Here is a 288358-nt window from a genome sequence, read left to right as displayed (position 1 = left end):
TTCTGTACTCCCCAGATCTTTCCTGTCTGTTAGAACCACAGAAAACCCTGATTTTGTGCTTCACGCATTCTTTTGAGAACAGTGATACAATACTTCTGCCCCTGAGAAGCCATTTACCTGATGAGCTAGGTCCTAGCAAAGTGTGTAAGGGCCTTGAGGGAAGCTTGGGGACAATAAATTCCACGTTGGGTGCCCTTCCTGAGAGCGGCGTTGGGGCTGGTTTATGGCTGCTTGAGCCATCTCCCTGACTATTGCCATCTTGTCAATTGTTTTCTGGCTGTTTTGTACTTCCTTTGCTCCTTTCTTCCTTTCTTGCTATCTTCCTTTGTAAACTGATGATGTTCCACAGTGGTGTACTTGATTCCCTTCTCTTTATCTTGTGTGTACCTACCAAAGGGAAAGCGTGTTGTTTTGTGGTTACCCTGAGGCTTCCTTGATATATATAAAATAGAACAGTCTATGTTAAGCTGTTAATAACTGAACTTCCACTGCACACAACAACTCTATCCATTCACTGACCCCACACACATTTTATGTGTTTGATGTCACGATTTCATCCTTTCATATATGCATTAGCAAATTATTATAACTATAGCTATTTTAGTCCTTTTTTCTTTTAACCTTTATGCTAGAGTTAAGTGGTTAACACACTACTACTATATTACAGTATTAGAGTATTCTGAATCTATCTACTTACTTTTACCAGTGTGTTGTGTATTTTCAGATGTTTTCATATGACTAATTAGTGTCCTTTCGTTTTAGCCTGAAGAGCTCCTTTGAGCCTTTCTTGTAAGGCAGGTCTAGTTGTGATGAACTCCCTCAGCTTTTGTTTGTTCAGGAAAGTCTTTATCTCACCTTTATTTCTGAAGGACAACTTGGTTGTGTAAAGTATTCTTGGTTGGCAGTTTTTTTCTTTCAGCACTTTGAATAGATCATCTTCCTCTCTCCTGGCCTGAAGGTTTCCGCTGAGAAATCCACCGATAGCCTTATGGAGTTTCTTTGTATAAGAGAATTTTTTTTCTTGCTGCTTTAAAAATCCCCCTCATCTTTGATTTTAAACAGTTTTATTACAATGTGTCTTGAGAAGATCATTTTGGATTGAAACTATGGGGTGATCTCCTAGTTTCATGAACTTGAATGTCCAACTCTCTCCCCAGGTTTGGGAAATTCTTGGCCATTATTTCTCTAAATAAGTTTTCTGCCTATTTCTCCCTCCCTTCTCATTCTGGGACTCCAGTGATGTGTGCATTGTTTCTTTCAATGTTGCCCCATTAGTCCTGTAGACTTTCTTATTCCTTTTCATTCTTTTCTATTTGCTCCTCTGACAGGATAATTTCAAATGATTTGTCTTTAAGCTCAGTGATTCTTTCTTCTGCTTGGTTCAATCCACTGTTGAAGCTCTCCATTGAATTCTTCAATTTGATTATTGTATTCTTCAGTTCCAAAATTTGTTTGGTTCTTTTTTGTGTTTTCTGTCTCTTAGTTGAACTCCTCACATGGTTCTTGTACTGTTTCCCTGATTTCATTAAATTGTTCATTGAGTTGTTTCTTTTGTAGCTCTCTGAGCATCTTTAGAACCATTATTTTGAATTCTTTGTTGGGTAATTCCTGAATCTCCATTTCTTGGGGGTCCGTTACCAGAAGTTTACTGTGTTCCTTTGGTGATGTCATGTTTCCCTGATTTTTTGTGATGCCTGTAGCCTTGTGCAAGTATCTGTTCACTTGAAGAATCACACACCTCCTCCTGCCTTTATGGACTAACTTTGGTAAGCAAAGACTTTCACCTGCTGCAAGTGGAGGCATACTGGAATATGGTGTGCCCCTGGGTCTAGTGGTGAAGGGCACCAACTGCAAGGGTATGTGGTGGCTCTGGGTCCAGGGAGCATGATGTTTTGTTGGCTCAGGACAACGGACTCCACAGCATCAAAAACTGTGTGGTCCTTTGTGAGTACTGCAGCAGGTCCACAGTGGCTACAAGGCCTGTTAGGGTCCTCAGTGGCACCTCCAGGTCCAGCAGCTACGGACCAGGGCAGGCAACTATGGTGGCCAGAGTCAGTGGTGTGCACCCACTCAGCTGCAGGGGCCTGTGTAGTGGCAGGGGCTGGCTGCAGACACACACACAGTGCTAGGAGTCAGGTTCAGCAGCGAAGGCCAGGGCCAACTGCAGGCGCACTGGCAGCTGTGAGGGCCCTGGCTGTCAGCGTGCACTCCTGTGGCTACAGGGCCACCCAACAGGTGTGCATAGGGCAGTGGAAGCCAGTGACAGGGATCGGGCCAGTGGGATGCAGGTACACAGCTGGAGGGGCTAGCCCCAAGTATGTACACAATAGTGGGAGTCAGCCATAGGGGTCTAAGCTGGCGTCTTGCACTCATGCAGCCACAGAGACCTGGGCTGGCTGCTGGTGCAGATCCCGGGCGTGGGCAGGGCGTGGGCAGGGCAGGGCAGGGAGGGAGCAGGGAGGGATTCAGTCTTCTGGCATCTGCAGATGCAAACACCCGTGGGGTGAAAACCTGTGAAATCTGCAAAGGGTTCTTGACAGCTGTTCTGGGCATTGGTTTCTTCAGTGGCAAGTGGCTGGGTCCTCTGTAGAGCCGGTCACTGGGAACTGCAGCCACTCCGTGTAGCCCCTGCTCTTCTCCCCAATCCTAACCATCTCTGTCAGTCTCAGCTTTGCAGGTTTCTGGGTGGGGTGGAACCGAAGCAGATCATTGGTGCTGTGCCCTTTGAAAAGCTGGGAAGGCTCCCACTCACCCCCTCTCCTTTCCTGTCGAGGGGAACCCTTTCTAGTGGGGAGCTCCCTCTGGGCACTGAGCAGGGCTGGCCTACAAGATGGATGATGCAGGCAAAATGAAGCTGCTTTTCTTCCCATTTTGCACGGTTATCCTCAGGTGTTTTTCCTACTGTGTTGCTGACGTTTCTTAAGTGGACTCCTGAGCTCTCCCAGAGCTGTTTCTGTCCATGGATAGCTGTCTAATTATTGATCTCTGTGAGGGGACCCAGGCTGGGGCCTCCTACTTTGCCATCTTGGTCTTGCTGGGGTTTTCATCTTTGTGTTAGGAAGAATTGTGAGGTAAGGAAGGGAAAGGAGGTTTTTTTAATGTACTTTGAAATGGTTAGAATCCTTTCCCTGCTGAAGTTTCAGGCTTACAAAATGGTTTTCAGGAAGAGAAGTAATTTGTCTGAGTAAGTTTGAGTGTGTGTCTTAGGATTGTGAATTTGATCAGAGCTTTATTATGATCAACTACTTAGAGGAGATGGTTTCTGTTCCGGCGGCCTTTTCCAGACTTAGAGCGTCTTCCCCTAAATACAGACCTGCTTCTGTCACACTTGATGGGTATTTCAGTCCACACAGCTCCTTCTCACCTCTTCTCATTTTGGGGAGATGCACTGCTGATAAGAAAACGGGCTGAACATTCAATCAATGATCGTGTCATAAATATCCTCAAGTTGTATAAATAAAATTGCTTTTAAGTGAACTATATTTTCAGCTTCTGGCAGCAGCAACCTTAGCAAATGCTCTTTGAGGAAATGCCCTCAATAAATATTAGATTTGAAAAGAGTTTTGTGAACTCGGACTCAAACATGAAGTAACAGAAGACAGACCTTCTTTAAAATCTATTTGCATATGCCATTTCTGTTTTCAAGGTAATGAATGAGCTGTCGACTCATTGAACTTGAGATTCACCCTTCAGTTATGAATCCAACTGCAGAACCAAAGGAGAGGCGGGTAAATGTGAAAGAAGAGCAGTCCTGGTGAAAGTGAGACATCCTCTGTTCTGTCATTTGTGGGCCCAAGAGCTTCAGGTCCTTTGTAAAAAGCCCCCTGGCAGTGTCTGAGAACATACACGCCTCAGAACATCTCAGGACTGTGCTTCGGAGAGAGAGAAAGAGGAGAGGAAGGGAGGGAGATTCTTTTTACTGCATTTCCCCTTGTTTTCTCTCCACATGAGAAAAATGGTCTTCACGTGACAGAATGAGTTAAAGAGGCCCGTGTTCATTGTCTCCGGCGTTGATTCTGAGGGAGGCTGAACGGAGTGGTGGTAAATAACTACATACTTGAAATCGCCTTGCTTTGTATTACCTTAGGAGTGGCTTGTTCTGTAGATGTTTCAGATTTATGGAGACAGATAACACCTCGTGTGTAAATCACTTTGTAAATCAGGCAGTTTTCCATAATTCCTTTTGGCCTCTAGGGTACAATTTAATACACTAAGGCAGTAATTTACTATTAAGTGGGACCCTTGGGGCGACTTTTTCCTGGGGCATCATCTTCTCACTGGGAGACTCGTTCATTAGGCTACAATGAAGAAGCATCCCTAGCTTCTCTCTGCCCTTGTCATTCTCTGTTTATGTGTCCAAAAGGGGAAAGTCCAGGCTCCAGGTTTGGAGGGTAGAGAGTCGGGTTTTGTGTTTCTGGCACGAGAAGGGGTTACCTATTCTCAGGAAACACGAGGAGGCACCACAGTCAGGACTTGGATCCCACAGGATTTGCTGCCTTCAATCATCCGGGCTTTATTTGTCAGTTTGAGGAAAGGCCAGCCTCAGACCCTGGCACTCAGGTTCATTATAACGTCGTGAATATCAAACACTATTTTCTCTAAGGCATTTAACTTGCATTTTTGTTTAACTTAGGACGTGGCCGTCTTTTAAATGTTTAAAATCATATTTCCGATTGGCAAAAATATTAACAACTGATTGGTCGCTTAATCCTCAATGGCTAAAACGAAGAAGTAGAATCTGGAGGGATGACAGTTCAGTATAAAATTGTGCACTGAAATTAAAAAGACCCATTTAAGAATTGGTGGCTTAAGTTTATTTAAAATGTAATTACTGTTGGCCTTTGTAATTTTGCTCCTCTTTCATGGACGAAGACAAGAATTCCACAAACAATGCCAGTCAGTGGAACCTAATATTCAAGAGAGGATTTGGGTGGTTCAAGACGAAATTAAATCACATGTTTGGGGAGGCTGCATTATAAGCAACCTCCAAGCTTCATTCTCAGTTTTCTAGTTCCTCATCTCCTGCAGCAGCAGCAGCAGCAGGGGTACCCCTCCTCCCCATCTCCAGCCACTGGTTTAATTGTCCCTCTGGTGACCAGTCTCCTAATAGCTCTGTAACCCTCCTCTCACATCTACATTCTTCTATTTCATTATTAAGTCAACAGGATTTAGGCCACCCTTCTCCTCTATAAGGGTCTCTTCTCACAGCTCTACTGTTTTACTTTTGAATTTAATTTCTTCTCTCTAGCCATTTCTCACTATGTAATTCAAAGACAAAGGGGCCAGAAAAGACTACTCAGGATTGCACAGTCATATTCCCCATGAGATCAAGGTTCACATCTTTATTTCAAAGGGCTGGGGAACACTTCGTTAAGCCACGGTACAGGGGAAAATTGGTTAGAGTTGTAAATGGTCCTGAGTTGTTTTAGAAAATGGGGCTTGATTACAATGGAGGTGTTTAAGAAGTAGCAAAAGGTCCAGAAAATCGTGACACAACCATGTGTAAATCAAGCTCTGATTTGCAAAGTTGTCAAAAATCATCCCTCTCTGCCCAGCTGGACCCAGGAAACCATGCTCCATCCTACCCTCTTTCAGGACCTGTGCAAACCTGGGACTGGCTGTGGACAGAACACCTGGATGGGCTCTTGTTCCACGTCCTGCCCCCCCGGCAGTTGTCTGCTTCTATTCAGCGTCCTGCAGAGGAGGTAAGAAGCCTGTCCTGTAGGTCTGAGCACCCACCCTACTATGCAGGAGCATTGTCCAAATCGTCCCATAAGTGACTCAAGCTCTTATTTCCCTTTGACTCCCTGTGCGGGTAGAACCAGCACAAACATGACTTCAGCAGGACGGACACGCCTGGTGACACCGCTCTGTTCGTTGCTGTCAGCAGAGACTTTAGCTGGAGTTTGGTGGTGTTGCTGCATCAGGAAAATAAGCCAGTGCTTTCCCACTTGGAGTAGGCAGATCTGTGGACGTCTAAATTGCTTCTAGATCTTTGCAAATAGTTACTGCAAGCCTGGTATTTTTCAAATACCTAATAATACAGTAGTGCTTTACATAATTGCCTTCCCTAACATTCGTAGAAAACTATAAATAGTCCTCTTAATATGCACAGAAGTACTTTTATCCCAGATGTTCCCATGGTGAAGGGACTGGAGCTGTAATTTCCACCTATTTCAGAAGCACTGAGACATGGAAACTTTACAAGCACATTCTTTTCTTTGGCCTCCTACGGATTTCCACACCCCCATCCACCAAGCGAGTTCAAGACAACCTGATCTCCCTTCGCTGTGGTGCTCAAGGGCACCTGGAGCGATTCTTGGGTGTTTTTACTCCCTCTGAAATACACCTCAAGCAAAGTCCTTCTGGGAGAAGTGCTCTAACCTCTGCTCCAGAAAGGACGTGTTTCGGGGGCCCTTTGCATCCTTGTTCTGTTTAAAAGACTGCTGGAGGCCAGTGGAGCTGTCTTCCCAGTGTTACTTTATTGGTTACTTTTCTTTACTGCTGGGTTTTCATGCCTACTTACAAGACCACTGATGTGTGAACCCAGCAAAGAATCTTTCTCCACAATTTGGATTAGAACCTTGACCAATAATTACTTGGAGCTTTTATTAGGCTGAACTAAAATCTTCAGTAGAGATATACCTTGTTTTACTGTACTTTGCAGATACTCCATTTTCTACCAATTGAAGGTTTGCAGCAGCCCTGCATCAAGCAAGTGTCTCAGCGCCATCTTCCCAACAGCATTTGCTCACTTTGTGTCTCTGTGTCACGTTTTGGTAATTCTTGCAATATTTCAAACTTTTATCATTATCACTGTATTTGTCCTAGTGATCTGAGATTAATGATCTTTGATGTTATTACTACGACTCACGAAGGCTCAGGTGATGGTTTATTTTTTAGCAATGTAGCATTTTTAAATTAAGGTACGTATTTTTTTCTAGCCATAATGCTATTGCACACTTAATAGACAGTATAGTGTAAACATAACTTTCATATGCACTGGGAAACCAAAATATTTGTGTGACTTGCTTTATTTTGATATTCGCTTTTTTTTTTTTTTTGCAGTAGCCTGGAACTGAACCCGCAATATCTCCGAGGTTCGCCTGTATTATTTCAGTAGACTCATTTTCTACTAGAATGAAAAATATATTTTAAATCATTTTGGTCCTAACTTGCACCCCTCAGTGCATTCTAAGTGCATCTTTAAAGGCACTACGGATCTGACTGTTGCCAACCTTGGGCTCATGGTTGGAGAGGGTGCAGGCTGAGTGGGCCTGGGGGAGGATCCGCAGCCCCCTGGGCTCATCCATGAACTCTGCAGGATAACAGAAGGGCTGCCTTCTAGCCTTCTGGGTGTTAGGGACTCTGTCAGGAGGATCAGTATCAGGAAGACTCCCAAGGAAGCTGGGCATCTGGGGGGTGTATTTTACTAACCCAACTCTTTGTATCTCTCCTGAAAGTCTTTGGGTCCCTGCAGCAGTAGACACTCCAGAGTTGGGTTAATTCAAATAGATTTCCAGATTCCCAACTTCTGGGCAATCTGCCTGCTGCTCATCTTCTCTGAGAAAGGACCTGGTCTCCTTTGACAACCTCCTTTTCCAACTGTTTTTCTTCTTCCTTACAGAAGAAAAGCGTGCTTTTCATAGATGCCCCAGAATAAGAATTAGAGTTCCAAACCAAGGGCAATCTGACACACTGGTGCTTAATCGGGCATCATAAACTTGCCATCTACACATATTTCTGTTCAGGAGAAGCATAGCTTCAGAGTTGAGGTTTTTAGTCCAAGTCAGGTGTTCGGACTACTTTAAAGATCTCTCCTCTCATATGCCCTGACTACTGACAGAGTACTTGCCTCTGGAGGGAAAGCAAAGCAGGAACACAGGCAGTGGGGGCAGCCTCTATGCTTTCTTCCACTCTCTGTGAAGTGAGAAGTTATGCTGGAGACACAGCTTATCACATTCACCTGAATTGAGAAAGGAAGGCAGACTCTTTCTTCTAACAGGAAGCCAAAGTTAATTTGGTTGACTGACTGGACAATAGAAGACTGACTTTGTTAATTCGTTTATATGGCAGCTGATTTCCATAAATTAAATGAACTAAATGATTGCTCCAGTGTCTTGAATAAAATAGATTTTAAAGTCCTGGATAACTACCATGTTCCTGAGACTGTGCTAGGTACTAGCATAGATGCACCAGTTATGGTCCCTGCAATCACAGACGCTGGAGGCTAGATGGGAAAGAAAGACAACACGATGGTGGCTCTAAAGATTACAATAACTTCATCAAACACCAATCTTTAGGTCAAAAAATAAAAGCATACTTTTCTGGGGGAAAAAAAAAAAAGTCCTTGATAAGGTAGTAGCATTTTATCAAAAATATCCTATTAGTAAAGGCATACTGAAATTAACAGTATTTAGATGTTCATAAATCTTTTTGTTAATATTGGGTGGAATAAAATGCCTAAGGGATAGATAACAAGTATAATTAATTGTCATTTACTAAGTCTCAATATAGCCCTCCTTTTTGGTTATATTTTCCCAAAATTGAGAAACTAAATAACTCCAATGACTGGATAACAAATCTCTTTGTAAATCAAATGGTTTCCTTGTAGGGTTTTTTTGGCTTTTAATAAAATTGAAGGAGGGCCTAACTGAGTTGTCAGCTGATAGATTAATAATTTTTAAAGATGGATTAGTATGTGATTTTTGAAATATCTCTTGGAAGAAGTTCAAAGAACTGAATGCCACTGCTGTAACAAAATGCCTGCTACTTATTTATGGGAACAGAGAGCTGTAGAACTTACACGTGTAAGAATGAAAACTAGGAAAAGAATTGAAGCTGAACTTTTTGTCTTATTCTAGCAATCAGTAATATTCACCTATGGATGAATCCATCTCTTTAAGAGAGGCGTCTCCAATAACATTTTACGGTTATATGTAACAATTATATATCAAATCAACATTTGCAATAATATTTATATTGTTTTGATCAATTGTGAACTAATAATAATTATAGCAATAACTCATTTTTATCCAGATAAAAGTGAATGCCTCGTGCCTTATGGTCACTGGAAAATTTGAACAGTTAAAAATTTCAATTTATACACATACAACTGTGGCAGAGAAGCATAATCGGGTAATCAATTACTACTTTGAAGCACAGATCTTACATTGGGATAAAATTCTGTGGGAGAAATAGAATGGAAATGTGGGTTTGAGAAGAAAAAGGGAGGACACAGACGTCCCAAGGGTTAAACAAGAGTGGGGTTCACATCCTTTTTTAAATGAATGATGGAGGTGTTCATCTCTTGTGGTATTTAGACTCCATTATACATGTTTAAGCGTTCTGAGCCAGTTTGTTTTTCAAATGCCAATGTTTACAGCACGCTGGAAAGTACATCTTTTGTGACTATTGTAGCTTATGATGAAAAATTTAGAACGCAGCATGGTATCAAATACACACATCCATGCGGAGTCTCCTGAAACCAGGGCAGCAGGCTTCCCATCCTACAGTAATTCATAAAGCAGTCACATTTTTGGTGTCACTTCTGCTCTTAAGAAATAAGGGATGGACACATCATTTGAAATAAGACGGAAGATTCTCTTGGAGTCAAGAGCTAACCTTACTCATTTGGGCTTTAGGACTTTCTGATATGCAAAACCTTGAGTTCTTTCATGCTTGACTAGTTTTTTTTTTTTTTTTTCACTCTTAAGTGACAGAATTCTACTTCTGAATTACAGCACTTCCAAATGATTCTGAATTGAAACCTCTGAACCCAAAGGGGACAAACTGGGTTGAACAAGAAGAAGCACTGAACTCAGGAGACATGGGTGTCTCAACATTGCACAGCCTGGCTGTGTGATCTTGGGAAACCCACTGCCCCACTCTGGCCCTCAGTTTCCTCTTCTAATAAAATGAGAGGATGGATTCCATGAACTCCAAGGTTCTAACTTCCCGTTATTCTAAAAGTAATAGGCAAAGTCTACTAAAAATCCCAAGGGTAAAGCAATTAAAATATTTATAGTGTTCTACAGTTTACAAAGCACTATCTCAACTGGTTCCTATAATAATGCTATGGGGTATTACCATGATTCCCATTTTATGGATGAGACTTTTGTAATACTGAGAAATGTAGTGACAACAAAGGGCTACACAGTTAATGAGCGAAGTGGGGACCCACGACCTTCCTGTCTGGGATATTGGATTTCTAAATTTTCTCTAAACACGCTGCCATTTGATTAGAGGAGAAATTTCTTTATACTTCAAGTCCAGAAAATGCTCTTTATCCTCATGGCTACTTGCCCGTTCACATGGCTGTGGATTTTACAGGCTACACCATTCATTCATTCGTTAACTCATTTAACCAGGATTCACTGGCCGTGTCACTCCGGCACTACTCAAAGTGCTATGTGGGGATTAGAAGCGAACGCATGAGTGTCAGCTGCTCACTGGCAGCTGGGAAAATGGCATACACTCTCCAGGTCTCTTTGTTCACTGCTCTAGTCCCAGAACTTAGAGCAGTGTCTAGAGCACGGTATAGGAGTGAATGAGTGAATGAAACTGGCAGGTCTGACTCTGGCATCACGTAACCGTGACCAGCCTCTTCTAGGAAGGTTTCCTTTCAATGCAGACTCAAAGCTTCCTCTTCTCCACTCCCGCTCTGGTAGCACTTACCACATTGTAGTTGTTTTCCTTTAGTTTTAAATTTTTTACCAAACTCGTGTTTACATAGAGTTAAGAACCAAATAGTGCCCCAAGGCTGGTCATAAATCCCAGCAACCCTTCACCCCTCCTTGCTGCTTCCCCCCCTCCTCGGACTCTAGTTCTAATACCTGGAGGAACCACTTTGAACTCTTTTAGCTACTGCTTCTGGCAACTGCCTTCATGTTATTATATAACATGCTTATATGGCTTGCTCTTATCCATTTTTGATGGTATCTATTATCTGTTATGATGGATCACTATTTTAAATTAAATCATATGATTATGACTATGTGAATTTACTTATTTTGTTTCAAGTGCTCCCTCAGTTCTGCCATCTGTCCGTCTTTTATCTTACCCGAGTGATCTATTATCTCAGATATTCTAGGGAGCCCCCGTTTTCTTCAGGGTCTCCTTTCCCTGAACCCTCTGTCCTCCTGTCCAGGTGAGTCTGCTGCTCTTCTGTCTTCCTGAAACTTCTCTTCACCCTTTTCCTGGGTTACATCCACTCTTTCTGGGATCCTAGTTCATTGCCTTTCTTGGTTTACTCCATATGACCTGAGCATAAACATCACTCACTTTCTATGACAAAATGAATGCAAGGTAGAGATTCTGAGTCCTAGGATGACTGAAAATCTATTTTGCCTCACATTCAAGTGAGTTTATCAGAGAGCCAAGCTCTAGATTGAGTTCATTTTTCTGAGGATTTAAAAGACATTGCTCCCCTATTTTCTGCATGTAATGTTGAGAGGCCTGATGCTTTTTTTTTTTCTCCTTAGAAGGATTTTAGGAACATTCCTTTATCTCTGTTGTCCACAGCAGCTACCTGGGTGTGAATCACTTCCCCATGGTCAGCTCTTCAATCTGGAGACCTGAGTCCCAGCTCTAGAAAATGCTCAATAAATTTTTTCCTGTCCATTTTCTCTGTTCTCTCATTCTGGAACTCCTATTAGTCAGATGTTGGACATTCAGGAATAACCTTCCATGTCTCATCTTTTCTATCACATTTTCCATTTTTTAATCATTTGTATTAATTTATTCAACTTTACCTACTAACCCCCATGTTGAATATTTTTATTTTGGCTGTTGTATATGTTTTAATTTTCCAAGAGCTTATTCTTAATCTCTAATTGTTACCATTTTATAGAATTTTACTCTTTGCTTTAAAGCTGCAGTGTTTTCTTGTTTCTAAGGATATAATTTGGGGTTATTTACATTTTTTCTCTCTTCCCTGATTCATCCCATTTCCTCCAGCTTCTTTTTTGCAGTTGTTTGCTTGGGGCTACTTTGTGTTAGTGGTTCTCCTTGTGTGTTTGAGGATCCTTGGTTGTCCAGGATTAAAGGCCCATAAAAGGCTGATTTGAAGCTCTGTATGCAAGGGTGAGATTTGTCAATAGTTCCTCAGAAAGAACGAACTCTGCCAACACCTCGATCTTGAACTTCTAGCCCTAAGAACTGTGAGGCAATGAATTTCTGTTGTTTAAGCCACCCAGTTTATCTGGTATCCTATTACAGCATCCCTAGAAAATGAATACAGTGATTGTACATTTTAATTTTATATATACATATTCTATCATGTCTGTATATATATATATACACATAAATAAGTAAGTAAATAAATAAATAAATAAATAAATAAATATATATATATATATATATATATTTTTTTTTTTTTTTTTTTTTTTTTTTTTTGCGGTACGCAGGCCTCTCACTGCTGTGGTCTCTCCCGTTGTGGAGCACAGGCTCCGGATGCACAGGCTCAACGGCCATGGCTCACGGGCCTAGCCGTTCCACGGCATGTGGGATCTTCCCGGACTGGGGCACAAACCTGTGTCCCCTGCATCGGCAGGCGGACTCTCAACCACTGCGCCACCAGGGAAGCCCCATGTCTGTATTATATTAAATATTCAGAAGGGTGGAGTCCAAGAACTAGGCTTATGTCATAATCCAAATCCTCTGGATGACCTCATAGATGACCTTTCTGTCCTTTCCTGAACTCATTAATGAATTCTTTCAACAGGTAGTTCTTAAGCTATCAGTCACAGATATTTGTTGAACACAAACTATGTGCTAAGAATTGTCTGGCCATAGCATTTAGCTGTGAATAAGAGAGACAGAATCTCCCCTCTTATGGACCTTGGAGAATGAAACAAATGATTATGTCTAAAAGGCTTCAGTGACTAAATTGTCTAATACATACGGACGATACTTCAGAGGAAGAACAGACTTATTCCCTAGATGTGATTATTCAAAGTATGATTCTACGATTTTTATTCAGAGCTTCCTGGCACTTGTAAGGAGCAGATCCATCTCTGAGCTGCGTGTTACGTTATTGTAAGATGGGCAGCATAGTGGAGCAGAAACACTCTGGAGTTTGAAAGCCCCGGGCTTGAATGGAGGAGCTAACTAACCCAACCCCTGGGCCTTGATCTGTCACCTAACTTGTCTGGGCCTCAGGGTGCTCACCTGAAGAAAGGTGGGAGCATTCCAACCTCATGAATAGTCAGGAGAGTCTCATGAGGGAACGCTTTTGTATGGCCATTTTTCTGGGCCACAATTCTTAAACCAGATATGGAAAAAGTCCCTGATATTAGCTATTAGATTAGATTTCCTTGGGAAAGCCTATTGAGAGGTCTGAAACCTGTGCTAGGTTTTTAGAAACACAGTTTTGAGAAATAATTTGTCTTGTTTCCCACTTACCTTGTGTCTACCCAGGGCTTCATCATAAATGTCTCTGTTGGAATTCCGTGACCAAGAAGGAGGCTGCCACAAAATTGTGCTTTCAGTGGCTGCGGGCTTTGTGGTCTAGGCCCTGGGTCTTTCACTCATATTATCTAGTGCTTGGTGTTTTAGAATTATACTCAAAATATAGAGTAAATTGATTACCCTGGGTGCTTGTGTTTTGGAATTTGTAAATGGCCTACTTGGTTCTAGGTCAAGTTTTGTGTTGAGGTGCAGCTGATTAGAACTGAGCTGAAGATGGCATGAAGAACTGGACACTCACTCCTGCAGGCCTGTTGCCTGTAATGCTCCAGTGACAGGCCTGACATCTATCAAATATTTCCTCCTGCTCATTCAGCACTGGCCCAAGGTGGAAATGAGGACACTGTGGAGAGTGCCAGCAGCAACCAGAAGAGGGACACCCAGGGTGGCAGTCACACCAAAGACTATGTCATACTTTATCTAAAACCTTATACATTTTCTGGGACGGCCAGAGCACCCTGTTTTATTTTTCTGCTTGGTTCTAGGTGTTTGGGGACAAATGACTAATATTTGCTAGGTTGTACAAATATGTGCATACATATCTTTTCCCCTCCAGCCTTGAGCTTAAATATTAAAGATGACAACCTTATTATTGTCAGAAACTGTAAGTAAAATTCTCATTTTGTGCACTCAAGCAAAATGACTTCATCAATTTCTCCTTGACTTACACAAAGGGAATTTGAAGTTAAAGTTCATGCTTTGGAAGGCGTTATGTAGGAGACTTTTTTTAAATCCCACATTGCACATCAAACTGACTTTTTATTCAACCGTGAATGATATGGGGATAATTAAGATAAGCCTCTAAAACATTTTATGAAGACAAACAGAAATTTCCCTTATATAATTAAAACAGAAATTTTCATAGTGTTTATTGTCAATGAATGGATTATATAATTGTATGTCATTATAATTATTGGCAGGCATTACGTCTATATAGCACTTTTCAATTCACCCATTTCCCATAATATAGAGAAAATTGGTTCATCTAAACAGAACAAAACAAAAAACAAAAGAAAGAAAAAAGGGCTTGACTGTAGGTGTTCTCTTTTAGGGATGATGTCTTTTTAGTTGCAACTTGTAGTAAAATTAGAGGGTACTCATCTTGTTTTGTTTTTTGTTCTGCTTCTTTCAAGGTTATTTCAGGTTTCAACTGATGAAACTTAGCTTTACTATATCTGGGTGGAATGGGAAGGATTTGGGAGTTTGGGAGTAACTGAAAAAAGGCAGCACAGACTGCAGGACAGAATCTGCCTAAAAAGACAGTAATGCTGGTGTATGAGACAATGATGCCTAAGGCCTTGCTACTCAAATATGGACCAGCACATCTACACCACTCAGGGGGTCTTGTTAGAAATGCAGATTCTCTGGCCAACAGGCACGTGAAAAGATGCTCAACATTGGTAATCATCAGAGAAATGCAGATCAAAACCACAATGAGATATCACCGCACACCTGTCAGAATGGCCATCATCAAAAAGACCACAAATAACAAATGTTGGCAAGACTGTAGAGAAAAGGGAACCCTCTGTTGGTGGGAATGTAGATTGGTGCAGCCACTGTGGAAAATAGTATGGAGGTTCCTCAAAAAACTAAAAGTAGAACTACCATATGATCCAGCAATTCCACTCCTGGGTATATATCCAAAGAAAACAAAAACACTAATTCAAAGAGACACATGCACCCCAATGTTCACAGCAGGATTATTTACAATAGCGAAGATATGGAAGCAACCTAAGTGTCCATCAACAGATGAATGGATAAAGATGTGGTGTATACATGTAGCGAAATACTGTCAGAAAAAAGAATGAAATTTTGCCATTTACAACAACATGGATGGACTTGCAAGATATTATGCTTAGTGAAATAAGTCACACAGAGAAAGACAAATACTGTATGATATCACTTATATGTGGAATCTAAAAAATAAACTAGTGAATATAACAAAAAAGAAACAGACTCACAGATATAGAGAAAAAACTTTGGTTACCAGTGGGGAGAGGGAAAGGAGGCGGGGCAAGATAGGGGTAGAGAATTAAGAGGTACAAACTACTGTTTATAAAATAAATAAGCTATAAGGATATATTGTACAGCACAGGGAAAATCGCCAATATTTTACGACTATAAATGGAGTATAACCTTTAAAAATTGTGAAACACTGTGTTGTACACTTGAAACTTATAATATTGTACATCAACTATACAGCCAAAAAAAAAAGTTTGAGAAGCACTGGTTTAGATCAGAAGTCAACAAACAATAGCCCATGGGCCAAACCCAACCCATCCCCTATTTCTGTATGGCTCATGTGCTAAAATGCTTTTTACATTTTTTAAATGGTTGAAAATTTCTTCAAAAAAAGAATATTATTTTATGACATGTGAAAATTATATGAAATTCACCTTTCAATATCCATAAATAAAGTTTAATTGAAACATGTTAAAAAAAAGACTGCCATAAAGGCCAAAGCAATAGTTAAATAAATGATAAAATTAAAAAAAAAAGAATTCTTATGTAAATGCCATGGACTATGTCTTCAAATATAATTTTGTTATTAAAAAAAACCCTAAGAATAGACTCACAGACATAGAAAACAAACTTATGGTTACCAAAGGGGAAAGGATGAGGATAAATTAGGAGTTTGGGACCAACAGATACACACTACTGTATATAAAATAAATAAACACAGAAGGACCTACTGTATAGCACAGGGAACTATATTCAATATCTTGTAATAACCTATAATGGAAAACAATCTGAAAAGGATATATATATATTAAAAACGGAATCACTTTGCTGTACACCTGAAACTAACACAACATTGTAAATCAACTATGCTTTAATAAAAATAAATAAGCAAATAAAACAAAACTCAGGAATAGGAAAAAAAGAAATGCAGATTTTCAGGCGCCACGCAGACCTACTGAGTCAGAATCTGCATCTTCACAATATAGTCACTAACTAATGAGCAATGCTGCTTTATGCTTTATATGTGATCAGCTAATTCAAACATTTTTATCAAAGAAGGAATGGCCTATCTAAGTCACTGACTGGTAACACGACCACTCACTGTTGCTTATAGTATCCTCCAGTTATCTGTTTAAGGTCTGCATCACCTGTAGTTGTAATCCCCTTTTAAATTCTTTAAATTTAAAGAATTTATTCATGTTTGTTTTCTTTTTTCTTGATTAATATTGCTAGATATTTATTTTTTCCCCTCCCCCAAAACAACTTTGTCTTTGTTGATCCTCTCTAATATATATGTCCTATTTCATTAATTTCTGCATTACCTTCATTATATTTCTTATTTCTTTGGGCTTATGCTGCTATTTTTCCCCTAATTCTTAAGTTGGCTCTTTGGTTTATTAAGTTATTAGATTTTCTTATTTCCTAACATAAACATCTAAAGTTATAAGTTGTTCTCTAAGTACAACTTTAGCTGCATCTGGCACATTTTGGTTCATAATTTTTAGTTACTGTTTAGTTCTGAATATTTTCATTTCTATTGTGATTTTGTTTTTAATACATGATTAAATTTAAAGTGTTTTATGTATGTTTCCAAAGACGTGGGGTTTGGATTAAAAAGTTATCTTTTTATTTATAATTTAATTGAATTGTGATTAAAGATTATGTCCTGTCTGACATCAATCCTTTGAAATAGCTACCAAAATAGGTGTGTTAAAATTTCCCAGAGATACGGTGAATTTGGCAGTTTCTCCTGTAAAGCTGTCAATTTTTGTTTTATGTATATTTGAGGTTCTGTTATTAGTTACATTCGGATTTAGAACTGTTATATATTTCTGGAAAATGGGACCTTTTATCATTTATTATGTCACGACCTTTATGTTTAGTAACACTTTTTATCTCAAAGTTTACTTAGCCTGCTGTTAATATTACTACTTGATTTCTCTTTTGGTTAGTGTTTTCTTAGTATATGATTTTTTTCATCTTCACTTTCCATCCTGTACCCCGTCCTGCACCCCTCCTATGCCCACCTGCTACCTGCACCCTCCCCCCATCAGGGCTGTCACAGTGTATTCTGCAAGTGCAATTTTTTTTGGTCTTTCTTTACGAAAACTCACATCCAGGAAGGAGATGAGATCTGCAACAGAAATGAGTTCTAGTAGAAACAGTTGCCCTCAGAAGTTCTGAAATGCACTGGAAACTCTAAGTACCAGGATATTCCTGGAAGCGCCACTGTCATAATGAAAAGTCTGAAATAATTCTCAACGTCAAACAATAGGGGGTTGTGGAAAAGATGAAAGAGGTCACTACAAACGATGGCATGGATTGCTTTCAACTCCTTTCAAGCTCAAAACCAGTTTTTTATAGTGATAAATAGTTTGTAATACTCCCCTTTTTATCCTGAAATTGAATTCATAGGCAATATACCTACCCAAGTGCAGAATTTTTTTTAAAAGGGATATAATGGCCTGACCGTAACATTAAACAAGTCAAACAGAATATAATTCTAAGCCCTTTTTATCCTTTCGTGTCTAATCAGGAAAACAAACCATTCTAGGTATTTTCAAACAGAAGTAAATTAATCTAGGGAACTGGTTATAAAGGTTTGGGAAGGGCTGGAAGAGCACAGAGAGGAAGGTAGGGTTGTCCAGGGTTAGAAACTCCAAGGAGCCACTACTCCCTAGAACTGGAGAAGCAACAGGGAAAATAGAGTTACCGGGAGCCTCCGACGGCCAGGCTGCTGCAGCTGCCGCTGCGCACACTACACAACCCAGAAGCCCCGGGAAAATAGCGTCTCCCTGATCTCCTCTTCCAACCTCCCCCAGTGCCTCCCATTGGCAGACGCTCAAAGAAGCCAGATGGGAAGGAATCTGGAAGATATAACTTGGAGGTTTCCAACCTCAGAGATGGAGAGCAGGGCTTAGAAGGGGGTACAGGGCTGACAGATAACAGTTGCCATTTGCAAATGTTTAGGCGCAGCTACATTTGAAGACATAATGAAGAAACCAGGTGTTTGAATCTGCTTTTAAGTAAGTTGGGACTTAATAGAAGTAAGACAATTCTACCACTAAACGTTTGTAGATACTTTCTGCATCTGACGTTTGGAAACAAAAGGCGGATAAGTGTATTCCCATGTATGTACACTCATTCTAAGAGTCTCATGCTCTACCGACTGAGCTAGCCGGGCGACTAGTTGCACACTCATTCTAAATGCAATGACTACAATACAGATAGATCCAGGTGGCTATAACCTTGACTCAGAGGCTGGGAGTGGCTTTGCCGTTGCTGATGAGATTTTCCAAATGGTTGAGCTGACAATTCATAGTATAAAGTGTAAACAAAATAAAACTCATTAGTTGCATTGTTATAAAATTCTGTGTATACTAAAACCATGCCAAAAAGCTTTGTGTTTATACGTAAAAAAGGAGTTAGGTCTTAGGCTGAAGTTATTATAAATTTTTTCCCACTGTTGTAAATATCCATCAGGATATTCAAAATCTGAGCTGGACTAAGCTTTGCAGAATACTTAATTTCCTGGTCCCTTGCCTTCTAAGTGCCAGCTGCACATCTCCCACCCACCCTCTCCTACTCTGCCATGATTGCGACAACTGAAAATGCCTTCATAGATCTTCAGTCCTAAGTAGCAGTACTGCTCCTCTTAAGACCGCTGATGTAGTTGTATATTTTTGACATGGAAATATTTATGAGATATTGAAAGAAAAGCAGATTCTAGAACAGTATTATGGGATGATTGTCTTTCATTATTTTAGAAACTATTTATACATACATATGAGAAAAGATTTGGCATATAGAAACCAAAATGTTAACGGTTATCTCTGATGTTGGGATTTGAGGAATAATTTTTTTCTTTTGTTTTACTGTATGTTTAAAATTTTCTAGTTGGGAAATTGTAAAATGCATTCGACGAAAAAAAAACCAAAAACCAATAGGTCAGGCCAGGCAGACACATCAGTGAGGATCCTTCTTGGCCCAGAGGGTCAGTCAGACCTCCAATCTGTCAATAGCAGCCGGCAGCTTTACACGAGTACCTGATACAAGCACTTGCGCAAACTCTGGTCCTACCAGAAATGCCACCTCCTTCCTGCACGTAAACCACTCTTGGGTGCTCACTGTTCCTTAAGAATGGTGGGCAGGGCATTTCCCTGGACAGGCACCACTGGTCCAAAGTGGGTCATGCTGTATTACTGGCTTTAGAGCACAGGGTTTTCTTTAAGCATTGAAGCCCTCTCTGAACGAAGCACTTTGTGATATACAAACAATTCACCCTCATGCCTGCGCCATAAATCTCAGGTATAAATTCTCAAGCTGGGAGACCCAGTTCCAGGCTCAGACAACCATTTCCGTCCATGGGCCAAGCCATGGCGGCAGCATCAGTGAGATGCCTCAAGGTCGGTGGGTTGCACGCTGGACGTCTGTGGCAGACCTGGCACTGTGGGCCCTGCCAGAGAATCAAGGAAGGATGGTGGGATGGGAACACGAGTGTGGTGCTGTTGTCAGGCAGCCCATTGGGATTGAACCCAACCCACGGTCTCCAAACCCAGCCGCCACTCCCCAAGACCTCTGCCCTGCACGGGGCCTTGTGTGTGGATCACCAGGCAGGGCGGGGTTGTACCTGACACACACACATCTCCTAAGCCTGAAGGCCTGGGCCAAGACTAGGGATAGTTTCCAGATGTGGGCCTCACATCTGGGCCAGCCATCGGGAGGCTGCTTATGTGAACAAAGACTGTAAGTACTCAAGGAGCCCCAAGGTCCAGAGAAGGCTGCCAAGACCTGGCGAGCAGATGAGTGCAGAACAGACCTTAATTTATGGTTCCAGGAGAGGAAGAAAGCCATGCTTTGTGGTCCACATCGATTCGTGGGAAGCAAGATCATCTGCTCTTACAGGATAGGCAATGGTTTCATTCACAGCATTAAAATGAGGAGCTTAGACTCCAGGAAGAGGAGAATTCTGGACTGAGGATGGGCTTCTGATTACAGCATCCCAGCTCTCGACCTCGCACCCATTTCCACATCATCTCATAACCCGCATTCTCTGGAAATACTTTTGAAACACAGAATTTCACAACTTTATAGCATGGCAGACCCCTTTAGCCCATCATATCCAGCAGACACATTTTCTTCTACACATAACCATGTGGCTGGAGAACCTCCCCGCTTGATAGGAAAAACCTAAACGAATAGGTACTGTTAGCAGTCGTCTTTGGAAGAGGCCGAGGAGATGGCTGTGCCTTGGAGCAAAATCTTACACTCCTAGGAAACAGGAGAAACATGCTTCTCTGGCTGAGCTGTCGCGGGCTGAACTGTGTCCCCTCCCAAATCCATATGCTGAAGTCCTAACCCCCAGCACCTCACAAAGAGACTGTATTTGGAAAGAGGTAATTAAGTGAAAATGAGGTGATGGGGGTGGCCCTGATCCAATCCGACTAGTGTCCGCCTTAGAAGGGACGAGGACACAGACACACACAGAGGGAAGAACCTGTGAGAGCGCAGGGAGAAGACAGCATCCGTGGGCCGAGGAGCAGGGCCCCAGGAGGAACAGACAGTGCCACACCTTGACCTGGGCCTTCCAGCCTCCAGGAATGTGAGAGAAGAAATTTCTGCTTTTTAAGCCACCCAGTCTGCAGTATTTTGTTTTGGCAGCACTAGCCAACTACGACAGCCGGGGTGGGGGTATGCCTGGAGAGCACTGATGGCCGTGAACTTCCTGGCTCATGGCCAGGATGGCAGCGAGGCCGGGTGGTGCCGTGAGGAGCCCTGGGTGAGGGTCTGAGCCTGAGGACTTCGTAATTTATTTCCCGCGTGTGCCTTCATTATCCTCGCGCCGTCAGTAAAGTTCCAGTCGATGTCACTGCCTGGCCTCTGCTCTGTGTGGGAACTTAAGGACAAGGTCCTCACTGAGGATAGAGCAGTTGGGGGTGAGGGCGCCCTCCGTGGGCCCCTGAGGTCCGTTATGCCCCAGGACGAGGGTCTTCAAGTCCAGACCCTGGAAAGGGCAGGAGCGTGCCCAATGGCAGGGGCAGCATCCCGGGGGACTCAAGAATAGCTCATGGGCAGCTGGAGGGGTACTGGTTTCCTTCAGCCACGCTAGTGCGTGCCTGTTGCATTCCCATGTAGATCACACGTCGGATATATATTTTACTAGCCGTGCTACATTAGGGGAGTTACTTAAACTATCTGGTCCTGTTTTTGGAGGGTGAAGCAGGGGATAAAAGTTGTTATAAGGGTTAAATGAGGCAATGTATACAAAAGCTTGGCATTTTCTCTTACTTCTGGAGTACCTACTATGTGCCAGCTACCATCTTATAATTTGACGATATAATAGAAAACAAGAGAAAAAAATGTCTTCACCGCCACAGAACTTGTATTGTGGAGAGGGAGAAACTACGAAGGAAACAAACGTGGAAAGTGACCCTAGAAGGAAGAGATGGTCCACAGGGTGCCAAGTGAGGAGACGGGAGGACACACGTGCAGGTGCCGAGCACTTAACTCACGGGGCCTGTGGCCTTAGGCCTGTGTGAGCCCCCCCCCCACACAATAGACGTCGTAGGGCTGATGCTTCAGGGAGAAGGGGCTGGAAAAATTCTGCTCATTGGCCCAGGGAAATGATTAGGAAGCTTATGCCCAGGGTCGTGAGTGAGGAAAAAAATCTCCTCTTTGAAAATAAAATGAGTTTGGCAGTTCCTCAAAATGTTAAACACAGAATTCCCATATTATCCAGCAATTATCCAGCAACCACTCTGAGGTATAGACTCCAAAGAACTGAAAGCAGGGTCTCAGGCCCAATGTTCACAGCAGCACTATTCACAACATCCACAGGTAGAAAACAACTCAACTGTCCATCAACAGGTGAATGGATAAACAAAAGGTGGAATATGTATACAATGGAACATTACTGAACCTTCACAAGGAATGAAATCCTGATACACGTTAAACGGGATGAACCTTGACCACATTATGCTATATGAAATACGCCAGACATGAAAGGACACCTACTGTACGATTCCACTTACACAAGGTATGCAGAATAGTCAAATTCACGGACACCAAGTAGACAGTGGTTACCAGGACCTGGGGGGAGGAGGAATGGAGAGTTCTTGTTTAATGAGAATGAAGTTTCTGTCTGAGATGATGAAAATGCTCTGGAAATGGATCACGGGGATGGGTGCACAATCTTGTGAATACACTGAATGCCACTGAACTGTACACTTGAAAATAGAACAAAATGGTAAACTTTATGTTATGTATATTTTACCATAGCAAAAACAAGAGAAATAAATAAAAATAAGGTGATTTACCCCAGGTCATAGAGCTACAGGAGTTGAGGTGCTGGGCCTGGAACCCTGAGGTATGCTTCCTGGGCTCAGCTTTCTCCAGAAATAGAAACCACACTGCTGACAGTGGCGGGCAGTTACAGCAGGAGCAGGGATACCGGGAATCACTCACACAGGTTTCTCCTCTATTTCTTTTTAACTGTCTTTCCCATCTTCCTTCTAAATGGTATTTTCTCCTCTTAGGTCTGGAGTTGTAATTAATTGAGGACACTCTGTGCACTGACTAGGAGCCTGTGCCCTGGAGTCAGGCTGCCTGCGTTCAAAGCCCAGCTCCGCCACATACTAGGTGGGTAGTTTGGGGCAACTTTCTTCAACTCTCTGTTCCTCCGTGTTCCCACCTGTGAGAAGTAGGCTAATGGCAGTGACTCCAAGCCTGGCACCGCAGTGCTAAGTGGGTGTTTTCACTGTTAACGTCACAGGGCTGAAAGAGCTGCCTCAGAGGGAGGCTCTCTGGTTGGCACTAAAGCTTGCTGGACTCTTACGATCCTTCTGCATGATTCTTAAAGTCCCAGTACTCTTCTAGAATGTTGCATCAGAGGCAGGAGGAACAGCAAAGATGCACATGAAACATGTTGCCCGTGCACACCCTTACTTACTCAGGGATGTCCAATGATTTCCCGGTTTCCATAGGACATGGTTTATAATCTACTGGGCTGTTGGGCTGTGATGAGTGCAGTTTAAAAACACGTGAAGTGTGCATGGGAACGGTCTACACACACCATAAAGCGCATCTCCTTCCACAATCAGTGCTGCCCCTCTGGGCAGTCTGCGAACTGCAGCCCAAGTCACCCATTCAGGAGGGCCTGGGGGAGAGGGGCAGGCACAGGCCTGACGGTATGATGTTTCCCAGACATAAGCCCATTCCCGAATCTGTTCCCTCTGTTCTCTCTAAATGGATTTGTGAGATACTTACACCACTCCTGTTCCCATGAAACGAGGTTTAACAAAAAGAAAAGAAAAAGGCAGCTTGCTTCTGAGAACCCAAGGAGCTGCAGCGCCATCTGGGACTTGGGTGCTGGCCGTGGGCTCCTGGAGGCCTAAGATGTGCTCTCACCCACCCTCTTCCAACATGTGACTCAAAATCCAGAGGCACGGAGGATGAGACTAACATGTTCTACTACACTGTTTAAACCTTTTGCATGGAAAGGAAAAAACCACCACTGCAGGCTAAATTTTTTAAAATGACAAATGTTAAAAAGAAAAAAATTCTTGCAATTCATATGACAAAACAGGGCTAAAAGTTCCTAATACAAAAAGAGCACCTAGAAATAGTAACAAAAAGAGAGAGAACCCAATAGAAAATGTGGGCAGCATTGACAAGAGAGCATCCCTGAAATACACTGTCAACCACTGAATAGGCAAAAATCCTAATGTTTAATACCACACTCTGTTGGCTAGGCTGTGGAGAGACAGGCACTGTGGAACGTTGCTGGTGGGGATGTAAACCGGTATTTCCATTATGGAGGGGAATGTGGCCTATCCATCAAAAATTACAAATACGTGGGGGATTCCCTGGGGGTCCAGGGCTTAGGACTCCATGCTTTCACTGCTGAGGGGCCTGGGTTCAAACCCTGGTCAGGGAACTAAGATCCCACAAGCCGCACAGCACAGCCAAAAAAAAAAAAAAAGAATTCCAAATACATGATCCCACTTCTGAGAATGTATTCTGTGGCATCGGGCACGCACAGAAGAGGACATATGCAGGAGATTGTTCACTGCAACCATGTTTGTGATAAAAAAACAGTGGAAACAGCAGGTGGCTCTTTCCAGATCTGATGCTTCCCTGGGATGGACCACTTCACTGCTGAAACAGAGAGGAGGCTGTGCTCCCAGTACTGGTGTGGAAAGTGCTCTAAGTGCAAGGGTCAGGACAGTGCCTATAATTTGCTACCTTTTGTATCAAAAGGGGCGGAAGATAAGAATTTATATTTGTATTTTCTTGGTTTTGCAAGACAAATCCGAATGGATATAGGAAAACACTACCTAAAGAGGTTACTTGCCAGGTGGGGCACCTGGATGGACAGGGTAAGGCTTGGAGACACACTTTCCATGCCCCCCTTTCTGTGTTGACTGTTGAAAGGAAGAAGGGGTTACCAATTCAGACTTAAATAAATATATTCTTTTTTTTTTTTTTTGGCCATGCCACGTGAGACCCTAGTTCCCTGACCAGGGATTGAACCCATGCCCCCTGCAGTGGAAGCACGGAGCCCTAACCACTGGACCTCCAGGGAATTCCCTAAATAAATGTATTCTTATGGGGTTGGGGGTAGGGAAGATACTCATATATCACAATGGGAGAATACATAGTCCAACATTTCTGAAACGCAATTCAGCAAATTCAGCAGGACGCATGCACACAAAAATGTCACCGGAAGGATCCTGATTATATGTTGTTCATAGGGAAAAATTCCAAATTTTTGGAAGATGGACATGTTAAATATCCAACATCAGCTCCCTCACCTGCAGCCCAGCGTGCCCTCCCCCCACCTGTTGGGCTCCTCGGTGACTTCTGCAGAGGATTAAGAGCCCAGTCGCTGAGGAAGAGGAGGCGGCTCCCAGTCCCTGCACACCATCCGCCACCTTACTGGACACGGGCAAAGGAGCGAGAGTGTCGCCTCTGTAGCCTTCAGAGAAGGCAAGGGCATTGCCACTTCAGCTGCCGCCTCCACCGTTTTCACCTGCAGCAGCTCATCGCCGTGAGGCTGACAGGGTCTTGGTGCTCCAGCCAGTGGTCTGCCCTAAGCCTCTGAGGTGCGAGAGCCGAGTTCAGGACATTGGTCCACCAGAGACCTCCCGGCCCCATGTAATATCAAACGGCAAAAGTTCTCCCAGAGATCTCCATCTCAACCCTAAGACCCAGCTCCACTCAACGACCAGCAAGCTACAGTGCAGGACACCCCACGCCAAACAACTAGCAAGCCAGGAACACAACCCCACCCATTAGCAGAGAGGCTGCCTAAAATCATAATAAGGCCACAGACACCCCAAAACACACCACCGGACGCAGTCCTGCCCACCAGAAAGACAAGATCCAGCCTCATCCACCAGAACACAGGCACCAGTCCCCACCACCAGAAAGCCTACACAATGCACTGAACCAACCTGACCCACTGGGAGCAGACACCAAAAACAACGGGAACTACGAACCTGTAGCCTGCGAAAAGGAGACGCCCAAACACAGAAAGCTAAGAAAAATGAGAAGACAGAGAAACACACAGCAGATAAAGGAGAAAGGTAAAAACCCACCAGACCAAACAAATGAAGAGGAAATAGGCAGTCTACCTGAAAAAGAATTCAGAGTAACGATAGTAAAGATGATTCAAAATCTTGGAAATAGAATGGAGAAAATACAAGAAACGTTTAACAAGGACCTAGAAGAACTAAAGAGCAAACAAACTGATGAACAACACAATAAACGAAATTTAAAATTCTCTAGAAGGAATCAATAGCAGAATAACTGAGGCAGAAAAACGGATAAGTGACCTGGAAAATAAAATAGTGGAAATAACCACTGCAGAGCAGAATAAAGAAAAAAGAATGAAAAGAATGGAGGACAGTCTAAGAGACCTCTGAAACAACATTAAACACACCAACATTCAAATTATAGGGGTCCCGGGCTTCCCTGGTGGTGCAGTGGTTGAGAGTCTGCCTGCTAATGCAGGGGACATGGGTTCGTGCCCCAGTCCTGGAAGATCCCACATGCCGTGGAGCGGCTGGGCCCGTGAACCATGGCAGCTGAGCCTGCACGTCCAGAGCCTGTGCTCCGTGACGGGAGAGGCCACAACAGTAAGAGGCCCACGTACAGCAAAAAAAAAAAAAAAAAATTATAGGGGTCCCAGAAGAAGAAGAGAAAAATAAAGAGACTGAGAAAATATTTGAAGAGATTATAGTTGAAAACTTCCTTAAGAAGGGAAAGGAAAGAGTCAATCAAGTCCAGGAAGCACAGAGAGTCCAATACAGGATAGCTCCAGGGAGAAACATGCCAAGACACATATTAATCAAAGTAGCAAAAATTAAATACAAAGAAAAAATATTAAAAGCAGCAAGTGAAAAGAAACAAATAACATAAAAAGGAATCCCCATAAGGTTGACAGCTGATTTCTCAGCAGAAACTCTGCAAGCCAGAAGGGTATGGCAGGACATATTTTAAGTGATGAAAGGGAAAAACCTACCATCAAGATTACTCTATCCAGCAAGGATCTCACTCAGATTCAACAGAGAAATCAAAAGCTTTACAGACAAGCAAAAGCTAAGAAAATTCAGCACCACCCAACCAGCTTTACAACAAACGCTAAAGAAACTTCTCTAGGCAGGAAACAAAAGAGAAGGAAAAGACCTACACTAACAAACCCAAAACAATTAACAAAACGGTAATAGGAACATACATACCAATAATTACCTTAAATGTAAATGGATTAAATGCCCCAACCAAAAGACATAGCCTGGCTGAATGGATACAAAAACAAGACCCATATATATGCTGTCTACAAGAGATCCACTTCAGACCTAGGGACACATACAGACTGAAACTCAGGGGATGGAAAAAGATATTCCATACAAATGGAAATCAAAAGAAAGCTGGAGTAGCAATTCTCATATCAGAAAAAATAAAGACTAAAATAAAGACTATTAAGATAAAGACTATTACAAGAGACAAAAAAGGACACTACATAATGATCAAGGGACCAATCCAAGAAGAAGGTAGAACAATTGTGAATATTTATGCACCCAACATAGGAGCACCTCAATACATAAGGCAAATGCTAACAGCCATAAAAGGGGAAAGCAACAGTAACACAATCATAGTAGGGAACTTTAACACCCCACTTTCACCAATGGACAGATCATCCAAAATGAAAATAAATAAGGAAACACAACCTTTAAATGATACATTAAACAAGATGGACTTAATTGATATTTATAGGACATTCCATCCAAAAACAACAGAGTACACTTTCTTCTCAAGTGCTCATGGAACTTTCTCCAGGATAGATCATATCTTGAGTCACAAATCAAGCCTTGATAAATTTAAGAAAATTGAAATTGTATCAAGTATCTTTGCTGTCCACAATGCTATGAGACTAGATATCAGTTACAGGAAAAATCTGTAAAGAATACAAACAAATGGAGGCTAAGCAATACACTACTAAATAACCAAGAGATCACTGAAGAAATCAAAGAGGAAATCAAAAAATACCTAGAAACAATGACAATGAAAACACGATGACCCCAAACCTATGGGATGCAGCGAAAGCAGTTCTAAGAGGGAAGTTTAGAGCAATACAATCCTACATCAAGAAACAAGAAACATCTCGAATAAACAACCTGATCTTACACCTAAAGCAATTAGAAAAAGAAGAACAAAAAAACCCCAAAGTTGGCAGGAGGAAAGAAATCATAAAGATCAGATCAGAAATAAATGAAAAAGAAATGAAGGAAACGATAGCAAAGATCAAGAAAACTAAAAGCTGGTTCTTTGAGAAGATAAAGAAAATTGATAAGCCATTAGCCAGACTCATCAAGAAAAAAAGGGAGAAGACTTAAATCAATAGAATTAGAAATGAAAAAGGAGAAGTAACAACTGACACTTCAGAAATACAAAAGATCATGAGAGGTTACTACAAGCAACTCTACGCCAATAAATGGACAACCTGGAAGAAATGGACAAATTCTTAGAAATGCACAACCTTCCGAGACTGAACCAGGAAGAAAGAGAAAACATAAACAGACCAATCACAAGCACTGAAATTGTGACTGTGATTAAGTCTTCCAAGAAACAAAAGCCCAGAACCAGATGGCTTCATAGGCGAATTCTATCAAACATTTAGAGAAGAGCTAACACCTATCCTTCTCAAACTCTTCCAAAATACAGCAGAGGGAGGAACACTTCCAAACTCATTCTACGAGGCCACCATCACCCTGATACCAACATCAGACAAAGATGTCACAAAAAAAGAAAACTACAGGCCAATATCTCTGATGAACATAGATGCAGAAATCCTCAACAAAATACTAGCAAACAGAATGCAACAGCACATTAAAAGGATCATACACCATGATCAAGTGGGGTTTATCCCAGGAACGCAAGGATTCTTCAACATACGCAAATCAATCAATGTGATAAACCATATTAACAAACTGAAGGAGAAAAACCATATGATCATCTCAATAGATGCAGAAGAAGCTCTCGACAAAATTCAACATCCATTTATGATAAAAAAAAAAAACCCTCCAGAAAGTAGGCATAGAGGGAACTTACCTGAACATAATAAAGGCCATATATGACAAACCCACAGCCAACATCATTCTCAATGGTGAAAAACTGAAACCATTTCCACTAAGATCAGGAAAAAGACAAGGTTGCCCAAGGTTGCCCACTCTCACCACTATTGTTCAACATAGTTTTGGAAGTTTTAGCTGCAACTCAGGGAAGAAAAAGAAATAAAAGGAATCCAAATTGGAAAAGAAGAAGTAAGACTGTCATTGTTTGCAGATGACATGATACTATACATAGAGAATCCTAAAGATGCTACCAGAAAACTACTGGAGCTAATCAATGAATCTGGTAAAGTAGCAGGATACAAAATTAATGCACAGAAATCTCTTGCATTCCTATACACTAGTGATGAAAAATCTGAAAGAGAAATTAAGGAATCACTCCCATTTACCATTGCAACAAAAAGAATAAAATACCTAGGAATAAACCTACCTAAGGAGACAAAAGACCTGAATGCAGAAAACTATGAGACACTGATGAAAGAAATTAAAGATGATACAAACAGATGGAGAGATATACCATGTTCTTGGATTGGAAGAATCAACATTGTGAAAATGACTATACTACCCAAAGCAATCTACAGATTCAATGCAATCGCTATCAAACTACCAATGTCATCTTTCAGACCTAGAACAAAAAATTTCACAATGTGTATGGAAACACAAAAGACCCCGAATAGCCAAAGCAATCTTGAGAAAGAAAAACGGAGCTGGAAGAATAAGGCTCCCTGACTTCAGACTATACTACAAAGCTACAGTAATCAAGACAGTATGGTACTGGCACAAAAACAGAAGTATAGATCAAGAGAACAGGATAGAAAACCCACACATATATGGTCACCTTATTTTTGATAAAGGAGGCAAGAATATAAAATGGAGAAAAGACAGCCTCTTCAATAAGTGGTGACGGGAAAACTGGACAGCTACATGTAAAAGAATGAAATTAGAACACTCCCTAACACCATACACAAAAATAAACTCAAAATGGATTAAAGACCTAAATGTAAGGCCAGACACTGTAAAACTCTTAGAGGAAAACTTAGGCAGAACGCTCTGTGACATAAATCACAGCAAGATCCTTTTTGACCTACCTCCTAGAGAAATGGAAATAAAAACAAAAATAAACAAATGGGACCTAATGAAACTTCAAAGCTTTTGCACAGCAAAGGAAACCATAAACAAGATGAAAAGACAACCCTCAGAGTGGGAGAAAATATTTGCAACCGAAGCAACTGACAAAGGATTAATCTCCAAAATTTACATGCAGCTCATGCAGCTCAATGTCAAAAAAACAAACAACCTAATCCAAAAATGGGCAGAAGACCTGAACAGACATTTCTCCAAAGAAGACATACAGATTGCCAACAAACACATGAAAGGATGCTCAACATCACTAATCATTAGAGAAATGCAAATCAAAACTACAATGAGGTATCACCTCACACCAGTCAGAATGGCCATCATCAAAAAATCTACAAACAATAAATGCTGGAGAGGATGTGGAGAAAAGGGAACCCTCTTAGACTGTTGGTAGGAATGTAAATTGATACAGCCCCTATGGAGAACAGTATGGAGGTTCCTTAAAAAACTAAAAATAGAACTACCATACGAAACAGCAAGCCCACTACTGGGCATATACCCTGAGAAAACCGGAATTCAGAAAGAGTCATGTACCACAATGTTCATTGCAGCTCTATTTACAATAGCCAGGACATGGAAACAACCTAAGTGTCTACTGACAGACGAATGGATAAAGAGGATGTGGCACATATATACAATGGAATATTACTCAGCCATAAAAAAACAAAATTGAATTATTTGTAGTGAGGTGGATGGACCTAGAGACTGTCAAACAGAGTGAAGTAAGTCAGAAAGAGAAAAACAAACACCATATGCTAACACATATATATGGAATCTAAAAAAAAAAAAAAAAAAAAGGTTCTGAGGAACCTAGGGGTAGGACAGGAATAAAGACACAGACGTAGAGAATGGACTTGAGGACACAGGGAGGGGAAAGGGTAAGCTGGGACAAAGTGAGAGAGGGCCACAGACATATATATGCTACCAAACGTAAAATAGCTAGCTAGTGGGAAGCAGCCACATAGCACAGGGAGATAAGCTTGGTGCTTTGTGTCCACCTAGAGGGGTGGGATAGGGAGGGTGGGAGGGAGACGCAAGAGGGAGAAGATATGGGGATATATGTACACATATAGCTGATTCACTTTGTTATACAGCAGAAACTAACAAACCATTGTAAAGCATTATACTCAAATAAAGGTGTTAAAAAAAAGAGGGAGAGAAAAAATATATACATATCCAACAGCAGAGGATGGGTTGAATAAACTGTGATACAGTCATAGGACCAGACCCTAAAAGCGAATTAAAATAGCAATATAGTACAACTGACCCTTAACAACTGGGGGTTAGGGGCACTACCCCACATCCTGCAGTGAAAAATCTGCTTATAACTTCATAGTCGGCCCTCCTATTCATGGTTCTGCATCCAGGGATTCAACCAACTGTGGATCTGGTAGTACTGTACTACCTATGTTTTGAAAAAATTCCGTGCAGTTCGAACCCATACTGTTCAAGGGTCAACTGTATATGTACTGATATGGAGAGTTGGTCATGTTATATCATAGAATGGAAAAGCAGGTTACGTATTTGTTTGTATGCTCTGGTACAATATTTGTAAAAATGTAGATATAGATATAAATAAACTCTGTGAGGATAATACACCAAAATGTCATCAGTGGTTACAGCTACATAGTAGGTCATGATCAATTTAAATTTTTATCTTTTACTTATCTGACTTTTTTGATATTACGTATCAATATTGTAATTAAAGTTAAGGTAAAATATCTTCCAGATATATGTGTATATTTGAAAATACAGTTTTAAATGATGGAATCATTAGCATATATCCAGTTATACAATCCGCTTTTTTTCAGCTTGAGCGTTCATTAATCAATACCTTTTCCTGTCAGTAAACATATCTTGGGGAAAATGAGAGGTGGGACTAAAAGGCTTTTATGTCTGTTTGTTTGTTTTAGTTTTTTCTCATTTGGATCTTCAGATTTTTCTACTCTCAACAGTCAGCAATTCATGTAATTAAGAAATAATAAACAATTTTAAAAAGAAATAGTAGGTGGTTTTCAAAGCTCTTTTTGGACTATTTGCACACAATTTATGCAAAAGCAGGCAGGGCAATGATGACTCCATATGGAGAAACAGAGACTCGTGAGGTTAGGAGGTTTGCTGGGAGTTTCCGAGCCATTAAAGTGAAGCTGCGTCTGGACCACATTTTCTAACACATGGCTCAGGGAAGCTCATTCTGCCTGCTGTGCACATTCCCAGAATCCTCCCAGACATCTGGAAGGCTTCGTCTCAATTCCTACTCCACTAGGAAAGTGTACAAGGTTGTCTGCAATGCCCAATAAAAATCCACAAAAGGAAGGGCTCACCAACATGAAGAAGCATCCCTCAGGAGACACTTGCTTCAGGGCCCCATGTTAAACTGCAATGAAATTCTCAAGAATTCTCTTTCCACTTTTCCCTGAATATGATTACCACTGAATGTGGGCAGATTCACAAATACTTCTAGAGGAAATGATTTCCATTAAAAGAAAAAGAAAAAAAAAGATTACCCCCAGTTATAGATTTTAAAAAATGTTATTAAAGGGTAAATGTGTTGAGGGTAAATACCTCTGCATTTCAGTGCTGAGTTAGTTCGCCCAGAGGCACTCAATCTTGGATGGTTGTGATAAACGAACGGATGGATGGAAGGATGATTGTTTGAGATGCATTCATTGAAAGAGGGAAGAAAGGAAAAGAAGGCAGGCAGGAAGGGAGGGAGGGAGGGGAGAGGGAGGGAAGGAGGCTGCTTGGCTTGGTTGGAAAGATGAACGGAAGCATGGTCGGGATGGAAGAAAGGATGGGTGGCTCCCTAGCTAGGTGGATGTGATAGAATAATGGGTGGGTGGATGTAAGGCTAGATTGATGGATGGAATAAATGGATAAAGCTGAAGCTGGTATTAACGTATAACAAGGCTCTCATTCAAGGACTGTGGCCTGTTCCAGCTTAGGGACGGAGGAGTCGCTGACATAATTCTCTTCTAGGAAGGATGGAAATTTCACAGCTTCATAGACTAGTCTCGTTAACAGCTGCCGACACCGAAGCAGGGCTCTCCACTGCGATCCTTCCTTTTCACAACCAGAAAATGGCCAAGAGCGTAAGAGGCTGAAGTGAGGAGGTGCAAGAGGTAGCATCTTTATTTTACAGGTGAGGTCGCTCACTGAAACCCCCTTGCAAATAATGAATGTCCAAGCTATTAGAGACTTTATAAGGTACCAGGCATTTAAAACAAAATTGCAGACCACAGAAACGAACAAAAGAAGAGAACAGAGTCATGGAAACCATTCAAAGGGCAGGTCATCCCACTGTGGTTACCGCCAGGCTAAACTGCAGTGTGTAATGCCATCTGCCCTGGTGTTCTTCCTGTCAATCCCCAAAACTTTTCACTCCACTTTATTTTAAGAGTGCCAAAAGGTGTGTTTCTAATTTTATTCCCCTCCAGTTCTTTTTATAGTACTCAAGCCTGGGAAAATATCAGTAATATAAAAATGTGTCCTTTTTTAATTTTAACTCAGCCAGAAGTTCAAGTACCCTGAATTTCCTGCTCCTTTGGAATGCATCACCTGCTGTTTGCAGTGCCAGCTGCACCTGCACGGTTTTCCACGCACTCGTCTACCTGCTGGACTGCCTGCCAGGCTATTAGCAAAGCTGGTGGACAAAGCACACGCTTGGGTGTTTTTACATTCTGTCACTGTAATGAGAGTGAAAAGTTCCAGGCTTCCTGAAACCCCTCCCAAAGCCTGCAAGAGAACTAGGAGCTGAAGGCAGCGCTCATTTAGAAAATGCCAGTGAGCAGCAGGAAGTTCCAAAGCACCTCTCACCTGGCCATGGCATTGAATTTGTTGGGGTCTTTTTATTTTCACCTGTGAAAGAAGTGCATTCTGCTAAAGCCTTTGAATCAAGGTGCTACAGCAGATGCTGCCTGAGCCCTGTCCATACCCTTTTCTTTCCCCTTCAGCGCTGACAGGCTTGAATTCCAACTGCCAGCACCTCATTTTGTGGCCTGAAGACTTTCTCTTGCCCTGGAGCCACCCCTTTGCCACCTGTACAGCAGGCCAAAGTGCCAGGGAATTGATACCCCTGGAGCAGCCTCCCAATAATGGTGGACAGGACCTGGTGTATAAATACCCCAGCTCCCCAGTCCCTCAGGCAGGACAACACTGAGGTGTGTGTTCTACATTGGCTTCCAGAGCTTTCTGAGCAGATATAAGCTTCAGTCGCCCACAGTGGTAGCCAGCTTGATATCACATGCCTTATGCTTTCTTGGCTGTCCTCCCTTCCCTGTCTTTCTTCTCCATGCCCCTGCCAGCATCTCCTGGGATCTTCTCCCAGATAAACTACACCATCTGGAATCTTTGTCTTAGAGTCAGATTCAGAGAGAACCCAAAGACAGGTGTCTACCTCTGCCAGTGGGATATTGTGGTGGAGGAACAGTCACTGGCCAGCTGGGAGGTTCCCTCACAAAATCAGCAAGTGTGGCTCCTTCTATAGCCTGAGCTATAGTATACAGTTTGGGGGCCCTCTGATGCACTTTGGGGTCCCTTGGGCTGCTACCTTCTGTCCCAGGAGTGATGAGTTGATAGGGAAGCCCAGCCAGAGGTATTCAGAACACACGTGTAGGTGGACAGAGACTGTGTCATGGTGGAACAGTAGTATATCGGGAGGACGTCTTAGGTTCTCCTGCCTTCACCACCTGTGAGCATCCTCCTCGCCAGTCCCTCCTAGCTGTGAAGTAGGAGGTAGAGGAATAATGAGAGAGGAATGAGAATGGAGGGAGAAGAACGGCCGGGGAAAAGCAGGAGGCTTTCCTGCATCCTACTCATTTCCTTTAGATTCAATTTATTTTTTTCCCTCTGAAGTATATTTCTTAAGAGTTTCTTTTAGGGAGGATCCGCTAGAGGTAAACTTTCCGTTTTTATTTGACTGAAGATGTCTTTATTGTATCCTTGCTCTTAAATAACTGCTTACCTAGATTTTGAAATCCACCTTGGTACTTATTTTCTGCCAGCATGTGCCTTGTCTTGTGACTTCTCTTGTTGATACTGAGAAGGCTGTTTTCAGTTGGACTGTCGTTGCTTTGTAAGCAAGGCTGTTTGTTTTTTAATCTCTGGTTTCTTAATCCAGAGAGACTGATGTTCTGCAGTTTCATTTTCCCTCTCTGGTGTTCTGCAGTTTCATTTTCATCTGCTAGGTATGCCTTTATTTTTATTTATAGTGCTCAGGACTCCCTACCACTTGAATCTGAAGAATTATGTTTTCTATTAATTCTTAAAAAAAAAAATCTCAGCCAGTATCTCTCTGAGGATTGCCTCTCTCTCATTCTTCCTATTCTTGCCTGAAACTCCTATCAAGGATATGACAGCTCTTGTTATTCTATCCTCTATGCCTCTTAAGCTTTCTTTAATATTTTCTATCTCCCCTTGGTGCCATCTTCGAATTTACAAACTCTCTTTAGCTGTGTCTAAGCTGCTCCACCCACTCAGTGTTCCATTTAAATAATCCTATTTTTCCATTTCTAGAAGTTCTATTTGGCTGTTCTTCAAGTCCATCTGGTCATATTTAGTCTCTCTTCTGTGGTTTTTATGTTAAACATATTATTTTATACCCTCCATCTGAACATTCTGTTATCTGAAAGCTACAATGTTTGGTATGGACACTTACTTTTATTCTTGGGGACTGTGTCCTTTAGCGTTTTATAAGTTTTCATTTTTATTGTAAGGCTGTCGTCCACAGGGATGGATGATCTTGTTTTGTTCTGTTTTTGTTTTCTGTGGGAATCCTGTGCAATTTGGAAAACAGAAGTGTCCCTCCATAGTGGTTTTGGTTTCGCTCTTGCCAAGTGCCTTGGGGAGAGTCAAGGCAGCTAAAAAATGACCACCTCTATACAGCCTCCTTGGATCCCTTTTCCTCAGCTGAGCCTTGGAACCTCTCCCTTCTGCTCACATAGCTCCCTGTACACACTCCTATGGCACCTCAGACAACACTCTGTTTTCAGGCCATGTGTCTGTTTCCTTGGTTCATCTACAAGCCCCTCAACATTCATCAGATCTGGCACAGAGCTCATAAATGTTTGTTGACTGAATGAACTTGGAGAAATAAGCCTCAGAGCCTCAGCTTCTTTGAATGGGATGTTATCTTTCATCCTTACCTCATAGGATTTGGAGGATAGACCCTCAGGGTCAAAGGATGCTTTAACTAAACCCATAAGGCCACTGCATCAAATGCTTAATTCCCTGCATATGATAATTAACTAAAGGTCCCTTACAAGGTATGAGGCACCAACAGAGGTACATCACTGTGCTTTTCCCCTGTGCCTGGCAATGGGGTCACCATACATTATTATCTGCTTTCCTTGTGCTCTGTGAGCCAGAAATGGTTCCAATGTTAAAGATCCAACATGTAGTAACAATTTCAGACTTTTCTGAGACCAAGGCTGTACCTGAGGCAGATTTCCTTCAAAATCAAATGTCAGCAACAGCCAAACAAAGCAGCTCTAAATGTCCTCATTTTTACCAGCTTGATCGAACACTCTTTAAGGACAGTGATCACTACATATATGTACTTGTACACAAGCTGTAAGCATGGAGCTGAATAGCAGGTGTGACTAAATTTTGACTCACTGAATTCCAGTTAAAGGTAGTGTTCCATTTGATACTCAACACTCTAGCTATAAAATATAAACTACCTCCAAATACTAGAAACTCTTGATAATGGTAAACCCATTTCTGGTTTGTGCTATACTTTTTCTTTTTTTTTACTCAAGCATTTTGTGGCGCGGAAAAAGGATTGGGATTGCAGTGCTTTTTAGTGGCTCCAAAGAGCTGTCTTCCTCTGCCCCCTAGTGGCCTCATGACAAACTGGAAGCCCCTCCGCGTTGCCCTCAATCTATTCTTAGCTTTTATTATTGCTCATGAAAAAAGAGTTTCTTAAACTTGCTAGAGCCTCAACGTTTCCTGTGCTAAAAGTGAAATGAATGAAGTGCACTTTTACTAGAAACTACCTGTGCAGTCAGAGGCATCGTCCTAGACACGGAGAACCTGGGAAGCGATCCCCTCTCCTCCCCTTGCAGGCTGCATCCTCGGCCATCCACCCTTGGTGTAAATACTTTCTGGGACAGTTGTTTGCCACTCTCGGACCCCCCTGCTCGACAGCTCCATCGAACATGAAATGTTCACCTCCTTCCCAGCTGCACTGTACGACCCGGCACCTCCCACATCAGACCTAAGCCTGCCTTCATGAGATGTGGTCATCCCACGGACACCCTGGTCTCCTGTCCAGACCAAGAACAGCTCCCTCCTTCATTTGCCTTGGTTGCCAGCGCCCAACTCCTGCCTGTGCTCTGACGTCACATCAGTGTAGTGGAGCCCCCAGGGAACCGGATCCTAGACTTGAACGTGATGTTCACAGTGTGGTCAGACCCGCACCAGCCGCTGTTACTTCTGGCGAGGTTATGACCATGCAAATGACGTCACTATTCATGCCACCGAGTCTGCACTAGTTCCCTTATCAAACGCGGCACCCAATTGGCTCCTACTGAGCTTGGATCACCCTCACATCTCCATTGGCCAAGCCAGCCCTCTCTTATTCTGACCTCCTAACTGTGGCTTATTTTTTCAATATAATCATGGGAATTTTCTTTTCCTCCCTGTTTTTTTGCCAGGGGACTGGATCATAATGTGACCATAGAGTGAAATTCCAACCTGAGGGATTCTGACCATAGAGGAGAGAACTTCCTGACAGCAAATAGCGATGGGACGTCCCAGGGGCCAAGAATCAAAAGTGCGGTCTTGGCCTCGACCCCCTCTGGCTCAACGGTGACGTGGAATCTACCTCACCACAGGCTTGGAAGGATTAAAGGAGGGGAAAGGGCTTTCCAGAGAGGAGATATTATAACCTTGAATGGACAGCTGAAGGATACTATACAATCTTGGAAACTTCTTCCAAAAAATCACATGGATTTTCAGGAAATTAGCTCTCCTGTTGCCATCTAGTGGGAAATTTGGTTGACAAATCCAGGTGTGTAAGAAATATTGCCTTTCTCTATTCTCCTTAAATCCAATTCCGAATCTCTATATTAGTTTCCTAAGGCTGCTGTGACAATGTACCACAAGCTGGTACATTAAACAACAGAAATGTATTGTCTTAACACAACACTGTAAATCAACTATACTTGAAAAGAAAAGAAAAGAAAAAGAAATGTATTGTCTCACAGCTCTGGAGTTCATGGTGTTCTCCCTGTGTGTATGTCTCTTTGTCCAAATTTCCCCTCTTATAAGGACACCAGTCATAATGGATTAGGGCCCACCCTAGTGACCTCATTTTAACTTGACTACCTTTGTAAAGACCCTATTTCCAAATAAGGTCATGTTCTAAAGTACTAGGTTAGAACTTCAAAACATCTTTTGGGGGGACACAATTCAACCCACAGTAATCTCCATCCTGCCAAATTAACAGGAAACCCCACCTTGACTACCATTAGCTACACACACACACACACACACACACACACACACACACACACACACACACACACACACACACACCCCACCCCCACCCATATCCTCTATCCCAGGATTGAACTTCTGATGTTTTGGGCTAACCCAAAGCACTTGGGAGACCCCTCTGTTCTTTTGTCTTTCCTGGTTGCTGCCAATGGCCAGCCACCCATGCTTTGCTTGAGGGCTCCAAACTCTTTGTCATTGTTGGCAACTCCAGTATCCAGGGCCCAGACAATATGGCACCCTACACAGGCATCCTTTTGGAGTGTTGCTACTTCACCAGGGACCTGGGTCTTGCTAGTCTTGACCCTACTAACTTTTTTCCTCTTCCCTCTTGAAGCCCCTAAAGGCAACTCCTCAAGCAATCCCAAAAGAAACAGAGCCACTGACATTAAGAAGACTTATCTTGAAACCCTCCCTGAGGAGAGGCCACTCAGAGCCTTTCTGAGTACATGAAATGGAGGGAGGGAAAAATATAAGATGAATAACAAACTTTCTATATCAATGGATTACCCCACTAGGTTTCTAACTGTGTGCCCAAGGAATAAACCATAAGCTAATTCTCTGACCAAAGCCAAGCTGGCTGGGGACCACAAACCTGAACACAGCCTCCCTACTCTCTTCCACACTCAGCTCCAGGACACTCGCCTGCCTGAGCAGATGTTGCTGGGACCTGCAGGTGACCAAGTATGAGTGAGTTCTGCTGGGGTCCCTAAACTCAGTCATCTACTAGGAGTTGGATACAGAGCCCAGAGCAAGAACCAGAAGGAGACAGTTTGAGAAGACATGGGTGTTGAGGGGCCCATAGTGTCTCCTGAAGAAGAAAAAAGTGACCACATGTTTGGGCAGGGTCACTGTAGTATGATAAGAAATACAATCGTCACTTGGTATCCCTGGGGATTGGTTTCAGGATGCCCCCCTACTCCCCATGGATACCCAAATCTGTCGATGTTCAAGTCCCTTATATAAAATAGCACAGTATTTGCATGTAACCTATGCACATCCTCTTGTATATTTTAAATCATCTCTAGGTTACTTGTAACACCTAGTGCTATGTAAATAGTTGTTGGTGCATGGAAAATTCAGGTTTTGCTTTTTGGAACTTTCTCGAAATTTTTTTTTTTTTTTGATCTATGATTGGTTGAAACCATGGATGCAAAGCCCACAGAGATGGAGGGTTGACTGTGGATATGGTCCTTGTCCCCAGTTCCTGGCACAGAGCTCCTAAAACCCTTGACATTTCCTGAGTGCTCAGTGTGTCTTTTGTTATTCATAAAGAGCCCCTTAGATCACACCTGACTTTTGCTAATAAGGTAACTTAGGGTGGGGTCCCTGGATAGACTGAGGATGGGGACTGTCACTAGAAAGACCAAGTAATTAGAGAGTGGGAACTTCCAGCCCCACCCACACCCACCAGGAAGGGTAGGAGGGGCTGGAGTTTATGCTCTATAAAACCTCTTGATTTGAGAGATTTGATGAGCTTCTGGGTTGGTGAACACATCGAAGTACTCGGAGGGTGACACCCAGAGACCTCCGTACCCTCCACCCCCATACCTTGTCCTGTACACCTCTTCCTTCTGGCGTTCCTGAGTTTCATCCTTTCTAATAAACTTGGTAAACCTAAGTAAAGTGTTTCCCTGAGTTCTGTGAGCCACTCCAGCAAATTATGGAACCTGAGAAGGGGTCGTGGGAACCCCTGATCTATAGCTGGTTGGTCAGACGTACAGGTGGCCTGGGACTTGTGACAGGTGTCTGAAGTGGGGCTTTGTAGGACTGAGCCCTTGGATCTGTGGAATCTGACACTAATGCCAGGTGGTTAGTGTCAGACCTGAATTCAACTGTAGGCCACTCAGTTGGTGATCAGAGAGTTGGAGAAATCATTGTTAGGGTGGAAAACACCTTTGTTATCAGAGTGTTCTGAGTAAAAATAGCCCAGAGCCACCCTGACCCCCAAAGGCCAAGAGGAGTTGACCCTGCCCTTGAGGTAGAATATGAGGTAAGATCTGAGGGCAGGGAGGGTCCTTCTGGGGCCCCTCAGGGTCTGACAGCCCCGTCACTGAGGTCCACAGGGCCAGAGACTCCTTTGCCTTCACCAGCTGTGAATCTAACAAAGGATGTTGAAGACTTTGCACTGAAAACTACAAAACATTATTGAAAAAAATTAAAGGAGACCTAAGTAATGGAGGGTTATGCAAAGTTCACAGAAAGGATACTTCAATATTGTAAAAATGTTGATCATTCAAAATTGGTTTATAGATTTAAAGGAATCCCAATCAAAATGTCAGGATTTTTTTAAACTGGCAAACTGATTATAAAAATTCATTGGGAGATGAACAAGCTCAAGAAGAGCCAAAATATTCTTTAAGGAAAAGAACAAAGCTAAAGGATCAACATCACCAGGTATCAAGACTTGCTATATAATAACTCCACCTCTGTGTATCTACCCCCAAAGAATCAAAAGTAGAGATTCAAGCAGATATTTGTATGTTCATGTTCATAGCGGCATTATTGACAATAGCCAAAAGATGGAAGCAACCCAGTGTCCATCAATGGATAAATGGATAAACAAAATGTGGTCTATATATACGATATTATTCAGCTTTGCTAAGGAAGGAAATTCTGACACCTGCTACAACATAAAGGAGCCTTAAGGACATTATGCTAAGTGAATAAGCCGGACACAAAAGGACTAACATTGTATGATTCCACTTATGTGAGGTGTTTAGCATAGTCAAATTAATAGAGCTAAAAAGTGGAATAGAAGTTTCCAGGAACTGGGAACAAGGGAAAACAGGGAGCTGTTGTTTAATGGGTATAGAGTATCAGTTTCAGAAGATGAAAAAAGTTCTGGAGATCTGTTGCACAACAATGTAAATATACATGGCACTATTGCACTGTACACTTAAAAATGGTTAAGATGGTATATTTTATGTTATATGCTTTACCACAATTTTAAACATGTTTAATTTTTAATTTTAATTTTTAATGTTTAAAGTTTTAAAAATTCTGGATGTGTATGCTGGTGATGGTTGCACAGCACTGTGAATGTACTCAATGCCACTGAACTGTATACTTAAAAATGGTTAAAATGATGATATTTTATGTTATGTGTATTTTTCCACAATTAAAAAAAAAGATTTGTTATAAAGCTACAGCAACTAACACAGTTTGATAAAGGCATAAGAACAGACAAATAAACCAATGAAACAGCATAGAAAGTCCAGACACAGACCCATACATATATGGTCACCTGATTGATGACAGTGATGACAAAGCAGTACAATAAGGAAAGACCAATCTTTTTAATAAATAGTGTTGGATGTATTGGATAACCACATGAGGGAAAAATGAGCCTTGACACCTAACTCACACTATACACAGAAATAAATTCCAGATGGCTTGTAGAACTAAATGTAAAAGATAAAATACTAAATCATCTAAAAAAACATAGAAGAATATCTAAAATGCACTAACTCTAAAAGAAGAGACTGGTCAACTAGATTTAATTGAAATTAGGGACTGTTATTCATCAAAGATAACATTAAAAAGGTGAAAAGGCAAGCCTCAGAGTGTGGGAAGACATATATAATACATATACTCAACAAATAAGTTATCTTCCAAATATGTAAAAAGTCCTAGACGTCAATAAGAAAAAGACAGACAACCCAACAGAAAAATGAACAGAAGACTTGAGCAGTTAGTTCACAAAAGAATATAACCAAATGACCAATAAACATACTAAAAGGTGCTCAACATTAAAGTAAGACTATAATAAGACATCACCACAAAATTAAATTAAATTAAAAGACAGAGAGTACCAAGGGTTGATGAGATTTTGGAACAACTAAAACCCATGTACTGATAATGGGAGCATACCATGGTACAAATACTCCAGAAAACCAATCATCCATATCTCCTAAGCTGAGAATATACACACTTTATGACACAGAAATTCCACTCCTAGGTATAAACCCCCACAGAAATTCAGCAAGAATGTTAATTGCAACACTATTCATAATAACCTCAAAGTGGAAAAAACTAAAATGTCCATTAACAGCAGAATGGATAAATAAATTGCAGCATAATCCAGAAAATGGAATACTATACAGCAATGAAAAAGAACAAACCGCTGTTACACGTGATATAATGGGTGAATTTCACAAACACAGTGTTGAACAAAAGAAGGCAGATACAAAAATGACCCCATTTATATATAGTCCAAAACTAGGCAAAAGTAGTCCATAGTATTTGCAGTCAGGAGGATAATGATCCCTTAGTAGGGCTGTGACTGGAAGGGACATAAAGGAGACTTCTGGGGAAAATTTCAGCCTGTAGCCTCCAGTGCTGTGTCACCTCTGGCCAAACAACCAACAGGGAGGGAACTCAGCCCCACCCAGGAGCAGACAAGCAGAATAAAGTTTTACTGAGCTATGCCCATCAGAGCAACACCCAGCTCTACCCACCACCAGTCCCTCCCATCAGGAAGCTTGCACAAACCTCTTACATAGCCTCATCTACCAGAGGGCAGACAGCAGAAGCAAGAAGAACTACAATCCTGCAGCCTGTAGAACAAAAATCACATTCACAGCTCTTGCCTTCCAAGATGGCCCACACTCTGTCTATGGAGTGTGTATCTCCCTGAATAAACCTTCTTTCACTTTACTATGTCTTGCTCTTGAATTCTTGCCTGCACAAAGCCAAGAACCCACACTTGGCGGCCATCCCAGGGACTCAGACATGACTTGGGATGTGACCATCCTCTCGCACCCCATTCTCTTTCCTGCAACATCTTTTCTGGCACCCAATGCGGGGCCTCAAAGGCCATAATCTCGATCCACCTACTGGGCTATGGCTCTCCTCTGAAGGGTGGCTGGGACTTATCCTGAGCCATGTAGATTCAAGTAGCCAGTTAAGTGGCAGCTGACGTCGCCTGCAGGATCTGGCAGAGACCAGTTCTCTGGCCGTGAAGAAGCGCACTGAGGCCAAGGCTTTTCCCCCTCAGTCTTTCTCATTCTCCTATTGCTCTACCTCTTTGGACTTGAAAAGATCCACCCAGACGACCACCAAACATCCAAATTAAGACTGCGCAGCAAGTAACTGACAACTTGGTTGGGTCTAAAGAACTCCTGCCAGGGGGCTTACCTCGTGGCGCAGTGGTTGAGAATCTGCCTGCCAATGCAGGGGACACGTGTTCGAGCCCTGGTCTGGGAGGATCCCACATGCCGTGGAGCAACTAGGCCCGTGAGCCACAACTACTGAGCCTGTGTGTCTGAAGCCTGTGCTCCGCAACAGGAAAGGCCGCGATAGTGAGAGGCCCACGCACCGCGATGAAGAGTGGCCCCCGCTTACCGCAACTAGAGAAAGCCCTCGCACAGAAATGAAGACCCAACACAGCCAAAAATAAAAAAAAGAAAAAGAAAAAAAAAATCACATTCACAGAAAGACAGACAAGATGAAAAGGCAGAGGAATATGTACCAGATGAAGGAACAAGATAAAACCCCAGAAAAACAACTAAATGAAGTGGAGATAGGCAACCTTCCAGAAAAAGAATTCAGAATAATGATAGTGAAGATGATCCAGGACCTCAGAAAAAGAATGGAGGCAAAGATTGAGAGGACGCAAGAAATGTTTAACAAAGACCTAGAAGAATTAAAGGACAAACAATGATGAACAACTCAATAAATGAAATTTAAAATTCTCTAGAAGGAATCAACAGCAGAGTAACTGAGGCAGAAGAACAGATAAGTGATGTGGAAGATAAAATAGTGGAAATAACTACTGCAGAGCAGAATAAAGAAAAAAGAATGAAAAGAATGGAGGACAGTGTCAGAGACCTCTGGGGCAACATTAAATGCACCAACATTCAAATTATAGGGGTCCCAGAAGAAGAAGAAAAAAAGAAAGGGACTGAGAAAATATTTGAAGAGATTATAGTTGAAAACTTCCTTAACATGGGAAAGGAAAGAGTCAAGTCCAGGCAGTGCAGAGAGTCCCATTCAGGATATATCCAAGGAGAAACACGCCAAGACACATAGTAATCAAACTATCAAAAATTAAATACAAAGAAAAAATATTAAAAGCAGCAAGGGAAAAGAAACAAGTAACAGGCTTCCCTGGTGGCGCAGTGGTTGAGAGTCCGCCTGCCGATGCAGGGGACACGGGTTCGTGCCCCGGTCCGGGAAGATCCCACATGCCACGGAGCGGCTGGGCCTGTGAGCCATGGCCGCTGAGCCTGCGCGTCCGGAGCCTGTGCTCCGCAACGGGAGAGACCACAACAGTGAGAGGCCCACGTACTGCAAAAAAAAAAAAAAAGAAACAAATAACATAAAAGGGAATCCCCATAAGGTTGACAGCTGATTTCTCAGCAGAAACTCTGCAAGCCAGAAGGGTGTGGCAGGACATATTTAAAGTGATGAAAAGGAAAAACCTACAACCAAGATTACTCTACCCAGCAAGAATCTTATTCAGACTCAACAGAGAAATCAAAAGCTTTACAGACAAGCAAAAGCTAAGAGAATTCAGCACCACCCAACCAGCTTTACAACAAACGCTAAAGAAACTTCTCTAGGCAGGAAACACAAGAGAAGGAAAAGACCTACACTAACAAACCCAAATCAATTAAGAAAACGGTAATAAGAACATACATGCCAATAATTACCTTAAATGTTAATGGATTAAATGCTCCAAGCAAAAGCCACAGACTGGCTGAATGGATACAAAAACAAGACCCATATATACGCTGTCTACAAGAGACCCACTTCAGACCTAGAGACACATACAGACTGAAAGTGAGGGCATGGCAAAAGATATTCCATGCAAATGGAAATCAAAAGAAAGCTGGAGTAGCAATTCTCATATCAGAAAAAATAGACTTTAAAATAAAGACTATTACAGGAGACAAAGAAGGACACTACATAATGATCAAGGGATCAATCCAAGAAGAAGATAGAACAATTGTAAATATTTATGCATCCAACATACGAGCACCTCAATACATAAGGCAAATGCTAACAGCCATAAAAGGGGAAAGCAACAGTAACACAATCATAGTAGGGGACTTTAACACCCCACTTTCACCAATGGACAGATCATCCAAAATGAAAATAAATAAGGAAACACAACCTTTAAATGATACATTAAACAGGATGGACTTAATTGATATTTATAGGACATTCCATCCAAAAACAACAGAGTACACTTTCTTCTCAAGTGCTCATGGAACTTTCTCCAGGATAGATCATATCTTGAGTCACAAACCAAGCCTTGATAAATTTAAGAAAATTGAAATTGTATCAAGTATCTTTGCTGTCCACAACGTTATGAGACTAGATATCATTTACAGGAAAAATTTGTAAAGAATACACACAAATGGAGGCTAAACAATACACTACTAAGTAACCAAGAGATCACTGAAGAAATCAAAGAGGAAATCAAAAAATACCTAGAAACAATGACAATGAAAACATGATGACCCAAAACCTATGGGATGCAGCAAAAGCAGTTCTAAGAGGGAAGTTTAGAGCAATACAATCCTACCTCAAGAAACAAGAAACATCTCAAATAAACAACCTAACCTTACACCTAAAGCAATTAGAGAAAGAAGAACAAAACAACCCCAAAGTTAGCAGAAGGAAAGAAATCATAAAGATCAGATCAGAAATAAATGAAAAAGAAATGAAGGAAACGATAGCAAAGATCAATAAAACTAAAAGCTGGTTCTTTGAGAAGATAAACAAAATTGATAAACCATTAGCCAGACTCATCAAGAAAAAAAGGGAAAAGACTCAAATCAACAGAATTAGAAATGAAAAAGGAGAAGTAACAACTGACACTGCAGAAATACAAAGGATCATGAGAGATTACTACAAGCAATTATATGTCAATATAATGGACAACCTGGAAGAAATGCACAAATTCTCAGAAAAGCACAACATTCCGAGACTGAACCAGGAAGAAATAGAAAATATAAACAGACCAATCACAAGCACTGAAATTGAGACTGTCATTAAAAATCTTCCAACAGGGATTCCCTGTTGGCGCAGTGGTTGAGAGTCTGCCTGCCGATGCAGGGGACACGGGTTCGTGCCCCGGTCTGGGGAAGATCCCACATGCCGCGGAGCGTCTAGGCCCGTGAGCCATGGCCACCGAGCCTGTGCGTCCAGAGCCTGTGCTCTGCAACGGGAGAGGCCACAACAGTGAGAGGCCCACGTACCGCAAAAAAAAAAAAAAATAATAATAATAATAATAATAATAATAGTGTATCAATATTGGCTTATCAATTGTAGCAAATATATTGGCTTATCAGTTGTAACCCTAACCTAAGACGGTAATAATGGGAGACACTGTGTGTCGGGAGATAGGGTATATGAGACTCTACTTTCTGCACAATTTTTCTGTAAACCTAAAACTGCTCTTGAAAATAAAGTCTATTAATTAAAAAAAAATAAGCAAAGTCAAAGACAAAAAATATTTGCAACTTTTATCACAAAGGACTAATATCATGGATGTATAAAGAGTCAAAAATTGAAAAGAAAGGGACTAACAATATGAATGAAAAAAATGGCAAAAGATACAACAGCGAATTCACAAAAAATAAATGCAAATGTCCTTTAAACACATGAAGAGATCCTAGACTCCATTCAAGTAGAAGAGATGCAAATTAAAACTACCCTGTGATACTATTTCTCACCTATCAGATTGGTAAATATTTATAAATATGACAAGCACTCTGACCAGAGGCCGTGGGGAAGAGGCATTTGCATACACTGCTGTTAAAAATGCAAACCACTACGATGTCTAGGAAAGGGAATTTGCAATGCCTACTGAAATCCCATGCATTTTCCTTTGACTCAGTAATCCCACTTGTAGAAATCTATCCCAGAGACATTGGAAAGAAAAGCGAAACAGTGTTTGTGCAAGGCATGGTAGCATTATGCGTGATACCAAAACCTTGGAAACAACCCAAATATGCACCCACAGACTGACTAAAACGAGGTGTACACCTTCAGGAAGGACCATAGGTGGCACTGTAAACAGTCACAAGGAAGATCTCTAAGTATGGATATGGAGAGATCTCCTATATAGTGTTAGGTGGAAAAAAAAATCAAGGTGCAGGAGAGTGTCTGTAGTATACCATCTTTGGCGCTTATCTTTCCAAAAAGAAACAATGGAAGGATAAAGAAAATGAATACAAAAAGCTTGTCTGGGGGAAGGCGGGACTGGGTGAGTGAAACAAGAACAGAAGCTAGACTTCTTGAGATGTACCTTGTTTCATAGTTTTCACTTTGGGGTCATGTGAGTGTTTACATAAATAAACACAAAATTATTAACCCGCATCCCCATTTTCCTGGTCCCAGGTCACTGCACACTGCTGTGACAAACATCCTTACACGTCGGACCCTTCATTTCTATGGGATTCTAGAGGTCATGTGTTTTTTAACTTTACATTACGGAACTGTCAAGCATACAGACATAGAAAAAATGTATAACAAACCTAATGTACACTAAACAGCTGGCAGAACCTCACACAGAAAGAATGACTCTGTGGCTTTTCAATGCAGTATTCTGACTGTGTATACCTGGTGGAATATGACTTAAAGACACGGAAGAACAACAAAATAATTGGAAACTGGCCACGGGAGCCAAAACCTGAAAGGGCTCCCACTGATCTAAGTGGGAGTGATCTGAGCATTTAAAAGAATAATGAATGCAATGGATTGAAACCCATGAAATATATAAAATCCATGAATTCATAATTATACTGAAAAAAATTGGTCGCCATTGGGCAGTATGAGGGTGTCATTTATTCTGTCTTTCCTATACAGACTGTATTCAGGAAAGCCAAAAAAGTTCATGAGGGAAAGTTTATTTTCCTAGAAGAGTTCCAGCCAATCATTTCAGAAGGAATGACAGAGCTAGAAAATCACCATCTGCGACATCTAATGGAACGACGGCTCTGGGCTGTGTCATTAGTCCATGTGTAGACCATTCGGTGGAAGGCAGGTGGATGCCTCCATCATGGAGTGGTCAGACTGACACGCTCTGAACCCACTGGTCAATATTAGCTACCCCTGGCATTTGCATATGTGGATTACGTGTCTGGGTGAACACACAGGACTATGGAGTCTGTGCATATAGACAAGCATGGGAAAAGACAACGCTGGGTCAGCAGGCTACTGGGTGGGGAATCTGGATGGGGCAGTCCCATTGTGCAAAGCTCTGTCATGTGTGCACGAAGAGAGGCGTAAGTCACCAGAGCACGTACCGTGGGCTCCACTCAGAAAACTCCACGTGGAGAAGCCTCCCGTGTTCCCAGCACAGCCTCACCCCGAGGGCCCTGGCTGCACAGACCAAGGGCTGAGTCCTGAGGCTCTACAACAGGAGGACGGGACGCCAATACTAACAGTTAATGCTCGGAGCAGATACGTTTCTGCAGGATTTTATTACAAAGTCTGGTTCACCAGGAACTGGCACCACACTCAGACCCCGAGGAGAGGAAAATCCCGGACAGACGGACCCCAGAGGGGGGCAGATCGGGGGAGGAGAGATGGGGAGGCCAACTGAGTCAGCTCAGGCACTGGTCAACTACAAGGGCTCTTCAGGACCTACTGGGAATTATCCGAGCGCCCAGTAAGCCCTGATGGAAGGCTGCGTTCATATCACATGTCTCCAGGGGTTAAATGCACAGGCTGGAGAAGGGAGGGCATAAAGGGAGCGGGGCTGCTCCTGGATGTAAGAAAATGACCACCCAGGGCCGTGTCTGCTCGGATGGGCCCTGGAAGACAGGTGAGCCTTGATCCAATACTATTCCTTAGAGTTTAGGTTCACAATATGGTGGCTCTGATATGAATTCCTTCAAAATGAGTTAGTTCCTTGAGCACCAAAAATCTCTCATTGTAAGGTGGTCTAGAGATGAGAAGCCCCTGTACCCAATAATGCAGAGATGGTACAAGGTCCAGATCTATTTACATCTGTCTTCAGAATTTAACGATTTGGCAAGATGATACATAGGTAAGTGCTCCGTAAACTGCAGGGCACTGTACAACTATCGGCACCTCTGCTACAGGATGCCTTGGACTTTTAACTTGGTGAAAGAGACCGGCATGAATAAAAACGTTGGTGTTTTCCTAATGTCAGTCTCTAAGTTCCAGCCAGCTATGACATTTTAGATGGCTGAAATTTAATTCAAGTGAACGTGAGATCAAGCCTGAAGGAAGGGTGCAGAGAGAGGAAACAGGGTGGGGAAGAAACCACGATAAAGGACCTCAGAACTTTCCCGGAGGTGCTGAAATGGGAAATAATTAACCTTTGGAAAGCCTGCAAGGTGACCTGCTATCTTCGCCCCTGCCCCGCCGCCAAGGCTGGAAGGTTAATTAGTTTGCCCTGTACGGAAGGGCCAGGCCTACAATTCAGAAGCACTGGCTGGACGCCTCACATGCCCTCCTTCTAAGCAGAAGTCAGAGAGGGAGGTGCTCTCTCCATGGGGGTGACTCACCCACAGGGGCAGAGCTCACCCCACCCCAGTCCTCATCCCCTACATTATCCCCGGGGGCCACCCGAGGGCGCTCCTGTGGTGTTTTGCCAGTGGTGCCTTCTGGGCCCTGCCAGGGGGCCCATCAGTTCTCCTGCCGCGGACATCAGTTGGTGCCACTCTGGGGCCAGTGCTATTTTCTGGCCACGGTCTCGTCAGTGTCACCACCCTCCCTTGCAGACACCCGAATTCTGAGAGGAAGCTGCCGTTGACCAGGGAAGAGGCCTTGCCCTCTGGGCCAGCTGGCTCTGCGATCTGGCGGCCCTGCCAGGATGTACCCTCCCCACTCCAAAGGAGGCTCCAGAGGTGAAGAAATCTGTCAGAACTTGTTTTTCTGTGATAATTAGCGCTCTGGTTTCCAGTTGTGTTAAATGGGGTACTTGAGTCCTTGCCTCATCCGGAGCTGGAAAAAGAACTCTCCATTTTCTCTGCTTGTCCTTCAACAACTATGGTTTTCCACTCTGGAAGCAAAATAGAGTCACCTAGGGTGCTTTAAAAAATACTCATGGAGGTCCCACCCCCAGGCCAATTAAATCAGAATTTCTCGGGGTGCAACGCTGGCATCAGGATTTTTTAATACACCCCAAGTATTCTCATGTGGAGCCAGGGTTGGGAACCACTGAGGGGAAAATACGCCAGCAGCCCTGATAACGCAGCGCCAGACGTGTGGTTCCAAGGCTTGTCTAGGGCTCATCAAGACGGCCCTTCACTTCCTGGAGCGGCTCTTCTCAGGCTTCCAATTCTGCCTGACCTCTGACCCTCCCGGCACAAGATCCAGCCTCCAGTGCACTGAATCCAACGCCAGGTGCCAGGCCAGCCCCGTCTCCGGACCCAACCTGTGGTCTGGTTTCTGGAGCGTCAGAAGCAGCGCTGGGCGGGCTCCAGACAAAGCCAACCCCATACACTCCTCGTCAGGCCCTTCCCCGCTCCTCCGCCTCTGGATGGGGCCTCCGGCCGGAACACAGATGCACACTTGGCCCCTTGCCCTTTGACAACGTGGACGTGCCCGGCCCAGGGTTCTCGTCACCCCCGATGTCTGCAGGAACGTCTGGCTGGGGCCGTGCTGGTGAGAAGAACACAGAGCACCTCCAGGGTGGGGCCTTGGCCCCATTCCTGTTGCCCGCTGGCTGCTCCGGACCCAGCCCAGGCGGGGGTGTGTGTGCAGGAGCTGTCCTGGGGGTGAGAGCTGCCGTTAGGATGCTTGTTACCAGCCTCCTGCCGACAGCCCCGGACCCCCAGCATCGTCTGCCAGTCCAGCTCAGTCCATCCCTGGGCTCCACAGCTCCAATGTGCCACTGCCGGTGACACCTGCTTGAACCAGTACAAGTTCTAGGAGTAACAGTCAGCTCATGGTGCAGACTCATCCAGGTGAGCCCTGACCTGGTCAATTCGGGAATCACCAATCCAAGGACACAATGAGGGCACCCCCATGCTGGACCTCCTGGCTCCCCGCAGAGTTCCCTGCTGTTGTTTCTGAGAGCAATCAGGGTATTGGAAACGCCCTGCTGCAGGTTCAACTGTGTCTCCCACAAATTCCTATGTCCGTGTAATAACCCTCAGTACTTGAGAACGTGATCTCACTTAGAAACAGAGTCGGGGCAGATGTAATTAGTTACGATGAGGTCACGCTGTGGACTCAACCTAACATGGCCGGTGTCCTTCTACGAAGAGGGATATTTGGACACAGACACAGAGGGAGAAGGCCATGTGATCACAATGGTAGAGATTAGAGTGACGCAGCTGTAAACCAAGGAGCACCAGGGATTGCCAGGAGCCACTGGAAAGAGGCGGGAAGCAAGGATGGAGCCTCCCCTGCGGGTTTCAGACGGAGTGTGGCCCTGCCGACACCTCATTTCAGATTTCTAGACTCCAGATCCACGGAAGAATGAGTTTCTGTTGTTTTAAGTCACCCGGTTTGTGATACTTTATCAGGGCACGTCTAGGAAATGAAGACAAGAGGTAAACTCAGGCTTGGTTTTTCAGTTTCTCCTCCAAGTGAGTTTGTACAGGTTAGGATGCTTGCACATGTAACAACCAAAACCCACTCTGACTGGTTTAGACAACAAAGGGGATTTATTCTATAAATCCAGTTGCTTGATAAAAAGAGATCTGCATGTCGACAATAATCATCAGATGACTATATGAACACGGAGAATTACACAAGGGGACATGTGTCACTGAGGTTGGGGTGTGGGTACAGCTTCATCATCTCAGACAGAAGACTCTTTCCTCTGAACATGTGCACTCAACTTAGCTCATGGGTTTCCTAGAACAAAACCATTCTTTACATTTGTGGATTGGAAGGGGATTTAGTATTGGAGTCATCCTGAAATATGACACACCGGCTTTAGCCTCTTGAGACAAAAGTCTCCCAGCAGGTTTTAGTTCTACCAAGATTTCAAGACCCTTCGTTAGAGCTGTATTGTAGCCAGGGCAGGGGTGGGGGTGGGGGGTGGGTGTGTGTGTGTGTGTGTGTGTGTGTGTGTGTGTGTGTGTGTGTGTGTGTGTGTGTGTGTGTGTGTGTGTGTGTGTGTGTGTGTGTGTGTGTGTGTGTGTGTGTGTGTGTGTGTGTGTGTGTGTGTGTGTGTGTGTGTGTGTTAATAAGCCTTTGGTAGAATAGTCTGAATTTGCCCTCAAACACTAATTCTCCAGTTCCTTTTCTGATTTCTTTCTAGAGCACCATCACTGAGCTCTACCCAGGTGGGACAGTAGCTGGAGGCAAAGCATTCCTCACCCCGAGCTCACCGCAGGGCTGTAAACATGACAAATTCTCAGGAGTCCAGACACAGGATATCCCAGCCCTGCACACACTGGTGCTGTCAGAGAGAGAACTACAGACTCTTGCTTGAGTTTCTCCAGCAAGGGAACAAAAGCCACAAAGAGTGCTGGACGCTTCGCTCAATCCTGTGGGCACTTGTTATACGCTAATTGATGCTTTTGCCACCTGGCAGTGCGCTGTTTTGAGCAACTGGATGTCTATAGGAAATAATAAAGTGATTCATTTTTATCTTGAAAACGTCAATAGTTAACATACATTCTATCAATATTGCCTTTTGTCCCCAGCTTCTGCCTCCAATATTTAACTGTAATGTATTATAGTTGCAACAAGTTGAATCAACTGAGATTGAAAAATGAGATGTAAAAAAAAAAAAGTGGAAAAACTTATCCTTTGCGGTCAATATTCATCTTGCAAAGGGTTTTTTTTTTCTGTAAGGAAGCCTGCCAAGAGTGGGAAAGACAATGAAGACAGAAAGTGATTCACTGAATCAGCAGCTTCAGAGAGGTCAGAAGGAGACAGAACTGGCCCTTGTACTTGGCAAAGAGAAGAGAGTCAAGAGGTTGGCTGGAAGCCCCGGAAATGCATCCTGTGAGACGAAGAGAGGGGTGTGTGTGGCCATGCAGTGGTCAGGAGGATAGGGTGGATGCCACACTGCTGGGGGAGGGAGAGGTGCCCCCACCCCAGCCTCCTAGGACATGACCTCCGCCCTCCCACACCTTGGCTCCCATCAGGGCCCCTTCCCTTTCCTGGAAGTCAATGTTCCCTTTATGTCAACAACCTCTCCATGACCTTAATATTCTCCACCCGCCAGGCTTCTGCTTGGGTTGTCCCAGAAGTGACCTTTCGGTCAGAAACTCCTCAGTAAGAAGATTGGATTCATGGGGTCACTCACCTGGGACCCCTGGCACTTAGTTCACCAGACTAAGAAAGCTGAGGCTAGAAGATGTTGTCAAACAAAATCTCCCTAGACTTTCTCCAGAAATCATGTCCTGGAATTATCCCAAGCCTTTTTTTTTTTTTTTTTTTTTTGTGGCTATGTTGGGTCTTCATTGCTGTGCACAGGCTTTCTCTAGTTGCGGCAAGCAGGGGCTACTCTTTGTTGTGGTGCGTGGGCTTCTCATTGCGGTGGCTTTTCTTGTTGTGGAGCACGGGCTCTAGGTGCGTGGGCTTCAGTAGTTGTGGCTCGTGGGTTCAGTAGTTGTGGCTCATGGGCTCAGTGGTTGTGGCTCCTGGGCTCTAGAGCACAGGCTCAGTAGTTGTGGTGCACAGGCTTAGTTGCTCCGCGGCTTGTGGGATCTTCCCGGACCAGGGCTCGAACCCATGTCCCCTGTATTGGCAGGCGGATTCTTAACCACTGCGCCACCAGGGAAGTCCCCAAGCATTTTGTAATCCCACCTCGACCTTTCAGAAAGTCTCAGTAAAGGAGGAGGAAGTCATTTATGTATCCATTGGACATTTGTTGTTATCACCTGCCGCCTGTGGGCCTGGTAGTGTTGGTCGTATTTAGGATACTTCATGAAGACAGGCAAGTTTCTACTCTCATGAAGCTTACAACATAATGAAGGGATGCTGAACAAAGAAATACACAAACTCGTTTCAGTGTTGACAAAGGATATGAAGAAATTAAAACGCAGCCATGCAGTACAGGGTGACTTCGAAGGGGCCACCTTAGTGTGGGTGGTCAAGAAGAGCCTTCTGAGGGGGTGATATCTGAGCCAAGATCAGAACAGAGAAGGAGGCAGACGTGAGACCATCTAAGGAAGAGGATATAATGGATCTAAGTGGGAAGATGCTCATCTTGTTCAGCAGGAAGGAAGCCAGTGTGAAGTGACTGGTGACTCTCAACAAAGGCGATTTTGCCCACCAGGGGATACTGGACAATTGTGTTGCCACACTGGGGGAGGGTGCTCCTGGCAGCTAGTGAGTAGGGGTGGAGACGACTCTCAACATCCTATAGTGCACACGGCAGCTGCCCATGATGAAGAATTATCTGGACCAAAATGTCACTGGTGCTGAGGTTAGAGGGTAAACTCGAGGGTGAGAGTGGCAAAGGTGGGCAGGCGGTGATGGGGCCATATTGGGCTGTGCAGCCCTCATGAGGAGTTGGGGTCACTCTAGAATGATGGAGCCCACTGGAGACTGCTCCTCTGGAGCCCGGCATGGTCTTCTCTATTTTGCACTGATGGTTCTGGTGGAAAATTGACAGGAGTGGTACCACAACAGACTCTCATACAGAAGCCCGAACAAGAGAGAAGGGTGGCTTGGACGAGCAGGGGCGATGCAGAGACATGGATGGTTTGGGATATGCTCTCAAGATGAAACAGACAGCTCTGTCGGTGAACTGACTTGTGTGCAGCCGGGGTCGGGGGGGGGGAGAGGAATCAAGCATGATTCCTGAGATGTTCGCTGGAGCAACTGGATGGTTACTTGTGACATTTTTGTAACGAGAAAGACTAAGAGAGGATTCGTTTGCGATAAAAAAACAGAAGCTCTGTTTTTGGATGGGATGAGTTTGTGACACTTATTAAACATCCACATGCAGAGATACGGCAGACAGTGGGCTATCACCATATAGATGGTATTTAAAGCAGATAAGATACACTAAAGTCCATCAATTGTGTGCCGGTTTGTAGTAGACTACTTAAACAGTAATACTAACTTCAATATCAAAAGGGGAAAGAAAAGGAACATTTTTCCCTCTTGCAGTTTGCATAGAAAAAGTTGGTTAAGCTCTAATAATATATGATTCTTGGAAGAATAATTTTTTTTAAAGAGGCAGACAATGTGAACTAAGAAGATGTTGACAAATACAGAATGATCCAGCCAAAGAGTTAAGAATCAGGGCTCAGATAACTTGAACTTCTTTGTGGCACCCCAACTTCACTTTCCTGATTCAATCGTCCCCCTGGTGGGGTTGCTGTTATCCCACTTCTCCGTGAGCCACCTCCCAAGCATCCGCAAGGACCACTGAAGAAAGTGCCCCCCTGTGAAGCCATCTCTGTTCCTGACCCGAGTGGCTGCTCTTTTCTGTGCATGTGAGACACCTGAAATCCAGTCCTTCCCACAAGCCAGGCCTATGTTAATGTCATGTCCTCTCATTGAGTGCTATGACTAGGTACTATGAACCCCCCCGTTTGCAGACCAAGTAACTACAGCACCAGGAGGTGAAATTGCCAAGGCCACCCAGCTAGTCAGAGGCAGGGTCAGGATCTGAACTCGAGGCTGTCGGATCCAGAACTCCTGCTGCTATTAGTTTTTCAGTGACTTTTTTCCTCCACTAAGGACTTTTTCAAGTCCTTAAAGAACAAATCAAGCCACACTGGGTTCACGGTGAATACCAAGTGCCCTAGGTTTGCAAAGTGCCCCATATTTGGAAGTAGTCTTGACATTTGAAATTCTACCGTGAAATCACAGCTACAAGTTTCAGTCTCTAGGCACTTACAACCCAGGCCACTGAAATCTGCTATAAACCACCAGTCACTAAAGGAACACTTTGCAGAGAGGAAAGGTAAAAATCTTGATTTTTCTTCTTGAAGCTGAGATGTTTATTTAAAAATCAGCCCAAAGCTGTATCAGAATTTTCTCTTTACTGAATGTCCTTTCTTTTTCCAGGAAGAAAAAAAATATATCACTTTCCCCTTTTGTAGCAGGTTCTATGGGGAATTCCCTGGTGGTCCAGTGGTTAGGACTCGGCGCTTTCACTGCCGAGGCCCCGGGTTCGATCCCTGGTCAGTGAACTAAGATCCTGCAAGCCACACAGCATGGCCAAAAATAAAACATAATAATAATAAATAAATTGTAGCAGGTGCTCTGACCTCATCACTGTCCTCCCTCAGACAACACTGCCACACCCACTGACCTTCACCATCGTTATGGGGCTGCATTTACTCTACAACTGGAAAGCAAGGCACATCTTCCTACACTGCAGACAGTAACAACTTAGGTCCCTACCTCTTGCTCCAACTGTTCATAAATTTTAAGCAGGATAATAGCAAAGATGTTCACTGCACTGTTACTTAAAACAGCAAAAAGCTAGAAACCATCCAAATGACTACCATTATTGAGGTAGTTGATCAAACTGTGATACATTCACCTGACAGAATATTACCAGCTTTTTAAAATGTTTACTAAGAATTTTTATTAACAAGGGAAGATGATCACCACATAATTGGAAAAAAAAGGATATTGAATATAACATAACCACAATGTGTATTAAAAAGTGGCACTTAACAAGATTCCCGGAACACTGCCTTGTTACCTCACCACCATCCAATCAGAAGAAAGTCACACACCCTGCAGCCCTCACCCCAAATTTTGCCTATAAAAACTTCTCCCTAAAAACTATCAGGGAGTTAGGGTTTTTTGAGCACGAGCCACCCATTTTCCTTGGTTGGCCCTGTAATAAACCTTTCTCTGCTCAGGAAAAAAAAAAAAAAAAAGTGGTACATAGACAAAAGACTAGAAAGAAATAAAACAATGGCAATGTGTTAATGGGATAATGACTCAGCTTTTTTCCTCATTAAGCTTCCTAACTTTTCCAGCTTTTTGTGTGCATTATCTTCTACTCAGAAAAAGACATTATTGGTTATATTTTAAAATGTGTCTGTGGCTTCTGGGGTGAGAGAAGCCTTTGTTCCATTTCTGGCACCTTTCTAAAGACGGTTAGTCATTTCTAGCGCTGAAAAGGAAGGGTACCAATTAAAAAGCCCACAAGGTGTTTGAAAAGTTGGTGCATTCTTTTATGCATAAAAATGTGTTGAAAGAATATTATGTGCTAGGTGCAGGGCAAGCCCTGAGATAGAGATATTAGTAAGGCAAGGTCTCCCCTTCAAGGAGCTTACAAGATGCCCATTTAAAATCTCAGAATGAGAAAAGAATGTGTAAAGAAAGGTGGACCCAAATCCTTAAAGATGAATACATTTCTATTATCATCATTTAAAAAACCTATCTAGTGATTTAAACAATCAACCAAGTATAAAAGAGTGACAACCTAAATGGGGGTCCCAAATATTGATATTTGTTGCAAATCTATCCCCTAACCTTCCGAAGGTCTGGCTGTAATCCCCCCTTTCCCTCTCCAGTACCCTCCACAGGAAGGTAATGCAACACACGAGAAATTTCCCGAATATGGTTTGAGCTCAAGTCTTACCTCAGAGTTATATTTCCTCCTCCTATAAAAAGTAGCTCCCTATCCATAAATTACATCGTACTCGACAGATCTTTCCTTTTGCAGTCGTGAGACCTCTCCCATGCTGTCATCTGGTTTGTGACATTCTGGATCCTCCCCAAGTACAGACCAGCCTGCCCCCTTGCTCTCCTGGGCAGTCCCTCTTCACTAAGGCAGCAAAACACAATTCTGTCTAGTGATAGATCCACAGACACAAACACACACCCCAAAAAACTCCAACAAAAACAAAAACAAAAAACCCAAAGCCCTCTTCCTTATCTTTTTAAGCTAAATTTTGCAAGATCAGATCCATCTAGTATGAAAAGGTCCCAAACTATTTAAAGTGCTGACGATCCCTGAAGCACTCCCAGTGAGACAGGCAGTTAAATGCAATGGAAAACCACTACTTGCCCTAAACTCAAACTTTTGTTTGACTAAGGATTAATCAGGGGGGGATTAATCTCCTGCCATAGTGCTGTCCTGGGAGCAGCGAATGCCAGAGCCGGAAAGGACGCAAGGTTGCTGTGTCCACAGCCTTCCTGTTACAAACTGAGGTCCCCAGAGCCCAAGGGACTTGCCTGAATTCCCACTGTTGGGTCAGAGCCAGCAGGCACCTGGCTCTTATTCTCACAGAGGGCTCGGTCCCAGGGGTTTCAAACTTTTACTTCTCAGAGAAAAACAAAGGTGCAGCCTGCAGTACGTGTGTGCTTGTGCGTGCGCGTGTGTATTAATACATTACATACATGTACCACATGGTGAAGATGGTCTCATCCACGAAATGGTTAAAAAATGGTGATAAGAGACAGCTAGGAGCCAGCCAGGCTGCTCTGACACCTCCTGGCGGTGACCTGACCTGGGGCTGATCCTTGGAACCCTCTGAGCCTCAGCTTCCTGTACAAATGAGGATTATAACAGTCTTCACCTCCCAGGGTTATTGTCAAGATTAAGCCAACCACTAAAGTAAAGCAAGTGTCCGACACTTCTTTAAAGCCGTGTATGAATTTAACTCTCACAACTTTCAGAAATGCAAACAAACAAAAAGGGAAGTTCTGATATTTTCTTCCCACACCCAGTGGTTCCTCTGGCGCATCCCAGGGCTGAACACACGCCCCTGGGGAGACCACACTGTCCTCCATGCTCCCTCCCCGGCTGGCACTGGCCAGAAACACACCTCCTCACAAGGCTTTGCGCTGATGGCGCTGGTGTCCCTCTGGCGCCAGCTTTGTCCACACACCTTCCCCTGAGGCCCAGCAGCGGTCCCAGTGGAATCTTATGCAACCAGGCCACAAGCATTTCATCTGTTGGGAAGAGTCCTGCTCCCTGAGAAAACCCCCGAACGGTGCCTGTTCCAATCTCTCTTCGGCTCAAGTCATGTGAAGAATGACAGGAGAGAAGCGAGCTCCCAATGCTGCTCACCGTGGTGACAATGGCTGAGATTCATTAAAGGCATAAATCAGCTCATTATCCAGACTGCGGTTTCCACTTGGTTTTGGATAATTTACTTCATATTTACTGATCACGGAGGATGTGAAATGGCCTGTCCTGGGCCAAATAAGCAATTTAAAATAGAGAGATACAGGGGAATGCCTAACCGCGGCCAAAGTCATCCGTCCCCAGGAAATTCACAAACACACCCTGGGCAGGTGACCCTGGAGTGGGTGGGTGGGAGCAGCTCACCAGGCACCTCTCACAGCGCCAAGGAACTCTATTAAGTTCAACCAGAGGAAATTTGGGGACGCCGCCGATGTCTAGTACAACCAAACATATGAAAAAGGTTCCACCTCCTACCTGTGACAACGCGCTGCCGCTTGAAGGGCCAACAGCAGGACTCAAACAGGGGAGGGGTCTCTCCGCACAGAAGGGAAGGGACTCTCTGCAGACCAGCGAAACCGTCGTGCCCCGCGCGACCTTGCAGCTCCGGCCAATAGCTGAATTAACACGAGTCATGTTCATCAATCCAAGGAGGAAAGTAACATTTTGCTGAGTATCAGAAACTCGTAGTTAGTTCTGGTTCTCACTCCGTCAGAGAGATCACCACGGCGGGCACCCTTGAATTTCTCACAACCCTGGGTAAAAGCGCTGCAAAATAGAAGCACAGGAGGAAATAAATGAATCCACGCGCCCAAAGCCACCCAGAGGAAGGCTGGATTTCGGCCCTGGCTTAAAAAGCTCTTCCCTCCTGCTCTCAAGTCCCCGGGGCCAGGCAAGAGTCGGCGGCTCCCACACCCGGAGGCTAAGCGGACCTCCTGGGAGTCTCTTGGGGAGAGTGGGTGATAATCCTGAACCTCCGGTGATTCTCCTCCCGCCGCCGCCCACATACCTCAGTCTCGGGGGCCTGGGGAAGAGTGACTCCCTGTCCGGTAAAGGCCGAGTCCCTGTGCTGCTCAAAAGCCACCCAGGCCAGTCCCGACTCAGGGACACAGCGCTGGGGCCACAAATTCCCAATAAAAAACCCGGACCCCAAGCGTGACCAGGGTGAGAGGACTTACAGGAGGCAGTTTCCAAATGTTTGAAATCAGGCGCATTGGGATTTTCGTCCATTACTGGGTGGGCATTTACGGTGATTGCAACGCACGGGAAATGAAGGGATGCGGCCCAGAGGCCGCGGCGCGAGTCGCACAGCTGTGCGTCGGGGGCTGGAGGGCTCAGGCCGAGGGGCGGCGCCTGAGCGTGAGGACCCTTGAGAAACTGTTTAGTAAACACCTGCCTTGCGCCAACCTCCTGGAAGACGAGATCTCTCTCACGCCCCTGGCCTTGGCGGAGGTCTGCGGCCTCATCTCACACCCTCTGGCCCTGGGTTCCCGACCTCTAACCACGCCGCCACGCTGAGGACGCCAGACTTGCAGCCCCGGGAGCCATCTTGAAGGGCGGCGCCAGCGTTCCCTCGCGGGAGTTTGAGAGGACACACTGAGCATGCGCAGCCCGCGCCCCGCCCCCTCAGGAACCGCGTTCTCAGCTTCCTCCCCGCCCCCAGGGGGCGCTCTCTGCCCCAGAGCCCTGAGGGCTTCCGCCTCCGCCTAGCGGCTGACTGCTGAGGGGTTTCCGTAGTCGGAAGCGCCCTCACGCAGTGACACAGCCCGCATTCCCCACTGTCAGCGTTAAGCAGTAAAGTTGACCTTTCTGCCCCTTCTGCTTATCGCTGTCTTATTTCGCCTTTGGTTCAGAGCCGGGGCAAGGAGGAGGGAAGCTGATTAAGGGCCACTCCCCTAATATCCCAACGCTCGCGGTCCCCACCCCGGGGGCTTTGACCTTGCAGTTTCCTCTGCTTGAAATTCTCTGCCTCCAGATCTTAATTGTCTTCTTCTCATCAGGTTTTAGGTCAAATATCATTCTTGATTCCATTTTCCTCTTCTGTTTTCTTCACATTTTTTTTTTTACATCTGAAATAATCATGTTCATTTTTAAAGATTTGCTTATTCATTGTCCATCTCCTCCACCAGGAGGGTTTAGGAAGTAGAACTGACGGGACTTGGTGACCGATGACAGGTTCTGCCAGCGTCGGGCTTGCAGGAGGTGCAGGTTTGAGGTACGTTGGGTTTGTGGCGCCTGAGTCCTGCGAGGGAGGTGTCCAGGAGGCGGTGTGGACATGGGCGTGGGGGGGGACGATGAGCGCCCCCAGGACGAGCCTTGAGTGAGAGTGAGAGGTGAAGGGAGGAGCGCGGAATCCAACTCTTAGGATCTGGCAGAAGAGCCTGCAAAATGTGGCGGAGAAGCAGCAGTTATAGCCGGCTCAAAGGCCAAGCAAGAGGGCTGGGGGCCAAAGCGGAGAGGTTGCACAAGGCAGTGATCGGCTGTGGCAGCTGCTGCAACGTCCAGCCCCATCCTCCCTCCCGCCACGGTGACCGTGGTGAGCAGCACCCAGACCAGGGCAGCTGAATGGCCGGGAGGGAGGGCGTGAATGGGGAGGAGGGGCGAGGGGCAGAGGCCAGGACCGGAGGGATGGAGGCGGCTGGAAGTTGCAAACAGTAGGCAGGGCGCCCATCTGCATGAACCAGTGGTTTTATTTCTGGCCCAGCTGGAAGCGAAAAGGGGGAGGGCTGGACTCATCTCAAGGACAGGCGCTTGGACATCTTGAGGCTACTTCTAGCAGAAGCCCCGCTAAAGTAACAAGTCAGCGATTTCCAGTGGAGGCCAAGGGACCCATCTTCAACCCTGGATGTGGAGAGCCTTGTGCCTCCACAAGTGAGTGAGGCCCATCCTCAGTGTGCTGGAGTGGAGGGGAAAAGGCTGCAAACTGTTTTTTTTTTTTTTAAACAAATGGGCGTGTGTATCTCAGGTATGGTACCAGGGGATGGGTTGCAGAAAAGGAATTAAACGTGAAGCAGAGGGAGCTCTGAGGTCAGCGTGCCAGAGACAACTGCTGTGTCCATCTTCCACAGGTGTGTAGAATTCAAAGTTGCTCAGAATAAAACCCTGCCTATTGGAGAAAAACAGCTAGGAAATGGTTTTGGTGGTGTTTGATGGGCAGAGCAAAGGCGCATTGGTCTTTCTGTTCTTTTCCCAAGAGTTTGGGTCTTCAGAGCTCTGTAACAGCAGGCCCAGGGTCCGTCGGCTCTGTCCGTGCACCCCCTGCACTCAGCACACGTGGAAGAGGCTCTGTTTGTGGCCAGGCTCTCAGGGTAGAAGCGGTCGAGGTTATTACTGGCTACTTGCAGGAAGGAATCCGAGCTGGGCGTTAATGAGGAGCAGCTGGTGGCAGGTGGGCCCTTCCCCCTTCTTTGTTCCTTGGAGGTGGGAAGTCAGTAGCGTCCCTCAGGAAGTCACGACAGAAACGTTTGAAGGCCACTGGTGGACAGGAAGAACTCACAGTGCTGGATCTCAGTGACCACCCTGCGGGGCTGGGAGTTAGAGAATCCCGAGCTTGGGGTTGGCCCTTTGCGACCTCAGACCTGGAGACCCACCCTGTCTCCCTGCATTCTTGGTTATCTGGGTCTCTGCAGTAGTAGCGTCATCTTTTTTTTACATTTATTTATTTATTTTTGGCTGCACTGGGTCTTCGTTACCGCGCACAGGCTTTCTCTTGTTGCGACGAGCGGGGGCTACTCTTGGTTGCGGTGCGCGGGCTTCTCACTGCGGTGGCTTCTCTTGTTGCGGAGCACGGGCTCTAGGCGCGCGGGCTCAGTGGTTGTGGCTCACGGGCTCTAGAGCGCAGGCTCAGTAGTTGTGGCGCATGGGCTTGGTTGCTCCGCGGCATGTGGGATCTTCCCGGACCAGGGCTCGAACCCGTGTCCTCTGCATTGGCAGGTAGATTCTTAACCACTGTGCCACCAGGAAGCCGAGTAGCACCACCTTTTAAAATGTGCTCTGTTTTTCATCCTTGTGGGCCTCTCACTGTGCTCCGCCCACCCCGGCACTTCTGCACAGAGTGGGGACTCAGCTTCTGCCTGTAGGTGGTCAACAGTTTATGAAGGAGGTTAGAGAGCCTCTATCTTTGGAAAAAACAAAATTCCACTCAGCAGAGCAACAGTTTGGATTCTGCCTAGAAGTGGGCACTGGGTGAACTCTCGAGATCATTCCTGCCCCACGATGCTCACACTGGATGGAAATGGACAGGAGAGGCACCACTGTGGTCACACAGGTGGGCTTGGGCTTTCCTGCCCATGGCCCTTTCTTTCCCCAACACTCAGCGTCTCATCCCTTAGAACATGTGTTGGTAACAGAAAAGGAGTGAAGACAAAACCCAACACGTTGTAATCTAAGGAATATCATGATGAGATTTTAAATTTGAAAGCTGGAGGACTCAAAAATGTTTACATGAAGGGTATATGCAAATTATATGCAGACATTGAAATACATGCCCAATGAAGTTTCTAGGAAAAAAGTCCTGTGGGTTTACCTGTGAGAGATGGTGGTTTCAGATCCTGAGGAAAAAGTGTGGGTGATTGTGCTTAGGATAAGCAGGGGTGGGCCACATTTCAATGAACTATCTTTAACCTACTGAAACGCTCTAGGAAAAGGAGTATTTGAGTAGTTCTTAAGATGCATTGTAGACCATCAAACAAACAAAAGACTTTATTTTGCGTGCATGATTTATTCCTGGCTTACAGGGCAATTTCTGTTAAGTGGAAAACTGACTTAAGAACCTCCAAATGGGACTTCCCTGGCGGTCCAGTGGTTAAGACTTTGCCTTCCAATGCAGGGGGTGCGGGTTCAATCCCTGGTTGGGAAGCTAAGATCCCACATGCCTCGAGGCCAAAAAACCAAACCATAAAACGAAGTAATATTGTAACAAATTCAATAAAGACTTTAAAAATGGTCCACATCAAAAAAAAAGAGCCTCCAAATGTTAACTGCAAAGCAGTTTTCTTAAAGACTCAGAAAGGCAAATGACCTGTAAATGAGTTCAGGAAAAGGCAACAGCTGGAGTTGCACCATTTGGGAAAATGATCTTAGTTGCCATTTCAACTTTCTTCCAATAGATAAGATTAGGAATTAGGGGGAAGTTCAGTTTATTGGAATAAGAGCTAAGAAATAGTAATGACTAGAAGGTACTTGAAATTTCAGTCTGAAGCCAGTTTTACTTCCACGGCTTTAGAAAAAGAGAGGAGTGACAATGGGAGAAGTTCTAGTCCTAAGCAGATGGGAGAAAGTTCTCCATGTGTTCTGCCATTCCCCCTTTGAACAGGATAGAACACTGTGTTTCTGATTTAGAAGAAAATGAAAGGACTAATGAACTGGAGCCCAACAAAAGCAGCACTTGTTTATGGGTCCTTAAATTCAGGGCAGGGGACAGCGTGGCTTTCTACTTTACCACACAGTCTGAAAAGTGGAAGGCGGCCTTGGGGACCCCTTGGCCCCTTTCTTCCTGTCAAGGTTCAACCTTAGTCTTCTAGAAGGCAGGGGGCAACATGTAGGGCCTGTAGTCTGCCCTCAGCTGGCTGAGACCAAGACCTCAGGAGGTCAGCACAGCCACCGTGGCACCCAAGCCCCACTGCATTTGTGGTTCTGGGCAGGGGACCCAGAGCTGAGCACACTGGCGGCTCTGGCTGGTGCTTCCTAAACGCGGGGCGTGAATGGACATGGTGGATTGGGTGGGTGTGAGGTTGGCTGTGGAGCTTGCTTCCTAACACTCGCCCAAAGCTTCGTCTGCTAGGGGTAGTTCCTGCTTTGTTACTGATCAGGGCAGTGGATCTGCCAAGCTAAGTCTGAACTTGGTTGCGATTTTGGTAAAGGTGGGGTGAGGGGACAACCTTGAGAGCCATCTTTCAAAGACGCAGCAATAGGAATCAGTTCCCAACAGGTGAACGACAATAGGGAAATAAAGTTTGCACAGATCCATTTGCACAAAATGCATTTTGGGGGGGGATGAACTGAAAGCAAATGAAATTCAATGGCAAGAGATGAGGAAAGCCTATTTTTTCTCCCATGACATCATCCCTCCCTCCTGTAACAGTTCCAACAGATGTTTCCTAGGGGTTTTTGGTTTTTTTCCTCTCTGGGAGCTTTTAATTTAAAAAATGATTTTTTCTGTGTTCCCAATTATTTTCTATGTGACCACCCTTAGTTCTTTACTTAAAACAATGACAGTACTTCCACTTACATAAGGCTTTACTATCTACAGATTACGTGGTTTGATCACTTGGGAGGAGGGAGGGCAGATACCACAACCCCACACTGTACAAAAACTCTATCTCCTGACGTGTCAGAGTGAATTCAAAGTGCCTTCTGACGAGTGTTCGCATGGGAATTGTTCTTTCTCCCCGTTGGGCAGTGCCACCAATGAGCTGATGTTGTCCTATTAGATCCAAGGCGTATTAGGGGTGTTTATTTATTTTTCCCTATGGGGAATGGAGAACTAGATGGATGTTGGAGACTGACTTCCTCTCTCCCAGGTCGATGCTATGATTCCGGCTACACGTCTTGATATGTCTGCACGTCAGTGTCCCTGATATTTCTCTGACTTAATAGTGCTGGAGATTGCTTTCTGTCAGGTGTCTAGGAATGAAAGTAACTGAAACTTTCTTTTGGAAGAGGGGCAGGAGAAAGACCAAGAGTCATGCCCATTTCCACCCAAAATCTAATCTCACCAGCAGGTGGTGCTGTGACAAAAGCAATCTAGAGAAACCAGGTCAGATTGGGAGTCGGGGCTCCTGAGCCTGGCCCTGGTGCCCTCCGGAAAGCCACTATTCCGTGGGCACACACGTGGCAGCCTGTGGCTGATCCAACACCAAGCAACGTCCAGGGCCCTCGGTAGGGAGCTCTGAGTCTATTAGCAGGGCTGCGAGCCCCGTCAGAGCTTCCAGCCTCTTACCCACCCACCCGCCAAAGCCAGCCCTCTCCCAATTCGCTGGCCGTCCCAGCGGGAAGGACAGTGTGGGGCGGGGCTGGGGGATGCCTTTCCCTGTCGTGCTCACCCGGGAGATCCCGTGGCTTTGAGGAATCTTCAGTTAAGCACTTCACAGTTTTATAAGCAGTTCTGCATACATTATTAGATGCTACCTTGCTGAGCAGAAGGGAAAAGAAACTCCTCCTCAGGCAATAACTGGGAGGCTCCTAGGCAAGGGCAAGGAGGCCTAGCAGTAGGTCTCCGCGTCTTTAGCCGCTTAATATGTGCTCATCTCTTACTTTTCACCCACAAGCCTATTTACCCCAAGCTCCCAAAGGGCAAAGTTTTGTCCTTTATCTCCATAGTGCCTTATATGCGGCATGCGCTCCACGTGACTTAATGGTCTAAGAAACTGAGAAGCAAGCAAGCACTGAACTGGCGGCCTTAGGAAAACAGCAGCGCCAAGCCTGTGCCCCTTCTCCCAGTCAGCCACACACGTTAGGACGTGAGGTGAGCCCCCACTTGGGACTTGCTGGTCCCAGCAGCTGCCCCTGGCACAAGCAGTTGCTGTGGGACCCATCGTGGACTCCTCAAATTATTGCCGCCTCTGTTGGCCACGCTTAGGGCGGAAGCGTTGATGGCTCCTCTGGAAGGGAGCTGCCATGGAATCGGATCCGCACTGACCGTCTGGGCAGGCCCCGCTCCAGGCAACAGGTGAGCCCCGTCCACAGGGGATTTAAGCACCGAGGAGGTCAGAGAGCCAGCCCAGATCTTCTGTAGTGACTACGGCACGGGGGTGAAAACCCAGAGCCTTCCAAGTCCGCTCCGATCCACCTGGAGCAGGGACGACGGGGCGGCAAGGTGCTGCTGAGCGGGGCTGGGCGCAGGGACCCTCAGATGGTTTTGCTCCGGCTCTAGAGCAGAGAGCTCTGCCCGGGCTTGGGCAGTCTAGTCCCTTGGTCACTGCGTCCCTTACGGGGCTGAGAGGAACTCAGTCTTCTTCCACAGCCTTAGTGGTTTTCAAAGTACACAGTGTACAAGTAGCCTGATACGGAATGAAGAACGGACGTCACCAAGACCAGGGGGGTTCCTCTGATCTGGCCACCCAGCGAGGGGACGGACAGCCCATTACCGAGTCTACAGGAAAGACTAGTTGCCACGTCCTGTCACTGAACCAGCCAGGTACCACTGGAGGGCAGATATGAAGAAGGAAAACCATTCTACGTGGGAAGCTGGTCCACATGAGACAAGAGAGAAGACCCACAGCATCTCCAAAACATGGTTCACGAGATGCAGGGTCGGCAGGGAGGGGTGGGGCACTAGAGTCTGTAAATGGGGCCAGTAAGTCAGCTAGGAATACGGGATTTCCTAGTGGACCCCACTGCACTGACATTATTTCTGCTAGGGGCAGAGAGCGAGGCAGCCAGCTCCGGTGTACACTGTTAATCAACTATACTCCAATTTTTATAAAAAGATCTATTAACATGTTCAGGTGATTGAGGGGGCCTTGAGAGACCTGGAAACCAACTTGGCTTTGTGGGAGTTTTCCAGGGATCTCCTCTATGCAACCTCATCTCTTCCCCTTTTACCATCTACCCTACACAGCAACAAGAAGAAATAGAAAGGCTGTAAGACCAGCTATGCGTATTGTTAACCACAGGATTGATTTCACTACGTTCGTTCAACGTAAGTTAACCTGTTGGGTATTTTCCCTTCAAAAAAAAATCAAAGTCGGAAATATCTGATGACCCCAAAGTTACATGCATTCATTCCAAACCCAAGCTAGGTGTGATCATCTGCAAGACACATCTGGCTCTTGAGACAAAAGCAGATGGGTCCAATACTTGTAAATTTTATATTTATTATAACAAAAATGACATGTTCATTTGTGCATTCTGCTTTAATCTAACTCTTGGTATGTCAATGATCTAACTGAATTCTATACAGTCATGCTGATTGTGGCGGCAGAAAGGAACACAATTAAAAAGTGTCGCTGGGTGGGAACAGGAGAGGAAGAAAAAGGGTCCGAGGCCCCTCGGGGGCAGGTTCGTTTCCAGTGGCCTAAGGTCCACCTTATTTGAACAGCAATGCTCTCAGCAATGCTCAGGCTCATCATTCAATGAATTAAAAAGGTGGGGGGATGAGGGGGGGTGGGCAGGAAGGTGTGTCAGAGGGGGAGGGGAGGGAAGTCAGTTGTTTAGTCCCTTATGCCAAAACTACAAAACATGTGAAGCATCACTATACAACACTGAGCTATTTACAATAGAAAGTTTTCAATCAACTGTTCTCTCAGAGAAAATTAGTGAATCCAGTGACTTAGGTCACCTGACAGAGTAAAGCAACTCCTAGGAGTTAGTCTCCATATTCTACAAATGTCTATCATTTTCAAGACAAAAAAAAAAAAAAAGGCTTCCCCCCCACCACCCCCCCCGCAAAGAAATACAGAATTACAATCTTATTAAATCATTTAGCACTGGCAACCTGCCCTGCCTTCCAGACAAACAAAACATCACAAAGCCACTTTAAAAAGTATTACATTATCATTAACTGTTTCTCTGTAATATATTAAACCTTTTGTTTTTTGTCTTTACACATCTGATATGTTAGGGGAAGAAGTTAACAAATTTAAATCATATTGGTACAGCATCACGAGAAGAAAAGTGGTAATTATTTTAAAAAATGACCAACAGAAGGGGAACCTACAGACTGGCTGCAAAGACAGGCTGGGAAAGCGTCTGGGAGAAGGGCGTGGAGTAAACCCCTGGTTTAACGGGAGCCTGGGAGGCTCTGGCAACTCAGCCTTTGTTGGTTAGTTTATTTTTAAGCAGCGCGCGGGTGGGTCATAGCGGTGTGTCACAGCAGTCCGGCAGCTGGTCCCCCGGGCACTGCTGCGGCGGCGGCTGCACGTGGAGCTGTGAGGGCGGCGGCGGCGGCGGCTGCTGGTGTTTCATGATCTCTTTGACCTCCTCCTCCAGCTCCGGGGGAATGATGAACTGATCATCAGGATCCGGCTGAGCCGGGGCCGCAAAATAGCCCCCCGGCCTGCGGAGAGGCGCGTCCGTGGCCACCTCTATCACGTTGTGGCTCCGTTCCTGGGGCGCCACGGAGCCGTTAGCCCTCCGGCGCCCCATGGTCCCCACGGCGGCACAGTCCGCCCGCCGGGGCAGGGCCGGCTCGTCCTCGTTGGCGCTGATGACGATGCCCTCGTCGCTGGCCTCGGCCGGCAGCTGCAGCAGGGGCCGCTGCCTCTCCTTCTCCTTGGCGCGGCCGCAGTGGATGTCCACCTCCACCTCCACCCGGCTGCCGTTGGTGAAGACGCCCTCGATGGGCTCTTCGTCATCGCTGTCGAGGCCGTTGTCGGAGAAGGCGCTGGAGAAAGTGGCGCTGGACAGCTGGCGCTGGAAGGAGCTGGACGGGCAGGCGGGGTGCAGCGAGCAGCGCGGCTCGCTGGGGCAGGCGGGGCTGCTCTCGCTCAGGGCGCCCGGCGGGGGCTCGTCCGAGGCCGTGGACCCCACCTCGCTGCTCATCTCGGACGTGGAGAGCTCGCTGCTCATCTCTGAGGCCAGGCCGCTGCTGGACGACGGCACGCCCAGCCCGTCGGCGGGCCGCTCCTTGATGACCATGCTGACGGAGGGCGCGAAGGTGCCGGGGCTGGGCGGCGGCACAGGCCCGCCGGCGCCGAGCTCGCAGCAGCAGAAGCTGTCCTCGGGGACGCTGAGCTGCACCACCACGGCGCTGACGCTGTCGCGGCAGCCGTAGCTCTGCGCCAGCGTGCACAGCTTCTTGGCGGCGGCCAGGGCGTCGGGGACGTTGCGCACGGCCCCGACGGCCTCCTCGACGGACAGGCTGTCCCACAGGCCCTTGCTGCCCAGGATGAAGAACTCGTCCTGCGGGGTCAGGGCCACGGACTGCACGTGGGGGCGGGGCACCACGCTGGGGTGCAGGAACGTGTAGCCCAGGATGCGCGTGGACTCGGTCACTCCGTTCACTTTGCCATCCTGGAAGAAGAGGGGTTTCCAAACAGACGTTACCACGGAGCACGCGGGGCGACGTGCGGCTTCCCTGGGGCCTCCTGCCTGGGGGACCACCGGAGCGTGACACGCGGTCCACAGGGGGAGGGGCTGCCCACCCTCCTGTGAGTGGTTCATGTCCACCTGTCATCAGAAGCCCGGGGCACGTAAGAAGCAGGAGGGACAAATGGAAAGTATCTCAGTGACGCCCTTTATTGGGACCCGTCTATCTCCAAAGCAGACCATCATCTGACACAGCAACATGGCCGATTAGTGCCTCCTGGAACCCACGGGGGTCCCGAGAGGAAGAGCCTTGCTGAATGCGCCAGTGCCGAGCAGCCCCCGAGGCAGGTGCGTTCCAGATAACGCCCGGAATCTTAGGTCACTCCCCAAAGCACATCAACCGTCAGGGGCGGGAATGTCTGAAGGTCCAGAAGTGAGGGGAGAGGCACTGTTTTAAACGTAAGAAGGTTAAAAACAATTGGTGGGGAAATCTTGGGGTGACTAGCTGGGTACGACTGATCGCGTTTGGAGAGGTAGATGCTTAAGGAGAAGTGCCAGCTCCTACCGCTTCCCTGAACTCACTTTCCTGGCAGCAAATGGAGACGGCAAAGTCTCCTGCTTCAGTCCAGCCGAGTTCACGCCACTTAAACCACGAACCAAAGGTTCAGACCACTTGCCAATAAAAAGCCTTTCTGTGAAGCTGGAGGAGAGGAGGGGAGATAACCCCTGGGTGTACCCGCTCGGTTCTTTATTCTTCAAGTCTGAGGTTCTCGGGTCTAGGACGTGCCTCTACATGCCCCTATTTTTAACACCTTTTCCAGAGGAGGCTCCATTCGGACAACTTGTATGTGTGTCTGGGATGAGGGAATAGTGATGGTCTAACCATCTCCCTCGAAGCAAGTGTTTCTTCCGGAGGATACCCATTCCCTTCCCAACCCTACCACGTTCCTTCATCTGGGAGTTCGTCCCCCAGCTGCACAGACAATCCCGCCACGCATACAAGCAGGCAGCACAATTCGAAGTAAAGTTACTGAAGCGGGGCTTCAGGCACAATTTTCAACTCTCTTAATTCTGCTCATGTATTTGTTCTTCCCCCAAACGTGGAACTTTGGCAAAAATTACCCTCGCTGTTCTGCCCAGCGCTTTAAGATCTCACCACATCAGAATCAATGATTTTGTGTGTGTGTGTGTGTGTTTGGGGGGGCACACCTCAAGGCAGGGAAATTAAATTAAACCAACGCAGCGATACCGACAAAGCAAGGAAGAGGGAGGCAGAGAAAGCAGGAGAAACCTCTGAAGCACCAACGGTGACGCATTTATGTAGCAGAAATGGTTAATCTTGGCATCGTGTAATGCTGAACATTTAATTCAATACGTTTAATCATTTCATTCAATCCCATCTGAGACTGTCTAGCGTCCATTTTAATCCTCTCTGCTCTTAGAACAAGCAGGGAACTAAAATCTACACGCGGCCTCCTTGGCCAGACCCTCGTGGTGGATCCCGAGTCTTTATCTTTCTCACGGCCCTTGTCAAAGCCTACGGGGAGTCACAGTCCTTCTCTACCGAGCCGCAAACGTTCACCACTGTCTACCCGAGCTACACATGCTTCCAGGGGTTTTATCCACAAGACTGGACACCTCCTGGGGGCAGACGTGTGTCTCTGGGGATCACGTCTGTAGCCCACATCACGTTTCAGGTGCACAGCAGGTGAGCCACACTGTAGGATGAGCTAGCGAGTGGAGCACAATTCCACCAGCCCACTTTGGAAGCTGCGCTACATGGAATCTTCTATAGCGAAGACCGACACCAGTGTTTCTCAAGAGCGGCACTCTTGACATTTTGGGCCAAATCATTCTTTGCTGTGGGGCTGTCCTGCGCACTGTAGGATGCTTAGCAGCATCCCTAGCTTCTACCTGCTACATGCCCCGAGCATTTCTGTTGTGACAACAATGTCCTCGGACGTTAGCAAGTGTCCTGTCGGGGGGAGATGCCCCTAGCTGAGAACCGCTCACTGCCTTAACTCAAGTGGAGCAGGAGGCATGAACCAAAGTAACTCCTCGTTACAGGTACACCGATGCGCACGCTCGCCTCGTAAGACAGGACAGACACACGGCTATGCCCACTTTACGGAGGAGGAGCCTGAGGCTTCGAGGTTTCAAGGTCGTAGCCCGCAAGCTGCAGATCTACGACAGGAGGACCAGCGGCGTGACTTCACGGCTGGAGGCTTCAGCCCCCGCCAAAGTGCCTCCCAAGAGCGGCTGTGAGGATGAGACGGTACCGTGGCACAGCCCTCAATGCGGAGAGGCCGTTGATAACTATTATATTACTCTGTATATTATAATGTCTCCAGACACATCACACACAGAGTTTGCTCTGTGATACTCCGGATTTGGAATTTTAATTTTAAACCAACTTCAATGTTTAAAGAATGTGCTTTGGCGGGAAATGCTGCCTGGCTGATTCTGCCACGACCCCGGCCCTGTCCTCCCCCATCCTGAGGAAAATCCCTCTTCCTCACCTCCGTGATAATGGCCTTGTGCCGTTTGATTCTCTTCAGTTCTTCCTCACAGCTCATAACGTATGATCTGGACAGAGGCAGCGGCTTCCCATTCCGACAGAGAACCGTTTGGCACTTGCCCACATTAGCAGAGGTCAAGGTGAAGGGTCCTCCTGGGTCCACAGGGTCATGCTTGATATGACAAAGGACAGCAGCACCTCCAAGTTTCTGCCCAGCAGTTCCAAGCTTCCTGGAAAATGAAGAGACGGGGTAAAAACCCACACACACCTGTCCCATGTAGTTTTGCCAGACTGTACCACTGGACGGGGTTAGGAGGAAAAACAGAACTTGGGGCTCCACCAGGCCTCTTTCACCAAAGCAGGCACTGCTCAACTCAGGAAAAGAGCCTGTGAAATCTGACACACATACACACACACACACACACACACGGAGAGGTGTCTGCTCACAACTGGGGCAGGTGTCACTTCACCACGAAAGACCCAAGGAGCTGCTGTGGAATCAAGGAGCCCTTCTCCTGCTGCATCCAGCCTGCCTCTCCCGTATCGGCGTGCCCCCAAGACAGCGGCAGTGACCACTGCTTTCTTCATCCCCGTCTCTAAATCCCCTCTGCTCCCGAGAGAGGACAGCCGGAGTGACCACTGAACAGGAGCAAGTGTAAACACACTACACCCACTGACACTTCAGAATTACCTGACCACCCTCTCTCTTTATTAGGATGTTTGGGGGACATGCTTTCAAGTACCGGACCATTCATGTTCTTGTCCTATACAGTGCAGACTTTCTAGATGAGTGATGTCTATTCTAGAATATTCACAGAAAGGACATTCTAGTAATGAAGCTCCAAAGTGCTTTTATTCACCATCGGTCCATACTTGTATTGAATACACAAGACACCTGCAAGTTCTAACAATTAAAAGGAGGTAAGAACTCTTATCAGAAGCCCCACAGATGGCAGTGCCTCCCAGACAGATCCTGAGTGGTACAGAAGGTTAAGATGGACAGACTCCCCTGTTTACAAGGGCAGACCCTGTCTAGGTTAGGCAAGGGGCACCACTAGCGATGGAAACCAGGGCTGCCTGTTCATATAAATTAGAATGTCAGGCACCGAGAACATACAGTTCTCCTGAGGACTGAAAAGATCACCACACACCCCGTATCCTGTTAACCAACAGGGAAAATAAGAGGCAAGCAAGTGACCTAGAGATGGGCTGACCATCTGGGTCTCTAAACTCCAACTTCTGCACATCTATGACCAGACTGGACTTTAGGCCCTGCCAAGTCAGCACTGCTTTCCTCCTGTCAAAGGCACAATGATTCCTCCCAGCAAAGCCAGAATTAGGATGGTATTTGTGAGAAGTGCAGCTAGTAATCAGAGTTTGAGGTTCTTAAGTTCTTAATTCTTATCCAGTGTTTGAGGGTCTATAAAAAGTAGACCGCTCAGGAGTGTGTGAAGGGTGTGTGTGTGTGTTATGTGTGTCTGTATGTATGAAATGTGTTTGCTTTTTTCCTAAAGCAAGATGGTGGTCAAAACAGAAAAGTAGATAGATGTCCCTGTCTTATACCTTATGGCATTAAGGTATTTAGAACGATGACTGGGATATATTAAGGGCTCACTAAATACTAGCTGTTACCAGCATCAATGTGTTTTTCTTTTTTTTTGCGGTACGCGGGCCTCTCACTGTTGTGGCCTCTCCCGTTGCGGAGCACAGGCTCCGGACGCGCAGGCTCAGTGGCCATGGCTCACGGGCGGGCCCAGCTGCTCTGTGGCATGTGGGATCTTCCCGGACCGGGGCACGAACCTGTGTCCCCTGCATCGGCAGGCGGACTCTCAACCACCGCGCCACCAGGGAAGCCCCAGCATCAATTATTAACTGCACATGCCCACTGAGAATCTGAAAGACAGGTGAGTCGAGCAGCAAAGAACCCCACCGGGCTTGCCTCTACTGAGCTCTTCAAGAGTATTCATGACTTAGGGGAACTTTCAAGGCTTCTCTGGACCAGCATTCCTTAGCAGACACTTTTTCTACTCCTGTTGCAAAGATACTTCCTCTGGCAGATTCTCAAGGCAGGGAAAAGGGAGAGAAAGAGAAAAAAGCGTCATTGTTCCCATGACCTTCGGAGCACTCTCCACTTCCTGGTCCCACAAGAGCAAGGGCTTGCAATACAATATTAACAGGCAGTTCCTTTACAACCTACAGAGCCTTTAAAGTGACAAAAGAGCGAGCAAATCTTCGAATGTGGGAATGCTCCTAACATGCAGCCCTCAGAGTCAGAAACAACATTCCACAACTTCCACGGTGACCAAAAGCTCTAGGGAATGGCCTAGGATTCTACTAGTAACACTGTCTGAACATTTAATAAAGGGGGAAAAACAATATATGAACAGTGATGTAACGCCTGGCCTAAAATTTGACCATCTCAAGTTCTCAAAGGTTGGCACTTCTTGGATCAGTGACAGTGTTTCATAAGGGGGAACAAACCGAGATGGAAATAGTCCATTGCAAAGAGCAATCCACACGCCAGAAGGTCTAAAGAGCGTCTGGCGCTCGCATGACTTGGGGTGAGGGGAGTGTGTCGTAAACAATCTGGTGAAAATCTGGAATCACGACAGGCCTATGAGACCAGTTCCAGGATAAACTGAATTCCTGTCACTGACTCGGCCTCCAACCAAGTTGTCTGAACATCAGTGTGTCTCAAACGGAACACAGTCCAGCCCTGATATGTGGGCAAAACCAAATCGCCCGAATGCATCTTGAATAACACATATTCAACAATAGGCTTTGAGATTACTGGACACCTGTTTTTCTAACCAGATGGCAAACACTCAAAGAAGAGCAAGAAAACACAGGACAGGTGCTCTAAGTTTTACCTTTGCATAACAATGAACGTATTGACCATGTATTCTTCTTCGTTTTTTGTTTTCTGCAGCTCTTCTGCCAAAATGTCACTCATGGTACACTGGAGAAGGTAGGGCACCTCCACGTTCCGGTCTCCATCAAATACACCATACAGGGCCTCCCGGTTGTCACGGAAGTTATTCACCGACAGGGCTGCAACACACAACCTGCAAAGCAAGAATGCTTTTGTGCTAAGTTGACTCATCTTTCCTTCTCCATGCCCAACCCAGCTGTGTTTTTTTCAGGTTTGCTTAATCCAGTCTTCTCTCTTTCTTCATGACTCCACATAGATTAAGAATAGGTAAACTAACCCCAGCTAATTTATATCAACTAATTTCTGTGAGTGAAGAAAAATGATAAGCACATATTTATGCTTCATGGCTTTCCCCCACTCTTCTCTTCTGATGATTTTATTTTTAAATGGTAGTGAAAGAAAGACAGTAGGAGGCATGGGAAATAACACCAGATTATGAATGCATATGTTCACATTCATTCACAAAACATTTATCAAGGAGAACTTCCACATGGAGCAAAAATGGAGTAACAACTAAAACACTAGGAAAAGTACAGGAAAAGTATATACTGATGGGAGGAGAGGTGCACAGGGCGCTCTAGAGGCCTGCAGAGTCTCTCCACTTAATCAGACTGTTTCCAAGTAATGTAACGGTGTCCCATAAATTGTCCAAAATGAATAAAAGACTAGGGGAAAAATTAAAAGCCAGGGCATCAGTAAGTGGTGAGATGACTTTAAGCAGCCCATCACACAGGGGATTGGAGTCTTCAAAAGAGAAGAGAGACAGACAGAAAAAAGTTTTGAAGAATCAATGGATGGAAATATTTCAAATCTGATGAAAACTATAACCTACAGATACAAGAAGCTCAACAAACAGTAAGTAAAAGCAAGTAAAAAAAAACGTAACTGAGGCACATCAAAATCAAATTGCTGAAAACCAGGGATAAAGGTGGGGTTTGGGGAGTAGAGAACAACATATCCTACAGGGGAACAAAGGACGAACGACAGCAGAGTTCTCATCAGCAACAATGCAGAAGACAGCGGGGCAACGTCTTTAAAGTACTCATAGGAAGAAACTGTCAACCTGGATTTCTAAACCAGTGAGACTAGCTTTCAAAAGTAAAGGTGCAAAAAAAGACATTTTCAGACGCACAAATAAAAGACAACCACTACAAGAAATGTAAAAGGAACTACATGAAACAGAAGAAAATGATACTACCAGATGGAAATCTGGATAAAAGAATGAGGTGTATTGGAAATGACAAATAGGTGAGTAAATCTAAACATTTTCTTTTTCTTATTTTAAAAATCACTTTAGAACAGTGGTTCTCAATGGGGGAAATTTTGCCCCCAGGAGACATTTTGGCTTGTAACGATTGGGAGTGGTGGTGATATTGACATTTATTGGGTAGAGGCCAGGGGTGCTGCTAAATATCCTACAATGCACAGGACACCCCCCTCCTTCCCCTGCCCCACAACAACGAACAATTATCTGGCTCAAAATGTCAATAATACTGAAGTGGAGAAACACTACTTTAGAATAACTGTTTAAAATAAAAATTATAACAATGTATTCTGGGGTTTATAACAAAAGTAGAAGTAAAACATATGACAACAAGGGCACAAAGACTAGGAGAGGGGAAATGGAAGTACACGATGTAAGGTTCTTATAATATATGTGAATTGATATATTACTTGAAGGTAAACTGTAATTAATAAGGTAAAGGTTATGCTATAAACCCTAAACAAACCACACACACACAAGTAGAACTAATAAGAATAAAGGAGATAAAATGGAATAAGAAATATTCAATCCAAAAGAATGAAGAAAAAGAGAAAGAATCAAGAACAGATGAGACAAGCAGAAAACAAATACTAGTAAATTAGCAGATTTAAACCTAACCATATCAATAATTCCATTAAATATAAAAATGGTCTAAACACCACCCAAAAAGACAGAAAGTCAGATTATATAAAAAAGCAAGATTTAACTAAATACTGCCTGTAAGAAATACACTTTAAATTTAAAGAGACACGGGCTTCCCTGGTGGCACAGTGGTTAAGAATCTGCCTGCCAACGCAGGGGACACGGGTTCGATCCCTGGTCTGGGAAGATCCCACACGCCGTGGGGCAACTAAGCCCGTGCACCACAACTACTGAGCCTGCGCTCTAGAGCCCGAGCTCTGCAACAAGAGAAGCCACTGCAATGAGAAACCCATGCACCGCAACAAAGAGTAGCCCCCGCTCGCTGCAACTAGAGAAAGCCCATGCAGCAACGAAGACACAACAGAACACAAAGAGAACACAAACAGAACACAAGACAAAGCCTAAATAAATAAACAAACAAATAAATAAATGAAATACACTTACTAAAAAAGAATCTAGATTTATTGAAAAAATAAATAAAGAGACAAATAGCTTAAAAGCAAAAGGATAAAAAATGATATACAGTGGACCCTTGAACAATATGGGTTTAAGCTGTGCAGGTCCACTTATATGCTGATTTTTTTCCTCTAAATACTACTACAGTACTACACAATCTGTGGTTGGTTAAATCTGCAGATGTGGAACCTCGGATACAAAGGGCTGATGTAAAGTTACGCGTGGATTTTTGACTGTGTTTTTTGACCCCCGTGTTGTTCAAGGGTCAACTATACTATAGTAAACACTAATCAAAAGAAAGCTGGAATAGCTACATTAATATCAGACAAAATATATTTCAGCACAAAGAATATTACAGAAACAAAGAGTCATTTCATAATGTTAAAGGGGTCAGTTCGTCACAATGCTATAACATTCTGAATGTTTATGCACCTAATAAAAGAGCTTGGAAATACATGAAGCAAAAACTGAGAGAACTACAAGGAGAAACAGATAAAACTAGAGTTATAGTCTCTCAGTCACTGATGGAAAAGTAGACAGAAAATCAGCAAGGATATTTAAGACTTGAACAACATTATCAACCAACTTGATCTAAATGATACCCTACCCAAGATTTTTTTCCAAATGCACACAGAGTATTTACCAAGATAAACCATATTCTCGTCCAGAAAATGTCTCAGTAAGTTTAAAGGATTCAACTGATTCAGAGTATGTCCTCTAACCATATTGGAATAATTGCTTAGAAGGAAATTTATAGCTCTAAATGCATAGAATATTAATACCTTAAGCCCAAATCAATGACCTAAACTTCTACCTTAAGAAGCTAGAAAATTAAGAGCAAAACAAACCCAAAGCGAGCAGAAAGGAAATAATAAAAATAAAAGCAGAAGTCAATGAAATAGAAAACAGAAAAACAACAGAAAAATCAATGAAACCAAAAGCTGGTTCTTTGAGAATATTAATAAAACTGATAAACCTCAAACCAATTTGATCAGGATAAACAGACAAATGACAAATATATCAGGAATGAGAGAGGGGAGAGACATCATCATTACAGATCCTGTAGACATTAAAAGGAGAATAATGGAATATTATGATCAAGTTTATGCCAATAAATTTGAAAACTAGATGAAAATGCATAAATTCTCTGAAAGACATAAATTACCAAAGTTCATTCAAGAAGAGATAATCCTATTATTAAAGAAATTGTATGTCTAGTTATAAACCAAAGAAAATTCCAGGCCCAGATGGGATTTATTAGTAAATGCTACCAAACATTTAAGGAAGAAATAATATAAATTCCAAACTCTTCCAGAAAACTGAAGAGAGGAAATACTCCTCAACTCATTCTATGAGGCCAGCATCACCCTGATACCAAAACCAGACATAGACACCACAAGAAAAGAAAACTACAGGCTAATCTGTGAATACAGACATGCTCAACAAATACCAAAAAACTGAATCCGGCAGCATATAAAAAAGGGTAATACATCATGACCATGGGGAATTTTTCCTGAAAATGCAAGGCTGATTCGACGTTTTAAAATCAATGTAATTCACTACATCAACAGACTAAGAAAGAAAAAATATGATCATCTCAATTGATGCAGAAAAAGCCTATGACAAAATCTGATACACATTATAAAAACTCTTAGCAAACTAGGAATAGAAGGGAATTTTCTAACTTGATAAAGGAAGTCCACAAAAACACCTTTAACATCATATTTAATTGTGAAAGATTACATTCTCACCAAAGAAGATATAGGTACGGATGATAAGCATGTGAAAAGATGATCAACAATCATTAGTCACTAGGGAAATAAACATTAAAACCACAATGAAATATCACTATTAGAATGACCCAAACCACTACCACCACTGCCACTACCTGATCTTACAGGTACTGGTGAGAATGTGGAGCAACGAGAAGTCTCATTCATTGCTGCTGGGAATGCAAAATGGTACAGCCTTTGGGAAACAGTTTGGCAGTTTCTTATAAAATTAAATATATACTTATCATAACGACTCAGCAATTCTTCTCATAGGTATTCACCCAAGAGAAATGACAACATTTGTTCACCCAAAAACCTGTATGCAGGTTTATATGTTTATGGGATTTTTATTTGTATTTGCTAAAAAATAGAAACAATCTAAATAATTTATCCTTCAAGTTGTGTATGGATAAACAAACCGTAACATATTCATGCAATGGAATAATACTCTGCAGTAACAAGGAACAAATTGCTAACACATGCAACATCACAAATGAATCTACAATGCATGATGCTAAGTGAAAGAAGCTAGATTGAGAAGGCTATATACTGTATAATTCCATTTATATGACATTCTAGAAAAGGCAAAACTAATGGAACAAAAAACAGATCAGGAGTTGCCAGGGGGTGGGAGCGGGGAGAAGAAATTGCAACAGAGGGGCATGGAGGAATTTTGAGGAACTGTTCTATAATTTTATATAGAGGTGATTACACAATCACCATCACCGAGCAGAGCTCGGGCTCTTTCATCAAAACTTGCAGAGCTGGGGCTTCCCTGGTGGTGCAGTGGTTGAGAGTCTGCCTGCCGATGCAGGGGACACGGGTTCGTGCCCTGGTCCGGGAAGATCCCACATGCCGCGGAGCGGCTGGGCCCTTGAGCCATGGCCGCTGGGCCTGCGCGTCCGGAGCCTGTGCTCCGCAACGGGAGAGGCCACAACAGTGAGAGGCCTGCGTACCGAAAAAAAAAAAAAAACTTGCAGAGCTGTACACTAAACAGGGTGAATTTTGTTGAATATAAATTATACCTTATTACTGTATATAAATTAATGAAAAGAAAAAAGTTATTAAGCACCTAATATGTATCATGGCTAGGTAACAGCGGTATGAACCTGAAAATATAATTCCTGATCTTAAGGAGTTTGGGGATAAATAACAATAGTAATACTCATTATCATTAATGATAATAATAACTAACATTTAAATAGAGTTTACTATATGGCACATGTTATTCTAAGTTCTTCACGTATGTAATCAGTGGATCCTTACAATAACCCTATAAGGACAAGTAGTATTTTTGATGAGGAAAGTAAGCTAAAGAGAGATTGAGTAACTGCTCAAGGTCACATAGCAAAAAAGTATAGAGCCCAGATTCAAAGCTAGGAAATCTGGCTCTTACCTCAGTACTGTGAAATTCTTGCCTCCATTTATTAAAGAAAAAAAAAGTCATCCCTAGTTATATGACAATTAGTGGCAAAGTAAAATTTAATTATATAATATTAAATCATCTTATAATTCTGTCTTCCTCTGTAAGCTCCCCTTGCTAGAAAGAATGGGGCAGGAGGTATGAAAAAAATAACGTGTTTTAAAAGTACAGTAGTGACTTTTCTTTTCTGCTGAAGCTTCCTGTTTGTTTTTTAGTCTGAGGAAGAACCTAAATTATAGGATTGCAGCTCCCTGCTTGGATTTTCCCAGAGGATCTGAAATGACCTGATAGGGAGGCAACACAGCACCAGTACCCATAGGGGAAAGTGGGAGGGAGAGAAGAGAATAGATGTCTATTGAGATTTGGGGGCAGGGACAACTGCAGTTCTCTCCTTCCTTCAAAGCAGCAAGCTCCTTGCTTATATATCTACTTTATCTACAATTCAAAAAGAAAACTCTTGAGAAACTTCTGCTGGCAAAACCAAAGGGTAAAAAAGCAAGGGAAAATAAAGTGAGGGCCAGGGATGGCATGGGACTTCTGAGGTGCTGGTAATGTTCTATTTTTCGATCTAGGTGCTGGTTCACTTAAGGACAATCCATAGAGTTGTATGCTTACCGTTTATCTTACACTTCAATATAGCAAAAAATTTTTTAAAAAGGAATTGTGGAAGGGGGAATTATGTAGGAAAAAATACCTAACTGGTCACTGCTTCACTAATATATATGAGTAGATAATACATTTTAATATCCAGAGAAGTTTAAAAACCAATCTTGGATTTCACATCAGTGTTCTGGAATTAGAGGGCACTTTCACATACTGGGGTTTATAAGTAAGACAGAAGGTCTTTTAATCTAAAAAAAGAAAGATCTCTAGGAAGGAACTTTGACTGCTCCAAAGAATATATAGTTTCTTCCTCTCTCCCCAAAATATAATGATATACAGTGCAAAGTACATAGAAATAAGCAGTCAGAGCCCAGACACAACTGGTTTTTCTGCCTTTTTTGGGGGGGGCAAATGGAACAGAGATGTTGAAATGGGGGCTACATCTTCTCTAATATGCCGAAGCACACTCTCAGGGAAAGAGGACAGGATCAATGCGTCAGACGCACAATGCGAGTTCATTCTGTTTTCTGACCCAAGGAAAAGCAGTCAGCATGGCAACCACAATTCCACCTTTTATTTTCCACGAAGGGTATTCAAGCTAGTCAGTGGTTCTCAAGCCTGGATGCACATTAGAATCACCTGGGGGAGATTTTAAAGCATTCTGATTTCACGGGCCTCGGCTGGAAAATGTTCTTTAAAGTTCCTCACCTGACTGATTCTAATGTGCACCCAGGGTTGAATGCTGTTAGCTATTATGGGATCATCCTCCACTTCCTGTTCTTCCCCCGCTCTCAATATTTTGTGTTCTTATACCGTAGCTAATTAAATTATGACCATTCTAATTTATAGGATCCTTTGCTTTTCTAGTACTGATTATCAGCACCCCTTCATAAAAAGCAAGCAAGCCTGAAGAGCTGGATTACAATTCTCAAGAAATCAACATCTGCATATGAGACAGGGAAGGTTGGTGAAAATAGGGAAGAAAAAGAAATTAAGATGGACAAGACCTGATGGCAAGACAAGCAGCTGACATTACAGGGAATGGACATCAAATTCCTGACAAGCTAATTTAGACTGTAAAAAACAGCTCCACAGCAACAGCGACTGTCAGTAACATAAGGGATCTCGAATATGGACAATCAAGGCTACTTCTACTCCTTTAATACTATCCCTGTTTTGCTTGGTAAACAGGCTTCAAAGATAAAGGGGCTTTTCAAAAGAGCAGGGATGCATTTCAATACTTATGCCTTCTCCAAACACTGGAGTCTCACATAGATATAATGTGTCAGTTACACCGTATCCTAGCAACATCCTCACAAAGAGAGAGTATGTGATGCCAAGCAGGGCTTAGCCTAATGTTCCAGCCTAAGTCATGAGGTGGCCTCACTCTGGGGAAACATACTGAAATAAATGTGACACGGGGAAAGTGTGTGCTAGCACTGGGCTTCCACCCCACTAAAGCAGGGAGGCGGGCGGGCGGGCAGGTGGCGGTTCTCACTCCAAAGTTTCACCCCACTTACTTGTTTTTCACCCCTGAAGCTTCGGTGTAGCCATGGCTCCATACAGCTGGGGCTCCAGATGCATCGCCTCCGGAAGGCTGATCAATCTTGAAACAGCGGATATTACTGAACAGAGAAACAGAGGGGCCAGGAATCATTAAAACAGAACATGTGCAAATTGCTACTTTTACCTGAGAAATGAAAAACACCTAAGCACTCTGTACTTACCATTTGTGTTTAATGTGTCTGAAATATTTATCAGTAACAAGAACTAGCTACTCATCATAATGAAAACAAAGGGGCATATATACAGGGCATGAAAATTAGTTTTATCAGCATCAAATGTCAGTTATTAGGCACTTTCACACACACACACACACACACACACACACACACACACACACACACACACACACACACACACACACACACCGCCCCTAGATGGCTACTCTCTCCTGGGGATGAAAGGGACAGCTCTCAACCTTGGTATGAGAAAAGAAACTTTAACTATTAAGTTGGGTGTATTCTCACAACATGAAGCCCAGATTTGAAAAGAATGAAACCCGAGCCACGGCTGTACTGTGTTTGGATCACGTGAGAGAATTCTGCAACACTCATCCTCAAATCCAGTATCTGCCCACATCACCCCTTCAAATATTTCACAAATATTACTGGGGACTGGCTATCCCCTGAAGCTTCCAATTCTTTCCTCACCTGCACAACCATGCTGAGACCAATATCATAAAATTATGAAGTAAATGAGGGGCATTCAATAAATTACACATTAACTACATATAAATAAACTGGGAGACAAATTCTTATCTCACCTCGGCTCTCATATGCTATAACTGGTCCAAAAGGACCCAAAACAGAAATATTAAAAGAGTAAACCTTCAAATGCAGTTCATTAAAAACCAGCCTACTAGAAAGCGTTCAGTGCTCACAAACAGGAAGTCATACAGATGTGAAGCAGGTTTTTAAAAGGCGGCCTACCACATGGTGAGATAAATCCCTATTTGTAAATTGCCACTAGTTTTTTCCCCGTTACTTAAAAAGAGAAACAGAATTATGTATAATCTCTTAACACCTAAACAATTTTGTCCTGAGCCCAAGAATTTAAATTATCTGTTGGCATTCATTAACTCCAAAATATAATAAATACTGAATACCTTTCCTAAGAACCATTCAACTCAGGAGTAAATCAATGTCTAATAATATTCACTTTGATTCTAGAAATATTTGGTGGCAATTTCTTTGAAATTTAAAAATATTTCATTAAAGAAAAGTTTCTACTCTTAATTACCAGAAAACATTCACCTTTTCCTTTATCCTAAAAAAGCTGAAAAACATAAAAATCATAGGTAGTGTCAACAGAAAATCTCAAAATCAAATACCTCATTTTACAGATATATCCTCCTTTCAAACTCATCAATAAAAGGTGTATTTAAAAAGATAGTCTGCTGTTGTTTGCTTTCCTTATGACCTGGTACCAAATTTTATCCACGTACAATGGTAAGCAATGCAATGGGTTTCTTAAGGCATACCTTAAGGTTCTCCCTACATTTTTCCTACCTTTCTGAGTTCTGGAGAAAAACGGAAGACTCCTTTCTAAAGACATTTACACTTTTTACAGAACAGGGAGCCTTCAAAGAAATAATTCCATTTCCTAGCCTGATTTTTTTTTTTTTTTTTTTGCGGTATGCGGGCCTCTCACTGTTGTGGCCTCTCCTGTTGCGGAGCACAGGCTCCGGACGCGCAGGCTCAGTGGCCATGGCTCACGGGCCCAGCCGCTCCGCGGCATGTGGGATCTTCCTGGACCGGGGCACGAACCCGTGTCCCCTGCATCGGCAGGCGGACTCTCAACCACTGCGCCACCGGGGAAGTCCTCCTAGCCTGATTATTAAAGAAAAAAGTAATCCTTAAACTCCCCCATAATCCTTTCTAGTGAAGCAGCAATCTCTCATTTCCGCCACGCTGAACACACTGTGACTGAGCAGCCGTCTGAAGTGACCTGGATGTTGACTCTCGTACATCTTGAAATTAGTCTGAGGGAATCTGGGAGCCGGAGCTCAGTCACACGGAAGAGTCGCCATATGGACTAACCCTGCCTCATGTAGAACAAATAGGCCAACCCTCTAAAAGAGCAAGTAATACATTAGATATGGAAACTCTCCCAAGTTATTAAGAAGCCACAACCTGCTAGATATTAAATAGAGGGTAACGTTTTTACCTAAGAGTGTTATGATTTCACTGTCTGTTACTAATTTTTTTTAAATCTGAGAACACACATGTGCTTCACTGTAGTAGCTCTGGCCACTCTAGTAACATATGTCCTTTGGTAGAGAATTTTAAGAGATACTGCCTTATGCCTATATAATAATGGGGTCATTCTATTATATATATGGTTTTGCATCTTTTTTCTAATTACATCATGAACATTTCCCCATGTCATTTTATATTCATCCTAAATTTAATTAGATGACTTGATGACTATCTCTGTACCTAAAATAAATACCATATCTCTGATTAATTTTTAGAATAAATTTTTACCACAGAAAACCTTGGTCTAAGTATATGAATACTTTTAAAAGCTTGATAACAGGGCCAAAAGCTTTTTTAAAAAGTTATATTGATTTACAACCCTCCATCAACACCAATTTGAGGGGGAAAAATGTTATCATTTAAATATTTTATTTAATATTTCCTTGATACACTAATAAGGCTGAATATGATCTTTTCATGTAACTATCCATATTTTGTTTATTAAATGTTAATGTGCTTCACTTACTTTCTGCTTGAGTGAGTACTTATCACTACTGACTCATAAGAACATTTTCTATTAAGAATATTAATGCTGGGCCTCCCTGGTGGCGCAGTGGTTGAGAGTCCGCCTGCCGATGCGGGGGATGCGGGTTCGTGCCCCGGTCCGGGAGGATCCCATATGCCGCGGAGCGGCTGGGCCCGTGAGCCATGGCCGCTGGGCCTGCGCGTCCGGAGCCTGTGCTCCGCAACGGGAGAGGCCGCAACAGTGAGAGGCCCGCGTACCGCAAAAAAAAAAAAAAAAAAAAAAAAAAAAAAAAAAGAATATTAATGCTTTTATTTTTCTTATTTTTTGCCAGCGTTTCTTCTCAGTTTGTCATTTGCCTTTTAGATTTACCTTTGATAGCTTTTGGAATAGATATCTAAAACTTTTATGTAAAAAAGGATTTTTATATAAAAATATACATAACATAAATATCAAAACCACTCTATACATATTGACTTCTTTTGTGATTTCCCCCACCCCCTTTTCTGGCCTAAAAAGTCCTTTTCTGGTTTGTAAACATATCCATATGATTTCCTCTTACTTTAAAAAATTATTTCATTTTATGTATTTAACTCTTTAATTTAGCTGGAATTTATTTTGGTGTGCAATAAAAATTCAACTTTTATTTTTCTCCAAACAGCTACTTCCATTTATTAACAGATTTTTATATAATTATTTTTATCATAAAATTATGTCATATTTGTAAAAACTCAAAAAGTTACCCATTATAAAGATGAAATATGTTTTGCTAATCCATGTATTCTTAGTTCTGGAAGTCCCTTAGAGAGTGTGTAGGCCATCCTCCCTAAGAGATGAGAAAACTAAGGTCTGGACACGCTGAGGGATTTGGGCCAAGGCTTCACATACTGATACACAGTGGAGAGAGCCTAGGTCCCCGTGGCTTCCCGAGGACACTGTACTTAGGCAATATTCTTCAACTAAATCAATTTTCTCATTAAGTACTTAAAATATCAACGAACAGGCACTAATTAAGCCAATTCCAACCAGGAATCACCTTAGGTGATTTTCAAATTTTGATATGTACTAAAGTCTAGGATAATAATAATGGACCACCAATATTACTCTTCTTTTCAAAATTCTCCTTTTCAGTTTTTTCTAAGATATTGGAAGATGACTTCCAGCAACAGATATTACAACAGGGTTTAAGCACAGATGGCATACACAATGTCTAATGTGTGTCAATGTCTAGGACTGTTACTTTGAGATACACTGCAAAAAATTCTGAAAATTCAGAAAAATTTAAAGAAGAAAGTAAAGACCATCCATAATTATATTATCCAGAGAACAGCATCATTTTAACATTTTGTTTTATATCCTTTTAGGAATTTTCTAGTTGTGCATGTGCACACACACATGCACACATACCCAAATGCACACAAATTCATGTTACAAAAAGTGGGATTACACTACACAAATTTCTTTGTAAACTTTCTTTTCACCTAACGTCATATGCAGAGATCTTTCAAGTTAGTAATGTAACTCCACATCGTTGTTTTTAGTAGTTGGATAATATTCATTATAATATTCATTATGTGAAGCATAATTTAATTTTATTGATATTTAGAGTTCTGTGATGAACACTGTTATAAAGGCATCTTTTCTAACAAGGTTAACTTTAATGTTTTACATAGCGAACTCCATCCAACCTGTTATTCTCCATCAACAGAAAACATGAGATAGTACCACGGAACTCTCTTCCCAAAACAGGAAGACAACGTAGCGGATCTAACTACCCCACTCTCCCAGTTTTGTTTAAATAACCTGAAGTTTAGTTCCAAGTTGTTCATTTACCCCACATTATGAATCTCTTGCAAAATCCCTTTGTAACATTTGCATTAAGCATCACACCATATTATTCGTAACCGAGATGTACATTTACTTCTTGGTTGTTCACTGCCCTCTCCTGTGTCTTTAAATCCCCTTTCCTCTTTGTTTTCATTATTCTCATCTCTTTTTGTCTGGACACTTTCTCAAAAACTTTCTGAAAGGACACGAGTATCCAATTACTTGAAAATTTTTTTGGCCATTCGTCCATTTTGGTGAACTACAGACTCACAAATCACTTCACTTCAAATGTGTATAGATAGACCTAATAAGTCAACAGATGCTTCATATTCCATTTAATGTTCTAAGCGGTAAATGTCATTTTCAGTGAATAGCGATGGGGCTGCAGCGCTTCACAAAATACTTACTTCAGCAGCTCCAGGGTTTTGTGATCGAGGGCAAGTCGGGGGTTTCCAGTCAGGTCTAGTTCTTGCAGTTTTGGAGGCAGGTTTTCTGGTAAAGTGACTTCGCTTAGCTCATTACAGCTCAGGTCCACGCACTGAAGGAACAAGTGGAAACACAAGGAGATGGCCTGGAGAAGTTGTTCAGGCAGTTCTATGCTCCTACTCGTTGCAGGAAAATCAGTGTGACCGTTCACTGTACTATGATGGCCAAATGCAGAAACTACGTTTGTCTGCTATTCTGCCATAAACATTTGAAACAGCCTTTGCTAAATGTAATTAAAATTTTACTTTCTTTGAATAACACAAATTCCATGTCCTTTATACTCCCCAGCTTCATCCTTTTAAGCTCATCTCTACATTTAAAAATTAAGCATTAACTGAAAAAGCCTAAAGATGGTGTCTCACTCACACTGTTCACAATATCTCCGCACTGCTGTGGCCATGAGAGTTACAGTTACAACATCAAGATGGAACTTTAAAGGGCTTGTCTTCGGTTTTTAAAACAAACCAAAAGACATGCAAAATGAGGAAAAGGCAGGGAACGAATATTCAAAATGGGAAGATAATTCAAAAGAAGCTAAATAAGAAAGTGGCGAAAGACTAGCAGGTGGGCCTGCCTACTATATGCATGGGGAAAAAGGCAGGAGTCAAATATAGATCCTGCACTCCAGGCACCCAATACCTGGACTCTCCAACAGCCCTGCCTAATCTCACCTGGAAAACTGCCACAAAAAGGGTCAGCATACCGATTAGAACAAAAATTACATGTTATCTGTGAATGGGAATAACACCACCTTTCTTGCAAAATGTAAGGCTTAAATGAGCTAAGTCCCCAAAGGAGGTGCTGCATTTCTGTTATGGGAGCGGGCACCAGGGTAGAAGAAGGATCACATGCACAAGAGAGAACAGTTGGCAGTTTTCCTGGTAAGAGAATGTGTAACCAACAATTCGGCAGAATGGGGAGAAAGCATTCAATTATCTGGCTTGAGCTGGTACCTTATTATAATTTTTTTAAATGCCTAAAGAGCATATTAAAAATCTTAAGGTGGACTGAAAGGCAAATTGTATCCGAGAATTTCAGTCTTAAAAGTGGACGAATTCATCTTTATCTGGAAAATTTTTTAAAGAACTTAAATCTATTATGGATTGGGGAGGGGTAGAGACTGGGTAAAATGGAAACCTCTATTTTTGGAGAAATATATTCTCAGTTGAATTCAAACAATACAATGTTTCCACACAAATTGTTTCATACCCTTGCTCTGAAACAGTAGCAATGATATACTATAATTTTTTTTATTATGAGAGCATTATAACCACATTATAAACAGTTGGACAGAGATTAGAAAACTTACCGTTAAATTTAACACCTGAACACAACCAGTGTTAGAACTCTACTTTTGTTTCTTTTAGCCTTATTATTAATATAAAAAACTTTTAGGGCTTCCCTGGTGGCGCAGTGGTTGAGAGTCCGCCTGCTGATGCAGGGGACATGGGTTCGTACCCCAGTCTGGGAAGATCCCACATGCCGCGGAGCGGCTGGGCCCGTGAGCCATGGCCGCGGAGCCTGTGCTCTGCAACGGGAGAGGTCACAGCAGTGAGAGGCCCGCGTACCGAAAAAAAAAAACCAAGAACTTTTAAAACCCGTAAGTGTAGGTACAATTTCATTACATTTCACTTATTCTATATCTTCACTCCCAACACCTTTTATAGTCTTAATACTTTCAACAGAAGTACGAGAATTCACTTAACCTAAATGTTAATAACAGGGACATGGTCATCTCCTTTTTTTGTTTTTCCAAATATAAATAATGGTTGCATGAATAGCCAACTGGACTTTAATGAAACACTGATAATACTGGTTCATAATGGGCTATTCTGGCAGTATGGTCAGTATACATCAGTACAGATAAAACAACACATGGTGTCAATACAATCTCCTGGTGGTGATGAAACATGAGCTTAAGGACTGACAGGTGTGGGCGACACAGAACGTAAGTGGTTGACACAAACGAATTCAGAGGTCAAAGCGTGCATTATGGGGAAAGAGTAAAGACATTTTAGAACATTACTGAATTTTTTGAAATTGGTGAGCAATGTTTTTTAATGTTACCTCTAAAGATTTAAACCTTCACAGCTCTGTAGATGTAAAATTGCTCATTCTTTAAATTACCAAATTATAAAATGAGTTCAATAGGGTATTCATTTATAAAGATAACGTTGGTGATGGTAACGCAGATCTTATGAGATGGTGCCTACGCACTACCCCCACCCAGGCCCGTTTTGTCACCAAGTCTTTAATTCACGGCAGTCCGTTCCCATAGTCCTGTTCCGACCCACATCATGTTTCCCCTGGAGGATTACGATGGCGTCCGAACTCTGCTTTCAGTCTCACTTCCCTCTGCTGCATTCCCCACAATGCTGTCAGGGTGATTCTCTGATGTGGTTTGTTCTATCACATCACACTCCAGCTTCAGTCTTTCTGTTGCTCCCTACTACCCTTCAATCTGCCACCAAAGTCCTCAGCATGTCAACTAAGGCCTTCACCCCACCTTTCGCCACCTGCTTCCTCACAATCTATATTCAGCTGCGTCAAAGTTAACTCTTGCATGTGTCATGTTCTCATTTGTCTGTGCCTTTGCACATGCTATTCTCTGTGAATGGAACTCTTCAAGCTATCCTTGCCTTCTACCTGGTAATCTGCCTTATTCTTTTAAGACTCAACGCCACTACAATGTCACTCAATTCCACTACAGCCCCTGTTTCAATTAGATGTCCCTTGTTGTAAGTATCTGCTTGTTTATTTCTTTCACTAGACCATAAGCTCCTAGAGAGAAGGGACTGCTTCTTCTCCTCCTATATCCGAAGTGCAGTGCACTGCAAAGAACAGAGGCTTGGTGGATGCCTTCACGGAAAGGAGGAACAAATAAACAATCGATTGCCTGGCACTTGGTAAAACAATTATTTGTTGAATGAATAAATGAATGGATCTTATAAGAAGGTTTTTCAGTAATTAAATCTCTTAGGATGGGAACTGAGATACACATGTTTAGGTTAAATTCAGTCTAGAATAAGTAGCACTGCAAAGCAATTGATACATTTTAAAATGTTATTGTTTCTGCATGAGAAGGAAACTCTTTTAAGGGCAGATAAGCAGAGAAACACCTTTATATAGTTCTGCACACTGAAGGAGGTTTATTCCTAAAAATTACAGGACACTGGTACTTGGTGCCAACCTACTGGTGTCAACGCAGATAGTGAGTGCTTTACTTACAAGTACTATTTCCTATTCTTTTAATAGTCCTCAACAAACACTTGTTGACTGAATAATTGTAACGGCAACCACTAAGAAAATAGAAAATTTGGAAATGAGACCTGAGAAAAAAAATAGTACCCACATATTCTATGTTGTTTAATGTATGTATTTATATTTAACGCACTAAAATTTTCTTGGAAATACATTGTTAAATAGAATGTTGAATCTAAAATGTTATCATCCCCTCTTTCAGGCCCATTCTAGGACATAGCTAGCAAAAATCACTCTGCTATAATACAAAACTCTGGTAAGAATACTCAAAACAGAATTAGTGAGATAACTCATAGTTGAGAACTGAGATAACTCATAGTTGAGAAGGAACTCATGATTTAGAGGAAATGACTGCTAATACAATTAGATATGAGTATAGGAAAATAATCAGTGTATCTTAAAGAAAAGGGAATACAATGTGATTTATAGTTCAAGTGTAATTATCACAAAAGTTGCAATACCTTAATTATGATGATTCCTCACAAAACATTACTAAAGAAATAAGCATATCAATGTTCACAGCAGTGTATTATTCATTATCTGCCAAATAATTGCCTGGGCTGCCCCGAATCAGCAACTTAACAGAACTAGTGAGCTCTGAGGTTCTGCAACCCCCTTGCTTCTTTCCTCTTCAGACCACAGCTAGTCCCCCACCTCAACCGTGCTGCTCAACAGCTCTGACAGCTCCAAACGGCGGGGCTCCCACTCACCTTCTGCACTCCCTAGTCCTCACAGGGTGAAAGCCGCTGATGTATAACATGTTCCCCCGTTAGGTTCACTAATTTCCATTTTGAAGTCAAAAGAAGCAAATACATCCAAGTATTCAATCAAAATAACATTTATTTAGCATCTACTAAGTGGCAGACAATAAGCCAGACATCAGGGACCTCAAGAGAGATGGCAGACACAGTCCCCACCCCGAGGAACTCCCAGGCTAAAGGGGGAAACAAACACCACTACCTACCTCCAGCTGCTATGATCAACGATGTGTACAAGTGTGCGTGGCTGTGACAGAGAAGGGGCAGCTACTGAGACCACAGAGAGGGATTTCCAGGAGAGGATTTTTGTGAAGAATCAAAATTAAAGCTAAAGAGGCAGATGGGAACAGGAGGGCATCTAGCAAGCACTGACAGCACGTGCACCAGGCAGGAGACAGAGTGATGCACGGTATACGAGGACACGAAGCAAGAGTGGTTGGGGTGGTTGGAGATGGTCGGGCCCGAGAGCAGAAGACGAGGCTGGAGAGGCAGGTAGGGGCCAAACGGTGAGCTACAGATTGTGTCTCACGCTGAAGTCGTCTATACCACCTCCCTCTCTCAGAGTTCTACAGGAACCCGAACATTTTAGCTTTAGAGTAAAATACATGTACACACATGTGTAGTATTTCTCATTATATAACTTTAAGTCAAATTCTCTTTTAACACTTAAACTATTACATATTCTTGATGTTGCAAAAGGCTAAGTCATCATCGCTGTAGGATGTTCACACATCTAAGTAAACCTATTAACTAAGAGAGCCAGTCTGAACCTTTTACTTTAAACACAGACCCTAAAGCCAAGGTTGAAGTTCGTTTTTCTATGTAATAGTGTATTTGTCTCTAATTATTCAGGAATGTATATTGTTTGAACCTCTCCACCTTTCAGGAAGTTGCAAAAGAAGAACTTTCATTTGTACAGACTCTTCCTTTTAAATTTATATACAGTATCTGTGATTTTTCTCAACTGGATTTTAGATTTAGGAAACCTTATTGGCAACTACTTGACAAAAATGACAATCAGGGTAAAACTTTGTTTTAAAAAAATCCTCAGGGCTTCCCTGGTGGCGCAGTGGTTGAGAATCTGCCTGCCAATGCAGGGGACACAGGTTCGAGCCCTGATCTGGGAAGATCCCACATGCCGCGGAGCAACTAGGCCCGTGAACTACAACTACTGAGCCTGAGCGTCTGGAGCCTGTGCTCCGCAACAAGAGAGGCCGCGATAGTGAGAGGCCCGCACACCGCGATCAAGAGTGGCCCCCGCTTGCCACAACTGGTGAAAGCCCTCGCACAGAAACAAAGACCCAACACAGCCATAAATTAAAAAAAAAAAAACCCTTGATCCATCAAATAGCATTCCATTCCTCCAAATAGCAAATTCCCTTAAACACCAAAATAAATTATTTATAAAATCTGACTTTAAGAAAACGCATCCTATATAAACTAAGCAATTCCTTTACCTCATAAATTTCATAACCTCATAAAGTTGGTTATGTGTGCCCTTGGGGAGACTCAGTGGTATATCACAAAGTTACAGGACACCTGGCCCATGCTTCTGGGGGCTTCAGTGTTACTCAAAGATTATGGAGAGGAAGAGCCTTTACTTTTACATTAAAACTAGAAGAAATGGTAAAAAGTAAGAGCACAAAATTAGCATGTAATTTTAGATCAAACAGGAGACTTCAAAGAAATTTATATATGATTCCAGGCTGTATTCCAGATTTGGGGGCATATGAGCTCACTTCTCTTTCTCCTTACCAATAGAAGACTTTGAAGAGCAGGACAGTGACCACTTCACAGCCAACTTCTTTGAGGACTCATGGTCACAAGTGCTCCTTTCTCCAGGAGCATCTCTAAGGGGATACTTTTAATATGCATGAGCTCACAGAGGACCAGTTCTTTATCTGTATGTACACATAACCCACTTCATAAGATGCATGCAGTATCTCATTGTAAAAGGCATGGCTTTGTGTTTAAAAGGGCTGCTGAAATAATTTTTAAAACTAGAGTTAAAAAAACAAAGTAGTCTGAGTTAATAAATTATCCCAACTTTGAAGGACAGAGACTATGCAGTCCTAGCTTCCTGCTGGTGAGTTGCTAGTGAGGCAGGGAGAAAAGTGGCTTAAATGGCCATGTCCTGGTAGACACTGCTTCATTCCTTTTTCCTTAGCTCTTGTCCCAAACAGGAATGGATGCCGGATTCCCCAAATGTTAGAAGAATTCCTAAATAACCATTACCCAGATTCCAGGACCATAATGACAATTGCTCCTGCTTCCTGGTTTTTGGATACTGCAGTTCCTAGATGACCTTTTAAGTCTAGTAGGTCAACTACTCTACCAAACTGACATCTAACTGGTCCCTGATCTGTCTTTATTTCCATTATCCTACTTTCCAAAGAATTAGTGTCTTTTCTTTCATCCATTCTGACCTAGCCGTTTCCCCGTGTTCTTTGTGTTCTATGACTGAGCTGGTTCTCTCTCATCTCACTTTAGAAACAACATGGCTTGATTCCAAGGGAAATTCAACTTCCTGTAGCCATTGTTCTCAAGAGTGTGGCATATTAAAAATACTTCATACTCCATGAAGTGAAATAACAGTCCTAAAGATGAAGTCACTCAACTTATCCAAGTGGTTTATTACTGCATAGCACAAACATGAAAATAACCTTCTGAAGAGAATTTAAAACATTTTAAAAGATGCTGTTCACCCAGTAATCAGAATCAGGACACCACAGGGAAATGGAAAATTTGACAAAAGTTGCTGATATATGGTGTTTAAATTTCAAATTTCATTCATTTTATGTGTCACACATTTCTTTCATCTGCTTAAACCACACTTCAAACAAGGTAGTACTATGTCCCTAATTGGAAGTAACTCAACTAAAAGCCTTGGTGTTGTTGCAGAACTCCTACACGATCAACGTGACTGCGATGTGGTTCGGCGAAGGGCCCCTGAGGAAGAGAAGCCGAGTGCCACACCCGCGGCTGCCTCTGCTTTTCAGGTTCATCAGCTCTAGCAGCCTACGTGAGGACCTCGGCCTGGGACCAGCCAAGCCAAGTCTGGCTTATGTGGTGATTGAGAGCTGATCCGTATCCAGAGGGAGGTCTGTCTATTTTAGAATCAGAACAGAACATGACCTGCACCAGGAACACAGGACTGGTGGTGGGGTTTGGAAGACTGATTTGAAAGTGCTAAACAAAGGCGAAGACAATAATGTCAATACTAAGGAACAAAACTGCTAGGACTTTGGGTGCACGTGAGCTCATCGAAAAACTCTAAAAAAATATACTTTTTTTCCTACGAATTTATATGACCTTCTTGCCCAAGTACAGAATTTGATGCCTGATGATCACTTTAACAAATCTCACCAAATGCACCAAAATGAGAAAAGGCCAGCCCTAAATTTTATCCAAGAATAGGGGATGCATACAGTCTCTGTTTTAGGGGTACATGAATAATGGCCTGATTTTACAAGTTTAAAAAACTACATTAAAAAAATAATAAAGTAAAATAAAAAACTACATTTTAGCATATATATTTTAGTAAGCAAACTTGTTTACCCTTTAAATGATACTTGGTATTAAAGCTTTGGTAACAAAGCAGTGAACAAGCACTTTTTTTTAATGTCTTAAAAGATGAGACTGCTCACAGAGAACTAGCTAAATATACCAGGATCTTATCCTTCATTAAATTATCTGTTAATGTTTATAATTGCAATGATCTTCATACCTTTTATGAAATACTTTACAATTATTGTACTTTATTTTCAAGAAACAATAAGAATACAATCTAGGATTATTAACTCAATGATAATATTTTAATAGCGGCTGGAGTATTTCAACTTAGGAAAAAAATCATTTCTTTTCCATTAGAAACATGCTTTAGGGCTCACTTTGCACTGAAGACTCCCATAGGTATTTTATCATCTGTTTACAGCAAATATTTTTACCAGGAATTTTCTTTTGGATGGTTTATTTATTTATTTATTTATTTTTGGCCACACTGCACGGCATGTGGAATCTTAGTTCCCCAACCAGGGATCGAACCTGCACCCCCCTGCATTGCAAGCATGAAGTCTCAACCACTGGACCGCCAGGGAAGTCCCTTGGATGGTTTAAATCTGCATAAATACTTATATAGCAACTTAAAATATTCTCATATGAAATAACACTAAAATATCAGTTCAGAGTTCTCAAACAATATAAGTACTACTTTTTCAATATCACTGTCTGTCCAGGGCTGCAAAGTTTGTACTTTGTACATAAAGGGGACTTGATACTGCTCACCGCACCCCCCCCCCCAAATAAAACCCCAGCAACAAAATATCTCTTGGTAATGGAAGAGCTGGGTCAGAAACACTGGACATTTTTAACATAAGGAAAATGCTAAGCTACAATATCTGGGGTTAAAAATCAAAGAACAAAAGAAGAAAAACTGTAAAAAAAAAGTAATACCAAAAGTAAAATTTTAAAAGGAGCTGTAAAGCAGGGTACAGGGGAAGGAATTAGATGGAAACACGAGGGCACCAATTTTAGAATCCAGGAATCCAAGCAACGGTCTAAGAGAAGATTTGCTTTCATAGAGCAACATTTGTATTTTGCAAAATTCAGTCAAAACTTGAAAAGTTTAAATGTCTATCTGTATCTGTACTTTAAACCAGATACTTAAAAAAAAAAAAGAATCTACGATTAAGAGTTATATAACATTAAAAGACAGGTGCAGAAAGTAAGACCAGCAAACAGGAGGTTAATCTCCAGACCTCGGTGCACAGAGACCTGTTTAATGAGGCCCCGTGACAGACACCACATGCCCCATGGAGTAATGGGCAGTGGAGCGGCCCCTGGAAAGCTAAGCTGTCAACACTGCTCCTGGGATGGAAGCAAAGAAGCATTTGCTTAAGTGACAGATTTCCTGGATTTTGTGGATCGTCAGCCAGAACAGTTGCTCCATATAATCAACATCAGAGTTGAACTTCATCGAGGTCTTGTAACTAATTATAGTTAACATTTACAGAGTTCTTACCAGGTGCCACTTCTATTTCAAATGCTTTACATGTATTATTTCATTTCATCTTCACAGCAATACTGTAAAGGAAGCACTGTTCTTTCCCTCATTCTCATTTTACATATGAGGAAACGGAGCAATTAAGCAGCTTTTAGTTGGGATCCACCTCTAGACCTGTCCTCCTCCGGAGCCCCACCTCTTACCTACCGTAAAAGGTACATAAAGTAAAAATAAAATATTTCTGCTAGTTAACAGTAAGTGTTCTAAAATGCCACGGTCATGCATGAGGTGACAGTGCGCTCACAGTAAAATATTTCATGGCTTAAGCACACACACACATGCACACACTTATCAAATGGCTTGTACACACCTCAACCAAGAAAATGTACAAAAACTCCTGTGGTGAAAAATTATTCATGCTATTCAAAGTGTCTTCAAATAGGATGACTTTTGTTCCTTTTTAGGAGATTAGAATATGCTCCTAGTCTATAACCAGAATTATTTTTTATTAAGCACAAAACTAACCATCAGAAATGCTAAAATGCAAAATGAAAGAACTTCTTACTCTTTGCTCCAAAAAAAAATAAAAATAAATAAAAAGATGTTAGATGGTTTTCATCCTAGTGAACTGGTTTCGTCTGGTGAGACTGCCCTGAGTCAGGAGCCAGGAATGGCAGAACGTCTCTGCCACCAATTTGCTGTCTTCAGTTTACAGAAACCACTTTCTTTTCAGCACCTCAGTTTCCTCACCTACCAAATGGGAATACTATCTGTTCTGTCAGGCTTCATTAAATTGAAGTGAATGTTTGGTAATGGTAACAGTAATGAGACTACATCTATATAGGGAATTAGGACTAATCGGGTGCTGGGGTGGTGGATACTTTTAATTAGGGGAGTTGGGGGGAGGGCTGTGCAGAGATACCGTTAACTATTTCAAACTGCTGTCAAACCTGATCCAGCCTCTGAGTCTCCTAACCACCCTGGAAATAAGTAGGACAAGTATTGTTAGACAGATGGGAAAGAGTTAGGTGGCTGTGTGGCTAGTTAGGGACAGAGCCCAGAATACAATTTTCCCCACTCCCAGTCCAGTGGTTTTGGATCACTGGTTTTTTGTTTGTTTGTTTGTTTTTTCCCTCTGCCGACCCAGAGGTGTAGCCCAGTGCTGAGGAAGGATGCAGCAAGGACATCAGAGAAGTCTTCATGCTGAGGAAATCCAACAAGGGTGCGAACATCCGGAACTGACGAATTAGAGAAAACAAGTCTCTCTGTGGACCTGAAGCTTGGAGTGTATGGAATCGACCCACGTACCTTGATTTCTGGGAGCTGCATAACTTCAGGAAAGACTTCGATGCAGTTGGAGTGAGCAATCGCCGTGTGCATGCGCCTGCAATTCATGATAGTTGTCGGGACGGCCTTCAGTTTATTCCCACTGATGTCAATTTCTTCAAGTTCCTCCAGCTTTGCCATTTTACTGAAAAAGAGAAAATCCAAGGGTGGGCAGGTCACAAAATAACTATAAGGAAATTTAGAAAGAAAATAATAGACAATGAGAACCAAAAGGTAATTTACTATGACTCTGAAGATTCTTTAAAGATTCACTTGCACTAGTCATTTTAACAGACAAGTTTTTCACTACTGTTTTTGAGTATCAAAGTATTTTGATACCTCCTTTCTTACTACAAAACAAAAACTCTTAACTTCAGCTCTTTGAATTGGCAACAAGAAGAAAAATGGACGTCCTTTTCCCATGAAAACTCTGTGTGTGTGAATTAAGTTATCCTGACAACAACCACTTTACCATGTAGCTTAATCTGAACTCCAGTGAAAATCCTACTCAAATGGGTCAAAAGTTAGCAGTAATCTAATCAATGTGCTTTAAAAGAGCTTAGTGTGAGAGTATTATTTCTTTGTATTGGCACTGAAACCTCAAGGGAATATATAGAGGAGAAAAGGGTATGGTTTATATGAAGATATGCTTTCTCCTGAAACACCACTCCCCAAATTCCTTGGACATCCTTTGTGATAACAAGGTGGTCATGAGGAGTAGGATGCTGGAAGGTCATCTGGATCATCTCTCGACCTCTGTCAATGCCCCAATTTAATCTGTACCCAAAAGAAATTTCTCTCAACTCCTGCTAAACACCTACAAAGAAAGAATCTTTCTGATCTTACCTTAATAACAAGTCCTAATATAATCTAACACTTTTGTTTAAGAATGTCTTGTATTGTTCAATCTTAACCTATAATGTAGAATTACTATTTAATTACATTAATCAATAATTACAGTAACCCAATAAAGAAAAACTCCAGAATTAGGGTTTCTTATATTTTCTGTAAATCTGGAGGGAAAAAACCCTCTGCCTCTACAAACCTATAATGCACCTATCACTCCTCTGGCCCTTTTCCCACCACTTGTGAAGGTGGAATCTAACAAGTGCAGGATTCCCAGTGAGTGCAACTCAAACTTACAATCTAAATCATTTAGTTTAGAGTTACTGGTATCTCCTCTCCTTGCTGTGGTTTCATTTGTCACAAAAAATTTAAAAATTTAGCAAGAAACACTTTATTGCTTTTCTTTCTGTTTTCTCCCAAAAATAAAGGTTACCTTATTTGCTTACTTGAAAATAAATATACACCGAAGATACAAGAACTAAGTTTTTATCTTATGAAATCAGATCGTTTAATATCATAAACATTCAACATAGTATTAGGATATGCTACAAACAACACTGTATGCACAGACTGTGAAGTAATCCATCTATGATAGCCTGAATTTGTAAGATTATTATTTGAATATGCTGTCATCATATTGTGAAAAGACATGTGGAGAAACCAATGAGTAACAGGCATGGAAAAAGATTGAAAGTATAGACATCAGGTCCAAGAAAGAAAATATGTTGAAGAAGTTTCTATCCCTCAACATAGAAAGAAGGTGATCAAAAAAAATTCTCTGTAGTTAGGGTGATTACTACTGGCATGGGTCCCTGGGGGATACCCTCAGAATTTGAGCTGATGAGCATTTCTCCTGCTGGCCTTAGTCATTCATCATCAAATGAGGACCATGAGCCCTTTCAGAGATATTATTGTTATGTGACTACTATGTTTTCTTCCAAAAATAACATCGCATTCCATAGTAAAAGAAAAGTACATTAAAAGAAAAAGAAAGAAAGAAAGAAAGAAAGAAAGAAAAGCTTAATCAGTAACATCAAATGATGGGAAAAAGTAAAGAAATAAATGTATACTACAAAAATAGAGTAATACTTGAAGTCAATGCATATTTGGGCCTCCCTCCTTTAGTAAGGGTTTCAACAGACTGGTATCCTTGATGCTAGCAGAGGGAGGCTGTCCCCATATTTTGCTTTGGCCCAGTGCTAAGTTGCAGTTAGCAGCAGAATACCAGAGGGGTTAGCGTTTGCTTCTTTGATGTGTGGGCGTGAGTTCTAAGACCTAACTTGTTAAAGCTTCACTCAAAGCAAGATACAATGCCACTGCTCCCCAAAATTAGAAATTAAAATTAAAACAGACTTAAAAGTAGAATTTTCTAAGAGCCATAAATTATTTGTAATGTCACAGTTTCTATGAATGCACAGGCCACCATTGTTTTTTATACCATAAGCATAAATACAAAAGCTATTAGCTAATTGAGAACCTTCAGGTTCCTAGTTTACGTTCTAATTCTCACACACCATACTAGGTTAATTTTTTTTTTTAATTTGACTGGTTAAAAGGAAGCAAAAGAAAAAATATACCTGCTAGATGACATGCCTTATTTCAAAATCATAAGAACATTCTAGCAATTGGGTCCTTGGATACATCCATATTAGAAAAATGAACACATTTCTCTTTCAGGGAATGCTGACAATGGCTTATATAAAAGACACTGTGAATAAGAATCAGGAGGAACAAGCTTTACATTATCTGGGAAATAAACATGTTAGTTTTTGCCTTTCCATCTATGAATCCCTTTTCAGAAATGCAAGGAAGGATGTCACTCTGCAATCTTCTTTTACCTTGCTGGAAAACTTTGAAGTCGGTTATAGGCCATGTGAAGAATCTTCAGATGGGGGTGTCCTGTTAACAAGGGTACACATTTATCTGTGAGGTTGTTATTTGTCAAATACAACTCCTGTAAGACGCTGTTTGTCTCTTCAGAAAGTGTGGCTGGAGGAAGGGTTTCCAGTTTGTTTGCAGATGCATTCAGGAATCTCAGGCTACAATGACAAAAATGCAACAGAATCCCACTGATAAGCCACAGGTCTAGTCCAGAATCCTCAACAAACCTAGAATTTTTCTGATTGATACCTGGCATATTAGAAACTGGGTTTAGAAACATGAATTTAAAGGTAGGTCTTGGCATGGAAGCAACCTAAATGTCCATTGACAGAGGAATGGATAAAGAAGATGTGGTATGTAAATATACAAGGGAATATTACCCAGCCATAAAAAAGAATGAAATAATGGCATCTGCAGGAACATGGATGGACATAGAGATTGTCATACTGAGTGAAGTAAGTCAGACAGAGAAAGAGAAATATCATATGATATCACTTATATGTGGAATCTAAAAAGAAATGATACAAATGAACGTACTTACAAAATAGAAACTGACTCACAGACTCAGAGAATGAACTTATGGTTACCGGGAGGAAGGGTGGAGGGAAGGGATAGTTAGGGAGTTTGGGATTGACATGTACACACTGCTATATTTAAAAAGGATAACCAACAAGGACCTACTATATAGCACAGGGGACTCTGCTCAATGTTATGTGGCAGCCTGGATGGGAGGGGAGTCTGGAGGAGAACAGATACATCTATATGTAGGGCTGAGTTGCTTTGCTGTGCACCTGAAACTATCACAACATTGTTAATTGGCTATACTCCAATATAAAATAAAAAGTTTAAAACAAAAAAAAAGATAGGTCTTGGCTTTGGCAGGCATATAGATATGTGACTCCACTGTCCATAATGAACACAGGAGCTATCTGTGTGTGTTAACTACAAAGAGAAATCAATTTTTATGGAAGCACAAAGGTGAGAGCAAGTGATTAATTTTATAGCTGGTGGGAAGTCGAAGGGATAATGATAAGATAAAATTAATATTCTGTCTTAAGAAAGAGAAAAACAATTGCCTATTTTAAAATAAAAGAGCTCTTATAGTAATAAAATAATTAGACATTAGATCACAATACAACTAAATCACATAGTGACTAAGTCCTTTTCAGTATGATGCCCAAACCATATTTTACTGACATATATTCACAACTGCAAGGGATAATTTACTCTGTAGTAAAATAGTGTAATACTATGTAGTAGTGAAAATGAAGAACAACTACATGTATCAATAGGATGAATCTCACAAATATAATATTGAGTAAAAGAAGCCAGATACCAGAGGATACACTGCACGATTCCATAATTATAGAGTTCAAAATCAGGCAAAACTCATCTACGGTATTAGAAGTCAGGGACGGGAAGCAGTGTCTAGGAGACAGCTTCTAATTTTTCCAATATGGTAACATTCTGGTTCTTGATCTGAGTGCTGGTCACATGAGTGTGTTCACTTTGAGAAAATTTGTCAAGTGCTACAGTTACGATACGGCCCCTTTTCTGTATCTATATTATACTTCAGTAAAATTTACATTAAAACAAGATGTATATGCTACCAGTTATCCAAATGATAGAGTGAACAATAGCAAAACTATGAAGAATGTTTTTACACCTGAGATAACTAAAACTGTCAAAAACTGTAATTCCTTCCATAGTTACTGTGAAACACAGATAAATGCAAAAAAGCTGGAGAACTGAAACAGAATCCTTGCTGTGATCAGGTTCCAAATCACTGGAAAGGGAAGAGGAGGACAGAGCAGGAACTGTGCATGGCTCACGGGCAGACAACCCTGCTGCTTCACGGTGGATCTCCACCACGTGTGTTCCATAGTGAAGCCCCAGTGACCCGAGCATGGAGAGCGTCCAGCCCACAGGACTCACCTGCCATAGTTACCAAGGTCAAAGCTGACTTGTCCCCCACCCCTTACCTAGAACTACCCTGTTAATGAACTGCCTTTCTCGTTTCAAAACCACCCAGGTTTGAAATGTTCAGCATTCAATTCAGGACTATTTTACCATATGTTAGTAAAAAAGAATAAAATCTTCCTTAAAAAGGAAGACTCTGGAATACCAGGTACAGTTATTTTTAATCTTGGATAAAAAGAAAGCTTTGTATTCGGGAGTCATCACCAAAACTGTCATCCCAAGCCCTCAGTCCACTAAGTTAATACTCTCCAATCTTGCGACCTCCACACACTTACACACACACGGCCCAACTCCACTACTTATCTAAGGAAAAGCAGCTTCCCCAAAATAGAACATTTTCCATTAAAGAAACATGTATTCCGTTGACATTAAAAAAAAAAAAAGGAAGTTAGAAAAAGGCTGTACAAAAAAAAAAAGAAAAGAGAAAGTCTGTACAGACCATAAATAGTCATGGGAAATTATAGTTGTGTGTGCTACAGAGAAGAAAATAAAGGTCATTCATGCAGTTTCTGAAATGGTTTTGACATAGGAAGGAAACCCCTTCCAGCACCATAGTTCTTTAAAGTACTTTTACCAGTCTCATTTGTATCACCTGACTTAAATACCCTGTTAAGATTTCTTCAGTGGAGAATTAGAAAAAATTAAAATGTATTGTCCTAAAACATCTTGCAATGGGGTTGGCTGGGAAACTCTGACAATCTCATTAAAATACAATTCTCTAGGAAATATGTAGTTATAGATACATGAAAAGAAAAGAAAGAAATTAACTCATGAATATTTGCATATTTTTAGGCCAGAAAAAGAGGGAAAGTTGCTTTGAAAGGAAAAAAGACTGACTAGTGAATGCTCATCTAGAAAACTGCAAAAGGGACTTTAAAAACTCTTTACAACATCTGATGAAGGGAAGAGAGGAATTTCCAAAAAGACTTGTCCTCTCATCTTGTTGAAAGTTGCCTGTATTGAAGTTTATACTCTTTATGGGAAACTGGGGGGAGGGGGGGGAATCCTGCACCCTCCCCTCCAGGAAATGAAACTAAGTTGAAACTACATGGGCTGGTTCCAAAGGATTTAGTTTGAACTGAATAAAGCTTGATTGAATCATCGTGTTAGTTAACAGTCAAAGAGCAAACAATTGGGCTAAAAACATTTTTGATTATAATAGTCTCCGGGAAATTAAATTCAATACCCATCCTTTTAAAAATTAAATACCTGTCCCACAACCGCACGTTTCAGCAGGAGGCAAATTAAGTTGGTTTAATCATCTGGGTGTTGTATTTCCATCAGAATGAGCAACAACTTTAATTTTGTAAAATTTCTCCAGTATGGGTAACGGTTTTACTCAATAAATATGGTGTATAACCCCACCCCATGCTTTCAAGGCCTCCCCAAGACTAAATTCCTAAAGCACTGAGTTTGGTCTCAACTCAGTATGATATGAGAGAACTTCCTCCAGCTTTTCCCTTATAGATTTTTGTAATAACTCTATAAAAGACTTGTTTAATGTGCCATGAGAGTTTCATCCATAGAAACCTCTTCACTATGCAACCCTCTTATAATCATTAGAGAAAAGCAGTAACATATCACTTTTTCTCATTTGTAAAGTGCTCTCTAGAGACCACAGCTCTTTCCTATTTCCTGTTTCACTTGATTCTCCCAACATCCCAGAGATGCCCCCCTTATACTTCACAGAAGACAAACTGAAGCTGAGAAAAGTCAAATTACCTGGCTGTTGTTAAATAGTAATTAGTGTCAGAGCCAGAAATAAACCCAGATCTCACCAATCTTAAAGAGTCCACTATTTCCTAACAAAATTCAACTGATAAAAACAGTAATAATAAAACTTTCCTGAGGAAATTTTCATAGGCTTTCTCCAAAAAAGCTGGAGGTCAAGCAGGGCACCTGCTGGGTAGTGTGAAGACCACATGTGCACAGCGCTTCAAACTCCATTCCTAAAATAACTTAATAAATGGCACAGTACTCAAAAACTTTTCTTAGCAGGAAGTGCAAACGTTGTAGAGAAAAGACTCACATACAACTCCTGCCCTGAAGCATTTGGAAAGTTGCCCATGACAGCAGTGAGACAAATCCACTTCTTGCTTCTTGAGCAATTACTCTCTTCTTCCCTGGCACATTCTGTTTGTCTGTTCTATCTCATCTAGGTTTTTTCATTTTGTTTTTGTTTTTCAGTAATTCCCAGCACACCCTTAAATTTTAGAGCCAAATTCTGTCCTGAAACAAAGCACAGGATTTGGTACCACAGCAGGTCTACCTATTTGCAGGCATACCAGGCATTCTACATTCAAATGATTTTTCTGCAGATCAGTACTGGGACTTGTAAGTCTATTGAAAATGCAAAAGGTTAAGACCCTAAGTGCAGCAAAATTCTTTGACTTTTATACAACTCCCTGATTTCTGGCCCCCAAAATCTTCCAGAGGTGCCAAACAAAATGCTCTAAATTCCTTATCATTTGTCCATGCAACATAATGCTTTTGACAATTTCATCTATTGATATCTTCAGAAGACTGATAGCTCTTAAAGCAGGGGCTTTCAAACTTTCCATTAATGGCAACCAACAGTACAAAATACATTTTACATGACCACCCAGTACAGATGCGACATATACATGTGTAAATGAAACAAAAGTTTCTTGAAACAATACTTAACCTTACTCTATCTTACACTGATATTTTCTATGCCTTTTTTTTTTTTTTTTTTTTTTTTTTGCGGTACGCGGGCCTCTCACTGTTGTGGCCTCTCCCGCTGCGGAGCACAGGCTCTGGACGCGCAGGCTCAGCAGCCATGGCTCACGGGCCCAGCCGCTCTGCGGCATGTGGGATCTTCCCGGACCAGGGCACGAACCCATGTCCCCTGAATCAGCAGGCAGACTCTCAACCACTGCGCCACCAGGGAAGCCCCTATGCCATTTTTTCAAGTGCTGGTAGAAACCCACTAAATTACTACACCTCACTTATCAGTTTGAAAAAAGGACGCCTATTATTCATTGTCTAGCAACGTCACCTAATAGTGAGGATTGCATGTGAAGAGAAAGCGCATACGTATGGCCTAACAGAACTCACACACTATTACTTTGAAAGATCTGAAAATCTGCCTGGCTCGGGCAGTAAAGATCGTAAGCCTACAGAGCAAAGGAACAAAGGTTACACAGGTGTATGAACTGTTGAACAAGAACTCAAAAAGAATTAATTTTAAAAATTAAGTATAATTAATTAAGAATTAGTTAACATTGATGTAACACTATAAATTAATCTAGAGATATCCTAATTTCATCAATTATACCACTGATGTTCTCTATCTGGTCCAGAATCCAATTTAGGATCACACATTCCACTTCCTTATCATGCCTCATTTGTCTCCTCTAATCAGTCTTAATTTAGATTTGTTTGATGTTTTATCATCATTAGAATTTAGAATAATGTGATGCATTTCTGGCAAAAACACATAGAAGTGATGTTGTGCCTTTGCTCCTGAAGGTATGTGATTCTCAACTTCAACTCCCAGATATTCTTATTAAGTAGGTCAGCATAAGTCTTCAAAAATCTATTGAATTAAGAATTCTGATGATTGGCCAAGTTGAGTCAGTAGAACTGAGAAAAGGGCCAGAAATCTGCATGTTTAGTAAGTAATCTAGGGGATTCTGAACACACTCTGAGAAACACTATTTTATTTCACTACGGCTCTCAAAACATCAGAACTTCCCAAGATAGCTCTCTTCCCTTAGGAAAAACAGTGTAGGCAACTTAGCTCTTCAAAATGCCAGAAATATCTATCTTTGCCAAAAGGCACCATTTGTCGTGGTTAATCGATCACGCTCTCCTAAATTTTCTATTCCCTTTTAGTCCCCTTGATATTTACACATATTCTGTCTGAGTCACTAAAACTTATGGTCTGTAATGTGACTAATACTCCGGGGATATTTTAATAATTACCATGTACTTCATTTGTACATACACTCTCCCCATTCCCATCCCCTGAAAATACCTTGTTCTGTTCCAACCAAGGATCAAAACAGACCCTAATCCCCACCCACCATAGGAATCTATAACTCTCCTTTACAGGGCCCATTGTGACTGACCTCATCAGGGGCAGCTCTCTGGCCACGCTATGAGAGTGCATATGTGAAATGGACAGGGACCCAGCCATGGCTGAGATTTCAGAAAGGACAGGAGGATGGCGGTACCTCGTCCATCCAACTTGGGGACCAATGGGGAATATCCACTCCCACTCTCGCCCATCTGTTGATGAAAACTGATGATCTGAAACTCCTTTGGGGGTTTCCATCAAGAAAATTCTCAACTCTAAGCAAAAAGGGATAAGATGAGAGATCTAGGCCGGTAAGATCCAGATCAGAATACTTACCAGTTCCCCTCACAGAACCAAATCCTGCTCTGACCACAAGATACAAAATCACAGTCAACTTCTCAGCAAATATGGTCTAACATATTTTACATCTGTCTATCGTTTTTGAGCTGCCAGTCAAAAGAAACAAAACTCAAAGAAGAATATGGAGGGTAAACTCATAAACTTAAATTGTTGATTCAGGTCATGAGAATTTTAATAAAATCGGTCTGAAGTTTTCAGAGGAAGAGAAAGATATCACTAAAAGTCATCTAATTTAAAGTAGATTCCCCTCTCTTATCTGGTTACCTGCTACCAGGTAAAGCAGATTAAAATAACCATTCTAAAGCTGTACTATCTCAGAGACAATATTATGTAATCAAAACCATGACACTGTGTTTCAGCAGAAAGATTCAGAGCTAAAGAAATCTCCTTAGAAAGAGAGTTTAAGTTCAGCCTTTTGCTGGGTCCAATAACATGTTTTTCTGACAGTTCTCATGAAGCTTCCAAGCACAAGTTCTACTTAGAGAACAAACAAAACCATGTTTAACTTATGAAGACTTGTATTCAGGCCTTTTCCTCAATTATAGAACCAAACACAGAACTGGTAACAATAACTTATTACCACAAAAAAAAAAAAAAAAGAAAAAGTGAGCATCTATATATATTTTAAGATTTGTATTATGGAGCAAACTGAATGGAAGGAGAATTGAAGCAATTTTTACTGCCTGGGGCTATCTGCCAAACACAAAGCTCTGTATTATACAACAAAGTGCTGTTCTTCATACCAGGAGCCTAAATTAAAACCAATCCTATCATTTTCCTTCTTCTCCTTTACCCTCTCAACCCCACCTTTTATTACAGTTCATTGTGCCGTTATTTTAAGCTCAGCATTAGGTTGTAAACTCCTTGAGGGTAAAACCGATGTTAGTCATTTTTCAATCCCCTGCAGTACCCAGCACAGTGACTTAAACTTACAAGGTCAGTAAGACATTGGCCATCTTGAACCATGTAAATGAAAACAAATCACAACTGAAACCAGCTGCAAAGAGCTTGTGAAGATTCTTTCCTAAAAAACCCTCTTTTAATATTTTAAGCTTCATGTTTTCTAGGTTGACCTGCTCCCACAATAGTCAGTAGTAGTTTATTCCTTCCCCTCAAGCTAATCAAACCAAATATACAGTAGCTCTACATTTTCCTGAATGTAAATTATGCCTCAATTAAAAAATTTTTTTTTAATTTAGATAGAGAAAACCTCAGTTATTTAGGTTTTGGAAAGGGGATAAATAGAAAAAGTATTATCCCTTTAAGAAGCAGTAAATAGTTTGGTAAAGCACAGGGAATAGAGTCAGTATTTTTATCATAACTTTGTATGATGTGTAATCTACAAAAATATCAAATCACTATGTTGTGTACCTTAAATTAATATAATATTGTAAAAGTCAACTACATTTCAATTTTAAAAAGTTCTATTTTTCTTGTCTTCCAACGAGTGAAATAATGCAAGAATGCTGTTCAAAAAAGATCTCATCGACTTTACCCCACCCTCTTTATAACCCTATCTGCCTGAGAGAACCAAACCTCTTAACCTCTCTGACTCAGAGTCATGACAATAAGGTCAGTTGCTACACGAGGCTGGAGACGGGGTTACTGCAGTGCTTGGAAAACAAAGGCACTGGAACACGCCTTCTCGGAAAAGTTTCCTACTTCTGCTTCTTTTGGTCATTTGCTTTTCTCTCATAAAATAAAAGCAGGATGCTTGCTCTTTCTAATTCACTCAGCCCCTTACTCCAGCACTTCCTTGTGCTGGAAGGGCATCTGGCACGGCCTGCCCTCCTCCCAAGACCTACAGAGGCTGCCTACTTCCCCCGCACCAGCCCCTGTTTTCCAAAATGCAGCTGGCTCTGGATAGGCCCATTTATTCAGACGAGGGTATTTCTGCCTAAATGCCTTTAGCTGACACTGTAGGCTCAGCTTATTCTGCTCCCCTTGATAGCAATGTTCCCTTTCAGTGGCTCAATTCAGGTCCTGAATTTTCCATACTGCATGACTAGAAATATTCTAGTTCATACAATCACCCCTTTTCCAACATACAGATGCCATCTGGGACTGTACAGAATAGACAACATGGGAAAACCTGCGCAGGGCCACAAAGTCAACGGTCCACGCAGCGGTTCTCGACCCTGGGAGTCAGCAGAACTGCCTGTGGAACAGTCTAAGTTAAAGCTGCCCCTTGCAACTGCTCGTCTGACCATGAGCACACAGTCTCCTGGACCACACTGTGGGCGACCTCAGGCACACGTTGTCAGATCTGGCTGGCACCAGGGAGACTCAATGACTGCTTAGGGACGCCTCTAGAGAATGAAGAACATATGCAAGTGCCCCTTTAAAATAAAATTCTCAGAAATGAATAAAGAATGATTATTATCTATTGGAGGGTTCCAGCACTATTTACCTACTCTACGAGCCACTATTTACCTAATCTACTAGACTCAGATTCAGAAATGGTTTTATCTCACTCAAAGACTCCTAAAACCCGAATCCATCTCCCTTTTGGTTTCTACCGATTCAGTGTAGATCCCCCAGGAGAACAAGTGGATTCTCATTATAAAACTGCACCCAAATTTTCCCTAGTTAGCCTTATGAAAGAAAACACAAGGCTACAACATGACATAGAATTCTCCACAGGGTAAGAAACCAAATCCTATAGTATTCATAACAATAAGAAACAGGTCTAGAGCTACCCATAGGCTATGCATTGTCCTTTGATATGAATGCAAAAGCAAGAACAATTCTTCAAATTATCTTGAAGTATCGTTCTTTTTGTCAGGGGAATGACACAGCACCAGTCAATTACAATGTAACAATCCCATTTCCCCACAATTCCATTATTTCTCAATAATTATACCAGTAGGAATTCATTGTAACTTACATTAAGTAAAGAGAATACATTTTTTTTAAATGAGGAAAACAAAGGAAAAGGAAAGGAATGCTGGACATGTTCTCTATCTTGATCTGGGTGACGGTTATGGGGTATATATGTATGCAGAAGTTCATTGAGCAGTATGCTCAAGAGTTGTACACTTTTTGACTGTAAGTTACATCTTGATAAAAAGATTTTTTTGAAAAAGGAAAAGGAGAGAAAGAAAAAAATGCAAATCCAAGATCAAGGGTAGTATTTAAAATTCCTTAAATTTTTTACCTTTCATTAAACAAATATTTATTGAACATCTTAGAAAGGAACCCTCCTAACACTGTTGATGGGAACAATTTCTTCAAATACTTAGTGAACAAGTTATTTAGAAAAATTCTCTTTGTTCAGAAAGAAAATAGTTTACATGCAAGGGTAAACCTGTGGTAAAGATAAGACAATTGGTAAAAAAAAAAAAAAAAAAAAAAGTAAAACTCTAGGAAAATCTATCTCTGTCACCCAAAGTCATAAATATGTGAAAGCAAGAACAGAGACTCCTAAGGTAATTACACTAAGCCTAGAGCGGGCTGCACAAGTTTTGACCAGGCAGCAAACTTCCTACCCTTGTTTTACACCAACACCTCCAAAGCTCACACTTACGCACAACTCAACCCACTTAAGGAATCAAAATTAAAGAAGCAGAGAAATTAAGAAAGACTCTCTAGGATATTCCTGCCTTGATTTCCTACAAAATGGTGACAGAAGTGGCTGGCAATGCCATTTTCTTCATGAATCTAGGACAGACAGATAGTCACAAAGTCCACTTGAAATGGTCTGAGATCACCTAAGATAAGAATGCTAATTAGGGGGCATCCTACAAGTCGATGAACAACCAAAACAAACCAGCAGCTTTACCTGTCGGCCTTCATCAGAAGGTTGGGCGGCAGCTCCAGGAGCTGGTTCTGCTGCACATCCAGGACCTCCACGGAGGTTCTTTCTAGCCTTTCGGGAAGCCTTGTCAGCTGGTTGTGTCCCGCCAGTAGTTTCCGGAGACTACTGTTACAAAATAAGCTGTGCACACAAGGACAAAGACAGAAGGAAACTTACTGAGAGCTCATTTGGGATGAAGTTTTCAAAATGGAGAGGAGTGGGAAAAGACTTAAAATTATCTCTCTAAGAAACCTAAATTCATTCAGAGCAAGTGCACATTCATTTTAACATAAGCTCAAAGTTGGAGCTGTTCATATTTCAATACTTGCCATACTTAAAAAAAAAAGAGGGTGGGAAAAACTATGAAAAGGAATATTTAACAAAGCAGCTCTACTTAGTGAAAAAGAAAACAGGTTTCATAGAAGACACCAAAGGCAGCAGCCTAGTCTTGTTAGACTCACAAGGCAAACTGTGAAAGGCTGTAGGCTTCCCCAGGCAGGGATTACATCTGGTATCGCCCTGGAACGCTGGGGGTTTTACCCACAATAGAATCTGAATAAATACAGTTGAGCAATTTTTACTTAACAAGGTCAACATTCAGTAAGGCTTCTTTTGTCCAGTTAAACTTTTACCAATGACAACTGAAAAAATGCTACATTTTCCTCAGTTGCACTTCACAATAATTATTTCTCTCTTTCCTCACTTCCTTAAATCTGTATATTTCTATCTTCTCTTTGGTTTAATCCTAGACCAAAGCAGAGACTCCCTCCTAAAGAGAATATAACTCACTCAATGCAGTATTTTCTTTTGAGCATCAAACAAGCTACTGGGAAGCTTGACTGTGTTTTTCTTCTATGGGTTATCAAAACTGCAACAAATGATGAATATGTGTTAATCTTATGTAAATCTGCTTTATGATCACTTAAGACCACTACAGTCATAGAGAATAAAGCAGATCCTGGGTTAAACATAGAAACCTGGGGACTGTGGGAAAATGAGGTTATAATTTGCATCCGGATCACATTGGAATGAGAACTCATTTACACTGCTGTCAAAGAATGAGGCTTCCTCACCCACCTCCTGTTTCCCACCATTCTGACCTCACTGACATCCGAAGTTCTTAAATCACTCTATATTACAGCTGTAACTTTATTCACTTTAAGTATCAAAACTAGATTCTTTGTTCATAAAGATGCTAGCAACCTGTCTCAACACTGTGACACCATGGGCCCCCATTAAAGATATACCTGACTTTGCAGGTTTAGATATTAATGTGACAAGACAATCTGTCCAGGACTGTCATTCAGTCACAGCTATCACAGGGGCCAGTCTCTGTAACGCTCACTTCAACCTAATAATTCGGGATTTGGTCCACCAATTTTACTGTCTTGCTGGGCCTGGGGTACAATTTAGAATTCTTAGAGAGTAGAATGGGATTATTTCTCTCTCTCTCACACACACACACTTCAACCTTACATAGATGGATAATTGAAAGACAGGTTACAAAATCTTTATCTTCATTTTTCCAGATAAGAGGAGATTTGATAACTGTAGGATGAGTATAAATGCTAGTAACTGGATTTGTTCAATTCTTTTGGATACTATGAATTAAAATAATTAAAATAGCTTCTTTTCCTTTCAGTACAGCTCCGCTGCTAAACATGAATTTCTGTTTTCTCAGACCCTTCACACACATCACCTAGACAAACAAAGCTTGAATGTTAAACCAGCTTCTAACGAATCACTGTCTTGGCCTGGATATTAGATCAACGATAGGGCCGATACAAAGTTTGCAACTAAACAACACCATAAATGAGAAAACATGTATTAAAAACACAGACATCCACAAAAACAAACACTGTTTAAATTTTTTGACAAGACAGCATTTGGATTTGCTTTGAATAAGCATTTATTTAGATTCCAAAAAAGCCTGTACTAATGCAGAGCAAATCAAAGATTAATTAACTCTGGGGAAAACTGGGTAAGGTATCAGTTATCTTGTATTTATTTAATTGTTGGTTTATTTATATAATATCTTTGTTGTAGCATACAGTGACACAGAGGCCTTAGACTCCAACATGCTATATGTGTTAAATTGGGGAGGTCAAAGTAGGGAAGAGAAAAACAGACAGAAAGAAAACAGTACAAGATTTTTTTTTAACAAATTATTTTTCCTCATTAGTAGTAGCCTGTTTTCTTTTTTGCTGTTTGTCTTCTAAAAGGGTCTCTCTCTCTCTCCCCCTCCTTCACACACACACACACACACACACACACACACACACACACACACACACACATCTGTCCACGGGGCACATCACCAAAGTCCTTTTGATAACGGTGACGGGCTATACTGGGTCATCTAAATGTTCACTCAACATAAAACTCTAAAGCAAAAAGCATTTTCAAATGGACTGAATTTACAGGTATAACATATGGCTGAGAAACAAAGTAAAATCAACTGAGTTTTACAGCGATTGAAAATGTAAATCGGATTTCTTCCACAAGAGCTAGACTCTAACACAATGTTATCCAACAGAAATACCATGCAAGCCACATACGTAATTTAAAACTTTTTAGTAGTCACATTTATAAAAGTGAAAAGAAACAGGTAAATTAGTTTTTACAGTACACTTTTTATTTGACCCAATATATCCAAAATGCTATTTTAACATGTAATTAATATACAATATTATTGAGATATTTTGCATCCAGTGTATATTTTATACTTCAGCACTTCTCAGTTAGGACTAGTCATGTTTTAAGTGCTCAATAGCCCCTCAGCTAATGGCTACTGGCTATCATAGTGGACAGCTGAACTCTGACACATTTACTGGGCTTACTAAGCAGGTGTATTTCATGATCCTTGTCCTTTACAAGAGAACAGAGGAATACGATCATAACCTTTAGAGATCGTGTATCTAAGTTTACTCCAAAATACTGATATATTTCTACAATTTTTCATTGATATTTTTTACTATATATGGTTAAAAATAGTGCTTCCCTGGTGGTGCAGTGGTTGAGAGTCCGCCTGCCGATGCAGGGGACACGGGTTCGTGCCCCGGTCTGGGAAGATCCCACATGCCGCGGAGCGGCTGGGACCGTGAGCCACGGCAGCTGAGCCTGTGCGTCTGGAGCCTGTGCTCCACAACGGGAAAGGCCACAGCAGTGAGAGGCCCGAAAAAATAAACAAACAAACAAACAAACGTCTTACTCTGTCCAGTGACTGGCTGAGAATAGTGGAAATACCTAGACCTGAGTTGTGGCAGCCACTAGGCACAAGTGGCTATTTAAATTTAAATTAATTAAAATTAAATAAAATTTAATATTCAGTTCCTTGGTCACACTGTCCACATTTCAAGTGCTCAACAGTCACATGTGGCTAGTGGACACTGTAGTGAAGAGCACAGATACAGACCATTTCAATCATCACAGAAAGTTCTTCAGGACAGCAGTGGGATAGACTACTCTTCTGGTTATTAATTGCATGGCTAGCCACTAACAGTCCAATAATATTTTATGCCACAATTAGTCAACTTGAAGATATTTGTCTCGATCTATGGATACCAGATATCATCATGTGGCTGCTTTACAATCTTGCCATTAAAGTGAATATTATGAAATAAAAATAATAACACTTTAAGAGAGAGGAGAGAAGGAAAGAGAAGTTCTTCGACCTTCTACTCCAAATTTCACACAAGAAAAACAGAATCTAGTTTGCTTTTTCTGGTTTAATGATCTAATAATCTTTTTTTTTTAGGGTTACATTCAAATAAAACCAAAAATTATTTGGGGTAAGGTAGACATGTAAGACAATGGACAGAAGGCAAAGATTCTGAAAGAATTAAGATTACAGAGGTGAACAAATTGTACTGTTTGCTGAGTCTCTGAACATTTCTTTTGGCTTATTTGAAAACTTCCACCAAGCATCAACTGCCACATGGCTTTGCGAAGTCTGGCTAGGAGTCAAAGCCTTGGTCTACCCATCACTGCATGATGGAAGATTGTGCCTCGAAGATACCATGAGAGGTAAAAGATAATAAATAAGGTTTTATTATTTTTTTTTGGCCGCGCGGTTTGGCATGTGGGATCTTAGTTCCCCAACCAGGATTGAGCTTGTGCTCCCTGCATTGGGAGTGCAGACTCTTAACCACTGGACCGCCAGGGAAGTCCCTAAATAAGGTTTTAGAACAAACTCTTTCAGGGGTTCATAATAACAAATTAAACACTGAATCAGCAATTTTTTCCATTGCTCATCTAATTTGAGATTCTCTAACTTAATCTGTAATACTCACCGTGCAGGAAGTTCACATATTTGATTATGGCCAATATCCAAAACTTCTAGTTTTCGGCTTTCACATACCCACTCAGGCACATTTTCTAAACGGTTCCTAAATATAAGAATATACAATTCTTTTTGATGGGAATTTGGCTTAAAATATGGTTCAAAAGTCAAAATAATTATATAGCACAATAAAACTTCAAGTGAAATACCCAATTACAGTGAGTATAAATCAAAAGGATATGTGTATTCACTTTAATCTGAAGCAAGATGAATTGTGATAAGGAATAAGAAATAAAGAAAGAGTAGCAAAGAACATAGTCACATCATCTGCATCATCTCTAAAGTCTAAAAAAAAGTCTGGTTCCCAGAATTACTATCCCAAAATGTCTATAAACTCATGTAAGCTTAGGGAGAAGATGTCTTATACTGGAAAACAAACAAACAAATACATATACACACACTTCCAGTTAAGGTAAATAGTCAAATGGTATAAAATAGTTTTATCTTCCAATTTGCATTTTTACTCTTAACATGAAAATTTTTCCTAACTCCAGAAGGTACCATGAGAGCAGTGACATAGACAAATGGAAAGAAATGGCAGCAATGAAAAGATACACTGACCCTTAAGTTCAGAATTAATTACTTGAAAACATTTACTTAGGCATTAGATAGTAATTATAATTACCAGAAACAAGTAAACTAAACCAATGGTAACTTAAATTGTTAAATGAATTGACCACATCTTAGATAAATCTACTATATTTGAATGTCTCCTTAAACACAGATGGTTAGCTTTTTACCTTCTTTTTAAAATATGTGAAATGACTAGGCACAAAAAATCTAACGTGGTATGTATGTTATGACTACAATTCTTTAAAAACAGATGAACAAGTCTGTGAAAAGTATGATGCTTGGAACAAGGATTATATTAGAGTAAAAGTTTTTGCTATTGTATCAACTTTTCAACTAAAATATAGAAAAGAGGGCATTATCTTCTGTTTAGTGTTTATATAGATAAACACGGTTCTGGCTTTGAAGCTCTACAGATTGACACACTTAATTACTTTATTGTACAGTAGTTAATCTCTAAAACATCTCAGTAAGATAGGTGAGTGAAAGTACCCTTCAGTGTAAGCAACCTCACCATACAGCAATAAAATTCCTCTTAAGTGATAAAATAACCTAGAACTTTGAACTTGAGGAACTCTAAGAACCTAGTCAACACTATCATGAGTAACAGCTCAGTTCCTTTAGAGAACATAAATACACAAGAGAGGGTGAAATACCCAGAGCTATGTGAGGGGAAGCAGAGGTTTTTCTACAAGAATGTCCTACAGTTTGGGAGGTGGATTAGGCAGAGCACGTTACAGTAAAGATGCTGGAAATGCGAGTTAAAAACAAGATGAATAGCATTTAAGGGCAGAATTCAGGGACTAGCATGACATAAGAGTCTCCAATTCAGTCTCACTTAGGGGTTTCAATGGGAACCACTTGCCAATTATATACTATAAATAAAAGAAAAATAGATTGACTCTATGGCCAATTCTCTGGAATAAATCTGTTCAAGATATTTATATGCACCCATGTATGCAAACCCCACTCCTGTACTCTTATTTAAATGCTGAAGATAATAATATTCAAGGCTGACAAAAAAAAAAAAAAAGAAAGAACTTAGGTAGTGTCTGACTTAAAATTCATTAAACAAAACTGTCTGACAGGAATTTAGTAGGAAATGTATGAAGCACTACTCATAAAGGATTTTAGAACTATAAATTTCTAATAAAACCAACTGTAATCATTCTCACATCAGCTAAATTCTGACACATTCTGACATAATTATGATTGAGAGTATTATTAAAATATCTAGGTTTGTGTACTTTCATGACTAAAGGCAAATTCTGCACCTGACAAATCACATATCAGTTGTATCAGATTTTACACACTGAAATGAGTTAACAGTTGTCACATTGACAGGGCCACACGCTCCCATGTACTGTGGTCATTCAGAAAAGTCTCGGTTACTACCTTTGGAATTAAGTTTAAAGTGAGTTTCAATTTAGTGTGTTGAGGTTATGAAAGTCTAATTTGTGCAAATACATGCTTTGGGCCTTCAGGAAAAAGTCTACTACAATATTTGCGGGAACCAGAGTACACACGACACACTGTAGGAGTGAATTTGTATAAAAGGTGTTCACAAATGAGCTGAGAAAAGTGAGCAGGCTGTATGGAAATCTCACTTTGGTAGTCTCAGCCACCACTTTTTAAGAGTTCTTAGTAAGGTGATGTATATACAAAACGGAAGCAAAAAATCAAAGAGCTATATAGCACAACATATATTTTTAACAAAATTAACAACGTTTCAGGGAAAGACATGAAGATATGGTTACTATAATTAAAGAAGTACTGGACCTTCCAGCCATACAACCCTCAACTGACTAATCTTTCAAGCATAAACCTGGCATTCAAACCGGTGCCCACATCAACATCTTGATTCTTCTGGTGTAAACTATAGTATACAAATGAAGTACATATTTTAACTGACAGATAGTTGCATGCATTTTTCAGAGGATAAGTATTCAACACTAGTGAATACCTTCAAGATATATAAAAAGTTTTTATGCCGAAGTTGAGACAGAATCATCTAAATAATTTTCAAGCAGACCCCAGAGTGCTCTAGGACTTGCCTTCTTACCTTGAAACATCCATGTAGGACAGATAATTCGGAACTGGGTAAACGTCAAGTTGGACAAGTTCTAGGAAGCAGAAAACAAAAACATTACCATTCAGGTGACACAGAGACTCCTTTTATATGTAGAATATCATTCCTGTGCTTTATTCTCCATGGTTTATTTAGGTTAGGAAATACAATACATCCATCTGTTTAACTTTGAAACTACAGGAAAGTACAAAGAACTTCTAATTTAATCACAAGATCTTATTCAGAGACTGAAATAAATCACTCATTCTACTTTCCTACCTCTTTCTTATCCACTTACTGTGGCACTCCTCTTGTTACGCATGCTAAATTTTATCTGGAAGACTAACTATATGAATACTATTTTTTTAAACATTCAGCTTGATAAATATTTGTTCAGCACGTAGTAGTAAATACTTGTTTCCATTCAGTTGTCTGGTGGGAGGGAATGGAAATCTTCACTTCAGCAAACATATGCCCATACGACCTTTTCTGTTTTAGAACTGCCATGATTTCCAAATTCTAAGGAGGAGACCTTATTAAATGAGTAAGACTCTTGCTCTGTGGTGTCCCTGTGGGTATATAATTTGGGTATCTCTTAAGGTGAGCTCCTTTGTTGGTGGAGCAGGAAATCTGAGACCCTGAATGGAGTCCGTAACAGACCTCCCTTTCACCTTCATTCTCCAGATTTACTGTCTTAACAAGGTAGCCCAATCACCCCCCACCTTCCCCCCGTCTGCCCTTCACGGAGAAGAGCCAAATCACAAGTGGGAGTAAACTATCTAAATATCACAATATGAGAAAAACAAACTAGGAACTTTAAAATCTTCCTGTTTGATTCCTTTAAATACCAAACCAGGATTCTTCTTTTATGATTTTTATCTTAGCAAAATTGGAAAAACTTATTTTCCTAAATGAGGAAAGAAAAATCAAAGTGAGGCAGAGAAGATGGCACTGAGTAAATTCTTGGAACCAAAAGAGAAACTCTGGGGACTTCCCTGGTGGCGCAGTGGTTAAGAATCCGCCTACCAATGCAGGGGACACAGGTTCGAGCCCTGGTCCGGGAAGATCCCACATGCCGTGTAGCAACTAGGCTCGTGCGCCACAACTACTGAGCCTGCGCTCTAGAGCCCGCGAGCCACAACTACTGAGCCCGCGCGCCTAGAGCCCGTGCTCCGCAACAAGAGAAGCCACTGCAATGAGAAGACCGTGCACCGCAACAAAGAGCAGCCCCTGCTTGCCGCAACTAGAGAGAGCCCGTGTGCAGCAACGAAGACCCAACACAGCCAAAAATAAATAAATAAAATAAATAAATAAATAAATAAACACAAAGAGAAAGTCTGATGTGGTCTTTGTTACATACCATTAGAAGAGGTATACAGTGCTTTTAGGAAATAGCCACAGATGTTTAATGTCACCAGTTGATTCCTTTCACAGTGTAAAACTTCAATGTTGTTGAAAACCATAGCATCTAGCTCACCAAGCTTATTGTCGCGCAGATCAAGCTGAGTGACGTGAGGGAGAGAGTCCACTTCATCTGCTATTAGCTTCCTAATTAAGTTCAGTCTTAAGAGGAGAAGGACATAAATAAAGACTATAATTAACTGCAATGTTATAAATAAACAGCCACACCCTCATATGGTGACTAACAAGAAGGACTCAAGTCTCACTCCGTCACAGTCCTCCATGATTTCTTTAATCTCAGTATCTGGCTTTCCTTAACTAGTCAGATTCTCTGGCTATTTCTAGCTACAATTCCATGAGGTCTTAACCTTGACAATATAATCTGAAACACAGTTTAGATCATTAAGGATGGAAGAGAAATATGCATACTGATTTTACCTTCATTTCAACGGAGAAAAAAATCATTTGAATGTTTATTTCCAAAGAATCTGTTTGAAAGAACATGAGAAACAAAACCCAGAATAATCCATGAAGCACATTACAACTACATGGATATTTAAGGAAAGAGAGAGGATGAGTGAGCAGGTAGATGAGCAGCCATAAAGGACAGAATTAATCGGTGAACTTGGAAAAAAATAATGAATGGGAGCCAAATATACACCAGAGACAGGTGTGCAAATATATCTGAATTTTCAGTTGGTTCTGGACCAAAGATTAATTACCAAAACTATCTCCAATTTTAAAATACTACTTGAAAGAGCAAAGTGCAGAAAATACTGAAATTTGACACGTAGGATTCACTGAGAAATCATAAAACAAAGGACAATAATGGGGATCAACAAGTTCAGGGCACAGGGAAAAACTGGCAGAGCCTCAGTCATAAGAACTAGTTGGCTAATAGACTAAAGTTGCCATGAATGAGCTGCCAAGAAGATACATGAGTAGTAATGGGGACTAGGAATCAATATAACAAAAACACATCTAGCTTCAAAGTGGAGAAAAACAGAAGAAAATCTCAATTCCTAGTTTGCTAGGCTACGCCCAACTCCTTTACAAACAAACAAACAAACACGAGAACCTCCTGCTTCTCATTACAAAGCCAACAGAGCGCTGATACCACGCACTTGGTTAGAAGAGCATTAATACAAAGGCAGGAGCTTAGAAAAAAGCCAAGTCTTCTCTGCAGTGATTTTCTGCCCTTTGAGAAAATAAAATAAAATGAGGGTAACTAAAATTTTAATAGCAATATCATAAAGCCACTGAAACACAAGGATGAGTGACAAGACAGCAAAGAGCTAGGACTTGTCAACCTGCAAGAACAGCATATTGCCTCTTCAAATGTCCCCAAGATGATTTTTTTTTTTGCTCCTTTTCTTTTCTATTCCAGGTTGTAAGATTAAAAAACTGGCCTCAACCCAGCAATTTGCCTATCTCCAAATGCTCACTAGATTACTACAATATGTACACAGAATGAAAAGAAAAAAAAAACCCAAATCTAATTTTGGATATAAGAGACTGCAGGAATTGAAAAAATGTCCCAGGTTCTCCCTACTCTACACTTTAAATTACCTTCACGTGGCACTATCATCTCCTCGCCGCCCCCCCCCCCGCCTCCATTGTATTAACACTAACGTAATTAAAGGGCTGGTTTAATGAGGAGACAAAAGAAAATCTATAACGACAGGGAGGTTAGTCCCACTATTCCCTTTAAATTGCCAAGTCTTATCAGGATGCAAATATCAAAAGTTTTCAGGCTCACACAAATAATACAACTACTTAGGGTGACGTTTTAAAGAGGTAAAATGTGGTAAAAATTTTCTTCCAATAATCTCCTCAGTTAACACAGGCATTTTATTTATTTCATCAGTACTCACTGAGCATTTACTATGTGTTGATCGGCAGTATGAAAATGTTCTAGTTCCAGTTTGCTGCTCAACACTTTGCATATGTGACCTTGAGCAAGTCACCAAAGTCTCCGTTAAGTCTAATTCTAACCTGTAAAATGGGGATGACACCTTCCTTGTCCTACAAGGCAGTTGAGAAAATCAAATGAATGTGCTGGTGCTTTGCGAACAAGGAAAAGCCATGGTGATGATGATGATGACGATAACCTATGGCTTTGTATCAATAAGAGATGAATAAAGTAAGGTGCTTGTCAACAGATGTAGTAATTTAGTGAGGAAAACCAGATATGCTTTAAAATATGAAGTATAAAGATACAAGTATGTGATAAACGTCATAGATGATGTAAAATACAGAGAATGGTCAAAAAAGATGCTATGCAAGAGGAGCCATCTCATCTGAACCCCAAGGGCAGGCGGAATTCAACAGATGTAAATGGGAGAAGAAAGGCGTCCATGAGGAGTTGCTGAATGGCCTTCGGACTGAAGAGAAGAGCACAAGGTGAGTTTCATGCATGGGTGTAGGGGTCCCTCAGGAGTGCAGGCTATGTGAGAGGAGTGAGAATACGGCTACAAAGGTGGGTTAGTCAATTAATACTTATCAAGTACTGTGCCTACTAAGCGCTAACACTGGGAACTCAAGGATACATAAATAAGAGCAGTGCTCCTCAAGTTATCTCGGGTGAAGGACCTATTTTCTAAACTTCTAATCCATCACAGACTGATGTATAGTCATATGCACGTAACAGGACACAGCTCACCACTGCAAGTTCGCCAGCACCTAAACTAGTCTACTCCCTGTACAATGAGTCTGCTGATATGAGTCTACTTGGATATTGTGGCAATGTCAAGTCACTGTGTGTTTCTAAGATATTAAGTCTCAATTTCTACACATATCTCATTGTAGAAAAGTAGCAAATAGTAGGTTTGCTAGCACAGGCTGGAGGACCACACTTTGAGCAGCTCTGAGCTAACGCCTCATCCTCAAGGGATTCACAGGCTAGTGGGTTGAAACCAGACGTGAGAGCTTGAATATCTTGAACTAGAGAAGTGAAGGCTCTGAGCAGGGCTGTGCTTGCTTGAGAGGCTGTACAATGGCAGCAGATAGCTCAGCTAGGAGACAAGAGCAGCAGTGAGAAGGCAAAGGAAGGGACAAGGAGTCAAACTAGTGTGCGAGAACTGATGAGATCTGGCAGCAGACTAGAAAACAGAGTCAAAAGTTTTGTGTCTGGATAACCAATGAAGCAGTGTTGCTATCAGCAAAATTAGGAATCCAGGGGAAAGAACTGGTTGAATAGAAAGAAATTAAACTCTGTTTCACATGTAATTTGGGTGAGTGTGTCAATAGGAGAAAGCAAGGTGAAATTATCCTGCTGGCAGCTGAAGTGGAATTAATCCCAAGAAGAGAAATAAGAGTTAGAGAAAAATTGAGGAATATTTACCATGGAGATGAAAGGTAAATGGTGAAGTGCTGTGAGTATAGGCAACCAACCACCAAGGCACAAAACAGAAAGAGAGGTGACTGAGGAGAAAGACGTAACATCCACATTTTGGACAGAGAAGAGGAGAAATTATTAATGATGCCATAGAAGAAATAATATCAGACTCAAAAACGTGAATACGAGAAAAAGAATAAGATTAAAAGAAAAATGACTACTTTTAATCTGATGTAATATTTCCATCTGAAGGAATAAAAATTCAATCAATAAAATTAGCCCTCTGCTCACAGAAACTAAGTGAAACTCCCCTTAAACATTCCACTAGCTTCAGTTTAAAATATTAAGGCAGAATTATAAGCAAATCTGACCAGACTTGTGCCCCCTCAGCTCAGTGGTCTGAAGGGAAGAACTTACCGACTCATGATCATTCAACATTTACATGTACAAAAGTCTATTCTGGTATTTAAATATCCTGTAACTAATCTCATCTAAAAAAAACCCAATTAGAACTAGAAATCTGAAGAATTTACAAAGCTCTTAATAAGAAGTTACTTCCAAACATATTAGATTGATCTCATTTGTAAGCTAATTCAGATCAAGAAAAATGATGCTTTCTTATCCATACCAGGTAACTTATAAATCCCCTCATGCTTGCTACCTGAGGTCAAAACGACCATCCTTATACCTCTGGGTGGCTGAATTTAAAAGGGGCTCAGGACTTCCCTGGTGGCGCAGTGGTTGAGAGTCCGCCTGCCGATGCAGGGGACGCGGGTTCGTGCCCCGGTTCAGAAAGATCCCACGTGCCACGGAGCGGCTGGGCCCATGAGTCATGGCCGCTGAGCCTGTGTGTCCGGAGCCTGTGCTCCGCAACAGGAGAGGCCGCAACAGTGACAGGCCCGCGTACCACAAAAAAATAAATAAATAAATAAATAAAAAGGGCTCAAATTCTTGAATACGAAGGTGTTCTAAACCCAAGTGACTCAGAGGCAAATAACGTTAACAACTTAGAAAGAAAGTTAACAAGACAAAGTGTTCAGTTCCCTATCCTGTCACACTCCAAAAAATTCTCAAAGTCAGATAAATTATTACCATTTGAACTCCCTGAACTAAGAATTCTAGGTCTGCAAATTGCTAACACTTCTCCAGGTATGACAGGCTTGATTCCTTTAGTCAGAGGAAAGGTAAAGCAAGTCAACTCTTTGTGGGACTGGAAAGAATGGGTTCCCTGGGGCCAAACCGTAAGAATGGAGATGAAAGGGGAGCAAAAGGTGATGCTGCTTTATACTGATGAACAGGCCTGAGTGAGGGTCTGGGGTTATCACCAGAGAGGAAAGCGGGTAGTAAAACAAGGAAAGAACCATCAAACAAAGAGGTGAAAAGATGCCAAGACTGAAGCTGAGCAGGGTTCATGAGTACGAGACCTCAGCAGGTAATAATAATATGTAACATCTGCTGGGAGAGTGAGGCATTTACTCCATTCCTTCCAAAACTCTATGAATTAGATTGTTATTAACTGTAATCTAGAGATGAGAACACAGCTGCACAGAGACATTAAATATCTCACCCAAGATTTAATGTGGTCATCACTCCCTGGTTAATGGGAAAGTTAGTTTGGCTGAAAAAGTATCAAATTGGGCAAGTTAATATTAAGGCCTAAACCTAATATGTTGCTTTGCAGGAACTCAAGCCCAATGACAGGCTCTTGTTTTTCCTTAAGAAAAGAGAAATTTAGAATGGCTTCCTCCTTGTGTATTGGTACTTTGTGCATTAGAAAGTAAAACTGAAGTTTACATACGAAGGGATGATTACTGGGCATCTGTGATGAAGCAAGGACTGTGTTAGTGTTTCAGCTGGAGTTTAGTGTGATCAGATTCAAAATGCAGGTTCCCTTGTTCTTGCAAGGGGTGAGAGTGGAGGTTCTAGCCAAACTTGGGCCTACCCAGAGATTATGAGTTTTACATTTTTGTAAAGAACCGTAAACTAAGGGCAGACCCATCTGGATAGAGAGAGAGAGGAAATTAAAATAAGTAAATTAAATAAGTAATAAATTTAATTTAATGAATATATTATATTAAGGAAGCCAAGGAAGGGAAAAAAAATTAAGGAGAGATGCTCAATGGTGTCAACTGCCTCAAGCCACAGAAAAGTAGGAATAAGAGAGAAAAATATCCACTTGGCTCTTGATACGGTTTTCATTCACCATAAATAGCTCTCTCTGACTCGATGGGCCTACTGATTCACGCTCATTAAAACTCGTCTCAAACTTGCAAAACCAACTAAGACCTTCAAGATATGTGGTCACTCATCAGTGAGAAAAACATTTTTTAACAAGTTTCAGGCATGAGCAGACCCTACTACTAATCATTATACTTCCCTCTGGGCAAAAATAGCAAAGCGGGCCCGTATTGCAACTAACCAGCCTGCTTGCCTCGACAGAAGAATGCCACCGAAAGGGCTATAACCTACCCCCCAAATATAAGCCAACCACTCAAATGCAATATATTTCTTTAAAATGGTTACCTTAGATCCACATGCTTAATGTGAGGCATTTTTCTTAAAGCCTGTAGCCTAAGAGTCTCCATACAGTTTCCAGACATACAAAGCTTATCCACAGCAGTCAATTTCTCCAATACCTCTGGAATGTCAGTGAATTCATTGAAAGAAAGACCAAGATAACTAAGCTGATGCATGTTCTCCAACTCAGCAGGAAGGGTCTGGAGAAAGTTTCCATCCAACAAAAATGTCTGTAAGCTATTAAAGAAAACATAAGAATTAGAAAGAGAATGTATAAATTTTACATCTTTATTATTAACATACGAGTTCCATAAGTATAGATCATATTACCAGAAAAAGAAAATATACTATCCTTTGCAAAATGCTAAGGACAGGGCCTGAGGCAATAATACACCAGAGAGAAATGATCAGAGATAAACATCTTAATCTTTTACTGAAAACGAAAATTATGACCAGTTTTCCCAACTTGGATAGGCATAAATGAGAACAAGACGAGCTGACTGCGGTGTGAATCAGCCCAAATACCCATCTTTCATTGTTATTCTAAAAAATTAACTTCTAGGTCTTAGAGTTCAACATAACTCAGGAAATGAGAAAGTAACCCCTCCTCCCATATTTAGACACAGTCACCTGTAGGGGTCTTCGTTCTAAACAAGGATATTTTAATTTTTTACAAGATTCCGAAAGAAGCTAACAACTGAACTCTACACAAGAGCATGATCTCTTGATTTGGGACCAAGAGACCAACATATGACAACATAACAAGTTAACTAATCTCATGTGCTGCGACCCTGATGCAGCTTTCTGGGGGTTTCTGAGAGAGACTTTGCAGCAGGGTTTGAAGTACATACTTGTGCATATCTCCGACAGCTGCCGGGACTGCTCGGAGGGCATTGCAGGACACATTCAGCTCGGCCAGGGTTGGAATATTGCAGACTGCTAATGGGAAGTCCCCTAAATGATTATTGGAAAGGTTAAGACTCTTCAACTTGCTGAACCTGTTATAATAAAAGGAAAGAAAAGACAAATGTCATAGATGCATAACATCACATGATTTTGGCATAGCCTTAGAGATAATCTAGTCCAACTCTAATTCCGCTGAGCAGAAAAAGGAGCCCTGAGAGGGTAAGCGAGCAGCAGAGCTGGAGTGCACATCTTCAGACTCTAAGGCCAGCGTTTTACCTAAAATATAAAGGTTCTATTTAAGAACAAACGTCACTCTAAAATAAGGTTGAATATTTGAGGCGGTGAGTTTGCTGGAGTGAGTTTTTTAGCTTCACCTTGGCTAGCTTAATTAACACCCGTGTGAATGACAACAGAGGGGAAGGAAAAGAACACCGATGTAGCTCTTTAGGATTTCTGTCACCCCATACGAGTCAAAAACTTTTCTGTTTCCCTTCTCTCCAATCCAAACCTGAAATAACAAAAACTTCACAATTAATCAAAACTACACTCTCTCTAAGGGTACCAGTTTTGCAGTTCCAAACTGAAGAACCAACGACCATTCCTCAGTCTCGATCCTGCTAACCACACACCCTTCCACGAAGAGCTCTTCTAAGGACATCTCACTCTAAGGACACTTTCCTCACCTAGCCTCTTCCTAGCTCCCTCCAACCTTCCCTCCTTTTCTTCCTTTTTCTTCCCCATCTCCTCTTTCCTACCCCACAGTTAGGTACTCCTCACAGATGAGCGCTTTGTTTCTTCTCTCTTTACATTGTCTCCCTTGGAAAGCGTCTTACTACCCTGTGGACAACTCTCTCTCACCCTATCACACACCATCTCCTCTCTGTTGACCCACCCTACAACATTTCCAGTCCAAAACTGAACATACCATCTTTATCCCAGACCTGCACTTCCTCCTGCTCTATTTTTGTTAATGGCTCTTTCATTTTCTCAGTTGTCCAAGCAATTAAAGCAATTCAAGAAGTCACCTCTAAGTCTGAGGGCACTTCTCTGTGTACTCTCACATTTGGCCCATTGCCAACCTCTACAACGTTTTCTATTTCAGATGAGAATCAGATTAGTTATTGCATTATGCTAATTATTTTATAAACTGGCCAAGCCTAAATACTAGGCAATGTGTACTATGTCTAGAACAGACACATCTTAAAAATAAACCCAATCCAATCCAATCCAATCAGCATTTTAAAGAAACTGTCATGAGACCTCTTTATTGAATTTTATAATAAAAAATGTAAAGCTTTGTTCTAAATGGCTATATAAATTTTATTCTAAATAGAAAGCTGACAGTGTACCTATTTGATAGATTGATAGCTATTTTCTTGACAGAGTAATTTTATTTTATTTATTTATTTTTGGTGGGGGTGAAATTGAAAAGGATAGTTTTATTGCTTTGCCAGGCAAAGGGAGCCACAGAGGGCTAATGCTTTCAAAACTGAGTGTCCCGACCTGCAGAGGGTAGTGAGGAGTTTCATAGTAATGGTTCAAAGAGGAGGGTGTTGTCAGCTCATGGACCTTCTTCTGATTGGTTGGTGGTGAGGTAAGTGGGAGTCAGCATCATCAACCTTCTGGTTCCAGCCAGTCTGTGGTCTGCCTGTTGTGGCAGCATAGAGTTAACTTCTCCCACCTGGCGGGGGTTTCAGTACCTGGTTTCAGGACTTAATGAAGCCCAGGTTCTTGATGTCTCATCGCAGAAACAATTCAGTGAGAGACAAAGTTGATAGGTAAGAAGTGGATTTATTTCGAGAGCAACACACTCCACAGACAGAGTGTGGGCCATCTCAGAAAGCGAGAGCGGCCGACAGTAATTTTAAAGTAAAAAAATAAAAAACAAAACAAAACTTAAGAATTACTGCTAAACGTGAATAATCATTTAAAAATTTGTTTTGTATTTTATGATTTGATTCATTAGTCCTACTTAAAACTGGATATGAATTTTTTTTTTTTTTCTTTTTGCGGTATGCGGGCCTCTCACTGTTGCGGAGCACAGGCTCCGGATGCGCAGGCCCAGCGGCCATGGCTCACGGGCCCAGCCGCTCCGCGGCATATGGGATCCTCCCAGACCGGGGCACGAACCCGTATCCCCTGCATCGGCAGGCGGACTCTCAACCACTGCGCCACCAGGGAGGCCCTGGATATGAATGTTTATCCTCTGTTCTGATTATCTATGATCTATCTAACACACAAGCTAGAATTAGAGGGTCTATTATTCCTAGCCCAGGGGTTCTCAAAGCATGGTTGGGGGACCGTGGAAGAGGTCCTTGAGATCCTTTCTGGAGATTCTCAAGGTCAAAACTATTTTCAGAACAACGCTAAGATGTCATTTGACTTTTGCCACTCTCATTTTCTCCCAAGTGTCCAGTGGAGATTTCCAGATGATACATGTCTTTGTGATAGCACACCTGATTAGAAACAGAAGGAGACTTGAGAATCCAACTATCTTCTACTTAAGCCAGGTGTTAAAAGAGTTGCAACAGGGCCTCCCTGGTGGCGCAGTGGTTGAGAGTCCGCCTGCCGATGCAGGGGATACGGGTTCGTGCCCCGGTCTGGGAGGATCCCATGTGCCGCGGAGCGGCTGGGCCCGTGAGCCATGGCCGCTGAGCCTGCGCATCCGGAGCCTGTGCTCCGCAACGGGAGAGGCCACAACAGTGAGAGGCCCGCGTACGGAAAAAAAAAAAAAATAAAAAAAATAAATAAATAAAAAAAAAAGAGTTGCAACAATATAAAATAATAACATTCTTCTCCCTATTTTTTCTTGTTATAGAAGGTAGTTATTTTTCATAAAAAATATATATGTTAACAAGAATGGGGTTTGTTATTTTTCTAAATGAATTACTATATATGAAAATATTTCTCAGCTTAAATTTCTAACACAGTAAATATCAATAGTTTAATCCACAGAAATGAAAGCTGCTTAGGGTCCCCAGTTTTTGAGACAGTAAAACAGTCTTGAAATAGGGTTGCCAGATAGAATACAGGACATCCAGTTAAATTTGTATTTCAGATAAACAACAAATAAGTTTTTAGTATAAGTATGTTTCAAATGTTGCATGAGACATACTTATGCTAAAAAATATATATTCTTTTTTTTCTGAAATTCAAATTTAACTATATGCTTATTTTTCTTCTAATTCTGGAAAGTCTGTCCTGAAATAGATAAAACTGCTGTTCTAGTCCAAACAAAAACAGTACCCTACCTTCTAGATTTGTATGCTCATTTGGTAGAACTGGCCACAGTTTTAAAATATGCATGCAATTAAACTGAACTTTTTTAAAAAAAGTTCCTCTAGGAAGGAAAAAGACCCTAGACATTATCCAAAACAATACAGCACAAAGACTTCAGAAAGTGGAGAACAGAAGGATTACAATTCCAGTAATTACTCAAGATGGAAAGTGGAAGCATGGGCTTTTGCAAAAGTATTTGTCAATAACAGGGGGATAAAAGGTATATTCATCTAGGCAAATAAATTTATTAGGACCATACTATTCCTGAGAAGAAAGGCAAGCAGCAGTGAGTTGAATGAGTAAACGGCAGGTGACAAACTTGAATGGAAGAGAAAAAAAACTAGTTAAGTACAGGCCGAGTGCCCCTGCAGAACAAGGAGTTTGGGCTCCCTTGGCCTAGAGCTGTACTGTTTGGTACAAATACCACGAGACCCAAGTGGCTCCCGAGCATCTGAAATGGGGCCAGTCAAAACTGACGTGTTCTCTAATTATAAAATACACACTGGATTTCAAAGACTTAGTACAAAAAAGAATGTAAACTCTATTAATAATTTTTTAGGACTGATAATTTTGATACATTGAATTAAATAAGCTATATTATTAACATTAATTTCACCTGTTTCTTCTTCCTTTTCCTCAATGTGGCTACCAGAAAATTTAAGGTTACTTATGTGGCTCACATTATATTTCCATTAGAGAAGCATTCTCTCCATACTAACAGTAAGCAGGATCCTGGAATTCCTTTACCCAAATGACGCCTTATCTGTTTTCAGTGCTTGTGTGGGCCTCTTCCCTGGGCCCATCCACCCCTGAGTATGTGCACCCATAGGCCCTAGGAGCGGACAGAGGTTGGACACATGGGCTGTGTGTCCGGCAGGATGAGGGATAGAGTCGGAGATGGAAAAAGATGAGATTTGGGCCACTGAGCCAGTTCCCCCTCATGCAGCCATATCCAGTGCAGAATCCCAAGGGGTCTGAGGATTATATAGATAGAATTCAATAAATTTGAATCTAGAGGTCATCAGAAAAGTATATTTGTGAAGGTAGGAGGTGAGAATATATTTTATTTAACAGTTTGATAGCTTAATTATAAATTAAATATTTAGATATGTGGGCTGGGGCCTCCATTTATACTCTTGCCCTAGACCTATACATTTTAAGGGATGATTCTGATTTATAAGTGTCCTAAGTTTCTCTCGTTCCCTCTCTACCTCCTTCGTAGCCTGCCCTGCACAGCCCATCCCCCAAATTCTTCCCAGAAAAGAACACGATGTTCAGTAGACTTGTTTAGCAAACAAAGCATGGATTGTTTCTGAGAACTCAAGTTCTTGATCAGAACACAGTAAAACTCATCTGTTTTGGAAACTCTAACCCTTAGCCTTCTTAGAGGTCCACTTTTTCTTTATTTATGTAGAAAGCAGTCAGATTATAGGCATTTGCCAATTCAAAAACCCCTTCTTAGAAAAATAAAAGTCCACCTAGAATCCACTTCCCTCTGGTCTTCAAATGGGTGAAACAGATACCTGAAGGCAATTTTTAAGTTAAGAGAGAGATGAGAGATCAAAGTAGGGAGTGGGTGACCTTTCCTCCCTTTACCTTCATTTTAAAAGAATGCAGAGGAGAGAGCAAGGTGACAGTACACTGTTAACGGAAGAAAAGACCAGAAATCTCTATGTCTCCTACAAAATTAAAGACTTTTAGCTCTGTCATGCTACCAGGTGAGACAGGTAAGTTATCAAATGTGCACAGGCCCTGATTCTAAAATAAAACTTGGCTGGCTTTGGAAAAAAATGCATATTTGGTGAAATATTTTAAATAATTTTATTTTTGAAACTAATATTACAGTTCTTAAACCTTAAAATTAAATCCTTGAAATGAAGTTACATTATATTCAATCAGGCTGCAGATATCCCCTCATAGCTGTTCAATATAGGAAGCAGAGGATGATCAGAGCATCACAAAATTTAAGACTAATAAAAATTATTTTAATGACGATTGTAATAATTACAGTTATGAGTTTATCAATAACAAGAAAGGATTCTTTCTGGTACTGTAGAAACTAAAAGGACAAGAAGCTGTGTGGTTTGTTTTTTAAAAACATCTGTTATACGTACACACACACACACACACACACACACACACACACAGTGCCAAGGCTAAAGAAAGCTACTTAAAGTAGATAAAGCTTCCTTATTTCTCAGGGCTATCAAAAGTGAGAACAGACGGGGCCTTTCATTTCCCAAGCTCATAGACAAAGAAACTAGGCTCAGAGAAATGGTGTGACTATCACAAACAACTTGAATCTACTGCCTTTCAACATCAGTACTACTTCTCATCTCTCCCGCCCTTCTTTTATTACATCTTACTAAAGAGTTAAATGTAAATAGATATCACTTACTAACAATTCTAAGTCACAGGTCAAAGAACGGCCTCAGAGTAGTGTGTGGAAAGCACTCCTTTTTCACCCTCATTTCCCTCTATAGAGGGTGGCATTATCGGCCCTGGAGGATAATGAATATTTTGAACACTATGTACATTTACCTTCAAACAAATTCAGGCACAGCCCATGCTCCCAAACTACCCAACAACCTGAAAAGACTGACTTCACTTTCCAGAGCAAGCAAAATGCTTTAAGGAAAGAGATATTAACTCATGTTCATTTGTTGTATACAGAGCTCAGAGTAGGGAAAAGAAATCAAGTTAACATTCATCCAGTCTAACAGTAATCTTAGTTCTCAAAATGAAGTTACATGGCACAGTATCACATTTAGCAAATGGCTTCTCTTTATTTTCTAAGGAGCACTTGCTCCCAATGATTTTATTTTGCAGTATTTATGGGTGCCCAATGCCATCCACATAAGATATCACAGTTGAGAAAAACAAACATACAAATGCTGTCAATTTTCATATACCGCCCTGTCCTGGGCTTGTTTTATTATGATCACTGATGTGCTTAATCTTTTCTCCTTTCTCAGAATTTATCCATTCAATCTATCCACACTCAAAAATTTATGTACAAGGTTCTTTCTGCTTCTGAGTTAAAGGTAAGGGCCACATAGCCTGTATATATTTAGGAAATAAAACCAAATAAATAGCATGATAACTGTTTGGAGACATAATACTAATTAGCTTTAGATCCATCTAAATCTTTAGTAATTTTCCTTCCAGGAACTAAGGGTACAGTACTAGGAAAACTTGACTGTAAAATAAAATGACAGTATGGTAGAAGTAGTTCTAATTTTTAAACATATTCTAAATGTGCTTAAAACGAGTGTCACACACTACACTCATGAAGCGGAAACCACATTTGTCTTACTCAACGAGTCAAAGAAAAATCAATATTACTTTCTGGAGTTATTATTCCCCACAAGTGGGTCAGTTAAAAAAAGACTCTCTGGGTGACTGGATTTCCGTATCACAGAAACAGTCTAAGTTTAACTTGTTTTTTTCCCGTGGGGGGACAGGCTAATACACGTTGGAAATTATTAGGCTTCGGTACTTAGTAATGAAGGCCCTGCTCGAGGACTGAGGCTGTAAGCCTAGCTCCAGGCTTAGCCCTCTGCCTTCCATTAATTATTAATTACGAAAAGCAGGTTCCCTCATGGTCTGGAGAGCTGCACCTTAGTGGAGAGGTGCCAACTCTCAGGGCTCTGTAATACAAACTGTATTTGCTTTTAAGAGAAAAACTGCTTTTATTTGGTGACCAAATTAATACATGCTCTTTTTAACAAGTCAAACTCTAGAAGCATGTAAACAAAATGTTAACAGTCTCCTACTTCCTTCCAAATCTCATCCTCCTGAGATAACCAGTGTCTAGAGTCTGGTATACATCCTTCCAAAGCTTTTCTTCCTTGTAAAACACATACACGCGTAAGTGGGTGATAACCTCCCTCCCTCTTCTGTGAGTGGGACTGTACCACACACTTCTCTTCTACAACTTGTTTTCTCATCTAATACAAACAAATCATCTTTCTGCATCAGTATGTTAACATCTAACTCACTCTTTTGACAGCTGCATAATACACAGAGTACAAATGTGCCACCAATTTATTCCATCCCTCTGCTGATCGACACGGAATGCTTCCAGTCTTTTGCTGATAGAAATAATTCAGCCTATTTGTTTGTGCATCAATTGATTTTATTTTGCAGTATTTATGGGTGCCCAATGCCACCCACATTTTTGAAACCCAACAAGCTCTAAAAATTAGAAATTTTTCTTTGATTCATGTGGTGCCAAAAATGATCTAAACTAATGTGAATATTCGTCTGATCCCTTTAGAAATATAAACGTGTTTGCTTATGGAGTGCTGTCCCAAACCTTGAGAGAGGTGTTATACAATATACAGTATATGCACCGTATTATCTTTAATAACCTGAAAATCTCTGAAATCTGAAACTTTACAAATGGCCTCAAGAGTTTTGGATAAGGGATTGTGAACCTGTATTTCTAAAAATATAACTGTGGGTCTAAGAGTTTGTACAATTAAAATTTTTTTTAACCTTTCTTATATTTTATACAACGTTTAAAGGTTACTTTCCATTTACAGTTATTACAGAAGATTGGCTATATTCCCCATGTTGTGCAATACATCCTTGACCCTATCTTACACCCAACAGTTTGTATCTCCCACCCCTATATATATTTTTTAATCCATATGGCAGAATTACCAAAAAGTTGTAGAAATTCACACTCCCAATCGGTCACACAGGAGAGGGTTTCTTTCCCTTTCTTACCTTCGCTACCATTTAATGTTAGCATCCTTTGCATTATTGCTAATCTGATGGGCAAAAAGTTGTATCAGGTCATTTCAATTGCTATTTCTCAATGAAGTTTATCTTGTTGTGAAGTTCATCTTCTTTTAAATACACAGTCATGTTCTTTGCCCATTTTTCTCCTGGGTGGTTCACCTTCTACTTATCAATTTGTAGGAGCTCCCTGAAAACTATGTGCCTCTTGGTGTCGTATGATGCATGTGTGTCACAGGACGCTCCAGCTTATGGTTTCATTTTTCCCGCCTTGCTAATGCTGACTTTAGCCACACACTAATTTTAATTTTTATTTGCTCAAATGTGGCCATTTTTTCCTGTATGGAGTCTATGTTTTTCACCTTGCTTGAGAAGGTCCTCTTACCCTAACCCAAAGTGGCACAAATGTTCTCCTGTATTTCCTTCTAATATTTATATATTTTATTTTTCACATTTAGACCTTTATTTCACCTGACATTTATTTTATGTTAGGTGGAGGTCTAACAATTTTTTTTCTGGTAGCTAATTATGCCAATATCGTTCATTAAATAAACCATCCATTTCAATTTCCATTCAGTTTAAATAAATTTCATAGAATAGGGGAAGAGAGAACAAAAAGAGAAGCTTAGTGCCATTCCAGTAAAACAGACGAAGAAAAAGGCTTGGGTAAAAACAAGCTGCATTTACTTTTTCTTTCTCTTTTCTTTTTTTCCAAGAGAATTTATAAAATCAAGTGCCTGTATTTTTGTTCTTCCTAAGAGCCCACTTTGTGGTTCTGAGTCAGCAAAATGCTTTAATAAAATTATCAGTTTGATAGAGTAGCTTTTCTCTTTTATCTTTAGAAGGACAAATCTTGGGAAGGGTATTAAAGTACATTTAAAAAATGTGTACTGAATGCACTTTCTCTCAAGAAACATTAGTTATGTCAATGAATGAAAGACATCAGTCAGCAACTTCCTGATTCATCTTCCATGCACTCCTCAAATCCCAATTCCTTTAGTATGGAACTTTACTGGCTTATGAACTTAGTCCCTACACCATGTTTTAATATTTTTGCCCCCAAGCCAGGAATGATATAGGGCAACCTGAACATGCTCTAACTGTTATGTAAGAAAGCCAAATAATCTGCAGAACAGTTAAGAGGCTCTCTCTCCTGGATGCAGGAGAAAAGAAAGGATACCTTTTACCCCATGTTCTTCTTGGACTTGTCTGCAGCTGTGGTGGCATGAGACACATTTGAATCTCTGGGCCTGCTTCAGAACTGCTGGGAACACCTACGCCTCAGAAAGCGTGACTCATCTCCTCTTAGCTCTCACACGGCTCTCCCCAGACTGTACTGTGCTGAAATTGAACTCTCAGCGGTGACTTCTCCATTTCTTGGTGCGGCACTTTTTTCCTGTTGTCCCTTTACCACTTCTGAAATGAATCCACGTGAACTTATATATGCCATTCTGTTCCAAGGCTCAAGTGGCCCACTGGCCTTGTTCCCAGCTAGCACCTGCCAGGGGCTTCTAGGAGGTTCAGTGCACCCAAATGCTAATGCAGCACACAGCCAGCTTCTCAATACTTGAGCAAAATAAACAGAAACCACCCCATCTCCGTCCTAATCACCATAAATGACTGTCAGTATAATCAAAACAAGCATATCACCTTCTCATAGGACTAGAAAACAAAAATAAACACATGTATATTTTACTTGGATAAAATTTAAAATTTACAGCCAGAAAAGAATTTGAGTAGCATTTTCCTAAGAACTGCTGCAGACGTGAAAAAGCAGAAAAAGTATACCAAAGCTACAATTCATAAACATAATTTTTCCAAAATAATAATCAAGGAAATAGAGAACACTCAGTGCTGGCAATAATTACAATGGACATGTTGCTGGAAGGGCAAATTAAAGCATCCCCTAAAGAGAGAAATGTTTACTTTAATCCTCCCTTTTAAAATAGTTCAAACAAGAGGCACTTATGGGTTACTTACTTTGTGCCAGATCCTAGACACAGTTAACCCTATGGATACAACAGCCAACAAGACAGAGCTCCTGCCCACAGCAAGGGAGGGGTGGGGGGGGGCATGCAAGGGCAGGCTCCCATGAATCAAGTAATTCCATTATACAGAAAACCACTCCAAATCACAGGACGGTAACCATGCGTTAAGAGCAGTCACTAGATCTACAGGAACTGGGCACTAACTAAATTCACGAAAACAGTAAGTCCTCAGTGGCATAAATCAGTCACTTCCTGATTCTTTTATAAATTGGCAACATAACAATCAAAAAAACAAAGAAGAAATATGTTATGTTACAGTTAAACATCTCTTATGAAATAGTTTCTCACTTTATCCATGACTACATGTTTTCATTTTCTCACCAACAGATCTGCCCATAGTTAGCCAATTTAATTGAGATACTATTCAAGAGATGTTTAATATTAACCTCCACACTAGTAGGACAAATAACAAAATATAAAAAGAACATTTCTGTAACAGGCAGAAAACGGATGCTATTTCCACTTCTCAAAGCAGAGAAGACCCACACAGTATACTTCGATAAAATCACAGTTGAGTCATACAAGGATATGTAAAAATGAAAATCAGGTAATGTCTCTATCAAGGATATTAGATTACCAAAGGAGAAGGTGAACATAAGCTAAAGCCGGAAAGAATAATCATGTCACGAAAACATGCTCAGACATGGAAAGCTTAAGCTCACATCACAAACAGACCAGGCATATCTGATAGTTAAATAGAAAAAATAAAAAATCCAATACCCAAAGTTTACTAGGTATAATAAAAGTCCAGGGCTTCCCTGGTGGCGCAGTGGTTGAGAATCTGCCTGCTAATGCAGGGGACACGGGTTCGTCCGGGAAGATCCCACATGCCGCGGAGCAACTAGGCCCGTGAGCCACAACTACTGAGCCTGCGCGTCTGGAGCCTGTGCTCCGCTACAAGAGAGGCTGCGGCAGTGAGAGGCCCGCGCACCGCGATGAAGAGTGGCCCCCGCTTGCCACAACTAGAGAAAGCCCACGCATAGAAATGAAGACCCAACACAGCCAAAATTAAATTAAAAAAAAAAAAAAAAGTTCAATCCTAGGACTGAACCATTCATTCACTAAACATTTTCTGAGTTCTTATCAGGCATAAAGGGTGTGAAGCATACACATGTGAACCAGGCATGTTTTTCACCCTCCAGGGACTTGAAACAGTTTGGGAGCAAAGCTTCTATAATAAAAAGCAGAGGATGAAACGTACTGGGAAAAAAATACCATAAATGCTTGCAGAAGAGAAAACTCACTTTTACCTAAGGGACATGAACAAGAGTTCAATAGGCAGATGGGGAATTGAAAAGAGAGCATTCCAAAAGAACAGGCTGGTGTGACTGTTTCTCAAACTTCAGTTAGCATTGTTAGAAGGCAGATTCCAGGGCCCCATCACCAGAGGTTCTGATTCAGCAGGTCTGGGATGAACACCAGGTACCTCTGTTTCTAGTAAATACCCCAGGTGATTCTGATGTAGGCACTTCATAAATCACATTTTGAGAAACACTAATTTGGGGGGCAAAAACTCCACGGTGTTCTTGGAAAATGTTAAGCAGACCATATTGTTAAGCAGAAAGAACTCCTGTGGTCATAAAGGATGCTTAGAGTATTCACAGAGCACCTCGCATTCCAGATGAAGACACTGCTATTTACCTACGAAAATTTTTGAACAGGGGAGTCTAGAACACATGGATTTGTGTATTACATAAATCAAGTAACAGCTCCCTTTCCCTTCTTGTGCTTCCCCTACACACACACACACACACACACACACACACGATCTATGTGGGGTGAAAGTGAGCCTTCTGACAGAAATGTTTAAATTGGAGGAAAGTACAGCTATTTGGAAAGTCAGATTTTCCCTAAGGTTTCTTGTTAATTATGAGTCCCACAGACATCACCGGGGAGAGATGGGTGCGCCCTACTTTCCAGAGGCCTCTGTCCAATACCTTGCCAGCTCTAGCATCACCACCCTAACCCAGCCATGGGAAATGACAACAGGAATCCGACTCTTCCACCCAAAGCTCTATCACTACAGAGCGCATGGTGAGTGACATCAAACTTACAGGCACTCTTAGGACAAACAGAAACCCTCACGGGTCTTTAATTTTCAAGAGTTCCACACGTGTGTTGTTAGAAGGGGCTCCAGTGTTAGCTGTACTGTTAGCTGTGTCTGTCTGACATGAGGCAGAGGAGAGAGGGAGAAAGAGGAACATGACTGGTTTCCATCAGCATCCTCACACTAGCAACCAGAACATTATTGCAGAAGTTATCAGTAATGATGTTAATCATGGTCCCAAGTCACAAGTTACTATGCTATTTAACCATCAACAACCGCAAAATAATTATCTGTTGGCCCGCTCACTGCATGCTTACCCTTTTCCCCTAAGAGCTAGGCAACGTGAAAAGTTGGTTACCACTCAGAATAGCAAATTTCTGCAAATACTATGTTTAACATTAAACTCTTACAGTTAAAACTGAGAGAGTACAGCCAGGAGCTCAACTAAAACAAACAGAAGAACAGAATTGGCCAGAATACAATACAGCCTTACTGGATTCAAGCCAAGGCTTCTGAAGATCTCTCCCCACTTTTTATTTAAGTGGGGAAAAAAAAGTTAAAGAACATCTTAAAGGATCCCAAGAAGGCAACAGGGCAAACTGAATTTAATATAGTCTGGTTGATAAATAAATCTTTTGTTTCTTCTGAGCCCTCTCTTCTAAATGCGCTGTATGAGCGCAGAAGAAAATAGGCTATTATTGCCAGAAATGAGGCCGAGAGCCGTCACCAAGGAGAGCACCAAAGGCTACACAATCTCAGTGTCCCAAGCACCAAGCAAATGCTTTCCTTTGATCAAATGCTCAGGGAAAGAAAATGGGAATTGTGTGAGATGGAAAGCTTCCCAAGAGGATCAAAACTCCATCTGAAAAGCAAAGCTGTACAAAGAAAGGAACTTCAGTGTTGGGAAAAGTTAACTGGAAGAAGGGCATTCCATACAGTCTCTGAAATTCCTTAGACATTTGGCAAGCCTCACCAAACCCAGTGGTGAAAATTCCTTCCCAAGCCCTGAGCAGCGACCGTGCTAAGTGTTTGGTCTTTAATGCATCGGCTATGCCCTTCCTTCAGCAGTGAGTGGCTCTTGTTTGCTTGTAATATGTCTTATATGACAGAGCATCTTTAAAGAAGCTGAAACTGTTCTAAGTACTGCAGTCTATGTCTGGCGAATAAGCTGAAAAAATGTTTTAGCATGCCACTCCTGATCCCACTATGTTAATGAATCATCACTGTTTCCATTAAAAGTGAGTCACTGATAAAATCACTGATAAAAACAAAAATTAAAATCCCTCTTTCTATAAAAACCTGGAAATGTGAACTTTTGGTCAGGATAAGTCATTAAAACGAATAACTCTGTAGCTCTGGAATGCCAAGATCCCCAAAAGAACAGGGTAGGAAATAAGGTCATTTGTTTTCCATTTCATGGAGAATAAAAATGTAGAAAATTAAGCTTTCTAAGAAGAAAGGTACTTGATAAATGCCAGGCATAATTATGAGTTTCTCAATGCTCATTTCTTCAATAACTTTCATTCTTTTACACCCACATACTTGCACACCCAACTCAACTTCATTCCTTCACTCCCATTTGAAAAATTGTCATCTCTCCCATCTCTCTTAGTCTTTTCAGCTGAAAGAAATTTCACATCTCATCAGATAACCTTCCAATTGCCGTGGGTGGACAAAGCTACCAGAAACATACACATACAAATTATTTCTATCAAACTTGGCTTTTGAGTTTGCTCTTGACATTGCCCTTTGTAAACACTGCACTGGATATCACCATGAAAGAACTGTGAGCTATCATCCCTTACAAACTTTAGATCAGTCAATACAACATTACGACACATGAAATTTTAATAAATGATAGATTTAGCTCTTTTAAATGTAAAAGTACACTTGAAACGTTTGAACACCAATATAATTTAGTACAAATAAGTTCATGGTGCTTTGATACCATATTAAAAACAATAAGATTAAGACATGGGAAGGAAAATTATATCCCTTGAATTTAAGCCAACAAAAAGTTGTCCTCTTCATTGACTTTACAAAGAAACTTACTATATTTTATTAAAACAATTCCCCATTGCAAATAATAACAATTTAGTACTAATACCATCTGGGTCATCTAAATGGAATACAGTTAATATAAGTGAAATACTACGTATTAATAAAATAGAGGTAGATAACGCATCGTAATTATTAGTAACATACAAAATCCGGAAAGAAACCACGAAAACTACCAAACATTACTCTGATTTTGCCTTGCCTCTATTTTTGAAAACTAACTGAAGAGTTCCAATGCCAATAAAGGAAAAACAAACACTGGTAGGTCCAAAAACAATGTTTTCCCTCTGAAACTGCTGGCCTGTGTGTGTATATCAGCATGCCATCTTTCCAGAATTAGAATGCTGCTGCAAATACCATTTTAAATGTTCTATGGAAATTGCTCATTTGTTTAAGGTGAGAATTTGCAATAGAGAGAAAAATATTAGGGGGATATGTGGTTAAGAGAAAAAGTCTTAGAACTCCTGTGCGTTATAAATGCTTTGTATGTAAAGTTTCTCTCTGGATATTCGCCCTGACACTGTAACCTAAAAATTCATCCCTTGAGACTATGGTAAAAACATAAAAATAAATTACCCTTTGGTACCTCTCTAACATATTCCCTGTGAAACATACACTAGAGATCAACACAAATTCCTTAAACATACAACTAAAAATAATAAATTAAATAAATGGCATATCTCAAAAATACCATACTGGGCTTCCCTGGTGGCGCAGTGGTTGAGAGTCCGCCTGCCGATGCAGGGGACACGGGTTCGAGCCCCGGTCCGGGAAGATCCCACATGCCGCGGAGTGGCTAGGCCTGTGAGCCATGGCCGCTGAGCCTGCGCGTCTGGAGCCTGTGCTCTGCAATGCTCGGCCACTAACAGTGAGAGGCCCGCGTACCGCAAAAAAAAAAAAAAACAAAAAAAACAAAAAAACCATACTAACAGTATGACCCTAAATAAGCTACATTAGTGCTTTTTGAAGTAAAAATGAGTTTTAAATATATATAATTTCAATTCCTAGCATTGAACATCTGGGTGTGTGTACACATATACTTACAAACTTACTACTTTGAAAACTTGGCAATAAAATCTTTCATGAATAATGGGGATGGGAGACAAAAATCTCACATTAGTATGTGGAGAAAAAGAAATTGGTTTAAAGCCTAGTTTTTCCCGAAGGGCAAATACAACATCACCTTCACCAGATGCTCAGCCTCCACATCCAAGTCCCCTCAACCTACCTCCCCCCCACACAGCTCGGGACATCAGCTCAGTGCTTTGTAACCGCCTAGAGGGGCAGGATAGGGAGGGCGGGAGGGAGACCCAAGAGGGAGGGGACATGGGGATATGTGTATGCGTATAGCTGATTCACTTTGTTATACAGCAGAAACTAACACAACATTGTAAAGCAATTATGCTCCAATAAAGAGGTTAAAAAAAAAAAAAGAAACTTAACAAACTTTCCTGGCGATGCAAAACTGAAAAGTCTCCCACCTTAAATAAATCAAAGTCATGGCTTTATACTACACACTATACAGTGCAAGCTGATAATATGTAACTTGATATGCTTTGTTTTGCTTTGTAAAAAAAAATGTAAATGAAAGATGCGGGACACAAGTACATACTATATGACTCGTTTATATTATGAACAAAACCAGGCAAAACTCTTTATGGTGTTAGAAGTGCGCACAGTGATTATCTTTAGGGTGCTAAGAGGAGGGGCACAGGGAGGGCTTCTGTGCCCCCCCTTAAAATAGCAATTTTCTATTTCTCAGTATGAGCACTGGTCACATGTGTTCATTTTGTGGAAACCCATCGAACTGTACACTCATTATACTTCTACAAAAAGACTTCGAAAAGATTATATAAGGAACATAAGGAATTACATGAGACCCCCCAGATCCTCTCCCCAGTTCCAGCAGGAGACAGTTTATTCCCTGCAAGAAACTGAATCCCAGAGTCCTGGCTCAAAGACATCAGGAATAGTAGAAAACACTGTTCTGAAAACAGGGGATCAAATAAAAATCCACACGCTAAACCCTGAGATTGCAGCTCTCTTCCTTACTCCACTCCCTGAATCTTGGCATGTACTGCCCAGGCAGAAGACCAAAGGATTCCTCTCAAGTAAAACTGACACGTCCTAGGGAGAAGATCCACAGATACTGTCTTTGGAAGTTCCCCAAGGAAACCACAAGGCTCACCCCCGATAGCACTGCAATGAAGCTGTATGGAGGAGAAGTGCTGTCCACAGACCACAGCACCCAATTCGCTTCTCAGCAGCTCACCATTAAATAGGAACAGAGAGCAAAGGATCTCCAAACAGTGAGGTCAAGTTCCTCACATAAAAGTCAGACACCCACACAAACAGGAAAAAAAAGAAATCAAGACAGTGCAATAAGAAAATTAATTAATTAATTAATTAAATGTCCTCAGAAAGAGAAGGAATGCACCCGTGGCAGGGGTGGGGAACAGAATGCTGTTAAAATGCACACAAATTAAACCAACGAACAAGAAAGAGCTCTTAAAAAATATCAGACAGCAGAAATTCAGAAGGTTAAGATAAAGGAGAGAAAACCTGTCAAGAAGTAGGGCATTAAGACAAAGAGGAAAATGACAGCTTTAGAGGACAAATGAGGAGGTCCTGCCTAACTAATAGGAATTTAGAGGAAGAAAAGAGAAAACCAAGGCGGGGAGAGGTTATCAAAAAACACAATGAGGAAGTTTTCCAGAACTGAAGGACGTAATTTTTTTCAGATTGAGTGTTCATCATAGCTGCTGAAATGAATAAAGACTGCTAAAAAAGAAAATCTTAAAGCCTCTTTGGGGGTTATTAAAAAAACAAAGAAGAAGAAGAAGAAAGGAGGTCTACAAAGACAGGAACCAAGAGTATAACACTTTTTAATAGCAACTGTAGAAGCTAGAAAACAATAGTGCACTGGCTTCAAAATTCTGGGAAACATGTTTTCCTATCCAGAGACCAGCCAAATTATCAATCAAGTGTGTGAGAAATATATTTTTAGATATACAAAGTGCCTAGTAAATTTATCTCCCATGTCCCCTTTCTCAGGAAGATCCTAGAAGATATTCCATTAGAAAGAGGGAGTAAACCAAGAAAGAATCGCTAGAGACAGGAAGACATATAGAAAACACAGGAGAGACGAAAAGGGAATTACCAGGAAAATGACAAAAGGTAACCCCAGGACAACAGCTCGGTAGCAGGCCTATGGAGCAGGTACCTACGCTGGCTCCAGGAGGGAAGAAGTCTCCAAGACAAAGGTGTTGAGAAGAGGGTTAGAGTTCTGCCACCTTAACAACACTAGAGAAAAAGAAAAGTACACCAGTGAAAAAGAGAGGCTACTATCCAGCCAGCACAGGAAAGGAAATGTAACCATTGCATTTAAGTGGCTTAGGAGAATCACAGTTCCATGCTCAAAATAATGTGAGCCCTCAACATCTACTTAACCAGAAACGGATATCTGTACATTGAGAGGATGGGGGAAGCGGCGGTCTGGGCATGTGGCATGGGGCTGAGGGGCTGTGAGACAATCTAAGAGTTAAATCCTCATCTTCCATTGTAATATGCCAACCCATAATGCCCAATAACAAAAAATTCAAAAATAGCAGTACATACATACTATTTCAGAAGATGGAAGAAAACAGCAAGAAGAGTCCTGAGAATCAAAAGTAGTTGCCTAGGGAAAAGGACTTGGGTATAAGGATGGGCTGGAGTTCCTATTTCTTATGTCTTATTGCCTATTAAAATTTATTAAAACTCTATATAGGATATTACTTTGATGGGACCAAAGTTTAAATTTTTAAAAATACAAAACAAAACAAAACCAAAAAATGCACAAAATAGTAGGCAAGAAAACTAAAGAGGATGAATTGCAGTGGGAAAACGACAGTAAGACAACCATTTCTCCAAAGCTCCTGCAATAGCCCCTGTGAGAGCTGAGAAGTGCTTCCCCTCACAGCTGGGTGGAGAGGGTATGTGCTAAGAGAAGAGGAGAAGCAGCAGAGGAAGAAGACGAGAAAGGTGGACGTGTTGAAAAGCTATTTACAGATTTAGAATCAACAGATATGAGGGACCAATCAGGAGATTCTGAAAGCACCAACAGGCAAGGCAATGCCCCAAATATCCCTCCATCTGGGTATTTAGGTATTTAGTCCATATATGCTGACCCTTTGGGACTATCATATTCCCCTATGTTATGAGAAGCATTTTGATTTCCTTTTTGTTTAGGCTTTAATTTTTGGATTATTATGAAATACACAAATAGAAAAATACAGAAAATAATAATGATCATCCAAATATCCACTATTCAGCTTTTTCAAATATTAACATTTTGTCTGTCTCTAATTTTTTGTAAAGAAATAAACATTATGGATATAGTTGAAATCCTCTTCAAATCATTCCCTAATTGCATCCCCAAATGCCTCCCAGAAGGTAACCGTTAACCTGATTTTGGCATTTAACATCTCCCTCTACCTCATCTCTAAAATGAGAGCACTGGTTTGGATAAATTCTATGCCCCTTTCTGTTCTAAGACAGCAGGATTTAATAACATGATATAAAGTTCTTGATGTTCTGTAATGAAGTGCAGAAGCTTACAATGCTGTGAAATACACAAGAATACTTCAAAATAATTTCAAGCCTCAAAAACAGATTAAATCATGATATAACCCTTTAGCAAAAAAATCATTGTAACTTTATTACAGTAGTGTCAGTAAAAATAGTATTATGAGTGCATAGGGCATATAAAAACCTAAGTTCAAGAAGTTCCTGTGGTCCCCTTTCACTGTAACCATCAGCTCCAGGAAACAATAAGGAAGTGCTCAAGCACAATATCCTTCTGGAGTTCTTACTACCTATGGAGCTAATTCAGTGCAGCATCAAACTGTCCCCATTGTCACAGTATTCTTCTCTGCCAGGCAATCATGGCAAAAATATTCTTTTTAAAAGTGCATAATGCCGAACAAGACAAGGATATCCACTCTCGCCACTATTATTCAACATAGTTTTAGAAGTCCTAGCCATGGCAATCAGAGAAGAAAAAGAAATAAAAGGAATACAAATTGGAAAGAAGTGGTAAAACTGTCACTGTTTGCAGATGACATGATACTATACATAGAGAATCTTAAAGATGCCACCAGAAAACTACTAGAGCTAATCAATGAATTTGGTAAAGTTGCAGGATACAAAATTAATGCACAGAAATCTCTTGCATTCCTATACACTAATGATAAAAAACCTGAAAGAGAAATTAAGGAAACACTCCCATTTACCACTGCAACAAAAAGAATAAAATACCTAGGAATAAACCTACCTAGGGAGACAAAACACCTGTATGCAGAAAACTATAAGACACTGATGAAAGAAATTAAAGATGATACCAACAGATGGAGAGATATACCACGTTCTTGGATTGGAAGAATCAATATTGTAAAAATGACTCTACTACCCAAAGCAATATACAGATTCAATGCAATCCCTATCAAATTACCAATGGCATTTTTTACAGAACTAGAACAAAAAATCTTAAAATTTCTATGGGGACACAAAAGACTCTGAATAGCTAAAGCAGTCTTGAGGGAAAAAAACAGAGCTGGAGGAATCAGACTCCCTGAGTTCAGACTATACTACGAAGCTACAGTAACCAAGACAGTATGGTACTGGCACAAAAACAGAAATATAGATCAGTGGAACAGGATAGAAAGCCCAGAGATAAACCCACGCACCTATGGTCAGCTAATCTATGACAAAAGAGGCAAGGATATACAATGGAGAAAAGACAGTCTCTTCAATAAGTGGTGCTGGGAAAACTGGACAGATACATGTAAAAGAATGAAATTAGAACACTTCCTAACACCATGCACAAAAATAAACTCAAAATGGATTAGAGACCTAAATGTAAGACTGGACACTATAAAACTCTTAGAGGAAAACATAGGAAGAACACTCTTTGACATAAATCACAGCAAGACGTTTTTTGATCCACCTCCTAGAGTAATGGAAATAAAAACAAAAATAAGCAAATGGGATCTAATGAAACTTAAAAGCTCTTGCAAAGCAAAGGAAACTACAAACAAGACAAAAAGAAAACCCTCAGAACTGGAGAAAATATATGCAAACGAATCAACGGACAAAGGATTAATCTCCAAAATATATAAACAGCTCTTGCAGCTCAATATCACAAAAACAAACAACCCAATCCAAAAATGGGCAGAAGACCTAAATAAACATTTCTCCAAAGAAGACATACAGATGGCCAAGAAGCACATGAAAAGCTGCTCAACATCACCAATTATTGGAGAAATGCAAAAAAAAAAGTACAATGAGAGGGGCTTCCCTGGTGGCGCGGTGGTTGGGAGTCCGCCTGCCGATGCAGGGGACACCGGTTCGTGACCCAGTCTGGGGGGATCCCATGTGCCGCGGAGCGGCTGGGCCCGTGAGCCATGGCCGCTGAGTCTGCGCGTCCGGAGGCTGTGCTCCACAGCGGGAGAGGCCACAGCAGTGAGAGGCCCGCGTACCACAGAAAAAAAAAAAAAGTACAATGAGGTATCACCTCACACCAGTTAGAATGGGCATCATCAGAAAACCTACAAACAACAAATGCTGGAAAGGGTGTGGAGAAAAGGGAACCGTCTTGCACTGTTGGTTAGAATGTAAATTGATACAGCCACTATGGAGAACAGTATGGAGGTTCCTTAAAAAACTAAACATAGAACTACCATACAACCCAGCAATCCCACTACTGGGCATATACCCTGAGAAAACCGTAACTCAAAAAGACACATGCGGGCCTCCCTGGTGGCGCAGTGGTTGAGGGTCCGCCTGCCGATGCAGGGGATACGGGTTCGTGCCCCGGTCTGGGAGGATCCCATATGCCGCGGAGCGGCTGGGCCCGTGAGCCATGGCCGCTGAGCCTGTGCGTCCGGAGCCTGTGCTCCGCAACGGGAGAGGCCACAACAGTGAGAGGCCCGCGTACAGCAAAAAAAAAAAAAAAAAAAAAAAAAAAAGACACATGCACCCCAATGTTCATTGCAGCACTATTTACAATAGCCAGGACATGGAAGCAACCGAAATGCCCATCGACAGATAAATGGATAAAGAAGATGTGGTACCTATATACAATGGAGTATTACTCAGCCATAAAAAAGAACGAAACTGGGTCATTTGTAGAGACGTGGATGCATCTAGAGACTATCCTAAAGAGTGAAGTAAGTCAGAAAGAGAAAAACAAGCATCGTATATTAACGCATATATGTGGAACCTAGAAAAATGGTACAGATGAACCGGTTTGCAGGGCAGAAATAGAGACACAGATGTAAAGAACAAACGTATGGACACCATGGGGGGAAAGCCGCGGGGGGGTGGTGGTGGTGGTGGGATGAACTGGGAGATTGGGATTGACATGTATACACTGATGCATATAAAATGGATGACTAATAAGAACCTGCTGTATAAAAAAATAAATAAAAATTTAAAAAATTGCATAATGCCAATTTTACTTAAAAATGTCCTTGATGATGCAAGAAAGTTATTTGTATTAGATCTCAACCGCTGAATACATATCTTTTTTATTTTCTGGGTGATAAACTGGGACGTACACATAAAGCACTTCTGCTGTATATGAAGTATGATGGTTATCCCAAGGAAGGCCCTTGGACGATTATTCGAGTTGTGAGCCAAACCAGTCACAATGTTCATGGAATACCACTGTTACTTGAAAGAACAACTGACAAACTCAGCATTCAGACTTGGGTATTTGGCAGACGTTTTCTCTACAGTGAAGTAAGAAGGTCACTTCAGGAAAAACAACTGAAAGTATTTGTTGCCAAGGGTAGCCTTCAAGCTTTCAACTGAAATTTAAAACTTTGGAAAACTTGTTTCCACACTGAGCCTGACAACTTCCCAATACTGAAAGATTTTTCTGATGGGATCAGTGGTGATATTAACAACTGTCATTTCTTGAAACTGCATAATGAAATACATTAACGTCTGGAATCTCATTATTATCCAACAAACCAGTATTTTCCAAATGACCAATACTTAATGCAATAAAAGGATGTATGGGCAAAGATCCATTCAAAGTACGAGAAAGATCAATGGATCCTAATGTAAAAGAATTTTAAAAGTCCACTGATAGGATTTTACATTCCACACTGAGACCAACATTTAAGAAATTACCACTTGTCAAGTTTTGGTATAGTATCAAAGAAGAATATTCACAATCATCTGAAAAGAAAATTAAAATACTCTTCCTTTATTCTACATGTCTGCACAAACTTTATATAAATACTTATTGGATTATTCTTTCTGGATGTTAAAAAACCATAAACACATAATCGTAATGGTTGATTTCCATAGTTTAATCTCTGATCATTATCAGTCATTTAAGAACAAATGAACTATCCATTATTTATTTAAAAGTTATATCCTTCTGTAGCTATAGTCTCACGTATTTGCAACAAATATATATCAGAGGTTTCATTTACCACAGAATCAAGATCGATCATTCCTCCAAAAAAGAAAATGAAATGAATATGGTAAATTCTTAAATCTGTTTCAGATAAATGCAAATAAAGTCCCTTCCAACTAGAGGAGCAGACCCTTTTCATTTCACATGCGACTCTTGAAACCTATACAGTAATCACCCAGATGATGTAGTATTAATGGATTTAAACTTTCGTTCTTAAATTTCTAAGGAAATATCTTTTCATGGAAAAAACTGACCTTTTGTAAATTTTGAAAGAAGTAATTAATCTGACCAAACCCCTATAGTTCAGAAGTAACACAGCAAATACCAACTTTTCACAGACCCATCTGTAGACAGGTTAAGAAATACAAGTCATTTAAAGAGAAGTGTTCTTCTTATACAAATCTATCCAGTTAATGACTATTATAAATCATTCATTTCAAAGGCAGAGACCTTGAAAAAAATTTCAAAATGAGAACTGAAAATGTCTTCACTACTAAAGTTCTATTACCCTGCTCTCTGAAAGAGAAAGGTTACTAACTGTAGCTTTTTAGTCAGAATATTCAAGGAACAACCAGAAGCTGACACACCCTCCCCTTCCTAATTATCTACCCATTTCTGCATGCTCACCTTTGCAGTTCATTGAGCCCCCTTGCAGTTGGTAGACTGGGACTCTGCCTTAGGAAGTTTTGTTTTAAATTGAGATGAGTGAGGTCTTGGCTGTAGAAGAGGTTGGCAGGCAGATGCTCCAGGCTACAACATGAGAGGTCCACTGAGCTAATACGCTGTGATGCAACCTAGAAAGGGATAAAAACACAACTCAATTTTCATACCATCCTTTATCCTATAACTGTTTTCCACGGACAGAAACAAGATAACCCCATTTGGGAACACAGACCCGCTATGCAATTAGCACCATTATTCGAATATAAACCAAGAATATTTATTTAGATAGGACTGAGCAAAGTATTACAAAGGCAGGAAACAGTGTCCCTCCATGGAAGGTACTTACAGTAACCCAGTATAGGAGACAGGTTACAAAGAGCACAGATTATCCTATCAAGTTTAGTGATATCAGTAATCTCCTCCAACTGTAGGGGTTATGTTCCTGAAAACATTCATGGTAAGAGAATTCAGAGCTAAATAATACAAGACTTTAGAGTAAATACAGGGTTGGGAGATAGACACTAAGATCTACACAGAACCTATGAAAGCCCTTGTATATACTGATTTAAAACAGCACAGGGCTTCCCTGGTGGCGCAGTGGTTGAGAGTCCGCCTGCCGATGCAGGGGACATGGGTTCGTGCCCTGGTCCGGGAAGATCCCACATGCCGCGGAGCGGCTGGGCCCGTGATCCATGGCCGCTGAGCCTGCGCGTCCGGAGGCTGCGCGTCTGGAGCCTGTGCTCCGCAACGGGAGAGGCCACGGCAGTGAGAGGCCCACGTACCACACACACACAAAAAAAACCAGCACAAAGAAACGCAGGATCAGTGGCCTTGTACGTATCTTTAATAATAGTGGTAGCACATAATCAGATTCCACTGCTTGCCTGCTGTGAACTTCTCGTGTTGCGTCTCCCACAGTTTCCATTTCGCTTCACATAGGTATTCTAAGTGAAATGTTTTATGTCTAAATGTTTATCCACATATTCAAAGTTTTCCCGGTTAAATGGCTCCTATGATAGCCAGAGTCCCAGGGCTACAACAGCGCATTCTGGAAGCGGAAAAAGCGTTGGGCAGTGTGTATTCTCTCTCCCACATTCCAGGGACTGTGGCGCCAGGTTACGCCATGGCACGTGGCTTCAGGCCCACGTAAACACACCTTGGCTGCTTCTTCCCTCACAGAGCCTGTGGGGTTATTGTTCTAAGATCTGGGTTGATTCCTCCTCGTGCTTTATCTTTATCAAAGCTTTATGGCAAAAACTCCATTCCGTATTTGTGATCTGTTCGATGTCCTTTTCTATTACCAAACCCCAGCTGACCAGCTTTTTTTTTTTTTTTTTTAACATCTTTTTTGGAGTATAATTGCTTTACAGTGGTGTGTTAGTTTCTTCTGATTCACAAAGTGAATCAGCTATACATATACACATATCCCCATATCCCCTCCCTCTTGCATCTCCCTCCCTCCCATCCTCCCTATCCCACCCCTCTAAGGTGGTCAACAAAGCTGATCACCCTGTGCCATGCGGCTGCTTCCCACTAGCTATCTATTTTACATTTCAAACCCCAGCTTTACGCTTTCATGATTATAAAAGGCAGCAGAATATGGTCCTTAGGAGTGTGGCTCTCGTGTCAATGTGTGGATTCGCATCCCGGCTCTATCGCTCAGGAGCTGAGAGAAGCTGAGTGCATCACTGAGCTCTCCAAGCTCCCGTATTCTCACCTGTAGAACAGGCATAAAGATGACACCTCCATCCACATGCCTGGTCAGAAAAAGCACTCAATAATTTGTGACTGCTATGACCATTTATGATTGCTACGACTACTTCCAAATACATCTTATACCCATTGGAATCCACATTCTCCTGATGCTAAAGAAGGTATGCAGAAGTAACTTTGCATAAAACACATTCTGCTGATGGCATGTCTGAGGTTAGAAAGAAATTGCTGTGCACACATGAAAGCTGCAGGGACAGTGGGATGAAAAAGGCCTGGCAGGGCTCAACTCAAAAGATTTTACAAAGGAAGTCTGAGTTTGCATTTTAGCAATTTCATCTTTCCTTGAATTTTCACTATTAAGTAAGAAAAAGAAAATCCAAAACAGGCCGAGTTACCCACACAAACCAAATGATGTGAAAAAAAGCCAGAATTTAATGGGCAGAAAGGTAGGTGCAAACATGTCACAGCCACACAAGATTCCCTGGCAGGAACCCATTCACGGGAAGTGAGGTTGAAAGTTATACTCGGTGGAATCATTCAGGCAAAAATATGTGGTGAGGAGGGAATGGTGTGTCAGACCTTCCATTTCCTGAGGTACAGGAGTAAAACAAGACAGACACAGTCTGCCCTAAAGGAGTGCACCTCAAGGAGAGGTGAATTAATATACTACTTGACAATATACTAAGTGCAAGGGCACAGAGCACGATCTAAGGAGTCAGGGAAGGCTTCCCAGAGGACCTGATGTCCAAGCTCAAGGTTGAAACTCAAGTGGCAATCTGTGTTTCTGTCGGCCCCAAATCCTTTTCCACTTCTTTCTATAACAATCCTTCAAATGCATGTGATTCTGACGAGAGCGGCAGAGTAGGCTGACCCTATGGCTACAGCAGCAGGCATGGATTCCTGGCTCGAGCAATCAGAGCTCCCCAGTGCTGAACCCACAAATTGATCCAACGGGTACTGGCATGTGACCCAGGCTAGGCTAATCAAAGGCCTTCTCTGGGATATACATTCTAAAGCCAGGAGAGAGAGAGAACCTGCCACTTAGAGCTGCAGTTAAAATGACTGAACTAGATTTGTATGTATCAACCTGGATTGATTAAAAAAAAAAAAGCAAGCTGCAGAATGTTACATACACTATAATGCCATGTATGAAAAACATTTTTAAGATAAACACATACAACAACTCTGTATATTATGTGTGAATAGTTATATGTGCAGTAAAGCTACACACTATGCATTGGGCATATGCCAAATCAATGACAGTGACGGCCTCTAGATGAGCAGGGAGGGAAATGGAAACAGGAATGGGAGCATAGGGGATTTGGAATTTAGCTGTGATGCGATTTACTTATAATAAGAATGGGAGAAAAAGAAAAGAATGGAAGATATGGAGGAACTATGTCAGTATGTTAACGACTGGGGAGGCCAAGACCAGTACGTGGAAATTGTAATATTATCCTTTAGGCTCTTCTGTGTGTGTGTGTTTAATTGGAAAAAAATAATGTAATCTCAATGAAAATTTCAGTAAAAAGGGGGGAAATGGATGACTGCAGTCTCCTGGCTTTCCTCGCATCCTAGTGTTCTACTACGTGGTGCATCAGAGACGATTCTTCCCCTTGTTTTTTTTTTTTTTTTTGATTCTTCCCCTTAACTCAAGGATCCCAACCCTTTGCAGTGGGCTGAATGGCGGCCCCCCAAAAGGTATGTTCACGTACGAATTCCCAGAATCTGTGAATATTAGTTTACATGGCAAAAGAGTGACTGTTATCTTACATGACAAAAGATGTGATTAAGGATCTTGAGAGGAGGTGCTTATTTATCCTGGATTATCTGGAAGGGCCCTAAATACAATTACATGCATCTTCATGAGACAGGCAGAGGGAATTCTGAGAGAGAAGAGAAGGCAATGTGACCACGGAGGCAGAGACGGATGTGGGCCACAAGCTAAAAAATGCTTAGAGCCACCAGAAGTTGGAAGAGGCAAGGAATAGATTCTTCCCTAGAGCCTTCAAAAGGAGCACAGTCCTGCCGACACCTTGATTTTGAACTTCTGGCCTCCAGAACTGTGAGAGAACAAATTTCTGTTGTCTTAAGCCATCAAGGTTTTGGTAATTTTTAACAACAGCCATAGGAGCCTAGTACACCCTTCTTAATTCTTTTCCATAGTACTTTTCATTTTCATTCATTCAACATGTTTATTGAATACCAACTATATGCCTATTACTGACCTGGGTAAGCACTTAGTATGCTTCAGTAAACAATAAGAAGATCCCTGCCCTCATTAAACTTATCTCACAAATAAGTATATGTTAAAAATTGGTAACTACTATGGAAAAAATAGAGCAAGGAAAAAGGGGTCAGGATGGTTGCGAAGGTTGTAGGTTGTAATTTATATAGGTTGGTCAGGATAGGCCTCACCTAAAAGGTGGCATTTAGACCTGAAGGACATGAGGAAGTTAGCTGAAAGGATTTATCTAGAACACTCCAGGCAGAGGAAGTAGCCAGTGTAAAGGCCCTAAAAAAGGAGTGTGTCTGGTCTGTTCTAAGAACAGCATGAAGACCAGTTAAGACAGGGGAGAGTGACCTGTGATGAGGTCAGAAAGGTAAGGGGGTTGGCGGGGGGAGCAGATCTTGCACCGCCTTTTAGGTTATTGTAAAGACTCTGGCTTTGGGCTTCCCTGGTGGCGCAGTGGTTGAGAGTCCGCCTGCCAATGCAGGGGACATGGGTTCGTGCCCTGGTCCGGGAAGATCCCACGTGCCGTGGAGCAGCTGGGCCCCTAAGCCATGGCCGCTGAGCCCACGCGTCCGGAGCCTGTGCTCTGGGGTGGGAGAGGCCACAGCAGTGAGAGGCCCGCGTACCGTAAAAAAAAAAAAAAAAAAAAAAAAAAGACTCTGGCTTTTTGAGTTTCCCTGGTGGCGTAGTGGTTAAGAATCCGCCTGCCAATGCAGGGTACTTGGGTTCCAGCCCTGGTCCGGGAAGATCCCACATGCCGCAGAGCAACTAATAAGCCTGTGCACCACAACTACTGAGCCTGCGCTCTAGAGCCCGTGAGCCACTACTACTGAGCCCGTGTGCCAGAACTACTGAAGCCCGTGTGCCTAGAGCCCGTGCTCCGCAACAAGAGAAGACACCGCAATGAGAAGCCCACGCACTGCAACACAGAGTAGCCCCCACTCGCCGCAACTAGAGAAAGCCCAGGCGCAGCAACAAAGACCCAACGCAGCCAAAAATAAATACAATAAATTAAAAAAAAAAAAGATTCTGGTTTTTCATGTGAGCAAACTGGGCCATCGTGGAAAGGTTCCAGAAGAGTCTCTGTCTCTGACTGTAAGCTCATAAAGAAGGGATTTGGGTCTATTTTGTTCACAATGTGCCCTGTGCTCAGCACTTAGTACGACCCTCAGGAAGTATCTGCTGGAAGAATGACAGGGGACTACTTTACAACCCTTCCTTTCTCACCAGTTTGCATCTGACCCATCTGGTGCATTCCTCCATGTGGGGACTACTCTGTGGAGGACACATTCCATTTCAGCTGAAGCATCATACTGAATACTCTCTTTGGACAGCTACAAGATAACAATTAAATGTCAAGTCGTATTTGATTTCTTTCCTCATTCTGGACCGCAAGCTGTTCGTGCTGGAAACAAGGGGGAGGAAAGCACAGTAACAAAGCTACAGCAAGCAAACGTGGTCTGTGGGAGTCGCAGCAGACCGGGGAACAGGCACAGCGAGAACAGAAATTAGACACGCCGTGATGGCAGTGGGGCGGCGGGCGGCCAAGGCGACCACGAGAGCTACTACCACTAGCTGCACCCCTGCCCAGTCCCACGCCCTGAAACAAAGGGGAGATCTAAACGCTTTCCCCCAGATCCACCTGGGCACATAAGGACACCACCACAAAGAGGTTTTGCTGGACTCCCAGATGAAAATACTACCAAAAGGGCTACCCAAAGAGGCTGTGACCCACCTATATAGCACCTGTTAAAACTAACATTCTCGGGCTTCCCTGGTGGCACAGTGGCTGAGAGTCCGCCTGCCGATGCAGGGGACACGGGTTCGTGCCCCGGTCCGGGAAGATCCCACATGCCACGGAGCGGCTGGGCCCGTGAGCCATGGCCGCTGAGCCTGCGCGTCCGGAGCCTGTGCTCCGCAACGGGAGAGGCCACAACAGTTAGAGGCCCACGTACCGCAAAAAAAAAACAAAACAAAAAATTAATATCGTCCTCAAGATAAGAAATTAAAAAAAAGAGAAAGCCACCTGTATACACCTCAGAGCAAGTAGCCTTTTATTATTCTAGCTTTTTTTTTTCCTAATAGTAATAACAATAATAGCTGCTAACATTTAGGGGGCACTCTTCTTTAGATGTAATGTTTAGTTTTAGTCTTCACAATAACTCAGCATAAGAAGGACGTATCCCCATTTCAAAGATGAAGGTTAAAGGGTGTGCCCAAGGTCACACAGTGAAAGCAGCAGCAGAGTTTGAATGACAGCATATGCCATGGAGTCAGGGCCCCAACACAGTTCAAGTCCTACCCAAAGGGAGGCTCCTCCAACGGCCACAATCAAATCCTAACATAACCCTCAGCCCAGAGTAAAGACGATTTGATGTCATCCCTCACAGACCATCAATGAACCGCACATGAATGGATTCAAGTTTTAGAAGATCAGTTCAAGTAACCATGGCTTGGGAAATCAGTGCTAGTTTATATTAACAACAACAAAACATGTTAAGGCTAATAATTTAGAGTTAGTAAATCAAATGGGATATTTTTCCCCCCATAAACCGCTATACTTTCGGAGATACATTAAAATGAATGTGAATCCCAACCACTGGCTCACGTTGTCTTCTTTTCCAAATGACTTGTGAACACGTAGGAACCAAAAGCTCACTGGGCCCTCAAAATATTTTCCCCAAAGACCATTGCAGATTAACCATAAAAATGATAATGTGAACAACAAACTTTCCAGATCACCTGCTGCGCTTCTACGCAGTTCTAACATCCTACTCAGCTTGACGCTTTCCTGAGTCCTTTCTTTACCAACCGTTAGCACACTTGTATAAAGTATCTGCTCTGAGTCTAGCTGGGTTGCATTTCTAAACCAATATATCTATCCTAACCCTAACCTATCCCCTCCGTGCTTTCAAAATTATCATCTTGGGGCTTCCCTGGTGGTGCAGTGGTTGAGAATCTGCCTGCTAATGCAGGGGACACAGGTTCAAGCCCTGGTCTGGGAAGATCCCACATGCCGTGGAGCAACTAGGCCCGTGAGCCACAACTACTGAGCCTGCGCGTCTGGAGCCTGTGCTCCGCAACAAGAGAGGCCGCGACAGTGAGAGGACCGCGCACCGTGATGAAGAGTGGCCCCTGCTTGCCACAACTAGAGAAAGCCCTCGCACAGAAACGAAGACCCAACACAGCCAAAAATAAATAAATAAATGAATAAATTAAAAAAAAAATTATCATCTTCCCTTGCAACAGGACTGCACTCTGCAATACTCACATTATTCCTGATGTTCACTTAGTGGACAATCTTCTTTTATAAGCAACGGAAAGTTCAGAATAACTTTCACGTGATTTTTTTGTCCCCACTATACTTTAGTGAAGTGGTATTTATCCTTATTATGTGCAAAGCATGCTCAAAATTGAACAAAATGATTCTGAAAGGCTTGGTCAAAGCAGCTGAAATAGCACAAATAATTCCGCTTGTGCAAAGTAAAATACTGCTGTAAACTGGCATTTTGAGTCATTAATTGCTCTGGCCTAGCCTTTAGTGGTTTGGGAAACTATGCCCTGGCTACAGGGATAGTCTCTGGGGAGTTTAACAAACTTCTGTAAAAAATTCTTAACCTCAACTGACTTAGTTTTAATTCTCATCCCCCAAAAATGCTTTGGGAAGACATGAAGTAGGAGAATATAAATTTAGAATAGAGTTTATTCATCTTTCTTAGCTAAGCACTCTAGTGACTTATTTTTAATTTCATCCTCATCAATAAAGTTTTATAATAATATCAAACAAAAAATTTCCAATTTTAATAAACTTTAAGCTGCCACTGCTCCAAAACATGCAATCACTTCTTAAAAAAAATTCTACAAACATAGGAAATGCCTTAACTTGACTGCAGACATTTTCACAATGATATCTCATTTCTTGATCCCGTACTAATTATCATTTTATAAAATCTGTTTAACAGCAGATGCAGAAAACCTTCCTATAAAATTAATTACAATATATACATTAATAATGTCCGAATAGGGGCATATCAAACTGCCAATTTGGGACTCAGTAAATTCTACCTGGAATTCTGGTATTTTATCATTTCTTTGCCTTAAATGAGTAAATGCTATGAAAAATTTTTAAACCCAAGAAATAAAATACACAAATTTACACACCATTCCAAACCGCCAGATGTAATCAAATCAATGAAGACAAACAAGAAGATGTGGAGAGGCTATCACTGACAGACAAAAATGAGAGATGGAACTCTCTGAGGGCAAATTATTCAGGGAAGGGAGGGGACTATGATTTTAAGATTAGGCTTACTAAAACTATAAGGTACCAGTTAAAACATCGTTAAGGGACCAAAGAATAAAAGAGTATGGAGAGAGCTGCAGGCTGGAAAAGGAAAGAAGGAAGTTGGGGGGGAGACAGAAAAAGAGAGGGAGAAAGAAAAGAGAAGCGTTAGATAGATGACTGATAGACACATAAGCCAACAAATAAATAAAACACACGGCTCACTGTAAAAGCACCAGACTGTAACAATAAAGAAAAACAATATTGAGAAATTTAGACGAAGAGTTCCTCCTAGGCATCCCGACTTCTCTTTGCAGGTGAGTAGAGGGGATGCATGAGTACACCTTTCAACATGGATCTACCATTTGCCTTTATGAAACAGACACTGGACTTGATACTGGAGAGATGCACATTTCGTCTTCAAAAAATGGGTCCCTTGAAGACACAGACCTCTAACAAGTATAATTCCAAAATGCACATGCAGTGGTGCGGTAGGGACACACAGAGCAGAGAACACAAACTCCAGCGCTCCCCAGACCGTTCCAGCACTGACGGTCCCCTCACGCGCCCAGATGGGCAGATATTCCCCGGCACCGGTGCAGAGGCTGGCACCCCCCCATCAGGAGCAGGCAGAGCCGCAGGATGTGCCCCATGAGCTCGTGGTACAGCCTAAACTAGAAAGGCACACCTGGCACCTCACCCTCTCTGAGTGTGAGAGGCTCGGAGAAGATGGTACCCGCGGCCTCCAGAATCACTAACCGTGCCCCTCTGACGGTTATCTTCCTTCCACACACACAAAGCCCATTGTGTTTCTCAGTGAGAACAGAAAAATAGAGCTTGGCTTGGGTGGAGATCAAATCTGAACTCAGAGTTCCTTCCTCGTTTCCTTATTGGCAAAATATGTGTAAACAAGCTCTTTAGAATATGACCAACCTGAGAGTGTCTCTGAGCTCCATCACGGCAGCATTCCCCCAAGGGGAGCATCTCCTCGGCAAAGGAGAAGGGAAAAGATTGCTAACCACAAAAAACTTACATTCTAACTTTCCATTAAAAGAAGTAACACAAATGCACACTTAAATGATGCTCTCTTAGAAACAGGCTACTTGTTTTCCATTTAAAATACAAATGACACATACACCTCACGGGTTAAGTACCAGTCTAACATACAAGGTCTGGTATGTTTAACATAGAGAGTTCACTGATATTTTTTCAATTATTCCAGTATTCCTTACTTTATAAAATAAATCAGACCAGTGAGTAGAAGAATTTAACTGTTCAGAGCAGTTGTAGATAATCCAATACTCTGGGTTACAAATATTGGGGTCTTCCAAGGTAAGTAAATATATCATGGAAACTAAACTCTTAAGATACTATGTATTTTTACATTGGTCTAAACACTCAGATTTAAATGATTTAACTTCAAAATATAAGACGACCAGATGTAGAGATCTGGTTAATCATATATGCTAAGTTCCTTATATAGCGATACTTGACCAGTTTTTGAAGTTAGACAACAGTAGTCCCCTCAACACTGAAACCAATTTAATTTGCTTTGGGTGACTCAGAAGGCATCTCAGATTTCCTAAATACGTCTTGGTCATCATTTAAGAAGATCAGTGATCAGTGGCTATGCTCAAGTGTCCTTAGCAGCACACCCCAGTCAATACACTGCCTGGTAAATCACCTTTTATTCTAATAGTGAGCTGCCTGGATTCTACTGACAACTGTGTATTTGAAGTACTTCTCTTTGACATTTTCAGTAAATCTCAGTTATTATTTGAATCTTGGTTCGTTTTGCCCCTTCAGGCCACTGTAAAACATTGGAAGTACAATTAAAGAAAAAGCAAGGAAGAGGAACTCCCTGCATAAAGCAGTGCTGGATACTTTACATCTCAGTTCCCTCATCTGCAAAATGGAGATGATAATATCTCCTCGAAGGTTATTTCCTTTTGTTGTAAAGCCGGACCTCACACAATGTTATGGGCACTGACCTCACAGGGATACTATAAAGCATCTAGAATAGCGCTTGGCACACAGAAAAAAGTTACCAAAATGTTAGTTATCACTACTTGTTGTCACTACTGCATTAATTCAGTCGGCTAAACGATTTTATTATTAACAAAATATATCTATTAACAATTTGGGGGGAAAAACAAAGAGTCTTTTTATTTTGGTGTTGATCTCATGAATGAATAACTAACTCACTTTGGACATAATGTCTAAAGCAAGGAAAACAATGGTCACATACTCTGTGCTCAGCAGATACTATCTGCAGGTATATCAAGAAACTGCAGAGCTAGTCTGCAAGGAAAAAGCTAGAGAAGGGATCGGAAACCAAGTGATGACGAAATTGTTGGAATTACCAGAGATGTTTCTCGTAAAAGTAGATTGCTAAGAGGTGGGGGAGGGCACGGAAATCACAGAAACTTCAATAGTTAGAGGTTGTCAAATAGGAGAGTGAGTACAATTACCTTTTGTTAAACCAGAGAGCAAAACTAGGGTCAGTGAGTCAAAGATATAGGGATAAAGACTTAGCTCACTTCTAAGGAAGAGCTGTCTTGTCAGACACTATAGGTATCTGAAAGGCTGTAGACCTTTTTCTAGGAGGGAGGTAAGTCTGGGAGTCCACAAGGTCCTTCTCAAATCTTAAATTCTAATTCTCTCAACTAAGAGCCACTTGATGATGACTAGACTTTAAGGTTAACAAACACTTTTAAAGAAAATGCCAAGTAATTGTTAAGGCAATTGTTCCAGAAAACTACAAGTAATATTACCTTTTTGGTGACTACTTTACAAGGGCCCTTCCCAATCTTAAAATAACATGCTGTAACTTTATTTATTTATTTATTTTAAATGTGATGAAGGAAGCATGCAGAGAACATGACTAGGTTCAGAGGGAAGAGTCCTCTCTTTTTTTTTTAAAAGATGTTGGGGATAGGAGTTTATTAATTAATGTATTTATTTTTGCTGCGTTGGGTCTTCGTTTCTGTGCGAGGGCTTTCTCTAGTTGTGGCAAGTGGGGGCCACTCTTCATCGCGGTGCGCGGGCCTCTCACTGTCGCGGCCTCTCTTGTTGCAGAGCGCAGGCTCCAGATGCGCAGGCTCAGTAGTTGTGGCTCATGGGCCCAGTTGCTCCGTGGCATGTGGGATCCTCTCAGACCAGGGCTCGAACCCGTGTCCCCTGCATTAGCAGGCAGATTCTCAACCACTGCACCACCAGGGAAGCCCAACATGCTGTAACTTTAAAACACAGCTGTAGGGACTTCCCTGGAGGCACAGTGGTTAGGAATCCACCTGCCAATGCAGGCAACATGGGTTCGAGCCCTGGTCCGGGAGGATCCCATATGCCGTGGAGCAACTGAGCCTGTGCGCCACAACTACTGAACCTGCACTCTACAGCCCCCAAGCCACAACTTCTGAGCCCATGTGCCACAGCTACTGAGGCCCGCGTGCCTAGGGCCCGTGCTCCGCAACAAGAGAAGCCACCGCAATGAGAAGCCCGCGCACCGCAACGAAGAGTAGTCCCGGATCGCCACAACTAAAGATAGCCCGTGTATAGCAACGAAGACCCAGTGCACCCAACAGTAAATAAATAAATAAATTTATTAAAACAAAACAAAAAACAAACCAAACAACACAGCTGTATGTTCCTCCCTTAAAGCCTAAAATGTATTTTACTAAAGATAACAACATACAGATAAACTACACATGAGGAACACATTTCTCCCATTTGCTGAAGTCCTGACGCTAGCAGTGGAGCCTAGAGGAATGCCTCGCACAGAGAAAAGGTGGAACAAATATCCTCTCGTTCCCCCTTCACTACCTTCTGCCCCCCCCCCACCCCGCCAACAACAGAGCTGTTGACAGAACAGGGGAGGGAGGGTGGGAAGACAGAAGAAGGGAAGATGGAGACACAGGGGATGAGTGTAACATGTAAAGTACACAAGTCAGCACTGTTTCACAAAGCATGCTGCTTCCGTCAGGACACAGCAAGCAGACTAGGTATCTTTTTCATTAGTATAAAAGTGGATTGAAAAACTCTGAAGGAAATAAATTTAAATACTTTTAAATGGAAATGACTCAGAATGAAGGAGAAACCCCTTCTTTAGGAATATATTCACTAGGATTTCAGAACCAATAGTTACTATAGAAAAAAAAAGAAGGGATTAGCAATGTGGAAATAAGATGAAGCATAATTATAATGGCAAAGAGCATTTTAATATTTTCACTAAATCACAGTATTATGTATTAGAAAAACAAAATTTAATGTAATCCAAAATACTTTAGTTTAAATTCAAAGCAGAATTTCTAAATTCCCTAATTTCATAAACTATTTGTACCTATAATAAGGAAGGATTCCACAATATGAATTTTTGTGTAACTATATTGGAAAGTTAATTATGATGTTTGGTAACATAGTCAAACTTTCCCAAGAAAATAAAATGGAATGAGCAGGAAACTATCCAGATGGGCAGTCCTTTTTTTTTAAGATTTTTTTTTTTTTTATGGCTGTGTTGGGTCTTCGTTGCTGTGCGCGGGCTTTCTCTAGTTGCGGCGAGTGGGACCTACTCTTCATTGCAGTGCACAGGCTTCTCATTGTGGTGGCTTCTCTTGTTGCAGAGCATGGGCTCTAGGCACACAGGCTTCAGTAGTTGCAGCGCATGGGCTCGGTAGTTGTGGCTCGCAAGCTCTAGAGCACAGGCTCAGTAGTTATGGCGCACAGGCTTAGCTGCTCCGCGGCATGTGGGATCTTCCCGGACCAGGGATCAAACCCATGTCCCCTGTACTGGCAGGTGGATACTTAACCACTGCGCCACCAGGGAAGTCCTGGGCAGTACTTTTTAATTTTAGCTTCCATTTTTTCCTTTTTCGCATTGCTCAGACATCTGTGATATGACTACACATTTACATTTTACTCAGTTGTACCTTTGTAGATATTTTCTCTCTCCTTGAAATGCTCTTTCCCCTTGTCTTTTTTGTCAACTCCTATTCATCCTTCAAACTCAGCTTGCTCATTACCTCCTTGAAGCTTCCTGTACCTAAATATTTCATACACTGAATTTCCAAACTTTTCCATATCTTCACTACAGAATTGGTACAGGAGCAGTTCTCTAGGGATTGGGGTGACATTTTATAAACTAAAATCCATGTCACTCAGACCCTCAATTCTACTTCAGATTCTGCCATAGACTTGCTAGATTGTCATGGTCAAATGGCCCTTGATTCTTTATCTAAAGAATGGGTATAAAATGTGAAGGGAGGGTTTCCAAAAAAAGCCCCTTTAAGCCCTGGACTCCTTAGCAGAACAGGACTGAGAGCACAGCTTCTTACCCTCATGACCCCAATGTAACCAGCAACAGCAAAATCCCTAAAAGACAAGTGACCAAACATGCTGACAAAAAGCAGAAAACTCCCTAAATTACACTTCAAATTAAGAGACAAAATACGTGTAAATATGTGCAAAAGATGACTAAGTGATCTTAAAGGGTTCCTTGCAACTACATCAAATGACACAAATTTACATGCTGGAAACAATCCTATTCCACCAGATTGATTTGACTCTGTGATTAGTGAAGTATTCTTTGAGTAAAATCTGGACAATAAAACACTCTTTTTAAGCACATGAAAGCAAAAGTTCAACTGTGATTCACCATATATCTTATTCTTATTTAAAGGGTGATGTTTACTCATCATTTCACATGCTCTTTAATTCAGCATGAGATGTTGCCCTGACTTGCCTACACTATGCATATTAAGGGTGAACCAAAATATCACGGCAACCAAAACTTCAACGTGATGACTTTTTTTCATTAAACAAAAGATGGCCTAGAATTAAAATACTATGATTAATACTAAAAGAAAGATAGCCAGAGAGATAAGCACTGTGATAGCCACCGTCGCTGGTAACTGCCAGCCTGTTAACCACTGATCAACAAGGAAAGAGATATGTGGACAAACTAAGTGACCTCATGAAGCGTCAACTTATACCACTGGGCCATACAACATATACATATAACACAACTGGCCACAAACTAAGAATTGGGGAAGCTGAGTAATAGGTATGTGCATATTATCTCTACTTCTAAATATTTGACATTTCCCATAATGAAAAGTTAAAAACACATTCATGCATACTTTACTTAATTAATTAACTAATAAGAAATAAATGCCTTTCACATGGGAAAAAAACAACAAAAACAAACAAAAAACCCCACATTCATGCACAACACCAAATCAGTGATCTAAACCCCCTTTTAAGCTTCCTTGAAATCAAGAAACAGACTTTAATGTGGGACAATACAGTGTCCCAGAAGTGACTAAGACTTTAAATTAAAAATAAGTACGACTGGGGCTTCCCTGGTGGCGCAGTGGTTGAGAGTCCGCCTGCCGATGCAGGGGACACGGGTTCGTGCCCCGGTCCGGGAAGATCCCACATGCCGTGGAGCGGCTGGGCCCGTGGGCCATGGCCGCTGAGCCTGCGCGTCCGGAGCCTGTGCTCCGCAATGGGAGAGGCCACCACAGTGAGAGGCCCGCGTACCGCAAAAAAAAAAAAAAAGTACGACTTAGGCTATAGATTCACATGAAGACTAACTTTGAAGAGAATCCACAGGATCAATCAACATGTCTAAAACCAATGTACTCCAAAAAGTGGGCCACAAAGAGGGACAGCCGGGGCAGCATTTCTGTAAAGTCACTCGTATACCTGACTGGAGCGCTTCTGCAATTCCTGTTCTTCCCTCAACTACTACCCTCGCCCTCGCATCCCTGCCCCACCAACCGCTTTGAAGACACGATGGACAGGAACCCATGTTGACCTAGCAGAGTCCTGTCTGCACAGCATACAACAGGATGTTTGCTGAATTTTTAAAGAGTGCCGTGCGCTAATATTTCAGGGATGACTTTAAAATCAACATTGTAATCCTCCCAGAGGAGCCATTTCTTCCATAGTAACTAACACCCGCCCCAAATTAAAAACTCTAAAGGGACAGCCTCGGGTGTTATTTTGGCAAGCAATACTAAGGGCTAAGATTAAGTTTAAAAAATAATAAGTATATAAGAGCCTGTCTTGGTAGAACACAGCTAATTAATAACCTTTTATATATGTTCACAAAGTCAACTAGAAAAATTAGAACAAAGAATAACATTTTTCTTGTAGCTAAGATCCAGAAGCATAAACTGAAAATAAAGAATTTTTATTTTAAATTAATTATCTAATTCATTTTAATTCAAAAATCATTGGAATTTGCTTCTTTTTGTCTTCCCACCCTGGGGTGAGGATGGTCATTAAGAATCAGAAACTCAGATATTCCTTTCTGTTGTTGGTTTGTCTTTCTTTCAATTATTAAAATGAATCCTCATTTAAACATCAGGATACGGACAATCCATTCTGTGAATGTTTTGTTCCTCAATAAGAAGAAAAGAAAAAGAAACTGTTTCCATAGTAACCCTGAGTGTGACTAAACTGTATACCTTCCAAGGACCTACATATAAGGAAGAACAGACAATGGAAAGGGGAAGCTAGAAGCAGAAGTGGCTTGTGATGGTCAGCTGGTGCCACTCCACGCTTCCCATACACACATTATCCCAAAGGGACCGAGTTCTAATCCTCTTTCCAGCAGCCCCAACCTACCCTCCCAGGATGTGGGGTTAAAGGAAAAGACACTATCATAGGATTTTCCTCAACATACAAAGTTTAAAGAGTGTGGCCATGTTTTATATGGGTTTCATACCCAAATAGGGAGTTCTCGCACTTATTCCTCCTATAATACCTAACCTCTTTAATCAGACCCTTACAACTCATTTCCCCTTTAATTCACTAAGTATAACAACTTCTAAAACTTTTTGAAATGTGTATCTGGTTTTTAGGGTTGACGAAAAGGAAGACACTGTATCTAAAATCTGCATTTATTAAAGTATTTGCCCTCTATCCCCTACCCCTGACTTTTCAGGAAGAAATCTTCTTTCTCCCCAATGTCTGCCATGCTTAATTACTTTACCCCAAAAGGCTGCTGTCCTGGTTAAGAGCAGCAGAAGGTTCCTTGTTCAGATAAACTAAGCATATGTGTGTCTTGTGCTTAAAATAAACATAAAAACAGATAATATTTTGAAAAACATATATTGTCCAGCCAGTCAGTGATGATGGCAGGAATGATGTCATAAAATTATTTTTTTATTTATGTATTATTTAGTCAGTCACACATACACACACACACTTACTATGTGCTAGTGTGAGTCCATGACATGCATAGTTCATATAAGCACTAAGAGGTAAGTGCTATTATTATTTCCTTTATCAAATGAAAAGGGCTTAAAATTTAGAAACTTAGATACAGTCACAGGGCCAGTAAATGTTAGAACCCAGGTCTCCTTAGTTGAGACTCAAACTCTTCACTCCTACACCATTTGGCCTCCCCAAACATTCAGAGCTGCTCTGAAGGGAGAGGAGGTTAAGGTTCTGATTCAAGTTCATCCTAGTTAATATCAGTTAACTACCAGTTGAGTACTTGTTAATACTAGTGATCTAAGGTAATTAACTTCCCTCCTGGAAGTGTGAAGTGTAAGCTGCAGTCTTGTGTATGTACATGTGTGTAGCTACATTACATTTCAGCACGTACCTATCAGATGGTTCCTAACATCCATACCATAATGAGGGAAAAGGGAAAATCACACCAACATTCCTGTTCCTCACCCTGCCACCATCATGTGTTCCTGTGTCACAATTCTCCCCCCACCCCCTCCCCTGAGAGGTCTGATGTCTGAACCAGTTCAAGGTTGGGATAATCGGAGTGAGAGCCTCATTACAGAGACACCACCCTATTAGACCATAGAAATGGCATATTAACCAACCAGCAACAGGGAAGAGTACTAACCAAGCTAACGCTTGACATTTACAATCACCTGCCACAAGTTAGAAATCAACATTTTTCACACCTTATTTAAGAGATATTTAATAATCTTCCTCTTGCACTCCACCTCTCTGCTGTTTGCCTAGGAACAGAAGCTGTTTGAAGTGAAGAACTGTATTTTGCTAGAGTTTTAAAGGCGCAAATATGGAGTCTAATTCGTGTTATGGTTTTTGACTGAGGCTAAAATCTACACAGCAATTCAAAGAACCTAGAAGCCATTCTTTATGTTTCCCTTTTCCTCATGCTCTTTATGTAATTTATCAGTAAACCTGTCACTTGATCCCCAAAACACATCTGCTCACTTCTCTCCATTTCCACCTTCACCTCTTGCCTAGAATACACCACAAGAGCCTCTTGACGGTCAGGACCCCCCGCTTCTATTCTTGCCCTCTACAGTCCATTCTCTACACAACAGCCGATGTGATGTGAGATCACGGAACCTTCTGGAAGAAAACTCTTCAATGGCTTGCCATTATGCCAATGACAAAATCCAGACCTTTCATCCTCTTCTATAACAGAAGACCCTTGTCTTCTCTGACCTTCACCATCCCTCCTTCCAGTCTTAGGGCTCTCTCACTCCCTTCTCCCACTACCTGCAAAGCTACCCCCACTAGATCTTCAAATAATCAGATATTTTGTTCATTGAAGTATCAGTTTAAATGTCCCCTCCTCAGAGTTATTCCTCTCCCATCATTCTCTGTCATATCACTTTGCATTATAGCATGATGATTAACTGATATTTTCTTTCTTCTCTGTTTACTTATTTATCATTTGTCTCTCTGGTATAAGCCCTACCCAGAGAGGGAAACTGGACTCGTTCTTTGCTGTATCTTAGTGCATAAAATACATACCTGACATACAGAAGGTGCTTAATAAATGCCTGCTGGCTTTAGAACAGTGATTTATCAATTGTGTGGATGTTTAATTTACAAGACTATTAAATTCAATACCTATGAATCTTTCTGTTATTATTGTTTCAATCAAAGCAATCTGTCATTGGTAAGCTTGCTAATTTACAAAAACTTCTATTTACATCCTTATCCATGTTTGTGTAAGAATTTATACCTCTGACTTGTTCGAAAAAGAATGTAAAGCAGCTATTACACTGCATTTGGTATAAAAGGTCAAAACATCTCCATATAGGACATTCTATAAAATACCTGACCACTACGTCCCCAAAACTGTCAAGGTCATGAAAAACACAGAAAGACTGAAAAACTGTCAGAGGTCAGGGGAGACAAAGGAGAAATGACAACCAAGTGCACTGTGGTGCCCTGGATTAGATCTTGGAACAGAAAAATAACATTAATGGAAAAACTAGTGAAATCCAAATAATTACAGAGTAACGTACTAATGTTGGTTTCTTAGTTTTGACAAATGTATCATGGTAATATTAGATGTCTGGGAAACCAAGTGGGAGTATACAGAAACTCTCTATACTGTCCTTGCAACTTTTCTGTAAATAGAAGATTACTCCGAAAAAAAAAGTTTACTTTAAACTGCAGTTTGACCATAGTTTGGCATTTTATTCTGAATAGCGTATGGACCATTGACTTATTGCTTTGAACCCATACAACCACTTAATGTTAAAAGCACGATATTATGTAATATTTGTCTCCTCACATTTGCAACAACAAGAGTAATTTTAAAACAACTAGACAGATATACTAGTTGCCTCTAATATCACATTATTTCTACATGCAAGTCTGAAGGAGAAGTGTCATCTTTCCCATTTTCTCTAGTAGGGGTGCTGTCCTGTACGTTTAGAACCTCCATTTGCCTACTAGGTTGGGAGAATATTCAAAGTCCTATCAACCTAAACTCTGTCCATTGCTTCTTCCTAAAAGGAGAAACTAATGTTCCTAAGTATACTGTATCGTTAGAGAACACAGTTTTCTCCCCCTGATAATTCAAATGCACCCAGTATGTCAAAAAGACTTTCTAGACATTATTCTCTAATTTTCTCTTAACTGTTCTACAAAGTTATTCCTTATTCATTCACTTGACAAATAATTACATCATGCAGCAGTCTGAATCACACTGAACTTGAATAACAAACTGGATTATAAATTCAAAAATATGAAAGCAAATTCCACTGTAATGCTTCTGCCCCCTAGGTAGGTTTCATCATTTCATAAACACACCCAAAACCAAGGCACAAAGTACTGCCATCTAACCCACTGTACATAATTCTACAAATGTGATATAAAAACGTTCTCACACACAGCACCTGAAATACCAGCATTTCTTTATCTTATTTATCAGTTTATTGTGGGTTCCAGTACACACACACACACACACACACACACACATAGAGGTATTTTGTTTCATGGGTCATGGTAATCTTATTTAAACAGAGGACTATAAAATGGTAAAAATAATTAAGACGAAAAAAGAAATCAAACCATTCAAAAGGCAAAAATTGAAAAGGTGAAAGGGAGATGGTACAAGATTAGACTGCTTCTAAGAAAAAATGGTCAGAGGAAAAGGGGAAATTTGTAACAATTCTCTGGGTATTTTGTGGTTTTGTAGTTGTCCTACCCTGGGCCAGTCCCTTAAATATTCTCAACCTCATGTTCCTTCTCTACAACATTAAGATAATAATGACAGTCTACCCACTGAATTCTTTTTTAAGTATAAACAAAACAGGCAAATAAAACACAATTTTTAAAAAGCTACTTTTCACCAAAATGAGCTTTTAAAAAGACTGAAAATTGCTAACTACTGGCAAAAACTACTGAAAAAAAAAATGAGTGTGTAACTATATTTTGTAAAGCAGAAGCAACTCTTTAGCCAGCCAGAAGCCAGAAGCTGAACAAAATTCTTGGTTAAATGCTTACCTTGGAGACTTGTCGAAGCCACCTTAAATACTCTGTGAACGTATCAAAACAAATGTAGTAAGTCTGGCTTTGGGGTCCAGAGGAGCTAAATGCTAAACAGTGCTGGTGTTTTTTCACTTCTTCTACCTATAAAAACAAAGAGTGACAAAAACAAGTCAGAAAGCAGGACATTTACCAAGCTCATTAACTGTCCCTTAGACCAGTGAGCCTGCACAGCTTTGCATCTATCTCTTTATGTGTGCCTCTTACTACTTAAAGCATGTAAGTTCCTAAGTCTGACCAACCAATCTGAATTACAAGGAAACCAAAAAGGGGACTATTACCTTCAATAGATTTCCCCACAACCGTGAAATTCTCTTCTTCCTGTTTAAAATTGTAACAGCCTCCCTTTTTTTATCCTTTACACCCTCACAATAGGGTGCTGAGGTTCTTACTTCCTCTTGAGGAGGACTTTTACTGAAGATTTTACTTAAGAATTTTTACTGCAGGTGAATTTTTACTTAGGGGACTTTTGTATTACTCTGAATTACAACCTTTTATTAAAAGAGGTCTTCAACATGTTAAATAAGTTTTTTTCTTTTAGCTTATTGTGAAATTGAGATTAACCTGAAATAAAACCCTACCATAAGAAATTTCAAGTCCCAATAATGCAGCGATATAGTCAAATCAAATTTCCACTCCCAATAAATTCTTCACAAGGAGAAAAAGTCCAAACAATAAAGTAACATGATATTACACAAACTCTTACGTTTTACTTACAGAATGAATGTTTCCTATATTTCATTTACAAAAATGACCACAAACCAAGTCACAGTGAAAGTGTAAAAAACTTCAGAAAGATCACACAGACTACATTCTGGGACCAAAGTAAAATCAAGTTAAAAATCAATAATAAATCAATTAAAAATCTACATTTAGAAAGTTAATACACTTCTAAACAACTCACAGGTAAAAAAAAGAATCTGTAATCAAAACATAGAAATTCTTAGCACTAAACCATTAAAAATACTACATACTGAAATTTATGGAATGTAACAGAAGCAGGTACACAGAGGGAAATTTATAATTTTAAATACTCATATTAGAAAAGAAGGCAGAAAATTAATTTAATTGGCATGTATCTCAAGAACTTAGGGAAAAAATATCAAAAACAAAAACGAAGTGAACTCAAAGCAGAATGAAGGTGATAATAAAAAGCAGAAGTTAACAAAATGAAAACCGGGACTTCCCTGGTGGAGCAGTGGTTAAGAATCTGCCTGCCAATGCAGGGGGCACGGGTTCAAGCCCTGGTCTGGGAAGATCCCACATGCCACGGAGCAACTAAGCCCGTGTGCCACGACTATTGAGCCTGCACTCTAGAGCCGGCTAGCCACAACTACTGAGCCCACGTGCCACAACTACTGAAGCCCGCGCACCTTAGAGCCTGTGCTCCGCAACAAGAGAAGCCACTGCAATGAGAAGCCCGTGCACCGCAACAAAGAGTAGCCCCCGCTCACCACAGCTGGAGAAAGCCCGTGCGCAGCAACGACGACCCAACGCAGCCAAAAAATTAAAAAAGAAAAAAGAAATTAAAAAAAAGAAAGAAATGAAAACCAAATATACAATAGAGAACATTAACAAAGCAAAACAGCAATTCTTTGAAAAGGCTAACAAAACTGAATATCAATTGATATTGATCAATGATATCAACTGAAGACATAAGTATTAATAATGAAAAGGGAGACACAACAGATTAAGCAGGGATTAAAAAGAGATTATTATAAATAATTTTGTGGCAAATTTTTAGAAAAATTTATTTTACCAACACTAAATCAGGGGGAAAAAACAGGCCTAAATAGTCTTATTACCATTTAAGAAAATGAATACTTTTTTAACCAAGAAAATATCAGGCTCATATGGTTTCGTAGGTGAGTTTTATCAAAGTTCCAAGAAACAGATCATTGCAAACTTGTGCAAACTCATCCACCAAACGAGAAAAGAAGAAAAAGACCCCAGCCTATTCTGAGGCCAGTATAACCAAAAACAGATCAGAACAGTAAGAGAAAGGAAAATTACAGGCCAACCTTGGTCATGAACACTTATCTTGAACAAAATGTTGCATCAGAATCCAGAAATACAGAAAAAAATACACCAAGAACAAAAGTTGGATTTACCTCAGGAAAGGAAAGATGGTTTAACGTTATTGGAACTATAAAGTCATTAATCACATTAACAGATTAAAGAAGAAAACCGTATGATCACCACTACAGTTGCAGAAAAAGCATTTGATGACATTCTCCACCCATTCATCATTCATGATAAAAACTCTAAGCAAACTAAGAACACAGGGGCTTCCCTGGTGGCGCAGCGGTTGAGAGTCCGCCTGCCGATACAGGGGACACAGGTTCATGCCCCGGTCCGGGAAGATCCCACATGCCGCACAGCGGCTGGGCCCGTGAGCCATGGCCGCTGAGCCTGCGCGTCCGGAGCCTGTGCTCCTCAATGGGAGAGGCCACAACAGTGAGAGGCCCACATACCGCAAAACAAACAAACAAACAAAAAAAACCCTAAGAACACAAAGAACTCACTTAAGCCAACAAAGGATATTTATGTAAGGCAAACTTCAATGTTAATGATGAGACATCATTCTCTTACCTTACTTTTTTTGTTCAATACTGTACTAGAGTCCTGGCCATTGCAGTAAGACAAAGAAATGTATTGAGGAAGAAAGAATATTGCCATTATTTGAATATGAGATAATTAGCTACAGAGCAAACTCCAAAGAATCTAGAGACATTAGAATAAATAAGAAAATTTAGCAAGGTGGCTGGATATAAGACTAACACTAAAAAAATCAACCACATTTCTATACACCAAAGAGAAAATATAATTTTATAGAAATGCTATTTAAACGAATCCATATTGACAGAAATCAGGCAGTGTTTTTTGGGAATGGGTAGGAGTGAGCAGAAAAGTAGGGACAGAGGGTACAAAGGAGCACAAGGGGACTATCTGTCAAACTGTACTCATGGAAGTCTAATACAGTTATCAAATTGTTATCAGAATGTGCAGTATGTTGTATATCAATTACACCTCAATAAAGTTCGGCAAAGATGTAGAGAAAGGTACACTGATAGGAGCATGATATGGTGCAACAACCTTGGAAAACAACTGGATATCATCTTGTAAAAGTAAATGTGCATATATGTCCTATAGCCCAGTGACTGCACTCTTAAGAGCGATATTTCTCAAGGAGGTCATTATAGGAATTTTGGATTGAATAGTTCCTTGTGTACATTATTCAGGACTGTCTAATATTTTTGCATGACATTTTACTCTCTGAGCCCCTGCCCTGTAGATGCCAATAGTGTCCCCTTGCAGCAAAAGATACTAGTATTAACCAAACACACTATCTGCTTTTCCCAGAACCTTTGCAATTAAGATGGAGTCATGTGACTAGTTCTGGCCAATGAGCCATGAGCAGAAGCGGCATGTGCACTTCTACAACCAGATATACAAGAGCCAGCTAATGACCCTCCAGCTACCTCTTCTCCTGCCTAAGCAGCAAAGGAAGCCACATGTTACAAATATTATAAGAGAGAAGAACCCCCATCAGGCTGGGTTCGTACATAATTACTTGAAAAAAGAAATCTCCACCCACCCACACTGGACAAATAGTGTGAGTGAGAAATAACTGTTATGATAAGTCACTGGGATCTGGGGGTTTTGTTACCACAGCATAACTTAGCTTACATCAACTGACTACCCAATCATCTAACAATCAAAACACTTGCACATATTTCCAAATGTCCCCTTCAGGCACAGCGACAAGAGGTGAGAACTGCTGCTCTAGAAAAACTACCTGTAAACCAGGAGGCATATCAAAATAAGACTATCTCAAGAGCACTATTTATAACAGAAAACTAGAAGCAACCCAAATGTCAATCAGCAAGAAAATTACTTAAGAAATTTTAGAAATCTGGAACATTTACAGAGTGGAACATTATACAGAAATGAAAACCATATATAGCAAGTAATATGGAATCTTATTATGAAACATAATATTGAGTGAAAAAATTCAATCACAGAAAACTACAAACAGGATGATACCATTTTTATTAAGATCAAAACAAGCAAAATATAGTTATATGATAAAATTTATTTCAAAAAAGTAAGCAAATGATGAATAGATATTCTAGGACAGTGGATTCCTCTGGGGTAGGAGGAGGCAATGGGACAGATGCAAAGAGAACTCAGGTAGGGGCTTCCCTGGTGGCGCAGTGGTTGAGAGTCCGCCTGCCAATGCAGGGGACACGGGTTCGTGCCCCGGTCTGGGAAGATCCCACGTGCCGCGGAGCGGCTGGGCCCGTGAGCCATGGCCACTGAGCCTACGCGTCCGGAGCCTGTGCTCCGCAGCAGGAGAGGCCGCAACAGTGAGAGGCCCGCGTACCGCAAAAAAAAAAAAAAAGAGAGAGAGAACTCAGGTAGAGACACTGGTACTGATGCTGCTGTACTTCCTAAACTGAGTAGTAAGTTAACAGTTACTCAGCTTATTATGCCTCATAGCTTAACGAATATTACATAAAGTATTAATGTAAATAAGTTATCTAAAAATTTATGTTCAATTTTAAAGAAGACATTAAATATGATAATTGTACATGAATAAAAACTTATTAAACAAATGTTTTTCAACAATTTAATACAGCGTTATTTAACTTCATATTTGAATTCTACATTTGAAAACGTAAACTAATGATCATGCTCAAGTAGTGTGTCAAACTCGATTACCACAGCAATTATAGCATCTGTCTCTCACCTCATTTCTAGCTCTTTCATACAAATTAGAAAACAAAAACAAAAACAAAGAACCCCTTCCATTTACTCTCAGATTTTCCTTTCACAACAGAACAGAATGAGAAAAGGAAAGACAAACATTAATGAAAACTCACATTGCAAAGAGTGAATTATTTTTTCCTAACTTGGTTAATGTAATTTTTCAACATACTCAACTATTTTTAAAGGTGTAGCACAAAACAGGTCTTACAAGCTTTGTCTGTGAGAAAAAGAAGCTGTTAACTTTCTATTCACTCAATGGTAGAAGTACATCCAGTAATAGGCCTGGGAAACAGAACAAGTCTCTAGCTCTGAATAAAAATGCTAATTATAACTGGATCTTCTCTCACCTTACCTGAACATGCCACTGCTTCCCTGCCTCTGCTTCTCTGAGCACAATAATCTTTCTGACCATCTCCTTTATATGTCAAGAGATTTTTCACCCTTCAAGTTCTATCATAATTGCTACCTCCTTCATCACAAAATCCCGATTCCCCCCACAAAATGTAATCTCTTCCACTTATCTTCCACACTACTTTTTTGCACCTCTCGTAGAGCAGATATCGTTGTGTCCATCCTTCATTTCCAGATAGTAATTATAAGCTATTCAAAGGCAGAGATGGTGACTTACCCATCTTGGTATTTCTGGGACGCCAAGCAAAGTGGCTTCCCCACAGAGGATATTTAATAAATAGTTATATTAACTTTGCCTATGCAAATGCCTAACACCATAGAGAAGAAAGAAACAGATTGTTGACCTATCAGGGCATCAAACATTAAATATGCATTTTTAATGATGAGTTATGGAAGTAATAATGATGACTAAGTTTTCAGATCCATCCAAAGGACAAGATCTTCAGTAATAAACTATCACTAATTCTTCAATGCTCAGACAGAAGTTAAGAAGCCATGGTTTCAAAATGGGTGAATGAAATAGACCTAAACACACCTCACAGACTAGCCAAATCTATTTTTTTTGAACGATCAAGTAACGGTCAAGAAAAAAATTTTTAATATGCCCCCAATTTCCAAAAACCCATTTCTTCATCCAAATTTACCTTTCCCTTTATTAACAGATTATCATATCATTTAAAAATCAGGAAATACTGACATATAATTATGGTAATGATACCCCTACCAGTGCTTGGAGTTTATAAATAAATCTGGCAAAGAAAAGAATGTAATATCTTCCTAAGCAATCTTGTTCTTTCTGTTGATATTTTATAAATGATAGGAATAAAATAGTTAACATGCCCAAAGAAAAGCAGCCAGTATGTTGGAAATATCTACCAGCTGTATCACAGGTTTTCTCTGAAGTGAGTAGCGTTTCAGGGTCAAAAATCATGACTAGCTATAGTGATAAAGTAAAAGTACTAACCCCACTGGTCACTAAACACAAATAAACAGAGTCTAACCTTTGATAAGCACGCCTGAATGATCCTAAGGTCATGGGCTTGGGGATCACTGTTCTATACTATAAAATACATGCTCACAATATCCAAAGACATCTTCTCATAAGTAATAATTTATCACCTACAGTCTGAAATATAACAGTGAAATTCTAGTTGCTCTACTTTCAGTCACATAGTTAAGGTGCACGTACTAAGAAGTGAACATAACCAGGGCTTCACGTGAGCCGATGGCGTTGTTATTTTCCAAAACTCCACCAACCAAACATGTCCACTGGGGGAGGCACAACAGGAATGATGAGTCAAAAACCATCTACCCCTGGGACTTCCCTGGTGGTCCAGTGGGCAAGACTCCACATTCCCAATGCAGGGGGCCTGGGTTCGATCCCTGGTCAGGGAACTAGATACCGCATGCATGCCACAACTAACAGCCCCCCTGCTGCAACTAAAAGATCCCATGTGCCGCAATGAAGATCCTGCATGCTGCAATTAAGACCCAGCACAGCCAAAATAAATAAACATATGAATATATTTTTTAATTGAAATTCTTAAAAAAAAAACCATCTACCCCTGATTACAGAAATGACCCAAAGTAAGCTTCTTAATGACACTGGGAAATCTGTTAGTATTTGGTTTGTTTTCAACTTACTTTCCCACCAATTAGTGGCAGAACATGCATCTTTCCGGTCAAGCTGTCTTTCACAGATGATACTATGAGGCAGGTCCCACACAGGATAACTTGGCGTCTGGTCCATCGGTTCACTGGCAACTGCATTTTGCCTTTACGGACATTATACATTCCTGAGAGCTGAATCCGTTCAGAGCTACCGGTGCTGTGAGGTTTTCCTGCAACAAACACAAGCAAACAGTTTAGTCTTAAAGAAATGGGCTTTTTTGCTACTCATCAGCATACCAGATAAATTACTTGGACAACAGAGAATAATTACAGGGAAACAATCTAATTTATAATTGAGAGACTCTGAAACCTGCAGTAATGCAATTATGATAAGAACGACCAAATCTGCTCCACATGTACCTTTTAATACAGGTGAAGAAGAGTTTTTACCTTAAAAAACTTATAACCTAATAAGTTTTTTCTGCTATATCCTTCATAATTTAATTTTACATTTAAAACAGAAATGGCTTCAAGATTTTCATGAATGTGAGAGTTAATTTAAGTACACTAAGAAGAAAATATTATAGACTGATATAGAAAGATAACATTCAAGATCTAGCATTTAATGAAACTAATCAGTTTTAATGGAATTAGCCACTCATATTCTTCCTCCTACAGATCTTTAATGTACAGTTACTATTAAGGAGACAATTAAAAATGAATGACTTCGGCTTCCCTGGTGGCGCAGTGGTTAAGAATCCGCCTGCCAATGCAGGGGACACAGGTTCGAGCCCTGGTCCGGGAAGATCCCACATGCCACGGAGCAACTAAGCCCATGCGCCACAACTATTGAGCCTGCACTCTAGAGCCCGCGAGCCACAACTACTGAAGCCCGCACGCCTAGAGCCCGTGCTCCGCAACAAGAGAAGTCACTGCAATGAGAAGCCCACGCACCACGATGAAGAGTAGCCCCCGCTCACCACAACTAGAGAAAGCCCGTGCACAGCAACGAAGACCCAACACAGCCAAAAATTAAAAAATAAAATAAATTGATTAAAAAAAAAAGAATGACTTTTCTAGTAAGAAAATATTAACTCTATAAACATAATCTAAGTCCTCAAAGATAAGCTTAATGCCAATCCAGGAAGGATGCTGTGCTGTAGTGCCTGTGAGTCACGGAGGGAACAAAGGGACAGAGAAAGATGCGCTAAGACTCAGAGACAAAGAGAGAGCTGAGAAAGCTCTGAAGAGTCTTCATTTCCCAGATGGAAGTGAATTTGGAAGAATGGCATTCAGACAAGCCCCATCAATTGAATGGGAGAACTACTGTGATTAATAAGTGATGGAGTTGTATAAACAAGAAGAAAAATATTTCCCAGTTCTAGACACTGAATATTTATCAGAGTACTGAAGCCCATGCTCACAGATAAATTAACGAGGGGCACATGTCCCCGAATAGTTCCCAAGTCAGAAGTGTTATATTTATTTGAAAGTTTGCCTAGTTGCCTAGCAGAAGAAACAGATTCAAGAAAAATTATATTCTTATGAATGTTAAAAACTAACATAAATGCCAAGTAGTGTTGGTAGATGTCTAATAGCTACTGGAGAAGGAAACAGGAAGAACAGCAGCACCAAAAATAGATCTCAAGAAGATCCAAAAACTGTGTGAACCCTCCCAATACACACCTTTGGGCAGAGATGTCTGCAAATAACAAAACCAGCAGGTTTGAATTTCACTTCCTCTTTCTCCCAGTATATCAAAATGTTTTATGAAATAAATACTGTACACTGCATAAATGTGCTAGGGCTAGGCTTGAATGAAGTCTAAAAGTGGTCCACCTTTTTGAACCTGGGCCCAGCAAACAAGTACACAGTTAGCATCCTCAGTGGAGAGCTCCACTGAGTTGTTTGTCTACCAAATGCTAACACTCCCACAAAGGGATAGGAAGCCCAGGAGACTTTAAAATAGATATGGCTTGTCAAAGGCTGCCAGGGATGGATCAGACCACAGTCATTCACTTGTCCCATCCTGCACAAGTTCATTTACACCCACAGAGAGAGACGCCCAGGCTCCCAGTCTAAGAGCTCCTCTCTACATTGTAGTCTCTCTTCCTGTAGAGAAGAAGTGGGACGGAAGGAGATTCAGAAAACTGAAAGGTCCGGCAAGGCTAAAAATAACGGACAACACATTTACAAAATCCAATTTCCAGGACTGTAATACACCAACATTCTCTAACAAGGGATCTGATCTAAATACTTACATACACACACACTAATGAATGCAAAGAAGCAGGCATTTTATTCAGCCACATCAGAGAGTGGCTTCAAGGACACTTGTTAACCCGTCACATTTATAGAGATCTGTGATTTAATTAGAGACTGAAGAAAAAGACAACAGAGGTACATAAGCAACAGTCCCTCAATTCTCCAACTCCACGAAAATCCTAGAGAAAGCCCCAGAGCACATTGCCAGATAGAGGACTAAGGCTAGAAGGGATACACACGAGAAAAGTATGGAGACGTCAACAGACACTGGCTTTTTATTCCCTCTTTAGGAAAATTCCCAAGGGGCCTGCACAGTCCCAGGACCTAATGATAAGATCGGTCTGTCCCCGCCCTGAACGTCCCCGTGGGAATCAACTCCCTCTTATCTTGCTCTGGGTGAATTTAAACATCCTTGTTGTCGGCTCCCTCCCTAGGTGTTCCCAGCTCAGGCACACCCTCAGGACTAGGCTGTGTACCAACTGGGCTCTGGGGAATATGGAGATGAATAAGTAACACAGAGCTGGGCAGTCACCCCCGTGCACACCCCTTTGTGTCAGACTTCCTTCTTCTATGACGTAAGGAATTATTTTAGCTCGCGCTGCCAATTTCGAAACTTCTCAATTCAGAGGAATTCAAGTTGTCCTATGCTCTAAGAAACACTGACATCACACAAGGAACCAATGCCCACCAAATTAAAGTTGGATCCATTGTTGTAACTTTTCCTTTAGAAATATCCTACAGGTTTAAGGCATTTCTCATACGATCTGGGACGAAAGATGGACAGCAAAAGCAAATATTTCAAGCTGAGAGAGAAACCTGAACACAACAGAGAATGATTTAAAACATGCTTTCCCCGTCTTCCTCACTTGGCACATGGCAATTTGATTAGACATATATACACCTATAAATGAGCTGGAAAATGAGCACACTGATCATCGCTAACAGTTTCTCTTGCCCACTGTGATCCCTCCCTCTCCCTCCCACCCCACCCCCACCCCCACCTAGGGCCTCCCATGTTCAGGCGACTGCTGATGTGCTTTTTTGTCACTTTTTGTCCGTGTTGTTGAGTGTGCCAAGAGTTCATTCCTTTTTATTGCTGGGTAGTATTCCACTGCATGAATATATCGCATTTTGTTTAACCATGCATCTGCTGATAGACATTTGGACTGTTTCCACATTTTTTGCTTATCTTGACTGAAAACATTGGTATAAACATTCTTGTGTGGATATATCCTTTTATTTACCTTGGGTAAACACGTGGGACTAGAATGGCTGGGCTGTACTATTTTACATGCTCATCTCTAACGCAGGAGAGTTCCAGTTGCTTTACCTCCGTGTCAACACTTTTAGCCGCTCTCGTACACATGTAATGGTACCTCATTACGGATTAAATCTGCATTCTCCTAATGACGCTGATCATCTTCTCAAGAGCGTATTTGCAGTTCACATACCTTATTTGCTGAGGTGACTAATTCAAATCTTGTATCCAATTTTAACTGAATTGAGTTCCTCACATATTCTGAATACAAGTCCTTTGTCAAATGTGTAACTTGCAAATATTTTCTCCCAGTCTGGCTTGCTTTTTCATTTTCTTGACAGTATTTTGGGAAAGCAAAAGTTTCGATTTTAATGAAGTCCAAATACCTGATTTATCTTTTACAATGAGTGTTTTTTGTGTTGTATTTAAGAACTCTCCGACAAACTCAAGGTCACTATAATTTTCTCCTATGTTTTCTGCTCTAAGTTTCACAGGTTTAATTCTTACATTTAGGCCTATGATTAATTTCAAGTTAATTTTTGTACACAGCAAGAAACAAGTAGAGGTTCAGGAGGTTTTTGTTTTTGTTTTTTGACAAGTGGCTATCTAAATTATTCCAGAACTTTTTGTTAAAAAGATTATCCATTGGGACTTCCCTGGTAGCACAGTGGTTAAGAATCCGCCTGCCAATGCAGGGGACATGGGTTCGAGCCCTGGTCCGGGAAGATACCCCATGCCGCAGAGCAACTAAGCCTGCGAGCCACCACTACTGAGCCTGCGTTCTGGAGCCCATGAGCCACAACTACGGAGCCCGTGTACTGCAACTACTGAAGCCCGCGTGGCCTAGAGCCCGTGCTCCGCAACAAGAGAAGCCACTGCACTGAGTAGCCCGCACACCCCAACGAAGTAGCCCCCGCTTGCCGCAACTAGAGAAAGCTGGTGGGCAGCAACGAAGATCCGACACAGCCAAAAATTTAAAATATAAATAAATAAATAAATTTATTTAAAAAAAAAAAAGATTATCCATTCCCATTGGAGTGCTTTAGCACCTGTATCAAAATTCTACTGACCATAGCTGGATGGGCCACTTTCTGGGTTCTTCCCATTCCACTCATCTATTTGTCTATCTTCGACCAATATCACAGTATCCTGATTACTGAATCTTTATAATTAGTCTTGAAATCAGGTAAAATAAGTCCTCTCCTGCGAAGAATGACAGCTTTACTTCTTCCACTGCAATCAGGGTGTCTTTTATTTCTTTTTCTTGCCTTGCTGCACAAGCTAGAACCTTCCATACAATAATGAACAGAACTAGTGAAAGCAGACATCCTTTCCGTTTTCCTAATCTTAGGGGAGTAGCATTCAGTTTTTCACCATTAAGAGCAACAAACTGGCACAGGGAACTATATTCAATAGTTCCAACCAATAATGGAAAAGAATCTGAAAAAGAATATATATATATATATATATATATATATATATATATATATATATATATAAACATTCTGGGGGACTTCCCTGGTGGTGCAGTGGTTAAGAATCTGCCTGCCAATGCAGGAAACACGGGTTCAATCCCTGGTCCTGGAAGATCCCACATGCCACGGAGCAACTAAGCCTGTGCGCCACAACTACTGAGCTTCCCTGGTGGCGCACTAGAGCCCGTGAGCCATAACTGCTGAGCCCGCATGCTGCAACTGCTGAAGCCCGCGCACCTAGAGCCTGTGCTCTTCAACAAGAGAAGGTACCACAATAAGAAGCCCGCACACTGCAACAAAGAGTAGCCTCCACTCACCGCAACCAGAGAAAGCCCACGTGCAGCAACAAAGACCCAACACAGCCAAAAATAAATAAATAAAAAATTTTAAATGGTTAAAAACATTCTGGATTTGGTGTCAGGGGTGAGGGTAATGCTGGCTTCATAGACTGAGCTGAAGAATTCTTTCCTCTACTTTTCTGGAATAATTTGGATGAAATTGGTATCATTTCATCCTTAAACATCTGGTCGAATTCCCCAGTGAAGACTTCTGGATCTGGAGTCTTGCTTTTTCTGGTTTTTGTTTGTTTATTTGTTTTTTGTTTTGTATGTGTGTGGGGGAGAGTGTTTAACTATAAGTTCAATTTCTTTACTAGAGTTAGGGCTATCCTATTCCATTATCTAGTTATTCTTGAGTAAGCCTTCGTGGTTTGACTTTTTAAAAATTTGTCCATTTCATTTAAGTTTTCATATAGTTGACATACAGTTGTTCACAATATTTCCTTGTTATCCTTTTAATATCAATAAAAAACTGTAGTGATGTCACCTCTTTCATTCCTGATATTGGTAACATACCTCTTCTTTTTCTTTTTCTTCTGTTTTGTAAATAAGTTCATTTGCATCTTTTTTTAATTCCACATATAAGTGATATTGTATGATATTTGTCTTTGTCTGGCTTACTTCACTTAGTATGATAATCTCTAGGTCCATCCATGTTGCTGCAAATGGCATTATTTCATTCTTTTTTATGGCTGAGTAATATTCCATCATATATATATATATATATATATATATATATATATATATATATATACACCACATCTTCTTTAGCCATTCATCTGTTGATGGACATTTAGGTTGCTTCCATGTCTTGGCTATTGTAAACAGTGCCACAATGAACACTGGGGTGCATATATCTTTTTGAATTATGGTTTTCTCTGGATATATGCCCAGGAGTGGGATTGCAGGATCATATGGTAACTCTATTTTTAGTTTTTTAAAGAACCTCCATACTATTCTCCATAGTGGTTCTACCAATTTACATTCCCACCAATAGTGCAGGAGGGTTCCTTTTTCTCCACACTCTCTCCAGAATTTATTATTTGTAGACTTTTTGACCAGAGTGAGGTGATACCTCACTGTAGTCGATTTGCATTTCTCTAACAATATCAGTGTTGAGCATTTTTTCATATGCCTGTTGGCCTGTAGCCTTGATCTGCATTTCTCTAACAATTATCAATGTTGAGCATTTTTTCATATGCCTGTTGGTCATTTGTATGCCTTCTTTGGAGAAATGTCTATTTAGATCTTCTGCCCATTTTTTAACTGGGTTGTTTGGTTTTTTTGATATTGAGTTCTATGAGCTGTGTGTATATTTTGGAAATTAATCCCTTTCAGTCTGCATTGTTTGCAAATATTTTCTCCCATTCTGTAGGTTGCCTTTTGGTTTTGTTTATGGTTTCCTTCACTGTGCAAAAGCTTTTATGATTAATTAGGTCCCATTTGTTTATTTTTGTTTTCACTTCCATTACTCTAGGAGAGGAACTTCTACCTTTTCTTGATCAGTCTGATTAGAGGATTACCAATTTTATTTATTATTTATTTTTTTCACATAAAAATGTTTATTATAATAACATTTTATATTTTATAACTTTGTTTGGATTTATTATGTCTTTTTTCTCATAAAAAACTGAGGGAGGAGTTTTTATCTTTATTTTAAAGATAAGAATATTAAAGAAAGTGTTTAAATTATTTTGTCCTATGTCACAAGTTGGTTGATACAGGACCAATATACAAAGCTAGAGGATCAGATTATTCATTGTCTTTTTACTGCCCCATATTTCCTCCCAACAATAGTTAGCAAAGAATACAAGATTTGATCTTTGAGTCATTCATCCTTTTTTTTTTAAACACCTTTATTAGAGTATAACTGCTTCACAATGGTGTGTTAGTTTCTGCTTTATAACAAAGTGAATCAGCTATACATATACACATATCCCCATATCTCCTCCCTCTTTCGTTTCCCTCCCATCCTCCCTATTTCACCCCTCTAGGTGGTCACAAAGCACCGAGCTGATCTCCCTGTGCTATGCGGCTGCTTCCTACTAGCTATCTATTTTACATTTGGTAGTGTATATATGTCCATGCCACTCTCTCACTTCATCCCAGCTTACCCTTCCCGCTTCCTCCAATTTTATTAAACAACTCAAAGAACCAGGTTTCGGTTTCATTCTCTACTGTTTTTCTGTTTATGGTTTCATTTATATCTGTTCTTATCATTGTTTCTCTTACTAATTTTAGGATTAATTTTTGCTTATTTTTTCTATTTTCTTACTGTGGAAACTGAGGTCACCGATTTGAGGCTTTTCTTTTTTCTTAATATAGGCATTTAAGTGCTATACACTTCCTTCTAAGTACTGCTTTAGCTGCATTCCACAAATTCTGGTATGTTGTGGTTTCAGGTTCACTAATCGTTTCTCTCCAGTGTTTAATCTACTGTTAATTCCATCCAGTGTACTTTTCATCTCTAGAAGTTCAATTTGGCTATATGTGGGTACATACTTATATATACATACATATACACTCATATGTATATATCTTCCATGTCACTCCTTAATATGCCTTTTTTTACCTTCATGAATATATGAGACAATTATAATAGCTGCTTAAGTGTCCCTGTCAACTAATTCTATCATCTGTATCACTTCTGTGTCCGTTTTATTTTATCATTTTCTCTTAGGGGTCTTATTTTTCTGCTTCTTTGCACACCTGGTAATTTCTGTTTGGATGCTAGTCATTAGGAGTTTTACCTTGTTGAATGCTGGATATTTTTGTATTTATATGAATCTTATGGAGTTTTGTTCTGGGACACAATTAAGTTAGTTGAAAACAGTTTGGTTCTTACCAGGCTTGCTTTCTGGGATTTGTCATATAAGACCAGAGCAGCCTAAGTCTAGATTTACAATAGCAATATTAGCAAGCAGTACTCTAACGGACATCCTCTAAATTATAAGATTCTCCAGTCTGGCTGGTAGGAGCATGAACTGTGCCTGGCGCCCTGTGTGAGCTTCAAGGTTTATTCCCTCTGCTCCTTTTCAGTGTTTTTAACCCTCAGCCTCACATAGTTTCTTCTTCACATAAGTGGCTGATCAGCACTCAGCTGAAGGCTCAGTGATGACTCCTTGCACGTGTCCAGGACTCTCTGAGCAGCTCTCTTCTCTCCAGCACTCTACTCTGTACACTCAAGCTGCTTAGCTTCAGTGGACTCCCAGCTCTGTCTCCTGAACTCGCCATGCATACCAGGCTCTGCCTGGGTTCCTCCTCCCTACAACATAATCCTGGAACTCTTTCCCACCATCAGTAAGATGGTACGTTTGTAGGGTTGTTTTAATCTGTTTCCTTTCTCTCAAGGAGCACATCTGCTGTGGGGTTTTGTGTCTTGTGCTGCCTGATGCCCAATGTCTGAAAGCTGTTTCATATATTTCATCTGATTTTTAGTTGTTTCTTCTTTTAGGTTAAAGAGTAAATGCAGTCGCTGTTACTCCATCTTGGCTGGAACCAAGTGCCAAATATTTAAATTTAATTCTTTCTCATACATACCGTTCACTTTTATAGATTATAAAAGTATGTTTAACATAATTAAAGATTTTCTTTAAAGGGTGGGTTCTCAATATATTCCTATATTCAGAAATTCAGAGAAACCCTGTGGGACCAGTGGACTAGAAGAGCTATCTGCTCTTGTCCAAAAATAGCTCCAAACTTCAGTATTATCATAGTTCTTTGGCTCTTCTTTTCCAATTATTGACAGTAATGAGTATATAAGCAACTTCTAATTTACTGCCTTACTTTACATTCAATGCTAAAACAATAGGCCTAAAGTTAGCTCTCTACCCTCTTTCAAAGTAAAGGACTAAACTTTGTGGTCTTTTCCTCCACTCAGAGGTCCTTCTTGACTTGCATATTTATATATTAATCTAAATAGTTCAGTCTTCTGAACGATTCACTTCTGGTTAAGCTGGGTGTCACTATACTACCTTTCAAAAACAAGTGTAAAAAGAATAATGCATAGTTCATTAATCTCTGTACACTGTCGCAAATATTAGAACTTCAACCTTAACAGATATAACTAAGATGACTGGATAGAGCTACTCTGATAGAAAAATCCTGAGAATTCTAAAATAACCTCCTTTGTTGACTCAAGTGGGAGTAGGACAGATTGTTGTAACAGTTGCTTCAGACAGAGTGGTTCTAAAAGTATGGTCCCAAGACCAGTAGTACCAGAATCACCTGGAAACGTATTAGAAATGCAAATTCTCAGGCCCCACACTAGAAGTACAGAATTGGCATCTCTGAGGATGAAGCCCAGTAATCTGTATTTTAACAAGCCCTATATATATAAACAGCAGTCTGGATCAAAGAACAGAGATCGTTGTGATGATCAGAAAAACCCCTCCATTTTTAAAAATAAGAGTTTGGGTTTTTGCTCGTTTCTTTTCTTTTTCTTCTCTCTTCTCCTTCTCTTCTCTTCTGTAGTTTAAAGCCTAAACTTGGTGGGAGGGAGACGCGAGAGGGAGGGGAGATGGGGATATATGTATACGTATAGCTGATTCACTTTGTTATACAGCAGAAACTAACACAACATTGTAAAGCAATTATACTGCAAGAAAGATGTTTAAAAAAAAAGACTAAACTTAAATGTTATTCCTCAAGATGAGAGAATTTCAGCTTTGAGGGGGAGTGAAGAATATAATAAAACATCACTTCTTTGGATCTTACTAACTTAGAATTTTGACCAGGAGCTTTTGAAATTAAGTCTACTCATGTTTTATCTATCATAAGGGAATTTTATTAAATAAATGAATAAACATGATTAGAAGAGATTTATTTAAAGAAAACTAACTACAGTCTATTCTGCTACAATACGTTTCATTAATACTAATTAATTCATTTATGATCATAAATAGGGGAATGAAGTCACTATAATATGCATAGTATTGGTCCATAAGGATTTACTCTAGGCAAGGGGAGCCAGAATATTGGGAGTGGAATTATAACTTTCAAAAACAAAGGAAAAAAGCCCATGGTGGGACTCCCTGGTGGCGCAGTGGTTGAGAGTCCGCCTGCCGATGCAGGGGATGCGGGTTCGTGCCCCGGTCTGGGAGGATCCCATATGCCGCGGAGCGGCTGGGCCCGTGAGCCATGGCCGCTGGGCCTGCGCGTCCGGAGCCTGTGCTCCGCAACGGGAGAGGCCACAACAGTGAGAGGCCCGCATACCGCAAAAAGAAAAAAAAAAAAAAAGCCCATGGTAAATGCAGTCTCAATGTCCACAAGCCAACATTTCTACTCTTATGTTATTGTGCATTTTTAATATTCCCTAATATTGTGTCTGTAACTTCCAGACACAATAAGTTACTTGCCTAGGCTGTCCAGGTTATCTCCTGAGGTATCCATTATTATTTTTGTTAATATTTTGGTTATAAAGATGCTTGGACTTAGAGTCCTGCCGCTCTCCAACTCTATTTTCCCATAAACACTTTTATTTTTAATTTTCAACTTTGGAGAACATGAGAAATTTTGGGAACATATATAGTAGCAGAAACACCTGCTTTAACTAGAAGACCACTGAACAACACAGAAATAAGTACAAATTTGGTTGTTCCCAATTACATGTCTTTGCCAAATATATCCTAGTGTCTATCTGTGGTAGTTTGAAAATATGTCCACAAATTTTTTTAAATTCTTCCCTTCAAGGGTGGAGCCCAATCCCATTCCCTTTGCTTGTGGACTGTACTTAGCGACTAGCTTCTAACAAATAGAATGTAGCAGACTCAATGGCTGCTGTAACTTCTGAAACCAGGTCATAAAAGGCAAATAGCTTCCACCTTACCCCCTCTAGGATCACTCCCTCTGAGGAAGCCAGCTGCCATGCGGACACCCTAGGGACCCTATGAAAAGGCCAACAGGTGAGGAACTGAAACTTCCTGCCAACAGCCAAAAGGGAACTGAGGCCTCTTCAGAAGCCAGGTGAGCAAGCCATACTGGAAAGATACTCCAGTCCCTGTCAAGAATACTGTGCCCCTAGGACATCTTGGCTGCAAACTTCATGATAATCTCTAGCCAGAACTACCCAGCTAAGTCACTCCAGAATTCCTGACTCAGAGAAATTATGAGACATTAAATGTGTGCTGTTTTAAGCCACTGAGTTTTGAGGCAATAACTAATACAACTTTACTGTGTTGGTTTCACTTAGTTCTATTTACCTGAACATAGTGAAACATTAATAACCTACATTTCCCTAAAATAATCTACAAAAATATTTACAGGACTTTGTATAACCTAGTGAGGGCCTAGTGTAATCCAAAATAATCAAAAACAATAATAAGAACAGCACATTAAGCAATCACAATTTCAAAAACTTTACAGAATGAAAGTATTCATGATAATGCAGCACCAAAAAGTAAGAAAGTTTGATCAGTACAGAAGAGATAGTGGAAGAATTTACCATGTTCCTGGAGCTGAAAATGCTCAGGAATAAGTGAGAACACTCAACTCTCACCTCACCTTCTCTATCTTTAGAGCTTAGATTGATAAAACTATAAAGCATGTTTCTTATTGCATATAAATCCTTAAATCCTTCCTGACAACCTGAAGTGTCAGAAAGACTGAATTAAATTATTTGCCCAGGTTCATTTCAAGAGCTGGAAGAAGGATTTAGACGACCCCATAACGAGGTCCAGAGACCTGAGCAGTGAACTGGCAGCTGGGAATTTTGTCTCAGAGCTGAAAGTCGAAGCAAGCTCAGCAAGGTGTGCTGGCAGGAGCTTTGAAACAGATTTAAGACTAGTTGCTTTTAGCTGATGGAAATGACAACCAGCGGCTAAATATATTTGGAGACGGTTAATTTACGCATCAGATCAACATATACGAAGTCAACTGCCCAGTAAATCTTGCTTCTTACTGACAGCTACTCCATCTGATTAGGTTTATTTGTATCTCCCAAATTAGTGTAGACCCTTATCCCTGAGAAATGTCATGCCCTGAACCTTTCTCTAATCTCTCAATTCCTGAATACCACCAGAGCTTATAATTTCCCCCTATAATACGAGACATGAAAACAGTGCCCGGAAAATGGGCACTACCCCTTCCCGCTCGTACAGATTATGTAAACCCAGGGCCAAAGTAAGTTTAAAAAATCCACCAAAGCAAACTCTAATACAAACTACAGTAAAATTATCCATAAATTTTAAAACTCTGAAAAACCAAATAAAGATAATTACTGTGACTATACATTGTGTGTAACGATATTAAACGATAACTTAAACGACATTAAATTAAATTGAAATGCTGAAAGGAAATGCTGCATGAAGACAAGCTACAACGGAGGGCCTCAGATTTTAGCATGCACCAAAACCACGAGGAAGGCCTTGCTATAAACAGACTGCAAGGCTCCACCACCCAGTTTCTGACTCAGTAATTCTGGGTGGAGGCCCGAGATTTTGCTGATGTTGCAGGTCTGAGGACCACAATTTGAGACCCACTGAGTTACAGTATCAGGTTAACAATGCCTTTTTGACCTGGTGGATCATCAGCATTTGATGAACACTGACCAAAAAAGCAGGTGAATCAATTTGGGGAAAAGACGAGAGAGGCAGCTGGGAACGAACTGGAGAGCCGGTGCTGCCTTTTACACTCCCCTCCTCCCTCCTTCCTTCCCGCACCTCCTGTCCTCGCAGGGAACTAGATTCATTGCCTAGGCATCTTTAAAGTTCCCACCACTCCATCATCAAAATTATCCCTTAGTTATCTGAATATCTGATGATCATGTCTCTTCATGGGACGTGTATTTAGAGAAGGTATTTTCTTCAAATGTGGGTTTCATTACAATTTTGCATTCACAGAGACTACAACCTTTCCCTGCTTTCTGAGCTTCTTCAGCTCAGTTCCAGAGCACTATATGGCTAGCTGGTGTGGCCTCCCCTCATTAACTTCATATTTGGCAAAAATACACATTTGAAAACCTTTATCAAATCAACCTGCACCTGTCAGTTCAATGTCTTCACCATCTGTTACTTCCCAGAAACGGCAGTCTCATCTTTCCTGTGCATGACCAGACCATACCTTAAGAGCCTTTTCAACGTTCTCTTGAGTTTTCTTTCTCATTTGATGAGCACTTTTTTCCTTGGCTAGAACAATCACCAAAACAGTTTCACTAACTTTTTGTTGTCGTTTCCATTATAATGAATGGTAGCCTTGTTCCGGTCCATACGTTTGTTAAGCTTCTACCACGTGCGACATTCTTAAATTACCTACACCTTCTATTTTCTGGCTAAAAACCATCCCTTCGGTAGACGTCAGAATTTTCATCACCTGCTTTCCCAGCTGCCTTTATCTCCGTGGTAGTTCTCCACAGAGAATAATGGCATGAGGCACAAGCATTAAAGCATAAAACACCACTTGTGAGGAGAAGCAGCTGAACGTCGCTGAAATGACGAGGCTGGGCAGCAGGCCTCAGGGTAGGCTCGATTCAAACTTGTGCCCCAGAAACACTGCAAATTACTATATATCATGAGGTTTTAGAGGCCTCAGGAATCACTAAATCTTAAATCTGAGAATGCCTAAGGGTCAGTATACCCCTATTTACTCTAACTGCTCCCAAAAGAATAAACAACACACTCACTACCTCCTGTAGATACAAATTGGGACTTGTGTCAGAGGTGATGCACACTGCTGTGCATGTGGAAATCAGGATGATGAAGCTAGACAGTTCCACAGCTCCAGCTGAATCAAGTCTTCACTGTGAGATGATTTTATTAGGAGTGCTGGAACGTTCTAGCCAGGCACACGCACACACACATGCAAACACTAAAATAAAAATTCTAAAATCAAGCATGAATAATTTTTGGATAATCCACACCTCTCTCCTAAGACATAGTAAAAAACAAAACAAAAAAAACTATATTTCAGTTTGCTTTGCCTAGAAGAACAGACTTCAGCCAAGGTGACTTGACAAGGTAACAAAGAACAATATCTACACAATCACGTAAGATGCAATGCGAGTCAAAATTCTTTTTCACAGTGGTTCTCTCTGAGAGATGGGGTTAGAGTTTACTTTCCACTTTATAATACATACTGATAACGTGTAATTTGACTTTTAAAAACAAAGATTTCAAGAGCAAAACAATTTCCGAAAAACCTTATTTTCCACTACTCTCTACTGCATTAGATAACATTCATTTGACTACCTACCCTTTTCCCTACAAGGTTGATTACACCACAGATGATGAGTCTAGATTCAGAAGTTCTAACCCTGTCCTTAAACTATTTTGTACAAACATAACCTCAGAAATGTCTAAAACTCACCCATTCCGAATAGATGAGAATACCTCAACTTATTAGAAATCTCTAAAAAAAAATTATAAAACCTCCCACATTTAGCCCATTCCTATGATTTACTTATAGGAAACTTCAAGATCTTTATTTTAAACTTTCTCAGAATCACACACAAAATCCACTATGTTTCCACTTAAATTTTTTCAATTATTATTTTAAGTACAACTCTATCATCGAAAGTTTAAAAGGGGAGTTAAAAACAAGAAAATAAACATAATCCTACTTTCTTCACAGTATTATAAACATTTTGCTGAATTTTGTTTTTTTTAAATTTGCAAATCATTTACATACATATAATCATAACATGCCCAGCATTTTATATCCTGCTTTATTTAGCCTCCTATCATATCATACACTTTCCCAAGTTCTCAGCCTTTCTAGTTAAAAGACTTGCAAGATACTCCATAGAACTATCCTTTGTTTTCTCATTTCTTCATTATTGATAATTGTTTCTGAATTTTCACTCTACGAATTGCTAAATCAAAGTTCATGACTTTTTTTTACAACTCCTAATCCCTCTTCAATATTACCAGTTCTCCCTAGCCAGCAACTATAAATCAGCTATAAATCAAAATAAGCATGTTTCTACTACTGAATACTTTTCCCAAAGAAATGAGTAAGCTTTCCAGACATCCTAAGAACATGTGAAAGAAAAAAATAGCACACTAAGCCATTCAATTAATAAAACTGAACCTATATCCACCCCCCACAATGAAAGTAGGTTTCACACTGATACCAGTAGCTGTGTATGAATAATGATTAAAATGATGATTAAAAGAAAATAATGATTAAAAGATTAAAGAATGATTAAAAGAAAATAGACTAAAAGGTAAACAAAAAAATCTGTAATTTTCTGGTGAAAACTTTCGTATTTGTACACAAATAGCATTCTAATTTCATCTAGGACTCCATACTGTTTTTCCTCTCTACTCCCAACCCTGCAAAAGAACAGCTTTTCACTAGCTGGGACTCTCAGGAGCAGCAAAACACCTAGCAATGAAAAAAAAAGCATTTCCAGACAACTACAATGAAAAGGAAATAGCTGTAATTGACTAGCATACATTTTACAGCCCTTGCTATCATAAAAGCTATTAAGTCTTTCAGATCTAAGATACGGGATTTAATTCCTTGGTAACCAAAGAATTTATTCACAAGTAAGTCTTTTGATTTTCAAAGGGATCAAGAACCCCAGAACTTCAGTCTTCCTGGGCTTCAGAGTTCCTCCAACGACCACATCCCTTGGCCTGTAGATTCCAGGAGGCCAAACACGGTCTACTACTAGGTGTGGCTCTTTCCCAAGTGCAGGTCCAAAGCCCAGCACAGTATCTGCAATAGCCTAAGTGCTGTACGAGCACCTGCTGCATAGACAAAAACCCTCCTATGTTTAGGCCAGAGAAAACAGCCAGTTCTCAACATACACAGCAAATTACAAAAAGTATACAATCAATAGCTATGTGTTTGGGAAAAACAAAGGACAGGAGAGAAACTAGGTGGCTCAAAACCAACTTCCTAGTCTCTAAGAATCTTTAGTTTATATTACAGAGGAAAACATTTGCCTGGAATTATCAGCCAAATATTTCAAGCTTCTTCTCTAGAAACATAAAGTTTTCTTTCTTTTTTTTTTTTTTTTTAAATTTACTTTATTTTATTATTATTATTATTTTTTTTGGCTGTGTTGGGTCTTTGCTGCTCCGCGCGGGCCTTCTCTACCTGCGGTGCGGGAGCTTCTCATTGTGGTGGCCTCTCCTGCTGCGGAGCACGGGCCCCAGGCACATGGGCTTCATTAGTTGCAGCACGGGGGCTCGCTAGTTGTGGCTCACGAGTTCTAGAGTGCAGGCTCAGTAGCCGTGGTGCACGGGCCCAGCCGCTCCACGGCATGTGGGACCCCCCCAGACCAGGGCCCGAACCCACGTCCCCCGCACCGGCAGGCGGACTCCCAACCACTGCGCCACCAGGGAAGCCCCAAGTTTTCTTTTTTTTAAGGAAAGGGGGTATTATCAATAGGCAAACGAAAGTCATTCAGCTGAATTAGTTACAGTATACATGCAGTTTTGAAAAAAAAACAGCCTCTCATTTTCATCATAAAGTATATTATGAGTATGATGATAAACCAATACACATATAAACATTCAAACAAAGTAGGTCTGACAAAAGGATGAGTAACAGGGATCACACCAGGAAGAATCAGAAATGAGGATAAATGAAGGTTTGTGTTTACAACAGGGATAATGTCCATTTATCATTTTTAGTATCCCTGGAAATTAGAGACCAAAATCTGCCTCCAAAACTTGCTGACAATAGAAAAGAAGTATTTGCTAGCTCATTCTCCAGACTATAAATAAAGCGGCCAGAAAAACAAAAACTTTTTTTAAAAAATAAATTTATTTTATTTATTTATTTTTGGCTGTGTTGGGTCTTTGTTGCTGTGCGTGGGCTTTCTCTAGTTGCGGCGAGCGGGGGCTACTCTTCGTTGTGGTGCACGGGCTCCTCATTGCGGTGGCTTCTCTTGTTGCAGAGCATGGGCTCTAGGCTCATGGGCTTCCGTAGTTGTGGCACGCGGGCTCAGTAGTTGTGGCTCCGGCTCTAGAGTGCAGGCTCAGTAGTTGTGGCACACTTGCTTCGTTGCTACGCAGCCTGTGGGATCTTCCTGGACCAAGGCTCGAACCCGTGCCTCCTGCACTGGCAGGCGGATCTTTAACCACTGCACCACGAGGAAAGCCCAGAAAAACAAAAACTTTTGAGAAACATGAATTTCCAGGTACTATGGAACCTTATACCAGAAATGTAAAAGTCAGCTTTTCCTTTTCACCATGATTTATAGAAGTAATATATTATTGCAATGGATTTATTTACAATTATATTGCAATTTCAGGTCATACTTTTCATTCCTAAATTATCAAACAGAAGTTTTAATTTTAGTAGGGCAATAAATTATAAAATGTCATTACTGGGACTTCCCTGGTGGTCCAGCAGTTAAGAATCTGCCTTCCAATGCAGGGGACGCGGTTACATCCCTAGTCAGGGAACTAAGATCCCACATGCCACAGGGCAACTAAGCCTACGTGTCACAACTACTGAGCCTGCATGCCACAACTAGAGAGGCCGCATGCCACAACTACTGGGCCTGTGTGCCACAACTAGAGAGCCTGCGTGCCACAACTACAGAGCCCACATGCCACAACTAGAGAGAAACCTGTGTGCCACAACGAAGAGCCTGAGCGCCACAACTAAGACCTGATGTGGCCAATAATAAATAAATAAATAAATAATAAAATGTCATTACTCAAAACACCCAGGGGAGTTTGAGAGGAATGACTTAGAACATTTGCTGGAAAAACCTATATTGCACATCCAAAATAATAAAACAGAAGAAAAGCTTCATGGCTACAAAATATATTAAGATAATTTTCAAAATATGAATGAACCAAAATGCTATTTTGCATATACTAGCATATATTACATATGCTATTTTGGAAGAGACTGGCTGTATGTTCAACAATCCCATTTCACCTTCCTGGACACACAATGATAACTACTTTCTCAGCCACTCTTGGAATTCAGGTAGAGCCATGCAACTGGTTCTGGCCAAACAAAACGTGGCCTATACCCCCCGCCCGTGCTCCTTCACCGGCTCCCCACCCACTGACCAGCTGGATGAAGATGGTGCAAGAAGAACTCTCTGAGGAGGCTCAAGGGGATGGTGAACCACAAGATGGAAGGAGCCCAGGTCTCTGAGTCCCTTGGCTTGGAGCTGCTTGACTAGAAACATCAGCAATGGACTTGACCATGAGAACAAAAGAAACATGTATTATGTTAAAGCATAAGATCAGTATGTTGGTTCTTGCAGCAGCTAGAATTTCCCTAACACAGTGATATTCAAATCAAAATGTCACCCTAACTGGAAGTGAAATAAACTGCTGTGATATCCATGGGCACACCTCTAGAACTGGGCACCCCAATGAGCACAAGTAGGTGGCCAAGCTTCCATCCTTCTTCTGAGATACAAGGGAAAACAGCTGTGATCAGCCATGCTGCCTATCACAGGGAGGGGCATGTGAACGTGACGTTAGTGCACTTCTTACAGTCACCACAACGGCAGCCAGTTATCAAGAAGAGTGACTCTGAGAGGCAGCTTAAAAAGTAGGGCGAGTGGCTCTGAAAACAGCAAATGATCCATCTTTCATTTCAATGAAAATCAGTCTTAGAATCATAAACCGTTAGTTGCCTAGGGCTACCATAACAAACTACCACAAATTGGATGGCTTAAAACAACAGAAATTTATTTTCTCACAGTTCTGGAGTCTGAAAGTCTGAAATCAAGGTGTTACTGGGGTTGGTTCCTTCTGGAGGCTTTGAGGGAGCAGGTGCCCTATGCCTCTCTCCTCGCTTCTGGTGGTTGCAGGCAATCCTTGACATTCCCTGGCTTGTGCAACGTAATTCCAGTCTTAAACCCCATCTTCACATCACCTTCTCTGCGTATCCTCTTCTTTTAAGCACAAACAGTCATTGGATTTAGGGCCCACTTTAATCCAGTTTGACCGCATCTTACTAATTAAATCTGCAACAACCCTAAGGTCACATTCTGAGGTTCTGGGTGGACATGAATTTTGGAAGGACACCTACAACACTTTTGATATCTGATCTAAACAAATCTAATTTTCTCTGATTTTATAGTTTTTTTAATTTATAGTACTACCTTTCTCAGTATTTTCAGAGTATATTTTCAATATATTCAGTTTACATATAAAACTCACTTAATCATGAAGTATCACCTAAGATCAAGCAATTCTTGTTAGCAGAGCTCCAAAAAGAATGCTAGGCACAATACAGCATTTTGACTTTAAAATTTTAAAGGTAAAAATGCTCTAGCAAACGAAAGTATCATGTCTCTAAGCATTATATGTGGAAATTCAAACTACTGAAAGAGACATGAAGCATTCCATGACTTTTGCCTGTAGTAGGGCAATGGCTTGGCTAAAGTCCAACAATCAGTACATTAGTAGACTGCCAGTGTTAGCACTTCACTTCCCTCTGAGTTAAGCAAACCTCATTGTTTATTTAACTGTCTTCAAGACACTACAAGAGGACTTAAAACCCATGAAGATTAACCCTGAAGACTATCACAGTCTTACATATTTTTTCAACAATTTTATATATTTTTGCTGCCTACTCACAACTCCAAATAAAGCTGGCATCCATCGATTTAAAAAACCAACTGGGGCTTCCCTGGTGGTGCAGTGGTTGAGAGTCCACCTGCCGATGCAGGGGACGCCGGTTCGTGCCCCAGTCTGGGAGGATCCCACATGCCGCGGAGCGGCTAGGCCCGTGAGCCATGGCTGCTGAGCCTGCATGTCCGGAGCCGGTGCTCCGCAACGGGAGAGGCCACAACAGTGAGAAGCCCGCGTACCACACACACACACACAAAACCAACCAACTGGAGGGTGAACGAAAATGCCAACACAGGTACAAATGATGTGTACGTTAGTTGTAAAACACTAAACAGAAGATACTTATTTAGCATACACACTCATTTAACCAACATCCAGGGTAAAAAAAATCACCAAAAAATGGTACCCTAGATTCAATTAGTTGTACGATGTGCTGAGAAATGCCAATAAAAATTTTAATCACTTAAATGTATTCAAGGTCATCACTACAAATCTAACATTCTCACTACCTTGTATCAGCAACTGTATACACATAAAAGTAGAAAAGTCATCCTCAATTTCCCTCTCTCCCTCATTATCCTCAGCAAATCTTATCACCTCTGTCCCCTAAATATAGCTGAAGCTAACAGCTGTCATCTTTTGCCGATAGAACAACCAACTCCCAATTTGTTCCCTTGCTTCCACTATCTCAGTCACTGTGGCAGCCATCCACATCCTCTGCTGTGAGTTGAACTGCATTTCCCAAAAAGATATGTTCAAGTCCTAACCCCTGGTACCTGTGAATGCAACCTTATATGGAAATAGGGTCTTTGCAGATGCGATCAAGTTAAGATAAGGTCGTATTGGATTAGAGTGGGTCCTAATGACTAGTGTTCCTTATAAGAAGAGGGACATTTGGACGCAGTCACATAGAAGGAAAATGGCCATGTGACAACAGAGGTAGAGACTGGAGTGATGTAGTTGCAAAGCTAAGGAACACCAAAGATTGCCAGAAACCACCAGAAGCTAGGAAAAATAAATCTTCCCTCAGAGCCTTGAGAGGGAGCACGTATAGCCTCCAAAACTATGAAAGAACAAATTTCTCCAGTTTGTGGTAGTTTGTTACAACAGCCCCAGGAAACAGGTGTTGGCAGAGCTGTGCTCCCTCCAGAGGTTTTGGGGAGAATTTGTTCCTTGCTTCTAGCTTCTGGAGGCTGTCAGTATTCCTTGGCTTGTAGTCACATAACTCCACTCTCCACCTCTGTCTTCACGTCTTCTCTGTGTGTCAAATCTCCCCTCACTCTCCCTTATCAGAACACTTGTGGATTAGAATCAGGGTCCTCTTGGACAATCCAGGATAATCATCCTATGTCAAAATCCTTAGCTTAATCACATTAGCACGAGAACAGGCTGGGTAACCTAGACACTCCACTGCACCAGCGCATCCCAGGGCTTTGTGCTGTTGACTGAACAATTGCTACTACATCTGTGCTGGTTCTGTACAGTCTTTCACCTACAAACAACGTATAGCCTCTGAGTCCACAGTCAAGTACACAAGTAAAATTAAACCAAAAACAAAATTGTGTGTTTTTGTTAATACCTTGGGTATTGATTTTTCGTTTCTCTCATGGATTTAGAAAGGAAAATAAAATGTCTTTAACTTAATATATAGAACAGATTTCTCACAGTTTTAAATAAAGGCTAATAATAAATACATTACTATTACTTTAAATAAAATATAAATATTTAAGTCAAAATGAGAACTAAGAAGGTTAAGATTGGATTGAAAGTTAGGAAACCTGAATTCTAGAGCTGGCTTTGCCACTAACTGGCTCTATGTCTTTAGATACGTCACTTTGCTTCTCTAGGCCTTTATTCTCTCAAATGCGGATAGAAAATGGGAAAATCAGATTAGATCACTGGTTACCAAACTGTGTCCTCAGTGGTCTTAAGTCCCATCTTTCTCTCAATCCAACTCATAATAAAGCAGTTTTCTATTTAAAAGGAAGTCATCTGAATAATATTTCCTTTAAAGAAAGGGCTCTGAGGGGAAAACACACACAGGTTATTAAGGGTCCTTCTTGGTACAAAGTTGTAGCTTCCTAAGATTTACATATTAACCATTCCTCAGATATTCTTTTAATCATGTGAGTTTAGGGTGGCTCCCTAGTCTTCCTTACTTTTGTAAATAATGGCGATGGTTCCTTCGGTGTTGTTATACCTTTTACTGGCACTATTTTCTTCTGCAAGAGGGCAGAGGAACCCCATCAGATGTGTCTTTGTAATGTATGAATCATTCCTGTGTGAAATCTGCTAAAATCGAGCAAGTTTTGAAAGATCAGAAGGATGTTCCTTTCTACTCACCCAACTGTGGCATTATAATTAAGGATAATGCTGAGGAGTCAGTTAATGCTAAAAGGGAAAACATGATGTTTTCATTTTCACACTCTTTCCAATGCTTACCCTATGTATGTCTTCAGAAACACTCAACTTTGGATAGAATAAGATGGTCACAGTACAGCCATTTTGAGCTTCTCTCAAATTAATGATTTGGAGTCCTTTAAAAAGTTACATGGTTATGACTTAATTTTCACTGCGATACCACATAAGCCTTGTCTCCCCAAAGGAAATCCCTTCAGAGAGAAAAGAAAGGAAAAAAAAAAAAAATCCAGGTTTTTTTGTTTGCAGCAACAAAGTTTTGTGTAAATGGAAAAATGGCGGTTTCTAGATTTCATATAAGATATATATTCTTAAAAATTCAAATTTAATCAACTATACTCCAATATAAAATAAAAATTTTTTAAAAGAGAAAAATTCAAATGTAGTAACTCTCAGTATTCCAGTCCTCACATATTAAATTGAGCTCCACATGGTCTACATGAGCACCTCTATACTTGGCAAGAAGACAGGTTCCAATCCTTAAAAACCTTACAGTCTAGTCAGATAAGCAGGCAATTGCAGTATAAATTGATAGAAACCATGATAGAAAAAGTACAGTGTGCTAGGGAATCACACTAGGTACTGATTCCAAATGAAAGCAAGTATTTTAGACAAGTATAATGCTTAGCGTAAGAGATTAACAAGTATCTGCATATAAGTAGTGCGATAATTACATAATTACATGCATAAATGGAATCCACAGTATGGATTCATTACATCAGACTTTCAACTTCTCATATTTGCATCTCCAGCCCAGTCTTCCCTTGAATTCCAGTTTCCTTTGTCCAACTATCTACTTGAACGTCTCCGCCTACTCCTCTAAGATTAACCCATCTTTGGAAAAGGTAATTCCATCCTTCCTTCAAACCCATAACATAGCACTAGTCTGTTCTCAACACAGCACCCAGAATCATTCTTTTAAAGACAGACCAGATTGTGTTCACTGTTCTGCTCAAAAGCCTTCAATGACTTCCTAACTCGGAGTAAAAGCCAAAGTCTGTAATAGCCTAGCAGGTTCTACTGATCGGGCCCTTTACCAACTCTCTGACTCACTGTCCTACCATACTCGCCCTGGCCCATGTCCTCCCAGCCACTCAGGCCTCCTTGTCTCAAGGCATCTGAACTAGTTGTACCCATCCTCACCCCCAAATGTTATCGCTGGTTATTTCTGTTCACCCCTCTACTCTAAATCACTAACTTCTGAGGCTAACCACCTAAAGACTTCTATATTAATTTTGGGGTTTCACATTTGGACTTGGGAGCCTTCTGTATTAACAACTATAAGCAGTTTTAAATGGTATTTATTCTTGACTATCAGTACTTAACACTAACACAATTAATTCACTAATTACCAATGAGTAAAAATTTTAAATTACATCACGTAGTAGAATGAATCTACACATTGTGTTTCATCAGCCTAGCTAAAATCTGACAGCTAGGACAAAAAAGCCCGGAGTCAATAGAATAGCAAGAGAACACACATACATGCACACAAAACTCTGAAAATGAATTAACTTATTTTCAGAAAAAGCATAGATTTCTTAAAATTACACCAAAAGTATGGATCACTACTATAACTACATATTTTTAGAACTGTCTCAAGTCTGCTCACATCTCTTATGGAAACCTTACTGAGAATTACTTGAACTTTCTTGTTTAAAAGAATATTTCTTAATCTAAGAAGACGGCTGACAGAAATTTGGAAATTTGAGAGGAGAGGAATTATTGAGATTTGTTATGTTTGTTGTAATGGAATTCAGCCTATATAATTCTAATATAACACATTTTCTCTTAAAGTCTGTATTTAAATCAGAAAACCAATTCTTACCCATCTTTCAAGGCCCTGCTTAAATACCCTGTATCTGTGCCTCTTTTGCCTACTGAATTAATTTCTCCCTCATCTGTCTTCCCATAACACTTTACATATACTTCATACTTAAAGCATGATTCACATAATGTTAAAATTATTAACCTTTCTGTCTTCTGTTAGTTCAGGAGCAAGAATCATGCCATTCACCTTTCTATTCTCAGATGACTTAGACCAATGACAAACACACAGAAGGCATTCAATAAAAGTCTAAACAAATTAACTGAACTAACTGGAGATAAGAAAATATGAAACCACTTCTAGTGATGAGAAAAGTTCAATTTACATATGGTATTTTCTAATAATAAACAAGATATTAAAGAAACTGCCTCAATTACCTAAGATATAAAGGTAAAATAAGCTGAAGAAGAACAATTTAGCTAATAGACTATTCAGAAAGAAGTGTAAATTTACAACCAATCAAGTCTATTACAAAACTTGCCCTTCACACAAAAATAAAATATTAAATTTAAAACCTTTGCATTTTTAGGAGCAAAGAAAAACTAATTACTAGCTATGGATACAAAATTATATACTACTGTGATCAAAGAAAATCAAGCATAGAACTTTCTAAGAGACTATGAATATGACAAAATCCATCCATTTCTTATACTAAATAAAAAGAATCTTTCATTTTCCATATTTATTGTTGTTAATGGTGACAAACTCCTTTATGGCAGCATTATTAACTTTTTAGTTATATGACTAGCTTTGGCTTTTTTATACCAAGATTGGAAGAATGAATGTTTTTCATTCACTCAGTCCTTGTTTATCAGCCTCTGCTTACCTGCATCTTCAGTTTTACTTGAGCCATTCAGCTTGCAGGTTCAGCTGGAGAGGACACTTCTCCAGTCCTGACATGAAGACTAAATGTTGCTCGCTTCTGAAATGAGTGCGTGCTGCAGCCGTCCTAGCGTGTCATCCTACACCACTGGACTCTCTCTCCACCAGACTGGACTCACCCATTCCCTTCCTCTCACACAGTAGAAGGAGAATTCTGGAATACACCACTGAACCAATTATTTCCAAATGCTCACCTCAGAATAATCCACATACACAAACATCTTAGTTCTATTTTAGTTTATAAACTGTGGGAGTACAACACTGATATCTTCTTGTTTATGCTTCTCCCCCAAAACCATAAGCCTTAGAATAAATGTTCAATATATACAATTAAAATTTACTTAAAATTTTAGCCTAGTCCCTTAATTTTATGTCCTTGAGTTTTAGAGTAAATACAATTAATGGAAAACAGAACTTCATAGACAAACTAAGATAGATTTTATAAGAACTTTCCTTCACCACCACTATTTACTCCATTTTACCAGTAACTATGTTATAGAGATGTGAGAGTTTCCTTTTCATATGATAAAGATGAAAGTTTGGTAGCTGCACACTACAATAATCCCTAATGATTATTAACTTGAAAAAAATATATATTCATCTTACATTAAACCAGAAGATTTTATTATCAAAGGGAGTAAGAACAACTTTATTCATAAAAAGGATTTTAAACTAAAAGCTGACAACGTTTGGGTAAATAACATACTAATTTAAACGAATTCCTGATGAACTGAGTATTCACCTCAAGATTTTTATTTCTTGGAGTTTCCTCAAACGGCTTCTGACTCTATCTTATCTCCTTTAGACAACACTTCAGCTCATATAATCCCAAATTTATAAGGAAAATAAAACTATACTTAAGAGCTTTAGACTTAAAGAATTATAATCTCATACTTAGATCCGAGGGCAAAGTTCTGTTCAGATAAATAGGAAATTATGGATTTCAAGAGAGATGTTAAACTGATCCTCAAAGATAACATTTCAACACTGCAAACAATATTTAGATAGTCCAAAGTTGTGTATACACAATATATACAATGCACCAGAAAATTCTTATTTACCATCTTTTCATTTCCCTACAAGATATTTGCCTTGGAAGTATTATCTACCTTTCGGAAGAAAAAGGTTTTCTCAAAATCTTAGGACTAATGCAAATAACAACAAGAAAAAGACTCAACTAACCAATAATAGGAAAGTGTAATATACTTGCTCACCAGTCCCACGGTTATAACCATTTTTATGCCATATGCCTAAAAATGGGGACAGCAGGAGAAAAGAAAAAGCACAGAAAATACATACTAGGAAGAATAACATAGAAGGTTTCCTTTCTTTCTGAATCTATCAATAAATTCTTTTTGGAATCACTATAGATCAGCCTAGAAGAATGAAATAGAAAGGAATCAAATAATAGAAATCACTGGTTTTCCTGACAGGCTTACCTAAAATTTTATTTACCAATTCTCCATTTGCCTATATAGGCATACACACACACACCCAATGATGACCTCAAAGTTAGAGGATATTTCTTGTGTCCAACAAAAGATATGACTTCTGAGCAGAAAGACACTATATGAAACTCTTGAGCTGGAGTTTCTGTTTTGTTCTCTATAGACAGATGAAGAGAAGTAGATGAACAGGCAGAAAAACCAGTTTGTTTGCAGTTTCGGATATCACAGCAGAAACAGAACCACCAGTATGTCAATTAAGAGAGCATTTTAAATCATTTAAAATTACTTGTAGACCGAATCAGATAAAACATTTGGAAATATTTTATTCCCTATAATTTGAAACTAAGAAAAAAAAATCAATCCTGGCTATCCATATGGATGAAGGAAAAAAAAAAAAGAATCTTGACCTCTACCTTACACCGTAAGTAGACGTTATAAGAAAATATTTATATGACTTTAACATAAGCAAAGATTTCTTAAATAGGACACGAAAAGAATGATCACAAGGAATAGGTGGACATAGTAGGATATATTAGGAATGCCATCAAAAGACACCTTAAGAGTGAAAAAAGCAAGTCACAGTATGGGAAAGAGATATATGCAACATATATAACTACCTAAAAACTCATATTTGGAATATATAAAAAGAATCTCTACAAATTATTTTTTTAATTAAAAAAAAAACAGTAAAAAAAAACTGGACTTCCCCCTCCCCCGGCAACCTTTCTCTGTCATACACACACATATCCACAGAGCCAATAAACACATGAAAAGTGCTCAACTGCAGTTATTGGGAAATGCAAATTAAAATCACAATGAGATCACTATACACCAACCAGAATGGCCAAATTTAGACTAATAATGCCATGCATTGACAAGGATGTAGAGCAATATGAACACTTATACTATTCTGGTAGAAATATAAACTGGTACAACCTCTTTGGAACTGCTGGCAGGATCTACTAAAGTTAAAACGTGAATAACCTAGGACTCATCCATTCTATTCCTAGAGATTTACCCAACAAAAATACATATGTAAGTTCTCTAAAAGATACACAAGAATGTCTGTAGCAGCATTAATTGTAATTAGAAAAAAACTGGAAACAACACAACTGTCCATAAACAGTAGAATGAATAAACTGTGGTAATACCAAACAGAAACGAAAATGAATGAATTACTACTACATGCAAAAGCATGGACGAACCTCATAAACAACCTTAAGCAGGAGAAGCTAAACACAAAAGTACATATGATCAGCTCTACTTATACAAAGTTCAAACAGGCAGAACTAATTGGCAGGGTGAGAAATCAGGATAGTGGGTCCTTTAGAGGAGGAGGGTGCAGGTATTTAGTAAGTAGGGAGGGTAGAAGGGGATTTGGGGTGCCGGTAATATTCTACTTCTCAAGCTCAGAGGTCTCACTTGGTGACTGAGACTTGTGCATTTTTCTGAATGTATGTTATATATTTTTAAAAGACTTGTTTTCTTTAAAAGCAATCTGACTTAGAAAACTAACAATGAGCAAATTTTTAAATTAAAGTTTCTAGTATTCCAAGTTTTAACACCAGTATGAACCCTTAATATATATCCAGAGAGCATACTCTTCCAGAACTAAGCATTTTGAGATTATTTTAAAATCTGACTTCATTTAAGAGAGACTCTTAAGGCACGAAATAAAAAACAAAAATCTAAGCAATGAAGGCATAGGCAATGGGCATTCCCCAAATTCTCCAGTGTACTCTGCAAATTCGTCTTCTGCCACTCACCTCCTATCCAGCCCTCACTGGGCTTCCTCCACACTTAATCCCTTCCACACTTGCCCTGACTTCAGTTCTGCTATTCTGCCCGCCTGAAGTGGCCTCCCTGACCTCCTGTCCCAATCTAGCTTTTCATTTGGATTCTACGCCACTGGACACCGCCACCCAAAAGGCATAATTAGTAAGTTTCTACTTCTACGCTTCACACAACTTTAAAAGTTGTCCTTTGTCTGCTCAACTAAGCTCCAAGTGCCTAGAGAGGGCACTGTCTCACTGATTTATACATTCTCAGTGCCTGGCACACAGTAGAAAGATGGATGAAAACATGCACATATGCATTAAAAAAAAAAAAAGCTATAGAATGAGACCAGATTACTTTCAGTTCAACCAGTATTTGAGTGCTTATTTTATCTACGGCTTTTAGCCCTCACTACAAAATTAGAAATGAAGTTACTTTAATTCAGCTGTATTTTGTAGTCCATGTCTTGTTACCTCTTCCTACCTAGCTTAGTTAGCTGTATGATGTTCTAGAGCCACAAATACCGTAACTGCAACACTTAGAACAGTTTCAATCATCAAATTAGTAAAGTCATATTCTGTTTGGGAGGGAATTAATCCCCACTTGCTCAGGTTCCACTCTGGTCTTTCCCTCCACGGAATTTAATCTTCCCCCTTCCCCACGTTACCCTCTTCCAAGGAGACTTAGGTCTCTCCCATTTGCTTCCTAGGTCGGCTCAGCTGCCCTCCTGCTGCTCAGATGCAGCTCCTCAGACCAGCAGACCCAGTGTTCTCTCTCCCGGGGCACATCGTCCGTTCCCTCCCTCACTGACCACTGGCGAGTTTGCCCTTCTTTTCTCTGAGCCTCTCTTTCCATCAATGACTAGATCTGCTGGTTCCCCAGCACTCCTTTGCCTCTAAGTGCTAGCATACACTCTGGCAAGGAAGGAAGGCAGTAAGGGGAATGAGGGGAAAAGAAGGTGAAAGGAAAAGAGGTAAAGGAAGGGCAGGAGGGAGACAGAGGAAGTAAAATATTAATGGTGTAGGCATAAAGCAAAACAGCACAAAGACAACAGTTCTACTGGAGACCAGGAATGACGGCCTCAGGGTGCTTGAACGTGAGTGAATATGACAGAACAGGTGAACATAAAAGATGGAATTCGGGAAAGGCAGGAAAGAGGTGTGAAAATGTGTTAAGATGCTGAAGATAGAGGTAAATGTCTAAGACTTGGTAAGAAAGAAGGGAAACTATGGGCATAAAAATGAGTGGGACGTCCCTGCAGCTCGGAGAAGAGCACGGGCTGTGGGGGGAGACTGCCAGGGTCCAAATCCCAGCTCTGTCGTTAAGAGCTCTACGACTTTGGGCAGGTTCCTTAACGACTCCCTAATGGTAGAATTTTTTGTCCTTCTTCTTCCTCGTTTTAATATTTTTGTCAGTACAGCACCTAGAACAACGCTGGCACACAGGACACACTCAAAACAACTGAATAAATGAGTGAAAACACTTAACCTCTGGATTCAATTTCCTTGGCTGTAAAATGAAGATTACATCAAACCAGAGTGTTATGAGGGTGAACTAAGACACATGCAAAGCATTCAGAACAACGTCAGGCACCACAGAAAGCATTCAATAAAGTGAGCTTTTTATTAGACAGCAGGTATATGTAACTAAAGAAATTTGAGCACACCTACAGAGAAGTACTCCTCCCAGCAGCTGGCTATCATGAGCAAAATGAGCAGTAAGATAATTAAAAAATAATTTACTTTCCAAGGTATAGTGCCGACAATTTTTAAAATCTGGGTATAAAACTTACATAAATCTTGGGCTTCCCTGGTGGCACAGTGGTTAAGAATCTGCCTGGCAATGCAGGAGACATGGGTTCGAGCCCTGGTCCGGGAAGATCCCACATGCCGCAAAGCAACTAAGCCCGTGCGCCACAACTACTGAGCCCACGTGCCACAACTACTGAACCCCGAGAGCCTAGAGCCGTGCTCTGCAACAAGAGAAGCCACCATAATGAGAAGCCTGCGCACCGCAACGAAGAGGAGCCCCCGCTCACCACAACTAGAGAAAAGCCCACGTGCAGCCAAAAATAAATAATTTTTTTAAAAAAACCTAAGAACTTAAAAAAAAAAACTTACATAAATCTTTTGAAATTTACTAAGCTCACAGGCTTAGTAAATAAAATCACCATTGATACGAACGGTAGTACTTTATTTCACTAATTGTTTTAGGAAAATAAGAACTAAAACACAATCCTTAGGCTCATTCAGCAGTTTCACAACAGACTACACAAGTCAGCTGACTCTAGAGACCCCATTTTTAAGATAAACGTTGGCACACTTACCCAAGTAGCTCATTCCAAATACTAAATTATCCAGGTACTTTATAATTGCTTTTTGACACGTCTCACTTGTCCAAATGAAAAATTTTGGTAGTGAAGTTGTATATTACATAAAGACAGTTTCTATTTGATGCAGCTCTTCAGTGCCAACCAAACCTGCCATGTAAAATATGTCACCTGGGCAAAGCTACAGTTAAAAACTAATTGTTCTCAGTAATGACATTTGAAATTAGTTTTAATCCAACTCTCAACTTAACGTGCACAAATATCAAGAAGGGAAATTTCTGGTTAAGTGAAAGCAGACAATAAAAAGACTCCATAAAATAAACTTCAGCTGAATATCTCTCTGTTGGCACATCTCCTACCAGCAGTGACAAGAGATCTTTGCTTCTAAGGATTAATGTTATCAGTGTTTACAAAGACTCACTACTAAGGCATAGGCTGCAGGTATCTAGAGAAGCCAGCTCAGTACCCAATACCCCCTAGGCACTCTAGAAAATAAGGCCAATAAGTTACTATTATGATCCTAAGCAGATAAGACAAACTCTAAACAATAAAATAATTGGAACCAAGGCAAGTATCAAAATTGAAAGGGTCTTTTACAATAGGGACCCTTCTTTTTACATGCTCCCGCGCAGGAATGCCCCATTCTTCAGCCATCCTCACATCCCCTCCCCCACAAGAATAACTTTAGCTGCTGCATATGATGAAAGACGCTAAAGATGAGAGTCTGCATGCACGACATGCGATCGACCTAGAGGCAAAAACAAAAAAAATTGAGACCACCACCGCACACCGTTACTTAACATTAATAACTATTAAGCAAGTTCTAAAAGATGAAGACTGCACTTGCTAAAAATAATCAAACCACAAAACCTACAGTTAGCCCAAATAAATTACATCTGTGTAACACAAACTCTAAGCCTTAATTTATTTGCTCTGATTATGGTGGCAAAGGGTTCCACAACGTATGCTAAATAAGCCTTCACAGATTCTACTGGTGGAATAAAACAGGGACTCAAATTAATCAGAGTCAACCTACAACAAGCTGAAGAGTGGTAATAAAATAAGAGGAGGTAACAAGAATTACAGTTAGTTAGCCGCTTGGCCTATTCCTGCATTTCCTTCCAGTATCTGCTCAAACCCCAACGAGGTAACGCTGACCACCCTGCTCATAGCACCAGACTGCCTCCTCCCAGTGTGCCGGCACCACTTACGCCGTCCTACTTTTTCCTTTTCCATAGCATCTGTTACTTAATATATTATATAAGTTACTTCTATATTATGTTTGTAGTCTCTTCCCTCCACCAGAAGATAAGCTACCAATCTCTGTTGGCTGTATCCTGAGCACCTACATCAGTGCCTACAGTAGAGAAGTCATTCAATGCCTGACACATAGTGGCCTCCATAAACAGTCATACAGTGGCTGGCTGGCTAATGTTTAAGATATGTTTTATTATGATAAAAGTGTTTTAGTTACAAAAGAACAATCTAGTCTTAACCAAACTGGTTGGAAAGGAAGAATGTTATTGATCAGCTTTTTTAATCTTAAGTATCTGAGGATTTAACTGAAACAAATGGGTGAAGATCAAAGTTAACTATTGTCCAATAAGATCAGGTATCTGTATCTCACTTGGTCAACATTCACAGAACACCCGCTTATATACAGAATTCTAAGAAACGGCAATTTGGGCTTAGATTGCAAAAGAAACAGAAAATGGAATTTCTCTTCCCAAGCAATTAACAATCCAGATGACAATATGCAATCCACAAACAAAACAAGTAATCAACAGTTTTCAAAAATAACTGCAGGGCTTCCCTGGTGGCGCAGTGGTTGAGAGTCCGCCTGCCGATGCAGGGGACACGGGTTTGTGCCCCGGTCCAGGAAGTTCCCACATGCCGCGGTGCGGCTGGGCCCGTGAGCCATGGCCGTTGAGCCTGTGCATCTGGAGCCTGTGCTCTGCAACGGGGGAGGCCACAACAGTGAGAGGCCCGCGTACCGCAAAAAAAAAAAAAAAAACTGCAAATTCTTAACAAGTTCATTTCTATCTTCCAGCAGATGGCTGACCAAAACGGTGCTTTGTTGATGTTTTTAACAAATTTTCACAATGAATAATCATGTTCAAATGCTTTCTCTTCTCTCTGCCTATGGATAGAGTCTCTAGCACACTCTATCTAAACGCACCTGATTGTGCTCTGGGAAAAGAGCTGTACTTTTTCTGTTCTGATAACCTTCAACTCTTCCCTATTTCAAACGTTCAAATACTTCCATCTATGAAGTTCAGCCAAGTTCACAAACTATCTGGCAAAACAACAAAATACAAAGAGAGCTGGGGCCTTGGCAGGGAAAGGGATGAAGGTTAAAGCTATGTTTGAACAATTCCTTCCTTTCCTCTACTAGGTTCAAAGTCTTTCTCTTAACTATTATTTCATTGTGGAAGCAATATAGCACAGTGGTTCAAAAACATGGATTCTGGCGCCAGAGAGCCTAGGTTTGAATCGATTCAACTAACATTGCCCCTCACTTCCTCTATGTCTTAGTGCCCTGCTTGTAAAACAGTACCTTCCTCATTAGTTTGTTGTGAAGGCTAAAGAGGCCAATGTATCTGTAAAGCACAGCGACTAACACTTTGAATTTACCATTGTTACTGGCCTCAAGTCTTACAAACTTGGGATTTACTTTTAACAATTTACTTCAATAAAATCCATTATGACTAACAATTTTAGGTGTGCCCAGAAAGTAATCACAGGATATAACCTGCTTTATAAACTGTGGGCTCACATAGGAAATGAATAAGAAAAAATGTTCTATGTATGTAAAGCTCCGTAACCTTTCAAAGAAAGATAAGAAGAGTTTCAGTGTCATACAACAAGAAATTAATGTACCTTGAGTAAAACAAATGACACAATATCACTGTATTTCCAGAACATTACTTCAAGAGCTGTGTACAGGGCAGTTTAAACCAGTAGAAGACTGGAAGCAGAGAAACCTGCAGAGCAGGCAATGACTTTAACAATCCAAGCAACAGGGCAATAGGGGTTTAGGTCACATGGTGAACCTGGAAAGGAAGGGGGAGAGAGGCCATGCTAGAAGTCTGAGGGTCAGAGGAGCAAGAGGATACTGGGAGTGCAAAGGGATTTTGCACTTTCTGGAGGATGGAATGGAAGATGACCTTACATTGATTTCAGGTGATCACGTGCTCAATCGAAAAGGTTCCTGTAAAGCAAGGGTCAGCAAACTACTGCCCAGGGGCCAAGTCCAGCCCGTGGTTTGTCTCTGTATGGCTGAGAGCTAAGAACGACTCAGATTTTTAAAGTAAAATGTTAAAGGGTTGTAAACAAACAAAAACAAAACAAATAAGAATATGCAACAGAGAACTATGTGACCTGAAAGGCCTAAAATACTTCCTATCCAGCTCTCTACAGAAAAAGTCTGCCAACTCCTGCCCTAAAGCACTATTAAGGCAGATTCCAAAATCAGCTGGAACTGATGGAGAATGAAGAGGTTAGGGGCTGCACAGTGTAAGGTCCATGATTTCCATTTTCTCTACTCTCTGCTCTGCTGCCGCAAGAGAAGAGTTTTGTTTTCTACTCCATTTACCTAATAATCCTCAACGTGATTATAAAAGTAAAACTGTAATACTCATTAAAAACACCCTCCCCAGCACTGCAAACCCCAGGCCTACAGAGTCCACTCTGAATATCTAAATAACAAGGACCACTTTAAAGTCCTTCATCCTTCTTCATCACCAACAATAAATCTACAAATAAAATCCAAGTGATTTGTATTAAAAAAAAAAACCCACTAATACATGAAATTGTGAAATGTAGATTAAAACAGTAACAAACTATCCACAAAAATATACACTTGTGGAATGAAAAGTCATTTTTTCCCATCTCCAAAATCAAACTAGTATACTGACTTATAAAAGGTTCTATCTAGGCAAGAACTTCAAGCTTCCTCCTCACCTCAAAACACAAAACAAGCACTTCAAATATATATGAAATATATATTATGTGTGTATGTGTCTACTTATGACATTTCTACTTAAGTTTTTAAAGAAGGCTTATCACAATCTTGCAGAGAGCCACTTACCCCGAGAATAAAAATGTTGATTTTAAATTTCTTAAATAAAATTTACCTTTCAGGAAAGCAAATTAGTTCGTTACGGCAAAAGTCACTGTACATGTAGACTGCAACAACAGAGACCCATCTCTATCAGGAAACCAAACCTGTAAAACTTAGGTCTGAAGTATGACTGGACACAATGGAAATCAACACCCAAACAATAGGCCAATGGACCCGAGTCTGAGAAACATTCAACTAGTCCACAGCACAGCAAATAGAGCAGGGAACTGTCAACATGGTATGACAGTTAGGAGTATAAGCTCAGGGGTCAGACGGGCCTATGTTTGTGTGCTGGCTCACCTCTTCCTGTGTGAACCTGGACAAGTTACTAAACCAAGCCTCCATTTATTTGTCTATAAAATAGATTAAACTGCCATCTAAATCATATACCTATAGTGTTCGGCACAGTGCCTGAAACACTGCAAGCATTCAATCACTGTTAACTAATGTTATAATGTTTGTATATACAGCTCCACGTTCAACAAATACTGGCTATGGTTGTTGTTAGGGCAGAGCTGAGAAGCAGGCTCTAGGAGACTGGACAAAGGAACAGTCAGTATTAGGAATGGCCAAGGTCAAACAACTGACTGATCAAGCTCCATCACCAGGTGAATCTGGCAGTTAGAATGAGATGGTTCAAACAGGTAGGCAAGCTGACATGAGGGTAAATCAGCAGTAAGTGGTAAAAACAAAGGAAAGAAAGAAAGAAAGAAAGGAAAGAAGAAAGGAAGAAAGGAAGAAAGAAAGAAAAGAAAGAAACCAGCTTTGAGGATTTATTCCTGAGAGTTAGAGTGAACTGAGAGGAAAAGGTGGAACCGCAGTCTCCCAGCAACTAAAGTGCTGGGCTGGAAACCAGGGAAGGGAGTTCAATATGGGAGGCGGAGGAGGGGAAGGAAGGGAGGGAGGGAGTTAGTTGAGTTTGAGGGGGAGAAAAAGGGCCCCGGAAGCAAGGCAAGAGCTTAGTTTAGTTACGAGAAAGAGGTACCAAGGACATGGCTGGGACCCAGTAGCCATGTTGCCTTGATCTCGGTCAGGCTGGGTCCCAAAATACCAAGTGGAGCTGAAACTACTGGGAGGCTTTGACAGGAGAGAGAATGCTAAGAACCTCGGCCACAGATTAGCGGGGTACTGGGGCAGGGAACTCTGTTGATACGTAGGAATCTCTCCTTCCCTCAGAGCCACATTTCTTTGAAAAGTATCCAACGCCAACCTTTACCTCCCGTGTCCTGGTCCCCCCACGGCTCCATGAACGTGCTCGCTCTTGAATCAGTCTCCCCAGCCCAAGCCCCAGCCCCACGCCCAGCCCATCCAGACTTCTGTTAACATTCCTATTCTCCAGTTTTCTTCTACTTCTCCAGATTCTTTTAAATCTTTTCTAATGGGATCCCTTCTAATGGAAGCCCCCATCAACAAGTCCTTTAAATATGGCAGCTTCGATACAAGTGCGTGCTTTCAGCTCTGGCTTCTCAGGCTCCTCACCTCCAGTCCCTTCCGTGACTTCACTCGTAACTCCCACATCTCAAGGTCAGCTCAGATCTCTTTCCTGAACTATATACTGGTACCCAACTGGCTGCTGGACCTCTCTTCTAGGAAGACCCACAAATATGAAATCTAAATGTAAATTAAACTTACCATCTTCTCACCTCCTAAAGCTTCTCCTCCTCATGTATTTTCTCTCTGGCTCCCCCACTGGTCACTCAAATCTAAAACCTCCTAGTTATGCTGGACACATTGGTTTTTTTTGTTTTTTTTGCGGTACGCAGGCCTCTCACTGTTGTGGCTTCTCCCGTTGCGGAGCACAGGCTCCGGACACGCAGGCTCCGTGGCCATGGCTCACGGGCCCAGCCACTCCGCGGCATGTGGGATCTTCCCGGACCGGGGCACGAACCCTCTTCCCCTGCATCGGCAGGTGGACTCTCAACCACTGCGCCACCAGGGAAGCCCTGGACACACTGTTTTTTGCTTTTTTCCCTCCATATCAAATTCATCGCCAGCCAAATCTCCATTCTGAATCTCTCTAATCCATCCTTTCCTCTCTCCACTCCTCCTGCAACCGATTTAGTTCAGGCCCTCATGTGTCTTACCTAGGTGACTACTGCAATAATGTGCCTTATCCATCTTAAGTCCTTACACCTCACCCTTCCACCCTGCTTGCCAGGAATGGTTTTCTAAAATGTTATAATGTCATTAGTTAGTCTCCTGTGAAATATTCTTTAATGATTCCTCCACAACCTTGAGATGACAGTAACAATAATTATACCACCACCAACAATAGGAACTTACACTTACCGAGCACTTATTCTCATCACTTTCCTATGAGGTGGGTACAATTTTCAGCTCCAATTTACTGAGGAGGCAACAGAGACCAAAGGAGTTGTCCCAGGTCACAAAGTAAGTTAGGAGTTGGCAAAGCCAGGATCCAACCCAGAGCCACGCTCTTAACCACTGGACAATACTGCCTCACCTAAACTCCTAGCACACAAAGGAAGTTCTTTGACCTTTGCAGGCTCATCTCTCCGCATGTCCTATTTTAACCTTTCATCCCTGTAGTCAAACTAGACCCACTGGCAGCACCCCAAACACCCCAACATGCTTTCATTTCTCACTGATGCCCCCCTGTTTGGAATGTCCCATCTTACCTCCTTCACCAGGTTAGCTACGCTTCTCATCCTACAAAACTTGGTGGAGACATCTGCTCAAGAATGCTCTCCAGGGCAGGGGTTGTATCGCTCATCTCTGCATCACAGTACTTAATGAATGAATGTGATGTGCTGTCAATGCCGAGCAGCAGGCAGGTGCTAATCCGTGTTAAAGAGGAAAAAATTTTTAATGCATCTAGTTCCTCATATGTATTGATTAGTGTTAGAAAGTCTCTTCAAAGTGTAAGAAAGTCATGTTTCTCAGCACAGAAAATCCCATCCAATTAATTTATTAAATCATTTTTCAGAACTGAGTTTTCTTTGCAAATATCTAAGTGACTTGCAGGTCATGACAAGTACCCCCTTGTAATCTACCTTCACTGGATAAATCTTATACAGATTTTCTAAAGAAATTATGCTCTCATCTCTATTTCAGTGGGTATATTTTATTCTTAATTGCAAGGTAATTTCTTTGTGAGATACTTATAAAGCATCAAATTTAGGGGAAAACCCAGATTTTCAAAAGAAAGGTAAGAAAAAAGGGGGAATTTAAAAAGAAAACCCTTACTGGATTGTTGAATCATAAAAACCAATTCAAATTCAGAGCTTAATAATAAAAGAGAAGACATGTTTTTAAACTTGTTTATCAACGAATGTTCCTTTGCATTAGATCTGGGGAAGCCCATATTTAGAAAAATCATCAGAATACACTAATTAAAAAAGGTGAGGGGGGGGGGCTTCCCTGGTGGCGCAGTGGTTGAGAGTCTGCCTGCCGATGCAGTGGACGCAGGTTCGTGCCCCGGTCTGGGAAGATCCCACATGCCACGGAGCGGCTGGGCCCATGTGCCATGGCCGCTGAGCCTGCGCGTCCAGAGCCTGTGCTTCGCAACGGGAGAGGCCACAACAGTGGGAGGCCCGCGTACCACAATAAAAAAAAAAAAAAAGGTGAAGGGGGGGTGCGGAGTTCCCAGGTGGTCCAGTGGTTACGACTTGGTGCTTTCACTGCCATGGCCCTAGGTTCAATCCCTGGTTGGGGAACTAAGGTCCCACATGCTGCATGGTGTGGCCACAAAAAAAGGCAAGGGGTAGGCTAGAAGAAAGTGAGAAGAAAGCAAAAGTAGTCTTTTAGTCAGAAGGGGGTAGGAAAATCAGAATTTATTTTCCCAAGAAAAAAAAAAGGATGCCATTTGAAATAATTATGAAAAATAATTTATACTAAAAGGCCCTCAGCAATAAAGTCAACTGTTTCATATTGGTGTGCATGGAGCACAAATGTGATAGCAAATTACAGTTTTACCCTAACACTGAAAAATAATCATTAGAGATTCAATAAGCTATGCCTGAGAAAACACTTCTTTTCCAAGATGCCTTTAAGCTCCAGCACTTTGAAAGATGGGAAACTCTCCAAGGCTAGAAGCAAAGCTTAGCCAATACTATATACTCCCATTGAGTTTAGTTTCCTATTTCTGTAGCATTCATTTGAAATAGGGTTGTAGCATAGAAAGATGGGTTTGATTTAATCGCTCTGAATAGAAAGATGTGTGCTAAAGTTTGTAATAAAAGAATCTTCTCCTTGGCTATAGGAATCCAAGCTGATTACATCAGACTTAAAAATAATGTGATTTTTGTAATTTCTTTATTCAAAAAGAGAGAAAGTGTCTCACAACAGGAAAAAGTAGTGTGCTCATTAATTTGCAGGGTAGTGATTTTTTTTAAAAAAAGGTATTAATCCAAGTCACCTAAGGCCTGACTTCCCTCGCATCCACTTATTTATCTATTTGGATTCTTAACCATTAATGACAGTGTCTGCAATTACTAATTATCCATTTCAATAAAAAGCACCATTTTCAATAAAGACAAAAGTCTTAACTAGCCACTTAAGTTAACAGTAGTTCCCTATTACCCTCTTACAAATCCTGCCACAAAAAATGTTTCAATAATATAAGCTGTACTATCTTGCTTTCCTAGCAGAATTTCATAATGCTCCACTAATTTAAAACATTTGTCCAAAGATCATGGAAATAATACAGCAAGAACATTCAATGATGTACCAAAGAGCCGTCATATTGCTGACAGGAAATTGCATTTCCCTTTGCAGCTCAAATAAAGCATACCTATGCAGAACCAAGAAGAACCAAGCAAAACCACAGAGAAACGTGGTAGGAAACTTTATTTTGTATCACTGGTGATTATTAATACTTTCATTTTTTCATTATATAAGATAAATATTATGGAGTTGAACGGAGATTTTACGTAACATTTCAAGAGGAAACTTGAGGCTTTACAGCAAAGTCAGGCTAGCCTGTCTGCCTCAGCTTCTGTTCCTACTCTGCAAGTGCGTGAGCAGGCCTAATTACTGACATTTTACTTGTAAGAAAAACTATGTAACTGAACAAAATTCATTTTCAAGCAAATCCAGTCATCCCACAAAACTCAAAAGAAGTACAAACCAACCAATAATTACTAAGCACTTACCAAGGCAACAACGAAAGCATGCCTGTCTTCGCTTGTCTCGGGCACGGCTGAAAAGAGCCTCTTAGACCTCAAGTCCAAGTCCAAAGGCCTCAAGTCCAAACCTGCCAGGTCTCTGGCCAGCTCCTTAACTCACCACCTGAAAACAAAGCAGTCTCCCTCACTGAAAAATCAGCTGCCTGTCCCACTTCTGCAGTAATAAACAACATTCTCCCAGACTCCAGAGCTGCAAAACCTGGGTCACCTTTAAAACCTCCCTCCCTCTTGTCATCCATATCCACTTAATCAATTCACCCTGCAGCCTTCAGAGTATCTCTTGCATCCATCCTTCCTCTCTTTTCCCCATGTCACCACCCAGGTTCAAATTCTTGACCTTAACTGCCCACTTCTCTCTCAACTATGGCGACAGCCACCTAACTACCGTTCCTTCCCCTGGTTCCTCCCAACTGCACATTCTGGCGCACATTCCACTACCAGATCCACTGTGGGACCCTCTTCCTGTCTCACCTGAAGCTTGTGACTTTCTCTGGAACATTTTAAATCCTTGTAGTAGTTGTAACGATAATATCTTAGCTTTCTAAACCTAGGGATCGTGTGCTTTTCTAGATTATCAAGCTTTATAGACGTTCAAGAATTTACTCTTTTGGCAATAAGTTTTATTCCAATACTTTTGAATATACCATAGCTTGTCCTGCCTTGTCAAAAATCAAATAAATGGTGAATACTTTTTCTTCATTGCCTTGAGTCATCATTATTAAAGGATATGTAAGAGTATAATAAATGATATTCATAAAAATGTCCTCAGGGAGCTGGCTGGCTCCCACTTTATGACTGCTACTTCTGATATACCCCCAGTGCTTGCACTTAAATTCTGTAGTGTCTATTTGGGCTGTTTAGAGGCCCTTTTACTAGCCTCCTGGCTCAGGGATGTGTTTGCAATTGGTAACACTGCCTGATAACCAAAAAGGTGAGATGTACTTGTATTTATAAACTTGTTTATAAAGTGTTGTCTTTCCAAATTCTTTGAAAAATTGTGAAGGCAGTGACTCTGTATGCAATCTACATTTCCTGTTATTCCTATCTACTGTTTTATCATCAAATCACTAGCCTCACACAGATTTTACTTAAAAATCAGCTGGGAAATAAGTATATTTACACATAGAACTACAACCACAATAAATGACATATGGAGTGTGCGACAGAAAAAGCCAGAGAATTTAAGTTGTTGCTATGAAAGCTTAAGTTGTTGCTATGAAAGCACTAAAGGTTTGTATGTTTAGTTTTCTTATAATTTATGTATATATATATATATATACACACACACACATATATATATGGACTATACACAAACATAATTGGTCTCAAGTGCAGCCTGGAACTATTTACAGCCGTGAATCAGAATTTCTGCAGCCAGCCACAGATAAAAGCTACGTTCCATGGGCATCAGGGAATTGCAGCATGAAGAAACAGAAGCCAGACAGCAGGACCGTGGTAGCTGGAGACTAGACATCAGAGGTGCAGAAGGTCTGATGCTGAGTGAGGAGACGCTGATGAAGAGTGGAGAGAGGAGGCCTCCACTGGGGCCACTGGGCTTTCCTACTTCACGTGCAACCTTCACGGCAGGGAGCAGCATCAGTATTTCACCTCTACACAAAACCATTCCTAAAACAGCCTAGAAAATTCTGGTAAAAGTTCAGGATTTTACAAAATCTGAGATATACCTGCATGTTAGCTTCTTCAAAAATAAAGGCACTGGGGCTTCCCTGGTGGCGCAGTGGTTGAGAGTCCGCCTGCCGATGCAGGGGACGCGGGTTCGTGCCCCGGTCTGGGAGGAGCCCACGTGCCGCGGAGCGGCTGGGCCCGTGAGCCATGGCCGCTGAGCCTGCGCGTCCGGAGCCTGTGCTCCGCAACGGGAGAGGCCACAACAGTGGGAGGCCCGCGTACCGCAAAAAATAAATAAATAAATAAATAAAGGCACTGTTTTGCTTTCACTCAAAAATAAGTTTATTATTTGATTGATATATAGCTACACATACACACAAAAAACCATCTCCGAGTCTTTAAGCAATTAATCTCTCAGGGCAGCAGTGCTTCCTGTGAATATGAAATGTTCACTGCTAATGTTTGTTTCTGTGAAAACAGACAAAAAGTCTTACATATATTCACTAACGCTCGAGGAAAGAAATTACACAGTGTAGTTCAGACTCCTAAAGTATCTTTAGTCAACCTTCCTCTCCCACTTCTCCACGTGTGCTCACCTGACACCGTGTCAGAGCTGCCCTCCCTCTCTGGCTTGTTGCCTTGATGCTGTGGCTTCATCTAATTGAGTTCTATGGGCTTCCCCGCCACAATGTCAGCATCTCCAGTGACGGAAAATCAAGCTAGCCACCTCAACAGCAGGTTAAAGCTGGTTTTCTACTCTCTCCATACTTGCTAACACCAAGACGGAAGGCCTGGGAGAACTGGTTCCCTTTGCACAACACAGAAATAGACATAAGAATACAAACAGAAAAAAAGGAATACAAGATACAAGTTTCTGCATACAATCGATTAAGCGTGCTAACAGAAGGTAAGAATGGTATGTAAAATTTCGGATACTCCCCCAAAATTCATTCTTCAATGTGATTTTTCTGAAGCTTGGGCCAAAATTAATATTAGTTTGCCCTCCATGAACATATAATAGTAACTAATGCCTGCAAGAGAAAAGACAGTAAGGAAAGAATGGGTGGGAATGGCCAAGATATTCTGGAAGTTTCTACTTGCCTACAGTCCACTTAAAGATAATTGGAGTTAACCATATTTCAAAAACTGAGGGCAATTTGCTAAGCAAAAGGAAAAAAAAAGAAAAAGGAGAAACAGGCATCCTGGATAAACCATCTTTTCTTTGAAATCCAGAATATCTTTTCACATAAATCTGTTTTAGGTTTATCCATCCAGTATTAAAAACAGAAGCTATGGTTATTTTAAACTCAAGACTGGTGTTTTTAAACACACAAGATGTAACAAGTTTTAACTCCAGTTTATGGTGACACACCACAGTAGACTGAAAGAGAATAGCCCCTAGGTTTAATAAAAAAAAAACCTCTCACTTACCCATCTATTTTTGAAGGCTCACTTGAACCACATAAAATGATGCTCTGTTATAAATAGCATACAAAAGGAGAAAGCTTTTACCCTTTGCCAGAAGGCACGATTCCAATATAAAATGAGAAGGGAAGGGGCTGACTTCATGTTAGGCTCATCCCGGGTGATTACACTAGGAGCCCACGCCCACTGCAGGCCCTGCCTGGTCTTGGCCACCTCTGACAATGGTCATCCCTCCCTCTTCCCACTGCTCCAGTTCCTACTTTACTACCTTGGCTTCCTACACCCCTGGTATCCAGCTCATACAAGTGTGCCAAGCTACACAAAACCCAGGCAGTGAAAGACATCCATCTCCCAGAGATACCCCCCAGAGTTCTCTGTAACAACGGATTCAAAGGAATTTAAAGAAAATAAACATAAAAGGGTCTCTCAGCTGAGCTCAGGAGAGCATAGCCTTAAACAGACAGAAAACGCTATTGGCATAACTTCTTCATTGACAAATTACTGGAAAATACCAAATAACATAAAACAGACATGAAATGTTTATGATAGGAGGGTACTGACTGAATACTGTGCCGCTGAGGTCTGATAAAGCTAGAAACATTCTCCCAAAGGCAAGAGACTTGATAAAGACTCTGAACAGAGATAACACTCTCTTAACCAACATCCTTTCAACCAACCCACCAGGATTAACCACATCTCCATCCCTGCAGTAAAACCCACCAGTGAAATCCACGGCACTCTGAGGTCCCCACAGCATCAGGGCACATTTCTACCCGTACCTGCTGAGTGGTAGGTTCAAACCAACCCTATAATACCAATTGTATTTGTAATTATATTAACTAATATAAATGGAGAAATATGAATATAAAAGGAAAATTTATTTCTATAAAAACTAAACTGAATGCTTTGGAGAAACTCAATAAAGTGAATCAATTAACAAAATACTAGGTTTGTGGAAAAATTGTAAATGGAGGGGCAGTAATACATATCTAGCCCCCTGGTTCTGAAGCAAGAACTAAAATAACTGTTCTGCTCCTGATTCAGTTCCTGGAACTACCTGTCAGTCTAGACACACTACATCAGAAACTGTTATTCTTCTGCTCTTCTCAGATCCTTTCTTCAATATAATGCTTTAGAGGAATCATACCTCCATGCCTCCACACAAAGTCTAGGATAAGGAACGTATAAAAAAATACCTTAAAGCATTTCATGCTCTGCTTTGGCCAACTTTTTCAATTAACTGACTAAATACTAGTTCTAATCTTATCAAATAAACTTAACACAAACTATCCAAAGGCACAAAAACAAAACGTCATCACGTGTTTGACACAAGTGGCAGCTGTGCAACTTTCAGAGGGGGCCGTTTAGTAGGAAAAGTCAGAGCGGACCATCAGCACCATTATTCCAAGTTAATTCTGCCAAATGCAGCTGCTACTCAGGGCAATGGCTTCAGACATTCTTCAAGTGTGGATGTGGGAAAAGTCCTCTGCTTTGTAAATTGCATTCTTAAATTATAGATGACGGTTTTCTCCTTAATATTGGTCAAGAGAATTATATATTTAAATGAAAAGTCTGTGGCAAAAAGAGAAGATGACAATAAGGCTTGTGGGAGTAGTTACTCTTTTTAAAAAAATTGTGGTAAAATACACAACAAAAAATTTACTATCTTAACCATTTTTAAGTATACAGTTCAGTGATATTGAGTACATTCACACTGCTGTGCAACCATCACCACCATCCATCTACAGAACTTTCTCATCCCAAACTAAAACCCTGTATCCGTTAAACACTAACTCCCCACTCTCCCCTCCTCCCAGCCCCTGGAAACCACCATTCTACTTTCTGTCTCTATGAATTTGACAACTCTAGGGACCTCATATAAATGGAATCATCCAGTATTTGTCCTTTTGTAACTGGCTCATTTCACTAATCCTAATGTCCTCAAGGTTCATCTATGTTGCAGCATATGTCCGAATTTCCTTCCTTTTAAAGGCTGAAATACATTTTGTTTACCCATTCATCTGTTAATGGACACTTGGGTTGCTTCCACCTTTTGGCTATTGGGAATAATGCTGTTATGAACGTGGGTGTACAAATATCTCTTCCAGACTCTGCTTTCAGTTCTTTTGGGTATATACATGCCCAGAAGTGGAACTGCTGGATCATATGGTAATTTTATTTTTGATTTTTTTAGTAACTGTCATATTGTTTTCCATAGCAACTGCACCATTTTCCATTCTCATCAACGGTGCACATGAGTTCCAATTTCTCCACATCCTCATCAACACTGTTTTTTAATAGGTGGTATCTCATTTGTTTTGATTTGCATCTCCCTAATAATTAATTAGTGATGTTGAGCATTTTTTCATATATTTATTGGCCATTTACACATCTCCTTTGGAGAAATGTCAATTCAAGTCCTTTGCTCATTTTTCATTGAGTTGGGGTTTTTTGTTTTTGTTTTATTTTTGTTTAGTAACCCTGACTTTTAAGACTTCCAGGTACTTCTACTTCTTTTTTCTAGAAAGAGACACCCCTCAACGCACACACCTAGATGCTCCCACGCAAGCCACTGCACCCAGCCGTACCCTGTACAACTCATACTGCGTTGTGAGTGGCACCCCAAGGGGCGGTACAGTGCTGACCCCTTATAGCTGACGCATCTATAAGCGGTGGCTCTGCTTTCACAGCTCAGGGGCTCAATTTCTGATTTATGTTTCCCTCAGCAGAGGCTCGCCACTGCCAGGCACACACTGTGTGCACCACAAACGCTAACTTCTCTCTGCCTCCATCTTATCTCTAAGTCTGGCCCTAACTCTTCCCCCTTTTCAGCCATTCTTCCAAAGAAAATTCAAGTTTCTAGATTGAAACGGATCCTTTAACAAACACTTTTTTGGCATTTCTCTATCACTAAACCTGCTAAATTAGGGAGATATAGAGATAAGTACCAGTCCCTGTCCTTAGTAGAATTCCAAAGTACCACAAAATACAGAAAACTGCAAAAAAGAAAATAGAGGCTTGCTTTGGAATCAAATCCCAGCTCTGTTATTTACTATAAATTGAGTTTTCTTATCCATAAAATGTGAACACTATTTAATCACAAGGTGGTTATGACGATTAAGTGTAATAAAGTTTATGAAGCCTAGTCCAATGTGCTTTAGTTTTCTTTCTTCTGTATTGGTATTTTCTTTCTCTTTGTCTGTCTGTCTCTCTCTCAAACTGATGGTCTAAGGCAGGGGTGGAAAGAGAAAAGAGGGTGATAAAAGATATATTTAGGAGGGAGTAATCTCCCTATAAAGTATCCACCTGTCGCTACCTATAAATTATTATAGTTACTAATTACGTACTTCTTATGGGTCAGGTACTAAGCTATGGACTGAAAATATTGAGATAAAATTCAATTCAAGGACTAACTTACCTAGTTCTCAAGACTCACCACTCTTGCCCCTGAGCTGCCCACCCCTGCCATGCCAAATGAAGGCATGGCTTCCTCATCTCTAAAACAGAAATGCTAGACAGCATACTCCTTTCTAACTGAAGCTCCAGCAAGAAGGGTAATAATCCCGGAAAAAGATGTGCCAAAAACTTGACAAAAAAGCACAGTATACAGCTGATAGTGAAGGCCTTTTGGCATTTGGAGAATCAGTTTTAAGTTAGGTGCTTCCTGCCTGTAGGAAGCTTTTTTTACACCTCTTAGACCACTTAAGTCTATGTTAATGTCATTTTCCTCTCCAAAAAGGGATGTCACATAACTATAAACTAGATTAAGTTTTACAATCTAGGTAGGTCAGTCTTGCTCAACACCACCTCTAAAAGTCACATTACTAAGTTAGAAACCAGCATTATTTTCTCTATCTCAGTCCCGAAGTACTGCTTTGAGTTTCTGCTTCTGCTCTAACAAAGAGAGTGACTGCTTTGTCCTCTATAAACAGTACTCTCTCTTCCCCTGGATGATGTTAAATATCATTTGTAAATTATATAAGTAATTAAATGTTGAAAACATTATCATTTAAGGCAACAAAACAGAGGAACACAGTAGGAATCTTAACACCGCTTCAGCTTTTACACAAATTCTCTCTGTCCTTCTAATGATGGTTATAAAGAGTCTTAAATGGCTCTTTATCTGCTGACTGTGACATCACCATTGGCAGCCGCTGCACTATAATTGTTTTGGGGGAGAAGCGCTGCACATCTCTGAGCTGCTATCACATGCATTCTCCACTCCCTCCCTATCATCCAAACACTGTATTTAGTGAACAGTATAAACAATACATCAATTAGAGTCCTTTAAAGTTGAGAGTCAAACAGAAAAACACACCAATTATCTGGTTTTCCGTGTTTTATAACAACATAATTTTGGAACTATGATTTATTTGCTTCATTATAAATAATGAGTTTTCAAATTATTCTCCCCTCCTCTAGCACTTACTTATGTCATATTAATCTTTTTCCACATGTATCTATATGTTTTCTGACTTCATGACTCATTTTGCCCTGAGGAGACCATGCTTCAATTTCTTGATTATGGCAACTACGTCAAAAAAGAAGCCACAATGACTAAATTCAAAAAAAAGATACCAATAATCTTCTGTTGATTCAAGTGTCACTAAAAGTAGACTTGTGCTCTGTTACAATTCACTCTGAAAAAGTCAAATTAAGACTGAGTGAAATGACAGGAAAATGTAGATCCTACAATGTAACATATACTGACGCAGGCTACATCCCATTCTGCAAGCCAAATGAGAGGTTTTTGGTGATGATTTCCTCATTTCTTCAGACCAATCTGTGGCTTTAGTAGTCTCTGAATTTGCACCACTCACTTAAATGCAAGATGGCCTGCACTGGAACTTAGACCATAAACTTTTCTTCCCTCTAAAGATGAAGACTTGTGGATGAGGCCACAAAACCTGTGTCATGACTTACCATAGTTTTCCAATTTCTATTCCATCATTCTAAGGCAGGAACTAAAATTAGAACCTGTTCCTGTTTTCTTTCCTAAAACTACCCTTCAAGGTGAGAATATTAATTATACTGGAGATTTATGTTCTCTCTTTGAGATGATACTTTAGCAGTAGGTTTTTCAACCATGAAACTACTGACACTTGGGGCTAGATGATTCTTTCTTGAGGTGCTACCCTGTGTATTATAGGGCATTTAGCTGTCCAATGACAAGGAACAATCCCCTTAGTATGAAACCAAAAAAGTCTCCTGATAGGGAAAATTGTCCCAAATAAGAACAACTGCTTTAGAGATATTACACTGTCTGTCTGCTTCTATACAAGTCTAGAATGAGGACAGTGTAATCAGACAATGAGAATGCCTTCAAGATTCTTCCCACTGTCTCAAATTTTAAAGATTAAAAAACCTTGAAGACCATGAGGCTGGGTCTGGAGTTACTAGAGCACCCAGCTGCTTAGGCTCTGACTAGCTGGCTGGCAGACAGGAGGTCCCTCCTCGCTGTGGCCATCCTGCTTCTCGAGAAATCAGATTAAGATTTTGAGAAGTATGAGTTTCCTAAAAGACAAGTATAAATATTCCCTTTTTTTCCCCATTACAGAGGCTGTCATGCCTACAGTCACTCATTTCACCCTGCATGAAAGACAATTTAATTAGATTAAGATACAAGTTATTAGGCTGTATTCAAAAATATAAGCTGGTAGCTGCTCTAAAGGGGGGGGAAAAAGTCCATGAAGAAGAAAGGGCAACAGAAAAACTTTTCTTCAAGGCTTGAAGTATCCCCTTGATAATGGTGGTATTCATGGATCAGAAAAGATATTCATTTCATGAGTGCAGCACAATAGCTTCTTGTTGCAATAACCATTACAATACAGCATTTATCTAAAGGCCTGTGAGGACTAGTATCAAAATCTAGTAACTACACAGGTGACTTACCTTACTTTTAATTTTTTTAAACTCCAGAAACACATATTCTAACTCATCAAGTTTTATTTAGCATAGGTACCATTTACAGGTACCATTTACAGGTACTGTTTCCATCTTCTGACAAGAATGATCTTTTATTGGTCCCTAAATTATTTAAGAGTCTCACAAACTTTCACTGAAGCTACTTACTTACGAGAGCTGAAATCAACCCAAACCATGGTAAGTGTTCAAAATGTTAGAAAAGCAAATAAATTCATTTTACTCCAACACAAATAGATGCCAAAAAGCACACTGGAAGTCAAAAAACAAACAGCACTTTGCTCCAAAACCATCTGATCTTAATCTGTCAAAAATTACTACTACATTGCTCTCTGCTGTACAATCTTCAGCACTGAAAATTATTATCATTGTTACTTCTCCTACTCTTGGTTGCATCTTACTTAGGGATAGAAGAATGGGATAAAAATCACATATTACTGAAATTATCCTCGTAAATTTCTTTACTTGTAAATTCTTTGACATATACAAATGTATAGTTTATCCAAAAGATGGAGTGCATATATGGCTGAATTCATATAAGTTAAATTTGTATATTATATGCGTATACTATAATCGAACAGTTTTAAGCAAGAATACATAAATGGCAGGGAGAGCTCCATTATGTATTATTCAATCCTTCACACTATAAAGTCATATCTTTTAGCATCATATAGATATGACTACAGAAAGTGATAAATTTTTAGGTAATAATATTGTCTCCCAATCCTGAATTATTCTACCAATACTCAAATATCCCAATTCAATCAAGTAAAACTGCTATATCTTGTTCCTTACATCCGTCATATTTTTTTTGGTAATTGTGAATATAAATAAATGGTAGTCTATCTGATGCTTCTGTTCTCTCTACACGTACTTGCAAATGCAAGCCAAAATCATGCTTAGGAGACAACTGCCCAGTCAGACACATATATCTGCTGAGACGCCCTCCTGCTGCCCACGAACTAGATGAGCACGGGTCCACTGCAAAGGAAATAGGAAGCAAAGTGTTTGTGTAAATATGCAACGAAGACAAACCTCTTCTGTTTCTGAAAAGCATGAAATCATAAATACGGATGAAAATACATCATCACAATAGACCTTAGGACAACAAGAGAATTCATGGTCATATCCAAAAACAATGAAAAGCCATTGAACCCCGAACACTGCCACCAAGCATCATCTGTGATGGGAGCAACTGGCACTTCCTCACAAAACATCTTTAGTGGCCGAAGCAGTTTCTTAGGGGATTCTCCATCCCAATCAACAGAAATCATAGTTGGAAATTTCCCCAGTGTATCCCCAACTAACTAAAATCCAGTGCATATAGGTACTTTTTAAGAGGACACACAGTAAATCAAAGTTCTTTTCATTGGGCTATGTGTCTACTGAACATCCAGTATGAAAACTGGAGCTTCAAATGCACAAGAAAAACGTGTCCTCTGGATCTAGTAAAATTAAAATCATACACATTTTGAAAGACGTATTTAAAGATGAGAACAGTTATTTTTGTGATCAAAAAAGTCATCCCACCCCAGGAAGGGGTGGAATTACGTACCTCCAAACACACTGGTTTTCACGTGGAGCCAGAAGAGGAGCATGAGATCACTCAGAACACAGTGAGGCGCAGAAGCAGAGAAACAGGCTCTCAGAGCAAGAAGGGCCTGATTCGGGCACCAGAGGCCAGAGGTAAAGGACCAGGGATACAGAGCCAGGTTACACAGGAACAAGACACAGCATTTCCAAACAAGTAAGAGAAGTGGGATCTGTGTAAACACAGTAGACAGCTACCCACCTACTGCCCATGGCCAGTCTCCTGCAAACAGGTTGGGGGAGCAACCCACATCAGGGCAGCCATGAACAGTGCTCTGATAGAAAACTACCCAGAAGTTATGACCAGGGCTTCCCTGGTGGCGCAGTGGTTAGGAATCTGCCTGCCAATGCAGGGGACACAGATTCGAGCCCTGGTACAGGAAGATCTCACATGCCGCGGAGCAACTAAGCCCGTGCGCCACAACTACTGAGCCCGCGTACAGCAACTACTGAGCTCGCGTACCTAGAGCCTGTGCTCCGCAACAAGAGAAGCCACCACAATGAGAAACCCGCGCACCACAACGAAGAGCAGCCCCCGCTCACCGCAACTAGAAAAAAGCCCACACGCAGCAACGAAGACCCAACGCAGACAAAAATAATAAATAAATAAATTAAATTAATTTATTTTTAAAAAAAGAAGTTATGACCATTTGGTTTGCAAGTGAAACAAACCACACCACTTTTGAATCTTTCAGATGTTTTATCGTTCTGGTAAATTAAACAAATTTGACTTTCCATTCTTGTAATTATTGCGTACCTACAAAGTACTTTATGTACCTTATTTAATTAAGTCCTCACAAAAATCCTATAAGGCAGATATTATCAACCCATTTTAGAAGTAAGGAAACTAAGATTCGGAAAAGTTACATCATTTTCCGAAATTCAAATAGCCAATAAGTGGCAGAGTTAACCTTTGAGCCAAAGTATTTCTGATTCTAAAGCCAGTGTTGTCAAACTGACAAGAATAAATTGCCTATCACCTTTAAATGCACATTTTCCCCATTTAAACACAGAATCCAAAAGGTTAGGCTACTAGCAGTATGTTGCCTTAAGGGTTCCAGCTGCATTTAACCATTTGTTATGTATCACACTTTCCAGGAGGCTGGAAAGGATGTGAGATACCTTATACCAGGGCCCACAAGGTAAAGAGGGAAAGGGGGCCAGTACTATTGAGATGCATCACTACACAGTATGGAAGGACCTACACTCCTCTGGATCAAGATGTTGGAAGCAAGAACAAATAAAGAACTTGACAAACTACAGCAGTAGTTCTCAAAGTGTTGGTCTCAGATCAGCAACACCTGGGAACTTAGAAATGTAAGTTCTCGGGTCCCATCTCAGACCTACTAAATCAGAAACTCAGGATGGGGCGGTAATCTGTGTTTTAACAATCCAAGAGGCAACTTTGACTCCCCTGCTAAAGTCTGAGGACCAGTGAACTACAGAATACAGAATGGGACGCAGTATCCTACAGTAGTTCTTAAAACTGACATGTATCTAATGTCAATGAAGAATTATATGAACTTTAAGTAAAACTGACATGCTGAAGTAGACACATTAGGCCAAGTCAATTGTAAAATTCTTAGATGATCTCCAAAGAAGAAAAAGATGGGAATCCTTGAAACAGTGATAAAGCCAAAATCAGCATCTTACAGACAAATCTTTATTATCCACTTAAATAATACGGTTAATTTTAAAATCAATACCTCCCATAAATCATATTTAGTATTTCTTACCACAGGGGCTACCAAAAAAAAAAAAAAAAAAAAAAAGCAAGTGAAACAAACCAAACCTCTTTTGAATCTTTCAGATGTTTTACTGTTCTGGTAAACTAAACAAATTTGACCTTCCCTTCTTGCAAAAGCTTAATGATATCTGGACAACTATCTCATATACATACAGCCTATAAAAATTCCCAAAAGTGAAAAAATGACTGGTTCATGCTTGAAACTAGATAATTATACACTGTTAAAAGAGAACAGATATTTAAGATCATTTCATTCAACCCTATTATTTTATAAATTAGGAAAAAGAGGGCCAAAAGACTCACGTGGAGAGTTGGCTACTGACAGAGCTAAAACGAGAGTCTGGGCCTTCGGACCTCCAGTCCAGAACGCTCTCAATCTACCACCCTGCCTCAGCCATGATTTAACTTAATAAAAAAAGATCTAATGACATTTTGGCAATTTCCAAAAAGCCTCTAGAACATAAAACTTTAAAAGTATATATTACTCAGCTATCTCTCTTAAAGACTTGACAGAAATCATGACCTGATAAATTGAACAAAAGATAGATTCTTGTATCTGCATACCAGCTCCAGCCCCAAGAGACAGTATCTGTTTCTAACATAATTGAATTCTGTACTATGTAATGAAACAATGAATCAATTATTGAGTAATTTAAACAGACAATCGTATGAATTAGTACCTGTTTAGCCACATGTTGTTTTTATCGCTTTGATTCAGTGAGGATAATTATAAGGATTCCATCATCTCTCTGAACACTTACAAAGCACCCACTATGTACTTCCACACACAGGGACACAGCAGTGAGGGAAGTGATAAAACAGCAAGGTGCAGGCTCTCCTGAGGATTACTGACCAACAAGGGGGACAGTGACGAGTACTGTGGAGACAATAAAAAGAGTGTAATCGAGGAGGGTGACGGGGGAGGAGGAGACACTGGTAAAGACCTCTCTGAGGAGGTGACATTTGATCTGAGACCTTGAAAAGGCATTTGAAATGTCTGGAGGAAGAAGAATACAGGCAGAGGTGACTGCAAGTACAAAGGCCGAGGGAGGGAATGAGCTGGCGTGCTCAGAGGGCAGAGTAGCTGGGGCCAGGCTAATGAGGGGAAGAGGAAGGGGAGTAAGGCTGAGAGGCAGGCAGGAGCTTGTAGGGATAGTAGGGTGTTTGGATTTCATTCTAAGTGTAATGGGAAACCTCTGGAAGGTTTTTAATAGCAGCACAACAGGGTCTGATTACTTATGAATACAACAGAGTCATTACAAATTCTAAATACACCTTTGAGTTTATCACCCCCCAGCAACTCTCATGGGACCACAGGAGTCAGAAGGCTTCATTTAAAATATTTCCATAGCACAGTGTGAGCAGACATGCTAAGGAATGACTCAAAACCTACACCAGATCATCAACCTACAGACATTAAATCAATACCTTGACACACAGTTACTCCACAGGCTAAATTATTCTATCTCCTGGATCCTTAGCTTGTGTACTATCTAGAATAGCAGTCACAAAACAGTTTAAGGAGATTCCTGTTAGAACTCTAATGCTACCTCCATTAAAAAAAAAAACCCTCCAAAGAACAAACTCAATTTGAAGACATGCTTCTACATTTCTAAAAGGAAAGCTATGTCTCAAACCAAAACAACAAGGCCCTGATAGAATAGCCACAGTATACAATATGTCAAAAAAAATTCAGAATAATCAACCAATGATACTGTCGTCATTCTCTTCAACACATCTTTCACTGCTAGTTCAACAAAAGTTACTTCCTAATTAAACTGAAGACTATATTTACTCTTCCAGATTATTCTCTTTAAATTAGGGCCTCTAAACATAAAGCTACAAAATTAAAAATATATATATAGCATCCAAAAATTATTGGCTGCCTAGTGTTCAATTCAATGATTTCCAGCAATGGTGTTTTAATTCCCAAACGTTCTCTGATTATTCCCTCAAAAGAAGAGGTATGAAAGCCTCCTATATCACAATGGTCTGTTAGGAGCTAAAGAGGATATCAAAGGCAATGTGTTAAAAAGAGTTCAGGCTAATAAAAAAAATGATAACAACAGAATATGTTAAATATAATAACAGAAGTCATACTTGAGTCCTCTAAGCTGGAGATTACCCCTTTACATAGCAAACTGGCTGATGTGTTCTCTCCATGCCATAATCTGTAACATGGAAATTCATCAGGAGACACTACCTAGACTCAGGCAATTTGGGGGAAATGGACAGTTACTGAGGATTCTTCAGCAGGGAATAACATGAACAGACTGAGATTTAGAAGAATAATCCATTGCATTATAGAAACAGATTGAAGAAGGAAGACACCATACCCAGGAGGTCAATGAGAAGAATACTTTATGGGAAGGTCAAAGACAATGAAGGCTTGAACACAGACAAAAGAGTTTTAACAGAAAGAGTCCTTAACTCCAGGAAAAGGAAAAAAAAAAAAAAAAAGCCCTTTCTGAAGAAGAAATTTACAACACATGATGATATCCAATTATAAGGAGTCGAAAGCATAAGAACAAAAACGGGGGTGTCTCAGAGAAGAAGGAATTCTGCCTTAGGACAACACAGAAATCCTGTCTGAATTTCCAGGTGGTCCTATAGATTTTAGACTCAAGACTATAATATCAACTCCTGTCTGAGTTTGCAGCCAACAGGCTGCCCTGCAGACTTCAAACACAAGCCTGCAACATCAACTCTCCCATGGGTTCCCAGCCTGCCAGTCTGCCCTGAACATTTTGGACCTTCCAGCCCCTACAATCACGTGAGCCGATTCCTTAAAATAAATCTTTTTATATATCTATATCTCTATCCTCTTAGTTTTCTTTCTCTGGAGATCCCTGGAATTGCTACTTTAAATAATCATCTCAACTAGTTAAGACAACTTTCAAATTTACTACAATTTTAAGTGTGTGTGTGTGTTGCCTCTTTTAAAAGAAGAGGTAGGGATCCTCAGGATATTAGCTCAACAAGGGTAAGCAAAGAGACAATTTACTAAGTGACCTTTACGTGAAAAGCTTTCACATTTACCATCGCATGAAACATCACAACTTTGCAATTCATTTGTAGATGAAGTAATATTGCATTGTATATATGTGTCACATCTTCTTTATCCATTCATCTGTCGATGGACACTTAGGTTGCTTCCATGTCCTGGCTATTGTAAATAGAGCTGAATGTGCAATTCTTAATGATTTTCTAGACAGAGTTTTTTCCCTCAATCTTTATCATTATCCTTATTACTATTAGCAATCATTTTATACCTGATAAATTAAACTTTCAAAAGTTTATCTCCTATTCAGCAGTGATGATCAATGAGTGTAGCAGACATCACTAATAGACTGCCATCCCCACAAACACCACCCCCCTAGAGAATACAGCATATAAACCACTGTCTTGATGCCTATAAAGTAACTTAATTGTAGTTCTGATACTTAAAGGCTTACTAAGATATAAATTGTTTGTTTTATCATAATAGAACCAGCTTCCGAGCTTTTATATCCTTGTATTTGCTTCTATAGTATTTTTTATCTCCGTTTTCATTATTAGGTAATCATATACTTTTTCATCCCCACCCACATACTTGCTTGATACTAGCACTGTGAACGCTTAGAGCAGCCTCTTTCCCAATTGCATATTTCTAATATAACCACGTAACCAAGCTTAGCAGAATTATATGTAAAGATAATGAAATCTTACCGGCATTAATTTGGGATATTCAAAGAATTTTTTCTGCCTATTTTCCTGTTTTTACCTATGTTCCAGATACATGAGTGAGGTTGTGACAGAGTCTGTTGTTGTTGTTTGTCCTGTTTACAGAGTAATACAATTTTGGGGGGGGGGCTGTGTTGGGTCTTCGTTTCTGTGCGAGGGCTTTCTCTAGTTGTGGCAAGCGGGGGCCACTCTTCATCGCGGTGCGCGGGCCTCTCACTCTCGCGGCCTCTCTTGTTGCGGAGCACAGGCTCCAGACGCGCAGGCTCAGTAGTTGGGGCTCACGGGCTTAGTTGCTCTGCGGCATGTGGGATCCTCCCAGACCAGGGCTCGAACCCGTGTCCCCTGCATTAGCAGGCAGATTCTCAACCACTGTGCCACCAGGGAAGCCCCAGAGTAATACAATTTTTAAGCTCATATTCCAGAGTGTTATAAAATATAGCCTCCTCCGGCCCCAGCAATGATATCATTGTTGAGTTGTTTTCAATACAGGCTCAAAAAGGCTGTACTTCCTGCCCTACAGGTCAGGTCTGGTTCCGTTTTGGGATCTTCTCCATTGTATTCAACCTCTGGTTCTCAGGGTGCCTGCTCACTGACTTGGGGCTTGAGGAACGGGACAGATTATTGTCTTTGTAATATTTTTTCGTTTTTGTTTTTCTTTAATCATAGCAGCTTAAATACTGCATAAAAGCTGTGGCTTCTCAAATTTTTAACTTTAGCCTTCTCTGGGTAGTTTCTTTCTAAAATAGACATTAAATAAATTTACAAAACAGGGCTTCTTGGCAACACCCCTTTTCCCAGATACAGACGTACCAGTGGTGCTCATCCCTCTCCTAGGAGCCTTAAGACAACCTGAGCCTCACTCACATCCAACCCTCTTTTCTACATTCTATGCAGTTAAATAGTGACAGACAAATAGTGCATCTTCGCATCTTTTATTCCAAACCACTTCTTGGATAAAGGGGCCAGATTTAAAGGGCCACTTCTTGAGCTGATTCGTTTTTTTGTTATTGTGCTCTATCAGACCAGATTTGGGGTGGGGGGTATAATTTCTCTGACATAAAAGCATACACTCTACCTTCTCACAGGCTGCCACCAACCACATGCTACCACCAGATTCAAACAGCTGTTACCTACTTACCAAGTCAGAAATGAAATTACATACAAATATTTTCAGAGAATTCAGTCATCCCTATGTTCTAAAACTCCGTGGTAGCAACAACTCTTTCGTGCCTATGCCACAGGTAAGTCATGCTCCAAACCATTAAATCACTTCATTTAAAACTCTCAGAAACTGAATTGGGTTTTGCCATGTATGGGCTGTCTCTTTCACATAGAGAGGAAGGATCAAATCCAACAGAAAACTGCAAATGATTTTCTTTCTAGTCTTATATAAGTAACAGGTGTATTTGCTCAAATTCTAGGACTTTCTCAAGTGGGAGCCGTTGTGGTTTTGCTCCCATAATCCAATGCAAGCACATTTCCCACTGTGAGACGGAGGGCCAAATAACACTGTGGTACTTTTGAAAAGCTGAGGCAAACTCTGCTTTAGTGCCTCCCTTTGAAATTGTTTATTTTAATTTTAACTTTCTCCATTCCTGTTTGAAAATTATTTTTTTAATCTGATATTGCCTCATTTCAATATTCTGTGATATCATAATACTACAACTTAAGAGCCTGATATCTAAGTTGTACTCAAAGTGAGGTCTTTTTTATTTGCTATTTCCACTCACCTCCCCCGCCATCACCACCACCATCACTTCCAGTAGCCCAGGGACGCGGCAGGGTGGCTGCAGGAGCTAGGATCCTACCTGTGGATGGCAGTTAACTGTAAAAGCAACAGGTCCTAGCTTGTTTCTACTTCCACTAGCTTGTTTCTACTTCCACTCCCAAGAATATTCATAAATCCATACATTTGTAGACAGTTTAGTTTTCAAAAACAGCTGTCTTCTACCCTCATAAAACAACCTTCAGAGTTAGCGATCAGTGACTTAGAACGGAGGCTTTGGTGTTGAGGTGAAACAGATTCAGTACTTAGCACTCCTGTCCTACACCGCCCCTCCAGCAAACAGTACGGCACAGCTCAACAGCCACAGGCCTTCCGGCAGAGGCCTGCCCTGGAAAACCAAGAGCATGACTGGGCCGGGCGGAATGCAGGCTCTCTGCAGGAAATGATGAGCTGAACTAGACAGGCCCCGTTCCTTTTTCCAAACATCAGAGAGAGAAGTCACTTCTCCTGCCTTAGGGAAGAGTACGTGAAGGTTCCTAGCGAGGCCAGGAGTACTACCCTAATGAACGCCCATCCCACACCAGCAATCACAGAACCAGAAGAAAAGAGGTTCTAATACAACAAGCAGGACCAAAGGGACCACATCCTTAAATCCAGCATGATGTTCCCAAGTTCCTCCACACTGTTCTCTCTGAGTGAAACACTTTTCCTCTCCACCGCCCCCATCCAAAACCTGTTCATTGTGCTTTTTTTTTTTTTTTTTTTTTTTTTTTTTTTGCGGTACGCAGGCCTCTCACTGTTGTGGCCTCTCCCATTGCGGAGCACAGGCTCCGGAAGCGCAGGCTCAGCGGCCATGGCTCACGGGCCCAGCCACTCCGCGGCATGTGGGATCTTCCCGGACCGGGGCACGAACCCGTGTCCCCTGCGTCGGCAGGCAGACTCTCAACCACTGCGCCACCAAGGAAGCCCCATTGTGCATTATTAATACTATCTTCAATCCTCCTATTTTTTAGAAATCTTTGTAAGTCACTTATCCATTTTGAGAGCATTTGCTTATTGAAAACTAAGTGATATACTCTATAAATCCACTACACAGGCACATAATCTGTAATAGATTGCAATATGCTGAAAAGCAGCAAACAATGGAGGGCTGATAACTCATCCGCATTCTTCCCTTGGGATATTTCAAGACACATGACCCAATGACTTACAGATCCAATGACAGTACCAACGTCAAGGCACACATCAAATATTAGTAAAGCTTAATTTAAGCATAAACACAAGCTTTAACATTTACTTCCCATATCCAAATGTAACTATTTGCATTCTCCTTATAATGCAAGCACCCCTCTTCAGAGACCACCACTTCCAGCAATAGGGAGTGATATCACAACTGAGCTTTAAGAAAGATAACTCTCAGGGCTTCCCTGGTGGCACAGTGGTTGAGAATCTGCCTGCCAATGCAGGGGACATAGGTTCGAGCCCTGGTCTGGGAGGATCCCACATGCCGCGGAGCAACTAGGCCCATGAGCCACAACTACTGAGCCTGCGCGTCTGGAGCCTGTGCTCCACAACAAGAGAGGCCGAGATAGTGAGAGGCCCGCGCACCGCGATGAAGAGTGGCCCCCGCTCGCCGCAACTAGAGAAAGCCCTCGCACAGAAACGAAGACCCAACACAGCCATAAATAAATAAATAAATTACTAAACTCCGACCCCAACATCTTCTTTAAAAAAAAAAAAAAAGAAAGAAAGAAAGAAAGATAACTCTGGTAGCAATGTGGAGAGGGAAAAGTTGAAAGACCTGAGACCCAAAACAGGATGGTGGCAATGAACATGACAAGGTTACGCATGTAATGACAGAGGTGCAATCAACAGGATTTGGAAAAAGGTTAGATTTGGGGGTGGTCTGGAGAAAGTAAGTGAAGGAGAAGATGGAACTTTGGATGATTTCAAGGTAACAATCCTGAATGACTCAGAGAATGTAATAGCATTAACCAAAAAGAAAAATGCACAAACAGCAATTTGAGTGCAGGACACTTAGATGGAGAGACCCTGGAGAAATATTTACATTTAAAAGACAAGTGCTGGGTCATTCCCTACATATTTCTCTGGATCTTTGCTTAGATCAAAAATAGCAGAGTTCAAATTTTCATATAGAGTCTACTTGGAAAAGACACATTCTTACAGTAGAAAATCCTCAAACAGGAAACTTCTAACTTTTTGAATGGAGAAGCTCTTATTTATTTCCCAAGATTCCTGAGATCTAAAAGGTGAGAGGGGGGCTTCCCTGGTGGCGCAGTGGTTAAGAATCCACCTGCCAGTGCAGGGGACAAGGGTTCGAGCCCTGGTCCGGGAAGATCCCACATGCTGTGGAGCAACTAAGCCCGTGCGCCACAACTACTGAGCCTGCTCTCTAGAGCCTGTGAGCCACAACTACTGAGCCCATGTGCCAAAACTACTGAGCCTGTGCTCTAGAGCCCGTGCTCTGCAACAAGAGAAGCCACCACAATGAGAAGCCCGTGCACTGCACGAAGAGTAGCCCCCGCTCTCCACAACTAGAGAAAGCCCACGCACAGCAACTAAGACCCAATGCAGCCAAAAATAAATAAATAAATATTTAAAATGTATATTGTTAAATAAATAAATTAATTAATTAATTAAAAGGTGAGAGGGTGCTGACTTTTTAAATCTCTGCAAAAAGCCAGGGAGGTTATCATTGCTCGACTAACTCTACATCAGATCCCAACAAAACTGAGTTTCTTGCAGGCAGGGACTATGTTTTACTCATATTTTTATTGCAGCACAGTGCTGAAACTGGATGGGGACTCTTCGGCTTAAAAAAAAAAAAAGCAATGTATGTGTTTGTGAGCGCTACTAATGATTATTATAAATCAGGGGTCAGCAAACTTTTCTTTAAAGGACCAAAGAGTAAATATTTCAGGCTATAGGAGCCATATGGTTTCTGTCACACTGCCACTATAGCACAAAAGCAGCCATAGACAATAGAAACATATTAGTGTGGCTGAGTTCTAATAAAACATTATTTGTCGGGCCTCCCTGGTGGCGCAGTGGTTGAGAGTCCGCCTGCCGATGCAGGGGGCGCGGGTTCGTGCCCCGGTCCGGGAGGATCCCACGTGCCGCGGAGCGGCTGGGCCCGTGAGCCATGGCTGCTGAGCCTGTGCGTCCGGAGCCTGTGCTCTGCAACGGGAGAGGCCACAACAGTGAGAGGCCCGCGTACCGCAAAAAAAAAAAAAAAAAAAAAAAAAAAAACCATTATTTGTAAAAACAGGTGCCCAGATTTGATCCATGGGCCATTATTTGCTGAGCCCTGCTGTAAGTAATGACATACCTTTGCTGATTAACAGGAAAGCTTCATCTCAGTGCTTTTTGTATTTGGTTTTCGGTACTCACACAGTGAAGGAGCACCCAGGAAAAGGGCCGGGTCACAGCATTGTACCTCTTGCGGGCGGTGGCAGCGACACCGACGGTGAGTCTGGCAGTTTCCGCACTCGCCTCCTGCATATACAGGCACAGCAGTGGTGCCTCCAGGAGACCCGCACAGTTCGGAGATCCTTACTATCCTGCAACCAACTGTAGTACAGTACAGTGAGAAGAAAATACCCTCACTTCTGATCTTGAGGGGAATGGCCAATAGTCATGAAGTGCGAGGACGCCACAGCCATGAGAACGAGTAGAGAAGAGTACTTTCCTTTACAGGCCAGATGCTGCTCTAACGTGAATCGTGTCACCATTTAAACTATTCTTAAAATGAGTACTGGTTTCGAATTGTAACCAAATCAGATATGTGTTCATTTATTCATTTCCTCGAACTGTGATCTATTCTTTAAAAGAGGAAATTTTACAATGGTTATTCTTCAGAAAACAAGAACGATTAAAAGAAACTCCCAAATGAAAACTCTCAAAAAAAATAAATAAATAAAGGACAAGTGGGACAGAAACTAATGAAGGAGCTGAAAATGGTCACTATGACACTGGAAAAGAACAAGGACAGTAAAGTATCTTAGCAGCCAAGGGAAGGGAAAAGCATTTTCAAAGGATGAGATGACCTTCTGTGTCAAATACTGTCAATAATTAAAGGAGACAAGCGACAGAGACAGTGGGTGTGGCAAATAACTAATAATAAGGAAGGCTGGCATCTACTGAGTGTATGCCAGGCACACTGTCCTAAGAGTTTCACAAGTATTAACTCATTTAATCCTCCCAAGAACCCAGTGAGGTAAGTAGTACTACCATCCCCATTGAGAAGATTACTTCCATAATAAGGTAAAGGCAGAGCCCAGACTGGATGGGGTTGAGGACAAAGGAGAGTTGAGAAAGAAGAGTTTAAAAAAGGTTTGCTAGTAAAAGAACAGAGGAAGAGAAGATAGAACAGTAGCTGCAGGTGAAAGGGGTTTTGTTTGGGGTTTTGTTCGTTTTGTTTTAAGATGAAGGCTATTTGAAACTTTAAGTGTTTATCGGCTGAAGTGACAGGATCTAGGTCTGCCCAATAGGAAAAATATCTTAGGCCACTGGGGAAAGTCACATTTAGAGGGCAGGAGCATGCTATCAAGAGTCCAGGGAGCAGGTAGGGAGGGACACACAGGAGAGACTGGCACAGGGCTACCAAAAAACAGCGTCACAGTGCCATGGACGGCGGACTCTGCAAACAGAGACACCAAAGAGAAGGGACTAAGAAAGATTAAGATCTGAGAGGGGATGGGACGGAAACGGCAGTTGTGTAGCAGTCTCCATCTTCCTTCTGCCCAGCCCTTGGGTGGGGTGGGTAGCACTGGTTCAGTACAGACTGCATGAGGCTGAATGAAGCGTGCCCATGGTTTCCTGCAGGTGAGATGCGTGTACCCAACCAAAGGACAGAGGCAGAGGCTGAGGATGGTAGCTGTTCAGAGCCCCACTTGTAACCCACATGGAAATCACTCATCATCTTCCTCCTCTCCTCGCTGGCACCCTGCTTCCTCCTGAATTCCAAAAGAGGTCAGATAACATGGCTACAGGCCATTACACTATAATTATTTCAGAAGCAGTCAAAGTCACAGAGAGAAAAGATGCCCAAGAGCAGTGGAGGAGGGTGGCAGACAAGCTCCTTCAGCGCAGCAGTTTGGCTACAGGGGCCAGCGTGTCCCTAAGTAGCTGGGAGCTCATGCGTACTCCAAAGCCAGAAGCAATTGTTAGAGAACAAAAAAGAGGTAACTTAGTCACACAGGGAAAATATCTGGATGGAAATTCTAGTTAAGTGGGTAAGTTTTGTGGATTTAGCTGCAAGGTGGTATATTAAAGGGTGTTAAAAAGTAACAACCGTGTTTCAGATTACCTAATTTTACAATTAATATTTCCAGACTAAAAAAACTAAGAACACTTTCCCACAGACACCTCTACCAAAACCATTATGGCAAAGTTAGAATAAGAGTCAATATCTTAAAACAAATTACAGATATGCAATATAGACATTTCCTTTGAACAACTTATATCCTACTTGGATCACTCATAAAACCCAGTCATAAAATTAAAGAACTGTTCTAATGTCTAAAATTTAATTTCAAAGCATAAATCTACATGAAAATCATGTAACATCAAGAGAATGGAAATGATTTCTAGAAAAACACTTGTTTTTTTTCCAGTTAGGGAGGAGTTACAGGAAGAATATAAACTGAACGGAGAAGACGTGAGTCACAGTTGAGGCTCAGCCGATCATTATGTACTTGCAGTACCCTAAACAATCAAGCCCCTCTCTTTAAGTTCCCATCTCTTCAACTGTCAATGAATAAGCTGGACCAGATTCAAAGTACATCAAAACCACAGCTTTACAAACACAGATAATTAATTTTCTAGGACAAATACAGGCTTCTATTTAGCTGGACAGTCAGGAACACTCTCACAGCACCTATAATTTATTAAGCAATATTAATTGTTATTAAAGATAATAAATGCTATCACTTAAGTCATCGCATACTAAGCAAAAACTATTCGATCTTTATTAGGTCTTAGATCATCTGATTATAAATGAAAATAGAACCTAGTATTTTCTAAATCTTTAAAAAATGCTTATTCAATCTTTATTAGGCCTTAGATCATCTGATTACAAATGAAAATAGAACCTAGTATTTTCTAAATCTTTAAAAAATGCTTATAGAATCATAAATTCAGTATCTCTATTTCAGATTTGCAGAATGCCTGTATTTTTTTCATTATATTCTTATACTCTCATATTTTCAAAAAAACATATTCTTTTAGCACCTTGCTTAGGAAGTTGTACTATTTAATAATCACCATACTTCTTAGAATATTAAAAGAGATGGTGTATTGCTTTTATTTTATTTATTTATTTTTGGGGGGAGTGACGCGCCACACGGCTTGTGGGATCTTAGTTCCCTGACCAAGGATGAAACCCGGGCCCCCTGCAGTGGGAGCGTGGAATTTTAACCACTGGATTGCCAGGGAATTCCACTGGTGTACTGCTTTTAAATTTTAACTTAAGATTTATCCATCTCTGGGAATTCCCGGGCGGTCCAGGGGTTAGGACTCGGCGCTTTCACTGCCAGGGCCCAGGTTCCAACCCTGGTCAGGGAACTAAGATTCCTCAAGCCATGCGGCAAGGCCAAAAAAAAAAGGATTTATTCATCTCCAAAGAATCTGCACACATGTCCTCATTAAAAACACCAGAGGGACACCCATTTCAAGGGTATCACTGTGCAAATTCCACTAAGTTTTGTGAAGCAGGCCACTAATAATAACAAACAAAAATAATACAAAACATAGCATTTCAGGAGAGTGGAAGTGGAGGAAGAAAAGCGGAGGAGGGCAACAGGAGGAGCGGCACACAGCACCACAGCCACCCCCCCGAGGCAGCAAGTGTAGCCGTGCACATACGAGGGGCCTGGTGTGTGACAGAAGACTTGTCCAAAGATGCCTAGCTCAGAAAAAGGTAAAGCTAGGTTTCAAAACCTAGTATACCTGCCTCCCCAATCATACATTTTTTCACCAGTTCACATGCCATAGTAAGCACAGAATCAGCAGCAGTAAGGCAGAAAATGCCTTAAAGATGGGGAAGTACCTGTAGCAAGAATTCTTCTAGAGCAGGACTGCAAGTTGCAAATGCCTATTGGGGGGTCAGGCAAGTAACAGAAAATGAAGGGAACTCAGTGGAACTAGGTAAAAGGAGACGGTGTGTATCATCCTAAGAAGGCAGCTATGCTTCACTTCACACAGAAACGTGGGCCTGATGTTGCCAAACTTTCTGCTTCTTCTCGAGAGATACTGGAAATAAACTCATTTTTTAAAAATATTGACAACTAACTTTTAAAAATTAAACATGTCCTGCTCAAACAATATAAATCCGTTGACCACTAGCATCCAGCCCCTGAAACTGGTAGATGCAACTACTTCCTGGAGGTACTACTATCATTTCTGACAGAACTAGAAATAGACAAGTATGGAACCCAAAGGGCAATGAGGCACAGGTCTGAGAACAGCTGGAGTCTATGAAGTGGGAGGAATCACGTGTCTATTTAATCTAAACTGAAATTAGTTATTAGCAATATGTTTCATTCTCATTTTTTTTTTTTTGGTTTTGAATTTCCCAAAGTTAAAGAAAGAAAGAGAGCACGAGAGAGAAAGGGAGGGAGAACAAACCAACTTTGTAGTAACAATTTTAATGCCAGGCACAACCTACTCTCAGGTGAGTCAGTTACGCCACCAGTTATAGAAACTCTGTAATATCACCAATTCTGACCCAGTTAATATTTATTTGGGTAGTGGTGGGCAATCCCAGGCTCATACCACCTTCTCAATAAATTTCTAACATGTTTCAGAAATACACTGATATTCCTGTATATACATAATAGTTCTGAAGCAACATCAAAAATGTAAACAGGAAGATAAAGCTGAAATTTCCAGTATGTGAAAAATAATTTTATTTTGTTATTTACATTTAGATACTGGGGAAGCTTGGATGCTGACAACCTAAAAATCTAATTACCAAGCAGGGTAGATACGTAAGAGGAAATTTTGAACGATTAATTTTATGTTTTTCCCAATTATTTCAGTATTCTGATGGCTGTTCACTGTGAACACACACACTGGAAGTGGTTTATTTTTTAAAACCAAAATGGGAAGATCACTAGTCCAACTCATCCTTCCTGTAGACCTGAAAAGGAAAGTAGTCTGGGGTTTAGAAAACAAATAAATGGGGTAAGACATAAAAGACCCAGTAACCAACAAATATCAGTGGGGTCCACACATTAGGGTGAAAGAAACTGATCTCCAAAACCAGTATACTACATTGTGGGTTTACCAACCAAGTATACAATTAGTCATTTTCTATTAGTTCTTGATCTTAGCCAACAAAGCATAGCCAAGGAAAAGTAAGCATGTCAGTGTGTTACATTTCAAGCAAGATCTTGAAATTAAAACAGAAATATTTCATATGTTCAAAGGATTTTAACAAGGATTATTTAAGCGAAAGATACAAATGAGAACATATCCAGTATAGCTACTTCTTCCCATCTCTCAATGCCTTCCTAATCTGTTTCATCTTCAAAGAAACATGTTTGTGAATAAATTCAAAACATTTTAGCTGCAAACACAGAATCTCAGAAAGTATAAAGTGGCCTAAGAGTTAAAAAGTGTTTTCATTTGACAGGTAAATGGCGATTTTTTAAGCTTGCAAAGAACACATTTTTCCACGCTTTATTTGAGGCCTCAAGACAATTCTTTTACCTATGTTTCTTCTACAGCAATGTTCTCACTAAATGGCATGGCCATTTGATATACTCCACATCATGACAAGCACTCAAACCTACAAGCACTGGATCCTACACCACATCAACTAAAACACTTATCATATTTAGGTGATGTTTAAAAAGCAGCTATAAGTTACCTTAAGGACTGTTCTCTCCATCATCACTATTTCCCACAGAGTAATTCAAAAACTCAACCAATAAACATTTCCATATAAATCCTGTTTTGACTCACAAACATCACACGTCGGTTCTAATAAACAATGCATAGGTATCTGACACAAAATTTTCCTTTTTTCTTGGTTTATGAAGAAGTGGATTCAACAACAGCCTCCATTCTGCACAGAGATTTAACCTTACAACCCTCTCATCACAAAAGTCACCATATGAAAAGAAGTTAATTTGCATTCATTATCCTTAGAAGGAAAGAATTTTCAGTGGGAAAAAAGAGATCTTACTTTTTTTTTTTTTTTCCCAACTCTTAAGGAAATAGTTCATTCCAGTGGTAATGGTTTTCTACATGCAAAATTCAAGTATGGACATTAACTGAAGTTTTCTTCTCTGCAATGGATTTACCGAGTCAAGTAATAAACTGAACTAGAGTAGGGGTTTCAGCTCTACCTCAGACCAGTTCACTACACAACACTTAGGAAGTTAAGATGCCAGAGGCTCTTCACTTCAGCAAAAAGAAATCAGACTTTTTTCTTTGTTGGGTAATTACGGGTTTCTGTAACTACCCAAAAATGCAGAAGAATAAAGGTTTTGCTTTTGTTTCATCTGTTTTTTTTCTTAAAAAAATAAGTGCTAACGGTCATCAGCCTAAAAGAATAAAAATGTGGAAGAAATGAATAGTTCTGACCTTCCTCTCACTTTTTCTAAGGAAGATATGAACTATATCAAAAGAAAAAAAAAGAAAAAGAAAAAAAGCTAAAGGAAAAGATGAGGTAGAGACTAGCAGCATTAACAGCAAGGTTGAGTACAGAAAGGTGCCCCTTTACTAGCTGCGTATTCTTCATCAAGTTACTCAGCTTCCTGGTGCCCATTTTCTCATCTTGGAAATGTCAGTTTACTGGCTCTGAATGAGGTGTTCCATTTTGTCTTTCAAAAAAAAAAAAAAGCTATGTATTAATTACTGGATCACAAGGGTATGACTTACTCTGGTAAACATACCCTAATAGGGAAAAAGATAACAGCTTTCTGATAATAATAGACCTTACAATCGCAGAATATTTTTCAAGTACTTGCAGAAGAAAGGCATTTTACACCCATGGAAACCAGTTCATGGGGGTCAAACTGCAAGCTGTCTTCACCATTCTATAATCTATGAGGATTTATTTAGAAGTATCCATAATCTGGAACTTTCCACAGATGAAAACTAATTGAACATATTTCTTTCAAACCCTAAACACATGAATGAAGAAGCCCTCGCTCATAAAAACAGACACCTTAAGGGTTTAGAGCCACACAGGCAAGATGAAAAGGTATTTGCAGGAAGTACTACTCAGAGGTTGATCTGTTCATACAGGTCTGTAAGCAGGTGAAAGAGTAAGCCAGGGAGGAGGGCTGAAAGCTAAAAGGCAAAGATGGAAAAAAGCACGGGGTGGCCCAGAGCAAGCACCAAGACAATCAGGTATCCTCTTCCAGCAGAGGAACTGCTGGGCTGGCCCCTGCAGTCCTGCTAAAGAATCAGAAAGAGAAACAACAAATATAAAGCTATAAAGAGATAAAGCACACCTCCACCAAGCACATTGCCTGTTTTATGGATCAGCACCCTTTCTGGGTATCTCAGAGGCTAGATAGAGAGTGAAGCTCAACTCTATGAAAAAAGAATAGAAACAAGGGTTTCAGAAGTTATAATGTGGCCACCCCATACAAATGGGTGGAAAGTATCGCCAGTCTAGCCTGCACTAGAGAGATAAGGAGAAACTGCAACACACCTTTTTCAAAACCTCAAAGAGACATCAAGCCTTATTTGAAATACAGCAGGAAAAATCACTACAACATTACTGATGTAACTCTATAAAGAGCAAGAAATGAAATAAAAACTAATTAAATTCACACTGGAGTTTTACCTTATCTAAGCAAACACTGAACTGTTTCAGAGCTACTAGAAGCAATGGCCCATTTCTGGTTTGTTTCCTGTAGGTGGCTGATCAGGTAGGCGTTCTATAAACTGATGACATTATATAAACTGATGATGCAGTTGAAGCCTTGTCCTTTCTAATATAATGCATTACCTGGTACCTACTGCAGTGCTATGCATACAATGTTGACTTTTGTAAAAACAGTCTTATTCTGTGTCTGCTGAACTATTTGAAAAAGAGGTTTTAAAGTTAAGGTTACCCCCTGTTCACTCAAATCTCCCTTCTATGTACCATTTCAGACCCATTAAAAAATGGCTCATCACCTCTAGAGATGAAAGCCTCAACCGTAAGTACCCATGCTGCACAGTGTAGCAGACACTGTTGGTGGGTCATTCCACATCACCCTTCTTGACTGAACCCCACTGTTGTGTAAGTACCCACCTCTCCCGTCCACAGTCATGTGCTTTAGGGGAAAGTTCATTCTAGTTTTAGCTCCAACAAGTAGACTGGAATTTGTAAAGCAATCATGGTAACTGCTTTAGAATGGACATGTGACAATACTCCCAATGAAACATGAGAAATCTAACTGGGAGCTTCTGGGAAAGATCTCCTAAGAAAAATTATGTTTCTTCCTGCACTCTCTTCTTCTATAGACATTAATATTTCTGGAAGTGCTAACTGGAACTGCTGAAGTAGCTTCTGACCAAGAGGGAAGCCTACCTGGTGGAGCTGAGAGACAGAAAGGACTCAAGTCCTTGATGATGTCATTGAGTTCCTGATCACACCACCTGCCGTCTGGACCCCACCAACTTCTAGATTCTCAGTGCTGTGAAATACTGAATTCCCTCATGATTTACGCGTGCTTGATTCAGGCTGTCCGTCACTTGCAGCCAGAGGCATCTTAAGTGACCCACACCATGGTGTGGGTCTCCTCTTCGGGGCACTTGGTAGGACTGCTCTTTTGGCTCTGTATGGTTGGGTGGGGCTGTGTCACTTAAGCCATGTGAGCTGAAGTCCTCTGGAACTCTCTCTTTTCCCTCTGCATGGCAACTCGCAACATTCCAGACAGCGTCTGTTCCATCAGCCTGGATCCCTGAGTAATAAAGCGCAGATCCCCTCTCACACCCCTGTCACCCCCACCCACTAGCAATCCACAATGAATAATATAAACAGGAATTAAACCTTTGTTATTTTAAGCCACTAAAATCATTTGGGAATTTGTAGTGTAACAGAAGCTGGTCTAATACATTTTATTTTAAAATAAAAATAAAAACAAATGAAAGAAACATTAACCTGAGTTCCCAGTTAGCACAAATAAAAAGGAAAAAATAAAATAATCTCACAAATCATATTTCTGTTTACCCAGATGTGAAGAAATGGCAAAAAGAGCTGGCTAAGGGAAACTAAGAGAGAACTGTACCTGAAGAGAGAATAGTACCTTCTAAGAAAGCCCTAGCAGTAATGCCCAGTTCAATAAAACAAAAGTAGTTACAAACTATCTTACCAGTATAATATTAAAGCAAATTCCTATCTAAACGTATCCATCTTCATTCCAGGGAAAGGAGTTATTTATGGAGAAGACTGGTATTGCTAAGAACCTGAAAAAAAGAAAACAATGGGCCAATGGGCTGACAGAGCATGACGGGATCAGATTTTGGACATTCCGGCCAGTTACAAAAGTAGAGTGCTTTTCAACTTTTCCATATGTACACAGAATGAAAGGATTATAATGACCAGCTATCCAAAGGACAACAAAGAAAGGAATATAAAATGTCTAAGCCTTTATAGCCTACAAAAAATAATTATTAGCTCATTTGACTGCATCAGTTATTTCAAAATGCTAGCTGGCTAACTCAAACACAAGAATCTGTGAGTTGTTCATTTCAAGAAGCCTATTTTAGTCCTAGAGACACACATTAGGGATCCTAGAAAGACTATAGTAATTTGATGCTTTCTATCACACAATACAAAAATGACAACCTCTACTTGCATTTTTCCTCTCTTAATTTAAATATGGAATTTGGCACACTGCGTGTGTCATTAAGTTACCCTTACAGCATATTAGAGGAGAAACGACAACATCCATCGCCCTTTGATGCAACAGCTGAGCAGCCCTGCCTTCTGACGTTTCTGTCAGGAGGGCCCTACTTCTGATACTGTCAGCACAAAGTAGGCTAAGTTTCTCAGACACCTTTTGGTCCCTTCGGTCACACTCTCCAAAGCACCCTCCCCTCTCTGAGCATAACTGCAAAGCTCATCCCTCTGACCAGAAAGCCTTCTTTGACAGCCAGACACATTTTATTACACAGATACCTGGTAGAAAACAGTTCAGAGAAGAAAAGCACGGAGGTAGCAGCCTCTGCGCCTCTAGGAGTGGCCAAACCCACAGACAGGGCCCCCACGCATTCCTGTGTGCATGGACACAGCCTAGTGCTACCCCAGCATTTACACACAACAACTGCCTGGCCCTGGCCCCAAGCACCATCTGCCAGAGTGACACGACAGGTGACAGGGAATGCCTGTTGCACAAGGATGAAAGGAATCCCACGGCAGAACAGGAACAGCTGAGCAAGCAGCTCGGGCACGGGGAGAGGCCCTGTCTGCGGCAGAGCACGATGGGCGGCTCTGCCTGGAGGAGGTGAGGTGGGAGCGCCGTTCAGAAGAGCAACTGCAGTGGTCAGGACAGGAGGGGCCGGAGCAGCAGGCTGAAGGACTCGTGACACGACTATAACTAGCTTTCACCACAGCCTTCACGGGGAATCAGCAAGAGGGGACACGACCTCCCAGGTGGCGCAGTGGTTGAGAATCCGCCTGCCAATGCAGGGGACACGGGTTCGAGCCCTGGTCTGGGAAGATCCCGCATGCCGTGGAGCAACTAAGCCCGTGGGCCAAAACTACTGAGCCTACGTGCCACAACGACTGAAGCCCGCGTGCCTAGAGCCCGTGCTCTGCAACAAGAGAAGCCACCGCAGTGCGAAGCCCACACACCCCAACGAAGAGCAGACCCTGCTCACCGCAACTAGAGAAAGCCCGCACACAGCAACGGAGACCCAACACAGCCAAATATAAATAAATAAATTTATTTTAAAAAAAAAAAAAAAAAAGAAAGAAATAGGGGACAGCTCAAGGAAATCAACTCAACTCCAAAAGAGCTGACTTTGAGAAAAAGCAAAAGCCTCAATCCCAGAGCATCAAAAAATCATTCTGGTATCTGTTTCTTTGGCCCTTGATAAGACATTTTATAGAACAGTCAATTTCTCTAAGCAAAGTTGCAGAGAAAGAAAATGACAAACTTCTAAAGTCATTATCTTGAGGAAATGACTCTTATTAATCTGTTTCGAAGGTATGTAAACAACAGTCACACCATGAATGTCATATCCTGAGTAAGGTGAGGTTCTTCCAGAGAGTCAGTAACATGGGTATGGCGTGTCCGTTTCCATGTTTATGCTGCAGTCAGTAACTAATGAACTTTGAAAGTCCCGCTACTTAGCAGGGCACCTGAATGCATCTACACACATTTCCTGACACACATTCCTGAATGCACCTACACACAATGATCAAATTGTTAGTGGCAGTGAATAGAGGATTCCGACCTCTGTCAGGGCACAGAAGCAGATGTACAATACTCGCAAAGTGTCTATACAGCCTATGGGACATTGTATAGGCTCAATACAAGAGAGTTATCATATTAATTATTATTAAAACAAGGCCTCAATTATTTTCCTCTAATCAAACTCTCCATATATATCATAAGTCTTCTTATATGACTTATACAGACCCAGTTGATTAACAATCAGTCTTTTGTTTTAAGTGATAAAATGTTTTAAAATGATAAAACATTTAGTATAACGTGAACATAAATACCTTCAACACCTACATTTTAACGTAAAACATAAATGTGTATTCATTTATCAATCTTTTGATGCAGAGCCAAGTATAAACTCATAATGCATTATCTAAAACATTCAGTTTCTGTTTCTTTAAAGTGGGAGCCATTCATTTGTTCAACAAATGTTGAACTCAACATTTGCCCAACTCAAGGGAAGCACTGTTCTAGGAATTAGTTAGGACTTTGGCCTTTACTCTGAGACAGAAACCATTAGAGTTTTGAGAACAGTGTCATGATCTGACGTTAATTCTACCAGGTTCATTTGGTTGGGAAGCAGGGAGATAGGACATTAAGAGGCTATTATAATAAATCCAGGATCGAGACGATGGAACTTGAACTGAGGAGATAAGTCAAATCCTGGACATATTTTGAAGAAGGAGCCAATAAAGTATTCAACTCAGTTGGTAGGAGAGAACTACACAAACATACTAGAAAACAGCCTCCCAGCCTTGCTGAGACAATGTTACAGAGTGTGGACAGAGGTCAACTAAGAGAGCTTCTACATAAAACAAACCTTGCCTCGTCTAAGGATAAATTTGCTAAATGGTTCCTTTTTAATCCTCAAACAATATCTATCTGGACCAGTTAAAATGATAAAATATGTGGTCTAGTCCCTAGTAATGTACCTTCTCCTCTTGAGTAAAAGATCAACTCCAAATATACTATTGTGGTCAACAAGCTCAACATACCCAAAATGGAAAGCATGGACTTCCTAACATCTCAGGTTCTTCAAAATAATTATACCCATCTAAACATGTTATTATAAGGATTAAATAAAAGTGCATTTTATTTACACCCTCATCCACGTGATTGGCGACCAAGCAGTCATGCAGTGCACAGCCCACAAAGCCACATTCAACAGCATATTCTGGGAAAAGACCAGAATAGCATTCCCACACTGCCACAAACTACCTGCATGAACTTCAATAAGATCCTTGACCTTTCTGGCCTCAGCAGTAAGTGAAAACAGAGTTCCCTAATACCACTCACTTCCCTCTTGCCCCCTCAAACCTGCGTCTTTTATTTCTTCATTTCCACTGGAGCTAGAATTCAATCTCATTTTTTTTTCTCTTAAGTCCTCATCCTAGTTTCACCAAAGCCTGCAGGTTCTTTTTCTAAGCAACTCTGAACTTGATCTCCTTTATCCCCTTTTCCATTCTCATTGCCTCATTCTCTCTCAAATTAACTTAAACAACCAACATTCTAACTGGTCTCCTTGCTTCTGTCCCTCTTATTCTGCCCTGAAGTCATCTTTCTGAAATGAATACCCTGTCACTCACCTATGTTTCCCCACGCCTACAAAATAACGTCCACATTCAACATAACACGGCAGACAGGGTCCTTCACATAGTGCTTCTACCAAGCTGACTCCATCGCCATCTCCTTCCATCTCCTCCAATGCAGGCTTCATTCCAGCCACTCGACACTAACCACTTTCCCCAAGTTTCCCCCTCCACCTAAAATGATGTACAAGTTTCCCCCTCCACCTAAAATGTTGCTGGTATCCCAACTTTCTTCACCTGGCAAAATCCTACTGTCTTCTAGACATCCTCTATGAGTTTAACTTCACATCTTTCACTTCTTTAATTTCATGCCTTCTAGGAAGATGGCCCCTCTGCCTCCCCATGCTGAGGGAGTCCTTCCTTCTCTGTGTTGCCACAGCAACCGGTACACACCACTACTAGAGCACCTGTACGAGGTATTGCCAGTGAAGGTTTTTGTGCAGCAAGGGCCCAGTCTTTCACATGTTTACATCCTCTCTCCAGTGCCCAACAACGCCTGAAACACAGGAGAAGGTACATACATGTATGAGAAACAAATAAAAACAGACTCCAACTCTGCAGGTTGTTTCAGTTTAATTAAGTGCCTCACATGGCATTATTTTTCCAGTTATTGGTTTGTTTGTTTTTTAGTCTTGGGAATCACAGTGTTCTTCCCATAAAAGCCTGCCTCTTCCTTTAAAGTTCTTGGTAGGCAGGTATATTCTATGGGATTAAATCAAAGATCTCCATTTTCTCTACTTAAGCACTTTCTAGATCAAGGCTTTTAAACGTCAGCATTATTAACACTTAGAGCCAGATAATTCTTTGTTGTAGGGGGCTGTCCTGTGCTTTATAGGATGTTTAGCAGCATCCCTGGCCTCTACTCATCTAAAACTTAACACATTCATACATGCACATAACCTAAAGAAAAACATTACATCATGAATAGCTATAAAGGATATACACATTAGCTGAGATCTAGTTTCTCAATAATTATAACACTTGTTAGCAAATATGATAAAGAAAAAGGAAATGAAAAAAAGAAAGAAACCAATTTAAACATCACAGTTTTATCTCAGAAATTACTTTCCCGAGGCATGGCAATAAAAATGCTTGGGCATATCGTATGAAAATATGACCTGTTTCTCTTTTGTAAATTATTTTAAGACCTACTCATTAGTATATGCAGATAATCTCTGGTGCAACATTTACTTCAAATTCAACTAGAAACATTTTTATCAGCTTCCCATAGTAGAAAAGACAATCTTATCTAACTATATACTTAAATGTAATACAATGTTGCAGCACATTATCATTCCCATCTCATCAAAAAATGAAATCAAATATTCTGCATTATTTCTCTCAATGAAAACTACTGAATATTCAATTCTTTGTCTTGGTTCTATTACTCGGTTTCCTATGCATCTAGTCAAGGCCTCCATATGTCAGGAATTCTTCCTACCCTACCCCTTAAATAGCTATTTTTTCTGTGTTTATAATTTTTAGAAATTTATTACACAGTACAAGACACGGCACAACATGTAACTACATTCTTCACTTTCCTTTAGTTTTCATCTAATTGTTCACCCCTTGTTTTTCTCTGAAGGTTTTACAGAGATGAGCGGTGGTTTGATTTTGGTTTGTTTTTTAATTGCATAGTCAGCTACAATAAGGATCTACTGAGACAACAGGAGATCAGAAACTGGAAATGACACCACATACCTAGAAGTCCTGAAGAAGACAGTAAATACGAAACAAGAACAGACTCTAACAGGGATCACCCTCTGATAACGTCTCCATTTATCAAGATTTCTAGGCAAAAAAACTCATCAAAATCGAACTTCCCTTGGTTTACAGAACTACCCATTAACCAAGATAACATCCCGGCAATTCAAAACTGGTGCACTGTTTATTTACAAGAGTCCATCTACACTCATCATTCCTTTATTTTCCACCACCACCAGCCTCTCAAAACAAAACAAAATCCAGATCGGTCCAGTTCTCTTCCTTAAATACAAACCTATTTTAAAAATTGGAAACATAAGCAGCAATTCAGCATCTATTAATCAAAGGTCACATATTCAAAACCAAATCTAAAATAATACTTATTTTTTAAAACTCTGTGGAAGGAGGCAATAAAAAGCATTCCTTGGCCTCTTTATATTCCCCCATTTAGATTTTCAGGCGTTCACTTGAACTCCTCTCTCGTTTCTCTGTGTCAGCGCCCAACTTGACTGCTAATACAAACCTTAGAGCTATTCTTTACCAGAAAAAAAAAAAAAAAAAAAAAAAAAGTCCTTTAAAATACATTCAGTTGAAGGAAATAAATCCTTTGGAACACACTGCCATCTATTCTTCCAATGCCTCCTACCCTCATCTGACCTGAAATGCTTTTTCTGGGTGTTCTAGTACTATTTGTAAATAGATACCAGAGGCAGACACAACTTTTCTGTGATATACCAGGAGTTATCAATCCATTGAGTCACTTGAGAATTTCCTTTATAGTTATCTTCTTGAGTTTGCTTTTTGTTTGGGGTTTGGTTTTGTTTTGCTTTTAAGGAGCAAAGCAGGAAATGGAGGGAAAAAGATCCACAGTCCTTTGCCTCCTCCTCATCTTTTCCCTCCCCCACTTCAGCCACCCCCAGATGAATGTGAGAACTTCCTGCAGTGAGAACACCATGAATAGGACCTGGCATCTAGACAGGAAAGATAGTACAGGACTATGAATACTCTGAATAAAGCTTCTATGCAGCCACTAAATTAAAGGAATTCAGGAGCTACACAAAGGGCCTGGCTATTTAATGGATTCAGTCTTTTATTTTACAGTATAATTAGGCAGCACACAAATGAAAGCCTTTCCCAAGGACTGCACTAACAAGGCTAGCTGACTCTCCCTTACATGCTCCCCATTTCGACCCTAGAGTTGATGCTGTTCTTACGCTCAGACAAACATTTCATGAGGAAGTTGGCTAGATATAATAATTTAATCCACTCTTCAGAAGTACAAATTCTCTCTTACCGAGAGGTCAAGTTCTGAGGTACCTTCAAGCTTTACTCCTTCATAGATTCCTATACAAATAAATAATTTTAGAGACAGTGTTCAAACAGAGAAAGACTACCTCCTTCCTCCCACAAACACGTTTATGCTTCACACTTACTTCTAAAACCATAATAATAATACCAACTCTGCCTATTAGACTTATGATAAGGAGTGGGGAAAACTTATCACACACCTCAGTCAGATGTGCAGTTGTTCTAAGAATCAATCCAAGATTCACTCTGGATCACCTTCACCTGAGTTGCAGTACTCAAAAATCAAATGGAAGTTAACACTGCATTAAAACAAAACAAACAAACCGAAAAAAACCAAAAACAAAAAAATGTAGAGCTCACTTTGGGTACGTGCGGAACCAGGGATACCTGAGAAACAGTATTTAAACTGAACAATCAACTCTTGAGCCCTTTCATTTTCTCTTTCTTTTCATTCTTCTGCCAAGGCCCTCCACCAAAATGGGGTGACTTGAGATCTAAAACTTTAAAAAGGGAGGAAGAAACAGCTTTTTTTGAGATGCAGGAAAAAAATGTATTAATGAACTGCAGAAGAAAGTAGAGACCCCAGGAGTTTTTAAAACCCTATGAAATTCACCCTCCTACAATTAGAACTGTAGAATATTCTTTACATGACAGCAGTTAGTCACACAAGTGGCTGAAAGTACAGGAAAAAGAAAAGAGAGCAACAAATGTAAAAGACAAAAATTCAGTAGTCAGAAATCTAGAGACAAGTTGAATCTAAGTAGAGCTCTAAGAAAAGCTATAAAAATGTAAGGACCAGGTTTTCAAGACTATAAAGGATTTTTCCTCAATGCCTCAATGTATACAAAACAGAGTGGTTATATTAGTGAACACAAAACAAGTATAGTGTGTGTGTGTGTGTGTGTGTGTGTGTGTACGGAGGGGGAGGGCGGAGGGAGTGAAGGAGAAAAATTATCATTAGACTTCTCTCTAAGATGAAGTCTTGTGAGGATGTGAACTGCTTCTGCCTCATTCACATCTACATCCCCAATGAACACACATCTGCACACAGAGGCAATCAAAAAACCATTTGCCAAAAGAAAGAAGTGAGAAGATGAGTATTACAGGTATTATGAGCTGTGTTCCCCCATAATTCATATGTTGAAGGCTTAACTGCTGTACCTCTGAATGTGACTATTATTTGGAGACAAGGCCTTTAAAGAGGTGATTAAATTAAAATGAGGCCATTAGGATGGGCCCTAATCCAATCTGACTAGTGTCCTTATAAGAGGAAATTTGGATATACAAAGGGACACCAGGGTTGCAAGTGCACAGAGGAAAGACTTATGTGAGGACACAGTGAGAAGACAGCCATCTGTAAGCCAAGGAGAGACCTCAGAAGAAAACAAACTTGCACTTGATCTTGGACCTCTAACCTGTACAACTGTGAGAAAAAACATTTCTGTTTAAGCCACCCAGTCTGTGGTATCATTGTGGCAGCACTAGGAAACTAATACAATGGGAAAAAGAGAAACTGGGAAGGAAGAGAGAAACTGGGAAGGGAAGAAAGAAGTTGAAAGGAAGAAGTTAAATAGTTAACCAAAATGTTATCTCTAAGTTTCCAGAACTTATACTTTCTCCTATATACTTTTTCATATTGTAACCAATGTTTTTTGATAAGAAGTAACCCCAAGAAGTCTGGAGTTTGATAATATGAGGCTGTAAAACTTGAATTCTTAAAACAAATTCCCCTTATGTATGTATATATTTAGAATACCAGTAAGACTATGGGTAAATCTAAACATGTGCTGACTAAATAGAAGTAGTAGCATCTAATTTCAGGGATAAAAAGTTAAGAAAGAACAAAAATACTAGTAAAAATAACACCTATGACAGGAGAAGGGTTAATTATAAAAGTCTAAAGCCTTTTTTTTGTTGTTGTTTGTTTTTAAGGAGAGGATGCTGAAGAAATGGTGACTACAAGCTTTTTAGGTCACATATTCAAGTTAATATTTTAAGATAATCACTAAAATAATAAAGCAAATTATAAAACTTCCAGATGAACAAAAAGTAAAATGAGAACTAAAGAAAACCCTGTCAAGAGAAAATCAAAACCTAAAAAGATGGGGGGAGCACAAAATTAAAACTAAATAATAGATCGAAATGTAAATAGACTGAATTTTCAGACTCTCAGATTAAATTTTAAGCCTGCTATATGCAATTTAGAAGGGCAGCAATACAGAAAGAACATAAAAGGAAGGAAAAAAAAGTAAATATTAACAAAAGAAAGCTAATATAACCACATTAATATCAAACAAAATATCCATTAAGATAAAAGCCACTTTTAGAAACAAAAATAGTCATTATACAACAAGGAGAAAAAGATGCAGTCAATGAGATTAAAATTCTGAATTTACCTGCAATTTATCAACATTGCCTCAAAATACATAAAGCACATATCAACAGAATTAAGGGGGGAATTTAATGAATTTACAATTATTGAGAAAGATTTTTACATACTCTCGACAGATTGAGCAGTCAAAAACTAGTAAGGCTACAGAAAATTTGAATGATATAACTAACAAGTGTGATCTAACAACATATATTATAGCCCAACATGCAACAAGTAGAATATATCTTTTCAAGCAGACATGGAACAATTATAAAAACATACCAGGGCACAAAGTCAACCTCAACAAATACCAAAGAATCAATATCATACAGGCACTTTCTCTGACAATTATGCCAAAAAATTAGAAATAAATGATACAATTTAGATTTTTAAAATTCTAATGTATTTGAAAACACTGAAATGCCTTTCAAAATAATTCATAAAAGAAAAAAGCACAATAAAATTACAAAATATTTAGAACTTAACTATATATCAAATGAAAACTAATGCACTTCATATCAAAATTTGTGGGATGCCACTGAAGCAGTATTAAAAGATATTTATGATCTGCTATAGACAGTTATGGGTCCTCCCAAAATTCCTATGTTGAAGCCCCAATGTGATGGTATCAGGAGGTGGGGCCTTTGAGAGATGATTAGGTCATGAGGGTAGAGCTCTCCTGGATGGGATTAGCCCTTATAGAAAGTGATCCAGACAGTTTCCTCTCCCTTTCAGATATATGAGGATACAAGAAGAAGTCACTAGTCCATATCTTGGAACACGGTTCTTACCAGAACCCAACCACGCTGGCACCCTAGTCAGAGACTTCTAGTCTCCAGAACCATGAGAAATACATTTTTGTTATTTATAACCCACCCAGTCCATGGTACTTTGTTATAGCAGCCCAAACTGACTAAAATATGGTCTTAGAAAAGAAGGGCTGAAAATTAATAAGCTAAGCATCTGACTTTAGTTAGGAATAAAATGAAAGAGAACTTCTAAAAAGTTTATCAATGGAATTAAAAATAGGAGCATACATTAATTAAATATGGGGGAGAGGAACAACAAAAGTTTCAATAAAACCAAATGATGGTTCTTTCAAAACACTAATAATATTGTATTTACAAACCCATGGTTAGACCAACAATAAAGAGAAGGCACATTGCAAAATGTGATAGAGATTTCAATAATGTTGAAAAACAGATGTCAAATATTTTTTAGAAAAATGCATCTTCCCAAAACTGACTCCAGAAGAATTAGAAAACCTCAATATAGCTATAACCATTAGATAAAGTGAAATACCACTATAAAAGCTAACAGGTCCAGAGAGTTTGAGCAAATTCTACCAAACCTTCAAGGAACTAGCAGATAACTCGGGTCTTATACAAACTGTTCCAGAAAAAAATAAAAAGTGGGAACATTCACCTTCTGAGTAAAACCAAAACAGGGAAGAACAGTTCAAGAAAGGAAGTTTAAGCCAATTCTACTTGTATAACATAAATAAAACACTACTAAATAAAATATTAGCTAATTGAATTCAACAAGGTAATTTTTTAAATCTCAAGAATGCATGGATCACTTAACATAAGAAAAATCTAAATATATAATTTATCACATTCCACAGATTAAAGGGGGGGAAAAAACCACCATAAGATCCCTAGGTTACAGAAAAGTAATCAGTAAAATCAACACTCCTTTCATGATTTTAAAAACAAACTTCTCATACCATTCTTAACCCTTATAAAGTTTATCAACTATAAACAAATCAAATTAAATGGCAAAACATATTCCCTTTAAAGTAAAGAATAAAATTCAAAGTTTTCTATCACCACTTTCTTTCAGCACTGTATTAGAAGTTCTAGCCAGTGTGACAAGAAAAAGAAATTACACATACAAGACCCAAAATAATACCACCACTATTTCCAAGAGATATGGGTGACTACACAAAATAATTCATACAAATACTAAAACTAACAAAATCTCAGCAAGGTTGCTAGACTAAGATCAAAATGCAAAAATAAACAGCATCGCTATATACCACCAAACAATATTTTAAAATCTGAACTCACCACTTATAATAAATGACAATTTTTAAAATAGTAAGTAATTTTTTAAAATGTACGACATATAGGAATGAATCTCACAAAGCATGAGCCAGGTTGCTGACATCATGAGGTGTACGCAGGTTCACATCTTTAAAATATCACATGTGAAGCAAATAAAGTAAAACAGATTCAACAAGGCTGGAGACAGTTACACAGGTGTTCTTTATACTACTCTCAACTTGAGGTTTGAAGTAGCTACAAGAAATTTTTTTTTTTAAAGAAAAAAACTGCAAAGCTAAAATTATTTGGGCAAAATTAAACTAAATTAATTGTTATTTAAGGCACATCATTCAAATAATGTTTACCTTACAATTTTCAAAGGCCGTTACAGGCAGTATGTAGAAAAGGAAGAAGAAAATCAAGTTGTGTTTACAAAAAAACATAAGTATTTAACAACAGCAGGAAAGTGCTAACATCTGAGGCCTCACTACAAAAAATTTAGTTTTCCTTCCAACTACGTTCCTCCAATTATCAATACATAAAGCAGTCCATTAGGCATGCACATAGTCTCCCCTGGGGCCTGGGAATAAAACCGGTGGTTAACTGTCTAGATTTAACACCTCTCACACAGTCTGTCTCTGACTCAATTCATTTGAAATTAGTATAAGATTTCAGTTTCTTTCTTTTTTTTTTTTTTTTTTTTTTTTTTTTTTTGCGGTACGCGGGCCTCTCACTGTTGTGGCCTCTCCCGTTGCAGAGCCCAGGCTCCGGATGCGCAGGCTCAGCGGCCATGGCTCACGGGCCCAGCCACTCCGCAGCATGTGGGATCTTCCCAGACCGGGGCACGAACCCATGTCCCCTGCATCGGCAGGCGTACTCTCAACCACTGCGCCAACAGGGAAGCCCTATGATTTCAGTTTCAAATCCTCAATTTCAACCATAGTTTTCCTCCAAATTGTAAAGATTCTTCTTTATGTAAAAAGGAAACATTGGCTAACATTTACTAACAGTGACTAATTAAAAAAAAAAAAAACAGGAGTTAAAGGGACAACAGTAACATTATGAATTTTTCTTTTAATCAGGAAAGTCTCATTTGATCCAATGATTACCATTTCAATATTGAAAGTGCGTTGAAAAACGTAAAGCCTCTGTACGTACAGGATGGCGATATTATTGTTGTTGTTTGTTCTTACTAAAATCATCTAACAGGAAAAACCCTCTAATTTCTTTCAGTATTACAGCACTTCCCTGTAATACTCAACCTCACTATGTGAAGATACCACACACTTTCAATAAGAGTTTATCACTTTTCACCACCCACAAACACCACTGAAGGACTCTTTAAAACTGAAACTCCTTACTTTTAATACTGTTAGTTGTTCCTTTTAGTTCACAATTAAAGATGAGCAAAATGAGCTAGATTTCTTAATGAAAGGTCAGTTTATTGATGGCTTGGGGTCATCCAAACTACATTTTCACACATTACCACCAGGTACTAAGAATTTAGACTGTGCTAGAGCATGCTACTGGGTAACATGTATTAATTTTTCCTGTTCTTTTACTCCTGATAAATTAAGTATCCTCCTGGAGTCGAAGTGTACAGAACTTGACCTCACCCACGCTTTTTATAAAAGGTGTCTGTCGGTCAGCAAGGAAAAGTTCAGGCAGGCTTACCACAGACCAAGAAAGAGACAAAAACCTCAATTATAATTTTTAAAGGATGTATAACTTAAATAAGATTATTAAACCATAAAACACAACAGTATTTTTTAAATTATTATTCAAATGCCAGGTTTAAAAACCTTACCAAATTATGCCAGATACACCTCCTAAAGGATCCTCAAGTCTGTGCGCGCTGTCCATGCTGAACTCCTTTCCTTTTGCACACTTGCTACAAGTCCTTGTTAACACAGGACACAAACCAAAGGAGAAATTAAATTCCAAATTCTTATGGCAAAATAGGAAAGCCCAGCTAGTTTGTTCTCCAAAGCACAAATAAATTGAATCTCTTGTTAGGAAATCTATCCCCAGCTTACCTCTTATTATCTATATAGAAGTTATTTCTAAATTGTATTGTGTAGTATAACACACCATAATTACAGCCACTTTCTGATAATACATGCTAATGAAAGAAGCAGAGGTACAAATACCACTGAAACTCAAACTCGGATATGCATTACATGATTTTTTTTTCTATCTTTTATCTGGTAGTTTATTTACTGGTTCTTTCTTCCTTCACTCATTCGACAAGAATTTACTGAGTACCTACTATGTGCCAAGCATTCTGTTAGGTTCTAAAACTATAAACACCAATTTCCACAGGGCATGAGAATACAATGCACTGAATGAGTCTTCTGATAGATATACAAGGTACAATGGGAACATCAGCGGGTGCTCTGAGCTTTATCTGAATAAACATGGATTGTTAGTAAAATACCCCAAACACCAGCTTACAGTAAAACATGTAGCAAAAGATTAAAAGCAAACTATCAATAAGAATAAAATTTAAGTGAGACCATGCAGATAAAAGTAATTCCTGTTGCTCTAAGTCAGGGTTAACAAACCCTACACCAGCCCTTTCAGGAAACCTACATGCGTGAAGTGCTCAGGGTACCTTGGAGAGGACAGGGAGGGAGCTGCCACCACTCATCACTACACGTGTGGGCATTGCTGCAGAAGCCCAGGACTTCTGATTTAAAAGATCTAGATCTTCTGATTTAAAAAGAAAAGAAGGGGCTTCCCTGGTGGCGCAGTGGTTGAGAGTCCGCCTGCCGATGCAGGGGACACGGGTTTGTGCCCCGGTCTGGGAAGATCCCACATGCCGCAGAGCGGCTGGGCCCGTGAGCCATGGCCGCTGAGCCTGCGCGTCCGGAGCCTGTGCTCCGCAATGGGGGAGGCCACAACAGTGAGAGGCCCGCGTACCACCAAAAAAAAAAAAAAGAAGAAGAAGAAAAACAAAAATCTAGATTTTTATGGGAAACTTTAAAATATTGAACTGATGGCAATTAATTTAAAAAAATTTCAAACCATGTCACCAAACATAACAGGTCACATGTAAGCCACATGTGACACAGGGCATTAGATGTGGACCTCTTTTCTAAGTCCTCCAACTTAACTTACCTGATCAAGATCATAAATGTTAAGTAAAACTCAAAAGGAAAAAAAAACCCAAAAGTATATATCCAAATCCTCAACATACTCCTGTTAACACCACAGGAATGTAGTCACAAAAATCCAGACAACATGAAACACTACAGAACAAATAACCTGGTTTTTCCAACAAGTAAATTGCAACGGAAAGGGGGGGTGAGGAGGGTGGGAGAGAAGGGAAACCTAAAATGAAAAGACATTGAAAAGACAACAACAACAAAAAATCACAAAGGTATCGACCACATTTGGATCATAATTTAAACAAAAATTTAAGACAACTGGAAATTTGAACACCGTTGAAAAATGGGAATTAGCGTTAATTTTTTTAAACGAAATCACAGTATCATGGTTGTTTTTAAAGAGTGCTTATGTTTTAGAGATACTTAAGTTTAGTGAAATGAACAGATGAAAAGATATGATGTCTAGTATTTGTTTCAAAGTAACTGACGCAGGAGAAGGGGCTCCAGGTAAAACAAGAATGGCCTCGAGTAGGTGGCTGACTGTTGACGCCGAGCAATGAGTAGGCAGGAGGTCATGACACTATTTTGCCTACTTTTCAAATTTTTTTTATACTTTCTATAATGACAACAAAATCCTAAAATAAAGAACTGTTTTTACCTCTTTCCTGTGTACGTACTATCACTTGATCTCATAAAAAAGTAGGAAAATGATTCAAAAGATGATGACCAAGAGAGGGAAAAGGGAGAACACAGAATAATAGCTTCAATAATAACTATAGAGGAACTAATTAACCTGCCCTTAATTGAAAAATAATTGACTTTGTGCACAAATGACCCCAGGACCTCTCTCGCTTATGGATAAAAAGTGTACGAAAAAGAAGTCCTAAGGAGGTATAATCTCACTGAATGTATACCTAACAGGATATAAAAATTGTAACACTGTATCCCATTTTCATTAAAATGAAAGTCTGTTGCTAAAGTGCCAAGAGAACACACTGAATTGGTGTTTTTTAATTTCCCCAGTCAAACATGCCTGATGTTTAGCACAGCTTAACTACTGGGGTGAGTTGGGGGAAGTTAGAGTGTACAACAGGGAATGTTTATATACTCACTCACTGAGAGATACTAATTTTTCTTTTCTAAGAAAGGGAAAACAAGTGGGTCGGTTGGAACAAAAAGAGGGTAAAATAAAGCTTTCTGTAAAAATTAATGTGAGACGAGTTAAAAAAAAAAAAAAAGAAAGAAAGAAAGAAAGAAAAAAGGGCTATGCCTTCATTATCAGACCATGGCCCCATGTTATTTGGGAGCATCTTGGGTTCCCAGTGCAGAGACTGTGTAGCCCTGGGTGGCCAGGGAAAGTAAGAAAGATGAAGAAAGCACATGTGGGGAGTGCACACAGGAAGAACAGAGAAGTGGCTGTTTAGGTGTCCAGAATAGAAGGCTTAGCAAATACAGAAAAGACAGGGTTACTTTTACCCTGCCTTTATCCTTCTTACTGATAAGATGAAAGGAAGTTATAAAGTGATAGTCATGGCACCTGTCCTTGAAAGAGACAAATCTAAATGATGTTTGATAACTCAATGTAATGGTTTCCTATGATTCTTAAAATCCATCCCAAAACACTAACTGTAGCCTATAAGGCCCTTACAGCCAGACACAACCAAGAGTGCATATCTACCTGCCTTGTATTTAAGGGGGAGGGGGCTTGGGGAGGAACTATGATGACCGAAGCACCCTGAACTTGGCAGAACTCGGCACACACACCCACGATCTGCCCCTGACTATTTCTCCAGCCCTGCCTCGTGACACTCTCACTTGCTACACTACACTCACTGGAGCCCCTCCTCCAGGTCTTTAAACACGCTGGGCTCCCTACCTCAGGGAGTTTGCTGTTTGGCAATTCACCATGTTTGACATGAAGAGTTAACAGTTATGTTTCTTTCTCAAGACTTTCTATCTTATTCCCCAAAACATCTTTATTAAAAATTTACAGAAACCAACTTTACAACTGGAATATAACATAACCAGATGATCTAGATACTTCAGTAAATATTGGGGCAATTATATTCTTCAGAACAACCTAAGTGTGTTTTTCATTTGTTTCAATAACCACAATTTGAAATCTCAGCATCTAGCCCCGTACTGAGCACAAAACAGAAATTCAACACTTATTACAACTAACAAGAGGAAAAATGATAGGTTTAACGTGGTTTCTTTTTTTTTTTTTTTTTTTTTTTTTTCGGTACGCGGGCCTCTCACTGTTGTGGCCTCTCCCGTTGCGGAGCACAGGCTCCGGACGCGCAGGCTCAGCGGCCATGGCTCACGGGCCCAGCCGCCCCGCGGAACGTGGGATCTTCCCGGACCGGGGCACGAACCCATGTCCCCTGCACCGACAGGCGGACTCTCAACCACTGCGCCACCAGGGAAGCCCCTTAATGTGGTTTCTTAACAGTATTTCTTAGTTAAGAATAATTGCCCCCTATACAATCTGATTTATATCTATGTAAACTTATAATTTATCATGTCTTCATGCTCACTTTATAAACAGATTCAAGCCACAAGTCAATCTGACAATCTAGGAATGGGGAAAGCACGTTCTTTAGAACCAGCTTTTATGTCTGCAAGTATCAGTAGGAGGCCATGAGCAAAAACATAAAACGATCTCAGGAGTTTTATTACTCTGTAAGTGATTTTTAAACAGAAAGGAAACAGGACATAATGGAAGGTACGATCCCAGCTTTGTCAAAGTTGCAACTTTTCTGAAGGTTTTTGACCATCATGTCTCCACACCTACACATCCCAACCCCATTCCCCAACCCCTGCCCCAAAGACACACTTAGAGATTGGGGGGAGGGAACCAAAACTGTGCCATCAAAACAAACCTGCCCATTGCCAAGCGCAGCCAAACCTGTAAACCTGAGTTTGGCAATCATTTCCTCCAGCTCTTGTTTATTATCCCCCCTCCCCTACCCATGCAGTAAGCTGCAGATGGGTTACCACAATTAAGAGAGGATCACCCTACAGAAAATTCAGTGTAGACTGAAATCACAGTCATAAATTCCCTAAAGAGGGTATAAACTATGATTAGCTGATTGATTCACTCAAGAAAAAGCATATTACAGTAAATACTGAGACTTGGCTTCTCCTTACCTCCTCACTAACAGAACCAAGGCCCAACTTCCTGAGTGTCAGTTAAATGAATCTTTATCTTTACTCACCCATCCTAACAGTCTCAAAGAAACAGGTGGCCCTCTTCCCGCCCACGCCCACGGTTAACTCCACTGGGTGTTCCTGATTCCTCCCATCTTATTTCTTCCAGGACTTTCCCTTGTTTACTTTCCCCCATCCGTTCGTCCGTCCATCACCCTCTCTCTTTCCCTTCAGGATACAAAAAACAATGTTCAAGTTTCTTCTTTCAGGACCACACCCCTTCTTTCTACTGAGGTATAACTTACATCTAGTACAGCACATAAACCATAAGCGTACAGTCAATAAATTTTTGTGTATGCATATACCTAGGAAAATAAAACCCAGAAAAAGGCAAAGAACATTATCAACAGCAGGTGGCTCGAGCCTTTCCCATCGATAACCCCCCTGAAAGGTAACAACTATTATGATCTGTCACCAAAAATTAGTTTTGCCTGTTAACTGACCTTCCTAAAAATGTCATACAGTGTCTCTCTTCTATACCTGAATTCTCTCACTCAACATAATCCACTACCACCACTTTTTAAATACAGGCAGTCCTCAGAGTTGCTTCCTCAGCCCTCTCCTCACTCAACCCACTTAATCTAGCAATTTCATTAGATCCAAAGACTTTAACATCTAAACATAGATAATCCCTGAGTTCTTCAGACCTACCTGGATGTCTTTCAGGCACCTTAAATTTAACACATCCAAAATCTAATTCACCATCTCTCCCCCTCCCCCTAAAGCCAATTCCTGTTCCTACATTCTGCATGTTGGTTGATGGGATTAGAGTCAACCAAACTAGAAACCTCCAAGTCATCCTAACACACAAAACCCTGTCGCTCTTGTTCACACTATATCCCTGGCATGGATTATAGTGACACACTTCCTGATGTGGAAGACATACTCAAATTACTTCAGGAATGAATAATAAATCCTCAAGTACTCTTTCTCCCCCAACATGTAATCATCTGATATGATCCAAGAATTCTACATTCTGAACAATTCCCACATCTGCAGTTCTTCATCTGCACTGACCTAGTCTAGATCTCCCCCATCTAACTAACCCCCAGGTAGCCCCTTGGTCCCCCTGCCAGAAATGCCCATCCCATCCACCCCTACTGCTGGGTCTGCTCTTTCTAATATTCTAAACCATCTCCCACCTACCCCAAGAGTTGATTAAATCCCTACTTGGTAAACAACCACACTGTACAAACCTCAAAGGAGGGGACTCTATATTGCAATGATATCTTTCTCTCCTACCAGGCTGAACTCCTTGAGGCAAGGCCGTTCTTTCTTTAGATCTCCAGCTCCTAACAGAGCGCTTTAAATGTTTACTAAATGCCCCACTCAGGCAGTCTCCAAATTTCTAGTCTCTCTCCAATCCATCCTCCAGCTGGCTGCCAGTTAATGCCCTACAATACAAATCTAATCATGTCACTCCCCACTTTAAAATGCTCAGTAGCTTCCACTGCTTATCAAATCAAGCCCTTAGCATGTGAGGCCTTTCATCATCTGGCCCCAACCTCCTTTTTAGCCTCATCTCCTACCACTTTTAATCTCATCACCTAACACCTCACCACGCCAGTTCCTCCCCATTTCCTACGCACATCCTGCCCTTTCATTCATGCTTTAGTTCCTGACATGCCCTTTCCATGCAATGCTAGTCCCCCATTCATACAGGGAGTCCTTCTCAGGAAGCCTTTCCAGAGCATTCCAGGAAGAATCGGTTTGTCAGGCTTCTGGGGTTCCCTTGGCACTCTGTAAATGCCTTCATTAAGGCATTTCAACTTTTATTGTAATTGTTTATTTGATAAACAGTAGAAGGCAAAAGGGTCCACTGAGATCTGGAAGCTGGGTGGTGAGTCAGGTCCATTTACCAGCTAAACAAATGATTACTGTCAGCTTAAAGTGTATTACCATTTCAAACTCATCCTCAGCAAAACCCACTCTCAATTGCAAAATATTTGTAAATATCAAGAGCAGGAGACACATCATTCATTCTCACATCACCAACTCCTAACTAGAGCGCCTGGTCCTCCAGCTTGACTGAATTAATTAGTGATACCCACACACGACCTCTTGCTTCCTACCTTCATGAACTGACCCACAATTCTCCCATCACTCAAAGTGCAAACTTGTCATCTTTGAGCTTCTATATTAGCTCCTGAGTCCTAGGCTAACATCCACATCTGCCTCCTTTTCTCTCTCCACTCCTCTAGTTCCAGCCCTCAGTATCTCACTGAACCATGTAAGCCCCTAATGGTTTCCCTCCTCCAATTCTAATCTCTCCCACTCCCGACTCATCCAACACTGGCACTCCTTAAACTGTATTGTGCAAACGAATCACCTAGGGATCTTGTTAAAATGCCAATTATTCAGTAAGTCTGAAGTGAGGCCTGAGAGTCTGCATCTCTAACATACTCCCAAGAGATGCTGACGATGCTGGTCCACAGATCACATTTCAAGGAGCAAGATCTCCACTCAGTGTTGTCCTGGAATAATGTATCTAGCAAGCCGTCAACAAGCAGAAGCCAGATGACCATCAATCAGGATTGGATAAGCACAGATTTCTACGCTAAGTAAGAAACTGGACTAGATGCCCCTGGTCCTTTGCAGTGCTTTGATTCTATGCTCTCCCTGAGATATCCATGACGTTGTCACCCATTTTTCACCTGTGAAGCTTGGCAAAGCTATTCCCTAGCAGGTAATACTTCAATTATCACATTCACCAGCTTCTGAAGTAGTAACTATCTACCGACAACTCTGGTTTAGTCTACTCCAGTATTACAAATGTTTCTAAAAGATAAAAAAGATACCGGGCCAGGGGGTATATATAGCTGTGCTTATGATAGTACCTTCAAGATAAGTGAACGCCACCACCTCCCTTTATCCATCAGTATTATCTAGAGGTTAATATCACCTGCATTAATCCATCAGTTTCTTAGAACCAAGAGGCTATCAACCGTTTTGTTTGGTTGGGGGTGGGGTGGGAGATCTTATGAACATCTATAGAAGCAGGAAGCAATGACGGCTCCCAATTCTCTATTAGCAGCTGCAAGCCAATTCAAGGTATAAACAAGCATTCCAAATGTACCGACTACAAGATGATCCCGACTCTCAGAAATGGACTTTTGTGTGGTATCTTCACAATGACGTTATCTTTAGCAGTTCCAAGATACTTGTTTATAGAACTTTTGTCATTGTGTATTTATCAATGAGACAATACTACTCAGATTCTGGTTAAAAACACCAAGTCTCTATTATGACTTAGTTACAAGGGATTTTTAGCGTCTCCTTTATAATCACAAGGGCTAATAACTATTCTCCTTATGGCTACATTGATGCTAACATTTCTGTTAATATCCCCCATGAAAATCAGCTTGTCGGGTGTTAATACTGCTCTAATGAGTTAACTGAGGCCTCTGTAAAAATTTGTCACAGAGGGCAGAAAGGTGCAAATGACAGTGGAAAATACACAATGGCAGGTAATTAACCTGAATGTTGATTAGTCTGAATTAGAAGTATTTTCATTGGAATAAGAAGCATGACTTATTTTAGTCAGACAGGATCTGCATAACTTCTTTTAAAAACAGGGTGTTTATCATACGTTTAAAACTAACATAAAAAGCAAAATAAAGATCTTTTCCAGTGTTGTTATTCACATTACTACATGAGACAATATTTCAGAGACATTTACCTTCCACTTAAAACAAAAGAAATTTGTAACTGGCCATGAGTAAAGACTTAACTTACCATAGTAGTGTAGTACAGATTTTACAGCCATGGATAAAATAGTTATTTTTGCTTATATGAACAGTTAAGAGTTGTGTTTCCTCCTAGTCCACACAAGAGGCTTTTAAAAAAATTCCTTCACCAATGAAGATCCAGACAGTAGATGGGCAAAGTTAAAAATAATACCCTCGGGGCTTCCCTGGTGGCGTAGTGGTTAAGAATCCGCCTGCCAATGAAGGGGGCACGGGTTCGAGCCCTGGTCCAGGAAGATCCCACAAGCCACGGAGCAACTAAGCCTGTGCGCCACAACTACTGAGCCTGCGCTCTAGAGCCCACAAGCCACAACTACTGAGCCTGCGAGCCACAACCACTGAAGCCTGCGAGCCTAGAGCCCACACTCAGCAACAAGAGAAGCCACCGCAATAAGAAGCCCACGCACCACAAGGAAGAGTAGCCTCCGCTCGTCGCAACTAGAGAAAGCCCACGTGCAACAACGAAGACCCAGTGCAGCCAAAAATAAATAAATTTATACCAAAAAAATGGAATTTTATTTTTTAAAAATTAAGAATACCCTCAGGTTATGACCAATTACTCCCTCATCTTCCAAATTTTACATTAATGTGGTTGGTCTACATGACATTAAACTAAAAGAAAGTATCTGCCTCCAGAAGATGAACACAGCATTTCCCATAAACTTTATAAATCCGAGGAAAGCAAAACCCTCACAGGCTTCACAAAAAGAAATAAGAGAACGTCTTTCAAGCGTAGTGTAGGCCCCCTGCCAGGCTTCAGGGCAACCTTGAGCATGTGCACATTTGCATTTTCTTTTCAAGGAAGCAAAATTAATATTTGCTTAACCCAGAACTTAGATCCTCACGAAGTATGATACCAAATGAAGCCCCAATGATTCAAGTGGATAAAAAGGCGTAGATAGAAAGGGCTGGTAAATCTTAAAGGATTAAGGTGGAATTACTAATCCTCAGTCTGACTGGACTTTGAACGACTAGTAATTTATGGTTGCTCCTCGAACAATTCAGTATCCCAGAATTATGGCAAGGGTCTAGTCCCTCTGGTCCTTCAAGAGGGCTCAAGGGCCTTCCGGGGATTCACACCGTGGAGTCAGGAGCCTCTTCTTTGCTGCTACTACAGTCACCTGTGGACCCCACTACCTCTGTTAGAGCATCTTCCACTTCTGTATTCTAAATGTTGGCTCGCTTGTTTCCACAAACATGCCCTCAGAGCTATAAGTATTTCAAGGGATCCTAGAAAATTAAAGTTAGTCATCTTTGAATCAGAAGTACTTTTGACATAGTAGGTACTCATAGTAATTACTGGATTGAATGAATGAGTGAGTGAAAGTGTATAGTTTGCCAGTGTCACTGTGTCACTGAGCAACAGCGTATCCCATCTTCCTTAACGAGCCCTAATTACCTACAATTAACATTTGTGGCAATTTACTATTGCTAAAAATAACACTACCACCCTACATTTGTATGACATCTCACGGTTTACAAAGCACTTCCACATATATCATCAAATCTGAGCCTCACAAAGTTCTCTGAGATGGATTTTTTTAAATCTCTCTAATAAATGAGGCTTAAAGAGATTACAGGGTTCATTATAGGTTGCCCATCAAGTAAAGAAGAAGCCCACAGTCACATCTAGGTCCTGGCTCCTCCATCAGTGCTCTCTGCATCCGAAGACCAGGGCCTGGTTGACAGCGAGTCCTGCTGTCCTAGGCACTTCCCCTCGCCTCCTTTGATCTTCTCAGCAACGCTGTGTGGCTCACAGGTACTGCCTATTTCCACAGAGAAGGAAAGCGGGAGGTAGAGCTCTGGGCTCAGGGGCGCAGCCAGAATGCAGGTCCCAGCCTCAGGGACTTCGAAGTCCATGCTTCCCAAATGCTGACGTGCCCAAGCTGGCCCCAGAAGGTTATCAAGGACAAGTTTTCCACATTCGGCCAAGCAAGCTATTACACACTAGTTAACTCTGGCAGCAAATGCTGGGGCTTGCACTCTGCCTTGTGCCTTGCTCGCTTGACAAATCCACACGAGGTACTAAACTGCTCTGTAACTCAGTTTCCCTATCTGTAACCCTGGGGTGATAACATTACCTGCCTCATAGAGTTGTAATGAGGATTAAATGAGTTAATATTTATAAAGCACTTAAAACAGTGCCTCGCACATAGTAAAGGATGATATAAATGCCTATCCGTTTTTTTAAAAAGGTATAAACTGAGGAAAAGTGACAGTTTAAGTCACTAAAGAAATACTCAATTATTGAATAAAAAGTGTGGGGACAATTTGTTCTTTCCTACTTCCTTTTTTTAAAATAAATCTATTTATTTATTTATTTACTTATGGCTGTGTTGGGTCTCCGTTGCTGCACGCGGGCTTACTCCAGTTGCAGTGAGCAGGGTCTACTCTTCGTTGCAGTGCTCAGGCTTCTCATTGCAGTGGTTTCTCTTGTGGTGGAGAATGGGCTCTAGGCACGCAGGCTTCAGTAGTTGTGGCACGTGGGCTCAGTAGTTGTGGCTCGCGGGCTCTAGAGCTCAGGCTCAGTAGTTGTGGCATGGGCTTAGTTGCTCCGCGGCATGTGGGATCTTCCCGGGCCAGGGTTGGAACCCGTGTCCCCCGCATTGGCAGGTGGATTCTTAACCACTGTGCCACCAGGGAAGCCCCGCTCCTATCTTTCTTAAGTAACAGATAGATTAAAAATTTTAACATACAAATAAAACTATAATATACCACAGGAAAATAGGGGAAATTTTTTTTTAATCTTGAGGGGGAGGCCTTCCTAAGCATGACACAGAGCCCTGAATACCTTGAGGAACAGACCGACAGTGCAAATGGATGAAGACAATAGTGACTGACGAAACAAAGCTAGTTCCCCTAGATACATGCCCTCAAGACAAATCTATAAGCCAGTAGGAAAAAGGCAAATATCAAACAAAAAAATGGGCAAGGGATATGAACAGGCCATTCATGGGAGAAATAAGTTACCAATTAAAATGTGAAAAAAAATGATCTACGTAATTAAGAACTATAATTTTTTTTAAATTGAGACTTTTCCCCCCAAGATTGTTTACCCCACCCACCTGCTACCACCACCATTACACCCTACCTCAGCACTCAGTGGAGAACATGTGTGCGTGCATGTGTGAGTGTATCATGTACGCACGTGTGGGATGTGTGTAAGGAAGAGAGTGCGTCTCCTCCAACTACAGTGATGTTTACTTCTTTCCAGAAGGAGAGATTCAATTTATTACATAAACCTGCACATCAGTTACCCCCAGCCATACTACCTCTCTCAGAGACCATCAAGAGAAATTCCTTTTCTGCTTCAGCAGCTAGAGTACATATTCCATATGCCAGATGAAATGTATTTTTACCCATTTGTACTCCTGCACTTTACAAGTTCCCTTCCTCATAGTAAAAACTGAGCAGTCATCTTTGAGGAATTAATTGACTCCATAGATTAATTTCCATATAAAACTTTTACTTAAGGTAAATGATTAAATTAAAATGGAACCTAATATAAAAGGGAATCTCTCACCCCTACAAATATTCACAAACTGTCTTTTTGCTAACAGGAGCAGGACATTTCTCTCCCTCTCTCAAAGATATTCAAAGCAGTACCAGATTTCATGATAAAGACTTCCAAAACCAGCAAACAGCAAAAGCCCAAAGATTACTGAACTAAGTTGTTTCAATTTATATCACATAAAAGTAGGGCTGTGTATGTGTACCTAAATAAATTAAGTGCATTTAATTGTGAGAAGATACGTTTTTCTTAAAAAAAATGAAATAAAAAATATTATGAATACTGAATCTTTTTAATGAACACATGTCTGAATGGGATTTTTTTTTCAAGATCTATTCTTAAATTTTTCTTCCAAATATTTTTTTAAAATTCAGTGGTTTTCCAAATTTCCATTCCTCTAACAATTTCAACTTTAAAGGACTGGACAAATAACCACTGATTTTCTGATTTTCTAGCACTGTAACTCTTTTCAGTCAACCATCTGTCAACTTTAAAGTTCTATCATAAAACCCCTGAAGGGTAACATCACTGATGAAATCTAATTTCCCTCTCTGCAATTAAAATATCCAACTGTTCCATTAGAAGCCCGCCCATAATCTGTCAAAGTGATATGTAACCTCTCGTAAGCACTGATTAGAATGAAAAGAAACTAGAAACACCTTGAAGTAACTGAGAAAGCACCAAATGTGTGAAGCACACTCAATTTTTTAAACTTTCATTTTGAATACTAAATAAAGGAGAATCCAAAGATAGTAGGTATATAAATTCAGTGTGGGGGAAAAAAGAACACTAGACAGATAATCAAAATCCTGGGTGCTATTCCTAATTCTGAGACTGAGTTTATCACCTATCTTGGACCAGACACTCAACCTCTACAGGGCTTGCTTTCCTCATCTATAAAAATACAGATGTTAGGATCTCTACAGAATCCTAAACTCTTTGATCTAATCAAAAATAACACACAAAAAATTTTTATGTGCTTTTTCTCCTACTGACTCTAGGCACAAGTAGATAGGCACATACAGCTCACCATGAATTAAAGCTAATGAACCATTAAGTTTCCCATATCTGGATCCCTCAAATACAGAGTTATCACTACAGTAAAGTTTATAAACTGGATTATAAAAGTATCTTACTTTACAAGTCAACTTAAGAACAGAAACTTACGTCAACTTTTAAAAGGATGTATTTCTTTAAATTCATCTCTAGTGTGCTGAATTCTACTTTGAAGACTAGAGCTGGCAGGGAGAGGGTAATCAAACACTATCTATTCCATCATTAGTCCTAATCGACTCCAAAAAGGTATTCTTCTTTGGTTGGCAACCTTAGGCTGACTTGTGTGCATTAGGTCCAAGACTGTTCCTTTCTCCGTGACAAAAAGCTGGGGATTTGGCTGTTTTTAAACCCATGGATAGGTCGTACAGAACTTAAAACAACTACAACATTTAGTCCTTCTAATTTGAAGAACAGGCTCTCTAATGAAGCCCCAGAATGTTAAGAGTTGGAAGTGATTTTAGACTTATTCTACTCCAAGCTCATCATTTTACTGATGAGGAAATCAAAGCCCAGGATAAGTTAAAATGAATGCCCAAAGTCATACCAACTTTCCCAACTCTCAGACCCATTTCTTTAAATTACAAACCATAACAAAGTTACTTTCAACTGACCCCAGGATACATCAGCCAAACTCAAAACCCGTAAGATGGAGCACCCCTTCAAGTGCTAAAGTATAGCCAAAAGTTCTCAAAATATATGGATAGGAACAAAGAAAGAATTCCTTAGGAATATATTTCTCATACATGACAAAAAGGTCAAAAACTGGTTCTATGCATAAAATTTTGCTCTTTGGACCATGTGTCAGGAGTGAACTGATTGTGAAATCCAGATAATTATTAAATAGACAGTGAAAACAAATACAGTTCATACTTTCTCTCGCTATATTTAAAAACACGCCTCGTATTTGAAAAGAAGGCGCCAAACATTCTAACATTGTTAATGAAGGCAGACATCTGAAAAGATTCACTCTCCACCTGCTCTTCATCATCAGATGTATGAGTCAGTAGAACTAGACAGCAACAAATTCAAAACTCTTCCTGCCTGAAAAGAATGCAGGGGAAAAAACTAAAACAAAATCAACCAATTCAAAGTATCTCAAATTTTGAATTAGATTTTTTCATTCATTAATTGAAATGGTCCAAAACCAAATTATTTCAAATTTTATTCAGTCTTCAACTGAATGCTTTCACATAACTGGAAATGAGACTAATTTACTTCTAGCAAGCTTCATTTGAGAAAATACATGTCATAAATTCTGAATTTTTTTTTTGTTCTTTGCTAAAGTATTGACATTTACAAACTCACAAAATATGTACAACCTACAAATAGAGTATTTCACTCCATTTCCAAGAGAACTTCTAGGTTCCAAACTCAAAGGTCATTGGACTAGTACCTTAATAAGACACTCTATCATTAAATACATTTTACAACCTATTAAAGCAATCTCAAATGTAAAAATACAACAGGGAAACAATTATTTCAGCATGCATGTGGCATTATGGGATGGTTATGCTTTGTTTCACTTAATATACTAAAAGGAATATTGGGCATATATATTATATATATAACAAAACCATTCCATCTCTAAATCAACATGTAATTACACTTCAGCAACCCGGTAACTGTTATTATTCTTGATTCTAAAGTACAATTATCACACAGCTTGAAAGAGCTATTTCATAGTTAACCAAATAAATGTTATTTAATCAAAGTACCATTAAAGTCTATTTTTTCCAACCCTTGAGTTTCAGTTTATCAAAATTTTCCAAAGCCTAGAGTTAAAGTTTCATAACAAATCCAAACACAACCCGTCACAGAGACTTAGGTTATAAATACCTAATATGTCTAAAGAATCCAAATGGTCGATTTTTTTTTGTTTGAATTATACTATCTTTAGAAAACCAAAGGTAAGTATTAAAAAGTTTGCCCAAGAAGCAGAGGGACATGAAGGTAGATTCAAAACCCCTCATTACCAGTGTTGTACCAGATGCCTGCGATCAAGGGGTGGAGTGGGTTTTAGAAAGTGGGACTTTTAAAAAAAGCCTTCACTTTCCCAGACTATTTTGGACATTCTGATAACATCTTTTTTTCTTTTTCAAAATGCCAGGCGTCTTTAAAGGAAAAGCTTTTCTATTGAGTGGCTTTTCTCGACTTTCACAGTACAATTAAACCCTTCTCCTGTCCAGATAGACTGAACCGCGTTCAGCCCTGGCACATAACAAAATCATTAAATCTAAAACGCTTCATTTGACAGATGTCTCATTAAATTCATCTTAAAGTTTAGGTAAGAGATGCCTTTGAAAAGGGGGGAAAAAAAACACCTGTTAACTCTAAGAAACCTTTGAGAGAGAACTCTCTCAAAATCCGCATAGAGCTCCACTCACGGGAAATAGAAGATATTAACAGTGTGTGGCACGTCTAAAACCTCCTGCCATGGGAGAAATGCCTCTGTGTGTATGTGTTTAACACAACCCCTGGGGACCCTAAAAGGAAGGGAGCCTGAAGATTCAGGACATACACCACCAGCTGCTTAACAAAATTCCGCAAATTCAATTCAACAAATGTTTAAACTAAAATGCCAAGTATTATACTAGCCTTGGACCATATACAACATTAATGAATGTTATGTTACCAAGAAATCAAATTCAGCATTCTATAAAGAAAGAGAATCAAAAACAACAAAAGCACCTTACTCTTTAAAAAATAATAAGAATCTTGGGATAACCAGTCATTTAAGGTGGCTGTTTTAACAATCTTACAGCCACAAAAAGATAAAACTTTCAACCAGAAACTTCATAAACTCATTTACACTCATCTCCTCTCCCTGTAATTATTTCAATAGGCATAAAAAAACCCACAGCATTTAAGGAATAACTATGAAAACCAGGCAGAGTAGCTTACTCTCTAACTCTATATAACATATGAATTATAAAAAATGAACAGCATGGTGACATCAATAGAGCACTACTGATCACTAAAGTACAAATAAGTTTACTTTAAGATGAAAGGTTTATGCAAACCTTTCATGATAGCTATTTTCGATACTTTACAAGTAAAGCTATGTTTTAAAGGAACTGAAATGTCACACCGCTACCCTCAAAAGTTATCCACTTTTCAGATAAAGTGTTAATGCTCTATGAAGATTTGAAATGAAATGAAGATTTACAGTTTAACACATGAGGCGTGTGTAAGAGAACAAAGAATCATTAGGTGAACTTTATTTCATGCCAACTTAAATGCATGTAAGACTATTAGCAACCAGAATATTTAGAACACTTTCGTGCTCTTTCTGTATTGTCCACTTATTTGCCAGTCTTGCTTCTTTATGTTAAAGGCAGCATGATAAAAATAGAACCAACCACATTTCACAAGGAATACCACTTTGGACTAGAGGATAATATCACCTCATTACCAACAAAAATAGAATATTTTCGGAATGCTTTTAACCAAGTGAAAAATTCAAGTGTAGATGAAATTCAACTTCGATTCATGGAAAGTAATATGAATTGTAAAACAGAACATGCATGCTCTCTCTTCTCAGCTCTGCCAAGAACTGAAAAACCACAAGCAAGAATCAAAACTATGCATCAGTTTATCTGAAACGAGGATTGACACCCACTCCTCCCTAATAATGTTTCCGAAAGGACAAATGAGATAATTTATGTGAAAGCTCTTTAAGAGTTTTGAAGATAATAAACCCAACGTATTAATAGGCGTTATCAAACCACAGTTATGAAAGACAAGACAGCACTCACTTTACATCAAAAACAAGTATAAAATTTAAATACAAAAAGCAACAAAAATAAAATTAAACCCTTTGTTCTTAAAAGGACTGCTTAAGCACACACTGGTGTCACGTGTTCATACCACGTTACTGAATACTGTTGTAATTACAGTAATAAGAGACTTCTCGTCAATATTACAGCTTAATGCCGAACCACCCCTTCTTGGTTTCCATGTAGGAAACCATGTAAGGTTTGATCATCCCAGACGAGAAAAAGAGAAGAAATATGCGCGGGTAAGGAGTCCGTTCTCCTGAGCAATCCCAAAAAGTCAAACATAAAAATATCTTGTCCAAGATTCACGAGCCACAGTGGGTGTACTCTCCATCCTGTCAACATCATTTCCCACTATCACAATTTAAACTGTAACAGCCAGATGACTAAAGCTAAAAGGCAGTAGAAGAGAGTCAAAAATATTAAAAATATAGTTTCATACTGCCCTTGATTAATGACTCAGACGCCCCCAGGGAGTCCAAAACATAACCTCATTAACGTTTTTAAGTCCGTAACCTATGTCGAGTAACCTAAATTCTTGAATTTTTTTTCACCTAAAATTACTCTCAGGTAAAGTTTAAGATGGCTGATCTTAAAGGAAAATTAAATGTTAATGTACCTAATATACTTAATACTTCACACAAGTTACTTCAGATAGAGTCATAATTAAATTTTTTCTTATTTAAAGTTAGCTAAGAGAATGGTTGCTTCAGAGGAGCAACAATTTTCAAACTAAGTTTTTCTCAACAACTCTGTAATTAGATAGTACCTTTTGTCCAAAGCCTTTTAGCTCATTAAAGACTTCCATTTTACTTTACCTAAATAAATATTTAAATATTCCAAGCAACCACAAATGGCTTTCAAAGCCTTTTAAGAATAACTTAGGCCAGGTTATAAATACTAAAATTTAACTGAAAGGTGACCTCAAGAGAATGAAAGTTCTCCACTGCACAAGAACTTCTCCAGTTATAAACAGATAAACTAGAAAAACAACAGATAACGAGCTCAATTTAAATACAGGAAAATATTCAAAAGCCTTCAAAAGCAATTTCCTAGTCTATCCTTAACTCCACATACACAGATAAACAAAAAGATACGCAGCAATAAACTTAAGAGTAAGTTATATGTAACATTATAAAAACGAATGTGGTGGAAAACACCCCCTCAAAGGATCTCATATAAAACAAACGTTAATTCTCTTCTTCTTATGGAAAAGAATTACTACCAAAACATGCCGCTTTCCTGTTGGGTGTCCTACATTCCACTGCAGCACACGGGTAACTTCTAGGAATCTCCTCCAGCTTGGTGCAAACCTGCGCTACACGTGAAGTCCTGATAATGTTCCGGTGATGAGTGAGACCACCTTATAACAAGGCCCTTTTGTTCATCAGTAACTAAACTTCCTTGCAAAAGTTCAAGTGGACTCACTATATGGTAAATTTTGTTCTATGGCAAATGAACATCAACACAGACGTTTGCTATGTTCTTAAGCTTAAAATAAGCTCAACTTGCTATAAAATAAGCAATTAGACATCTTTATAACATCTTTATAATACCTTTATAAAGACTGTTATATCTTTATAACAATCAGGCATCTTCCTTCTAGGACACCTGCATACCAGCTTCATATTCAAGAACAGGTTGGATGCTCTGTATGGCTTCCTCATTTAATTAGTTACTTTTACAAGCATATTCACAGAAGTATATATGTATTTATACTGTGCATATAAGAAATAAAGCAAATAAGTTCAGAATGAAGCAACAATTCCTGCTTTTCATAAAGAAAGAAACAAAAAGATTAAAATGAGCACACCAGAAATTTGCGATTTACCAGGAAGATAATTTGTCACCTTTATACAGAGATAAGTTTTTTTTAAAAAAACCTATGTATCATCCACTTAGAACATTTTAGACACACTTGAAGAGACAATCAAGGGGAATCAAAGATTTAAATGTCATGACTAGGACACCTAAAACCCTTCCCATGGACATTTATCATGATCAACAATTCAGTCATGAGGAAAAGAAGGGATGCAGAGCTCTTTCCATACGAAATATGTTCAATACTGCTTATTTAACATATCCTTTGCTTTATATATAGTTCCTTCAATGTAATTGGTTGGTTATAATGGCATTTATCATTCTCATGTTAAGAAAATATTCTCATTCCAAGTGTGATTACCCTTTACTGCTTTTGTAAAATAACAGTATTTTACAAATTACATGAGCCACAGGAAAAAATGATATAGTTGTTGCTCCTACATGAAAAAAAAAATCACCTATTTTCTAGACCATAAGCTTTTAAAGGCTTGTCATCCGGTTTGGGATATTATCTTCAGATACTACAAATGCTATTGTATTATGATATGGTTTTCTTTACGAGGCAAAAATCCATCAGAAATCCACTTGAACTACAGAAAAACTTCAATTAAACGTAAAGGAACATCTCACCAGGAATGCTACCAGTCTTGCATATCTCAATGTGTGAGTAATTTCTTCATTCAAACGGACTAAATTGCTACTGGGACACGAGCTGGACCAAAAACATATTAAATTAGAAAGAATGGCTACAGATTAATGAAATTACAAGTGTGATTATTTTTCCACCACCCATACAACCTAGGCGGGGAAGTAATTTAGTACTTTAGTAAATCTGGGGAAGATTTAACTCTCCTTTTAAGACCTTTAATCTAGAAATGAAAAAAAAAAATGAGGAAGATTTTAGATCACCCTCAAGTCGTATTGTGATTCCTATATATCCCTATTGCAAGTCACATCGCAATGGTCAGTTCTGGCTCTAAAGGTTAGAAGTAAGAAACTGAGAGAAAGAAATAGGCAAAACCACTTTTGACGCAAGAATCAAACTTACAGAGGAAACTGAAATAAAGCCAAAAAGCGCTGAGGAAACTTATCGCTAAAGAGGACCGCAGCTGCTGGGTTCCATCGAGGACTAAGTGGGCAAACGAGCAGCACCAGCTGATGCGGAGCGAGCTCCCGGGCTGGAAGGGCAACCCGCGGACAGTCAGACGGAGGGAGGGTGTTCCAGCGCATTTCTCAAGGTCATTTTCCTCTGTAGGTATCACGTGCACGTGATGTTTACCTGAAATCCCAAACTGCCTCAAACCCAACAAACCGGTGAACGGACGTCCGAAGGCAGCACTTCACTGTTAAAGCCACCACTGCTTCTTTCAGGAGTGCCTGCTCCCTGTGCTTCCTGGTGGCCCTGCCACCTGTCCCAGCTTGCTTCCCAACCTCGGAGCCCCCAAGAATGACAAAAGCTCGCGGATTTTAAAACTGCTCAATTTAGTATCACACAGATCGTACTTGAAAGCTGTAGAGAAGTAACAGAGACTCCCGAGGACCCGCGCTGACTCTCGGGGTGGCCAAACATTCCTCGGGACCTAGAAGTGCTTATTCCCCACGCGTCAAAGTGCAGGTGATCTCCTTACCTGCATAGAAACGGATGAGGCAGCCGATCTCCGAGTCCATGCCTTCCTCCTGCACCCTCCACAACTCCCCAAACCCCAGGTGGAAGAGGTAGTCATTTTGGATCTGCAACGGCTTCTCGTCCGCCTCCAGGCGCCGGGTGGTCTCTCCGTGGAGTTGCACGTACAGGGTGGGCGGTGGAGGCGCCTGCTCCGCGGTCGCCCTGTTCCCATCCTGGGTCGACGGGGGGCGGCCGAGGGCCGCTGCTGCCGCCGCCTTCTCCTCCCGAGGCCGATCGCGGGCGGCGCCGCCTGGGCCCTCGACGCCCCTCTGGGCTTTCGGCTGCGGCGGAGGCGGTGAGGCCGTCGGGGATGACGGCCGGGAGCCCGCTCCAAGCCGGGGCAGGCGGGGCTGTTCCCGAGCCGCCGTCGGGGTCCGGGCCGGGGCCGGGTCAGTCTCCAGCTCCTCGGACGACGACGAGCAGCCGCCGCCGCTGCTGTAAGGGTCCAGCCGGTCCGACACGCTCTCGGCGCTGGGGCTCAGGCTGAAGCTCTCGGTGTCGGAGGCCGGGCCCGCGGCCGCGCCGTCCAGGAGCCGCGGGGCGCCCGGCTCGCCCAGGCTGGAGTCTGAGGGCGCGGGGCTGGCGCGGGAGGCGCGGAGCGCCCACCCGTCCGGGGCGCCGGGCAGCGGCAGGTCGGCGGGAGGAGCGCGCTGCGGGCCCCCGACGGCGGCCAGTCCGCTCCTCCCGGATGGCGGCCCCGAGTCCCGCGGCTCGCCGGGCGGGAGCCGGGGACCGGCGTCGGGGTGCCCCTTGCCCAGCACCTTTACCACGCCGCCGCCCTTGTAGCCCACCTGCAACAGGCGGGCGGCCACCTCGCCGGCTGTGGTGTCCAGCGTGCACAGCACCGGGCGCAGGTAGGTCGAGGCCATGTGGCGGTCGAAGACGTGCACGCAGCCCCGCTCGAGCTGGTGCCGCACCCAGTCCCGGTCCGACGGCTGCAGCTGCAGCATCTGCCGGTGCTTCAGGAGCAGCGTCTTCCTGTCCAGGCTCCGGGTGCACAGCGACGCCGAGGCCGAGCAGGAGGCGGAGAGGCCGGTGGCGCCGGGGGAGTGCGAGGCGGCAGCGGCGGACGACGACGACGAGGACGAGGACGACGAGGCGGCGGCGGCCGCGGACAGATTCCTCTTCAGCCGCCCTCTCCTCAGCAGCAGGGAGTTGGCGCCACCGCCGGCCCCGGGCACCGGGGCAGCTCCGCCAGCGGTGGGCTGGGGGGCGCCGCGCCTCCTCCTGCGACCCGTGCCTCCCGGCCGGCCAGGCATCGGCCCCAGCTGCGCTTCGCCGGGGGCCTCTTCCCGCGCCCCGCCGCTCGGGGCTGCCGGGGTCAGCGCGGGCTCCGGGCTCCGGCCGCCCCCGACTGCCGCCGCCAGAGCCGCCGCGGCCGCAGCCGCCGCTGCAGCCGCCGCCGGAGCCGGAGCTCGGTCCTCCCTGCTGGTCTCTGGGAGTCGCTGCGCCGTAGTCGCGGCGGCGGGCTCCATTGCAGTGGGGCTTCGCGCTTCCCCCCCAGCTCCGGAGACAGCGGGCAGAGAGAGAGGCGGGGAGGCGAAGGTGGGAGACGGCGGCGGCGCGGGGAGAAGGGAGAAGCCAATGGCGTTCGGCACGGCCGTTTCAGGGGATTATGTGGCAATTCGGAGCATTCCGTCGGTGTCTCGGTGTCCCATCCCGCGCGCCCGCCCGCTTGGCCGCCACCGCCCCCCCCCCTCACACACACACACCCTCCCCGCCCGGGTCGCGGGCGCCGAGCGCAGGCCCCGCCCACTCCTCCGCCTCACCCTGGCGAACCCGCCGCGTAGCTGGGCTCATTGAATATTAATCACGCGCCGGCAGCGGGAAGGCGGGAGGCGGGCAGGGCAGGAGCTCCTCGGCGGGCCTCATGAATATGCATCACCTGCATGACGGCATTCCAGGCAGAAGAGGGGAGAGCAGGAGGGCGGCGGTGAGGCGGGGCTTCAGGGTAAACAAACGGGACGGCGTACGAGGGCGGGGCTGGGAAGGGAGCAGCTTCCCGGGAGGTTCCGGCGCGAGCTTCAGAGACGGGGAGGCAGAGAAGGACAGATGCGCGCGGTGCACCTTGGGAGTTGTAGTTCCAGTGCGCGGACGGGCATGTCCGAAGGAAACGTGGTGAACTACAAGCCCCAGAGATACTTAAACTATGCCCCTCCTTGCAGCCAGCCGTGTACCCTGGACAGTGGGTATTCTGCCCTCTGCTGTTGAACTCCGTGCCCGGGAATGTTCTTGTTCATTAACTTGTACTTAGCCCGCCCACTCCCGCTTCCCAGAAGACTCGTTTTCCCGGTTAATTGCAAGAGAGGGCTTCTAGGGACTCTAAACGGTACAAAGGTCCCCAGCCTTTGGTCTTCATCTCCACCACCCACTGAACGTGCTTAATGGAAATCGTGCAGCCCCGACCCGATCCTCCAGTTCCTACATCTAAGAAGGAAAAAGGCAAAGGGCTGAGATCTCATTTTTCCCTGTTGCTCTTAAGGTTTGAAGTAACTTAATGACACAGAAAGCGATGGAAAGTAGAGGAAACGCTGGAATGGAGGAGACACGGTGGGATATGAGATGGGCTGGTCCTGTATGTTCTCTCTTAACGTCTTCCCTTGTTTTTTCTTTCAACATTCAGAAGTTATATTCTACGGCTACATTGTTATTCGTGGTCTGAAAAGTTGCACTTAATCTTGTCAGTTGAAACAATATTGTAGGCTAGATTAAAATAGCATACTATTTTAAAGAATTTAGTAAAATTTTTAATTGAATTACTATTCCCCCACATTGTTTTATAAATCTGGATTTTCACATTTGTGACTTTTTCAACTTCATACTATCCAGGGACTGCCTTAACTTCAATAAAGTTACTAAACTTGGGGGTGAATTGGGAGTGGGGGGTTTGAGGAAAGAGGAAGGAGAGAGAAACAGAGAAACTGGAACTTGTAGCTGAAATAACAGAAACTAGTAAGGGCAAGGAAAGTTGTACTTGGGTTATCTACACAGTTTCATTGAAGAGGAATGGAGGAAGTTACAGGACCAAAAAATATATATTTATCTTGATTCTTGAAATTCCTGAAAATGATTTTTTATATTTTTCTTTTGAAGTATTACCTCTTGGTCTCATGAAACAAATGTTTATTCCATTTCAATTCAATCAACAGCACAGAGTTACATTTTTAAAATTAGGAAGAATGCAAGTTCTCCCAAGAGACATAATAAGATAGTCAAGTCAATTAATTTAACAAATAATTATAAACATATTATATGCCAGGTACTCTGTTACAGCAGTTGAATAAATCAGACACTGTCTTGCCTTCACAGAGCTTATAGATTAGCAAGAAAGAGGTTCAACAAGTGAGAGGGATGTGGACGAGGGGAAAATACTGGGTGCCACGGAGGAAGCAAAAATAAAACGAGAACTGACCTAGTCTAGGGAGTCCAACAATAGAGACCTCACTTTGGATGAAATTTTCTGGAACAAATGAAGCTGAGTACTTGCTGAAGGATAAGTCTCTGAGAGAAAGTAAAGAGGCAGAGAAAGAGGTAATGATCTTGAAGATGAATTTCAGCTGCCTAATCCATATGTACCTTGAGTAGCACCTAACACAAACTATTCTAGAAATGAAAAGAACAGTATTTTAATTTAGCCCTACTTTAATAAGGTTAAAAAACAAAGACTACGTTAAATTTCAGCACTGAAACACGGACTATTTACATTTCTTTATATTTTTTAGTTCCTTAGCTGATTTCCTATAAACCTTTTAAATTTTTTCTATATTAAGAAATATAGATTCACTTCGCAGTGAAGATGGCGTCGGGCAGTGGGACAAAAAACTTGGACTTCCGCCGATAGTGGGACAAAGATGAATATGAGAAGCTCGCCGAGAAGAGGCTCATGGAAGAGAGAGAAAAGAAGGATGGAAAACCAGTGCAGCCAGTCAAGCGAGAGCTTCTCCGGCATAGGGACTACAAGGTGGACCTGGAATCCAAACTTGGGAAGACAGTCGTCATTACGAAGACCACCCCACAGTCTGAGATGGGAGGATACTATTGCAATGTCTGTGACTGTGTGGTGAAAGACTCCATCAACTTCCTGGATCACATTAATGGAAAGAAACATCAGCGAAACCTGGGCATAGACATGCGTGTGGAACGTTCCACTTCGGATCAGGCGAAGAAACGTTTTGAAGTCAACAAGAAGAAGATGGAAGAGAAGCAGAAGGATTATGATTTTGAGGAAAGGATGAAAGAACTCAGAGAAGAGGAGGAAAAGGCCAAAGCCTACAAGAAAGAGAAACAGAAGGAGAAGAAAAGGAGGGCTGAGGAGGACTTGACATTTGAGGAGGAGGATGAGATGGCAGCTGTGATGGGCTTCTCTGGCTTTGGTTCCACCAAGAAGAGTTACTGAGGCTTTCTATGCTTGGCTTTTTGCCAGGCCTAACTTTGTGTGTGGGGGCATCCTCTTTTGGGAGGTACTGGGGAAAGTCCTTAAGAGTGGCAGTGGGGAGGGCTAGAGGGTGGGTGTTTGTGGTTTCCCTGTACCTTGGGAGAGAGCACAGGATGCAAAGGAATGCGCTGTGGCATCTTCCTTCAGCCTCAGTATTTCACTGGAGACAGAGGACCTCTGATCATCTGAGTTCCCAATAAAGAAAAACCACCTCTTCTGAGGCTGCTTTCCCGAAAAAAAAAAAAAAAAAAGAAATATATATTAATTCTCATATATCTGCTTTCTGGAGTTATTTTTATTTAGCTAATGTAACAAACTCAAGGGAAGTCTGTTCTAATCAGAAATTCTGTCACCATTGGCCCACTGTCCATTTGCATCCTCTCTAAGAAATCATAGCGCTGTTCTCAATAAGCTCTGAGTCTTGTTTAGTTTCACACAATCACCACGACTCTTGCCTTTTCATCCTCTAGGAGCTGTATTTACCCCTTGAAGTTATTTGTAACCAAAAAACCTCCTCCAAGCGGGAAAACTTAAAGAAAAAGCAAATACTCCAAAAGTATTGGAGTGGGGAGGGGTTGAAGAGTCTTCATACACACCTACCAGACTTGGTATGAGGAATTACTAAATTAGGAGGAGAAAGGGAATAAATTATGTTCAAGTATCTCAACATGAAGAAAAAGGAAGTACATTCCAGCCTCAAAAAACAGTGGGTCCTTTTTTTGTGGGCGGGGGGAGAATGCAGATTATAATTTCTACACAGAGAAACTATTTCGGGCATAGTGTCAATAATCTAAAAGATGTCATATTCCATTGTATCCAAAATAATAGAAATTAGAGTTGAGGGGAGAGCAGAAGACCGAGGATCCACAGTGTGATCCATCCCTGGTTCCACCTCCAAACACCTTCAGTAAAGTTACTAAACTTGGGGGTGAGAGGAGAGAGAGAAAGAAATGAGAGTTCATAAAAATAGACAGTTCCCTGAACACCAGATCAACTGGAACCTCAGAGTTTTAATAATAGACAATGATAAGGGCAATGAAAGTTGTACCTGGAGTTTGCTGGTATCATGGAACATCATCCAGACCGTCCGAGCCAACCCACGCTGTACAATTTCTCTGAATAAGAAAAGGATTTCAGTTAGGGAGAAATATTTTCTAGACACCCATGAAATCGCAGCTTCTCCTACTTAAAAGTAGAGTGGGGAATAGGCCACTATCTTGAAACCATATAACTCACAAATGCCCCCCATCCTTTAAAATGTTCCAAATGTACAATCTGATACCACATTTCTGACTAGCCACACTTTTAAAAGAACCACATCTTCAAATGCTAAAAGATAATCCCGAAAAGAAACAACAGATGTAAAAGTTGCAAACCCTGAGCCAACTTGTTAAAATATTTTCACAGCTAAGTATAGAAAAAGAGAACATAATTTTCAATTTACTGCCACAGTTTATTTTATGCCGTGTGATTTATAACTGACTTGCTGTGTTTTGCATCTAGGTTAATCCTGTTTGCATCCTTAGATCCAAGATAAAAGAAACCATCTTTGGAATTTTTTTTCTAATATAAGCAGTTGGGATTTTAATGGAGGCATGAATTGACAGCAGGATTGGTTTCAGTCTGAATTGTAAAGGGCTCAGCTGTGTCCAGAAATAAACTCAGAAAGATGCAATATACAATGTAATACATTTAGTTAGTACATTATGAACAAGGACTATAATTATAGTTTCACATTTCTGTATCCCTGGAGCTACTAGTGGTTTACCATCCCTAAATTGCTCACTATTTACTCATTCATTTTTACTATGAGGGACCCATTTAGCAAATTAGTACTCTAGTGCACTAAATGGGCCCCGGGTGGCCAAACAGAATTCATATGTTCCCTGCTCACTGACAGGATGAGACCTTCTCAGCTCTCTAAGACCTCACCCCTCCCTCACAAACTTATCATCTGAACTCTGTCAAGAGCTTAGATTACCACTATCATTTTAGGTAGTCTATTTTATAGATATGGCTTGATAACTTTTCAGATTTTAGTGCACTTTTTTATCCTGTAATTCTTTGTCTCCTTCTCATTCCTCACATCCTGCCTCACAGAAGTAAACGAGATGTGTTTGTCATCACAACAATGAAGTATTAGACCACAAAATAGAGGCCATGTAATCCCACCACTTCCAGTAACAATATAAATTACCTGGGACATTCATTCAACAAGTATTTATTAAGCTTTTATATGCAGGCACCATTTACACTCAGTAAATAGTATAGACAAAAATACATGCCCTAAGAAAGCTTACATATAGGCATTGTCATTTTTTTTTTAAGCTTTAGTTAAAATTGTCCTAGTTTCTTCTTTTGTATAGAAGGTTCTTGTTTCAGGCAAATGGGATATATGAAAATCTAGCTAGGGATTTCCCTGGTGGTGCAGTGGTTAAGAATCCACCTGCCAATGCAGGGAACACAGGTTCGATCCCTGGTCCAGGAAGATCCCACATGCCGCGCAGCAACTAAGCCCGTGTGCCACAACTACTGAGCCTGTGCTCTAGAACCCGCGAGCCACAGCTATTGAGCCCATGAGCCACAACTATTGAAGCCCGCGCGCCTAGAGCCTGTGCTCTGCAACAAAAGAAGCCACCGCAATGAGAAGCCCGCCACTGCAACAAAGAGTAGCCCCTGCTCTCCGCAACTAGAGAAAGCCCGCACTCAGCAAAGAAGACCCAATGCAGCCAAAAATAAAAATTAATTAATTTTAAAACAAAAGAAAATCTAGGTATATAAATTATATATTAGGCTATAAATATTTGTTCTTTCTCTTATATGAAGTCATCATAAAATTGTTTTAAATACTGGGCTCCTATAATAATAATACATTTAAAATATATTAATTGTAAAAACTGACTTATGCCCAGCTTTTAGAAATCCATTTTGGGTTCTAACAAGTGCCTAATACCGCTTTCCATCAAGATTCATGTCTAACAAATATCCTTCCTACATCATCCCAAAGCATTTTCCCCTGAATCTTCCATGACTAAAAATAGAAAAGTATCCTCCAGATGACTCCCCTATACTTATAGTCATTAATTATACCCTGAAGAATCAGCGTGGGAATTCTCTTTTTTGCCCCAAAATAGATTGTACGAGACACACTTAACCCCTAGAAATCCTGCTCTTTTCCCCTCTATTTCCCACCAAATCCACTGGTTGGACTCCTAGATATATTTGTTTCTTAGGGCTTCCATAACAAAGTACCATGAACTGGATGGCTCAAACAACAGAAATTTATTTTCTCAACGTCTGGAGGCTGAAGTCCAAAATCAAGGTGTTGGCAGGACCATGCTCCCTCTGAAGGCTGAGGGCTGGGTGGAGGGACCCTTTCTTGCCTGGTCCAGTTTCTGGTAGTTGCCAGCATTCCTTAACTTGGAGCTGCATTACTGCAATCTCTTCCCTCTGGTGTCTGAGATCACAAGGCCTTCTCCCTGTGTCTCTGTGTCCAAATATCCCTCTTCTTATAAGGATACCAGTCTTTGGATCAGGGCCCACTCTAATCCATTATGATCTCACCGTAACTTGATTGAATCTGCAACGACCCTATTTCCAAATAAGGTCATATTCTGATGTTCCAGGTAGATGCCAATTTTGGGGGGACACTCCATCCAGTACACTAGATGTCTTGTATCGCTACGCAAGAGTGACAATCTGAAATTTATCAGACTTCTAGAGTTCAGGGATTAGTAAAATCTTTCCCCCCGTCCTGCCTCCCCGAAAAAACTGATGCCCAAACTAAGGTTATTTACTTTTACTCACCCATTTAAATATTTTTTGAGTCTCTGTTTTATGTCAAGCACTATGCTAGGAATTGAGTGTATGATAGTGAAT

General features: G+C 41.0%; 2 protein-coding genes across 2 annotated transcripts; one reads left to right on the top strand and one right to left on the bottom strand.

Annotated features, from left to right (window-relative positions):
- Positions 1–68314: 68314 nt before the first annotated feature.
- On the bottom strand, positions 68315–281654 carry PHLPP1 (PH domain and leucine rich repeat protein phosphatase 1). The gene is made up of 17 exons (XM_082640989.1): positions 280007–281654; positions 177201–177397; positions 170331–170456; positions 150322–150488; positions 126992–127138; positions 126147–126377; positions 120246–120448; positions 118880–118940; positions 116198–116293; positions 111891–112046; positions 101685–101885; positions 98983–99145; positions 88575–88705; positions 83577–83681; positions 75835–76029; positions 72966–73194; positions 68315–70431 (listed from the first exon to the last, which is right to left on the bottom strand). The coding sequence occupies exons 1-17, from the start codon at positions 281517–281519 to the stop codon at positions 69274–69276; spliced, it is 5079 nt and encodes a 1692-aa protein (XP_082497115.1). The 5' UTR covers positions 281520–281654; the 3' UTR covers positions 68315–69273.
- Positions 281655–283840: 2186 nt separating this feature from the next.
- Positions 283841–284545, top strand: LOC309814320 (zinc finger matrin-type protein 2-like; the record flags this gene model as incomplete). Its single annotated transcript, XM_082640003.1, is given in 2 exon segments — positions 283841–283882; positions 283886–284545. Coding segments are annotated over 2 exon segments (597 nt in total). The 3' UTR covers positions 284441–284545.
- Between the last annotated feature and the right edge of the window lie 3813 nt (positions 284546–288358).

This window comes from Mesoplodon mirus (assembly GCF_964341445.2).
Source record: "Mesoplodon mirus genome assembly, chromosome: 13".
NCBI classification, from domain to species: domain Eukaryota; kingdom Metazoa; phylum Chordata; class Mammalia; order Artiodactyla; family Ziphiidae; genus Mesoplodon; species Mesoplodon mirus.
The sequence above is the reverse complement of the archived record's forward strand: the minus strand, read 5'-3'. Positions and strand labels throughout refer to the sequence as shown.

Excerpts from the sequence above, each read along its gene's own strand:
- PHLPP1 (XM_082640989.1), bottom strand. The coding sequence starts at position 281,519 with ATGGAGCCCGCCGCCGCGACTACGGCGCAGCGACTCCCAGAGACCAGC. Across the intron at positions 120,449-126,146 it reads ATTAAGCATGTGGATCTAAG|ACTGAACTTAATTAGGAAGC; the intron begins GTAACCATTTTA and ends TCTCCTCTTAAG. Across the intron at positions 99,146-101,684 it reads CTTCAAAGTTTTCCAGCAAG|TAAAATGGCAAAGCTGGAGG; the intron begins GTAAAAGAAGAT and ends TCTCTTTTTCAG.